Genomic DNA, 278,155 nt, shown 5'->3' on the forward strand with positions numbered 1-278,155 from the left:
CCTATTTGCATAGATCCTGACTAGAGGATATAATTCACATTAGCTTATTTGGCAAAAGCACCTTTTTTGTAGGGTTGGTAATCTATTGTCAATATTTCAAAAGTGACATAGTAAGTCCAATATTTTGAATGGTAGTGCCAACCTACTGTGGTATTTCCAGTGTCTTTTTTGTTTTAGTCTTTGTCATTAGCCCAATTTAGCTTTTTTAACTCTGTAAAAGTGTAATCAACCCCCTGACATTCATCAAAACTTTCTCAATTAATAAAGATACTTGCACATCTTTTCCCAATCAGTATTTTTATTGCAAAAATGTTTTTCAATAGGCTGCATACATTCTGATATTAGATATAAGATTTAAGATTTAAGTTTATCGGTTGCATTTTTTTTAATGGAGTCACATCAGGCCTTTTCATCTCTCTTATCCATAACGAATAATGCAGCCACAGAAATCAGAGTGTGCTTAGGTCTCAATTTGTGCCAATTTTACCTCACATAACCCAAAACAAAATATGTTCAGTTTGTCACTAAGTTGTTTAATGTTTCTACTGAAAAATTCTTAAAACAGAAACCAGCGGATTTAGTGGCTTGACACATAGGCAGAACTGTTCGTAGTGTTAGTTCATGTTGCTATGAAGTCTAACCACATGTGTCTCTGGGTGTATATTTCCATGGGGAAAAATCACTTTTTGGGCAAAAGCTCAAAAACTCGTTCTGCAAACTATAACGCAACAAAAGTAAACACAAACCAAATTCCCATTCACCATTGCTGTGCAGCCTCCCCTCTTTGTCTCCTTCCATGTCATATTATGCTAAGGCAATAAGTATTTTCAGTAGATAAAGCGGGCATATTTTCGCTGTTAATTGTTAATCTAAATGTATCTCTTTATCTGTTTATTAAATTGATATTCACAAACCAAATTTCTCTCTGTTGTAGTGTGGCCTTTGCCCGCAAATGCTAATGGTTGTGAAACCATTGTTTCTCATCACCCATAACCATTTAGTGCATATACGCTTATTAGGCAACCAAGCTCTACCCACTCACTTTGTCTCTTTTCTTCCCCTCCTAGTCTAGGCTATCTCTGCTGTGGGATGCTGCTGTAGTCTCTCCACCTGATCTACTTACACGAACCCTCTGCCTACACCTACCCATCCCAACTACACTGCCATGCATTCATTCATTCATTCATGATACATATTCTGAACCTGCCTATTTACCTGTGATGTAAATAATTATCACCGTTATGATAATAAAATTGAATTGAAAGTTTGTAGTATTTTTTTTTTACTTTACTGCAATAATATCTCAACATCCACCTTTTTTCATAGTTAACTGAGATGGTTCATGTATACTTTTCCTCCTAGGGTGGGGATAGGGGAGGGGTACGATTTTATGTCACTGGGACTGTAATGTAGTAACTTTTACCACAGTCTCAAAATGTACTTACTTAAAGACCTCCTGGTCTAAAATAATCCCAGAAGCCTGAGTAAGTTCAAATAGTTCACACTCTTCTGCACTGAAAATCTTCTTCTTTTTCTGGCTATATTTCTGCACATTCCCACTGACTGTGACACCCAAGACAGAAGAATCCGAGAGCCCTGTGGTAGGCTGCATTGCGAATGACATGCCACAATCTGAGAAGAGAGGGAAAAGGTTAAGAAAACATAACCTTCAAACACTAGGCTAGCATAATAACAGATGTTTTCTTTTTTATCCATGATCAGCACAGCACATTTGACTGCTTTTTATCTAATATTTTTATAAGGATTTGTAAATTGCTTTGGACAAAGCATCTGCTAAATATGCTGTAATGGAGACATTTCACAGATAGACACTGCAATGTAAAAACCTTGTATCGTAACTGAAAAATACGTCTGAGGGGATTTGCGAGGTGTCTGAGCCAGCTATCTGATGTTAGCATGCTACTACCCACAAGGTAAACCGCATGGGTTGGACCAATCACAGCTCTGGGGTCTCCGTGGGCTCTCCATCATTTCGACGGATAGTTACACAATTTGGGAGGTGCACGTCAAGCCACGGAGAGGTGCTTGGAGAGGGTTTTGCACACCATAGAGGGCTCTGCGTGTATGCGTAAACAAACAACCATAAACGGTTTAACGGTGTTGAAAGGGACCAACCAAACAAAAGCCAGGGTCTTCCTTGTCTACCACCCCCATATTGTCAAATAAGCAAACAAAGCACAGGAAACCTTTGAGATTGTGTGTGCCCTCCTGCGCTCACCAAGCAGAAACGCTCTTGTGCGTGGTGGCTGCTAATGGCTGTCCGTCAGACATCATGTGGATTGCCACAGAAAAGCACTCTGCCAACTCACTCACCAAGATGACGAGTTGGGACTAAAATCAAAACAAAAACCCCTGGAGAAACTGAATAGGGAGGGGAAACAGAAAACCCAGGCTCCAGTGCTTGAGGAACCATTGATACAAGCCCCTCAGGTGATGGCTCCACAATCCTTGAACAACTAACCTCAAATACCCAGTGACAGGCCAGCCCATGGTCACAGGACCAACCCCTGAATGTGTATGTACAAGGCCCCCATGCCTCCTTAACACTGGGGAGAGGTAGAGGCAATGCTAGAGGCCCCAGTGCAAAAAGACTTCGACCAGGACAAATAGAAGAGTTACTGGTATGCTAGGCTTGCAACGTAGAAGAGAGGGCCACACTAGAGTGCCTAGCGAATCCTAAAGAGGAGGATCAGATGGTTTTCAATATCTCACCAAGCTGATGAGGAGCCAATGTTAGCCAGTTACAGGGTAAAACCATGAGCAGTATGGTGGACACTGAACACACTGCACACTGGAGCCATGTGTGTAAAAGTAAGTGAAGGGTGCCACCTCCCCAAGTTTGTAGCCAAACCGAAAAACAATGGTTACATGGATACAATAGCTGTCTTAATGGACAAGCAGCTGGCTCGCAATGTATCTTTGAAAATATTGTCATTGAAAAAGCACATCAGAATAAACAAAACCACATTTGCTTATGTCGCTTATGTTTCTTAGTTATACTGAGGATAACTGTAGCGGCACTGACAATTAAACCCGACAAACATCATACGATATCAATGTAAACTGTTAGTTAAAGCTACCAATAAACGACGAGATGTGGTAACGTAGCTCTTTACGTTAACATACCTGAAGTAGCTTTTATTCGGGGCTAAATCAGCTTCGGGGCAGCAGGATGTTTACCAAGCATCTTATGATAGCTTATCAATTTGAGTCTAGCAGCGTGTTCGCTTCCGGTCAAGATTTCTGGCTGTCAATGGCGGCCGAAAACTGTTGACAACATGTCAAAATAAAAGTCAAGTCTAAAAACTGTACTACAAGAAGCTCGTTACGAGTAATAACCCGTTAACGTTATTCAAAATCCAATCATAATGTGCATGTTTGACTGTCGTATTTATGGTGACGTAGATTATAATGTTAGACAATGAAATAGGCCTATATATTTTACTGATATTTTGGTTATCATCTGCTTTGTGTTAAAAACCATGTAGGCTACCATAGGCTTAAATAGCCAAGAAAAAGGAGTGAATTCACATATTTTAATTCTATTTCCAAATCGGATTTGTTTTCCCTAATAATAATAGGCCATGTCCATTTGGCATATGCAGCCTTTCAAGCGTGTAGCCTATTTACTGAATTGACATATACTGTCACTGCAAAAGTTGTTAGACTGGGAAAACTACAAGTTGTACGCCCTCAAATCTCTTTATTAAAGAGCGTATAGAACATTCTGAATAAAAACTTGATTGAATTAATGATGGAATGACAAATGTGAGGTTAACATACATTTGTCTACATAGGGCAACAACCATAAAGTTCTTGGTGTCAAGGTGGTCCAAAACACACCTGTTTTGCCATGACAGACATGGTTGAACGGAGAAGATTGTGTTTTTAGACTATTTTACAAACCTGTTAAGTCCCGTCCTGTCCCCTAAGTTTGGTTTTCTTTCTTTTATCATATAGTCTTTAGTTCTGTGTTTTGTTTATATACTCATCTCTCCTCTCGTTTCAGACACCTCACTCCCTGCCCTTGTGTGTGCCCCGACTTACCCCTGTCGTGAGATTGAGTTCTGCTGTCTGTCACCGTTTGTTACATAGCTATCCAGGGACTGATATGTCAGCAAACTTTTCAATCATTATTCATTTGTTGAATTTTTTTTCTAAATTTCACAAAATTTCTCACTGATAAGTAAACAGATCTCCATGGAACCCACAGAACACTTAAGACATGCATAACACTGGAACCATCACTTCACATCCGGGAAGAACGGATACAAAAAAATCAGAACAGGTAGGTCATTCATCTTCACAACTCTTAGCACACGCAAGTTATTTATTCATTTGCAAAACAAAATCCACAGGCACCGTGAAAGCAACTTGAGACTTATCAAAATCATGTCAAAGCGGAAAGCAAACACATTCGACCAATCTGGACTATTTACGACTGCTTTTTTTCTGTCTTAAATCCTGTTCTTATCTAAGAACGAATCTCAGATTAGAAAACTGTCATGAATGCCAGAATTGTCCCCGGAACTTTGCAAGTGAGACATTTCTTCTTAACTTTTTCTTAACTGCATTCGGGAATGACAAGATTGATGTGCACCCATGTTTTTAAGGGCTGAACATTCGTATCATTCACAATTACGTTTCACATTTATAGTCATAATTGTACAAGGCATCATGATGTCCTAAAATAAATAAAAGCACTACACGAGCACTGCAAATGGCAGTGTATGAATAAATAAGCTTTAAACTCAATCGCGTGGATATAGCCATAGTGGAAAAGAATGAACACATCTACCTTCTGCAACAGAACCACCACCTCTGCACCGGTGAAGTTAGGTGCGCGTTTACTCGACCAGTGCTCGCTTTCCGCTTTGACATGATTTTTATCAGTCTGAAGTTGCTTTCACGTTGCCTGTGGAGTCTGTGGATTCTGCACACGGCTCTATAATTGCATTCCCTTATAAGGAGCTGGCGGGGTGTTTCTGTATGCAAATTCAGGTGTACCAGAACACACGTTCAATTTAAGAATCAGTGCTGAGCTAAGAACACTTTGGCGTTTTAAGAACACATTTTCACTTGTTCATGAATCTGACGGGGATCTTTCTTAGGATTGGCCTTACGAAGTTCGTAAGAAGAGATTTTTAGAAGACACTTAAAAATGTTTTCGAGAATGAGGTCCAATGCATCAGCATATGGAGAAATATGCAGCGATAAAATCATCACGGTACATTCTGGGTTTCTTGAATACCTATGTCCAGGCAATGAGGTCATGGCTGACAGATGGTTTGTCATCTCAGATCTCCTCTATGAAAAGAAAGTCGAGGTCATCCTGCCAGCTTTTAACAAGAGAAGCTTGTTACTTTCTGAAGAAAAAAAAACACCAACACTAGACGCATTGCCAATGTACATGTCCACGTTGAAAAGGTCATACGTAGACTGTGATGGAAATTGATATCATAATATAATTACCACTGCATTGCTAGCATGTATGCTCTCTTGTGTCTCACTCTCACCACTATACCACATGGCCTATGCTAAATGAAGCCCCAGGAACAAATGCTCACCGAACCTCTCCAGACAGCCCCTCTCCCAAGGTGATGAAATACACATCACCGTTTTACCATAAGTCCTTTGTGTATGCATGTTCCTGAAACCTTCCGTCCCACTCACATGCCCCTTTGCCAACCTTGACCTATCACCCCTAGGTATCCTCCCATGATTGATTAGTATTTAACCTGTAACACTGATGATACTCTTTAGTCTTTACCCTGTCTACTTGATGTGGAATTGGCTCCCTGCAGGCACACGTGAAAAATAAACAACCAAGACCTTTGATTCACCTCGTGGATCTATTGTCTAAAGTTTATCTCCGGATTCAGAGCTATCAACTGAAAAACTGCCTCAACAATCCCTATTAATCTTGCCCCTAAATTTGACAAGATTTTGAGAGTTTGTGCAGCCTCGTGTAACCGTTCTCAGAGAATGAACGAGCCCTGCTTGTGAGCACTTTTTGCATTTAAAAGTTCCATTATTTCCAGTTCTTTTAACCAGTTTGTTCATTTTTACAAATCTGTACATAACTTGAACTGATAGTTAATGTGTACAAATCTCTACAGATGAACAGATATCTATTTTCTTTTTTCAATCTGAATGTTTATTCATTTTTATGAATGTATACAAAACTTTGAACTTACCTATGTATTTCTAAAAAAGTATCAGATATATTTTTATATTTTTTTTCATAGTTTCAAAGTTCACAAAGTTGAGACAAATCAGCTCTGTGCATATCTTACTGACACAAAGAAATAAGTTCACAAGGCTTAAAAAAATCCAAAATAAATTGTTAATAATTCATAACAATAAGAAATTAAGTCATGAAAATGCCATACATATAACATGCACAAACATATATAACTCTGTATATGCATCTGCCTGTGGGAGTTCTGTTCTGTGTAATTACAAATTTCAACTTCTATTAGGTTACTGATTAAGGACATACCCATTGCAATACTGAAAGGAGAGTTTTCATTTAAATTTCAATAAATTCTATTATTTTAAAAGTCACAACTATATACTGTTGGGAGAAAGACCAGGAACAAATGTTCACTCACACAGCTTGAGCATATCTACCATAAAGCAACAGGCGGCCTGTGTAATACTCTTTGGACATATGAGGGAGCATACACTTCAAATACAAGTCTGTATGTCTAGCCAGCTAGTATGGGAAATGGAGCAGAACTTGCAACACTGAGCTTGCATATAGAGGCCAGGTGGACCATTGGGCTGCAGCGTCCCCTCCACCATCTCCCCCTCCAGCCCAGCAGAGGGCACCTGACTTCTAAAATCTCTCCTGTGTTTAATACACTATTAGGGCTGGCTGACAACCAGGGCTCATGTGTACATAAAACTGTGCCTCTGTGGGCGACAGTGTGACCACAGCCCCTGCAAAGCTAATGCCTCACCATCTACCTTGTGGGTGGCCTCTGTTAGGGATCTTCTTTGCAAATATGTGAAGGAGTGCAAATCAGAATTGATGTCTTATGATTCTTACACTCATAGTCCTTAATTTTCTTATATTCAGAATTAGGGTTCAGAAGAATAATCCCTGAATGTATGTGTGTTCTCAGGTGTAATTTTTTGATCTCATGATATCTGTTTGACTTATCAGTGTGTTCTTAGAGATAAGAATGGAACGTTTCTGACTGGTGCTGGTGAATCTTAATGTGAAGCCATCCTCTCTCTGAGTGTCCATTTATGTGTGGAACAAAATGTCCAGCTGTGATTCACACCTTGCAAGAGTCATTCCACAGGTGAGAAGTGTAACGGTAGCCAGCGGGTACAGTGCTTTGCAGTGAGTAAACCTCACTCCCGACAGGCACTTGCACCCATGGGTTTTAGCCTCCTTGCTAGCACACCCACCTCCTGTGCCTTGATGTTCAAGTTCAAGTTCAAGTTCAAGTTTATTTATATAGCACATTTCATATGTTATACATAGATATAATTTGCTTTGAGTGCAGAGAAGACATACAATTATCTAAAATAAACACGCAAACAAACAAACAAAATAAACAAACAAACTTAGCAAAATAAAAAAATATATATGTATAAACATGAAATAAAAACGATAAAATGAATCAAATAAAAAAATTAACACCTAAAGTCATGAATAGGCTGAAGAAAATAAAAGTTTTAATTCCCTTTTTAAAAGAGAGAACTGAGTGCAATGACCTTAACTCCAGAGGTAGGCTATTCCAGAGGGTTGGGGCACAGTAACTAAAGGCACCATGTGCAGCATTCTTGCATGGGGTCGTGAGAAGACATTTATTGGAGGACCTTAGGCAACTCGATGGATCATAAAAAGAAATCAAGTCGGAAATATAGGGTGGGTCAAGGCCGTTAAGTGATTTATAGACAAGAAGGAGTATTTTAAACTCAATTCTTTGTTTAACAGGGAGCTACTGAAGTGATTTAAGAACAGGGGTGATATGATTGAATTTTGAAGTTTTAGTGACTATTCTAGCAGCTGCATTTTGGATATGTTGATGTTTGTTTAACATCTGTTAAGTAAGACCAGCATAGAGTGTGTTGCATCAAACCGACTTGAAATAAATGAATGAACTACTTTTTCAGAATCCTGTAAAGACAGGAAGCCACAGACGAAATATTTCTGAGGTGATAAAAGGCTGTCTTAGTAATGTTAGATTATGCTTGTGAAAATTAAGATCTGCATCAAGAGTCACTCCTAAAATTTTAATATTCTCACATGGTTTTGGCCAGAGGGAGGTTAGAATTGGTTGAAAGTGATTTCTCAGGGCTTTTGGGCCTACAACCAGAATCTCTGTCTTGGCATCATTTAGCCATAGAACATTTTGGGCCATCCAATTTTTAATGTCGGAGATACAACGAGTGAGGTAATTTACCGGACTGGGGTCATCAGAGGAGATGGATAAGTAAAGTTAGGTATCATCAGCAAATGAATGGAAGGAGATGTTGTGCTGCCGAATGATAGATCCAAGTGGTAACATGTACAAATTAAAAAGCAAAGGACCAATAATTGACCCCTGAGGAACCCCATATAGGATGGGCCTTACATCAGAAGAGAGGCTATTGATAGAAACAGAAAAGGGTCTCCCTTTTAAATAGGATGAGATCCAATAAAGTGCTGTACCCTGGAGGCCAACTGAGAGCTGAAGACGTTGAAGAAGAATAGCATGATCAATTGTATCAAATGCAGCGTTTAAATTAAGGAGAACAAGAATAGATATTTTTTGATTGTCAGTCGCAATTGGAAGGTCATTTACCACTCTGACTAGAGCAGTCTCTGTGCTATGTTTTACCCTAAACCCAGAATGAAAGGCATCAAATATGGAATTTTGAGACAGAAAGGTGCAAAGTTGCCTATACAAAACCTTCTCTAAAATTTTGCCTAAGAAAGGCAAGTTAGAGATAGGCTTATAACTCTCATAAGCCATGTTGCGAGTTTGAGTCCGCTGCACAATCTCCCCCATGACAAGTACTTGTCTGAATGATCTAGTAATGGGGGCATGCTCAATAACATCATGATAGCCTGCATTTTAACTTTTTTGCTGCAGCTGTAGTTGATTTACCACCATGAATTTTAGTTTCATGATTTTACGTGAGGTCATAAGAATGTGTAGCTTGGGTGAAAGGTCAGGATATCCTGTCCCCTATTGAGCCTGCCCAAGTTGCATGTTGTCTTAAATGTTGAATACAGGGAATTGGAGGGACCTAGGGTTGTTGTCGGTGAAATTAGATATCTGATCTAGTCTCTGCAAGCCGAACCATGACATTTTTAGTTTACTTTCCTTTTTTGAACAAATATCTTATTCAGTCCCATACAAACTTAAAATTAACTAGTGAGGAAAGAAAATAAAGAAAGAAAAGAGGCTGTATTGGTTGTTTAGTATTAGGATCAGAGAACAAATATGCCAGTCCTTGTTTTTTCTTGTTGATGTGAAAGTTGGTGTTATTTATTTTTGACAGCCTAGAGAATTTGTGGTTAAGAGCATTCAAAGAATGCTGATGCTCTCTCTGCCTATGACAGAGCATGTAAGCACACTCTGTCTCTCCCTCCAACACTTACACGTCGCACAGGGAGACTGCTAAAGATCCGTTTTTTTAGACAGTCCCCTTGGCCGATATGGTTTTCAAATGTTTTCCTGAGAGCCGGAATTGTTTTATTGTAGTTACAAATGACAGAGGAACCCTACTGACTACTGATATTCCAATGAGGGGTAAGACTCTCTGGCGCAATCTAAGGCAGGACCTCACTGCCATGTGATGCTGTCTAGGGCCTGATGGCATTAAAGGAGGGTTGGTTAGGCTGAAAGCAACTCTGCTGAAAACTGCTGTTTGGTAAGACATGATTGGAACATGATCTCCACAAATCTGCCAAATGATATGACAAAAGAAACACCGGGGCGTTGCCATGACACCTGAGGTCAGGGAGAAGCAGTCAGGTGTGCTGATGTGCAACAGCCGTCACTTGCAGGATAGGAACAAAAGGAGGATATTGAGAACCATCATGAACAAAGGGGCCCAGAGGCTATTTTGGGCAAAATCTTATCACACATACACTCACACTTGTACATTCATTACACCTTCACTTCACATCAACTCTCTCTCTCTCTTTCTCTATCTATTTCTCCACAGCCCAGAGGTTGAGTGATGTTGTGTATGAGGTGGTTTTTGTGAAGTTATTATGTAGTGTCTTTTAGCTGTTGTATATTTTGAAAAGTTGCATACTCTATAGCAAATAATTTTTAATTTGTATCCAGATTGAAAAGTCAAATTAGATCAGTTTTGTGAGTTGCAGTAATTTTGTCTGTGGATTATATTGTGTTTTCTGCATTATGTCAACAGCAAGGAGGTGATTAGAATGCTTCACCTCCAGTTCGCACAGTTAAGCATGTGACTACATGCTCTACATGCAAACGATCCAGGTTTGATACCAGAACGCTGCAAGTTTTAATACAGCGCTTTGGATGAAAGTGTCTGCTAGTTTCTTTACAGTCACCTGTATGCCATTCAGACACTGTAGAATAGAGGGCAGTTAAAGTGCTTTTGTTAAATAGGGCAGTGAGTGCTTTTGGACAACTGGTTAGCAGGGCAGTGAGAAGGCAGGGCAGTGATGGGGTTTTTCAGACTGGAGAAAAGAGGGTGAAAGTGATTTGTTAAACTTGACAGAGGGCAGTGGATGTGCTTTTGGGACATGAAGGGGAAACTCTATTTGTTTTTATGTAAAAATAATATCTGTTCCACCATTTTGGTGCTTAAATGCTTCCATTACTTTTCAATCTCGCCTGCCTAAGAAAACGCCTGCTCACGAGGAACAGAGGATGGTAGGGTGCACAAAAATGTCCGTGCAAGCAGTTAGTTACAGATGTTCTCAGTATTGAAGTGGATTCTCAGATCTTGGAATGTTCAGCTCAAGTAATGCTGGACCTCCACCATGGCACCTGCAATGGAATTCTGTGTTTTTTTGGTCTGCTGAACACTCTGCCCAAATTATACCACAGTTTACCTAAGAAAAATGAACAAATGTGTTTAAATGTAATTATTTGTATTCATTTTAAATGTAATAATTCAATATCAATACAGCATGGAGAACATACCTGAGGAGGTTGAAGGTCCCTCAGCTTGACTGAGAGTTGTTGCTGGCTGTGATGGTGGCCTTGGTCTGGCTGAGGAAGCCTAGTGACTTAAACTGTGGATTCAGAAGCGTTAACAGTGTCATAATGCTCATCATGTAAGGGATAACGGACGACGAGCTGTACAGTTCTACAAAGATAATGGACGCTGCGGGGCAAAGAACTCCACGACGCATAGCGGAGTGGTGTTGCTCCGCGAAGTCCATTATCTTTGTAGAACTGTACAGCTCGGAGGCCGTTATCCCGCTTATCTCCCGTTTACAACATCCAAAAATGTTTTTATTATTATTATTATTATTATTTAGAATTTCCTTTATCTTTAGGAAACTTAATATGCATAATAACCTGATGAATTCTTGATTTGAAGCCTAGTGCTCCCGTTAAAGAAAGTAGTGCGTTTTTTGAAGAAAAAAAACGTTACGTTGGTTGTCAATGGTAACCATTCAAGAGCATTGATATGGAACGGCGATTTAACTTTTCTACTGGGACTACGTCCAAGGTGTCCATCTATACAAACTTATTGTACACCCCATTAGCCAATCAGAAAACAGTATTTCGTTCCAGAGGGAGATAACTGTAAATGATGCCATTTCTCTCTTAATTGTCTGAACATATTGTCTGCCAGCTACTGACCCAGCATGGATGATTTCTGTAGGAATTTCCTCAGCTAATGCATGGTGCAGTATTTTCAGAAGTGGAATTCTCTTTAAAACAGGCACCTGCTTCTCCTCTGGAGGTTCAACTGTGGCATCATTGAAAGATGACAGGACACTTCCCAATGAACAAGTACTCCTCTGCTGTCAGAGGAAAAGTATCTGTCAAGAGTGATGCCACTGCTGCAGCCTTCAAAGTATACAATTTTGGAAAAAGTTGGGACAGTGCGGAAATTGCAAATAAAAAAAGAAAGCAGTGATTACTTAACTTGACAAGATTTTACTTTTATTTGTAAATATTAGTGCTGTCAGTTTAACGCGTTATTAACTTTTTGTCCTCACAAACTGCGTAGAAGGCTAACGTTACGTTTGAGTGAATGGTGAGCGTGATACGGCAAAATGGATGGTAAAAAGCTCCTGAATAGAAAGTTCACCTTTAAAAGTTGTGTTGTGCAAGAAAAGCGAGCTTCACTGTTGTCTGAAAATGTCAACAGGCAGCTGGCTGAAAGCACAGAAGTAGTAGGCTTACCTTTTATTGGTAACCTAACTGTTACGGTTCATTGTTTTTGAAATAAGAGGCCTGTATGTTCACAGCAAACTTGAAAAAAAGAAAATATTAAGCCATGGTTTACTATAGGCTGAGTCCTTGTTTATCTGAAATGTGCACTTTATAATTTTATTTTGTACCACCCTGTTTAGCAATGTTGTTTTTCAATAAAATAAAACATTGCATAAAGCAAGCCAATCCACCTTTCCATGTTTATAAGAGCATTAAAATAAAATAAAAATGATGGGAAAAAAATTATTGAAGTGACATTTAGAATAGATAATAATTCGCGATTAATCGCGATTCATTTTGAGTTAACTATGACAAAAATGTGATTAATTGCCAACTCGTCAAGGGTGTCCTGCCTCTGCATTATTGTTCGCCTTATCAATTGAACCCTTGGCACAAAAGATAAGGAACTGTCAAGATATCAAACATATAGTCTTGAATGGTACAACTCACATAACATCTTTATATGCTGACGATCTTTTATTATTTCTTGACCATGTTCCATCATCACTTCCAAAGGTTTGGAACCTTATCAATTCCTTTGGATCAATTTCCGGCTATAAAACAAACATCAGCAAGTCAGCAATATTACCTTTAAATACAGCTATGACGGACATTAATTTCCAGTCTGAGATACCATTAGTATCTACCTTTAAGTATCTAGGACTTGATATATACCCCTCACTGGATACCATTGTTAACAAAAATTATAAGAAGTTGTATAAGTCAATAAAGGAAGACATGAGTAGGTGGAACAATCTAATGCTATCAATGTCTAGTCGCATCTCCATTGTAAAGATGAACATACTTCCTAAAGTAAACGTTTACGCTAGTATGCTCCATTTTCCTCCGCAGCCAAACCTTTGGGATAAGATCCAAGGCAGAGTCTCACATTTTATATGGAATGGACAAAAACCAAGAGTTAAGAACAAAATACTCCAACAGGAAAAGCATCTAGGAGGATTAGGAGTTCCAAATTTTGAGTTATATTACTTATCCTTTATGATACGTGCCATAACGAGGTGGTTTGAGTTAGACTCTAATGTTACCTGGGTTGAGCTGGAAAAACAGATTATACAGCCATATACCTTCAAAGACATACTTTTTTCCGGTGTATCTAATACATTTTGTCGCAATCATTTCGGACCATTGGTTGCCCATTCTGTCTATACGTGGCATCAGGTTGTACAAATGGGACAATGGGACACCAAATGGCACCTTGAAACACCAATATTTGGGAACAATGCATTATTAATTGGAGGTGAACATATTAGCTTTCCACAATGGCAGAAACGAGGGGTTCATAGTTTCATAGATATTATGAGTGATACTGGTCTAAGGCCATTTGATGAACTTAAAAATCGGTTTAATTTACCTGTAACATCCTTTTATTTTTATTTACAGTTAAGAGCATCAATACATACATCTGGGGTCCCATGTGGACAGATTCCATCAACGCATGCCCTTATCAATTTTATACAATTACCTAGAACGGATGGACTTGTCTCTTGTTTATATAAGAAACTCCAGCAAGCTCAGAATGTGTCAATGGGCATAGTCACAATATGGAACACTGACCTAAAACATCTTGTACAGGGTATAGATTGGGGAAAGGTCTGGAATAACATCCGTATCACCTCTAGTAACTACAACAACCAATTAATTAACTATAAACTTATACATAGGTATTATCTATCACCACGTAAATGTTGTCAACTTGTGAATGACTACAACTCCAATCTGTACCTTGTGCAATGCTAATGTAGTGGGTACCTATGTCCATATGGTATGGGAGTGCCCAGCAGTTGAGGCCTTTTGGAAGAAAGTCATTACAAGAATTTCTAATATAGTGGATGTTCATATACCATTTCTTCCACATATTGTATTATTGAATGATGACTCCACTCTGAAACTGACTAGGCACCAAAAATGATTACTGTTTAATGGATTAACTGTTGCAAAGAAGATTTTGGTTATGAGATGGAAACCTCCACATACTTTGAATATTCAACAGTGGAACTGTTCATTTTTGGAAGTACTCTCACTAGAATTATCGATAGCACGAGCACACAACGTGTCAAGTGACCTAATTAAGCCACTTTCTGAGGCAATCGTGCAGATACGAAACTAATTTTAAATTATTTCACTTGTGTATGTACTGTATGTATGTATGCAGTATATGTATATGTATATGTATGTATGTATGTGCATGCGTGCATGTAGGTATGTATGTGTACCTGCATGTATATATGTGTGCGTGCGTACGTGCCTATGTATGTATGTATTTATGGGGGTATGTATGCAGGCCTATGTATGTTCACCCATGATGCTGTTTATGTTTTTGGTTTCTAAATATTCTAGTGCTTGTGAGTAGCCTTAGTCACCTATGGTATTTTCCTAGACTTGTGTCAGGATGAACTACAGATGAGGGGGGGATCAGTCGCAAACAGGAAGGTTGGTGGGAGGGAATTGGGATGGGGTGTGTGTATGTGTTTGTGTGCATGCACGCGTCTGTCTGTGTGTATGCCCATGTGTATGCCCATGTATACGTTTTGTATGACATATTGTCCTATTGTTTCCCCTCATTGGGGTGTATATTTTTCTCTTAAAAACCAAAAAAACCCAATAAATATTTGGTCACAAAAAAAAAAAAATGTGATTAATCGCGATTAAATATTTTAATCGTTTGACAGCACTAGTAAATATACATCTATTCCTGCCATTCAGGCCTGCAACACATTCCCCAAAAAATGGGGTCAATTTAGGGGTAGAATAATTAAATAATGTGATTTGAAACAGGTAATGTCAACAAGGGATATTAATCATGATTTGGTACAAAAGCAGCATCCAGGAAAGGCCTAGTCCTTCAGGAGCACAGATGGGCCGAGGATTGCCAGTTTGCCAACAAATGCGTGAGAAAATTATTGAAATGTTTAAAAACAATGGACCCCATTCTCGAACAAGTGTCGGAATTTGTAATGCCAAACCTAAGAAAGATCCCCGCCGTATTCATGAACAAGTTGAAATATGTTCTTAAAACGCCAAAGTGTTCTTAGCCCAGCACTTATTCTTAAATTGAGCATGCGTTCTCGTACACCTGAATTTGCATACATAAACGCCCTGCCAGCTCCTTATAAGGGAATGCAATGATAGAGAAACAGAATGTTTATACACAGAATACACAGGCAACGCGAAAGCAACTTGAGACTGATCAAAATCATGTCAAAACATAAAGCAAACACAGGTGGTGCACTGGCCAGTAAAGGCAGACCTAACTTCACCGGTGCAGAGATGGAGGTACTGTTGCAGAATGTAAATGTGTCCATTCTATTCCACTATGGCTATATCCATGCGTTTGACTTTAGTGCTTATTCATTCACTGGCATTTGCAGTGTTCGTTTAGTGCTTTAATCTATTTTAGGAAATCACGATGCCTTGTAGAATCATGACTATAAATGTGAAATGTAATTGTTAAGGATACAAATATTCTCGTATTTTTTAAAAATTATAATTATTTCAATCCGATAATGTCTGTAGAATTGTTGTGAACGCAATCACCAACGATTGCGTACAAATTCAGCCCTTCAGAACATGGGCGAATTCAAATCTGGCCTATCTATGACTGCTTTTCTGCGTTCTTAAATGTTGTTCGAATCCCAGATAAGAAAATTTCATGAATGCCAGAATTGTGCCGGCAACTTCATAAGTGGAGTTAAAAAGAAATGTGTTAACTTTTTCTTAACTGTGTTCCGAGAATGAGAACCCATGTTTCTGCCTTCTGCAGGGCAAAGGTCATAGAAAAGAGAAAACATTTGCTCAGTAAACATCAATTTTATAAACAGATAAAGGGATTTAGGTAACTGGCTGGCAACAGCCGCAACATGCACTGCATGCTGTATCTTGGATCCGTAAAGGCCCTCCTACACCATACAACGTGCTCTGTATGTAGCCCAGTTTTATTTATATTGTGAGTTCTTTATATATTTCGTTTTAATGAGTTACGTGTTGTTAAGATGGCTGACAGGTGCATGGGAATTTAAGTTATACAGGATACAGGTGGCAGGATACAACAACAGTTAGCATGTGAACTTCTTCGTCAACTGAGAATTCCAAGTGCACCTCTAAAAAAAACGTGATTGAAAATCCAGAATTTAAGAAATGTATTTGCATATTATTTTATTTTATATTATATAATCCACAGACAAACTCAAATTTGTTGACATATCAGATAGAACTTTACCAGCAACAAAAAAAATGCTTGTCAGAATTTAGTTAGATAGACAATTAAACTCTGGAAGAAATACTACAGAATCTCAACTCATTCACATTCACATTTAAACATAATGGCCAATATCCAATCTAGCACTTGTTGCCAAAATCATTGAAAAAGTCGTTTTTCAATCAACTAACAGCACTAATCACAGCACTAAAACAGCTTTCGATAAGGCTTTAAATGACATGCACCCTTATACCAATACAAGCAAAACATCAGCTAAGTGGTATTGGACTTTAGTGCAGCCTTTGATCATAAGATATTGCTACACAGGCTGGAACTTTGGGTTGGATTTTCAGGTACGGTTGTCAACTGGCTGTCATGAATTGAGGATTTTCCTCTTCCTATCCTGTAGATATCCTCAGTCACTGATTGTTTCATGTTGTCAGTACCCATTTTGTCCAGCTGATGTTTGATTTAAGTCACCTGTGTCTTGTTTAGTTCTGTGTATTTAAGTTGCAACTTTTGCCCTGTTCCTGGCTCAGTTGTAGTTCTTATCTGCATAGTGACCAAGCCTGTGCTGCTTGGGACTACTTCTTTCTTGACTACTGCTTTAAGGATTTATGCTTTTACTGTGCCTTTTAATTTTTTGTGTCTGTTTCTGGATATTTCAAGGTATTGCACTTGCCTGCCAAACTTCTTGATTTAAATTGGATTTGGCCTGGTTTGCCTTCTTGAATGTCTTGTCAGAGTTCACAATAAACATGAACTCAAGGATACATTTCTGGCTGCTGGGGAGTTCTCTGCAAGTGGGTTGACTAACACCATACTAGCGGCTAAGGGGGTAGCTCACCTTGATCTCATACCAAGTGGGTTCAATACCACCATCCTAGTTGCTCAGGGTAGCTCACCTGGATCTCATGCCAAGCACGTATGTCAAGACTGAGTTTAACCATGTCTCCAGACTGCTCTGATCATACTTGTAAGACAGAAGTGTCTTTGTTGGCACTGGAAATTTCAGTTTGTTTATTTGATGAAGAGGGACAGTGTACATTAATAAACATTAAAATGTAAATTAACCCAATTGTAGCCAAAAGGCTAGTTTCCATTGGCAGTCCCCCTGCCAGAGTGAAAATGGCAAAACAACTTTAAAAATACATTAACATAGTGCCACTTGAAAGTATGTGAACCCTTTGAGCACTTAAGAGTTTTCTGTTGTTTTACCATGATTTTTCATTTTCAATTATCCATAGATGAAATGTCAGGTTTATGTTTATCATTTGCATGTACTTGTTTAGAGATAATTGTTTGAGTAGCCAAAAAACTACATGAAACATGGAATTAGTGTATTTTCAAAAGTAAGTGAACCCCCAGCTGCATTGGTAAAGTCAAGCAGGTAACAGATTCGGCGAAACATATTTGGGTGCTAAATTAGTCTATTAAGCAAACCAATCAACCAATCAATCAATCATGGTAAAACAACAGAAAACTCTTAAGTGCTCAAGGGGTTCACATACTTTCAAGTGGTACTGTATATCAAACATAACATTGACAAAATAAAATAAAATAAAATCCCAATATAAGTTCTACTGAACCCACTAATGCTCAAATTTTTGGTTATTTATTAACCATGTTTTAAGATTTATTTTAAAGCTGTTAAATTATGTTGATTCTCTAATGTTCTGTGGGAGATGGTTCCATTCCTGGGCTGACCTAACTGAGAAAACCAACTGTCCAAATTAAAGGAATATCACATCTCCTCTTGCTGCCCCTCGAGTAGCACTGGTTGCTGCTGTTCTAAACTTGACTAGGCTGCATAGTGGTGGGGGGGCCAGGTTAAACCGGATTTTGAACATTAAACAGCAGTTCTTAAATGTGATAGTTCTTAAATGATACCTCAATACCAACATCCTTGACTTGTGGTTTCCCTCAGGGGTTGATCTTGGCTTATTTAAACTTTGACAAATCATTAAAGACAATGCGATTTCTTATAGTTATGCTGATGACACTGAAATATAATGAGCCCTCTCACTTAACTACTTTGGTCCTCCAATGCATTGACCAGATTAAAAGCTTGATGATCAGTTCCGTCACTTCCTGGTCCATCTGTTGCCATGTGAGTTCTGTCAAGCCCCTGGTTACCTTTGCCTGTTTTTTTGTTCCCCTTTCTCTCTGTGCTTCAATCTCTGCGTAGTTTTGACTACTGGTTTTGCCTGAACCCTGCCTGTACCAGCAGTGTGTGTGTGTGTGTGTGTGTGTGTGTGTGTGTGTGTGTGTGTGTGTGTGTGTGTGCATGCGTAATATTCAACTCTACTGTATTTTGCCTTTTTGTTTTGAGGCATTGTCTGCAGTGACCTATTTGTATTCAAATCCTCAGTTACCCTTTGTCAACAGTCTGCTTTTGGATCCTTTATCTCTAACTTGATTTACCGGTCCTGATGGATGTATCAATATCCTTCTGCTGACCAAGCTGAAATGATTGTACTTAGGAAAAATGAGAGATGAGCTTGCTACTCATCTTGACACAGAAGGACCTAAAGCTTAGGACACTTAAAAACCTTGGTGTCTTCAATTGACATTGCAATCAGTTTAACAAACATGTGAAGACAATAACTAAGTCAGCTTTTTACCATATCAAAAAAACATAGCTAAACTTTGTGGCCTTATGTCAACATGAATTAGGTGGTGTGTGGTTGCAGTAATGTGTGGGTATGTTTACTTGTTGGGGATAGTCTATTAGGGAATGGAATGTGATTGTTTTCACTGTCCATGTGGATGTTAATCTTCCACTAGAACTTTTATCAGAGTTAATAACCAAGGTGAATAGAAATTCCAAACTGAGAGAAATTCACTGGTGCCAGGGGTTCTGCATAGTGTCACCAGAGTGATTGACTGTTTGGTTCTCCTGTTAAAACAAAAGACTAAAGATGAGAACCTAAAATGATTAAAATTAAAATGATGGTCTTTGGAAAATATTTTGGTTAGGTGGCAGTACTCGGAGTGGCGCGGGAAGGGGGGTGCTGAGGGTGCTGCAGCACCCCCTAGCTCCAGGCAGGGAAAAATAAATAAAGCTCTTACTCATTTTTATGTATTAATAAATATATATTAAAACGGTTTAACTCATATTTTTGCTTTGGGGAAGAAAATTAATGTTAAACAAATTTTTTTACTAGTTTTTAGTTATCACAGCATGAAGATCTTGCTATATGAGTTTCACGTGTGTGTGCTGAAGTTGGCAGTGTAACGGATGAAGAAAAACGTAAACGAACTTGGAGTATTTTGGCGCATAACTGTCGCAATGACTAGCAATAAGCAGAAACATATTTTGGAGTTGTTATCGAGGAGCATAGTTAAGATAAGTTAAATTAGCGATGAACAGTCAAGGACGTCAACAACGACGACGACAGAGTAAATCGTTGGCCACAGGCTATTCTGTTCAAAGGCTACATTTTAGGCTAATAGTTTATGTACTTTATCTGAGGGTATCTAGAGATAAAGGAGCAAATTAACATAGACCAAACTTTCGATTTATTTATTGTGGATTCACAGGAGTTGTGAATGTTGATGACGTTTATAGTTCATGCCGAGATCTGGAACATGCCACATAATCGATCGTGTTATGTTTTGTTGTTGTATTTTTTGGATTTCTCGTTGGAGATAGGTAATAATTGTAAGGCAATACCCAGCCAATTTCAACTTCAGCCTCTAGGCTTAATTTAGGCTATGTACTGTATGTGGATATCATCGTAGATGATGGAGGACATTTGCATTAATTGAACTCCGGCAGTGAATGTGTAGGCTACTGGCTACGGAAAAATGAAATAAAGTTTGCATATATTAGAAATAGTTCAGGCTTGCTTCTGGTGTATTTTAAAAGTTTTTAGTGGTCACAATCAGCGCTATAGTATGTAATCAGATCAATGCCATAAATATTTTGTAATCTGTAATATAGATTTTGTATATGTAACATAGATTTAGTATCTGTGAAACCATCTACACTTTCAAAACCTATCTTCACTTTCAAAATGTATTTACAGATACAGATTTCAAACACGAAATGTATCTACACTTTCAAAAACTATCTACACTTTCAAAAACTATTTACACTTTCAAAAACTATCTTCACTTTCAAAATCTATTTGCAGATACGGATTTCAGTTACGCATTACGGATAGGGATACGGATTTCTGTTACGAATTACAAAATCTTTTTGGCACTGTCTTTACTGCCTTTCTAAAGAGCCAATCAGAGCTTTTGGCAGATTTTCTAAAGCGCCAATCAACACATTGTATCCTCTACTGACTAGCCAATCAGCGCTAGCTTGCTGGCAACTGCTGCTGGCCCGCTCATTATTCAATAGTTATAACCTAAATCTGCCACCGCTCTGCCTAGGGAGAGATCTGGGGTCTCCCCTGCACGGTTTGAATACAATTCGGTGTACGAACACCGTGGGGGAAGTTAAACAAGCATGCCTTATGTCTGGCCCAAAGGGTTGATGAACACCTGTACTATTTAGTTAATCTTAGGCTCTGGCGCTTGGCTGCAGAACGCATTGTAACTAAGAAATTGGTCTCATATATCTCTTCCACTGAGACGCTAGAAAACTCGCTTCCACACAAAATACACAATAAAACGTTTTCAAGGACTTCAGAAAAGGGTTACAAATAGCCTACCCCAAAGTGCCATGAAAAGAAACGAAAATGACATTACAAGGTGGTTTTGAAATCAGGCTGGTCATTATCCAGCTGTTGAGGATGCACTTAACGGTATACCCCCCCCACCATCACTTTGCATGTGTCTGGAGAACAAGACAATAGCAGTCTGTCTGCTAAATGTTCTCATCGTGATAATGGGTCATATGAATACTGTTCATTGTTAACTTAATTAAATGTGAATAGGAGATCAGTCACGAAAATGCTAACGTTAGCTTTCGTTAGCTACCAAAGCAGATCCTAATATCTTCCATACAACGACAAGGATCTTTGAAACAGGTGTAACGAAGTGTGGAGTGAAAACCACTGACTATGATTGTGCGTTTTACAATGACTTTATTAACAACTCCAAATATAGGACTTCTTACTTGTGCCATTTCTCGGTCTCTGATCCATGACTGCTGCATACACCGTTTCACTCAACTTTCCCAGTTACCAGCAAGCTAGCGCCGCTGATTGGCTAGTCAGTACAGGATGCAATGTGTTGATTGGCGCTTTAGAAAATCTGCCAAAAGCGCTGATTGGCTCTTTAGAAAGGAAGTAAAGACAGTGCCAAAAAGATTTTGTAATTCGTAACAGAAATCCGTAACTCGTACTTCAAATCCGTATCCGTCTCCGTATCCGTAATGCGTAACTGAAATCCGTAACTGAAATCCATATCTGCAGATAGATTTTGAAAGTGAAGATAGTTTTTGTAAGTGTAGATAGTTTTTGAAAGTGTAGATACATTTCGTATTTGAAATCCGTATCTGTAAATAGATTTTGAAAGTGAATTAGTTTTTGAAAGTGTAGATACATTTCGTATTTTAAATCCGTATCTGTAGATAGGTTTTGAAAGTGTAGATGGTTTCACAGATACAAAATCTATATTACAGATTACAAAATATTTATGGCATTGATCTGATTCCATACTATAGCCCCTAAATACTTTTACTAAATACTTCTACTAAAATCATATTGTTGTGACGTCACATATTTTAGTAGCGCCCACAGCACCCCCGGCATGAAAGAGGTTCCAGCGCGCCATGTATTGCAAGGTATATGGCAGTTAGCATAGCTTGTAGGGGTAGATTCATTCAACCTTAAAGTGGCATTATGCAGTAATTTTACTTCAGGGTTAGGGTTAGGATAAGCAGTTTTAACTTAATAACAGCCTTAAAAAAATTGGGGCGCTACAATGACTTTTGATATGGAGAATCGCTCATGTGCAATTGCCATACCAGGGTCCGTAGGCATTGTCGCTGCCAAATGTGAGGACCCGCCTGATGTGAGTCCGCATGCGCAAACTTTGCGACACTATTGAAGTACAACGAGCCAGGTAATGCTGGTGGTGTAGGCTACAGCATGAAGTGGAATGACAAGCGCATTTGTTTACGTTTGAAATCCACCAAGGTTTATGATGTTAAGCTTCATGTTTATTGAATTATTAGTTAAGCAGTGCATTCATTAGCCTACTAGTAACAGTAATACAACTTAGCCCCATATGTTGACACTGAGCCTTATGCTGTAAACCGTTGACAAAATTAAAAAACACTACGTTAAATAAACCTACATTATGCGTTAAGAGAAGCCAGATACGTTGATATTAAACCATGTATGAGCATGCACGTCTTAGATAGTTTGCTCCTGAGCCTTCTGCCGTAAACCGTTTGTGTTTACGCATGCGGACTCACATCAGGCAGCGGCGGACTCACATCAGGCAGCTGACTCACATTTGGCAGCGACAGGCATATTACTGCGTTATGTAGGTTTGCCTGAAGCCGCCCGTTTTCTACTGTCTGCCGGACTAGTAAGTAGCTTATTTGCCGTCTTGCTTTGTCTTGTGTTGCACTTACATGATGTTGACTGTGTTAGGACAATTATTGACTAACTAGTTCGCCATAGTGTCAAAGTAAGCACATTTCAAGAGGTTTCGCTAGTTTTAGCCCCTAGAATCTCGTTAGCGATTAGCAATTATTCAGTTATGCTGATTCAATATAAGTCTTTAGTCATGTTTTAGTTAGACAAAGTATGTCAATTTGGTTACCCGTTTAACTCAGCTTTTAATGTTAAAATGTTTGATGTGAAGCTTTTGATGTTAAAATACCTTATTACATTAATGAGACCCCACTTTAAGTTTGTATTGATGGTTTTGTTTTGGTAAATGAATTAGTCTGTCTGATAGATAGATAGATAGATAGATAGATAGATAAATACTGTATTAATCCCTTTGGGAAATTCTGGGATCTTGCAGCTCTCACATATTTACAATAATTACTAACATTACAAACAATACAATTCAGCTATGTACAGTGGAGGATGAATACGAGAAGAGTTGATACGAGATAAAGAACTATTGTAAAGAGTTTGTGGCACACTTAACTTAACAGATGCAGGCCACTGAGGATGCTACGTGAACATGGGAGATAATTTGAGCTCGAGTCAAGAACGATGACCTACTAGGCCAAGCTAACACTAGAATTCACATCTCGCATACTTCATAAAAATAGTGGTCAGCGAAAACTGCTCAGGTGAAAACTGATGTTGAAGCCATATTTCAATTACAACCCACAAAATACAGTTGACCTCAGAGACTATGGCTCAGAAGGTTGTAGATTTGCAAGGTAGATACAAAGTCAAAACAGTGTTTTAAAACAATAATTAAAATCAACATTCCCTTTCACTAAGAGCAGACCATGAAGTCCATTTATTAATAGCCTTAATGATTTGCTAGTTTTGGAGTCACAGAGGTGTTAGTTAGAGTAGGTGTCATGCAACTCGTCAAAATGTCTAAACCAATTGACAAGATAACGTTGCCTAGCTAAAGGTTTTTGAGGTAAGTTGCTTTAGTTACATAATTGGAACAAGATACACTATTTTATCTCATAACCAAGCAAGTTAGCTACTAACTGAAGTTGGTGAATAATGAGTAAGACTAATACAAACAGAACTGTATTTATAGATGTTGAGGTAGGCCCCCAAATCACTAAATCTGACTGCAAATATGTGATTAAAATGTTGCTAACTGAAGGCTATGGTTTGAAGAGGCTATAATGAACTCAAACAATACTTTTAAATCAATGGAAATTCTAAATTCACACTCTGTTATCCTGGAATGGCATACAAACTCACTCAAATATACTGATTTAACATTAGACCATTATAAGTTAATGCAGACGCAGGACATGGAAAGTAATATATATGTTTCCTCAGGTCACGGGCTACAGACTACTTCTGTTGGGTCTCCATTAGGTCATCTGTGGGCTCGAATCATAGGCTGGGTTGGGCTGTCTTCACTGGGACAATGCGACCCCCTCAGTCTGTGCTTCTGCTCGACTGTAATTGGTTTCCACTCGCTGACGTCAAACTCGTAAAATTGTCCAAGAGACTAGGCTAGTTAGTCCTTCTCCATGGACATACTTCGTCCAAGAAATCCTCAAGAAAGTAATCACGGGATGGCGTAGATTATGTGAAACTGTACACAGGATTTCGGTGATTTTGGAATAATCCCCCGAATTTATTTTAAGGAAGATCTTCAACGACCTTCAGATATAAAGTCTGGATTCCTTCGCAACCGAATGATGAACAGCAAATTGTTTTGCTTAGGGCACACGGTAAGAGAAAAATGCTTCAATGTTGAATCGGCACTGACATAAGGCTAGATAATAAGGACATTTAGACAACTCTTAACGGCGAATTTACGTCGACTAACTTTAGCTCACACGCTCGAGGTTTATTTCAACTTTGATTTATTTAGAATTAAGTTCGTTGCCTACAATTTCTGAAGTCTTGCAACAGGTTGTCTTCTACAGCTAAGTGAAGTAACGTTAGCATATTTGGCTAACTACGCGAACATTACTTCAAAAGTTTGTGTTGCTACTTGCATACTACTGGGGAGATCTCATCGGCCGGGGCCTTAGGTTGGTATTCCATGTTTCCTTCCTCGCATAGCACAACAACTGCTATTGATGTCCTCTGAGCGGAAATATCAAGACTTTTTTTTTGTGATGTTGGAAGCCATTCATCATGGTGCACTGCCGTGCTAAGAGGGAAATTTAGATGAAAAAAAATAAATGTAGCTTTCAATCTGCTTTTTCCCCACGCATCAAGTCTCAATTTGAGCCTTGTTTTATACTAGTATTCATACGTTGTATTAGTTGTGAATTAGGTTATAATAATGAGGACGGAAAACCCGTTTGCACATGTTCTATTTAACGCTATAATACAGTCTCAACATAATCTAGCCTATTAATTTAAATAAGCCTATATTTGATGCCAAAACAAAACAGTTTTTCAATTGAACGAGTCTGTAGGCTACTCTGTGTGTCCGAGACTTGCTTTAAAAAAATGGTCTGTGATTCAAAGAATTAAGATACTTAATGTTTCCTTGCTGCCTGGCTTACATTTGTCTAACATATTGAGGGTGGGTGTAAATGCAACCTTTACAATGTGATCGCATATTTGTATTGTTTATTTCATCTTCCAGCTCAGACAGAGTGCAGACCGTCAGCCTGCATACTAATATTATGCCGAAATGCATGGACAACACAAGGGCCCATAGTTTGAGAGCAAGACGGCTGCTAGAAACTAAAGATACATGCATACTGGCAGAAGTCAATCAGTGAAGGGCTTGGTTGAAACTGACCAATAACCTTGCCTAGCAATCTCTTTAAGATAGTGCTATTAAAATTCATTTTTATGATTCATTTTTTATATTTAACATATACAAAAATAAAGAAAGAATGCACATATGCAAGAATTGCGAGGCTACCTGGGTGTAATTTATGTTAGTGGAAATGTAATGGTTAAAATATCTGGGGGCATCCAAGACATCCTGACACAGAGCTCAGTTGAATTTATAAGTTTGCAAGTTTATTGAGCACTTCAACTCACCCAGCGGGTAACGTCTGAACTAGCGACCTGCTGACTTGGGGTGAATCTCATTTCCTTCATTTATCCATTCTCGCTTCCTTCCTTCATCCCATCCTTCATTTCTTACATCCTAGCCCCTCCCTCTAATAAAACGTGAAGGAAACAACAATGGCTGCCTAAGATGCGTAGATGTACTTAATGGATATAGTGATGAGGAACAATGTTTCCACAGCCATGGGCATTTGCGAGCAAAGGTCACGCTATAAGAGAGAGAAAATTTGGTTAGTAAACATCAATTTGATGAACAGATGAGGAGATAAATTTCAGTGAACAACCAACAGTATGTAATATTGCCACTTAATCATATCAGTATTAGCATTATGTGATATAGAAGGAGAGGGAGAGGCTGCCCGGCAAGGTGTATGGGAATGTTGTTTATGTTTAGATTTGATTAATTAGTTATGTTGGCTGCCTTGATGCATGGCAATTTTAGTTATACAAGCATAGTAAGGGTGGCAAGATAAAGCAACAGTTCACAACTGGTTGGTGACAACAACACGCGCCACATGCCAAATCCAGGATCCGTAAAGCCCCCCTCTTAACCAAACCTTTTCTTGACCTTTTAAAAACAGTGTGTTAAGAAGGAAAAGCTTCAATTATTTAAACAAATTCTGAATTGAATTAGACCTGCTTAATGTTGAATTCTATGCAAACAGTGATTTAAATTAAAGTTGGTAGATTTGATGACAATTTAAGAACATTTCTTGGTTTAGCTGATTTATTTACGTTCATAAACCACTATTTTATTTTTCGATTTTTAGCTTGACAGAAAGCAAGCAAGGAAAGAAAGAAAGGAAGAAAGCATATAAAGAAAGAGAAAGAAAGCATAGGAAGAGAGAAAGAAAGCAAAGAAAGTAAGGAAGAAAGAAAGCATAGAAAAAAGAAAGCAGGAAGAAAGAAAGCAAGAAAGCATATAAAGAAAGAAAGAAAGCATAGGAAGAAATGTGTGCTCCTTTGGCAGCAGTTAGAGAAAAGAGACATTCTTTGTGATGTCACACTTTGAAAGATTTAAACTGTAGCATTGAGGAACCAGGACAGAGGAAGCATGCAAATAACATTATGAGATGTGCCTCTTGTCTGAAGTATCCTCTCCTTCTGAAGTATCCTCTCCTTCTGAAGTATCTCTCCTCCAAAGTATGTCTCTCTGCTTCTCTGCGTCTTTATCTTACTGCCTGTTTCAAAATAAAAGTCCCTTCACATTTTACGTGCTATTTATAACAAATAATAGTCCGTGCCTTTCATGCTGGCAGTCAATTTTGAGTACCTTGGTGGTTTTAATGGAAATCTGTAGTTCACAGGAGATAATCTGTGTGCAAAGGTGATAAGATACATTAGGCTAGTATTTGAATTCAAACATATTTCCTTTGTGTTGGTTCGGCAGTAATTCAGTGATTTTACATTTAAATATCCATTAGCTCAGCTCTAACAATGTTCAGTCTTAAGGAAAATAAGTGATAAAGCATGATAGATCACAGCAAATTGTGCGATTAATTTGTTCAGTTACTTTTTAATCAATTGGCAGGAGTACTTTGATCTAAATGTGTCAGATGAGATGTAAGAAATGTTCAGACAGTGGTGCAGATTCTGGACGGTGTTTGCTAGGAGCCCTTCTCTTAGTAATAAACCATAGTGCTTGTCAGACCTATTTTAAATGTCCAATTCATATCTTTCAAACTGGGTGTTGCATTGTCAGGGCGTGTGGTTTGGAGGCTGATATAAAAGGTAGTGTCTTCGGTTTACTTACTTTGACAAAAACAGCTTGTGATGTCAATCCCGTAATCGCACCCATTCTAGAGAATTTATCTTGGCCTAGTATGTAAAATGTCTGAATTTGCCTAATGGGACACATTTGCAACTGTGGAAGATATGTACTGAAACAAAAAAATCCATAGCTTACATTTTTGCTTACATTTTTCAGCAGCCATACTTGTACCCACTTGTGTGCGTCCTGTGGGAACAGGAGAGATCAGATCTATTTTCTATGGAAATAAAAGTTTTGAGGGCGATATCCAGGTTAACGTTTTAATATATTTTTTGTCTTTTGCTAAGCCTTGAATAACCATGGTATTAGACATTAGGCGTATTATATTGAAATTATTTTTTACTTAACATTTTTCTAGGAACATGCTGTATTTGGTGAAGTCTATGCACAAAATCATGTCAAATGTTGATCTGAGTGAGGGGGAAGGCTATTTGGGAGTAGATATATTCATTTGCATGACACTCTGCTACTTGTAGGGCTTTGACCCCCTGCCTAAAAATCATATTCGAAGTTCGTTTGTTTATTAATATTAATATTTGAATATATTTGAATATTTATTAATAATAGTTTGACCATTAAATGCCTTCAGTAAGACCTATATGGTATAAAACTTAAGTTGTATATGTTTTGTCCACCAGAGGGCAGTGTATCAGTCAACGTCAATGAACTTTTAAATCATTTAAATTGAATGAACTGAAACAGACATTTGTGATAACCAATCAGAATTCGAGTTGGCAACATTGGGGCAAGCTAGCAGGCATCACGTTGAACGTGACACGTACACGTACTTTAATTGGATACGCACTTTAATTGGATACGCACAAGTGCGGCAGACTGACGCAGTGCCTCAGGAAGTGCTCATTTTAGTTGGCGAATGGTGGTGGTGAATTAGCGAAAAAGGAAATTTAAGTTTATTTTCAACCCACAATGGCTGAAGGAGAAGGAGATATCGATCTGGTCGCTAATATAATAGAAACGCCATTTTCAAGACGGACCTTTCAAGAAAAAAATGGATATCGTGAGGATCGGGTCAGTTTAATGTAATTGCTTTGCAGGTGGGACAATGCGATGTTTAGTGGACAAACTTGTTAAAGCTCACATAGGCTACTTTCTATTAATTGTTAATACGGCTGTATTGATTTTAAATGCTCCGGAAATATTAATAAAGTCTGTTGTACTCGACTATGTTAAGGTGATGCAATGCTAACTTATGCTGCCTTTCTGTATACATATATGGCTCGAGAGCCATGGCGTCATAATAATGGTATTAAGAGGTGGATTCACTCAGTTTAACTGTCGTGTAGGACATCGCTGAAGGCCTAGTCGTGAAATGCACGGACCTCCACTGCCAATGACAGCCTTGCTAACGATCTCGCGATTCAACTTCATGCCTGAAAAAGCTTCGGAATCTGAATTGAAAACAACGTTCAAGCAAAGACATTTACAAAAAAATAATGCCCATAACAAGTTAGAATATTAAGGGCTGCCTAATATTCGTTTGAATATTTTTTTTTTTTTTGATATTCGAATTATATTCGAATTTCGAAGTTCGGAGTCAAAGCCCTAGCTACTTGTAACTACAATTAGATATATCCTAGCATCCTATCCTATATCCTTAAAATGTACGCAGTGACCATTGCATGAATGGTGATATGTGTGAGGTTGTGACGTTACACTACCATTCAAAAGTGAGACAATTCCTTGCCTTTGAAAGAAAATCACATTCTTTTCGATTCAAAGAGCCTGAAATCATTTAAAAATATGGTGTAGACATTTTTAATGTTAATATTATAGTTAGAAACAGCTGATTTTGAATGGCATGCGTGCTTTAGGCTAAAGGTCAATTTTTGCATCACTATGTTTCAGTGGCACGGTATGTAGGCAAATGCTAAATTATCATGTTTAAAAGGTTAATTCATCATTAGAAAATCCCTCTGCAATAATGTCTTTGTGTCTGAACTTGTTGTGCTGTTTAAGGAAACCAGAATAGTTTTCTATCAGCCAATTGGGGCTTCTGGATTTAACCATGGTCTAAAAATGGGTGGAAAGAACATTAGGCTATTTTATTCAAGAAATTGCAATGCAAAAAGATATCTGACAAAGGTGTGTACCACATTCTGCACAGACTAGTGAAAATTAGCTTAAAGCAGGACAGAAAGAGAAGTTGAAGGCCCCGGTGCACAACTGTGCACGTGGATAATAGCATCAGAATGTATTAAACAGATTGTCACAGGCAGGGTTCTTAAATAGTGACCCAAAAACAGCAGTCTTATCTTCAACATTGAAAAGGCTTTGGAATGCACTGTAATGCAGAGTTTCAGAGAAAAAGCTCTCAAGTCTTAATTGCTTAAGTGTGGATGGACTGTTGGTGAGCAGCCGACTAAAATAAAACACTCTGTGAGGGACCAGGCCATCTACCCCAAGCTCTGGGAGGAAAGTGGCAAGAGATGACAACATCAGGAGCAGTGGCAGTATTTTGTCTATAGTCCAGAATGACAATTTCATTCCCTCAGGTTTTAACATACCCTGTGTGATGCGACACTGAACATAATACACGGTACGCATCAGAAGTGAGTACACCCCTGTGAATTATCACTTAAATGTCAGATGACTGTCACCTGTCAATAATTGTATTATTTCTAAGTTGACTTGAGTATTTCCTTTTATGAACAATCAAAATCAAATGTATTATATTCCTTATGAAAATACAGGGCTCAAAGTAGAAACTCAATGCAACATAAGACAATACACCTGTGATCACTGATACACAAGTTAGAAAATCTGTGATCATTGAAAAGAAATTGAGTAAACCTGTGATTTTCAATTAGCCTAATTGAAGCAACACAGGTTGTTTTCTTTAAATGAACACCAGAACTTCATAGACCTATAGTGTCTGTCTATTTGAACACCAGAACTTAATGGACCTATGGTATCTGTCTATTTGAACACCAGAACTTCATGGACCTATGGTATCTGTTTGAACCCCAGACCTATGGTATCTGTTTGAACACCAGAATATATGTATAATAAAAGTATGGTTATTGGTCTTGATCATATCAGACAAGCTATGGTCGGATTGTCTAATTATCCACTCACTATATAGAAAAATCTATTCAGTTCACTATGTAGGGAATCAGTTGGTAAAACAGTGGACAATTTCTGACACTACATTCCAAAACATTCCATGCCGGTAACTTGGTAACCTAGTAATTCAATGGAACTGCTTAGATTTGGTAAATTCATAAAAATGAATGCTGTTACAAGGCAACAAATGTGATACAGCTAAAATACCGTATATATTTTCCATTCAAGAGATGCTTTTCGTAGCTTTTGTTTCATCATTCATTCAGATTGTTTTCTTTATTTCCTTTACTGTACACAAACGTTAGCTAGTGTCCGTACCAGCTAGAGACAGACAGTTAGGTTGGTGCCTCTTAGGAATTTGAAGTGCTGGCTGATACATGCATTTAGACAGCTTTCTTTTGGGGAAAAACTATGTTTAAACAGTTATAGATTATAGAAACATGGTTAGGTTGAGAAAATCCTAAATTTTGTATGCAAGTCTATGGGAGATGGGGTAGCTTTCCCCCTTAGATGTTGTGTCAGTCACTTTATGGGGTGTCATGCATTGTTTCTATTGCATTTTTGACACCCAACCTCACATTTGGCTACCAATTTTCATTATTTATCTCAAAAAAGCCTTTTGTAGCACAAAGGACTTTCAGCCACTGTGTTGCGTAGACTTTCACAAGCATTTAGCCAACGTGTTCTATACCAGCTTTGCAGCACAGATTTTTTACATTTGGCTGAAAAATGAATTACGTTAATGCACTTTTCCAATTCATATTTAGTTGTGTGAATGTCTACGGCATGACACGTTTTCCACATGAATTGACATGCCAAATTAGCCCATTATAGGCATAGAAAAGGCTGTTGTTTTATTGTCACTTAGGCTAATAATTAGGCCCAATCTGTGGTGTAAAGTACGCAATTTTGTGTATTGTAGATTGTGAACAAATTGAATTAAAGGTCCTTGAATGGTCATGTAAAAGTTTTGCTCATAGATCTCAATGGTTTAACATATGACGATGACTGTAGAATGTTCTTTAAGTGGGCAACTCTGCCATTCACACCTAGATCCCAGGCGGTGCTCAAACCTTTATGTTTAAGTTATGGTTTACTGAACCCCTCTAGTTCTGTTGTCAGGAACTTAAAAAAAATAAAAATACGGATACCACAGTTAATTGTCATTATATTCAGAGATCAGGAACCTTAGCAGACATGTCACCTCTTTTTGTGGAGCACTAATAGAGCAGTTGGCATGGGCTCAGACATCTCAGTAAAATGATCAGCTTGATCCACATCTTCATTTATAGGCAATGGGTTATTATTAAAGGCATGTAAGGTTATAGCCCATAGGCCTACTTAAAACAAACAGACAAATCAATAAAGGCATAAATATATAGCTTTATTTTGTTTTAAGGTAACAGTATGTAGTAATTGTACTTTAGGGCTAGGATTAGCAATTCTACCCTTAAATAACAGCTTTAATAAATTGTGGCGCTACAATGACGTTTAATATGGAGAATACCCTCTGTGCCATTGCCATACAAGGGTCCGTAGGCATATTTCTTAGCTATGTACATTTTCTGGAAGCCGCCCGGGTACTACTCTGCCGGACTAGTATGTAACTTATTTGGCTTCTTGCTTTGTCTTGTGTTGCACTTGCTGGATGTTTGACTGTGTTAAGAAAGTTGTTGACTCAGTAGTTTGTCAAAGTAAGCACATTTGAATAGGTTTCGCTAGGTTTAACCGCTAGCATCTCGTTAGCGATTAGCAATTTATAAATAATGGCATAAATAAATATATACCTTTATTTTGTTTTAAAGTAACAGTATGTAGCAATTGTACTTTAGGGGTAAGATTAGCAGATCTACCCTAAAATAGCCCGGGTACTACTCTGCAGGACTAGTAAGTAACCTATTTGGCTTCTTGCTTTGTCTTGTGTTGCACTTGCTTGATGTTTGACTGTGTTAAGAAAGTTGGTTTAGTTGGATAGCATCTCGTTAGCGATTAGCAATGCCAATTGATGCCAATCACAACAATTTTCTTTTTTGTATCAGTCAATAGCGATAGTTAGTGATCAAGACCTATTTCAAGGCTATATAATTATATCCCGGTGAAATACTCTTTTCTGATTGGCTGGCATGTATCCCGATTTTTCTAGATAACAGGACACCATTAAGTACATCCAGTGAAAACATTTTGATCACTGTTTCTATATCAATGCTCTGGAAACTCACATAACAGCTGATTGAAAAGCGCCCCATCGATAGAGGCTACTACAGTGAGTGGGTAGTCTGGTAAGCTAATGAATGAACAAAATAAACGTTCTCTTCTGGAGAGCTTGCAACAAGCTAGCAAGCATATAATCGGACTCAGCCAGCAAGCAAAAATTATCTGGTTCATTGCGATAAATGTAATTTTTATTTGTATTGAATTAAAATTAAATAACCGGGTTACTGTAGGTTTAGCCGCAACCATTGGAGGGAGGTGGCAGTTCCACGTACCATTTGTCAGTGTATGGTGAACACCAAAATGTTTACATTTAACTGACAGTTGCTCATATTTTTAAAAACCGATAGAGTTGCATTGATTGACACCAGTGTTTGGAACGTTTGAGTTGCTTTATGCTTTGCCATACTGGGAAAAAGGCGAATTCCATTGACTGTATTCATGGAGAGAGCTAGACTTGTATTGTGTCTTAGCACTTGAAGGGCTCTTTCACTGTGCTAGCCGATGCTAACTGCAACTAGAAATAGACAACTCTTTACCTGAGAGTTATGTAATGCAATGCCAGGCTAACAGAGGAGGTTTAGCCGCAACCATTGGAGGGAGGTGGCAGTTCCACGTACCATTTGTCAGTGTATGGTGAACACCAAAATGTTTACATTTAACTGACAGTTGCTCATATTTTTAAAAACCGATAGAGTTGCATTGATTGACACCAGTGTTTGGAACGTTTGAGTTGCTTTATGCTTTGCCATACTGGGAAAAAGGCGAATTCCATTGACTGTATTCATGGAGAGAGCTAGACTTGTATTGTGTCTTAGCACTTGAAGGGCTCTTTCACTGTGCTAGCCGATGCTAACTGCAACTAGAAATAGACAACTCTTTACCTGAGAGTTATGTAATGCAATGCCAGGCTAACAGAGGACTGTCTGTTCTTCTATGTTTCTCCTCAGACTGCAGAGCTACAGGGCTTTTTAGATCACGGGTTACTTGTGACTTCTTATCTTGTAATCTACTGAGAAAGATGTGATTGGAGTTTGCAATTAAGGTGTTTTTATGTTTTTCAGTTTGGTCATCATATTGCTTGTCTCTGTTATGAATTGCATTGTTACGTGCTGAATTGCATAGTGGAGTTATATGTGAAAAAGTGCTTTCATGAATATGGCAGAATATAACCGCATGATCCAATTAGTTGTTTCTACCTTCTGTGCCCTCTGAGTTGTGAACACATGTTGAACAGGAATAATGTTTGAAGTTATCTCTGAAAAAGGATTGGATATCTGCATAGTCCAGGGTATGTCTCCAGCAGTTCCTGTCAGGAAACCTCAAGGAAGCGAGGAAGTATATTTTTAGCACGGGGTGTGTGATGGACTTTTCCCTCAACAATGTGTCTGTGACATTCAAATGATTAAGACTTTTCTCTGACTTAGCCTATCTAGCCTTCAGAAAAGGCTAGGCTGCTGACATCCACGGTTATGTGTGCTAACAATTGAGCCATGGTCATCCGAGTACGGATCTACTCAAGTACGCCAAACCAGTGCTTGTTTTAAGAGAAAAAATAGATCAATCTTTAGGGACTTAAGTGGCATTATTGGTCATTGTTCATACTATATTACATTGAAAAACACTGAATAGCATGATGTGGTGAAATGCTGAACACTCCCCATGATCAGTGGGGTAGACCCATTTAGGGTCCCAGCCTGTGCTCTCGTCCTCCACTCTCCTCTCTTTCTGCCCTCTCTCCTACTCTACTCACCTCGACTACTCCTCCCTGTCAACTTGTCTAATGAGGCGATCTTTGAGAATGAGAAACGTTAGATAACTCTCACAGCACAAATATTGCATCACGCAAATTTGTATTAAAAAATAAATAATGATAATTACATCTTGTGTTAGCTACCACTAACGTTACATACTTTAGTCCCGGAAAACATTTCTCATTTGTTATCTTCCTTATCGACATCAGGCATGTTTCTTTACTTAAAGAAATAACTTAACAAACTCATCTGAAAAAATCAGGAATTTTTAATACAGCTCCACTTCCTGTTTCCAACATTTCAATTAAGTTTAAGTTTAATTGACCAAAGATTAGCCAGGAAACAAGCTCTTTTCCTGGTTTTGAATTCGATAGGCTGGACAAAAATAAGAAATCCATCGGATACATTTTGTGAGGCTTGCTCTGAAGATCATCTGTAGCAAACTTGGTATATAAATGTATTGTATTGCTGACCATTTCATTGTTTCATGGTTTATTTTTGACACTGGAGAAAGATTTTAAGTATTTTTTGCGTGCTTTGCTTAAATGCTTATAGCCTAATTAGATCAAATATTGATTGTCTCGACCTTGGGTCTTCCCACAGTAGTACCAGAAATTCAATTCAATTTTATTTGTATAGCGCCATAACAATACAATTGCCTCTCGGCGCTTAACAGAGCCCAGAGCCTGAAACCCCTTAGTGCATGCACAACGGCAACAGGGGCAAGGAAAAACTCCCTGTTAGGCAGGAAGAAACCTTAAGCAGAACCACGGCACATAAGGGGGGACCCATCTGCTTGAGGTCGGCCGGGTGGAGACAGGAAGGTGGGCCGGGGGGAAGGGGGGAAGGGGGGAAGGGGAAGGGTTGTGTGGCAGAAGGGGAAAGGAAGCAACAGGGGCAATACACAGCCAGCATTTGGTCACTGGACATATGTATACATACATCTGGTGGTAAATACATGATACAGACAAGACCAGATTACTGTGCCAATAGGGTTACTGTTACAGGGGTAAGGGATGTAGGGACAGAGAAACATTTCGGTGGAGGCGATAATGTATATTGTATATAAAGGCTAGCATAGGGTATTGGGTAGAGAAGGTGTACGGCAAAGCAGTGGCGGTGGGTGCGGTTGGCCGAGGGTTTCTCTAGGTGGACCAGGTAGAGAGACTACGTGCAGAGTGGTGGGGGTGGGGAGGGATAGTTCCACTTCCATCAGCGATTGGAACACGCCTGGCTCCGGGGAGGCAGTGGACCTTGCAGGGGCCGCTTGTTGAAGGGGGGTAGTGGACATCTCGGACCATGGAGCTGCCGATGACCAGAGTGGTGGTCGTCACATCCAGCGGGAGAAGTCGTCGAGGGGATGATGACTATGTTGAGGGCCCAGGATGGGGAGCAGGGCGGCGTGGGCGATGCTGGTGTTGCTCTGGAGCCGGTCTGCAGGGGTGTTTCGGGGCGGGCTGAGGAGGGGAGTGATCAGGCCCAGGAGGCTCCTCCTGATCCATCTAACAAACAGGAAATGACGAATCAGTCTGCAGGTCTGTCAGTCGGGAATCAGCACAAACAAACACACAGATGAATCATTTCACCAACCAGGGACATGTCACCTGTGTGTCGGTTTGCCTGTTGCATATTGCGGTACTTAGATATTTTTAGTTTTTCTGGCATTGAGCATTTTGTTTTTTGTTGTGATCTGTTTGCCCTCCTATGGAGCGCTGAACTCGGCTTGGTCGAGATATGAGCCGGTTACCTGTTTTGCAGCTCATTTTTGAAGAGGAAGAATATTAGAAAGTTAGCTCTCAGGGTGCCTGCGCAGTTTCGCTACTTGTTCCCCAATATCATCCAATAAATCTGCTTGGCCCCCAAAAAGATTAACTTTATGCATAATAAGAAAACGTAGAAACACAATGGGAGACTACGTAACAATGACACAAAAGTGTGAGCACAAGGGTAAATAGGCCGTCCCTTGTCCCTTATCCGATGACCCAGTCTGATATTGTAGCTTGTCTGGCTTTTCTTTAAGGGATATGTTTTTTTTTTCTCAACTTTCACAGAGAGGAAAAAGGCACAGATCATATACCACAGCCTCTTTAAGGAGTTCTATGCTTACTTCTTTCACTTTGCAGACTAATAAAGGTCTGAAACTACACTTTCCCTCTTTTCTTTTCACTTTCACACAATGCTGCTATTTCCATCAGGACCCACTTCTCAGTAGGAACAGGAATGTAAACTCTTTTGGCTTTCCATTGTAGAGTGTGAAGGCACACAGGCTGAGCACATGGCCATTATCAGCATAGGAAGGGATAGAGAAAACTGATTTCCAGGTGATGTCACTGCCTGAGGCCTGACAGGTGCACGTGATGCATTTACCATCACTTCCATATGCCACTTGTTAGTCCTACATGAATCGTGACATCACAAAATTGTAAAGCAAAGCCAAGCATTGCATTATCCCCTCTCAGACTAGATTTCAAGAATCAACCACATCTCAGAGAAGCCTTTCTCTCCATGTCCCAGATGGAAACTAGAAATGTGGAGTATGTCAACATACCAGGTTTCAAAGGCACGTCTTCACCGCACCTTAGTGGCAGCGAAACAGACTTTTACAGTATTTTTAACCGCCAACAGCAACTCCTATATCCTTCATTGTACAGCCCCACAAAACTCTCTACACTGGTTTACATCTGGAGTGTGTGGAAGCATATGGGTGCACACACATCGCTGAAACCACGGCAAACATTTCACTCACACTCATAAATATGCATTGTTGTAAATCTCTGTTTTATTGCGTAATTGTTACGACAAATTACTGTTAAGTTGTCTTTTCATACTAAATGGATAAAAAAATTATGTTGCACAAGTAACCTGCCACCATTACATCTTCCTTGTTTTCTTAAGAAGTGTGCTTCCGTACCGGGACGAGTATATGATTTGGGCAGATAGGCGGGGAACATGGTTTTGCCCTCGCAAAATTGATTAATTAATTTGTAATGTTTTTAACGGTGAATGCGACCTGTAGGCCTAACTGTTGTTGACATTATTTTGAAGGCCTGACTGTAGTAGTACTACCAATGGCACCATTTTAACTTTAAACAACGTAAAATGCCTCCTAAAGAGTCATATCACCATGTGCTGTAGGCTTATAATGGTATTAGGGCTGAGTTCAGCGACCAGGATTTGTTGTGATTTTCTTTGATGAGAGCTTTGGGGTTGAGACCAAGGCGAGTTCTTGACTAGCATCCTCACGGTACGTTCACACACAGACAAAATTCGTCCCGCCCCTATTGGGAATGAATGGAGACGATGTTCGCCTGTTGAGCCCAGATTCGCCGCCGCCTGACTTTCAAAGTTGACGAACCTTTAACTTTATGCAAATGTTTACCAGGCGGTAACCAATCAGCTCGGCGTGTGTCAGAATTGGAGCTCGCCGTTCTGCAGAAGGGCGGGTGTAATCAAAACATTTCAAAGAAAATGGTGGAGCCTTGGAGGTCTGCTTCGGAAAATATTTGATGTGAATCAAGCTGAATACAGGTGTATATACGACTTTTATATGTCTACATCTACTCGGTTTGTTGTTTATAAACTATACGAACACTGTCAGGGCAAACTTAATATTGTAGGTCTTAAATTAAGCTCTCGACCGTTATTGTTAGCTTGGTGCTAACGCTTTCATTGAAGATCAATGTAGAAGCTAGCTGCTAATCCTGGGTCCCGGGAGTCTGTTTAACTGGAAATATTTTTATGTGAATAAAGGTGTTTACACGACTTTTATATGTCTACATCGACTCAGTTTGTTGTGTTTATACTATACGAACATTGTCAGGGCAAACTGAATATTGTAGGTCTTAAATGAAGCTCCTAACCGTTATGTTAGCTTGCTGCTAACTAGGGATGCACGATAATCAGGGATTAAAATTAACTTTTTTCACCACCGTCCCGGAACCGTCCCGAAAATCATTTTCAACCGTCCCGAAACGTCCCGGAACCGTCCCGAATTTTATGGAAAAAAAAAAAACTAAATTCGGTGCAAATTAATTCAAACAATGAATTCCATTAAGATTATACAAGAATAAAAACTGCTGCTGGCAATAGATTTAAATTCCAAAACTGTTTATTAACCCATTTAAGCCGGGAAAGCATTACCGCTGTTCTACCATTAAAGCCGGGAGCGCTGTTGCGTCATTCTACCTTTAAGGCCGGGAAAGCGTTTGTGTCGTTTTCTCTGTATAAGGGGGGTTTTTGCCCAAAGTGTCGGCCTCTGGGCCAATGAAATGCATCAGAATAGACATGTGATAGTGCCTCAAATGTTTTGCCATTAGTAGTTTAAAAAAAAAATCGTTGGCTTTCTCGCTTTGCTAAGTAACGTCTCCTCCGCGACAGCCAGGATTATAGCTCAAAGTAAATTAGGCAAGGAGTGAGTTGTGAGTACTGGTAGTTACAGAATATGGTTATCTGTAGTTGTTAACGATTGTTACTTGCTTAAATGTAGGTTTACTCGAGGTAAATGAAAGGGAATATGGTATCATAGAGGGCTATATTAACACTAAGCTAGCTTGCTATGTTGTTAAAACTTTCTCCAGTGAGCGAGTGTGAACGAGCGAATTATATCGACAACTCTATATTCTTTGCATTATTATATATTCTAGTATTTCAAAACAATAATCAGTCCCTATAGAATGTTGTTTATAATCAGTTAATGCTACTGAATCCTCGTTTGACTTTATTATAGTGAATGCTTTGGTTGCCTTCCATTTCAGCCCAGCATACAGTATTTATCAGTTGATAAATAAGATGTACTAAAAATTTGTTTTGTTTTTTATTTAAATTATTCCTGTTTTTTCCCTTTTAATGGAATATTTGACACTAAACTAGTTCATCTGTATCTCAGTGATAGTATCCTAATGAGCATAAAAATATCACTGGTATGTAAAAACTATATGGACAACAAAATAGTTATAATTGTTGATCAAAATCTTATTCCCTTCTGCTCATAATACAACAAGTAAACAACTCAGAGGTTGACACTGTCAGGTCCATTCTCCATCCATAGTGTCCAAATGAGCATTAAATATCCCTGGTATGTAAAAACTACACGGACAACAAAATAGATGTTAATCGTATTCCCTTCTGCTCATAATAAAACAAGTAAACAACTCAAAAGTTAAAACTTTCCCTATAAGAATTATATATTTATAATTATATAGTTATATACTTTATTTCACTTTGTTATATACTTTGTCATATAGCTTATTACATTTTTTCCTACTGTTTTGTGCTGATCCTGCACTTTTACATATTTTGTTTACTTTTGAGAAGGTGTAGGTAAATATTGTAAATATTTGTAAATACAAATTCAAATTCTCATGAAAGCCACAGGTGTAAGCTCTCAAATACTTTTTGAATTGTGTTCCTATCTGTTACAGGGGCTGAGAAATCAGTAATGTAGTAGGCGTTGACACAATTGCTGAATTTCTAGAAAAACTTCAGGTTTTGGGGGCTTTTCTGAAATCGCCTATAGGTTTTACAGGCATTTTTTCCAGGCGCTTTAGGCCTAAATGGGTTAAAACTCTCTCAATTGGTTTGGGTCATTTCTTAAAACTGAGATGACATTCCTATTCCTGAATCCCATTTAATACAATAATATGTCTTTTTCCACTCAGGAAGGAACTTCCTTTTTAATTTAATTTAATTTTAATATTTTCTTTTCATAAATATGTATTAAATTATTCCCCATAGTCCATTCTCTTGATTTCATAGCTTTCAGCGTTGTTTATTTATGTTAGAGCTTTCATCCAATCATATTTCAGCTATCATGTGTTACCAGGCTAATAGAAATCTTCCCTGAGGCCTTCAGAATTGAACGTGACACGTAAACCTTTGATTGGATACTGAGGCAGACCGGTGCAGTGCTTCAGTGCTCAGTTTAGTTGGCTAATGTGAAAACGACGTACATCGGTTGCAATGCTTATTATGCTAGTTGTTTCAATTGGTAAGACTAAATATAATTACATTAACCAACTCAAATAAACTAGTTTACACCAACTTGATAATTCCAGTTTTTGATACAATTACAACGCCATTTTCAAGACAGAACTTTCAAGAAAAACTGGATATCGTGAGGATAGGAAGTTTAATAAAACTGCTTTGCAGGTGGGACAATGCGATGTTTAGTGGACAAACTTGTTAAAGCTCACATAGGCTACTTTCGGTGGACTGAATAAAACTCTGTAGACTAATCCCTGAAAATCGCCTTTTATTTTTAAGTTGTGACAGTAATATCCAAGCGATCATATAACTGAGAGTTTACTACTCTTAATGTATTGTTAATACGGGTGTATTGATTTGAAATGCTCCGGAAATATTAATTAAGTCTGTTGTACTCGACTATGTTAAGGTGATGCAATGCTCACTTATACTGCCTTTCTGTATAAATATATAGTTCGAGAGCCATGGCGTCATAATGATGGTATTAAGAGGTGGATTCACTCAGTTTAACATCGTGTAGGACATCGCTGAAGGCCTGGTCGTGAAATGCACGGATCGCCACTGTTGTCACTAATAGAACACGTGAGGCGCGAGTCCATTTCAAGTCAAGTCAGATGTATTGTCAGTGTCTAATGTCTTCATTCAAGGACATTGAAATTGCGTTTCTTTTCCGTTTAAATGAGTTGCAAGTGCAATAAAAAACGGGCTGAAATTCTTGTCGTCCCGACGTCGTCCCAAATTAAATTGTTGATCGTCCCAATGACAATTTAATACGGCCCCGGGACGACGGGACGACGTTAATTTTAATCCCTGACGATAATATCGGCAAGACATCGGTATCGGCAGATATCGGCTTCAAAACTTAATTATCGGTATCTGCAGATATGAAACATTTCTGCCGATATACCTGGCCGATAAGTTGACGTGTAAATTATGCGCACGCGAAGCAAATGTTTATGAGCGTCGGCTGTGTGGCAGTAGCCTACTTCACAGTATCAGAGGATGATGACAAAATGCCTATTTGTCAGAAAACTTTTCAGGAGAAGGAGGAGGAGATGCAGCTTGGTCATAACGTAGGTTGCATGCATAGATGCAGACCACCCGCGTGCCACGCTTTACAACATTACCTGTCGCGCTAATAGACATTAATAAGTTACGAAGTAACACTAGCTTGTTAGCTTGCATGCTAATTGACACCAGAGAAGTTGATGATACCTCTTTTGACCCGATGTGAAACGTTATGTCACAAGCCCACGCTATCTGTACATGGCTCACTTTTGCATTTATGGAATTTATACAGCTAACTTGGCAATAACGTTACATAGATTAGTCTAGAAATCCTAGAAGGGACGTTATTAAACTGTAAGTCAGTGAACCAAGGTTAGCTTGCAAAGTTAGCCAAGCTGCATTTCCAGAGTGTAGTTGTTCAAGTTCAAGGAGGTACTGTTCAAGTATGAAAAATGTGACGTGAAAATATAAATAAATCTGCCATATTTTAAACCATTTCAGTTTCATGAGTGAATGTCTATTTCTAAAATGATACAAATCAAGTCTGTAATGTCCTGTATTTACAGCAATACCCTAGCATAATAACAGATTCATTCTAGTACAGGAGAGACTTTTCAATAATTAAAAAGCTGAGGTGTATATATCGGTATCGGCATCGGCAATCGGCCAAAATGAGCTAGTAAATATCGGCATATCGGATATCGACTAAAATTCAATATCGTGCATCCCTACTGCTAACGCTTTGATTGAAGATGAATGAAGAAGCTAGCTGCTAAAATGCTATTAGCGCTGCAATGCAGCCGAACTTGCTACTTGACACTCACTACATGACAGCCAAACTGATTTTGCTGACCACGCCCCCCTAGGCGGAATACCGCCTGCGAAAATTCGTGGCTAGTGTGAACGCCTCGTCAGAATTGTGAGAGCAAGGCAAGTTTTTGACTAGCATCCCCAGAAGTGTGAGAGCAAGGCGAGTTCTTCACTAGCATCCCCAGAAGTGTGAGAGCAAGGCGAGTTCTTCACTAGCATCCTCAGAAGTGTGAGGTGGTTTCTCTACACTATTTAGGGACATTTGTCCTTAGCTGTACTACTGGCTGCACATATACAGCTGTTTTGTAAAAAAAAAAAATTGTTTCTAAAATACTATTAGTCTTTTTTTTTTTTTTTTTTCCCTTCTTTGTTTTGGCACCTGGTGGAGGGTGAATACATACAAGCAACAGAATGTTGTCTGCCTGCTGCCTTTTTGTGCCTGCCCAAAAAGCCTCTTGACACTTTACCCTTTGTCAGGAACTTTTATTGTGTTTCATGGTGTGATGGTGGATATCAGAAGTCTTGGTATTAGGTGCATAGAGAGTTTTATTTTCACTTTCAGTTTTTGGATGTATGTTTTTGATAGGCTACTAGTTGGTTACTTTTAGTAGCAGTCATTGCTTGAATTAGTTCAATTAAAGATTACAGAAATACATACAGTAGGTAAGAGGGGGAGGGAGCAGTCACTCCACCCAGCCTTGAACCCAGGTCAACAGAGTACCAAACTGCACCCTGACCGCAATGCCAGGCTGGTAGGTTGGTATGACGGCCAGAGGGCATACTCCACCATAGAGACGGCACTCTGTCACACTGTCTTCCCCTTCAGGAAGCGCTCCCATTTGCTTCTCACACACAGGCTGGGATTCCTCACACACAGGCTGGCATTCCTTACACTGAGGTCACCCTGATTTGGGGGTCCCTCATACGGCTAATGCACTGGGCACACCACTGATAGCTTCACGGCAAGCCATCACACTTCTCACACCATATGCAGCCAAGGGAGAGAGCAGGTCTACAGGGTGCCAAACCCTGAGCACACCTCCAAAGGGCCAGGCTCATTGATATGGCAGTGATAGAGTGCATACTCAAATGTAGTGAAGGCACTCTGTCACACTAACATTACAGTAGCCAAACTCTATTTCTCTCTGGGATTCTCTCTTCTCCTTCTCTTCTCCCTTCCCATCTGCCTTTCCCCCCTTTCATTTCTCTATTATTTAATGCTGGTAGAAAAATCGGAACACTTCATTTAGGTGGCATATCAGAAAGGGGGACCACCAGTGGTCTATCCGGGGGGAACTACTTTTAGGTGTGAAAAGTATGAAGTTGCAGACAGGAAGGCCTAGCCATTCACTCCAAATACTACTGAGCCTGATGCCCATTTGGCATGGGTACAAAGGGAAAGAGACTGAGATGGAAAACATACAACGACGATGTCAATTTCAACAAGGGCATGAAATAAAACCCCACGGAAATCTTCTGACCTACACTGCAGGTGTCTTTACACACACACACACACACACACACACACACACACACAGTGTCTTTTCACACACTCTGTAGTCTCCACACACACACTGACTCCTTCATAGACACAGAGACCTGACTACTTAGGCAGTAGTAAGTCAGTTTTACTAAGTTATGGATGGAAGGCCAAGACCTATTCACATTCAGAATCATTGTGCACAATATCACAAGCTACCAACATCTTGCCCCATTACAGCCACCATAAACTGGTGTGGATCTGTTTGGCCTGGGGTAACATACTACCCACTTATGTGTAGAATTTGCATTGCAGTCCTGGCTGTCACAGGTCTACAATGAAGAAGTCTATTTTATACTGATAATCAGGTTTATAATTAGTGGCATAGTAGCATGCAACTGGTATGACTCCTAAAGCTTAACATGGTTGAAATTACAAAACTCTGGCCGGACTGCAGTGTTGATCTATGCAGGAAGCTTCTTAGACCTTGGAAGTGAACTGTCTTAAGATTGACCCCAAGCAGTATAGCTATATCCTATGGAGCTTTGGTAATGTTTCTTGTTTGCTTTTTCCCTTGCTAATGTCAGCCCTCCCTCTCTCCACACACCTCTACCATTCCCTCCATTTCACTCTCTCTCTCACTATTTCTGTGATAATGGAAGGCACATGAGTAGTGTACTGCAGTGATTGGGGTAATGACCAGCAGAGTGTCTCTCCTTATCAGACAGCTGAACATTGAAATAATCTGCAGAACTCTTGGCCAGAATGCCTTAGAAGGGTAACATTGAAGGACCTCTCATACTTTTGCATGCATACAGCTACAGATATTTCCCACCAAGATATGACGATCACTCCCAATAACACTGATTTGTTTCAAATTCTGGATTTGAATTAGACTTTTTCTGGCATCAGTTATTTGACTTAAGAAATAACACCCCATATTTGATTTTTTTTGTTTCCATTACTTTTTTTGTGTGTCCTCTGAGGCTGGGACGTTGAACAGATCAGTGCACCCGACCACAGCTCATCTTGAGGGCTTCATTTGCTTTATGCTGCTAGCTAGCTATTCTAAGTGTATCCAGGGTTTGCAAAAACTAAGTGAAGTGCTTTGGCAAATATCATAGTGAGTGTGTGTGGGGGGGGGGGGGGGGATGAGATGGGGGGCGGGCCAGTTCTATTTTAGAGAGACTCCCATATCATAGTGACGAGAGACTGTTAAGGAAGCTCATTCGCAGTCACTCAGGCATGATGTTTCTGACGTACAAGAACAATAACAAGTCGTGGGAGTTGTTTTTTTGCAGAGTTTTTGGGTCGGTAGACATGCCAGATACCTAAATTAACGTGTAGAAGTAGAGATGCACCGATTGCAAAATTCTTGGCCCATACCGATTTCCGGTTTTTAAGGAGGTCTGACCTGCCAAAACCGGTTTTTCCGATACCGATTTTCTAAGAAATAATTATAATCATATAATAGACACCATATTTGTTTGGCGTGAGTACCCTTCTCCCAGACAACATGTTGCTTATATAACTGCAATTAAAACCACAACTAGTGGTAGGCTATATGCTATCATAACTCCCCTTTTCAAGAACACTGACATTCAGTCCAGTTTACAGGTCAATAACTAGGATAAAACTAAAATAAATACAAACAAAAGATAGAGTGCACTATTATGTACTGAAAATAAACTGGTTCTCAAAGTAAATTGCACATTTCAGGCCTTTGACCTCTCTAAATAAAAAAGTGCATCATAATATGGGATAAAAAAAAAACATCAATACAAACAGGTAGCTTTAGGTTGTGATGAAAGTACTCCATCCCACTCCCAATGCAATCACTTAACCATCAATGGCAGGTTCTTCTTCACAAACAGAAGCATCTCTGCCTTCTCACCAGAAAGCCTGTTTCTTTTCTCATCTATGACATTACTAGCCAAGCTAAAAAAGCGCTCGCTGTCGACGCTTGTACATGGAGCAGAGAGGTAGGCTTGGGCAAGTGCAGGGTAGTGTGTTTTGTTTTCATGCCAGCGTTTTTTACATCCTAACGTTAACGTTACTCGACTACTCTCAGTAGAGTGACAGACGACAGACGAATGACAGACGTTAATTTGTGAAAATAGCGATCTTTTTCTAACAAACATATTCTACTCAACTGTAAGGAATATTATTCTGCATAATGATCGGCTAAATATCCCGATGTGTTTCACATTTTTTAATAGTTATTTGCGAAGATATCCATATATTTGTAAACGTCTTTTTCTGCACTGGCAGCCACATGTGTAGCATTCCATAATGGGACTAGTGGCAACGGGATTTCTGTTAGGGGAGTTGCCATGGTAATGGGTTGACTTGTTGTGGTTATTCTGAGCACGAGTGAAATACGCTTTTATTAAACGGAGAGCTACTTATCCAAAGAGATATTTTCTCAGTGTGAGTTCTTGAGAGAGCCCTAACACGGACGCTACACATGTCTTATTTTTGACTTGCAAGCATTACAAGCAGCGTGTTTTGGGTCGTCCTGGCACACAGTCAAATAAGTCCAAATCAGCTACATGTTTTCTTCCCGAGTCTTGCTAGTTTTTAGCTGTTTTGCTCTGGGCGCCTTGAGCTGCTACGCACCGCGCATGCGGGTCAGTTTGATCGGCCGAAAACCGGAAATTACGACAGTGACCGGCCGGTCACCGATTGTGGCCGGTTGGATATAAAACCGGCTTTTTTAATCGGCGGCCGATTGATCGGTGCATCTCTATGTAGAAGCACTAAAAAGGTGAAATGTTCATAATATGTTAAGCAGGTTAATGGATACTCTCCTAGTGTTGCCATCACTGCGGAAGGACACGACCATGGCCTAAATGGCCCTGTTGTAAAAAATAGTTTTCCAGCTTTAAGAGCTAACTTAACAAGTCCTTCTTTCTGGCATTGTTTACTGACCACCTAAGACTAATGATATCTCAGGAATCGTAAGGGTGAGAACAAAATATTTTTCCTCTCATTCCTTGAAAGCTCCTGAGTCTAAAACACCCATTCCCGCCTCATTTTTACCAGCCAAATATTCCAATCATTTTCGAAACAATCAAACTGTAAAGTAAAATGAACTCCTCAAAGGCCATTCTTCTTTGGGCTGCAGTGCGATAGTCCGTCGTATCGTCTCTTCCTTACCACTGCTGACAGCACACTAGGCTACTAAGTATGTGCAGACGGATGTTATTGACATGGGTCACTGATCTGTTGTTGATTGGTATGCTGTTTCTGCTGCAAGGAATTGTGGGGCGTTACTATCTCCTTTCCTTTCATTAAGGATTCTCCAGTGCTCCCTATGCTAAAGGAGGTACGAAAGGGGGGGTTGAAACATTTAGAGAATTCAACCAGCTCTTATCATGATCGCCACTTAGATACTTCCGGATCATTTCCCTCAGCTCAGGAACTTTCCTAAGAAAAAAAAGACTACCGAACGGGGCTGTGGTGTACTTCATAAATTTACAGACCAATGACTCTATCGGATATTTGATTTTTCAATCTATGAAACCATGATAACTTGGCTTCACTGCCAATTTAAAGACAAACAACATACATTGTGTTGAAATTCTTCTTGACCCAATTTATGCCTACACTAGCCTTGTAACTGACAAACTATTTCAGATGTTCCCCTCCTGAGGTCCACTGCATCGTGTTAAAATTAGATACATTTTGTCTGGAATCTCAAATCCAATCTTTGCATCACATTATCCAGGTAACGCGATAATGGCGTTGCCTTAAACCTTAAAGGCTTTAACCTTTAAACCGGAAATCCATGTTGGATTTAGATAATATCTGAGATCAAAGATGAAAAAACTAAACAATTAGAGCCTTAACTAGACACTAAAGCTCATTAACCATTGTGTAACCTTGTGCCTTTTCTTTATTTTTAGGATCATTTTGTCATGGATGAAATTCTTTTTTCACCAGACATGCAAAGTCTGAAATATTATATCATGGTCCCTTATACACTTAATGGAGAGCTAGGTATACACTAGAGGGCTAAAGCCAGCCAACACTGGAGTTAACAGGCTAGCTTAACACAGTTTTGTTATCGCCAAAAGAATACGGCAACAAGTCAGCTTCTCTGTTACTTTGTGTGTTGTTAACTTACTGTTGTTGTTTCCTTGTTGTCCTCCGGCTCTTTTTTTGTTCAGCATCAGTTAGACAACTTGCTAGACAACCTTCAGCACCTCGAGAAGGCCCATTCCTAAAAGCATAGCGAACGATGAAATGTTCATCGGTTAAAAATACAGATTGGGTTCGATTGATATATCAGCCACTTTTTCTCGTTTTTTCTTGCAGAAAAAGTTATATTTTATTCCTTCTTTCCATTATAGCCTTCTTAAATGGTCTAACATTAATTTGCACAGACTCCTATGGTAACCTTAACTATAGGCTAACGTTTGAAGACACTAAGGTGGCTACCTAATTAATGTTAGCTTCATCCCTATCGTTATGACCCTGGTCAATACCATCGTTGGTGACATTCATTTGCCTTTTTCTGCATTTTTAGTTTTCATTTTCTATGTTGTTTTCAAAACCAGTACGTTGTAGCCTAGGTCATTTAGAAGGCCAATATTAACTTTGTTAAATAACTCGCACTAGTGAGCCTAAATATTTGTTCACGTTCGAACACCCGTTTGGATTTTTGCATTGTGAAATGGTCAAACTTTTAGAGCCATGTCAGCTAAGTGCTTTTTTGCGCGCCTCCAGTTCTGCGAATTTAAGAGATCTATTCTCCCCTAAGCTTTCCAGTCCACCAACAGCGTTCAGAGAGAAGGTGGGGCCATGGAAAGTTGGATTGATTTAAAATACATGAAAACGCACACCCTTGTTTATTTGAGCTGTTTGGAAAACATGGAGCATGGAGCTTCAAATGAAATAATTTATTTCTATCACATAAACCCAACAATCAAGAAATTAGACCAAACAACCGACATGTTTAAGATGTATTGGAGGTGTAGGGATTCATGATTTTAAAAGCACTGTTGAAGAAGGGTTGTCACAAAATGTATTTTCCAATGTCCCAGCTTAAGATAATGTTTTTTCCTGTAAACCCCTTTCCTGTTCTGCTCCTCTGTCCTTGCTGCTGCTGCCATACCTAGTCCACCTCCTCCTCTTCTATCCACTTCCCCACCCTGCCCATGTTTCTATTCATTACTCCTGTATACCACTCTCATCTGCTTTTCTACACAGATGTTCACATCAGATGTTTCAAATTAAGTCCTAGATTGCTAACACAAGGCTGCTCATGAGAACTGTGACTGCCTCACTGTGTGTGTGTGTGTGTGTGTGTGTTTGTGTGTTGCTCTCATGTGGGTGTGTTGACTGGATGTGTGTGTGTACTTGTGTGTGTGTTTGTGTGTTGCTATCATGTGGGTGTGTTGACTGTATGTGTGTGTGTGAGCTTGATCTAGCTGTTACTTGTTGTTTGCGCACCACTGGAAAGTGTTTAATTTATGGTATGAGTATATGCAATCTGAACAAGGTCTCTTTCCTCCCCTCTCATTCTCTCTACTCCCCTCTCCTTCTCTCTTTCCTCCCCTCTCCTTATCTCTTTCCTCTCCTCTCCTTCTCTCTTGACTCCCCTCTCCTTCTCTCTTGACTCTCCTCACTTCTCTCTTGACTCTCCTCTTCTTCTCTCTTGACTCTCCTCTCCTTCTCTCTTTCCTCCCCTCTCCTTCTCTCTTTCCTCCCCTATCCTTCTCTCTTGACTCTCCTCTTCTTCTCTCTTTCCTCCCCTATCCTTTTCTCTTGACTCTCCTCTTCTTCTCTCTTTCCTCTCCTCTCTTTCTCTCTTGACTCCCCTCTCCTTCTCTATTGACTCCCCTCTCCTTATCTCTTAGGCCCTTCCTATTGTCCTGCTCCTCGTTCTTGGCATTGCCAGTGGCAGCCCTGAGCTGCCCCAGAACCTGACGGTGAAACAGAGTAAATGTCTGGAGGATCAACAGTACCCTGCAGCAGGCTTGTGCTGTCTCAACTGTGCAGCAGGTGAGTGCTCTGATCTGACCTGGGCCTGAGACTCAGTACCCTGCAGCAGGCTTGTGCTGTCTCAACTGTGCAGCATGTGAGTGCTCTGACCTGACCTGGGCCTGAGACTCAGCAGAGAACAGGGAAGCGGAGGGGTTGGAGGGGGTGCACATAGACAAGAGATCTGAGCAAAGCCTGATTAGTGTTCAGAGTTGCAGAGATGCAATGGTGCAGCATTTATTTAATTGATTTCCGTTTATATGTTTATCTTAATTACCGTATTTTCCGGGCTATACGTCGCTCCCGAGTATTAGTCGCATCAGTCAAAAAATGCTCCATGACGAGGAAAAAAACATATATAGGTAGCATCGGTGTATAAGTCGCATTTATTTTTAAACATTTAAAACAGAACGTTTAGACGTCTGGAGAGACTGAATAAAATTGCAATAGCAATATAGGCTATATATAAACATAACAAGCCAAAAAGTTCCCGACTTCAGTCTGCATCACCAAATCCATCGAAATCTTCGTTCTCGGTGTCGCTTCTGAACAATTCCGCCATCTCCGGAGGAAGATGAAGCGCCGTCTCCTCTTCTGCTGGGCTGTCATCAGACTCACCATCAGCGTCAGTTCCATTTAGTGCGGCCTTTCTGAATCCTGACAGGATGGTTTCGGTTGTCACTGAAGTCCACGCTTTGTCGATCCATCCGACAACTTGCTGGAAGGTTGCATGTCGCATCCTCCCGGTTGCCGTGAAGCTGTGCTCTCCATCCACCATCCACGTCTCCCACAGGTGACGTAAGACAGCCTTAAAACTGCGGTTCACTGAGATGTCGAGTGGCTGGAGTATTTTAGTTAAGCCTCCAGGTATGATGGCAGGTATGGAGTTGCAAGCTTTGATTTTGTTTTTAATTTGTGCTGTTGTGTGTGCTCGCATACTGTCCATCACAAGTAGGGCTTTGCGTGTTTTAAAGAAGCCATCGGGACGTTTAGAGAAGCACTTTGTTAACCACAAGTTCATCTTTTCTTCATCCATCCACCCTTTCTGGTTTGTGGTCACGACAACAGTGGAGGGGAATTCAGTTTTCGGCATGGTCTTCCGTTTGAAAATGACCATCGGTGGCAACTTTGAACCATCTCCACAGCATGCGAGGACCACCATGAAGTGCAACCTCTCATGACCTGTTGTCACTATGCTCACACTTTTTTGCCCCTTCTCTTCAACACTTCGATTCATGGGGATGTCAAACGTGAGGGGGACCTCGTCCATGTTAACTATATGGTCCGGTAACACATTGTGTGTATTTACCTGCTTTTCAATGAAAGCACGGAAACTGTCAATCTGGGCTTGAAAGTTCGGTGGCAGTTTCTGACACACCGTGGTCCGTGCTCTGATAGACAGGTGGTTGCGTTGCATGAAGCGATAGCACCAAGATGGACCGCCAGCAAAATCAGTGATATTCATCTCCTTGGCAACTACCTGGGCATGGAGACGCAACTGCACCGTTGATAAGCCCCGGCCAGCAGCACGCTGTTCAATGACCCATCTGTGGACTCGTTCCTCCAGCTCTGGCCATCGGGCTTTCAGCCCCCGGTTAGCTTTCTTTGTTTTTTTTGTTAGAGTTTCCTCGGCTTTTCGCCAGTCCCGGACAAGTTTTTCCACTCACCCCAAACTTTCTTTCTGTTGCTCAATTGCCGTTTTCGGCTGCATACTTTATAATCTGCAGTTTAAATTGTGCAGTATAGCTTTTTCTTTTTGGCGGCATTTTATTTTGTGTTCTCTTTTGTTTTGTCTACGGTCTAGTTTATTTATAATTTATTCGGTGGTGCAGTAGGCTTGCAGCGTTCAGTTGTAGGCCTAATGAATGACGGTGCCATCTTGCGGCCGAAGATTATGTACGCACAATTTTGGCATATAAGTCGCTTCGAAATATAAGTCGCAGGGCAAGCCAAACTACAAAAAATGCGACTTATAGTCCGGAAAATATGGTATGTGTCTTTATTTGCTTGAGTTTTTACTTATTTTTGTGTCAATGTTTAGGTCCACATTGGCTCTGTTAAGTTATTTTGTCTTCCGTTTCTGTTTATTATGTTGCCTGGTTACATGTACTTTTTTTCATTTATCTTCTTGTTTATCTTGTTGTTTTTCCATAGTTGTACACAGGGTCTGGGACTTAAAAGTTCAATGAACCATGTTTCTCCCCCTTGCTTGTTTTTGTCACTGCCATGCATCCGGCTCCCCTGGCTAGCAAAGCTAGCCTTACAACAGCAACTCTGAACATTGAGAAATTAAAAACTTCCAAATGAAAAGGGACCTGACCTAAATCAATGAATGTAGAAAGCATGGGGAAAGTATGCTCAGTCAAAAGTGAAGCCACCATAAGGAACTTAACAATATAGTCAATTCTGAGCAGACCTAAGTTATTTCCTGTTTACTTGGCATGCTCCGGCTGCATACAGCACTTACTGTGCTGACTAGCCTCATTATTTCATTACGTGAGTGCATGATGCATACTCTCTACGCTTTTACAGTCATTGGACATGACTCATGCTGAGGTTCAATACAGTATGCATACTATGATACTATGATTATAATTCAGCTGGATTGTGACTGCTTCCCCACAGGGACATTTGTGAGTAAGCCCTGCACTCAAAACCTCCAGCAGGGAACCTGCTCCTCCTGTGAACATGGCCGCTCCTACACCGAGCACCCCAATGGCATGGACCGCTGCTTACAGTGCACTCAGTGCCGCATGGGTAATGTAGTCCTCTGTTAAGAGAGTTATTCAAACCAAACATTCTCCATTTCAATTCTCCATGTGCTATTAAGCTGCTTAAATGCATTCCTACCTTCAGTCCTGCACTCTGAAATGTAAGACATTTTCATGTACTATTAGATTGATTTGTATGATCTGATTTGTCATGTGAGGCTGTTCTACTGTAACTGTCTCAAATATATTCAAAGTGTATGAGGCAGATTCTCCCAGGGGCAAGTGGTCTAAGCCCAGCCCAGTGGCCTGAGCATAACTCTTCTGTGTTGTACACAGTGATGATCCTTCCGTGACACATCTCTCCCAGAGAAACTTCTGTTTCAGAGATGTTGAAGAAAGCCTGAATAGACCCAAGTTTAGAATTTCCTGTCCTAGTTGTCTTTGACCTGTGGGAATGTGATCTGCTCATGTTCTATTGCCAGGGTGTGGTTATCTTGTGTTCTTTTTGTTTCATGTGTTCTCTCTCTCCCTCTCCCTCTCCCTCTCTCTCTCTCTCTCTCTCTCTCTCTCTGTCTGTCTGTGTGTGTGTGTAAAAGACACAGTGAGTGGAGGGTGTGTCCTTGTCCCTGTGAATTTGAAGAGCTTAATTCCACAGAGAGAGGGTTAGATTTCCCATAATGTCCAAAAGCCCACATGTCACATGAGTCTGCTGAGTCATTCAGGTCTTGTGTGAAGGAAAGGATCTGGCCTTTCTCTGGCCCTCACTTTGTCCTTCTGTCTGTCTCATTCTCTTTCCCTTTCTCTCTTTCTCTCTCTTTCTCTCTCTCTCTCTCACTCTATGCACATACATAGATCAGACAGTGACTGAGCCATGCTCCAGCAAGAGAGATACGCAGTGTCAGTGCAAGAGCGGCTTCTTCTGTGTGCCAGACCAGGCCTGTGAGGTGTGCAAAAAATGCACCAGGTGAGCTGTTTGACCTTTCTACACCCTGAATATGATATGTGGAGCTTTCTGGTTGGGGTTGGTGCTACCAGAATAGAGTGTCCTTGAATCCCATTTTCTTTCCCATTTTGTATCTCTTTATTGTCAAGATGGTAATTGGACAACATTTCCAGGACTGTTATTGCTGGTATCTATGAATTAGAACATTATAATCAATAACTCACAAGGAGAAAAATGTATATGCAATATGCAGGGCTATGACTGTATATCCCCCGCAGTGGTGCACATATATCATACATGTGCATTCTCTGTTACTCCAGCACACAGCTGATATTTATTACTCAATACATGGATGTTATGGAAGTATGAGAGAAAATTGATGGTGTATTCTTATTCTGCAAAACACAAAGTATATGTACGTGTGTGCCCTGTATCCAATTGTGTCTGATAAAACAGCCCTTTGTGATGCCCTAGGCACCTTACTCTATTACCTTTTAACTTCATGAACTTACCTTCACTCTGTTTGACCTTTACATCACAAGATAATGGCCATAGTCATTACGCTTCAAGCTATGCAGACATTAACGCTTCAAGCTATGCAGACATTAACGCTTCAAGCTATGCAGACATTGGTTTAGATGGTTTGACACTGCTCCCCCTGTTGGACAAGGGGCAGGGCAGACTGCATCACATTCACCAGTGTTGGGTAAAGCTACTTAAAAGCATAGCTTTGCAAGCTACCAATTACTCCACTGGAAGAAGATTAATTACAGCAGCAATCCTAGGGATTGATATAGGAATCAGCTGTTAACAGATTCATTGTAGCTTCTTCCTTGTGGATGAGGAGTCCCATTGAACTGCATTGCTTCTGTGGAATTTGCTTTCTTTTTGTCTTCCCCTACATCAGGCCAGACCCCCATTCAGAGACATCTTGCCTACTGGATTTATACAAATAATTTTTTTCTTGGGATATTCATACATCAAACCCCACCCCTTCCGTGCCAAAACAGAGGCAGAGAGTTGACCTTGTAAAATACTGACACTGGCCTCCAATAGTCATAGAACTTTAAAAAGCACTGCTGCTGTTTGTCAATCATTCAATGGAGCAGGACCCAAATACCAGAGTTCAGCAGTACACCCCTGCTAGACCTCTCCAGTGATGCGAACTTGTACAAATTGATCCGTACTAATACGAAAATGTGTCGAAAATACGGCGATACGAGTATAATGACTCATTCATAAGAATTTGGGGTCAACTTGCAATATTATTCAAGGAATAGAATATTTGCGGTAACTCGAGAAATAAGCAAAAATGTTTCATGCTTTGGCCTCCTGCTTACCAACGCGGAGGCCTCCTTTCGTGTTTACATTGACCGACGTGATACGCTTGCACTGATTAGTCGATATTATAGCTGCAGCGACACGGAAACCAATAGGGAAGCTTGGTTCACTGTAATCTATTTAAGTGCGCACAAGCGATTTGGAATGTGTTTTATCGCCATATGAAGACTATTTACTTTTGACGTTGATGGATAAAGTTACCCGGCGCATCTGCTCTTAGTTTACAACAGATTTGGGTACGTTTCTGTGATAAATATATTTTTTTTGATCAACTACTGCTTATTTTGGAACCCCAATGAAAGAATTTTAGTCTAATGATCAAGAATACAACTTTCTTGACTTGAGCGATATATTTTTCTAAAACAAATACGATTGGTTAACGCAGAAATTCCATCGAATCAAGGTATGTTTCTGTCAAATGAGTGAGCATAATGAAAAGGCTCAGTAAGGCAAAAGACTGAAGTTGGAACAGACCACATTTGTTGTCATCCCCGTGGCAACAAACTGACATGAGGACCGCTGTTGTCACTGTTCTTCTAGTACTTTCCACGTGGCGGTATTCCGTCTAATCGAGCTCCTTTCTTACTTTGCTCAATTTGGCTTACTGAGGGCCTGATTTACTAACAGGATCGCGCCCATTTCAGGCGTAAAATAGCGGGTATTAACATAAAATGGTATTTACAAAGGAGGCGCATTTGAGTAGAAGCGCATATTAACGCTGTGTGGGTGTGAGCCGCAAAGAGGTGGGAGGGTATAAGGAAACGTGGGTCTGTGCCGCAAAGAGAGGCGTTAAGTGCGCCTAATTATGTATTCCGTGGTATTTATCCCGCAAATTAGAGACGCACGCTCGCCAGGCAGTTTTAGTAAATACTATTTACTAAAACTGCCTGGCGAGCGTGCGTCTCTAATTTGCGGGATAATTCTCCGCCTCATAAAAGCACGTCTTAACCAGGAAGCGCTATTTTGATTGAGTCTGAAAACTTCGATATGGCAGCAGATATTAGAACAAGGCGAAGACAGAGACAAAGACAACGCGCAGAAAGAATTTTTTCAACACGAATAACACTTTTCCAGTTAAGGGAATCAGAAATCATTATACGGTAAACAGATTTCACTTAAGGAAAAATACTAATTTACTGGGGAAAATACTAATTTTTGGAACCATTGAGTACAGGTTGGCCCACTGCCTCTCAGATAACTAGAGAGAAATCAGTTTGTAATACCTTCTCTTCAAACTAAACCCAGTGAAGTGACTGAGCTGCTGTGCTACTCCGCTCTGGAGCGAACTTCTTGATGATAAAAGGTGCCCCAAGTGTGGCCAGTTTCAAATGTATATGGAAGGACCAAGTGTTCCCAGATGCTTTCTGTTAACTGTTTTTCTGCACTCTTCTATGTCCATTTAACTGATTAGCACCTATTTTCATCTTTTATTTGTATATATTCTTTAATCTGCTGATTTGTAAAGAACTTTGAATTACCAATGTGTATGAATTGTGAATTCCAATAAACTTGCCTTGCCTTGTGTAGATTTCAGAGCAGCTTGTCTCTTTGTTCCTTCTGCAAGCAGGTGTAAAGTAGAAGAGGAAGAGGTGAAGAAGTGCACCCCGACCTCCAACACTGTGTGTGAGAAGATCAGTCCTCCCTTAGACTCAGCCACAGACTCTCCTGCAACCACTCCTTTCACCAGCCACATTGCCACAGTAGCAGGTAAGATGGAACACTGTCCCACATCACTGGCACCTCTAGCATCCTCACATGGAATCCCACTTCCGTTTACAGTTTCATTTTTCACTTGTGATATATGAGAGTTCAGGAAATATTCATTGTGAGATTCAATGGATGACTTCCTGACTAAGAGGACTGACTTGTGGTGGACAAGTAGGCTTGCAGTCTATGAAGAGCATGCTTACATTGGTTCCCTGGAGTCTATGAAGAGCATGCTTACACAGGTTCCCTGTTGTCTATGAAGAGCATACTGAAAGATTGTGCTGTCCTCCGGCGAATTCATCGGATGCCCACGCTTGGTTCAAGTTAGCTTGTTCAGAATAAGACTTGTAGAAGACGGCTTAGCGAAAGAATGTGTTTATTCAGTCACAAGCCACGGTCAACTCCATACAGCACAAGCATGCACAAGGCACGTCTGCTGCTGAGGAGTCGGTCTCCTTGCTTCTTCTTCTTAAACATTACAAACATTGTACATACATTTATACTGTAGAATTAATGTATGCGTTTAGGGGAGGGAATGGGTGTGTCTTGAAGTCTAGCTTAGAACAAACCTATGAATATGTAGGGCCATATGGATGCTAATGTCTTTGCTTCAGTCATCTTGTCATGGCTGTAGACAAAGGCCAACAATCAGAGTCTAATAGTTCTGGCTCGAAGACACACAAAAGCCAGGAACCAGGTCTGATGGCCCATCAACATAGACAAAAGGCCATGTGCCACCTTGATGGCTGTGGCCTAGTGCTATGCAAATTATCTCGCAGGTGGTTGTTGAGATGTAATCATATTATGTGAAGTTATGAAAATGCCTATATCTAACAATGTTTTATATAGGTCCTAGGGTTCTAGGGGTTTGAGTCTGAAAAAGACGGTCCGATTCGTATCTCGATACATGGGAAGGATACGATACAAGAAAAGATGCATCTTGATAAAAAAAACAATACAGTGCGATTAGATGCGACGTGATTCAATGCGATTCGATGCAGTTCAATAATTGAAAACACTGCGTTGGGGAAACAATGGACTTCAGTCTCAAAAATGTTCTTAAGTGTCTTCTTAAGTATCATCTTACCAACTTCGAAAGACCAACCTCAGGAAAGATCTCTGCCGGATTCATAAAAGCCTGGAAATGTGTTCTTAAACCGCCAAAGTTTTCTTAGCTGTGCACTTATTTTTTAATTAAACGCGCTTTCTCATGCACCTAAAATTGCATACAGAAACGCCCCGCCAGCTCCTTATACAGGCATGCTATTGCAATGTGTGCTCATCTGTTATGGCTGGGAACCATAACATAAAAGAGAGGACACAGGGCTCGAAAGTCTAGGGTAAATTTATTATACAAATGGCTGGCAAACAATTATGCCGAACAAAACGGGGTAGCGTGGCAGCGACAACGAGACAAAGGGACGCAGGGGTGAACTGGAACACGGGCGTAAGGCACAACGCATCCGACCGGCCTCGAGAAGGAAGTCTCCTTGCTGGCATGCTGTAGGGATTTTTAAGGTGGAGGCCCCGCCTCCCACTCAGGACCACCACCTGGACACAGAATAGGTAAAAAGAACGGGGAACAGAAAGCAGCCACCAGAGGTAGCCAAATAGGGACACGTAACATCACCCCACAGGCAACGCGAAACGACTTCAGACTGATCAAAATCATGTCAAAGTAAGCACCGGTAAACCGGTGAGAGAGATGCTCTTAAGCGGTGGTTTATGTGGTTGCCTTTGTAGCCTTTTATGTTAGCCGGCATCCTTGCTTTTGTTTCCTCTCCCGCCGCAATCTGTGTCGCTTGCTAGGTCCGACACCAATCCAGGCAGACCCCGCTGTTTGTGCTATGTCCTCTGGTATGCTGTGAGTCCCCTGAAAATCACTAGTTACTACAATCCGTAGTAGACATGGTTTGCTTTGCAAATCTCAACTAACAAACATCACAGTTATGAAAAATGCAATGTGATGGATTGCATCTTCTATACATTATAAATCTAAGGTAGTGGATTTGGACTGCAGCATTTTCAACTGTAACAAGGCCTTTATTCCATCTAACTTTGCTAAATCATTGTCTCAAGCAAACAATAGCAACATTGGTCCTGGTCACACACAAACACAATCAACGCTAAGAGGGGTCCCTTGACATGCATACTACTTACATATACTTCAACAAACAAAGGAATGAGATGTTTGAACCACTGTTTAAAGTTGCTAACATTAACAAAAAAAATCACAAAAGGGCCTGAATCTATGGGGGGAAAGTGGGGTTTCAACCCCACTTTCAAACAATTCAAAATTTCTCACCACCTTTTAAAATCTGTCATGTTGATCACAATCACAAAATCCTGATGGGACTGATATATGTATATATAAATACTCATATATACTTAAATATATAGAACACACATATTTCTTCGAGATGCTGAGTATTGGCCTTGTTCTCTCCATGCAGGGGCAGTCATACTACTCCTTCTCTGTTTGAGTGGCTGTGCCATTGGTGGCTTCTGGTGGTGGCAGAGGAGGTCACATCTGGGTGAGTCTTAACCTCCTCATCTCTCTCCTCTCTGCCCACACTAACTTTGCCCTCTCCAAACTCTTAATTCAATCTATCAAAAGGGGTATTTTCCTCTTGGCTCATTTTTAAACCAAGTTGATTGACAAAAATTGCTGAAATGAGACTAACCTGATCCTAAACCATTCTTTTAGCCTCAGCCAGTGATGGTGCAATTGAGGGGGTGAAGATTCCAATTGTAAGTGTTCTTCAATCATCTACACCAATCATGCTGAAGTACTGTTCTTTATTGCCATTGATCACTACTCTGTGGTTTTGATGGTTTCTGATTGGTTGCTATCTTCACGCAGGAGGTTTTCCCCCAATCAGCAGAGGAGAAGCAGAACAGCCAGAATGCTGGTTTGGAAGAGGGTGAGGAAGCTGGTCCTGAGTCCAGCCCCCTGCTCCAAGAGACACAGGGAGTGGGCACCAAAGGCTCCGCCCTGGAGGACGAGGACCGGGGATTGGGTGACAGTCTGCCCAACACCACCAGCTCCTCTCAGACCAGCCTCTCTGCAGTGCCTCCAGCCGTCCCCAGTGAAGGAGAGACCCCGGGTCACAGCCCCCCAACCACCAGGCCCAGTGTAGGAGAGACCCCGGGTCACAGCCCCGCAACCACCAGGCCCAGTGGAGGCGAGACCCCCGGTCACAGCCCCCCCACCACCAGGCCCAGTTGTTCTACAGATTGGGAGCCAGACAACTGGTCTAGGGTGGGTGCCCCTCTGTCTCCCTTACCTTCTCTCTCTATCTTCAATATGTCTGTCCCTCTCTCTCACAGAGTGCACAGCTCTCTCTCCATTCTCAATATGTCTGTCCCTCTCTCTCTCTCACAGAGAGTACACAGCTCTCTCTCTCTCTCCATCCTCAATATGTCTGTCTGTCCCTCTCTCTCACAGAGTGCACAGCTCTCTCTCAATCCTCAATGTGTCTGTCCCTCTCTCACAGAGTACACAACTCTCTCTCTCCTTCCTCAATATGTCTGTCTGTCCCTCTCTCTCAGAGAGTACACAGCTCTCTCTCTCCATCCTCAATATGTCTGTCCCTCTCTCTCACAGAGTGCACAGCTCTCTCCCTCCATTCTCAAAATGTCTGTCCCTCTCTCTCTCACACAGAGTGCACAGCTCTCTCTCCATTCTCAATATGTCTGTCTGTCCCTCTCTCTCAGAGAGTACACAGCGCTCTCTCTCCATCCTCAATATGTCTGTCCCTCTCTCTCACAGAGTACACAGCTCTCTCTCTCCATCCTCAATATGTCTGTCTGTCCCTCTCTCTCACAGAGTGCACAGCTCTCTCTCAATCCTCAATGTGTCTGTCCCTCTCTCACAGAGTACACAGCTCTCTCTCTCCATCCTCAATATGTCTGTCTGTCCCTCTCTCTCACAGAGTGCACAGCTCTCTCTCAATCCTCAATATGTCTGTCCCTCTCTCACAGAGTACACAGCTCTCTCTCTCCATCCTCAATATGTCTGTCCCTCTCTCTCACGGAGTGCACAGCGCTCTCTATCCTCAACATGTCTGTCTGTCCCTCTCTCTCACAGACTGCACAGCTGCATTTGTCATTTATAATCACTATTTATACAGCGGGTAAAATAAGAATTGAATAGGTCACCATTTTTCTCAGTAAATATATTTCCAAAGGTGCTATTTACATAACATTTTCATCAGATGTTGGTAACAAACTCACACCTGAGCAATGCATACGACTAGTTTTTCCATACAGGAGGCGTCTTGAAGCTGTCATTACCAACAAAAGGCTTTTGTACAAAGTATTAAATAAATATCAGAAAGCGTGTTCAATACTTTTCCCCTGTGTCATTTCACATTATTAAACAAAACTTAATTCCTGAACTTATTTGTTTTGGTTTCTTTGTATGTATGGATTACTTGGGTTGTTACCAATGTCTGGTGAAAATGTAATTTCAATAGCACCTTTGGAAAAATATTCATATAATAAAATATCATAGCCTCATTTTAAGATTCATAAGACTAAAACTGCAGGGTCTGATTGTGTGTGTGTGTGTGTGTGTGTGTGTGTGTGTGTGTGTGTGTGTGTTTTACAGGACGAAGTGCTGATCAAGCCTCTTGAGCCTCTGCTTGGTAAGAAACATTTATAATATTATAATATGACAGGCGGGAAAAAACAGAGTACGCTGTAAAGTTAGCATTGATGGCTTTTAAGAGTGCACACTGTAAAGTTAACATCAGTGATGGCTTTTAAGAGAGCACACTGTACAGTTAACATCATTGATGGCTTTTAAGAGTGCACACTGTACAGTAAACATCATTGTTGGTTAATCACAAACTGTTTTGATTATCTATAGATATTTGTTTTGGTTAAGTATAACCTACTTTTTATTTGCATACTGGAAGTGTAGGCATCACCATGCCTGGATTATAATTGTCTGGATAAACAAAATTCACTTTTCACTCTTTGGCATTTCAAAGATCTCTGATTTTGTCCTTGATAAAGAAATTCAAGATTTATTATGTATATTCAGTTAAGGTCCTCAGGCAGGATGACCCATTCATAAAAAAACATAGAACATAGTACTGGCCCTGGTGAAATATACATAACATTTAAATCAGAAGAACCGGTTCTAACAATTATGCAACATTTATAAAACAATTGGGTTCTAGCGCGTAATTTAGCTGTTTCTGATTGGACGAGAGACGTTCCATGCTAAAGGTTATTCGTCAACATACCTACAGTTACGGGACTTTTCACAGCTAAAAATAAATCACTCCGCGATGAAACATTTGCATTGATGATAACCGTTAATTCAAAGTTTTTAAAATTCCAAACCAAGACGTTGACAATGGAACTATTTTTTGTTGCGGAGAAACAATGGCGAAATAAACCATTTTTAAACAATAACTTTGTGTTGAAATGTTAATTTGTTGACAGTAGAATTGTTTTATAAAAGCAATATATATTGCTTAAGTGTATTTTAATTATAATCCAGTAATAAAACAAACTATCTGAATAGGTACACTACCGTAAGGGTTGGAATCGCCCAGAAAATTACACATTTCCAAGGAAACTCTCATCTTCATTTATGGACTAAAGTGCCAAATGTATAGAACACATAGTCAAAACATCAACAAGGTCAGAAGTAGAGTTTGCTGCATTTCCTTTTTAAATCTGACCTTGGAAATGTGCTTTCATTTAGGAGTCCTCCTTTTGTAGCAATCCCAAACTGAGCAACATTACAGCTTGACGGCTTCCTCTTGCATAATATGGAGCAATTATTTGGGTCACTGTCTTGTTGTAGGCTCCAGTCAAGATAGGAAATCGGGGTGTCCATTTTGTAGATTTTATCATTTTCAGAGTGCATTCTGCCTTTCAGATTGGCCCTCTTGACATATGGATGAGAACAGTAGAACTCCATATTGTCTTCTCTGCACTCTTGTTGGTTGCATCAGAGGAGATTTCTGCTCCAGCCAGTATCAGTGGCATCAGTGGATCAGGCTCCTTCCTCTCTAGGCTTTTCCATTGTCCTTAGGGCTCTGCCACATCCTCCTGGATCTGTCTCTGCATGGTTACCTATGTTGGGACTTTGTCAGCAGACCCACTCCAGGGCAGGACTGTCCATGGAGTGTGAGCCATTTGGCCATCTTGGAGAGTTTGTGAAGCTCTGGAAAGAACTTTTCAAACGCTCCAACACAACGTAAAACTTTCAAACACAGCACTTCATTTAAGGAATAAGGTTCGAGAGGCAGTACTGTATCGTCAATAATGTATCGATTTTCCGGACTATAAGGCTCACTTAAAAGCCTTTTTCTCAAAAAAACGACAGTGCGCCTTATAATCCGGAGCGCCTTATATATGGATTCATTCTGGTTAATAATAATAATAATAATAATAATTCATTTTATTTTGAAGCGATCTTGTGTGGTACACGGCGCTCTGTCAAAATGTTTTAGTACGACTTTGGTAAACTACAGAGCCGCACCGCTTGCAGCAATACGGCTACCGTACTTTACATAAAAACTCGAACAGTACATTGCTTCAGACCACTGTTGCTCTTTTAGCTGGTGTTGGAAGTGCCTTCTCCAGCAAGCTTGAAATGACAACTAGAGTAATTTGCTATGGAGTAATGCTCAGAGCTTTGCTCTCTATCCATTAAATAGGGAATGTATTTCACGTATGTGTTGAACCTATTAAGAATGGCTGACCTTACATAAAACGGCAGTGAAAGAGCCAAGAGACTGGAGGCTAACTAGCATGCTAACGTTATACTTATTAGCAGCGAGGCTAGCTAGCTACTATGTGTTTCAATGGATTTTTGGTCTAAGCGTTAGCAGAGCTTCAGTTAAGACCTACAATACTTTGCAACATTTTATCCATTAAATAGGGAATGTATTTCACGTATGCAGGGCTCTCAAGTTTTGAAGCCAGTCAAGAGTGACATATGCCCGACCCGCCCCTATTCCACTCGCCCCGCCCTCGCCGTATGCCCACAGACCCCCCCCCCCCCCCCCCCCCAGTAACAATAAAAGTACATTACTGAGCAGTATTTTGTCCATGTCATGAATGGCCCCTTACTGCCTATGTGCCTTGTCACATCCCGCACACCTTGATGGGCACAGGTTTTCTCTTGGCTGCAGATAGAGCACCAGTATACTAATTAGTTTTTTTACCTGACATCATTGAAAGACAGATGGAATGATTAATGCATCCATGGCCATGATATTTATAACAAGCAACCACATTTACAAAAAAGAATAGGCCTATTCGAATTTATTATAGCCTATTAACGAAGTTCGGAGTCAAAGCTAGTGAAAAGGCTGGCTGTAGGCTAAAACGCTACAAAAAACGTATGCTAATTATCTGGGGAAAATTCTCTAACTGCAGTCTAGTTGTCATTGCTTGTATCAAACCATTGTGAATTTGTCGTAACATTAAAACAGGAGACGACCTACTCCTTGTAGAAGACTGATTCTCAGAGCTCCAGTGGTCTCCTCAGTTGAACGAAACGTTCAGAAGATCAGTCGCGCGCAATGCCAGGATGCTTTATTTTCATTGGTTGCTGGATTAAATCTTACCCAGATACAACAGATACAAAAGATACTTTTTTTTCTGATTGGCTATTGTGTAGCCCATTTGATTTTTTGGATTGGCTGATAAGTGGCAACTCACGTCAGAACTCCAGGGGACATGGTGGGGGCAGCGCGGCCAGGTCATGTGTGCGCGCTGCGGCACATTAAATAGCCTAGAGGTTTTTTTCAGCGTGAGAAATACGATGTGTGGCGGGAGTGCGTGATTAAAGACCGAAATGAGTGACTGTCACGCTCAATGCGTGACACTTGAGAGCCCTGCGTATGTGTAGAACCTATTTAGAATGGCTGACCTTACATAAAACGGCAGTGAAAGAGACTGGAGGCAAACTAGCATGCTAACGTTATACTTATTAGCAGCGAGGGTAGCTAGCTACGATGTGTTTCAATGGATTTTTGGTCTAAGCGTTAGCAGAGCTTCAGTTAAGACCTACAATACTTTGCAACATTTTATCCATTAAACAGGGAATGTATCTCACGTATGTGTAGAACCTTTTTAGAATGGCTGACCTTACATAAAATGGCAGTAAAAGAGACTGGAGGCAAACTAGCATGCTAACGTTATACTTATTAGCAGCGAGGGTAGCTAGCTACTATGAGTTTCAATGGATTTTTGGTCTAAGCGTTAGCAGAGTTCAGTTAAGACCTACAACACTTTCAGAGTTATTGAAAATTACACTAAATTACGCATTTGTTAACAAAGATGGAAAACAACAAACACGTGTCTCATCAGTTCAAGATTAAATGTGAATATGTTACATTAATTTACATTTACAGTTTTAGACAAAAAATTACTTTGGTCATCGACTAAATTGACTTTGGTCATCGGCTAAAATCGATGACCAAATAAGTTGCCAACGATTATGGGATGTTCTATATAGACGTTCATTTGTCAAGAAAACTGGAACATGACTGTTCAAATGTGCCCCTCGAAAGCAGTAGACAACTTCACATGGCGTTTCTTTCCATTAAATTGTCCTTCCATTAACATGCCATTTAGTATGACTGCAGGTCAAGCAATCTAGTTGTTTAAAACTGATGATGGCATTGCGGTATAAGTGAATAGGATTTAGGTCTAGATAAGATTGATTAGCAGGCCCTGTGGCCAAGTTAATGTATTATACGACCATTCATGCTTACAAAGACAAGTTTGGCATATAAATAGGCTCTGCAGCTTTGGATTTGAACGCCCCTGGTTTATAAAAGGAAATGACCAATCTACAGATTGTCACATCTGTAGAAGAAAAGAGTGAATCAAACTAAAACAAAATCCATACCACTGGCATTATACATCCTTAAACTTCACCTGGTGGTCGTGTACCTTTTATGCCGCTGTCTGTATAAGCCTTAGCCATGTTTCTACCGATTGTTATGTTGAATATGCAAAGTAACGCAACAAACTGTAACGTTAGAAACTATCATTTGTCAAACTCTTGTTGTCTTGACTGTCTGCTTTCCAGAATAACTTAGAATCGCATATGTAAGCTTGCTAGCTTGTCAGAGCAGCTATCTAGAATGCAAAGGCGCTAACTTGCTGTAGATAGTCAGACAAACTTACCACGTTCAGTGAACACAGGGAAAACATCAGCTGAAATACAGGCTTTAGTTAGTCAAGAGGTGTGCTGATATTTTGTAGGAGTTTTTACAGCTTTGGATAAGGAATATAACCTGTCTTTCATGAATTTCTTTGCTGTTGCCTGAAAAGTTGTGGCCCGTTGTACTAAACAGGAACAAATGAAGCTCTTAAGAGCCTATCGCAGATCTCATACAGTTTACTTTTCTAAGTGCCAGTTGCCACAGGAATTGACATTGAGGTTGACTACCCTCGGTTATCAAGTCCTATAACTACATGTTCTTTTTTTGTTTCATATCTCCCACCAGGAGAGGAGTTGTCCCTCAGCAAGACGTTTGACCTGTTTGACACCTTTCTGGATGTACGCTTCCACAACAAGTTCTTCCGCAGCATTGGAGTGAGTGATAATGCCATTAAGATTGCAGAGAATAGTCCAGCTGGAGACAAGGTGTATGAGCTGCTCCGTGTGTGGATGCAGAGAGAAGGGCTCCGGGCCAACATCAATGATCTGATCCAGGCACTGCTGCAGCTCGACCAACGCTACTCGGCTGAAAACATTGCTACCAAGGCCATAGAGAGAGGATTCTACCGCTTGGCATGACCTGTACCTGCTTTCACACAGAAGGAGAATGAAGAAAGTCAAATTAGGACTGAAGGAAGATCAGAGGTCTAGATGTTTGATCATTGGGGTGTTTGGTTTGTCCCTGGTGGCCAGTGGTGAACTAGCTGGTTGGAATGATCCAGAACATTAAGAGAGTGGAGCTCTCTGCCCTGTATGTAGCATATTATTAGCTTTGTAAAGCCAACACTGTTCTGGATTGTGCAGTCCCTATCCACACAGGCCTATGCCCTGCCCTCAGGCACATTATGACTGTAAGAAAGCAATAAGTAATCGCTCTGTGAAGATGATGTGATGCCCGTGGCATGCACTGCTTAATACAGACATGTTAGGCGCTCTTTATTGTGTCTCCATGGCCAGTTTAAGTCACCACAAGGACTTAGCTAAACATGAAGTGTCCCCTATCCTACTGGTAAGCACTGGTGCGCACCCTTACTACTTGGAAGTGTCACTACAGAGTGGTTTTACTAGCACATATTATCACTGGTGCATCACTGCTCTGCCTGCAGGCACTGACCATGAAGGTTCATCTATCTAAACAACACACGGTTCATCTTCCTAGGACTCCTGTGGAAGTGCGCTGTAGCTCAGGTGTTGATGCACTGTAAATGCACTACAGAAACTATTCAGAAGCACAGGAATAGAAAACACCTTCAAGAGAACACTTTCACACTTCAAAACGCTCAATACTGACTGTGCCTATGTAATATCTGCCAATACCTGTGTTTTATACACTAAAACAAAATGTTGAGAAATGTTTTTTCTTTTCTTTTTGGAAAGCTTTTTTCTCTAAGTCGCCAATGCTTTCCATGCTTAATTTATTTTGTGGAAACATTTATTTATTTTTTAGTGTTTAATATGTTAATTGTGTCAATATTTATACAGTTTATACAAATTCCACCAGTAGTACTTGGGACTGAACTGGCATAGTCTAACACCATGTTATTCAGTGGCCCTCACACCGCCATGGTATCTGATTATATATTATATTTGATATCTATATTAGGGGTTGCACAGAGTACTCCACCATTGGGGTAGTGGAACAGTTAAATCAATTCTCCAGTTTCGACATTAACATTGAGTACTTGTTAATCAGGTAATGGTAGAGTTAGAACTGAAAATGGGTCAGTTTTTAGATAATGTTCATTGTTAGATTTGACTACATTTCCAGGTTTGAAGCAGGTTTTGGAGGGAGTTGAGATGCAGAGAAGAAGAGTTGATGAGTGTAAGGGGGTTTTGGATGGCGCTGGACAAGTAAAGGGTTTAACTTGGAACTCGTCTGTCTCCGTGAAATGATTGCCTACACCATGTAATAACCCGCCCGAGGATCTCACGTTTGACACTAGATCTTGCGCACACTTAGTTTCGAATTAGAGCCCCTTTGTCAACAAGAAGGAAGATGCAATGGCAGAAAAGGGGAAATCAATTGTTTTGAATTTCTATGATGAAATAGAAAATGGCAAATGTTCTTTCCCAACTGTCCTTCAGATCAAACAAACATGTAAACGCGTTTCTCAAGGATGGCTCAACTATCGAGTCTGTCATATAACTGTGAGATGTAAACGCGTTTCTCAAGGATGGCTCTACCATCGAGTCTGTCATATAACAGAGACTAAGCTACTACGCTATGCAGTTTATCATTAAACATTATAAACCTCGAATGTGGCTCAAAGAATTCCTCTAAATTAACAATTACATTCGAACAATAATCACGAAATTCCCCTAATTACTAGCACAATTTACTCAGTATGACTGAAAGAAAATAACGGGAAACTAAAACTTCAATGAAAAGTCATCAACATACCCATTACCGTCAAAGTTCTTAGCCAAACACCAGCCTGTTGACAATTTTCGTCTTGAGGGACATTTATTTCTGGAAACATAATTTGCAGACAATTTGGAAGACATAGTCAAACTACTGTGTAGAGGTGTGTCACCTATTGTCATGTGCTAGGCCTTTTGTCAAGTTTTCCATTGTTTACCATGACAAACTCAGAACAGTACCAACAATGTCCACTGGTGGCAAAAGATATATTACATTCGCTCCATTTTTAAACTGGACATTGTTTCAGATTATTAAGGAGGTAATGCACATTTAAATGAAGTTACGCTTTAAAATATTTTGAATAGTTTGCTGCCATCTAGCCTTCTCATTTGGTAACTGTAGGCAGGACATACCGGCTACCGGTAACCGATGTATAATTCTCTTACATTGGGGAATTCATATGCTTTCTTCATGCTTTAAAAAAATTGCCAGGTATTAACTGTATTGCAAAATGAATGCGGTGGATTTAGTAAGCTGAAATACCATCCACCCCTAGCTATAAGTAAACCTAATAAGAACACTTACTAAACATTTTGTTGACTGAATTCTATATCTTGGGCTACAATAGAATGTTGGTAACAATAATGTTAAAATATTGTATCATCCATACTTTACCTGGCGTAAAGTAAGACCACTTGCTTTCTTGTGTACAACGAGTTCTCGATTTGTAAATGTGTGCACTCTTGCAACCCCTAGTGTTCATATGTATGTCTCATTGTTTGATAAAGTATTTTACCGAGTATATACAGAATCATTCATATTGCCCTTTTACAGTTGAGTCTATACATACAAACACACACATTTGTACACATACACACAACATAGCCTTAATGGGGTACACTGAGAAGGTCTTTATGCATCTCCTCTTTGGTTCCTGAGGCAGGAAAATGCAGGATGAATTTTATTTTTAGTTATCTAGTTCTGTGTTGTTGAAATCTGATTAAGACGGCACTTGTGTGTTATACTGATCTTTACAGTCAAACAAGAAACCTCCAAGTAGAAGAAACAGAAACTTTTTTTGAATCCTTTTCTATTTGTGGCTAAGTGGTTAATGAACTCTCCCCTGAGATGAGGCTGTTGGAATCATTCATTGTGGAAATAATCCTGTTGACCCCTAGCTCAACATATCCATTAGAACATTTGTTTATTTAAAGATTCATGTTAGCAATGACGCTAACACAGTACAAACACTAAAACCTAGTGGACCACACATGAAGTGCTCAGTTTCAAGGGGTCATTTATACCTTACTACTACTATAAACTATTGTTATAGTTTTATTGTTATAGTTTCTATTAAGTTCAGCTGTTTTCCACATTTTCTTAAATGCACAGAAAATACTTCAAAGGTCAGATTGACCAGCAACTGCTGATATGTGCCATTGCCATTCGCTTGTGCCATTGTTTTATGAAGGAGTGAAAAGCTGTCCAACAATCACAGTATCATGTTTTACATTCCCCCCTGGTTGGCTTGTTTGTATTTTTATATATTTGATGTTTCAAAAGTGGATGTAGGATGTTAAAATTTTTAATAAAAGCTTCAAGTGTTGATTTACTGTACTATGTTTATTTTAAAGTTGGACACAACAAAATATACTATGATATTCCTAAACAATCCATCCCATTTCAGTCAAAAAAAGATAAGGAATGAACACAAAAGAAGAGAAGATCCAGGATACCCAGGGTAAGGGGTGGGGAAGACACCCTTGGGAGTACAGACCTGGGCTAGGGTGGAGATTGGGTACAACCCTGGTGAGGGGAAAGGAAGGGGTTGGGCGTGGGATAGACCCTGGGGAAAGAAACCTGGATTAGGGTTAAGAGGAGAACCTGGGAGACGAACCCTGGTCACCTTATAGCAACTAAAAGGCAACAAACAACTAGAGTTGCATTCCAACAAGACAATTCTCCATGTGATCGCTTAGCCGGCCTGGCTAGCAGCTTTTATTTTTGGAGTTGGACCAAGAAATTGATATACACTGAAACCAAATATCAGTAAAAAAATAAATTAAACCCAGGACAGTTCAAAATTAGTTTATTCCATTCTGGTTTTCCAGAGCATCACTAACCTCTGTCTCTGTGTGTGGGTGACAGTCATTAAACAGTTTTAGTTATACAGGAAAAGATGTGAAATTCCTTGTGCAATTGGTTGGGGACTTCCCACAGCAGCCCAACCTCCCACTGTCACATGCAAGTACTCATCCCCAAGAACCTAGCCTGAGAATACCCAGAGAAGAATGCCACTGGGTGTGATGCCATGTGGACATGTGGCTGTTCTGGGGAGCAGACAACAGGAGAAACATTAACTCATATGATAGAAAATGGTATATTGTAAAGTGAACTTATGAAAATATACACAGAAAAGCATATGACAAACAAAATAGAGTTATTATGGAACTTTGAGTAGACTCTGCTTGAATCTCTACCTGTGCACAGTGAAAGTAGGCCTACCTCATATTCTCTCTCCTTAGTGTGACAGAACTGCTTAGCTGTGTATGCTAACGGTGCTGAGTATGCTAACGGCAGCTTGTCTCTTTGTTTACCATTTGCTTCTGAGTCCTTAGCTGAGCAGGAGACGAGAGAGACAGGAGAGATCATGAAGAGTTCATGTGCTTTGTTGTTCCAATGATAATTGGATTGTTTCACTCTAGTATATTTCCTGTTGTGCATTTGGTGGATTCCACCTTTTCACTATTGAGAAGAATCATGGTGAACAAATGCTTGGTCTATATGATGAATACAATAATCAATACACCTTCATGTTTATACCGTGTTGAGGCATGATGAATGAACATAATTAAGTAGGCTGATGTTTATGTAGTGTGTTTTATGCAACCGTTCCATTATTGCTTTATGTTAATGCTAAAGCACTGTATTCCGTACACCGAATTCAAATCATTTTACGCATACAAATTCTGATTGCTGTGATTTTTATGCAGATGTATATACAGTATATGTAGGCCTTATCATGTATAGCCTATATTTTGTCCTACAACAAATTTAAGATGGACTTTTCAAATTGACTCATAGCCTTTTAAAACATAATGGTCTAAATCAAAGACTTCCCAAACAATTATAAGTAAACTAGGCTAACTATGCTGATACTATTTCCTTAGGGTCATAGAACCATAAAAGTTAATAGACTTCAGGATGGGCTATAGGCTACAGGATTCTTGCTTGTTTCTTGCCCAGATAGCCTCCTCCTTGCTATGGAACACATTATGCCATTGAACAGTAAGGAGGCAGATCTTTCCTAAAACTATATGTGATTTGTTGTGTGTGTGTATGCGTGTAACACCTGTATTTGTATCATTTGGTATGATATATGTGCAACAGCAGCGCAAAATCTGTATTGGGGAAGGGGGATGTATGTTAAAGAAGGATTTCAAATTAACTTGCAAGCCTATATCATAACTGTTGACAGTGCACATTTTAGCTATATTTTACTACCATCTTATCAGACGATATCATGACTGTGGCACATTCTAATGTGTTAGCATTTCTTTGTCTGCTCATGCCTTAATGTACTAAATGCACTTTTTTTCCGGAAGCCTTGCATTTATCCAAAATGCTGAATAACATATCACAAGACGAAATATGATCCACTGACAAGGTATGCTAAACTAATGTGGTTTGTATATATCATCAGGATTATTTCATAACATTTACTTGAATTCTTAATCTAAATTTGCTTAAATCAATCTCCCTTTCTTCTCCCCAGTGTAGGCCTACCTTCCCGACAACAAGGCTGTAAGAGCACGTCAAAGGTGAAAGGTGAGTTTCAGTGTCCACATAGTTAAGCCTATCCTTATCTTATGTCCTGAACCTAAGGATATCCATTTCTTCAATCTATTGTTTATTTCATAGTTTGCATTCAGTAATACACTAAACATTAATGACTAAATGCCATTCCTAGTTACTGTACATGGTCACTGCCTCAGCTAATTGCGGTCTTAGTAGCTCTGGGTGTCTTTTAGATGTTTTTAACTTGGGCTCAATAATATTTACTGTTTCTTACAGCCACCTGGCTAGAAACTTCACAACGCTCGAGTGATTAGCCCATTAGGTTTCTCACAGTCAGATTTGTGTTTTATGAGCTGCATCTCCATGAGTTTATTTTGTGGTTGTTATTGTTGTTATTGAGCACTGTGTTGTTAGGTCTACTGTTTACTAAAGTTAGGCTATCCCTTCCTACACGGTCGTTGCTCCAGACCAGCTTGTGTAAAGCCCTCCTTGTGTGAAGACCAGCTCGTGTGAAGACCAGCTCGTGTGACGCTCTCCTTGTGTGAAGGACAGTGAGTCTACCTGTGCGAGTCCACAGAAAGACAATGCTTTGGCAGTTCCTCAGATAAGTCTCTTCCTTATTCCACATAGTCCTGTGCCTCATTGTTTAGTATATATTTGTCAGTTATGTGTTTTTAAAGAAGATAACTGAACAGCATATTATGTACAGGATCGAATCGGACATGAGAGAACTGAGAGGTGCAACAGGTATCTGCTCCAAAGAGGATTAAATGAGCTGACCTACTATGAAAGCATTATATTTTCCCCAGTGATTTCTTAGGCTTTTAGGATTTCTTAGGGATGTTTTTAGTGTTCTAATTTCTCTTTGCAGATGCATAAGATGGTGTTTTACAATCAAAGGAAGAGGCTACCCAATGGAGGACAGTAACAACAGATCTGATGTTGAATGAGAAGGACTCCATCTTGAATTGAAGGCCAATGCAGGTCGTCTGGCCGCCCATAGTACAGAATCATCTACACCAGGGGTTTTCAACTGGTTTTGTCCCAGGGACCACCATTCTGACTAGAAAGTAATCCGCAGCCCACTGATGTGCCAGTGCGCGTATGCGTGTGTGTGTGCACGTGTGTCCGTGTGTGTGTGTGTGTGTGTGTGTGGAGGGAGGGGAGACCTGTCAGTATAATATTATTCTCTGGTTCAAGCCTGGCCCTGTATTATTCTTCAAGTACGCCAGTGTAGAAAAAACGCTCTTGCACGGGTAGGTAGTTTGAAAGGGCAAAAGACACGTCATTGCTTTTGCAGCAAGCTCTGGAAATTCTGTCTGGCAACTTATCCAGAACTTAAGTCATATGAAAATCAAGCAACATCTGTTGCATTAACCCAATAGGCTTGAAATGTAACTTAAGGACAGTAGATTCAGTCGTTCACCAAAAGTATTACGTTTTCGACTAAACTTCAAAAGTACACGTAGGCTATGCTTAACTGCAGATACTTGTCAACTTTGCGCGTGAGATTGTACGTTATGAATAATATGCATATGGTGTGACGTTAGGGACTGGTCTGGATAGGTGCAAGGCTACATTCTGTCAGCGTGAATCTCCTTTATATTATTTTAGACATGTTTTTCTTATTTTAGATATTTTCCACGATATTCAAGTGTAATCTGGAGATGTGTTGAAATATCAAATCAAATTTGTAAAAAAAGCAATAGTAAACTGATCCACATAGGCTCATGTCGTGGACCCCCTGCAATGCCGTTGCAGACCACCAGAGGGCTGCGGACCCCCGGTTGAAAACCCCTGATCTGCACTGTGTGGGAAGCTACAGAAAATACTTGATGCAGACCAGAAGTAGATTGTGAATAACCATGCATGTGTAACTGTGAATGCAGACCAAAAGTAGATGGTGAGTAACCATGCATGTGTTAAAGTGGATGCAGACCAGAAGTAGATTGTGAATAACCATGCATGCATTAGTCAGGTCTTTCTCCTGCTCACAAGAGATCTTGTTTCCTTAATACTCACTAAAAGCCTCTATGTTAAATGATATTATCATATGTCATCATTACAGTGCATGAAATGCCCTGTATTGTTATTCCTAGGCTTCTTCTTCTTCTTCTTCTTCTTGTTACCTTTTTCTGCGATTAATTCAGCCCGAACCGCTTAACGTAGAAACTTCATTCAAACTTTGTCGCGTAGGTCTTGTAAAGGACACTTATGCGATGTATTTTTCACTTTTCTAAACTTTATACTTTTTAAGATATTAAATAAAAACGAATCTAAATTTTCCCATTGACTTACATTGGGCCATTATGACATCATAATAGGGTCTTTAAACTGGCTTGCACCTGTGCTTCACTGACACCTGCGCCAAATCCAAGGAACCTCTTCTCTGTCCCTCTCAATTTAGCTGTAACTAGGAACATTAAGACACCTTCCATTCTCTACTTTTTTTTCTCTCCATCTCTCCATGTTTCTCTCTATCCCTCTCAGTCTACTTTCTCTCACACTCAATCTCTCTTCTTCACTCCATTTTGATCTCCTTTTTTCAATATTTTCACTCTCTTTTTTTCTTTATCCAGAGCCACTCTTGTTCACTCACACTTCTTTCCTTCTTCCACTTTTCTTTCCTTTCTTCACTCTCCTTTCTTCTTTCCTTCTTTCACTCTTCTTTCCTTTCTTCTTTCCTTCTTTCACGCTTCTTTCTTTTCTTCTTTCCTTCTTCAACTATTCTTTCCTTCTTTCACTCTTCTTTCCTTTCTTCACTCTTCTTTCACTCTTCTTCCCTTTCTTCACTCTTCTTTCTTTTCTTCTTTCCTTCTTCCACTCTTCTTTCCATCTTCCACTCTTCTTTCCTTCTTTCACTCTTCTTTCTTTTCTTCTTCCTTTCTTAACTTTTGCATTTCATGCACTGGTATTTCCTTCAGGGAATGCATTTTCTAGTTATATATGTGTGATTGTACATTGATGTATATTGTATATAATTGATTTGTCTAATTACAGTGCATGAAATGCCCTGTATTGTTATTCCTAGGCATTTTCTTCTTCTTCGTCTTATTACAGTGCATGAAATGCCCTGTATTGTTATTCCTAGGCATTTTCTTCTTCTTCTTTTTCTTACCTTTTTCTGCGATTAATTCAGCCCGAACCGTTTAACGTAGAAACTTCATTCAAACTTTGTCGCGTAGGTCTTGTAAAGGACACTTATGCTATGTATTTTTCACTTTTCTAAACTTTATACTTTTTAAGATATTAAAGAAAAACGAATCTAAATTTTCCCATTGACTTACATTGGGCCATTATGACATCATAATAGGGTCTTTAAACTGGCTTGCACCTGTGCTCCACTGACACCTGCGCCAAATCCAAGGAACCCTTTCTCTGTCCCTCTCAATTCAACTGTAACTAGGAACATTAAGACACCTTCCATTCTCTACTTTTTTCTCTCTCCATCTTTCCATCTTTCTCTCTATCCCTCTCAGTCTACTTTCTCTCACACTCAATCTCTCTTCTTCACTCCATTTTTATCTCCTTTTTTCAATATTTTCACTCTCTTTTTCTCTTTCACTCTTGTTCACTCTTCTTTCCTTCTTCCACTCTTCTTTCCTTCTTTCACTTTTCTTTCCTTTCTTCACTCTCCTTTCTTCTTTCCTTCTTTCACTCTTCTTTCCTTTCTTCTTTCCTTCTTCAACTATGATTTCCTTCTTTCACTCTTCTTTCTTTTATTTCTTCCACTCTTCTTTCCTTTCCTCACTCTTCTTTCTTTTCTTCTTTCCTTCTTTCACTCTTCTTTCCTTCTTCCTCTCTTCTCTCCTTTCTTCACTCTTCTTTCCTTCTTCCACTCTTCTTTCCTTTCTTCTTTCCTTCTTTCACTCTTCTTTCTTTTCTTCTTCCTTTCCTAACTTTTGCATTTCATGCACTGGTATTTCCTTCAGGAAATGCATTTTATAGTTACAGTGCATGAAATGCCCTGTATTGTTATTCCTAGGCTTCTTCTTCTTCTTATTACAGTGCATGAAATGCCCTGTATTGTTATTCCTAGGCTTCTTCTTCTTCTTCTTCTTCTTCTTCTTCTTCTTCTTCTTATTACAGTGCATGAAATGCCCTGTATTGTTATTCCTAGGCTTCTTCATCTTCTTCTTCTTCTTCTTCTTCTTCTTGTTACCTTTTTCTGCGATTAATTCAGCCCGAACCGCTTAACGTAGAAACTTCATTCAAACTTTGTCGCGTAGGTCTTGTAAACGACACTTATGCTATGTATTTTTCACTTTTCTAAACTTTATACTTTTTAAGATATTAAAGAAAAACAAATATAAATTTCTCCCATTGACTTACATTGGGCCATTATGACATCATAATAGGGTCTTTAAACTGGCTTGCACCTGTGCTTCACTGACAGCTGCACCAAATCAAAGGAACCTCTACTCTCTCTGTCCCTCTCAATTTAACTGTAACTAGGAACATTAAGACACCATCCATTCTCTATTTTTTTTCTCTCCATCTCTCCATCTTTCTCTCTCAGTCAACTTTCTCTCACACTCAATCTCTCTTCTTCACTCCATTTTTATCTCCTTTTTTCAATATTTTTACTCTCTCTTTATCTCTTCATCCAGAGCCACTCTTGTTCACTCTTCTTTCCTTCTTCCACTCTTCTTTCCTTTCTTATTTTCTTCTTCCATTTTTCTTTCCTTCTTCCACTCTTCTTGCCTTTCTTTTTTCCTTCATCCAATCTTCTTTCCTTCTTCCACTTTTCTTTCCTTTCTTCACTCTTCTTTCCTTCTTATACTCTTCTTTCCTTTATTCTTTCCTTCTTTCACTCTTCTTTCTTTTCTTATTTCCTTCTTCCACTCTTCTTTCCTTCCTTCACTCTTCTTTCCTTTCTTCTTTCATTATTTCACTCTTCTTTCTTTTCTTCTTTCCTTCTTCCACTCTTCTTTCCTTTCTTCACTCTTCTTTCTTTTCTTCTTTCCTTCTTTCACTCTTCTTTCCTTTCTTCTTTCCTTCTTCCACTCTTCTCTCCTTTCTTCACTCTTCTTTCCTTTTGTCTTTCCTTCTTCCACTCTTCTTTCCTTTCTTCTTTCCTTCTTCCACTCTTCTTTCTTTTCTTCTTCCTTTCTTAACCTTTGCATTTCATGCACTGGTATTTCCTTCAGGAAATGCATTTTCTAGTTCTTGTTACCTTTTTCTGCGATTAATTCAGCCCGAACCGCTTAACGTAGAAACTTCATTCAAACTTTGTCGCGTAGGTCTTGTAAACGACACTTATGCTATGTATTTTTCACTTTTCTAAACTTTATACTTTTTAAGATATTAAAGAAAAACGAATATAAATTTCTCCCATTGACTTACATTGGGCCATTATGACATCATAATAGGGTCTTTAAACTGGCTTGCACCTGTGCTTCACTGACAGCTGCACCAAATCAAAGGAACCTCTACTCTCTCTGTCCCTCTCAATTTAACTGTAACTAGGAACATTAAGACACCATCCATTCTCTATTTTTTTTCTCTCCATCTCTCCATCTTTCTCTCTCAGTCAACTTTCTCTCACACTCAATCTCTCTTCTTCACTCCATTTTTATCTCCTTTTTTCAATATTTTTACTCTCTCTTTATCTCTTCATCCAGAGCCACTCTTGTTCACTCTTCTTTCCTTCTTCCACTCTTCTTTCCTTTCTTATTTTCTTCTTCCATTTTTCTTTCCTTCTTCCACTTTTCTTGCCTTTCTTTTTTCCTTCATCCAATCTTCTTTCCTTCTTCCACTTTTCTTTCCTTTCTTCACTCTTCTTTCCTTCTTATACTCTTCTTTCCTTTATTCTTTCCTTCTTTCACTCTTCTTTCTTTTCTTATTTCCTTCTTCCACTCTTCTTTCCTTCCTTCACTCTTCTTTCCTTTCTTCTTTCATTATTTCACTCTTCTTTCTTTTCTTCTTTCCTTCTTCCACTCTTCTTTCCTTTCTTCACTCTTCTTTCTTTTCTTCTTTCCTTCTTTCACTCTTCTTTCCTTTCTTCTTTCCTTCTTCCACTCTTCTCTCCTTTCTTCACTCTTCTTTCCTTTTGTCTTTCCTTCTTCCACTCTTCTTTCCTTTCTTCTTTCCTTCTTTCACTCTTCTTTCTTTTCTTCTTCCTTTCTTAACCTTTGCATTTCATGCACTGGTATTTCCTTCAGGAAATGCATTTTCTAGTTCTTGTTACCTTTTTCAGAGATTAATTCAGCCCGAACCGCTTAACGTAGAAACTTCATTCAAACTTTGTCGCGTAGGTCTTGTAAACGACACTTATGCTATGTATTTTTCACTTTTCTAAACTTTATACTTTTTAAGATATTAAAGAAAAACGAATATAAATTTCTCCCATTGACTTACATTGGGCCATTATGACATCATAATAGGGTCTTTAAACTGGCTTGCACCTGTGCTTTACTGACACCTGTGCCAAATCCAAGGAACCTCTTCTCTCTCTGTCCCTCTCAATTTAACTGTAACTAGGAACATTAAGACACCATCCATTCTCTATTTTTTTTCTCTCTATCTCTCCATGTTTCTCTCTCAGTCAACTTTCTCTCACACTCAATCTCTCTTCTTCACTCCATTTTTATCTCCTTTTTTCAATATTTTCACTCTCTCTTTATCTCTTCATCCAGAGCCACTCTTGTTCACTCTTCTTTCCTTCTTCCACTCTTCTTTCCTTTCTTATTTTCTTCATCCATTTGTCTTTCCTTGTTCCACTCTTCTTGACTTTCTTTTTTCCTTCATCCACTCTTCTTTGCTTCTTCCACTTTTCTTTCCTTTCTTTACTCTTCTTTCCTTCTTCCACTCTTCTTTCCTTTCTTCTTTCCTTCTTTCACTCTTCTATCTTTTCTTATTTCCTTCTTCCACTCTTCTTTCCTTCCTTCACTCTTCTTTCCTTTCTTCTTTCATTATTTCACTCTTCTTTCTTGTCTTCTTTCCTTCTTCCACTCTTCTTTCATTTCTTCACTCTTCTTTCTTTTCTTCTTTCCTTCTTTCACTCTTCTTTCCTTTCTTCTTTCCTTCTTCCACTCTTCTCTCCTTTCTTCACTCTTCTTTCCTTTTGTCTTTCCTTCTTCCACTCTTCTTTCCTTTCTTCTTTCCTTCTTCCACTCTTCTCTCCTTTCTTCACTCTTCTTTCCTTTTGTCTTTCCTTCTTCCACTCTTCTTTCCTTTCTTCTTTCCTTCTTTCACTCTTCTTTCTTTTCTTCTTCCTTTCTTAACCTTTGCATTTCATGCACTGGTATTTCCTTCAGGAAATGCATTTTCTAGTTCTTGTTACCTTTTTCAGAGATTAATTCAGCCCGAACCGCTTAACGTAGAAACTTCATTCAAACTTTGTCGCGTAGGTCTTGTAAACGACACTTATGCTATGTATTTTTCACTTTTCTAAACTTTATACTTTTTAAGATATTAAAGAAAAACGAATATAAATTTCTCCCATTGACTTACATTGGGCCATTATGACATCATAATAGGGTCTTTAAACTGGCTTGCACCTGTGCTTTACTGACACCTGTGCCAAATCCAAGGAACCTCTTCTCTCTCTGTCCCTCTCAATTTAACTGTAACTAGGAACATTAAGACACCATCCATTCTCTATTTTTTTTCTCTCCATCTCTCCATGTTTCTCTCTCAGTCAACTTTCTCTCACACTCAATCTCTCTTCTTCACTCCATTTTTATCTCCTTTTTTCAATATTTTCACTCTCTCTTTATCTCTTCATCCAGAGCCACTCTTGTTCACTCTTCTTTCCTTCTTCCACTCTTCTTTCCTTTCTTATTTTCTTCATCCATTTGTCTTTCCTTGTTCCACTCTTCTTGACTTTCTTTTTTCCTTCATCCACTCTTCTTTGCTTCTTCCACTTTTCTTTCCTTTCTTTACTCTTCTTTCCTTCTTCCACTCTTCTTTCCTTTCTTCTTTCCTTCTTTCACTCTTCTATCTTTTCTTATTTCCTTCTTCCACTCTTCTTTCCTTCCTTCACTCTTCTTTCCTTTCTTCTTTCATTATTTCACTCTTCTTTCTTGTCTTCTTTCCTTCTTCCACTCTTCTTTCATTTCTTCACTCTTCTTTCTTTTCTTCTTTCCTTCTTTCACTCTTCTTTCCTTTCTTCTTTCCTTCTTCCACTCTTCTCTCCTTTCTTCACTCTTCTTTCCTTTTGTCTTTCCTTCTTCCACTCTTCTTTCCTTTCTTCTTTCCTTCTTCCACTCTTCTCTCCTTTCTTCACTCTTCTTTCCTTTTGTCTTTCCTTCTTCCACTCTTCTTTCCTTTCTTCTTTCCTTCTTTCACTCTTCTTTCTTTTCTTCTTCCTTTCTTAACCTTTGCATTTCATGCACTGGTATTTCCTTCAGGAAATGCATTTTCTAGTTACACTGCATGAAATGCCCTGTATTGTTATTCCTAGGCTTCTTCTTATTATTATTACAGTGCATGAAATGCCCTGTATTGTTATTCCTAGGCTTCTTCTTCTTCTTCTTCTTCTTCTTCTTCTTCTTCTTCTTTTTCTTCTTATTCTTGTTACCTTTTTCTGCGATTAATTCAGCCCGAACCGCTTAACGTAGAAACTCCATTCAAACTTTGTCGCGTAGGTCTTGTAAACGACAATTATGCTATGTATTTTTCACTTTTCTAAACTTTATACTTTTTAAGATATTAAAGAAAAACGAATATAAATTTCTCCCATTGACTTACATTGGGCCATTATGACATCATAATAGGGTCTTTAAACTGGCTTGCACCTGTGCTTTACTGACACCTGTGCCAAATCCAAAGAACCTCTTCTCTCTCTGTCCCTCTCAATTTAACTGTAACTAGGAACATTAAGACACCATCCATTCTCTATTTTTTTTCTCTCTATCTCTCCATGTTTCTCTCTCAGTCAACTTTCTCTCACACTCAATCTCTCTTCTTCACTCCATTTCTATCTCATTTTTTCAATATTTTCACTCTCTCTTTATCTCTTCATCCAGAGCCACTCTTGTTCACTCTTCTTTCCTTCTTCCACTCTTCTTTCCTTTCTTATTTTCTTCATCCATTTGTCTTTCCTTCTTCCACTCTTCTTGACTTTCTTTTTTCCTTCATCCACTCTTCTTTCCTTCTTCCACTTTTCTTTCCTTTCTTCACTCTTCTTTCCTTCTTACACTCTTCTTTCCTTTCTTCTTTTCTTCTTTCACTCTTCTTTCTTTGCTTATTTCCTTCTTCCACTCTTCTTTCCTTCCTTCACTCTTCTTTCCTTTCTTCTTTCATTATTTCACTCTTCTTTCTTGTCTTCTTTCCTTCTTCCACTCTTCTTTCCTTTCTTCACTCATCTTTCTTTTCTTCTTTCCTTCTTTCACTCTTCTTTCCTTTCTTCTTTCCTTCTTCCACTCTTCTCTCCTTTCTTCACTCTTCTTTCCTTTTGTCTTTCCTTCTTCCACTCTTCTTTCCTTTCTTCTTTCCTTCTTTCACTCTTCTTTCTTTTCTTCTTCCTTTCTTAACCTTTGCATTTCATGCACTGGTATTTCCTTCAGGAAATGCATTTTCTAGTTATTCTTCTCACCTTTTTCTGCGATTAATTCGAACCGCTTAACTTAGAAACTTCGTTCAAACTTTGTCGCGTAGGTCTTGTAAAGGACACTTATGCTATGTATTTTTCACTTTTCTAAACTTTATACTTTTTAAAATATTCAAGAAAAACGAATATAAATTTCTCCCATTGACTTACATTGGGCCATTATGACATCATAATAGGGTCTTTAAACTGGCTTGCACCTGTGCTTCACTGACACCTGCGCCAAATCCAAGGAACCTTTTCTCTGTCCCTCTCAATTTAACTGTAACTAGGAACATTAAGACACCTTCCATTCTCTTTTTTTTTTCTCTCTCCATCTTTCCATCTTTCTCTCTATCCCTCTCAGTCTTCTTTCTCTCACACTCAATCTCTCTTCTTCACTCCATTTTTATCTCCTTTTTTCAATATTTTCACTCTCTTTTTCTCTTTCACTCTTGTTCACTCTTCTTTCCTTCTTCCACTCTTCTTTCCTTCTTCAACTATTATTTCCTTCTTTCACTCTTTCTGTTCTTCACTCTTCTTTCTTTTCTTCTTCCACTCTTCTTTCCTTTCTTCTGTCCTTCTTCCACTCTTCTTTCCTTTCTTCTTTCCTTCTTTCACTGTTCTTTATTTTCTTCTTCCTTTCCTAACTTTTGCAGTGCTTTTCATGCACTGGTATTTCCTTCAGGAAATGCATTTTCTAGTTCTGTTTGTGCTTGCTCTGTGAAATGCTGCCTGCTCTTCACTGTCATAAGAATGTTGCTATGAAAACACCAATGAGCGCGAGCGACACAGGACAGCGTTTACATTGGGAGCTCGGGCAGTTTAAAATGCCCCACGAAATGTGCCTAGCAAAAAAATACAAAATAATTCATACAGATCATACTTACGCCACTACCGTTAGCTATTGCTAGTTGTCTCCTGTTTTGGAACCAGCCTCTGTGTTTCATGTTTGCAGCCTGAAATAAACCCTGTTCATAAGAGAACATTTTACGTAACTTTTGTTGATTTAGCTGCATGATTTGTTGCTGTTATTTATTTAAATCGGCTCAGGCACCGAAAGGAAGCACCGAAATCTGCGTGGCATTTCGGTCCGGGTAGGTACCGGTTGTATAGGAACCGGTGCCATATTGGAACCGGTTCTCGGTACCCAACCCTAGTTAACACTGTGGAGTTTTAAATTTTCCTGGGAACAATTATGGCACAGGACCTAAGGTGGGCAGAGAACATCACCTCCACAATCAAGAGGGCCCAGTAGAGAATGTTCTTCCTGCTGCAGCTGAAGAAATTTGGCATGACGCAGAACGTGATGGCCGAGTTCTACACAGTCATCATTGAGTTCTTCCTCACCTCATCAATTACCATCTGGTTCCCTGCCTCCACTGCCAAGGACAACGGCAGACTGCAGCGGATCATTCATCGGCTGCAACCTGTCGTCTCTTCTAGACCTGTTCTACTCCAGGACCAGCAAGAGAGCAGGCAAGATGATCGCATCCTTCCCATCCCGGTCACCACCTATTCCAGAGACAATCCGGCAGAAGGTTCCAGGGCTATCAAAACCAAAACGTTGCGCCACCTGAACAGTTTTTTCCAATTCACCTCATCTTAGCCCCGCACTTGCCCAAATGATTTATTATTCTATTTTGTAAAATATTTATCTTTTATTTATCTTGCTATTTTGTTAATGTTTACTTTTAATGTTCTATGTCACACCAAGTTAATTTCTTGTATGTGTAAATCACTGATGTGCAGTGAGGTTAGTGGCTGGTGAGGCACAGATTATAACAGATACTATTTTTATCCAAAGAAGAATGCGTTACCATTAACTGTTTAGAACTTAAATAAGGAGATCTGTATTAGCGACCTTTAGGGCAAATAAACATAACAGAAACACATAGACAGAAACAATAGAGTGCATATACTGCAAGTGTTGATCGCCATTCAGTGTGGGTTATTTATAAAAGTACAAAAAGAAATACAGCTCTTCTCACCACTCCACGAGCTGAACAGAATCTGATTTTAATCGGACCTGAGAATGCGGTTGGTGGAATTTAAATAATAATTATACATATAAACAAAAGCTTGTTCGTACAAAATAGCCGTTTGACTGATGCAATTATTTTCAAACACCAGCTTGCCGCCACTTCTCCATACAACGCACCACTACGAGAAAAGAAAACCTCCCCTTGTGTGCATTCACCTGTCCTCCAACAACCCAGGAGCATAATGAGGTAATTTTAAACATCACGGTTTTCCTTTATCTTAGCATTGTGGATGCTAACATTTAGTCTCTGCTGTTCTTCCAAAGCCAAATCTATTCTTGAGGTTTCAAAAAGTTTTCAAAGCATTTCGGATTTGAATGTGTGTGGTTGACCTTTCATGTTTACAGAGGCTTCTTGGTAGATTTTTCAAGTCACAAAATCCTGATTTAGTCCCGACATCACACGTTGAGAACAGAAGACAGGGAAAGCAGTAAAGGCGGTTTCTTGTAGCAAAGCCACATAACCATTCTTTTCGGGAGTACCACTCTGTTTGAAAAGAGCGAGTTGTCTTCTGTCCCATCGTTTGAACCACACCTACCTTTTAGCTCCAGCATTGGGCTCCCATTATTGATCACTTCACGTTTTGATTGAAAGTCTAGTTTTGAGAAATGTTTTAGCTTAGCTATAGAATCTCCTATTTTCACAGTCAAGGTCAAAATATACTAAGTGTAGAAGAAGAGCAACGACAGAACCAGCATAAACCTGCACGCCCCCTTCATTGAGGCAGAGGTACCGTTTGCTTCCCCTCAGTTTTTTTATTGCAGTTTTATGTCAGATCAGCAAGACTAAATAGGTTTTACGGATGCGCTCAACCCAGTTTGTGAGTTATTGCACAATCCGAGATGAGGCACGGCTTGTCACTGCCTCACAGTCTCGCTGTCTCCTTCTGTTTGAACAGGACCTGCACAATCTCAGCGATTTTTATCATAAAAATGTTCAAAATGATTGGAAATAATGCAGAAATTACATTTATAACACTGATCAGACGAGACATATTAATATTTAATTATTTATTTTTATCTTTATTTGCTTTTTTCTTTTCATGATGACAGGTGAAGGTCTGCCTCCCCTGACTGTACGTCGGTGGTGTAAATATACTTTGTTTAATTAAAATAATTCTGATTCTGATTCTACCTTGTGATCTAGGTAGCAGACCTCATCCTGCAGTAGGTCATGTTTGGCCCACTTTAACTGTAACCCGGTTTCCTCCAATCGACTCTGCACTTCCTTCAAGCTCTTCAGGTGATCCTGGAGACTCACACCGGTCACCAAAATATTGTCCAGGTACACTGCAACCCAGGGACGTGGGACGTGCACAGGAGTGGGCTAAGGTTGCTCGGGCAACTGCCCGTTTGCCCTCCTCGACTGGAGTTGCCCCTCCGAAGGAAATATATATATTTGCGATCAGGGGACGGGGGCGTGGCAGCAACGGTTTGTGAGAGTTTAAAATGATATTGGCAAAATTTGCGATCAGATGAAGGGGGCGTGGCAGCATCGGTAACTGAGAGTTTAAAATGATATTGGCAAAATTTGCGATCAGATGACGGGGGCTTGGCAGCAGAGGTTACTGAGAGTTTAAAATGATTTTGGCAAAATTTGCGATCAGATGACGGGGCGTGGCAGCAGGGGTTAGTGAGAGTTTAAAATGATATTGGATGACGACGGCGTGGCAGCGGGCGGTGACAAAAAAAATAATGTGTTGCCCCTTTATTCCATGGCCGAGCAACTGCCCTTCTAAATTCCTGTGCACGTCCCTGCTGCAACCATTGGTATTCCCTGCAGCAGGTTCTCCCTCGTCCTTTGGAACACAGCTGGAGCGGAGGACACCTCAAAGGCTAGGCGGTTGTACGTGAAAAGACCCTTGTGCGTGTTCACAGTAAGGTTCTTCTTTGAATCCTCATCAACAAGAATCTGTGCATAAGCATGGCTCATGTCTAACTAAGAAAACTGTTGCCCTACTGATAATGCAGCAAAAAGATCTTCAATTCTGGGGATTCTGCTCTAACAGTGAAACGCGGTTCACAGTGAGCTTGTAATCGCTGCACGGCCTAATTGAGCCATCAGGTTTCAATATGGGCACCACTGGGCAGGCCCAGTCAGAGTGATTATTTGCTCTTTAATAGCGGTTTATCTCCGCTACCACCTTAGGTCGCTTGGCGAAAGGAATCTGTTTAGGGCGGAAACATCTGGAAACAAGGCCTGGTGTGATGGGGATGCTGGCTTTGACTCCTTTTAGGGTCCCTAGCTCATCTTTGAACACATCTTAGTGCTTTGCCAGCTCCTGCTCCAACGTCAGCTGTCCTCCCCCTGCTGCTGCTGCACTCACATGAATTTCAGCCCAATTGAGCTTTAGGGTCCAGTGCCACTCACTACGTAAAGGGGCAAAGTCTTTTGTTGGTTTTGACATATCACATTCACTTCGGCCACTCCGAGCACTTTTATGTTTCCCCCTGTGTACATTTTTAATTTGAGACTGGTTTGAGACTCGTTCACCAAAGTGATGCTACAGCCAGTGTCAAGTTCCAAATGTCACATTTTCTCCCTGCACTTGTTGCTCTAATGTAAACTGTTTCGCCTTTGCATGAGCATCTTGCATGCTATACATAGAAAATAACTGCTATGTGTTCACCTTTTCATCAGATTCATTCATATCCGTTGATGAGAACGACTATTGTAGCTGGGAGCTCTGCTTTCTGCACAATCTCCGCCTTTTCTCGGTTTTCTTTGTTTACTTCAACTTAGCTTGTTCTTATTTCTGCAAGCATGCCCAATATGGCCTATTTTCCCACATGCATGGCATTTTTCTTGCTTGAAACGGTATGCCACAGGATCGGGTCCACCATTACATCAATAGCAGGATTTCCCTTCCTCTGCTGATCTATTTTCAGTTTGTTTGAATGATGTTCCTGTTTCCCTCTCTCTCTTATGCTATTTGATGATGCTTTTCCTTGCAAATCCTGGGTGTTTTTGTATGCAAACTCCATCACTAATGCAATTTTCATTGCCTTTTCAATTGGAAGGTTGTTTCAGCTAATAGCCGTTGTTGCAATGTCTCATCGTTTATCCCACACACTAGTCGGTCAAGTAGCATTTTTGTCAATGTCTTGCAGTACAGAGACGGTACTCGCTTCCTCATTCATGAGCAAAACAGACTGTTCTATTTGCCTACTGTGCCAGTAAACATTGACTGTGATGATCAATGTATGAGCTGTCATGATATTCAGACGTGGCACGAGATTTTGGGGCACTGTAATTTTGATGATGTCATGAAGTTGGAGAATCTTGTGGATGGAATGCCAATCAGGGGTAAAGCGTCCAAATCCATGATATGTGAAGTGTGTACAAGTTCACTCAGAGCAGGAACAGGAAACCTGATGTGAGGGCCAAATCAGCCTTAGAGCTGGTTCACACTGACTTGGTAGGCCCCATTGACCCAGAGTTTAAGGAAGGGTATAGGTATGCACTTTCCTTACTGATGACTATTCAAGTGCAGTGTTTGTGTACTGTCTAAAGCACAAGAGTGACACTGTAGAGTTCACAGGGAAAGGTAACCAAGCCCTACTGCGTAGATATAGAATCAGACATGAAACATCAGCACCACACTCACCACACCAGAATGGCACTGCAGAGCGTAACTGGAGAACCCCTTTTGACATGGCTAGATGTATGATCTCGGAGAGCCAGTTAGCCAAGAAGCTATGGCCGGATGCGGTCCAGACAGCAGCAGTAGTGAAGAATAGATGTTTCAACAACCAAACCAGAGAGACACCTTACTTTATGCTGACAGGAAGGACACCTAATGTCTCCAGGATGCAGAAGTTTGGTTCTGTATGTTACGCCTACAGGCAGGACAGGAAGAAGCTAGAGTCAAGGTCTGACAAAGGCATCTTCGTTGGTTATGACAAGAACAGTCCAGCCTTTATGGTCTACTACCCTGACAGCAGAAATGTGATGAAGCACAGTCTGGTGAGGTTCATGTCCTGTGTTGAGGGACAACAGACTGATGACATGTCCGACTATGACAGCGGTGTGCAGTCTAGCACAACCAGACCTGACCCTGACCAAACCCGAGCAGAATGACGGCCAGGTCCAAGCCAGATAGGCCTATGGACAGGTGAGGTCAAGCCAGAATCCCAGTCTCCACGGAGATGTCCTGCTAGAGATATATAGGAGACCAGACTTCTATAGGATAGAGAGTGATCAGGCTCAGATCAACATTGATTATTTCTACAGGATGGTTTGTAATGCACCTCAGACGTTCAGAGATGCTGTGACTTCATCCAACTCGAGAGAGTGGGTAGATGCAATGGATGAGGAGATGAAGGCACTGAGGGATAACAACACATTAACTCTGACCACCTTACCTGAGGGCAAGAAAGCAGTGGGGGGTAGATGGGTGTTTACTCTCAAAACCAATGTTGATGGATCTGACAAGTCCAAGGCCCGCTATGTAGCCAAGGGATACAGTCAAAAGATGGGTGTAGACTATGGAGAAACTTTGCCCAAAAGCTTGTCAGGTCCTCCGCGCTTAGTTACGGTTGCTAAACTATGATTGACCTACGATTGGCTGAATTATGCTAGTTAACTACTTACTTACAGTACATGAGCTGGCAATAGAAAACGTATTACTTCACACAAACATGTGTGCATGTGTATAACATAACAAAGTATCATAACTGATTCCAGTTCAGCTTAAGCAGCCTGCTGGCTGGTTCTAACTTTGTGGGTCTACGTCAATATCTAGGCTAGCTAGCCTCCCACTGTTGTCAGAAATACCGCACTCTATACAATATGCATGCGTAAATATCCAAAAGTAAGCCCCATTGTTAATCAATGAAACCTGTTTACGTTCACTGTAAAGAAACTCTGCAGTGCTTGTAGTCAATTGGCCTGCCATGTGGTCGTCTCGTACAGATTCTTTACATTTATTTAGGTAAACAGGCACAGGTGTATCTCTGTAGGGAACCTCTCCATGTTGACCCTTTTCTGGCTTACCTCATACGATCCCACTGTATCTATACATTCTATTCTATCTATTTAGCCGTTTTACGGTTGCTGGTTTTAGAGTTCTACCTCAATATAGAACCCAGTTTGATCGCTAAGTGTCCCTAATACAATTTTGGACCCAAAAAGATCTAAAAATATGGCCCAGGTTAAAAAAAATCCAAAGTTTCACTTTAAGTAGTTTACAGTTAAAAAGCTAACTGAGTTGTGTGTAATGGAAGAAGGTGCAAATTGAATGCAAAACAGAGAATGTGCTTGTAGACTAGTGGTTGATTGGTAATTGTTAATTATTTTTGAATGTCAGGTTTAAGAAAGTGCCACATTTTAAAGACACATTTTAATCATTTGTAAATTGCAAAAACTAAACAAATTGTAAAAACAAAACAAAACTGTAAGAATGGTAGACTACAAAACATCTGAATACAAAAAAAATAAATGGATCGTCTAGTTGTGACTGTCACGACTGATGATTGACGGACCAACCAGACAGTTGAGTATCAAAGGCAAAGGCAAACGCTTGTGAAGTCACCACCCTTGTTTACCTTTGTTAACATTAGGTTAGAAAATATCCCAGCATGCCCGGTAGTGAAGAGTGATGAAGCCAAGATGGCAGCACGGCCAAGGATACTAATGTTGTTTCTGCGCGGTCAGGAAAAATACAGAGCGCAGATCAAAACAAAGGTTGACGCTAGACGTTTATGAACGATATTCAAGGAGTCGTTTAATAACGTACGACAACACTGCGTGACATGATATGTAGATCGAACAGAGGACGGCTCCGATTTGGAGGCTTATTTAGTTATCGATAGCTAGTTAGCAATCGATAGCTAACTCATAGGCTGGTTGTTATAGCAGTGACACAACGTTACCGTTTTATGTTGTGAGGTTTGGAGATAATAGATGCGGCAGCTGCAGATTACGCAAGTTGACAGATGTTTTTGAGAGCTTGCTACAAACTTTGGTTTCCCAGGTACTGATGTTATTAATGTAACGTTTACTGGGGAAATATATGCATTGTTCTGAAGGATGATGTATGCTGCTGCAGCGGCAGCGGGAGCCGGTGGAGGAATTCTGTCGACCTCATCCTCTGTAGGCCTGGGCGTCAGGGTCATCTCAGGAGCTGGGACCGATTTCTCTACTGTTGGTTCAGTCATGGACTCTCATCCTACTCCTGGGGCCCTGTCAGGTTGTCGGAGCAGTTACCACCTTCTCTCAGGACGAGCTTTGGCGGACAGTTACCGGAGGATTTATACCACCGCTATCGGCGACAAAGAGCAAGGAATAAATCAAGGGAGGTATGTCTGCTTGAAACGAAGGTTTGAAGGGTGTCACGTTCGCTTATAACTGAAATACGACTTCTATTAAACTAGGTGACGTGATTTATGTGACGTTGGTTGTAATACATTAACAATTCGTATCTGGCTAGTAGCTTGCTAGTTAAATTAATTTGGTATCTATTCGTTTGTATACATTCAGTCCTCCCAACTAGACTCTTAGTTAGCTAGCTGCTAACTTCCGTAGCTAGTTAGCATAGTGGCAAGATAGCTAATTTTAAAGTAGGCGTTAATCTGTGATGGTCCGCCCGTGCTTGTTGTTATCATTGTTATGAATCATACTTCCAGTTGTTAATGTGATGATTAAAAGAATATGGGCAATTTGTGTAAACACTAAGAATGTCACTCGCTAAGGGTAGCTAATAACGTCAGTAACGTTAACGTTAGATATTACTCAGCCTGGCCCTCTGCCTAGAACGCTGTCTTCGCAACGTTGGCTAACGATAGCTAACGTTCATCGTTTGACAGCATATTTGTGGCAACACGTTAGCATACATACGCACTATGATGTAGATGGTTTAACTCCAAGCCAATTGGCATACCAACTGTCATTGCTAGTTGAATGAAGTTGTTTTTAATAGTTTTAGAACATTGTTGTTTAAAGTGGTAAGGATGGATAACGAGCGTCCTCTTAAAGTACTAACTTGGCTACTTGCTGCAGTTGTAAGGGTAGCCAGCGGTTACAGAACTGTGCAGTGGGAGAACCTCACTCCCAGACACCTCAAGAGACGCTATGTTTGAGGTTGCAACTTGTGAATTCAGGTCCACCTAGTAAATGAATAACTTTTGGTAGTTTCGCAGCTAAAAACTATAGCCCCTTTCACATACGAAATCTATAAAACCAACCAGTTGAATAGTAAGTCACTCAGTATGTCGTAATAATGAGAGCTTCTTATAGTTTTGTCTCAGTATCTCATTATTATGACTCGTTAGGCTATCTAATTTTATAAACCATGTGTATTGTTTTTACTGTACTAAATTAAAAAAATACCATGCCCTCATTAAAAAATTACCATGATATGTCATCAGAGATTAAGCAAACATGCTTAACTTAAATACTGGCAGTGACTGATGCTCAGACAACAATGCCACAGCCCCATATGTTATCCTTTGTAATTTCCCTTCTGAAGCTAAAAATCTGTTTGTGCTTTGGCATGCGTGATTCCGCCCATTGCCCATTTCTCTGTACCAAATCCAGTAACATTACTCATGCCCATCCTAAGCTACTAGCTGTTTGTCTTGTCTAATGTTAACAATTTACCTGTTTTAGAAGAGTTTTTGTGGATGTGGATGACCAATGGATGTGGTCAAAATTCAGTAGCATAAGATTGCTAGGTAGATATTTTAGTTAAATCAAGTCATATTTATTTATAAAACACATTTAAGAACAACTCATGTAGACCAAAGTGCTTTACAATCAGAGTAGGCAATCACAATCAAATCTTGAGTCAAATGAAACAGAAACAAAACACTCACAAGCATACACAGTGCAAGTGTGCCAAATCATCCACTCAAATCAGGAGGATCCAAAGGCTACAGAATAAAAGTCGGTTTTGAGCCTGGACTTGAAAGAGTCAATAGAGGGGGCAGATCTTATAGAGGGGGGATGCTGTTCCACAGTCTAGGGGCTGCAACAGCAAAGGTGTGGTCACCCCTGGATTTAAGCTTAGGTCTGGGAGGGCCAGGAGCCCCAAGTTAGACAAGCTGAGGGACCTGTCAGTGGAATAAGGGGTTGAGAGGTCTGAGATATAAGTAGGGGCCTGCCCATTCAGGGCTTTAAAAACAAATAGGAGAACCTTAAAATCAATCCTTAACTGCACTGGAACTTCCAGTCTGGAAGCCACTCGAGAGAGGCCAGGATAGGGCCAATTTGGTCCCTCTTCTGGGTACCCGTCAGTAGCCTGGCTGCGGCGTTATGGACCAGTTGTAGGCGGGACGGGGACGATTCCAGTATTGTAGTAGTCTAGCCGACAGGATATGAAGGCGTGGATGACCTTCTCACGATCTTTGGTTGACAGGAAAAACTTGATTTTAGCAATGATGTGGGGGGGGGGGGGTCTTGTTTTCATTCAATTGTAAGAAGTTTTAGTGAAACGAAGGGCAGTTTTCAAATTCATAAAAAATCCATATGATCTGGTTTATAATTTGCAAACAATGAAAACATTGCAAACACATTAGTTGATCAACCGAAGGTCTATGAAAAGTTGTCGCTTGCCAAAGTTTAAGGTTGCACTCGTCTTGTTCTCGTTCGTGTAGGTTCAGGGTCCTCCACCTAGCAACCTGTGTGAGTTTAGAGTCACTAAACTAAGGACACTACACTCTCCAATATTTTGAAGTTGGACTGCATTAACCATTTTAAATGGTTGCTGTCAGTGATACATATTGTTCCTATACGTTGTCATAAGAAGGACTTAATGTCTCATAATAATAAGCTACTTTTTTATAATTATGAATTTCTATTATAATTATGAGATCTTATACCTAGAAATGCTTTTTTGCAAGAATATGCTAATGTAACTGCCACAGCAGCAGTCGGCCGGTGCAAATACGTGAATGCTAACACTTTGTTCTATGAAAGGAAGGAGGAGCAATAATATCATCTCCCTAGGTTTAGGGCAGTGATTTTCTAATACCAATGACCCTCTCTGACATTCTGGCACACATAGGCAGATAACACACATACTCTCTTCTATTAAAATATCAGTTAAAGTGTAAAAAGAGTTGATTGCATTAATTGTTTGCAATGTACCTTATCGAGCTCTAGGAAGAACCAGATTATTGTGTTCCTCTGAAGAACATCTTTTGTCTTTGCCTCCTCATTTGACATTTGACAATCAATACTCCATTCGTTAGTGGTGCCTTGGTGTTGAAATCTACCTAGTGCTGTCCCACCGGATATCCGATGACCACCATGGTACTCAAAGAGTATTATAAAAAAAGCGTGTAGAGACGGACCTGTTTAGAACTCATCTTTCATTGTAATGTATTTGTTACAAGCCCTACAATTTTGTATGTTATTATTTGTATCATCATTATTATTAATAATATTAATAATAATAATATATTAATAATAGTTTGTTTAATGTTACATCATCCTGTCATGTAAAACTAAGTGCTATGTAGTTGTGGTGTGACACACTATGCAACAATTTGCCACTTTTTGAGGTATGGTTTTATAGGCAACTAGTTTTGATAGCATCCTCAATTTCATTTTTGATAGCATATGGTCATGTGGAGGACAGATGTGTCATTCCCACTAGCCATCCAGGATGCACTATGCAGTTCTGTGTTTCCTGGCTGGAACACCTTTCTATTGCATTGCCAGCTATACTGCCGAAAGACACCAGTTAGTGTTGGCAAGCTTCTAACAGTGTCAGCTGGGCTGTTGGTTGTGTTTGCAAGGTTTTTGCATGCCTTTTAGGTAGTTAGCATGCTAGTTTTGGAACAGATCTCCTTATTGCTGCTTTAAAAGACGGCATGGGCCTCACCCCCTTCATAAACTTCATTGGTAGCTGAGTAAACCCTTGCTCCACTGATGCCCCATTATTCCTGTCAGGATTGGTTTAGATTTATGAGAAGCCATTTAACCTTACCAACAAGTGGTCGTGATCAATTTGAAACCAAGACTGCGTTTTATTGGTGAGCTGATTTTGAGAAATTCAACATTATGTAGCAAACTTTTCTGTTGCCACTCCAACATGAAACTGTTTGTTCTGCGTGCTGCTGTCTTAAACTTTTCATAATAATGTCTGTCATCCCAAACCAACACAAGCCTTGCCAAAGCAGTGGGTTTACCTGTCCCACATTTACATTTACTTTTGGAGCAGATACTTTAGTCCAAAGCAACTAACAGTAAAGATATTTTAGTTTCCTAATTCTGCTCCCTGGGAATGGAACCCATGATCTTGGTTCTGTGAGCACCTTAAACCCATGATCTGGGTTCTGTGAGCCCCTTGAACCCATGATCTGGGTTCTGTGAGCACCTTGAACCCATGATCTTGGTTCTTTGAGCACCTTGCTCTTGGCTCTGTGAGCACCTTGAACCCATGATCTTGGTTCTTTGAGCACCTTGCTCTTGGTTCTGTGAGCACCATGAGCTGGGTCCTGTGAACACCTTGCTCTTGGTTCGGTGAGCACCTTGTACCCATGATCTTGTTTCGGTAAGCACCTTGCTCTGTGTTCTGTGAGCACCTTGCTCTTGGTTCTGTGAGCACCTTGCTCTTGGTTCTGTGAACACCTTGCTCTTGGTTCTGTGAGCACCTTGAACCCATGACCATGGTTCTGTGAACACTTTGCTCTTGGTTCTGTAAGCACCTTGAACCCATGATCTTGTTTTTTTGAGCACCTTGCTCCTGGTTCTGCGAACACCTTGCTCTTGGTACTGTGAACACCTTTAACCCATGATCTTGGTTCTGTGAGCACCTTTCTCTGCCAGTTGAGCGACAGGAAGAAATAGAAGTCCTCCTTGTCTGCTTTTTCTATTGCACTAGTGTCGCCTGTGCGTGTGTTGTGTAACTTGCTCTTACACAGTAGGGGCTTTTGTGTAAACTGGAAATTACCTGAAATAGCTATATGATCTAATAGCTTATCAGTGTAGAAAAATCAGTCAGATGGTGTGAGATGGTTGCCACTTTTTAGTGACCTGGCATTTCCCATTCTTAACGACCCTCATCAAACCAAAGTATCAAACCAGTATCACAATCATGTTTGACTCTCTGATTTTTTTTACAAGGTATGAGATTGGCTTCAACAAAGGGTGTTGTCTTGTATAGCACTTGTATGACACTACAGTCAACATGGGATCAATATGAAAACATGGAGGAACTCATTAAATGAGTCATACTCAAGAACTTTTTGTGACTGGTTCAACACCTGTACAATTCATGATTCCAAACGGTGTCTATTCCTCCATCTTAACAGATGATGCTGAGGCTGACAAAACAGTCAGAGCAACTACAGCATCGGTTAGCCAAAGGTCTATTTCATAGAAAACTTAACAGAATTGGGTGGTACATGTGGAACAGGGTTTTTAAAACCTTCTTGTGGGATGAGCCAATGTATGAACTGATGTGTTTTTTTTTTTTTTTTTTTTAATCTGCTCCGATAGTCACCATTTTAATGGTATAAATTGTGACTTAGAGTTTGTATGCTGTTATAAATGTAAGTAAGGTAAATGTAAGCCAAGCCATGTATCTGTTGCAGAGGCAAGAAACCTTTGAGTAAGAAAAAACTGAAGAAGCGGCAAAAAGTCAAGTCAAAGGTCAGAACAAGAACAAAGGTAAGAGGGCTTCATCACTCATCACTCCAAGTTTCCATCTCTAGACTGTACTAGAGTACAGATGGAAAATAAGGCATTTGATCTTGAATGGTCAGAAAGTACACAATTGATTTGATTGAAACTGCTTCTGTAATGTAACCTAGATGTTTACTGTCTGGTATGATTAGAGTGTGGGAACATACCATAATGGCTTTAGAGGTGGCAGCGTCTCCGATAATAGGTGGTCTGTTATTGTCCCTATGATTGCTGGGTAGCTTTTCTATTCCATCACATAAATAAAGTTGTCTAGTAAAGAGGAATTGTATGATTGCTGCATGAATGAACCGTTCTTTCTTACAGTAAATGGTAAGCTACAGTAAAGACCAGATTCAGTTCAAGATAGAAAACCACATTAGTGTCAACAACCAGAAACAATCACAATAGTTTTAAATTAAATGTTGCCAATAGTTAAATATCATAGTTACCAATTAACCCAAATAAGCCTTAATACATCAAATGCAAAGAACCTTAAAACAAACCCCAACGAGATGGTGAGTAAGATGAGATGTGAAGGAGAGAGAGAGAGAGAGAGAGAGAGAGAGAGAGAGAGAGAGAGAGAGAGAGAGAGAGAGAGAGAGAGAGAGAGAGAGAGAGAGAGAGAGAGAGAGAGAGAGAGAGAGAGAAAAAGAGAGCCAAGAGAGCAAGACAGAGAGAGAGAGCAGGCAGCCCCCGATGGGGATGGCAGAGAGGTGCAGAAGAGAGCCTGAATGTCTGGTTTTCTACCTCAAACCCATTCAATGCATCTGCCACTTAAACCAATACCAAAGCTAGGCTAGGAAAGAAGTATCAGTGACACTGATTAGCATCAGACTAAAGTGAGACTTTTAATCAAAGACACACAACTATGTACAGATACTTTAGATTGCCATTGCCATGATGGGACTACTGTTAGATTATCTATTTATAGATAGTTTGAGGTGTTCCAGCCATCTACAGGTCAGCTCTGTGTCTATGTGACAGGAGTGCACACACAGTGACCATCCACAGGTCAGCTCTGTGTCTATGTGACAGGAGTGCACACACAGTGACCATCTACAGGTCAGCTCTGTGTCTATGTGACAGGAGTGCACACACAGTGACCATCCACAGGTCAGCTCTGTGTCTAGGCATAGGGGAGTGCACACACAGTGACCATCTACAGGTCAGCTCTGTGTCTAGGCATAGGGGAGTGCACACACAGTGACCATCTACAGGTCAGCTCTGTGTCTAGGCATAGGGGAGTGCACACACAGTGCTAGGGCCGCATTCTCCTTCTCCTCCACAGCAGGGGGTGGAGCCTGTGTGGGGGTTGCTCTCTCAGCATACAATGCTTACAGTGCCACGCCCTTTGTTATGACGTCAGAGCAGTCCGCTGTAAAACTGCCATTTGCCCATAAAGTCAGTATTTGGTAATCTGGGTGTCAATTTTCTCCATTTTCGTATTCTCAGAGTGAGTTTTACCTTACAGATGCTGATAAAGCCATCACTATTATCATAATTCACAATTTCCTTGGATTATATAAAAAACCTGGTACTATAAAATAATGCATATGACTATATGGCTATGCTATCTTCATAAGCACCACATCTTAACACAAACGGCATTCGTAATTCGTGTTTAACCACGCAATAGACATGCCAGGTAGTCAGTCTGCGTACGTGACTTGGACAGTGTTGAAGTCTACTGCTGCCTAGTTGCCAAAGAGGATGTGTCTAAACTGTCTCTATGGTTCATGAAGAGTTGTTTTATTACAGTATTACACTGTTTTGAAAAGAACAATCAAGTGAAGAATTTTGTGACCATTGTGGAAAGTTATTTGTGAAATGATAACTGTTAACACACAGCAGTGAACTAGCTAGTCGGCAAGAAAATAATGTTGGTTATATTAAACCAAACCAGTCATATAGTAAAGAAATAATAAAGAGTTAAGTGCTGTAAATGTAAACCGCAATGGTAAGCATTGTAAACAGTTGTTTAAACATCTTTGTCTCTCACTCTAAGTCTGTTATCTTTTACTTGTCATTCACTTCATTTGCAGACAGAGGGCTTGGATGGGGCCTTTTCTGTGTCGGATATCAAGCTCTACAGCAACCCTTCGGCTTTCAATGTTTACTGCAATGTACGGCACTCCGTGCTGGACTGGCAGCAGAAGGATGCCTCCCTTACTCTGGCCTCACACAACTCTGTGCAGAGTGGTGACTCGGACAGTGAGGAAGAGGAAGAGTACCATGAACCCACTGTCAAACTCCCCAAGGTGAGTGATGAGGTGGAGCATTGTGCATCCCTCACTCAACACTTATTTATTTTAGTCAATTTCAATTCAGTTCAGAGTTGAAATGTAACCTGTATAAATGGACTGAAATGTTCATGGATTGAAATCTGCTACTGTGAGATTGTGGGGGATCTTGACAAACCCATCACAGACAATTCCCAGCATTGTACCAAGTCAATTGTAGTGACAACCAAAATGTTGTGGAACTAGTATTCAAACCACTGTGCTTTTGAGTACCAGAGTTGGGCAGATGATAAATAATTTGCAAATGAAACAGAGGTACTAAATAAATGTGTCTCAGCAACACGTGTCCAATTGGAATGAAATTTGACACAATCTGTCAACCAGTAGGAACGATGGTACCCTCTTGTGGCTGTTCTCATTATTGATTCTCTTATTCTCCTATTAACCTTTACTCGTTCTGATTCCGCTTATGTTTTTTTCTTGTTTATAATGAAATGGGCAGCAAAAACCACAAGTCTCACATGCACTGAATCTCTCCATAGATTCCAAATTGTTGAAATGATAAGGAACATGACAACCTTTGTAAGACAATACAATTCTATTAAGTTGAAAATAGGAAAAAATGTGCCCTGAATATCTTCAAATATTGAGAGGTCTTGAGCTGCATCACTGCATACACCAGAGCGATATCTTTCTGCCTGTTGGCCTGTAGAAGTTGGTGTAAAATAAGATATAATAACAATTCTCTGTTTTCTTTCCTCCAGATCATTGGCATTGGGCTATGTGGAGTGTTTGAGCTGATAAAGGAGACCCGCTTCTCGCATCCTTCTCTGTGCTTGCGGAGTTTACAGGCCCTGTTGGACATGCTGCAGGGCCAGCAGCCGGAGGGCTTCCAGACTGAACCGCCAGACGTCCTAGGTGTGTCCTTGTTCACCATCATACACTATATAACATTTTACAGCCTTCACAAACACATTCCTTTTGCAGAACTGAAAATAGTTTTGACAGAAACTTAATAATTGCAAGTAACATCTGTATGTTTCAATGTGACAAGCTCTCATATCATTTAGTGTTTGCAGATTACTCATTTACTTAATACAGGATTTTTTTTTAATTTTATTTCTGGATTTGATCTCTCTTAATACAATGCCTCGACCATCAACAGAGTCCCTTTTCAACCTACTCCTGGAGATTACCGTGCGGAGTACTGGGGTGAATGACCCTACAGGGCAGGCCCTGACGGCGCTCTCCTGTGCCTGTCTCTTCAGTCTAGTGGTGGCCTGGGGGGACACAGGCAAAATCCTACAGGCTGTGTCAACAATCCTCACCAACAATGGTAGTCATGCCTGCCAGACTATAAAGGTGAGACCCCTCGGCAGACTCATTCTTCTGCTGTGCTGACCAACATCAGCACTGTCAGCCAGTAGTTGCCTTTATTGTCATAACATTCAAAAGTCAAAAGAAGGTAGGCTGTTAGGTGGGCAGTACAAGGCACCTTTCCACTTCAAGACCTTGTGGGACTTTCATTTACAGCAGGGCTCTCAAACTTTCATTTACAGCAGGGTTCTCAAACTTTCATTTACAGCAGGGGTTCTCAAACTTTCATTTACAGCAGGGTTCTCAAACTTTCATTTACAGCAGGGTTTCTTAAACTTTCATTTACAGAAGGGGTTCTCAAACTTTCATTAACAGCAGGGTTCTCAAACTTTCATTAACAGCAGGGGTTCTCAAACTTTCATTTACAGCAGGGGCTCTCAAACTTTCATTTACAGCAGGGTTCTCAAACTTTCATTTACAGCAGGGTTTCTTAAACTTTCATTTACAGAAGGGGTTCTCAAACTTTCATTAACAGCAGGGTTCTCAAACTTTCATTTACAGCAGGGTTTCTTAAACTTTCATTTACAGCAGGGGTTCTTAAACTTTCATTTACAGAAGGGGTTCTCAAACTTTCATTAACAGCAGGGTTCTCAAACTTTCATTAACAGCAGGGTTCTCAAACTTTCATTAACAGCAGGGTTCTCAAACTTTCATTTACAGCAGGGTTTCTTAAACTTTCATTTACAGCAGGGGTTCTTAAACTTTCATTTACAGAAGGGGTTCTCAAACTTTCATTAACAGCAGGGTTCTCAAACTTTCATTAACAGCAGGGTTCTCAAACTTTCATTAACAGCAGGGTTCTCAAACTTTCATTTACAGCAGGGGCTCTCAAACTTTCATTTACAGCAGGGTTCTCAAACTTTCATTTACAGCAGGGTTTCTTAAACTTTCATTTACAGAAGGGGTTCTCAAACTTTCATTAACAGCAGGGTTCTCAAACTTTCATTTACAGCAGGGTTTCTTAAACTTTCATTTACAGCAGGGGTTCTCAAACTTTCATTTACAGCAGGGTTTTCAATCTTTCATTTACAGCAGGGTTCTCAAACTTTTGCGAGCCAGACAGGTTCTACAGTTTCAAGTGGCTCTAACATTTACAGCACTATACAATTATTCCTAGGCTTCTTGTATTCACACCACTGTACTGTTATTCCTAGGCTTCCTGTATTCACACCACTGTACTGTTATTCCTAGGCTTCTTGTATTCACACCACTGTACTGTTATTCCTAGGCTTCTTGTATTTACAGCACTGAACACTTTACAGGGTTTTGCATGGTGTAGTTACAGTGCATGCCAAGCAATGCAACCATTATGAAGGCTTCCTTTCTCTCTGTCCCTTTCAATGGAATTCTGTAACTAGTCGTGCATTCAGGCAAGGGAATTGGGAAAGGTCTCATTTTGTAATGTCCCACTTCCAAGTTGAAAGCGTTCACATATTGCCAACAAACAAGCGATAGTAATGACCGTAAGGTAAATAGGCTATCTAGCCAAAAGGTTAACATTTCATTAGTCACACAAAAGTAAACTGCTAAGAATGGTTTTACATCACGATCACCTGCGCTGACGAGTGCAACCTAAATAAACAATGAAAAAAGCACCAGAGGAGTATTTGAGAAGAGGCACCTCCCATACTCTTTCTCTGGCTTACTATCTTTCCCACTCTAATTCGTTTTTGTCACACTCCATCTCTGCATCACTCCATTTTCTTTTCTTCTTTCCATCTTGCCTCTTTTTGTTTAAATGCATTCACAGACTTCTTCAGTCTTCCCGCTTTTCTTTCTATTACTCGAATAGAAGAACATCGATGTCAGCTTCTTTTGACTTTTTTTGTTTCCTTTTTTCCTACTTATCTCTGTCTTCCACTTGATCTATCAATCATTCTAACCATAACCTTCCTCCCCCATGTCCTCTCGCTCTTTTCCACTTCAATTCATTCTCTCTCTCCAATGTTAGTGATGGTTTCTTGTTCCTTGTTCTTGTTTCTTCTCTTCTTCCTAATTGTTACAAACTTAGCCCATTCAGCCATATCTCTCCCAGTCATGACCCAAATACTTCCAGGCATTGTGTATGATTCCAGCAATGATTTCTTTAAGCTGTGTTTATAGTTTGTAGAGATGCATGTGGCTGTGACAGACCATTTATAGTTTTCAATTTATGTAATCTAATTTTCTCAGCATTTTCTGAACGACAAAATTATTTGAATTCAGTTAAAATATGTAGACCCTGTCAGTGGCCATACTATCAGGCTCTCTGTGATTATTTTTGAAACCTATGAAATGATTAAGCATATATACACAAATCAATCTTCACTTTCTTTACAAATTGTATGTATCGGGAGATACACAACCTACCAAATGATTTTTGTCTTGCTTATGCCCTGGACTATTTGCAGCAGGAGCAAGTAATTATTATTACTACCGACCTAAACCTTTTCCCGCACAGTTGGCACTGATAAAAGCTTGCTAGCATGCTGACTGGTGTTTTTTGTAGATATAGTTGGGAATATAGTATTGTGAAAGCTTTTCTTACATTTTTGCGTTACAGTCCATAGAACCAAAAAGTGCAACACCTGTGCGCTTATGAGCAGGTGTGTTTCTGTGCCCAGTGGTGTGAAATCGATTTTGACACTGCTCTGTTTTCTTCTGTGACACACCGCTGTACAAACTAAAACCAACTTCAGGCCTACTGGTAACAAGGACTGTACCCCATCAGAAGTGCTTCTGCCACTTCTGATGGGCTACTGCATGCAATAGAACTGTCCTGATACATCTCTTTATGTAAGTGCTAGCAATTGGTTGCCAAAACAGAGGCACAAATAACTGCTTTCAAATCACATACATAGACTTTCCTTTGCTGTCTTGCATATGAGTGTCCTGACGTGTGCCCCATCTGTGTGTTCTAGGTGCCATCCATCCTTAATGCGCTCCAGAGGAGTGTACAGGCAGTGCTGGTGGGCAAGATCCAAATCCAGGATTGGTTTGGGAATGGCATTAAGCATGCAGCCCTTATGAACAAGTGGATGCTGCGGGAGCTGAGCATTGATGAGGACGAGCGCTGCCTGTTGCAGACCGATGGCTCTTTTCTCTACTTGCTCTGCAAGGATGGTCTCTTCAAGTTGGGGTCTGGATATAGTGGCACAGTGCGGGTAGGCATTACATTCTTTTCTATTAAATGTTGTGTGTTGTCTTGCTGGATAGAATATATCGTGAACATGGGAGCATCACATTCTCAGTAAAGTGATGAGTGCTCTATGATATTTGAAAAAGCACTTTAAGGGTTCAGGACTATTTAAATGTTAAACCATTCATTCATCATGATAAAATTGATACAGTAATGTCAAATAAGCTATTTGTGCTTAACTCGCTCAACTGAAATAAGAATGATGTATCAATGAACCGATGCAGAGAAAAAAAATAGTTGCCCTGTGCATGTACTTCTGAAATTTGGGATGAACTGCCTCCAAGGGAAGGAGGAAGATGGGACTTGAACCATGAACCTTCAGATTGCAAAACAAACCCCTTGCCACTGAGCCACAAGGGAAGACCAAATTCATAGTGAAAAAATGAAAGTGTTCAGGGCCAGGAATTTCATGAAACATGGGATACATTGAATACATTTTAGAGTTTGCATACTTTTTGCACAATTTGATGCATATTAGAGATATGGCACTGAAAATTGAAAAGACACTGTTGAAAATGACTAGGTCAATTACTTTTCCTTTTTTAAACATTAAAAAACAACCCCACAATGGGTTAATCGACTACAGGCACGAAATGGGTTGCTTTATCAGAAAGAAAAGACATAGAGAGAGGTAAACCATTGAGATAAACAGATGCAGGTGTAGGGAATCTGTAGGGAATCTCTCCATGTTGTCAGAGCCTTATAATAACATTTACGAGCCTGACAGTGGCCACAACAAGCGCTTTACCTTTGACGCAGATGCTTGTCTCCTAGGAAACTATTGAATAGTATATCGATTGTTAAGTATGCTTGGTAGAATTTTGAAGGAAAGATCTAAAAAAAGAGGGTCCAGGTACATCCCAAAGATTTCCTTTTAAAGAGAGAGAAAGACAAAGAAAACAGATTAAGACATTAAATATTACTACAGAGAGAAAAAAATGATTTAACAGTGATGGATTGTGTTGATGATAGAGTGTGTTGGTCATGTAGAGTGTGTTGGTCTTGTACAGTGTGACATTACAGGGAAAATTAAAGAAATAATAGAAAGACAGATAGAAAGAATGTAAGATTGATAGATGAGGAGTGAAAGACAGACAGACAGACAGACAGACAGACAGACAGACACAGACACAGTACAACTATACCCACATAGAAACCTTCAAAGTAGTTCAAAGTGCAGTATAACTTTTTTTAATACTGTATTTTATTGACTAAATAATGGGCCTCTACTCAAGGACTTGCATAAGGACCAGACCATGCCAGAGCTACTGTAAAGAGGGAAATGCATTGCAGTTTACTTGCAACCCCACCTTGTGGCCAATTTGTTTCAAATTTGGTACTTAAGCTTCTTTGTGTCATTATTCTGGGAAATTTCTGGGATATCAGCCATTTACACTGGCAATATTTAACTTCTTGGATATCGGCCATTTACACTGGCAAATATTAACTTCTTGGATATCGGCCATTTACACTGGCAATTATTTACTTCTTGTACAGTACCAGTCAAAAGTTTGGACACACCTTTAATTTTTTTGAGAAGTTTTTTCTTTACTTGTATTATTTTCTTCATTGTAGATTAATACTGAAAACATTTAAACTACGAAAGAACACATATGGAATGATGTACAAGACAAAAAAAGTGTTTTCTACCATGTAGAAAATGATGAAAGTAAATAAAAAAACTTCTGGGATATCACCCATTTACACTGGCAAATATAAACTTGTGCAAGGTGTTGAAACAGCCAAATATTTTTGTTCTTACCCACAGAAGGTCCCAAGATATAAACAAAAACAAAATGTGTCCCCTACAGGCAAAGTTGGGTCATTTGGCCTCCATGAGTCATTTCACCAATTTGGAATATATGGTCAGGATTTAGTGCATATTCAACCTGTGCTTTAAGCTGCCCATTGGGTTTCAAAAGAACAGGAAGAATCAGAACAATCACAAAAACGGTCCAGATGCTCTGCATTTTCATAGTACAATAAATTACTTTTCCTTTTATGTTGAATTACTGAAACACTGAAACGTCACTCCATTTGTTTAAAACCTTACAAAAATGTGCTGCAGATCAAACATTCTGTTGTCTTGTGTGTTAATACTGTAACAGAATGTAAGGGGATATTTAAATGCCCCTTCCTTCCTTCCTTCAAAAACTCTCAGTATAGAACTATTTATGGCTATTGCCATGCTTATGACCGAAGTTTATAGATTTGGGAAATTTGGCTACACGAAGAAAGAATTCAGTATATGCTAAATAAATAACCGAAACCATATTTTGCACATTTCCATCAGAATTGAATGATGGGCTATACACAAGTTGGCTCTGTGCTATGCTTTCCTGTAGTCAAACTGAAATGAGAGAGATGTTAGCTGTACAGTCCTGAAACATTATATTAACACATGCACCAGCCCAGCACAGAATCAGCTTCTTCATAATCATACTGCTAGCAGCAAGCAAACACATTTAAGTCTAGGATTGCTTCAATTCTGTTGAAAAACGTAATAAAAAGAGTCACTGTTAGTGTGTATTGACCTGATGTAAAGTGCTTTATATTCTATTCATTGCTTGTGTATTGCCCTGATGTAAAGTGCTTCATATTTCAGGGCCATGTGTATAATTCCACCTCACGTATAAGAAACTGGAAGGACAAGAAATCATGGCTGGGATTCGCTCAGGTACACCTTGAACAGCATTTTTTCTTTTTGTTCTGTGGGTCCAGGTATACTCCAAGACGTCTCCAATGTATACTAGCTTACTGTTGCGTCCACATATCTTAGCACACAAGCTCAATGACTCAATCACAGTGTTTGAAATAATATCTCTGCGTCATGTGAATATACAGCAAAGACCTTGAGTTTTTGATAGGTGCGGCAGCAGTTCAGGCTGAGCTAGTAAATGTAGTGTAATGTTTAAGATAACCGGCATTTACAATAGGTCTTGACAGATGTGGCATTGTTTGTGTGTGTGGATGCGTTTAGAACCGGTCTTGACAGATGTGGCATAGTTTGTGTGTGGATGCATTTAGAACAGGTCTTGACAGATTGTTTGTGTGTGTGGATGCGTTTAGAACAGGTCTTGACAGATTGTTTGTGTGTGTGGATGCGTTTAGAACAGGTCTTGACAGATTGTTTGTGTGTGTGAATGCGTTTAAAACAGGTCTTGACAGATGTGGCACTGTTTGTGTCTGTGGATGCCTTAAGAACAGGTCTTGACAGATGTGACATTGTTTGTGTGTGGATTTGTTTCTACCTAGGACTGCCTGCTGTATTGTGACATGAGTAGTCCCAATGTGACTGCCCTCAGGATCAACCCTGAGACACTAGAACAAGAGGGAACCTTCACCATGCCAGGTACTGTTCATATGTCAACCGTCACCATGCCAGGTACTGTTCATATGTCAACCGTCACCATGCCAGGTACTGTTCATATGTCAACCGTCACCATGCCAGGTACTGTTCATATGTCAACCGTCACCATGCCAGGTACTGTTCATATGTAACGTCACCATGCCAGGTACTGTTCAAAGGAAGGGTGTGCATGTCAACCGTCACCATGCTAGGTAGGTTCATAGGAAGTTTTCGATATTCAAATATCTGACAGTCTCCATTTGTGGCTGGCTGTAAGGCTACGGTTAATGTATGTCTCAAGAAAGAAGTACAACATTTTCTTGTGAGTGTGTGTATAGATCGATACTTACGTACGTACGGGTGGGTGGTACACCTTCTATAGTTCCCATGGACTTTTATGTGAAATTCACAGCTTTTGCAATGTTATTAAATAACTTTACCATGTTTTTGTACTGTTGGTATAATTAGTTTTCACTGTTGCAATCACATGCTATGTAATATATTCAAACCAACATTATCACATGGGTCACTTTGGAGATTTATAAACACAGTTTTACTCCCCCAAAAGACCGCTGACCCAATGCTTCACATAGGGCTTTTGCTGATTAGTTATCTACCTGACGGCACTATTACCATTCCAGGGTTACTCCGTTGCTACTTAGCCCCATATGATTATATGATTTCCCCCATGACGTGCTAGATTTACAATTGTTTTTATTTGTTATTGTTACTACTACTACTACTACTACTACTGCTACAACTACAACTACCACTTCTACTACTACTATGACTGCTACTACTACAACTACTACTACTGACAACGACACAAATCTTGATAACATATATTTTTCACTTGTTTGTTCTCATTGTAGTTTCATTTAACGTTAGTTTAGTTCAGATCTATGAGCAGTACAAACTTCCAGAAAAGGTTTTCTGCCAAAACGTTTTTGTTTGTGAATGCTAAGTGGTTTAGTAGGGTTTGAGATGTTTTGCTGATGGACTTGAGAAGATCTTAAGAAGGTATGGGCCTTTTTTCTGCTGGTTCCTCATTCCACTCATGTATGAATAATGCACTTTATGTCTAAAGGTCTGCAAACAGATGGCCAGAACATTGTTTTCACTGATGGAGAGCATATTAATCAGATTGCCGCCTGCAAAGATGTGAGTTCCAATTCTCTACAAATCAATCATCCAATGTTTGTCATTACAACAATACTGTGGTTCCTTACTCAAGTTAAAGAACATACACCTTGGGATGTTTTTGTTTTGATTTGATTTGAACTGATTGTATTAGGTATCATAGACATGGTGATGGTATGAAGGGATACAAAAAAAGTCTGACTTTTTCAGTGCTTTACATGAGCCTGTAAAAAGCTTAAAACAACCTTGGGAATCACTATAGTGAATCAAGTTCAATAGACCTCTCTGCTGACAGAAGGGTAAATGCAAGGAGACAAGCAGGAGAGAGATTGATACCACAGTATAAAAACAACAGTGAATAATGTTGGTGGGAAATATCCAAGTCTAGGCGTGCTTTTCCTACTGTCACCTGGAGAGGTAGAGGAGAGACTCTTTGCATAGGTGTGGAAAAGGTTTGAAATGCCAGCAGCATAAGGATCCCAAACACACCTCAATGATTGCAAGAACTACTTAAGTGACTTTTATTGATATAGCACTTTAAAAACAACAGGAGTTAAACCAAAGTGCTCTAAATAGATTGACTGAAAAAAAAATCCATGAATAAAGCAATAAGAGTTATACGAGCCAAGGACAGAAGGCCAAGGAGTGCTGACCACAATGGCCTTTCTCCAGGGTCACATGGCCTCGGCCTCACAGCCTCATTTCTAGGAGTACTAGAAGACTGAGATCAGTTCAGTAACTCCACAGAGGCTCTTTGGAACAGTGATATTACTCATTGTATTGCAGCATGATTTGACAAACCTTTGGAGCTTGAGTGCATGCTTTCCTTAAAAAAACAGGGGACATACCTAATGCAAAGCCTCAACTTTTCCCTCCAATTTTTATGATAACCATTCATAATGCGAAAAATGGAAATTGAATGTTAAATTGGACAAAAGTGTCAAATAGAAGCATTCTCACAGAACGCAAAATGCCAAATATTGTAAAATGATAATAAATGTAGCGGTCCCCTGAAATCATTGTAGTTGGTGTGACTGTTTAATAAATACAATATCTTATCTGAAATAAAAATACTTACCTACTTACTCATGACATCACTGATTTCCTAAAGATTTATCAAGATTATTGTCAGTTCATTCAGTCAGCTATTATACTAATGCTTGGTTGAATTTCCTATCGTGATGTGTTCTAGAACATCAATTAACTTTTGATATTTGCACACCTGTGACAAACTGATGCTTCATGACAGTAATTTGTAAGTGGACATATGCAAGCACAGTGAGTAGCAACATATTACATACGCCTGAAATGGCTTTTAGTAGCGCTTCTATACTGTTGAGCTAAAAACCATAGATTTTTACAAGGCTTAGGCGTAACAGAATGCTGGACATGCTAGCTTGGCAACGAGAGATAAGGATGGGGCTAGAATAAGTCACTATTCATCCTTGCTCTGTTAATTTCTTGGACACATTGGTATTCCTTCATTTTCATCACACAAACCCATGTATTATTACAAAAACATAGTCACCACTCCAAGGACATAAAGGCATTGTAAAGTATCAGATTCTACAGGATTTTCACGTTTCCCACAGACCTCCGGGAAGCGCCAACAGCCCTTTGTCAGGTCCTTCGAGACTCAGAGTATTGTGTGTTATCCACAGGCCCCCCTTAAGACTGGGCCTGTGTGCGTCTGCATCCCTTTCCCATCCTATGGCGCTGGTCCTTGAACCAACACAACAGTGATGGGCATATGACATTTCAGAACTGGCTTGTACTGTCATTGATTATGCTGAATATGGGTAGAATTAATGTTAACCATCTTTTTAGCCTAATTTAGCATAGCTCACTATTTTTTGCTGGCAAGGGTGAGATACCAAATTAATTTAGTTTCTACAGTCATTTTCTACAGAAACTGAAACCTAAACACCAGAAACTGTTGAAACAGTTTTAGAGTTATTTACAGTTGAAACAGTTTTAGAGTTATTTAGGTAAAGAGACACAGGTCTATCTCTGAAGGGATCCCTTCCGAGCCATTAGACACTAATCTCTCCAATGTCACAACATTATAAGCGGTGGTCAGTTGTGAAAACAAGTGGTTTATTTTGACACAGATGCTTGCCCAATGTTATTACATTGTATAGCCATTTTGTGGTTGTCAGTTATAGTGTTCTCAATGCTAGGCCAATTTCGATCGTAAATTGACCCAAGAAGACCTTAAAATAGGGCCTATGTTTAAAAAATGATTCCCTGTAACAATCAGACATTGAAGGTTTGAGTGTCCATTGTTGAGATAATTTCGTAATTTTTTTGTGAATTTTTTTTGTAATGAATTCATTAATTTTAAACCCTACTTGAGTGGATGCTGCTATCTAAGACTTTGTTTCTCTGGCTATGGCAAAACAGGATGGCTTTGTGGTACGCATTTATGCTGCCAGCTCAGACCTGGCTCTGCAGCAAGAACTGCAGCTGAAGCTGGCCAGGAAGTGTCTCCATGCCTGTGGCATCTCCCTCTTCGACTTAGAGAAGGAGCTGCACATTATCAGTGAGTGGCACTTCATAAGGAGTACTGGATACTTGACTAGACATGTCTTGACATTTGTACTGGGATGATTTAGGGTTTGACTGCCAATTATGGAAGTTTTCAATTGAATGTCTCTTTAAAAAGTTTTAATGCACTTTTACCTTTTTAAGATATGTTTCTATGTTCTTTAATCTGCTAATTTCTAAAGCACTTTGAACTACCAATGTGTATGAATTGTGCCATATAAATAAACCTGCCTTGCCTGGTCTATATGTTCTTGAGTTTGAAATTCTGTTTCTCAGGCACAGGATTTGATGAAGAGGCAGCATTGCTGGGAGCGGGCAGGGAGTTTGCATTGATGAAGACAGCCTCAGGAAAGGTATGGGTGCTCTTAGATCTAGTGAGTGTAGATCAGTGGTTTCCAAACTTTTCATGAATGGACCCCTTTTGACAACAAGGAAAAATATATACATATATTTATTAAACCTGTTACTGCAGGTTACATTTTATTTTCAAACGACTTGTACTACTACGCTATAACTACACTCTTTATCTAAAGTTGTAGATATTGAACAATGATCAATCATGGCTTAAATTAAAGTAAATATGAAACAGCTTCACATACCAATGCCTGGTCTACTGTGTTAAGAAGAAGTACTTTATGAGACAAGTCAGCTCCCCCCATGAAGGAGTGTAGGTGCAAGCGGTCCCTCCTCCATAGGACCTGGGTAGCTGAAGTTCTACCAGGACGAGTTAGATGATGATGCTGAGAAACCTAAGCATTTCCTTAGCATACATGTTCGTCCCCTGCCTCTTCAAGCCCTCTGAACAAATTCACGACAAGAAAAAAGAACAAATGGACAAAACAGTCAACGTGAAAACAAAAACAAATTGCTCAATGTGTCAGAGAACCATTATGGCACAACTTCTGCTTCCCTTGATTGAATTTATCAAGCACTACACAAAGAAAACAAATGCATGATTGATGCAAACAAACAAAAATATCAATGTAATCCTAATGTAAAATGAAACAAATGACATGTGACATCGATTCAGGGGATGTTTAAATGACACGCTATATTTTACACTGCATTAGGAGCATTCTTCAAAAAGTCAGTTTTTAGGCACTGGCGGCGTTACATGGTTAAAAGTGATGTTTGCTAGTTGTCGGCCAGCAGACCTATGACTTCATGCTACACAGTCCAAGCACATTGGGGGCAATTCATCACTTGATTTGTCCACCCTTGCCTCCGTTGCAGAAATAAACTAAATTTTGGTCTCCATTTAGCATGACCACATTTATATGACTCAAAGACATCCAGGTGACTTGACTGGTAAGCCTCTCCCAGGGGTTAAATTGAGATTGCGTAGGGGGACTGTGTGGACTTTATCAGCCAATTTTGTGGGAGAACACAATGGAGAAAAAAAAATGGAAAACGTTTCAGTTGATACAAGAAACCAGTAGTAATGGAACAGTAGGTAGAATATTGAAGTTGTTTTGACAGTTGTTTTTCTTTCTGTCTTTCCTTGTTAGCAACTATTATAAGTTTTGTTTTGTTACATTTAGTTTGTTGTGTCTTCAACAGATCTACTACACAGGGAAGTACCAGAGCCTTGGTATCAAACAAGGTGGCCCATCAGCTGGGAAATGGGTGGAATTACCAATTACCAAATCACCCAAGATTGTGCAGTTCTCTGTGGGCCATGATGGCTCTCATGCCCTCTTGGTAACAGAGGATGGAAGTGTCTTCTTCACGGGCCTGGCCAGTAAGGGGGAGGATGGAGAGACAAGTATGGGCCTGTTTTCATTGCTTTGATTATATCTGTAATAAAACAATTTATCTCTGTATCTAGTGTATATTATTGAACACTGAATTGTGTTGTAAGAGCAGTTGTCTTTGTCAGCATTATGACTTGTTTGTCTTAAATTCACAGCCAAGAGTCGCAGGCAGCCGAAGCCTTACAAGCCCAAGAAAATGATCAAGTTGGAGAGCAAGATAGCCATCTACACAGCCTGCAACAATGGCAGCAGCAGCATCATCACTAAGGATGGCGAACTGTACATGTTTGGGAAGGATGCTATCTACAGTGACAGTTCCTGTAAGAGGGCTATGAGCATTTATTGCAGTCTGTATTTCTATCTTAATTTGTGTGCTTTATCTCAAACAGTGCAAAAAAACATGAATCATGTCATCTTGACTGTGAAGTAAATGGCCATTCTCTCCTGTTTAGGTCAAGTCACCGACCTGAAGGGCCATTTTGTAACTCAGGTGGCTATGGGCAAGGCTCATACCTGTGTTCTCACCAAGAGTGGGGAAGTATGGACATTTGGAGTGAACAACAAGGGTCAATGTGGCAGAGACACAGGAGTGATAACCCAGGCTGGGAAAGGTAAGGAGTTCAGAACGTATACTGGAAAGACTACATTTGCCAGTTAAGATTCATTCAAGATAAGATGAGGCAGTAATGATTATTTTCATCTGGCATCTTTGTCATTTTGAAGTGTGGATTCTGATTCAACAACTGTCTTTTCCACTTATCACAGAGACTCAATCCTATAATGCATGTTTTGCATATATTTGTGTTACTTTTAATTGTGTTGGTGATTACATACTATGTTATGATTACAAATCCTCTGGCAAAGATCACATGAGAATTCAAACACAGAGATGTTCAGTACACATGAAACACTAATGGCTATATACTGTCCTGTGTCCTATAGCGCTTGTCTTGTATTGCTAATATCACAGCTGCCATAATCATGGCTTTGGCTGCTTTCACAGTAGGGTTGGAGCTTATCTGAGGAACATTAATAAGTCACTAAAGAGCATGTTTATATGATTCAGTTTTCGGAGTAGAGAACATGGCTACTGCCATGGATGAAGACCTGGAGGATGAGTTGGATGAAAAGGAGGAGAAGTCTGTGATGTGCCAGCCAGGCGTTCACAAGTGGAAGCTGGACCAGTGTATGGTGTGCACCGTGTGTGGAGACTGCACCGGGTATGGAGCCAGCTGTGTCAGCAGTGGCCGGCCAGACCGGGTGCCTGGAGGGTGAGTGAGTGGATGCATGCACACAGCCTTGCACTAACTTGAGCTTTAATGTACATGTACAATGTCAAAGTAGCCCCCTACCTGGCAGCTCTAGAAACTTCATAGTGTTACTTTAAAGATCAGATTTTGTGAAATTTAGACAATGCATTGGAGGGACACAACATCTACTGTACTTAGTAATTTTGATCAGACTTGATTGGCTCATATAATTAATGCAGAGACACTCCAAACATCACCCAGTTAATTTTCTTTCTAAATGTAAACATTGTTTAAAACCAAGCCTTTTTACCTCAGGTAAGATATGAAAGTTCCGAAACATATAAATCCTACAGAGGATGAGAAAACACAATTGCTAGGTCAAAAGGCGGGCAGGCAGGCAGGCAGGCAGGCAGACAGACAGACAGACAGGCAGACCCAATGTGACGGACACAGTGCCTGACATTCAATTCTGCCCCTTTAAATTTCCTATGTGTGTGTGCTACTTTTCAGCATCTGTGGCTGTGGCTCGGGTGAGTCAGGATGCTCAGCCTGCGGTTGCTGTAAGGCGTGTGCTCGAGAGCTGGATGGCCAGGAGGCCAGACAAAGGGGCATATTTGACGCTGTGAAGGAGATGATACCTTTGGACCTGCTGTTAGGTACCTTTGTCTGTCTACCCACCATTAAAATCAATTATCATTCCACTTTTGCATTTTGTCTTCATATGTCTTATGATTTGGTCGTCTGCCACAAGCCTGCAGTTCTAGTAACCTTCTACTTCTGGCTGGTTGCTGCTTATAGTGTGTTTGCTTCTGCCTGGTTGCGGCTCATAGTGTGTTTTGCTTCTGCCTGGTTGCTGCTCATAGTGTGTTTGCTTCTGCCTGGTTGCTGCTCATAGTGTGTTTGCTTCTGCCTGATTGCTGCTCATAGTGTGTTTGCTTCTGCCTGATTGCTGCTCATAGTGTGTTTGCAGAGGTCTGCATCTTCATCTTCTGTATGTGTGGTAATTGTTCATCCATGGTCTTGTTTTTTTGTTTCTGGTTTCTCTCCATTTTCTTCTTCTTTCTTTTTTTGGCCTGTTGCTCCATTTTTCTTTCATTTTAGCTGTCCCTATCCCTCCTTCCCCAGGTGTGAACATCGAGGAGCACATCCAGATACGGCAAGAGGAGAAGAGGCAGCGGATTAACCGCCGGCACCGGCTGGAGGAGGGCCGAGGTACAGTACCCATGCCTACAGCATATCATTCAAAACATATCTCAAACAGTTGGCCATAGTTATGGAACATTTAGTTTTATATGTTCCTTAATTCAGCAATTCCTCTCCTAACTTGCACTTCCTCTTCCTTCCTCTCCCTTCCTCTACCTCTTCTTATCCTTCCTCTTATGCTATCTCCTCTAACTAGTAATTAACTTGCACTTACATTCCTGCACTTTTAGTATTTATTGTTACACTAGGTCTCTATTGCTCGTAGCTTGATTGTTCCCTCCTTTGTACGTTTGTGTCTGCTCAATGGCCAAATGTAATGTAATGTAAAAGCCCATGAATAATGTCTCCTACTGGCTACTGTGTCCAAATCAAGAAGAACATCTGAGAATTCAATTCATAATTTCTATGAGGGTACAATTACGGTCACCCCCTGTAGTAAAACTTTCATGTTTTAAGTATTGCATCACATTTTTTGAAAAAAGTACATTCTAGTACAGATACTCAAACAGGAATAAAATGTTGTCAAGAATTACTGTGATTTTGTTAGTACTCCAAGATAATATTGCAGTGTTACTTGTCCATAGGTAGGACGCAAAATGATATATTGATCATATCTCTTTCACATTTCCAGGCTAATGCTGTCTTTCTGTTGTCTGTATGTTTCTTGCACAGATGGTAGCAGTGAGCGTGGAGACAAAGATGCCAGTAAGATCACAACGTATCCTCCTGGTGCAGTGCGCTTCGACTGTGAACTGCGTGCCGCACAGGTCAGCTGTGGCTTCCACCACTCAGGTACGTCTTTTAAGGCAAAGAGGCTCAGACTCACTCGGCCAAGTGCTCCTGGGTCCGTACGTGCTTTTGGTCCTCTATGTCAGGGGTTCCCAACCTTTTCGACTCCGAGGCCCAACTTTTCGTATAAAAGAAAATCTAACTCTAGATATTGCATCAAAATTGTATTGTGCACCAGAAAACAACATAAAACCACACAGATAATTTAGTTGCTGTAGGCCTAGGCTTATTTGTGCACAGCAAACAAGCAAGGAAATAACACCAGAATAGACCAGAATAAGAAAGCATGCACTCAAATCAAGTGATGAAACATGCAAACAAGACCACTCAGCTAGGCCTCATTAAAAAAGGTGATGCTTCAGACATGCAAACAACTAGGTTCAAATAATGTTCAAATAAATAGGTTCAAATAGGTCAATATAATGATTCAAATAATTGAATTAATGATTTAAATCTCTGGCTGCAATCTATTATCAGCATAAACAGCACCGAGCATTCTTTGGCAGTAGGTCGAGTTGGTAGCTTTCCACAGAAAAACCTGTCCTCTTGTAGAATACCACTCCAATGATAAAGCACAAAAAACAGCACTAATGCAGCTTTACTGACGTCTGTCGATTCATCTAACTTGTTTTAAAAGGAACGAGCTGCCTTTCATCGTTTCCAGGACCTGGTTCTGTATGTGAGTGCTGGATGTCGTGTCTCCAAATGTCGAAGGTTGAAGTTGAAGGTTTGAGCGCTTCATTAGACAGCTTTAAAACGCGCTCAACCTCCATTCACAAAACCAAATCTTATTTAATCAGGGTTGTATTTACGCTGAATTTTAGAAGTTTTCGATAGTATAACATTACCAGTGCCATCATTCTTATAAATGAATGAGTAATCACTTCAGACACTGTGTATTTTAAACACTGTTGCTTAATGGTATTTTTTTCGTGCTCTCTCGCTGTCATACAAGGAATGTATGCGAGACACAATGGTGCACCTGAACGGTAAATCATAAGAATTGTCCCGTGAAGCAATTCGGAACACCTCAGTCAGCCCATCATCTTCAACTATGTTGCTGGGCCGACAGTCACCGGCAACCCAAACTGCTACAGCGTTGGTTACCTTTTCACGGATTGGTGTTTTATTTTCTTAGAGAAGTCGTGGAGTGTGGGTTGGCGACCATCTAACATGGGACTGCTTTCTATCGGGTGCTTTGCATTAAGGTGATAACTTAAAGACGAGCTGCTTATGTGATGGCTAAATAAAGCTTGACAAATGCTACATACAACTTTAGTTTTGTCGATTGTTCCGTAATTTTGCCTCTTTAACAAATACTTTCCGCCCGACAATCCCTCAGGTCTCTCCATCTTCCACTACCGTCTCGGTCTCTCCTGTCTAACTGACTGCAGGTGCGCAGCGGTTTTGTGTCGGGTCCACGCACACTGGAAGTAAACAAAGATGTGTTAACTGGGTTAAAATATTTTATTGCATTAATCTCGGCCACAATAATCTCATAGATTAACGTTCATTTTGACAGCACAAATTAATATTGTTCTCAACTAAAAATCAGTTCTTGTTGGAAAATTCGTGGAGAAAAACACAAAACCTAAAACATTTTCGCGGCCCAGTGGATGATGCCCATGGGTTGGGAAAGCCTGCTCTATGTCACACTGATGGAGGGTTTCTTGAACAGAGAAACAGCAACAAGCCACACAAGTTAATTCCCTTTTTTGTATTATCTATATTACCAGTTTCCAATCATTAAGAAAATGTCACATTTTCCTCGAAACTCATAATTACATCCATTACATAAGTTTTAAATGTATAAAATAATAGGCAAGATATTGACTAAACAGTCAAGCTGCTCCCACCAGGGCTCAATACTTTCGATTCTGTGACTGAGCTGACCAATCCATTCCATCCAGTCTCTGTACTGTTTTTCCTATTTAAGCTTTTTCCATTTTTGGCAATTCCCCAATATTGCTGCTTCTTTTAAACTCTCCCTAGAAGGAAACATAACTGTTGAAGATGCAGCCAGCATGTTGTGGGTACCTTTGCTGCTGACCTGTGAGGCATAACAGGGGAAAGGTGTTCTAATGATGAAGAAGCCTTTTTACAGAATTATTGAGTGCTCAATAGTTTGGACACTGTACTCTTGGAAGGGTGGATGGGTAAGGTAGTTTTATTTTGTATACATAATAATAAAAAAAATAAACTGAATGTAAATTCAATGTAAATTCAATAAGAAGTGTTAGTGTAATAGATCTTATTGTTGCACCTTTAAACTAGACAAGACAACAGTGCCTAGGCCACTGTTTTGTCTCGAAAGTGCAGACTTTGTTACATTAATTTGTGCATTCTTTGGGCTAGGTTAATCCTCTTCTTTTTAAATGAGAATGCCCTCTATTACAACACAAGCTACTGTATGCTGACCTACCTGGACTATTCACCACATCCTCTGGTCAAACAAATGCAGCTCAAACACTGAACATTTTCTTGAATTGAAAAAGGGTGTTAGGCTATAGAGGTATCCTGTAGGGATATTATGAAATAGTTGTTTGGTGTGCAATAACAAGACATGACACTGTCAGCAATATTTTTCTGGGATGACTTATCGTAAGGTCCCGCGCCAACGCTTATTTCATCTTCACGTGCAACATTTCGAAATAGTCTTTATTTTGTACCCTTCTGAACTAAGGCCTGGACGATGACTTGGATATTATTACAAATATTTTAGTGTGCCTCGTATTTGAGCTCAGCCTAATGCGATTATTAACGCAACCCCATTCTAAGGAATGGAACCTAATAGTTGGTTATATGCTTAAATAAAAAATAAGGAAAAACCGCTTAATTGAACTCAAATCATTAAGAAATATGCACATAAAATCTTCTTAATTTAATACAAACTGAGATGTATTAAAATAACAGAGACAGAACAGCATTATTCATATCTGCTATGATTGATCTTTGATGTTGGGTCCTTTTCAGTGACAAAGATCAGTCCAGCCTTTTGGCCTGATTGTATTGCTCACAGAGTTTTCTATGAAGTAGTTGGACTGATCTGGAAATTATGGGGATTAAAGTAAATCAATTTAAATGTGTTTTGTTATATTAAAGTTAATATGCTGTGTTGTATTTTGTTAATCAATAACATGCACTGATGTATGATCTGTGCAAGGAAATAAGAAATGATCTTGCATATTCCTATTGTAGTGTTACATAATGGAATCTCTCTGTCTTTTCAGTGGTACTGATGGAAAATGGGGATGTTTACACCTTTGGCTATGGTCAGCATGGACAACTTGGGCACGGAGATGTGAACTCCAGGTAATGTCTGGTAAAGAGTCAGCATGAATAGAATAGAATGTAAGATGCCAGTCACAATTATTGGGGATTACCTCTAGTATCCAAATATTAGTTATGTATTATATCCATGTAATTCATAATGCATAGTTATGGTGATAAAAATACAACATAATTATAGACAATCAACGCAAAAGGTTGACAATGACCAGTAGAACACCGTTTAACCCTCCACCTCTGCCATTAGTAAGCTTTTCTTACATTTTTGAGGGATGGTCTCTCCTGGACAGAACAACATAGAACACAGCCAGTGGAGCTAGTGGAAATGACCTTTACATGACCATAGAACACCCAAATCAAATTGAAGATGATGGCAAAACTATTTGCCAAGATCAGATACAACTAAAGGTCGCAAATTGCATACTGTTGCTCAAAAATGACCCATTCAGTCTACGAATACAGTACTTGCAAAAAATATCAGCAGGCTTGCTAGCAACAGGATCTCTGTAATGCTGTAGGGTAATGGATGCTATAGCAAAGATGTACCCGTTGTATTTAATAATTGAGGAAATTGCTTCTGTAGTTAGCTGTTTATATTCTGAGTCCCCCAAAGTACTTAATTAAATATGGATACTTCCACTGGAGAAGTATGTAACAAGGCTATGTAGCTAGACAACGTAAGCTTAGCTTAGTTAGCTCCCTTTCCAAACACTAAATCTGTGTGACATATAGGCTCTCCATGGCTGTCCCCAATAGAAATAGACAGAGATTGCAAGTTACCTTCTGCATAATATAATTAATTTCTAAAATACTGCAAACTACATTCTCCAAAATTACCATACACTCTCTTAATCAGTTTTAACAAAAACTGAACTCAGTAACCTCCATGAGGATGATATTTTCACTTAATGTCATTTTTTTCAATTAATTTAATATAATTAGACTGTTATGGTTTCAAACATTTGTACAGCATAAATCTCCAGTATTGTGTGTGTAACATGTCTTATTTGGATGTTTTCAGAGGGTCACCCACCCTAGTGCAGGCTCTGCCTGGGACCAGTGTTCAGGTGACAGCAGGCAGCAATCACACAGCTGTTCTCCTCACAGATGGACAAGTCTTCACCTTTGGAAGCTTCTCGGTATAGTAGCCTACCTCAGCTGAATCTGTCACTCATTGTTCCACACCTTCACATCTCTATCTGTCACAACCACACCTCTATCCTTTCTCTGCGAATACTGCAACTTGAAGGCATATCAGCATTATTTTAATATTTTGTTACAGGTTTGGCCATAAAACTTAACCTTTTCTCTTCACAGAAAGGGCAACTTGGTCGGCCCATTTTGGACATCCCGTACTGGAATGCTAAACCTTCCCCTATGCCCAACATTGGGGCCAAGTATGGCCGCAAAGCAACATGGATAGGCGCCAGTGGAGACCAGACGTTCCTTAGAATTGATGAGGCACTCATCAATTCTCATGTTCTTGCCACTTCTGAGGTCTTTGCCAGCAAACATATTATTGGTAACGTCTATTTCTAACTATCTCCCTCTTACACATTCCATTTGACTTTGATATGCTTACAGTTCCATTAGGGTTGCATTAGCTTCTTTAACTTCTTAAGGATTGACACCACAATCTGAATCTTTGAGTACAAAATGACCCAAATAAATACTTTTGAGTCACAGTCAAACTCTCAACTCCGTGGCTGTTTTAAGTGATATATGAAACAATTACATTAACCTAAGGGGCCTACCAGAACCTTGTCCCATGAAGTGTCACAAGCTAGCTAGCATGTCAGATAGATAATGTTTTATGTTTTTTAATTTTTTTTATTGTTAGGTAACAATGTATCTTTTTTATCCTCAATAATGAGTTGTGGGAAACATGAATGTATGGTACTTACTAGGTCACACACTTGGAAGATCTTTAAATTGAAACAAACTTACAGTTGACGCTTTTCAATAGTTTTGAAGCTATTCATAGGTATTTAATACGTTTATCAGATTGCCTTTATCTATCTGAATGTTCAGGAATCTGGAGCACTGTTGTAGAAATTCTGTTGGTGTATAGGAGGTGCCTCCATCACAGAACTACTATTAGGATATTTACAATTCAGTAATGCTATTATTTGAGATGATTTCCAGGTTTTTGTTGACTTCTTATCTGAAGGATTTTGTGTCTAACTCCTTTTCTGCATCCTTTTCTGGTCCTGTACAGGTCTGGTACCCACCTCCGCCTCAGAGCCGCCTCCTTTTAAATGCCTGTTGATCAACAAGGTGGATGGCAGCTGCAGAACCTTTAATGACTCAGAGCAGGAGGACCTGCAGGGATTTGGACTGTGCTTAGATCCAGTGTATGATGTCATCTGGAGGTCAGTGTTTAATGGAGTGCTATGGAGTACTATTGGATATACGGTTCAATGCTCTAATGACTCCCTCTTTCATCTATCTCTCTTCTTCTTCATGTTTTATGGTTAACTACTGTTGGTTTGTGTTGTGGTTAATGCAGGCTGTCCAATGCTCTAATGACTCCCCCTGTCATCTATCTCTCCTTCTTCTTCATGTCTGTCATCTCTTCTGTTCCCAGGTTCCTCCCTGCCACGCGGGAGATGTGGTGCTACAATGCTGTCATTGCTGATGCACGTGTGCCTGCAACTTCAGACATCCAAGGGCGCTGTAGCATCCTCAGCCCTGAACTCGCTCTGCCTTCAGGGCCCCAGGCCACCACCACACGCTCCCATGGGGCCCTGCACATCTTAGGTATGGCTACACTGAAAGAAGTAGTATCAGTCTCCAAGTTTGAATGAAAGAACACCTGCACATCTTAGGTATGGCTACACTGAAAGAAGTAGTATCAGTCTCCAAGTTTGAATGAAAGAACACCTGCACATCTTAGGTATGGCTACACTGAAAGAAGTAGTATCAGTCTCCAAGTTTGAATGAAAGAAGACCTGCACATCTTAGGTATGGCTACACTGAAAGAAGAAGTATCAGTCTCCAAGTTTGAATGAAAGAACACCTGCACATCTTAGGTATGGCTACACTGAAAGAAGTAGTATCAGTCTCCAAGTTTGAATGAAAGAACACCTGCACATCTTAGGTATGGCTACACTGAAAGAAGAAGTATCAGTCTCCAAGTTTGAATGAAAGAACACCTGCACATCTTAGGTATGGCTACACTGAAAGAAGAAGTATCAGTCTCCAAGTTTGAATGAAAGAACACACATTAGTAGCCATCCTACTCCACTGGCCATCAAAAAAGTGCAGTGGTAAGAGAATCGAGCTAAAATGCACTCTATCTGCGGGTTAACAATGTAGGTTCATTTGAAATTCTTTCTCTTTCCACCGGTAACTCCCTTCCCCATTGGAGTTACAACAGCTTTCTTAATGTTGTTGTACACTGTTAACGGATGTCTCTATGCTCTCATGCCATGCAGGTTTATTTCAGTTAGGTACAGGGATGCTTGAAAGTTTGTGAATACCATATTAATGAAAATCTGCATAAATATGACCAGAACTTTATTTAGGTTATGAGAATTGATAAAAGTCAATATAATATTTATTCACAAAAATGGTGTACTCAGTAATTTATTGACCAAGTGATCTAACATTGAATAACATCAAAATAAGTACGGACATTGAGCTCATTATCCCAGGCCCTTCACATATTTTGATTCTTATGAAACTCTGTCTTCACAGGGTGTCTGGACACATTGGCTGCCATGCAAGAGCTGAAGATCGGTGTGGCCTGCTCTGAGGAGGAGACTCAGTCTGTAATGAAGGTCTACTCCAAGGAGGACTACAGTGTTGTGAACCGTTTTGAGAGTAAGAACACTTTCTTGGTTCTGAAAATGGGCCTGTTACATTCATTATCACAATGATTTGTTCTGACAGCAATACCTTCAGTAGCCTGCCATCATTCATGGGCTCATTTCCTCAATTGTCTTTCCATTTAAATGGAAGATTCAATTTGGGCCTCTTAAAGCGGCATATTTGCTAAAACTGTCACTATGTTCTGACAGAAGTGCATGAGAAAGACAATCAGTGAAAAAAAATCAGATGACAATGAGAAGGTAGGATTGAGAAAAGAGTGGGCTTGGCTTGAGTACATGAAAAGGTAGGATTGTGAAGAGAGTGTGCTTAGCTTGAGTGAAACAACCCCGCCCCCACGTTCCAGCCCTGCTTGGAATAAGTCAATGTGGAGACCTGAAGGCTTGTGCATTGTTTTTAAAAGCTAAGCTCACACAATGTCATTGTTTAAACACACAACACCAAAAACAACAAAAACCTGTACTGTATTGACAGCAAGCATACAGTGAAATGTCAATGCCTTAGTGTTCTTTATGTTGTCTTTATGTTATGTATGTACGTTGTTTTGACGTTGTGATGGAGGACAGTTGAGTTTGTGCTCTGCCATACCAGCAAAACTGGTGGTGTCAGGGTGAAATGATGTGGACTGACTACTGTTTTCCTGCACCACACCCATAAAATGCAACCATAATAGAACCGAGATAGAGCGTACTTGAGCTTTATAATTTGTTTATGTGTTATGAGTCCCATTCAGTTTGTAAAGTGTACTAACCCTAGAGCATATGCAGTCTTTCCCTTGATTAACGTAGCATGTGATGTGTGCTAACCCTAGAGCATATGCAGTCTCTCCCTTGATTAACGTAGCATGTGATGTGTGCTAACCCTAGAGCATATGCAGTCTTTCCCTTGATTAACGTAGCATGTGATGTGTAATAACCCTAGATCATATGCAGTCTTTCCCTTGATTAACGTAGCATGTGATGTGTTTCCACAGGTCATGGAGGAGGCTGGGGGTACTCGGCTCACTCAGTGGAGGCCATTCGTTTTTGTGCAGACACAGATGTCCTGCTGGGTGGGCTTGGGTTGTTTGGTGGCCGTGGAGAGTACACTGCTAAAATCAAGGTCAGTGATGTCGAATCTTTGAAGAAATTATATCATATTGTGTAATATAGTGTGCTGTATGTATTTTGATAATTAACACTTATTCACAGCCTTTTGGTTGGTTAATCTGATTTATGTCAACCTTTAACACTGTAAATAATATAATAATGTAATAAAAATGTATTTGCAATATTGTGCTTTGCTCATCCACCCTACTGTGGTGTTTCACACATTGAACAGAATAGGTGACACAATGGGTCCTCATGGAATATATTTAGTTTTTTCAGGATATGTATTATGCTGCCTTTATGGTTTAATAAATAGTAAATAAATATTGTGCTTTTAAGCCCAAAATATCTTATTCTAGTTCCCCAAGAGACTCTTGATCATCTCTGTTTTCTTTAAGTATCTATACAGGTGTGATGCTTGTGCACATACAATATCCCCTGCAATTTGCAGTAATCATTTTAGATTTGATTTTCATCCATACTGTCTCATACAATCTCTTCCACCCTGACATTTAGGAATACGGTTTTACATCGCTTGATGTCAGTTTTATATTCTGTAAAAATGACCAGATATTTTTTCTACATTATGTGCATATGTTTATAGAGCTTCACATAGAAATAATGATCACTTTTTTAAAAACTGTAGACTCGAAGGGTTATTATAGGAATCAAGCTTGGGAAAGATTTGACCCCATGGGCCTGTGGTCAGCCACTTCCAACGTGTTTAGGGTGCACAAGAAGATATGATTCTATGAAGCTCCCCCCCTGATTGGAAAGAGCAGTTAAGACGGGGAGAGCAGGCTGCAGATTGTCCATGATTTGTCATTAATTGCCCACTGACTGCACTTCTGATCTTTTGTTTATGGTGCAGCTGTTTGAACTGGGCCCAGATGGGGGGGACCATGAAACAGATGGCGAGCTTTTAGCTGAGACGGACGTGCTGGCCTATGACTGTGCTGCCAGGTAACTGACTGCAGGAATGTTTGTTAACTGGTGCCGAGAATAAGAACAGCTGTGTTCTATAGCATCATCTACAAAAAAAAAATACACTCACACTATACGAGGCTGATTAGTGACCGAGCATGAGCAGGCTGTTCCTCTGTGCATTTCAACAGGGAGAAATATGCCATGATGTTTGATGAGCCGGTGCTGCTGCAGCAAGGGTGGTGGTATGTGGCCTGGGCCCGTGTGTCTGGCCCCAGTAGTGACTGTGGCTCACATGGCCAAGCCACCATCACCACTGATGACAGGTAAATGCACCCTGCAATGCATGCATCTCCTGAGTCTTAGGTCACGCATCTGTTGAATGACTGAATTTAACTGTAATGTTAACCCTTTGGTGAACAGATTGACGTACTCCGATGATTGTGTGATGCTCTGTTAACAATTGTTTCAAAGCAAGTGTAATTTCAGATTGAGGTTCTCATGAACAAGTGACACTTCATTGTGAATGTGTCGGTGTTCACACGTATGCTTGAAAATATCTATTTTTCGATTATAGTGTGATGTTTCAGTTCAAGAGCTCAAAGAAGTCCAACAATGGTACTGACGTGAATGCAGGCCAAATACCTCAGTTGTTGTATAGGTGAGAATATCGTCTTTTCCCTTTTTGTTATAGTTGTAGTTTCATACAAGGTATCTCAATAATCTCTCCACATAAATGTCATTGTTCCTGTAGGTTACCCTCTAATGATGGCAACACAGCAAAGGGGAAGCAGCAGACCAGCGAGCCAGTTCACATCCTGAAACGCTCTTTTGCCAGGACTGTTTCAGTGGTAAGTCTGTAGTTCACATCCTGAAACACTCCTTTGCTAGGACTGTTTCAGTGGTAAGTCTGTAGTTCACATCCTGAAACACTCCTTTGCTAGGACTGTTTCAGTGGTAAGTATGTAGTTCACATCCTGAAACGCTCTTTTGCTAGGACTGTTTCAGTGGTAAGTCGGGTAACTTGTGTACACCAGAGTCCCCACAGGAATGCCACACATTTGATAGGCCCACAAGTGGATCAATTGAAGCTTGAGTTGCTGTACCAAGCAAATGGGTGGGAAGTTTCTGGTTACTGTTCATTTTGAAACGCTAATTTGAATGAGTCATCAGTCCAACCCCCCCCCCAAAAAAACATATATTTTGGAAAAACAATGAATATGAGTTTTTATGCCCAGTGGATTCCAGATTTCTTGAAGCGAAGTTTTGGTTTTCCTGGATGAAATCATGTTATGTTAGATATCATTATTTCCACCTTGAATATTCGTTCGGAATATGTAGAAAGATGGGATTTTAGTGCTGCTGTTACATTATGCATTTTTGATCGTGTCTGTTCATTGGCAGTACTCCATTAAAGTACATATTTGTTTCCAGGAGTGTTTTGAATCCTTGCTGAGTATCTTGCACTGGAGCTGGACCACACTCGTGCTTGGTGTGGAAGAACTGCGGGGGCTGAAAGGCTTTCAGTACACAGCCACCCTGCTGGACCTGGAGCGCCTGCGGTTTGTGGGGACCTGCTGCCTGCGTCTGCTGCGTGTTTACATCTGTGAGATATTCCCCATATCAGGTATGCATCCCCTCACACTAAGGGTTTACATCTGTGAGATATTCCCCATATCAGGTATGCATCCCCTCACACTAAGGGTTTACATCTGTGAGATATTCCCCATATCAGGTATGCATCCCCTCACACTAAGGGTTTACATCTGTGAGATATTCCCCATATCATGTATGCAAAACAAGGATCAAACAAGGCTCCGTGTGCACAACGTGAATGACACGCAGCATATATACTGAATTTATATGTGTGGATATAAAGAGTCTACACCCCCAGTAAAAATACCATGTTTTTGTGATCTAAAATAATTGCTATCCTGAAAATAGAGTTTAAAACAAACAGAAAGTTTACAAAGACAAAAATTCAATTCTACATTGAAAATGACTTTTCCACTGTAGTCCTTTCATAAAGACAGGTCAATTTGATATCCACATTTGTGTGTTGTAAAGGTCAGCTGTTCTTAATTTTGATTCTACCAGTATATGTTAAAAGATAGTAGAGCATGAGAGTGTAAGAGAGTGCAAGTGTAACACCCACCAACGTAATAACTTCCCACCAACGTAATAACCCTGCCAACGTAATAAAAAAGTGTGCATTTCAGACGTAATAGCCCGGCCAACGTAATAATTTCCTGCCAACGTAATAATTCTTGCCTCCTGCCAACGTAATACACAGCTTCTTGCCAACGTAATACTTATTATTAATTGGTGTCTGTCAGCCTCCAGAATGGTATTTACATATGACCTAGTATCCCCAACGAGGCTCACATAATGCTCTCCCTGCCCCTCTGCAAATGACCAAGGTTTAATAGGGGTAGGTTCTCATCATATGTGTGTCTTGGTAAAATGAGGGTGGAAGCATTTGCTCCAAGTGTAGATACAACCAAAATTTGCACATTATAAAGTTGTGATGCTCTTTGAAGGGTGATATGATCTCCAAATGTCCCATGTTCGTGCATATTTTCCAAATACATATCCCAGTTGTCCCCCACAAAATTAGAAATAGGGGTTCCATGTGATGTATAGGGATTGTTTCGTAAATTAGACACAATTTCTTCCCTAACATTGGATGCTGATCTTAAAATCCCTATATTTTCAAGTTGATTGGCCAACGCAGAGAACTGGCAATCACCATTTGGTTCTGGATTTAATTGAAGATGAAAATTTGTTGAGGTAAAGTATTATTACGTTGGCAGGAAATTATTACATTGGCCGGGCTATTACGTCTGAAATGCTCACTTTTTTTATTACGTTGGCAGGGTTATTATGTTGGTGGGAAGTTATTACGTTGGTGGGTGTTACAGTGCTGCTGTACATATTATTTATTTTTAAGCAATTGGGAGATGCAGAGATTTCAAACGATTGTTGTCTTTTCCTCCTGACCTTTTCAAACTGCTAGGATGCTTTTTGCTTGACTGCCTCATATTTATCTGGATTTTTAGAATACCAAGGTCTATGGCCAAATTGCATACTTTTAAAATTAGGGCTGAACGATTAATTGCATTTGCAATTTAATCTGGATATGATAGAACGCGATTTTCTAACCGCAACGTTCACGATTAAAATAGTGTTTTTTTTTCTTAAGATGGTACATTTTGCACACTGTGTTTAAAAGGTGCATGCCTTGTGTTTATTCTTACAGTTTATGCTTACAGTGTTAAAATTACTAAGATGCACAGTGGCAAAGCCACCGATTTGTTCTTAGAATGTTCTTAATTCTGTAATGAGCAGTTAAATAATATAATGTGGGAAATAATGTTTTACACTAAATGTATCTAATATTGGGTCGGTCATATTGAAATCATTTATTACGATTTGTTGGGGAAAAAATTAGGAAAAAATATTTAAAAAATCGCATATTAAATCGCAATCGCAATATTAGGAAAAAACACAATTCCAATTAGATTATTTTCCCAAATCGTTCAGCCCTATTTAAAATAGTAAATATCGTTGTCTCTTTCATTTAAACAATATTTGTTGAAAAGCACATTACTTATTAAAGAGTGAACATCCAGACTTCAAAGACGAATTACTCCAATCAACATAATAATAATAGATAAGGTATAATTTTAGTTATACACAGGAAAAGTTAAATTCCTTGTGCTTTTGGTTGGGCACTTCCCACAGCAGCCAATCATCCTACTGTCACATGCAAGTAACACCAATAACCACTACAACAACAACAAAGCTGCTTTGTGAGCATTTCATTGGGGTTGTCAAGTGGGCACCTTCATTCGTCAGTGCCCATAACACCTCCAGAAGGCTCAACAATGGTGTCTAGCATCCCAGACCCACCCGCCTCCACACTCACAAACTGGCTATAATGATTTCTTCTATTTGGTCCATCCTCAAAACTTGTTTTGCCTTTAAATGCTTGCGCAATATGTCAGAAATTCCAGTTGTCCCCTTTCACCTGGAGAAATTGTAGAATCATTCAAATTGTGGCCATTTGGTATGATTGACATAATGCTGCTTGGACCCTAATCAGACCTCTATTGTGAAAATACATTCAATTGAATTCAATTTTGTTTATATAGCACCAAAACAATTAAACAGTTTCAAGACGATTTACAGAGCCCCATGCCCTAACCCTAACTCTGGAGCAAACATAATGGGACAGGGACAAGGAAAAAAATCTGTTAACTGGAAGTAACCTTGAGCAGAACTTGGGCTCATGCATCTGCTGGGAGCTGACTGGGCTTACTGGGTAGTTTTTTTTTTAAATAAAGTAGTCGTCATCATAATATGTTACATTCATGCAATATGGTCATAAACATTTAGCAAAAAAATGATGATATGGTAGGGCTTTAAAAATTCCTGAAATGTGATTAATTGACACAGAATTCCCAAATTGAGACACTGCAGTAAATGGATCTTTATCTTACTTCTTTCTTCCCCCCAAAGTTAAAGTAAAATCTCTTATCATTCTCTCCATTCAGCCACCTCAAAGGCAGTGGTTGAGGAGTCAAGCAAGCTTGCAGAGTGTGTCGGTAAGACACGCAGCTTACTGAAGAAGATCCTATCGGAGGGCATGGACAACTGCTTGACCAAGCTAGATAATGACCCAGAGGGCTACCTCAGCCAGCCTCTCATCCTCCTGGAAGCTGTACTGCAGGAGTGCCACAACACCTTCACTGTCTGCTTTCACTCTTTCTACCCCACCCCTGCCCTCCAGTGGGCCTGCCTGTGTGACCTGCTCAACTGCCTGGATCAGGTATGTGCCTGGAGTCACTAGAAATAAAGGCGCATACAGACTCCGAGATTTCTACAATTGTGTACATTTACTACCACACTGTGCGACATGGATCCAATATACATAGGTACGACATCGAGTTTGATATATGAAGACACTGAATTGTGCTTTTGAAGCCAGTGGCACATTTTTCAGTGTATCATTTCATGCTGCTTTGTATTCGGTTGGTGAGTAGATGAAGGTTGTAGCAGCCGTCACATTGTGAGATGGTCACCCTAAACTTTAAGAATGTTGTCCCCGGGTAGAGGAGTCTATAACTCCAACTGGCCACACTGCCAGACCCCATGGATGGCACCTGCCTAGAGTCAGTTTCATCCTACAGTACGGTGGACCAAAGCACTGCTTCAAATTATACAAGACCTATTTATGGAAAAAGCAACGTTTGTCGTAGAAGCTGCAACGTTTGTAATTGCTGCAAATGTAGTTTTGTTATTTAGAGCAGAAATTAACCCTAACCCTAGATTTTGATTAATTTTACACCTTATCGTCGAAAAGTATTTTCTGGGTGATTTCATGTACACGTATGCTTTATACATTCACTTTCTCATTCAATATGTCATTCAGTAGATGTTTCATCATAAGTGATAGATTGTGTTTCCACTCTGTCTTAGCTCTTTTTGTGCTACTGAACTGTAATAATACAAAGGGCTGAGCAGCCACAGTAGTGAAGTTTGAAGAGCAGCGGTTAAGACAATTCTGATGTTAAGGGTGGAGTTTCAAGAGCAGCGGTTAAGACAATTCTGATGTTAAGGGTGGAGTTTCAAGAGCAGCGGTTAAGACAATTCTGATGTTAAGGGTGGAGTTTCAAGAGCAGCGGTTAAGACAATTCTGATGTTAAGGGTGGAGTTTCAAGAGCAGCGATTAAGACAATTCTGATCTTAAGGTATGACTTCAGCATCAAGGTCCTCTGACCCCATTTTTTTCCCACTGTCCTCACCTCCAGGACATCCAAGAAGCCAATTTCCGTACCTCAAGCAGCCGTTTGCTTGCAGCAGTGATGTCAGCATTGTGCAATTCTTCAGTGAAGCTGACCTCTATCCTGCCAATTGCTTATGATGGTGAGGTACTACTTCGCTCACTGGTCAAGCAGGTGAGCACGGAGAATGACTCAGCCCTTGCTCATCGCTTCCCCCTGCTGGTGTCACATATGGAGAAGCTCAGCCATGTAAGTACCATCTGCCATCTAGGCATGGCCAACATGGTGCCCCTTATTTTCATTTGCATATAGGACATTTTCAAATAAGGCTGATATAAACACTCTTAAAAACTCATTAAAGGTATATCTTTCCATGTCAAAGCTTCTTCTAGCTTTAAAAAGAACACATAACAATGGTCTGGATTTGAATAATGCATTATTAACACAAGTTGACCAATTATGAATGCTGTTGTACAGTGTACCTTGCATGTCTTCTTTTAGAATGTGCTTATTTAAATTCAAACATTTTGCAAAGCAGTTCTGGATTTGCCTGCACTGTTGGAAGCAGACTGCAGTACTGATTTTGTAGATCTATTTCTGGTTTGTATTTTGCACAAAAAAAATCACTCTAGATTGTATTTCCTGTGAGTGGGGTGTTTTTGCAGCCTGTCATTTTAGTCCTTAAATAGTTTTTGCTGCTGCTCGTTCCCACCTAAGTGATCCCACCCCTGAGTTTGAGCAGTTCACACTTTAAAGCTTCTTTGAGGGACTCTAATCGAAAACAAAATCCAACTGAAGCTATGTGGTTGATTTAGCTCCAATCTTCCACTGGTCTTGTGCGTGCTGTCCAACCTCGTTTACCTCGCCCTGACATACTTTAGCTTGTTCTTTTCAAAGGCTTCTTCAGTCACATCTTCAAATAGAATTGTTAACTCAATAAAGTAAATAATGCACTCACACTCAGAGTACAACTTACTGCAAATATGTATTGTCCACTTCTACATACCACACATACGTACGTTAAATGTAATAACATAGTGGGACATTTTTTTTCTGTACAGAATGAAGAGAACTTGATGGGCATGACAAGTTTCCGTGAGGTTCTTGAGAAAATGCTGGTGATTGTGGTACTGCCAGTAAGGAAGACCCTGAGGAAAGAGGTGGAGCTCTTCTCCCCACACTTGGTGTCCAATACCTGTGGATTGCTGGCCAGCATTGTCAGTGAACTCACTGCCTCAGCTCTTGGCTCTGAGGTAGGAAACAGTCTAAATGGGCTGGACTTTTAAGTCTGCTCTCATCATTGTATTGTTTTCTCCTTAGTTATATCTATAAAAAAATGTGCTTTCAAAAATGTATCCCCCCCTCCCCCAATAAGTGAAGTTCAGTGGGATACACAGTGGGTTAGAAAAGTCCACATATTTGGTGACGCCAAGGCCAAGGCTTGAGTAGATGAGTTGGAGGAGTTATCTAGATGTAGGATCAAATCTCTCATCAGGATGACATCAGCAGACACTCCGAGTAGCTCACATAGTTGAGTTTCAGAAATAAAAACATCTGATGGCTTAGGTGGTCTGTACAGTATCGCAGTTCTGTTGTTCACACAGTAAACCTTTAAACTCCTTAGATAAACTTGTGAAAGTTAATTTGTTCTAACCTTTGTCTTTCAGATGGACGGGCTGAACTCTCTGCATTCTGTGAAGTCCTCCCCCAGCCGCTTCACCAAGATGAGCCAGGGGCGCAGCTGGAACACAGGCAACGGCTCACCTGATGCCATCTGCTTTAGTGTGGACAAGCAAGGCGTGGTGCTGGTGGGGTTCTGCGTCTACGGTGGAGGTGGGATTCATGAGTACGAGCTGGAGGTGCTTGCTGATGACGTAAGAGACTTCTTCACATTCTTGGAATACCTTTATCAACAGAAGCCCATGTCAACTGTTTTTGATTGCATATGTGTATGTAAAGTGTATGCTGCAATTATTGGCTAGATTTCTGTAAAATAATATTATTCTGGTCTTCAAAAGACAGTGTGTTAAAAGGCTTAATAGCCCCCTATGCGTATTAAGGCCATTAGCCCTCTAATTATTACCTTACCTGACACCACAATTTTCAGGGTCATTATTGCTAGATGGCCATTCATTTGTCAAAATGCTGTGATGGGCTCTAAAGGCAGATTGAAGGTCTTCTTTTTTCATGTACTTTTTGAAATATTTTTGACAGGTAAGGGAGGTTGGATATTGGTCTGTAATTAATTAGCCAGGTTATAGGGATAGGGATTTTTTTTAAGCTGGAGAGCTGCTGCATTCGGCTGCCTCACTCGCTGCGCCATGGCAACCCATTCAGTTATTAAATAATGCAGGTTGTGTCAGGTGTTCTGGCTGGTCTCAAAAATGATGTGGCTAAGTAAGACCACGTAAAACTATCCACATGTAGGTAGAGCAGCACACTATCCCAATAGAAACAACTAAGCACAGTAGAAAAAGGTTAGTCACGAAAAAGGAGCCACGTCATACATTTAAATTGTTGTTGCTGTTATGAAGTGAAGCAGTGGGGTGAATAGGGGTTCAGCCTGAGGTTGCGAGGTGATCACGTGGGGCAATTACATCATCAGATTAGAACGGGTTGCGTGAATCCTTGCACACGAACACCAGCCCCCGTACAGATTCAAATCTACTCACTTTCGACCCCTGATTCGAATCGTTGCAGATACCGTGTGCGGATAGAGAGTGTTCGTCCTTACCATAGGGCTATCTGTATAAGTTTCATTTCGGACGCAAACAAACTAGACTTCATGTAAACGGCCCCTTAATCTTCTCTGTCTTTACCCCACTGTAATGGGCTATATGGAGCAGCTGGTCTTAATGTTCTCTAATATCTTTACCCCACTGTGATGGGCTATATAGAGCAGCTTGTCTTAATCTTCTCTGTCTTTACCCCACTGTGATGGGCTATATGGAGCAGATGGTCTTTATCTTCTCTGTCTTTACCCCACTGTGATGGGCTATATGGAGCAGATGGTCGTAATGTATTCTAATATAATAATACCCTAACTTTACTGTGATGTACAATATGGAGCAGCTGGTCTTTGGATAACCTTAAAAGCATGAAACGATCCTTAGGAGGATGTAACTCCTGGCAGGATACGCAGAAATGGGCGAGTCTGGAGGACAGGGACAGCCAATGCATTTTTAGAGGGTTTTTGAAGTGCTTGAAATGCATCTCATATGTTAAGTTCTGTCGAAATGAAGTCTACATCAGAACCATTTTAGAGGCTATTTCATTTTAGGCTAACCCATCTATTCTTTTTTTCTGTTAAATTAGGCCCAGACAGAGCACCCAGGAGATTCTGCCCACTCCCATAGGTGGACGTCCCTGGAGCTGGTCAAGGGCACCTATAGCACCGATGATTCTCCCAGTGACATTGCTGAGATCAGGCTGGATAAAGCCATCCCTCTCAAGGTAACTCTCAAGAGAAATGCTTCTCCCCAGGCTAAATGACTTATTCCATATGTTTATAACATTGCACTCTCACATCTCCTAGGAGGGTGTGAAATATGCTGTCCGCCTGCGAAACTACGGCAGTCGCACCGCTAATGGTGATGGGGGGATGACCACGGTGCAGTGTTCTGATGGAGTTGCTTTCACCTTCAGCACCTGCAGTCTAAGCAGTAATGGCACCAACCAAACACGAGGACAAATCCCTCAGATCCTCTATTATAGGTGAGAATAGCCTTCCTTGTTAAAGATGTATTTCACTCTGTACAAATTACATAAAGTTCCTTTTAAGAGCTAGGCTGTTATGGGTTAGGCTGGTGGAATTCATGTCAGTACAGATTGAATGGCTGGAAAGAATACACTGCATACAACACCAGCTCAAACATACGGACTAAACATAAGTGCAACAAGAAAAAACATACAATACTCAACATCATAAAGTTAGTCAACGCTTGTATTTATCAACTGTATGGCTTTGGGGAAGAAGCTCCGGTTAAGATGCTCTGTCCTGCCTCTTGGTGACCTGAACCTTCTGCTTGAGGGGGACACTGAAAAAGATAGTGAGCTGGATGGAGAGGCTCATCCCGGATCTTGATTGCTCATGAGGTGGTGTGTTGTGTGTGTGTGTATAGAGTCCAGTTTGGGGAGTTTGCTAGCCTGGTGACACCAGCCTACGTATTTCCGCCTGAATTTATTTCAAGCTCATACTCAGTCTGGCCTAACCCCACCTAACATCGTTTCCAGGCTTCACCCTACAACCGCACCAATCAGCGAACAGGTCAGAGCTGTGACTCAAAACTCGCCTTGCCGAGTTGCTTGTAGTCCAGCGGAGTTTGTAGTTAACCAGCGACGGAGGAAGAGACACGAAAAGCTATCGGAGAAGTTGTCTCAACTCTCGAGAACATCAGAAAATTAAAAGGAGAACAAAAGGATTGTCTTGTAAGTTTTATGATTGGAAAGGACGCCGTAGCTCTTCTCCCAACTGGCTTTGGGAAGAGTTTAATCTACAAGATGGTCCAGTTAGTAATGAAGAGACTGGGGAGACGTTGCTGATTGGTTAAGGGAACTCCAATTATTTTAAACCTCAAGATAAGCAACCGCCCATCTCGGAAACGAAAATGCATTGGGTTGTGCCAGACTGACTGACGAAAAGAAATGGAGTCACAGGCTGGTAATGGCCAGGCTAGGAGTTTGCAGCCAGACAGTCAAAATCAAAAGAAACAGGATTCTTAGGATTCTGGCTGTGCAAAATTGAACCAGTAGATCCTGCCTGCTTCTGTTTGTTTGGGCCACACATGTTGTTCAGAGTGAGACTGGAGGAAGAGTCTCACGTGAAGAGGCCTCAGCAGTTTAACAGTCCTCTTGCCACTGGAAGGAAGGTGCTAAACTCAGGGCCAGCTTGCATTCTCAGCAGCCCTTTGCCTTTTTTGCCCTTTTGTGCTTAGTCACAAAAAGCTGTAGAACAGTCATTGGCGGGACCCCACTATCAGTAGAATCAGATTGTTTGTTGAAGGGAATGAGGTGTGATCATTCCCAGTCTATTATATTAGACTTTGGTTTTGCAGTTTGAGTGTATACCTTGTGATGGGATGTCATCATTCCCACCATTCACCCTAATAGCTATTAATCTGTCATTGGTATTTGGTATGAATCATCGAAAACATGAATAAAATGACAGTTTAACCATTTCCATGTTTTGTGCTCACAGAAGTGAATATGATGGTGACCTGCAGTCTCAGATTTTGAGTAAAGCCAATGAAGAGGATAAAAATTGCAGCCGATCTTTGTCGGTGGTTAGTGCAGTCATCCGAGCTGCAAAAGACCTTCTTCACAGGGCATTTGCAGTAGATGGTAAGACATTTTTCTTTGAGCCTCACCATGAAGTCAGAAGGCTGCATTGTTATGGTTGAGGTCTACAAATTTGAATGTTTTCTAAAAAATACTTTTTTTTGCACTTTCTGTTGTTGTGTGCAGCAGAGGACATCCCAGACCTCCTGAGCTCCTCCAGTTTGTTCTCCATGCTTCTTCCCCTCATTCTAGCCTACATTGGCCCGGTCGCTGCCTCTGTTCCCAAGGTAAGGTCTTAAGACTTGCACTTAATTCTATGCCCACTGGCGACTACTGAGTTATACAATGTGCCAAACGGTCTGAGCACCCACTGGCAGTGATTCCAAAACAAAACAGTGTTTTCAAAACAGCGAAAACGAGACTTCAATTAGATATAGGGAAATTCAATGCTAAATGACCTAAAGGTCCTTGTTTGACACCATCATTTTTGGAGCGTTAACAGCTGTTTGTAACCATGGATACTACTCTGAAGTCTCACATGCTGCTTGAAGCAATTGACACGATGTGTTTTCCTGCTTTAGCGTATTGGTAGCAACATCTTTATTTTTAAAAGACAAGACAACAGGTAGTTACAAAATGACTAGTGGTTTAGTGTAATTTGCATTTAAATTGGCAAGTCAGATACAACTACGCAATCATCACTCTTATTAGATAACTTTTCAGCCCAACGAGCTGGGGAACCGTAGTCTTGAACCATTTCTACAGACCTGATGCTCAAGAAAGAGAACCATGAAGTACATTCTGAAGTCAACATCCATCACATGCTGCCAGTGGGTGTTGCCTTGGACTGAAGCACCAGTCAATAGCATCTGTCTTCTGTCTCTGTCAAGAGTTCTAATGTTGTGGACAGTCACACACATGCTGTAAACAGTGCTTACAGTCACATGAGGAAATGGAAGAGAGATGGTAAACTGTGTACAAATCTAATGAAATGGTTGGAAACTGTATCCTTAATTCTTTTGACAACTTTTGATTTAGCTCTAGATAGTTTGTATTTTGAAACTCATTCAAAGCCATTTTTGTTGCTAGTGAATCAAAAATGAACACTACATATCTGATTTGTATTCTCCTGTTTTACTGTTTCATCTTATAACAATTGAAAGACCCTAGTTCAGCCCAGATTTGGCCCTTTTCCCAAAACACCAGGATTTGATCCCATAGTTAAAATTTAAAATTATTTAAAAAGTGTCCTTCCAGAACTCAAATATGTTTGTCATGGACCTGTCATTGACTGTATGCACACAAATAAATAAATAATAAATAATACATTTCAGTGTAATTAATGCATCTCCTCTCTCATGTCTTGTCAGGCTGCTGTGGAAGTCTTTGGTCTGGTTCAAGAGCTGCTCCCAGCAGTGTCTGCTTTGAATCAGAAGTATGCCCCACCTACGTTCAACCCTAACCAGTCAACAGACAGCACTACGGGCAATCAGCCAGACCAGGGCCTATCAGCATGTACTACATCCAATCACTATGCTGTCATTGAGAGTGATCATCCCTACAAGCAGGCCGGAGTCACTCAGTACAAGGTAAAACTGATTCATTTTGCCCAGGAACTTATGATGATTTTGGATCATATAGCCACTTACAACATCAGCATTATTCAGAGGAAGTTGTTCACTTTTCCAATTTAAAGTATGGCTCATATCAACATGAATCTGTTAAACCCTCTACACTAACTGAAAAGCTAGCTATTGAATCAGGAACTTTGCCTTTATGATTGCTTCCAGAAAGAGAGAAAAGGGGAACTAGTACTAATAGTCTCATATGAAGGCTAAGTGTTGTGTAATTTGTAAACTCCTCTCCCTAGGTGTCCTTCCCAGACTGTGTGCGATGGACAACAATTGAGTTCGACCCCCAATGTGGTACAGCTCAGCCAGAGGATGTGCTGCGTCTGTTCATCCCTAGCCGTTCTCTTCAGTTGGCTAGCCTGGCCTTAAAACCACTCGTCCATGAAGCCATCAACTCTTGGACCGAGCTCAAAAGGTTTTTTGGCTCCACTGGGTGGCCGACTTCAGTGTTGGTTCTACCAGGTAACACCACCTTGATACGAATGTCAGATGTGTGTCAAAAGGACACTGTTGTGATACTCATGCCACTGTATTTGTATTTGTTTTGCACAGGAAACGAGGTCCTGTTTTCCCTGGAGACTGCGTCCGATTATGTGAAAGATGACAAGGCCTGCTTCTATGGCTTTAAGTGCATGGCAGTGGGTTATGAGTTCAACCCAGGTCCTGATGAGGTTGGTTTTAATTCAATACTGTCACAATAATGTGCCCAGCTCTGCTCATCCAATGACAGAGCTCTATAGTGCTGTTCTTTTGTGCTGTGTTTTTTGAGAGCGGCTCAGCCAGAGCGGATGATAATATCCAACTGTAGTGGAGGCCCTCAGACGATGGACAAAGACTTGGCCATAGAGGGTGCTATTGCTCTTTGAGCAGAGCTCAACTTTTTTTGTATGCTTCAAATATCTGCATAGATCAATTCAAGTGATGAAACATCATTAACAGCAGTAATAAATAGCTAGGAATGAATAACAATGAATTGTTCTGAGTGAAAGGCTCTATTGTTACCATGGTGACTACCTCGCTGTGACAACTGCTGCCAGGAGACTACGTTGGTGTGGAGACTTCAGGCGTCAGGCAATTTGTCGTCCACTGTCTGAAGGCCCCTTTAGAAGCATCCTGCTTTACCAAATGTTTCTCTTGAATAACCTTTGTAGTGAGAATGCCTGCTATAACCAAGTGTCTGTGTTCCCAGGGCATTATTCAGCTGGAGAAAGAGCTGGCTTACTTGGGTAGTGTGTGTGCTGCGGCTCTCATGAAGAAAGATCTGGCTCTGTCCACAGGTCAGTCATGGAATAACGATGTCTTCCCTCTGTGAAAGAGCCTTATTCTCTTCACATCTCTTTCTGGTTTATAGTAGAGGCTGTTGTTTTTAAACTGGCAACTTAAAGCCTGTTTTGAACTTTAACTTTCCCTTCAGGGAACGATCTTGAAGATGATCTTGAAATACTTGAAGAGGCCTCTCTTCAGGTAAGTGACCTCGGTTGAACTAATATATATGTCACAAATATTCATCAACACATTGTAGGTACATTTCTGTGTTTAACACCTTAAGGTGCTTGGTGGCAATACGCTTTCTTTTTACTGTGTGTAATTTTGAAAGGAAAGCTTCCTTCTGTCCCTGATGTCTGACCGCAATATGCAGTTTAAGTGTATACACAAATCCCTTGCCCTAGCGAGGAACGTGAGAAACATATTAGACGGACCATGTGGACTTCCCTCAGGCAGACATAAGACACAATATAACCTACCTGGCCTAAACAGTAGGCCCACCGTGGGTATAGTCTTAACTTGTTTGTGTGTGTATGTGTTGTGTTTTGTAAGGTGTGTGAGGCCCCCTCTGGGTGTAGTCTTATCTTGTTTGTGTGTGTATGTGTTCTGTTTTGTTAGGTATGTAAGGCCCACTGTGGAATCCTTGGAAAGGGACTGGCTCTCACTCACTCCCCCACTATACTGGAAGCTCTGGAGGGAAACCTGCCTCTACACCTGCAGACCAATGAGCACTCTTTCCTGGAGGACTTCATTACCTGTGTGCCAAACTCCAGTGGAGGCCGACTGGCCAGGTAGATACACACTTCAAATGATACTTTTGGCATACGTATATATACAGGATATCAACATAGGGATGCACCAATTGATTAGGCATGATCGAATTTGGCCATATTCACATATACACACATATTCACCCTGCCGCCGGATCTACCTCACTGTAGCAAACCATAGACACCACTTTGATCTTTTAGGAAGATACAAAATATTGTGAGGTTTTTTTTTTTACATACATTTTTTATCTGGGGTTACATAATTCCGATATCCTTCAAATACAGTTGACAAGGGGAAAAAACTGATTCCAGTGACTAGTAACCCACTTACATTTATCCAACCCTCATTTTTAAAATCATTTACTTTTAGAATTGTCCATGCCAAAATGTCAGTGCGTATTGTTTAGTTTTTTTTTACAGCAAATAATTTGAAATTTTTGTCTCCCTGAGAGATTGACGAGGCATCCATTAGGTTGCAAAGGAGCAATGTTTCTTTTAGTATTCCCAGTTTAGCTAGGTATCTCAGTTTCTCATCAGGTGTTTAATTGTCAAAGTAGATTATTTTTTGGGGCTGCACGGTCTTCAGTCGCAAGTTGTAAGACTTTTCCATTTTATTTTTTTTAAATAATCAATGCCTATTTAGTTTTTTTCAATGCCAAACTTAAAGGAACACTATTTATAAGGACAATTAATCGAAATGAGTCCTTGAGTTCCAATGATATAACTGGTATAATGACATAAGTGTCTTACAGCATGGAAAGGATCTCTACAGAGATAGACCTGTGTGTGTTTACTTAATTAACTGTAAAGAATTGTATCTGTATTAGCTCCATATTAGCTCAGGCTTTGTCTTTTTTTGGTAATTGGATTTGGCCAAGAAAAATCCAATCATTGCATCCCTAGGTCCAAGCAGGATGGCTTTGAAGAGAGAGCGATTTTCTTGTATGTTCTGGCCTTGTCTCACATGGCCTTCTATCTGACCTGCTCTAGGTGGCTTCAGCCCGACTCGTACGCAGACCCACAGAAAACCTCTCTCATTCTGAACAAGGATGACATCCGCTGTGGCTGGCCCACCACTGTGGTAGTGCAGACCAAAGACCAGTATGGAGAAGTGGTGCACGTGCCCAACATGAAGGTGTGTGCGAGAGTGAGAGTGTTTGTTTACTGCTGTGTGTTTGAGTGAGAGTGTGTGTTTATTGCTGTGTGTTTGAGTGAGAGTGTGTGTTTGAGTAAAAGTGTGGGTTTACTGCTGTGTGTTTGAGTTAGAGTGTGTGTTTACTGCTGTGTGTTTGAGTGAGAGTGTGTGTTTGAGTGAGAGTGTGTGTTTACTGCTGTGTGTTTGAGTGAGAGTGTGTGTTTGAGTGAGAGTGTGGGTTTACTGCTGTGTGTTTGAGTGAGAGTGTGTGTTTGAGTGAGAGTGTGTGTTTACTGCTGTGTTTTTGAGTGAGAGTGTGTGTTTACTGCTGTGTGTTTGAGTGAGAGTGTGTGTTTGAGTGAGAGTGTGTGTTTACTGCTGTGTGTTTGAGTGAGAGTGTGTGTTTGAGTGAGAGTGTGTGTTTACTGCTGTGTGTTTACTGCTGTGTTTTTGAGTGAGAGTGTGTGTTTACTGCTGTGTGTTTGAGTGAGAGTGTGTGTTTGAGTGAGAGTGTGGGTTTACTGCTGTGTGTTTGAGTGAGAGTGTGTGTTTGAGTGAGAGTGTGTGTTTACTGCTGTGTGTTTGAGTGAGAGTGTGTGTTTACTGCTGTGTGTTTGAGTGAGAGTGTGTGTTCACTGCTGTGTGTTTGAGTGAAAGTGTGTGTTTGAGTGAGAGTGTGTGTTTGAGTGAAAGTGTGTGTTTGAGTGAGAGTGTGTGTTTGAGTGAAAGTGTGTGTTTACTGATGTGTGTTTGAGTGTATGTTTGAGTGAAAGTGTGTGTTTGAGTGAGAGTGTGTGTTCACTGCTGTATGTTTGAGTGAAAGAGTGTGTTTACTGCTGTCTGTTTGAGTGAGAGCATGTGTTTGAGTGAGAGTGTGTGTTTGAGTGAAAGTGTGTGTTTGAGTGAAAGTGTGTGTTTGAGTGAAAGTGTGTGTTTGAGTGAAAGTGTGTTTTTGAGTGAGAGTGTGTTTGAGTGAGAGTGTGTTTGAGTGAGAGTGTATGTTTGAGTAAAAGTGTGTTTGAGTAAAAGTGTGTGTTTGAGTGAAAGAGTGTGTTTACTGCTGTCTGTTTGAGGGAGAGCATGTGTTTGAGTGAAAGTGTGTGTTTGAGTGAAAGTGTGTGTTTGAGTGAGAGTGTGTGTTTGAGTAAAAGTGTGTGTTTGAGTGAAAGAGTGTGTTTACTGCTGTCTGTTTGAGGGAGAGCATGTGTTTGAGTGAAAGTGTGTGTTTGAGTGAGAGTGTGTTTGAGTGAGAGTGTGTTTGAGTGAGAGTGTGTGTTTGAGTAAAAGTGTGTGTTTGAGTGAGAGTTTGTGTTCGAGTGAGAGTGTGAGAGTGTGTGTTTACTGATGTGTGTTTGAATGAGAGTCTGTGATTACTGCTGTGTGTTTGAGTGACAGCCAAAGACAATGATGAATTAAGGGAATTTATATTGATCTTAAAACAGCCACTACCTAATATGCTCCCATCTGCTGCATGTGCGTTTGAGTGTGTTCTTAAGAGTTCTTTCAGTTATGTGTGGAGGAAACATTCAGGTTTTTCTTTCATTGTGGAAGTGAAAAGTCTATGAACAACTTTGTCCTAAACAAATGATGAACATAACATCCCAAACTCTGCCTTCCCCTTCCCCTCTCACTGTCACATACAGGTGGAGGTGAAGGCAGTCCCTGTGTCTCAGAAGAAGTCCCTGCAGCAGGAGAGCAAGTTTCAGCGGCTGCCTGGTTCCTCCCCTGCATCCTCCACCTCCCCCTCCCCCTCCTCCTCTTCAAGGCCCGGGTCAGATCTCACCTTTGGAGGGCTCCCTCTGCCCAAGCTGGAGGCCACCTATGAACCTATGATCATTAAAGAGGCACGCTATATTGCCATCACCATGATGAAGGTGAGATTCACTTTCCCCCCTTTTATTACACCAGTTTTATTTCAATGTACCAGTGCTCTTTGGCTCTTGCCTTAAACTCTGCTACTGTTATGTGTATGTTGGTAATATGGTGGAACGCACACAATTCTGATTTCTTGAACTCACATTTTTGCAAAGAAATTGTACCTTTGTTTCATGCTGTTCAGCATTGATAAACAAACAAAATTGGCTTCAAAGCGGTTGTGAGGGCATCTTGTATGAACAATCGCTCCTGCTGTGTAATAGTCATACAGAACGCAGATTAAAGTGGTTGAAAGTCGACTCTGACTATGGAATTGGAATAGCTCCCTAGTATAGAAATGGGGTTCTCTACAAAACTATCTGAATTTGCTGTGGGAATTCTCAAAAAGTGTGCTTAGAATTGCAGAGATTTAGGTGAATTAAAATCAATAACAAATAATGCAGAAATGCCATGACTGCATTTTTTGCGGTGATAACATAAAATTGCTATTGTGGTAAATTGCATGAATTTGTGAAAACACAAGATCGCCAAATTCTGGAGAGTCAATTTATCTTGATTTTCTTCATAGTAGAACAGTAAAATACCTACTTTGCACCTAAAATTACAGTGTACTTGTTCATGCATTCTAGAATTTATATAGCATCATTTTAAGTCCTAAAAACCTCTAATATAATGTTTTAATGGCATTCACTTTGGACTCATTGACTCAATACCTTATGTTATTCACAAACTTCCATCATTACGACACAACACCTATATGGTGAAACACTTTATCTTGTGCATTGAAAAGATATTAGTTTTCTTTGTTGTATAAACAAACTTCTAATTAAGGACTTAGCAGATGAAAGCTATGGATCTGGACATTCTGAGTCAGTGTCTGTCAGTACAAGCACAGAAATGCAGCACTGGTATGAAACACCTCAGGGAACACCATGCCATCTGTACTTGCACTGCTATTTAAATATGGTTCCTTTTCATTCATGCAGGCCTATGAAAACTACTCTTTTGAAGAGCTTCGCTTTGCTTCACCTACACCTAAAAGGTAGTACATTTGACATCAGCCATGAAATAATGTTACCATTGCAATTTCCCCAGTCTTTGACATCTGTATGAATGATTCCCATTGTGCATTGCCAAGGCCAAGTGAGAACATGCTGATCAGGGCCAACACAGACGGAACCTACAGTGCCAACTGGACCCCTGGAGCCGTGGGCCTCTACACTATCCATGTGACCATAGACGGCATAGAGACAGGTATGGACCCATTGGTCTCTACACTATCCATGTGACCATAGACGGCATAGAGACAGGTATGGACCCATTGGTCTCTACACTATCCATGTGACCATAGACGGCATAGAGACGGGTATGGACCCATTGGTCTCTACACTATCCATGTGACCATAGACGGCATAGAGACGGGTATGGACCCATTGGTCTCTACACTATCCATGACGTGACCATAGACGGCATAGAGACAGGTGTGGACCCATTGGTCTCTACACTATCCATGTGACCATAGATGGCATAGAGATAGGTATTGACCCTCTCTTCAGCTTTATGATCTTCCAGATGGTAGGCTTTGTATGTGTTTGAGGTTATACAATTTCAAGCTGTAGATTTAATCTGATCAAAGGAGATCTGGAGATGGTTATATGTATAGGGTTCCCATATTATAAGCTGTTTTGTGGAATACCATGGGTGATCTCAATAACATAGCAACATTAATTATATGTTGAAATTGTTTGCCAGAGCATTTTCATATTTACAATGTCTGTTATTTTTGTCATTACGTAGGTTTCATCTTACCCTTATGTTATTGTGATGTTGCTGCAAATTAACAGTGAAAGACATCAAAAGAACTCAAATGAAAGATAATTTTAGGGCTATCTAGTGCTTAGAGCTAACAAGTATAGCCAGACAACAAAAGGAGTAGTTGATGTCTTTTGTCAAAGAGATAGTACAAGAAGACTTACTGTCATAACTGTTTAATTATAAAAAGAAGCCTCGGTCACCGGATGTTTTTTAAATCATACTTTGGAAGGTTTGAGAAACAATGTAATATTATTATTTAACAATGTGTTCAGGAAATAATGCTTATTTTGGGTGCTATTGCGTTGAGATGTGTCCGCTGCACTTCCAACTGCATTCTTTTCTAGTCCTTTACAAGTCCTGCTTATACCATGTTTTCCACACTTTGGGTGAATAGTAAATTGCGGTTTTCATTTCTAAGGTTTGATCACTAAAACTGTTTTGTTGGTAGAACTACTTATTTCCGCCCCACATTGAATTGTTTCTTTACTTGCAGGATAAACTGGTATTACTAGCTCTAAGCAAGATAGATTGTTTCTATGGCCAAAGCCCATTTGTAAGTTCCACACATTTTGTTGCTAGGATAGTGTCTAGGGTAGCCAGAGTCTTCGCTTTGTAAAATCAGTGTGGTCCTGGAGCTGCTTCATAGGTGTACAAATATCAAAAGTGAATTGACATTCCAAAGAATGCATCACAGTAAGGAATTCAACCAAGCCATGGTATAATATCTACAAATGTCTACTTCAGAATGTTACTCTCTAGCATCCCTATTCTCAGTTGCCATTGTCTCCTCTGTCTCTCCAGACGCAGGGTTTGAAGTAGAAGTGAAGGACCCACCCAAAGGCATGATTCCTCCAGGGACACAGATGGTGAAACCAAAGATGGAGCCACAACCAAGCAAGGTTATTACCCAAGTGTTGTCATTTAATTTCAGAGGTCGTTAGTATGGGCAGGGGTTTAGTTGGTTAAACATAGTGCAGAGAGACTGATGGATGTCAAGGTAAGGAGAAAAATATGAATGAAACTGACATGGAAACTGTTCTTCATACTTAATTTTCTTTCTTTTTCCCCCATTTATTTATTTATTTATTTATTTAACAGGGACAGCCCACATTAATGAACATTACTGTAAATATGCCACAGTTAGCCAAAAAGGCTAAGACTTGGAGAAGCGAGATATTCACAGACAGACTGACATAAACAAGGTGTCAACAGCAAAAGAGGATTTATTTATTTAATTATTTGTTGTGCTGACAGATTTGACTATTGAAAAGTCACTGTTTTGAATGAGGACTAAATGACTTGCATGCAGGGATGGAAATTAATTTTTTCTTCCGCCAGCCACTATTTTTCTCTCCTTTATCAATTGTACATAATTCAGCAAAATTCGCCTCACATACAGTACCAGTCAAAAGTTTGGACACACCTTTAATTTTGTAGAGAAGTGTTTTCTTTACTTTTATTATTTTCTACAGTGTAGATTAATACTGAAGAAATTTAAACTACGGAAGTACACATATGGAATGATGTACAAAACAAAAAAAGTGTTATCTATCATGTGGAAAATAATAAAAGTAAATAAAAAACTTCTCAAAAAATGAGAAGGTGTGTCCAAACTTTTGACTGGTACTGTACCTTTCTAGCTTTTCATCCATTGCACTCAAAAGAATATGTGTTTCTGCACAGCACTGACTCTGTCAAAAGGGAACTAAACCCTCTAGCTTGGTCTGCTGGCTGGCAAGTTAAAGTTAAACTGTCAAGCTAGCTAGTGACACACGAAATCTTTCAGCATTGTTATTTTTTTTTGATTTGTACAGAATATGGCTAGCATGAATTTGGCACCATGGCTAGGTAGGCCAATGCAAGTTTGATCATTTCCTAGCTAACATCATAAATTAATTCCCAAGTATTTTTATATTGTAAAATGTCAATTAATTCCTGTTAAAAACGATTTACGATTTAACGATTTAAAACACTTAAAACACGCAGAAAGGTTTTATTGCCAGGTGTCATTTTGCACACTGCAACGTATAGAGTGAATGTCATTAGCGTTTTGGTGTTCAGAGCAGATCAGGCCTTATTACATTTGATTTATACTTAACTGTATGTGTTTTATTGAAACGTAGGCCTATGTATGAAAATCTGTTTTGCATGTCCAGGGTTTTTCCTGGGTCAAAATGGCTCTTCGGTGCACCCCAAAAAAAATTGTGCGCTGTGCGCGCACAGTCTGTCTTATCTATCACCGTATTAGCAGACATCAAAGTCTTTTTTTTCCCCTTTTCTTACATTTCATAAATAATGGAGGATATGCTTGAGGTTATCATTTTGCTTCCACTTTAAATCAAAATAGACAATAGGCTAATACATTGACAATAGTCCAAGCCCCATGGTGCTATCATGTATGGTTCAAAGATTATCAAGGTTTACCTCATATATATATGCAAACTACTGAAATCTATATCAATAGAATCTAGGACTAACCAGTGGTCAGAAATGGAGCGCCATAAATATTGAAACCGCCGACTGATGAAGTCAGGTTGCATACGCAGGTTGAGTAATTAAGTGATTGGCAGCTGGCCGCTCTGTCCATTCGCGCACCTCACAGTTGCGTATAGATCAGACTTATCAACTCGATTACTATTGATGAAAACAGAACGAGGGCTTGGCTGTAGCCTACTTGAAACATAGGCTACTATTCAGAACATATTCGCTGACATGCATTGCATACGTGATGATATGCTTACAAATCTGCTTAAAACAACTAGTGAAGGTGTTTTAGAATAATATTTATGCCATACAATAAGTGACGTTATGTTAACACCACTTATTAATGTTATAGTAAACACTATTAACACCCAAGCTATTAAAAAGGTATCAAACAGTTATAAACCTTGATAGATAGAAAAATCTTTAATCAATCAATTTTAAATATTTCAGTAGCGGTGGGTGTCTAGATTACGACAAGTAACTTGTTTGGATTTCAACTGAAACACGTTTTCGGTTTTATCCCGTTGTGTAGTAGACCAACACGCAAAATGAGCTGATACACGAGGTATTGTGTATCAAGATCCAATCGTGATTTAGGCCTACCTGTGGTACGTGTCAAGAGATTAGCCAAACATTACCGATATGACCAAGTATGATCTCTATCAAAATCCGTAATCTCTCGTGAACATCTCCTCACTCGGTCGTCAGCTGTCGTCCCTGTGATAAGCGGGTAAACCTCAATTTAAAGAGGGATAGAGGTATCGGTGTCGGTTGAAAACTGTATGACCCTCACAAGTTCTCGTTGCGAAATCGAATTCGCTCAGTTTGTTCCATGACAGTTTGTACACACAGAAATAAATGGCTGTCTAGTACACTTAATAACGTTCTACAACTGTAATGTTTTGCACACATACAATTTAAATACCCCTTTTGGGCTGGAGCGTATATTGTTTAAAATCCGTTATCCTGATTGACACCGAAATCTATATTAAGTAACGTGTACCAGCGCGTAGGTGTTTATAGGTCGTGGGTGCTAATAGGATGTCTATGGTGCTAATAGGTCGGACAACATTTTGAACTAACATCTTCTCTAAACTGGCAACTTGGAGAAGCCTCGGTTCAATGATTGGCTGAGGGGGTGGGAGGCGGGATCTGCTGCTGCTGTCTTGAATTCAACGTGAGGGCTCAAAACACCGTTAAACTGAATTGGATGACAGTTTTTTTTTTTTTTTAAATTGCAGACTCTTTTTTTTTTTTATTTAGGCGCTCGGGATTTTTCATAGGCGCACGGGAAAACGGCTTAGGCGCGCGCCGAAATTTTCTCTATGCAGGAAAAACCCTGATGTCACTATTACTATGTTCTTCCTCACTTTCTTTTAGTGCAAATGCCAGTGATATTTCTGTTTCATTTTATTCTGCTCTTCTGTTGCTGTTTGATTTTTTGTTCTTCCTAAGACCAACTACTGTCTGATTTTCTGCTTGTTTGTCTGATTTTCGCAGGTCTGCAAATTTGTGGCCAAGGACAGTTCCGGCCTGCGTGTGCGTAGCCACCCATCTCTGCAGAGTGAACAGATAGGCCAAGTCCATGTTAATGGCACCATCACGTTCATTGACGAGGTAAACAGAATTAGGTTAAGGAGGAGTAGGAGCAGGGCTGTTAATAGAAGAGATTGTCTGCCTTTCCTAGTTTGTAGATACCAAGAGCCTCATACACCTGCCTTAAACAGGAATATCATTTTTACTTGACAACTCATACATTTTTTGGGATAATCTGTTTTTCTAAATATAATGTTTCTGTGTTGAAGATACTCCTCTAGGTCCTTTTTTTAACTCTCTAACATCCCTTTTCTCAGGAGTGAGTAAAGACTTCACAAGCTTAAATGGATCCTTCTAGAATTAAATCCTAGCTTATTCTTTCTTCTTCCTTTTAAGCCTGAGACTTAATGGTCAAAATCTGTCCCGTGTTGAATTAGAATGCTAAAACCAGCAACCGCAAAATGGCTTAATAAAATCCTATGAGGCTTTATCTTTACCTTTCTCTAGTTCCAGTCTCTGACATAGCAACCCATTCAGTGCCTGTAGTCGATTATCATGGCCAGGCAGAAGAAAGATATTTAACACTGATGGCACAAACAGTTATTTTTTACAGCTTGTTCCATTCGTTCTCAACAGGAACAGTCTTTGAACTTTTTGATCACACCTCATATACTGACAGATGGATAGATAGATAGATGATATAATAATAATAATAATTATCAAAGTTGTCAAATTGTCAGTCAATTATTACATTCAATTGGGCTTGTATAGCGTGCCACAAATGAGCTGGCCAGTGACAATCACCAAGCATAATTTGACTGTAAGACATTAGCATAATATGTCTAAACATGTATTTGTAAGCACAATAAAATATCATAGAACCAAAGCATATGATCAACTAGGAGGTACTGCAAACTAAAGATTGACTTAAAAATAAATTAATGTGAAAAGGTTCTTCACCCTTGCATTGTCATTGTCCAGCACATGAAAGAAAACTTTAAAGTTAAGGAATTATTAAGTGGTCAGTGATATTAGTTGTTAGTTGCTCTGGTATAATAACCATTATAGTATTAAACTGGGGGTGAAACCACTGTATGCATCCATTGAGCCCAAAGATGTAAAGTAATGCATGTGCCATGATACTAGTCACTCCCTGAATGGAGCTATTTCTTCATATTAAATGCAGTTACAAAACAAGTATTGAAGGATTGTCTGTGTCTTTTGGCACTTACTGGACAGCACGGCACTGTTCTGTTGCTTATTTCCTTTAGATCCACAATGACGATGGGGTGTGGCTCAGGCTGAATGATGAGACGGTAAAGAAGTATGTTCCAAACATGAATGGGCACACTGAAGCCTGGTGCCTGTCTTTTAACCAGCATTTGGGTCGGTGTCTGCTTGTGTCTGTGGACGTAAGTAAAAACTCTCCTTTGGGCTCCTTGTGCTGTTCATTTGGGAAAGAGATACCTTACCGCTGTGTTTTATTCATACAACATTTTTTTAGAATGTTAAGCTGTTTGTGTTTCTTTTCTCAGTAAAACTCCATGTCTGTCAGTAATAATACAAATGTTCAGAAGAAACATGGCTGCAGGCAGCACTAAAAGGGCAAAGTGCCACAATCCATCAGCCTCGATTTACGGCCATTTCAACCTGTGGTCATCAAAATAGAGCAGGACATACCAAACCGGTGAAAAGACATACAATTGTATCCACATCCTTAGTTCTTGATGCCAATGAGATTTCATGTAAATACTGTACTCAAAACCATTAATTAGAAATGCCCTCACCTCCTGTTTGCGCGCTCAAGTTAAGTTTGAACGAATTTGAACAAACATGTTATTAGCACTAATTCTTTTGAACATAACCCATAGATTGAGTTATGCTGGGGCTGGGGATCATCAGCTCTTTTGGGGATCATCAGCTCTTTTCACCATCAAAATACAGCCCTCTGCATTTCTTAGAACTGCATTTTTGCCTCCCTAGCAAAAAAAAAGATTATTGTATTAAAAATAATAAGAAAATAAATAATAGTAATTAAGAAGTAGGTATAAAATGCCAATGAATTAGTAGAAAAGTACCGTAAGTAGCTACAATTCAAGTAAATAAGTAAGTAGAGAGGACTGATATGTTGGGTGTAAACCAATTATAGTTTTGTACTCAAAGATCTTTGACAGGTAATGCTGGCCATCCAGCATAGTAATTAAGAAGTAAGTATAAAATTACCAATTCATTAGTAGAAAAGTACCGTAAGCAGATACAATTCAAGTAAATAAGTAAGTAGAGAGGACTGATATGTTGGGTGTAAACCAATAATAGTTTTGTACTCAAAGATCTTCCACAAAGATGTTGTTCTATCCTGATAGGTAATGCTGGCCATCCAGTATTGTTAAATAAAATACAGTGGTGTGTGAAATAAGTCACTAGTGATAAAGTGCCAATTACCATAAATCACATATTAAAGAACAGGACTTGTGCTTTGTGTCTTTTTAGCAAGGCAGTCAACTTGTGTTTTGTAATCGAGCTTTTCATCAATCCACTTACCAGATATTTATAGCAAGTGACACTTTGTAGTACATCTCTTACTGAATGAAATGTATTTGTTTTGTCAGTTTAGCAGACACAGACCATCTTCAATTCAATCAAGTGTCTAAAGCCTTAAATTGGAGCCTCAGTTTTTCAATGGCAGAATCTATTTTCTGCTTTGCAGTGCAACACTGTCATCTACATGCAGATTGAGCCTGCAAGCATTTAGTGATGAGACAATGGCATTGATATACTGTAAATAATACAGTATAATACCAGGTTAATAATGAAGAGCCAAGACCCAAGTACCGAGCTCTGGGGTACACCTTTTACAATATCCACAAGGCTTGACTGTACAGTCCTCAATTTAACACACTGACAGTGTTCAGTGTGGTTGCTATTAAACCACTGTAGGATTGCATGGTTGAGTCCAATTGAAGATAATTCGTTAAAAAGAAAACTGAATCAAACAAAAAATCAGCACAGGACAGCACAGTGTTTCTTACTGTCCGACAAGCCAAGACAACTATGAAATGGGCCTATAATGGTTCAGGTTATCTGACCTGTAATTGTTCAGGTTATATTTGCTTCCACATTCATGTAGTGGAAGACCAAAGCAGTCGCAGGAACAACCAGTTGTTATGGTGTACTTGTGTACTTGGACTTTGATCAGGCTAAAACAACTACTTGTGGAGGATGGTCACTGATTCGTTACTCATCAGTACATAACCCAGCAGCTGCAAAATGTTTCCTAAATGCCGTACAGACCTTTTACATCTCAGTCAATACATCATGGCCTTTTGAAGTGCTAGCAGACAAGCAGGAGCTGTGGTGGCCGGCTAGTCTTACAGCAACATTTATATAACAATTTGACCTTAAAATAACAGCTTCTAAATCAGTTTGGTGATACACTGACTTGAAATAAGTAGATTGGTGTCTGTATCCTGCCACTCCTGTAACTTAGGTGGACAAGGCGCGGCACCCCTCACAAGAACTATATACTATATAATGCTCTATGGCACCACCTCACACAAAAGCAATTAGACCCTTCTGCTAGCTGCTGCTAAGACGAAGCTTTCGCAGTATTCTCTGTATGGACATCATGGCAGAATTGACGAAAAAAAAATGAGGAAGACTTTGTCGGAAGAAGTGAAGAAGCGAAAAAGTGAGTAAACGAGCAAGACACAGAACAAGATTCAGTTGCTTACTCTCAGACCGACAAGACTGTCTCAGGCAAGAAAGTTAACCAGAAGCTCCAGTTGATCAGGTGCTAGCTGAAGAGTATCCATAGCCAAATAACTAAAACCGGGTGGGTGAAGGGCTAAGAGTGCACCTACTACCGTCACCAAGTAGTGTAGACATAGTGGAAGAGCAGTGATGCCAATCAACCATCACTACCGTCACCATGTAGTGTAGACATGGAGTAAGAGCAGTGATCCTCCAGCACTACTGTCACCAAGTAGTGTAGACATGGAGTAAGAGCAGTGATCCTCCGGCACTACTGTCACCAAGTAGTGTAGACATGGAGTAAGAGCAGTGATCCTCCGGCACTACTGTCACCAAGTAGTGTAGACATGGAGTAAGAGCAGTGATCCTCCGGCACTACTGTCACCAAGTAGTGTAGACATGGAGTAAGAGCAGTGATCCTCCGGCACTACTGTCACCAAGTAGTGTAGACATGGAGTAAGAGCAGTGATCCTCCGGCACTACTGTCACCAAGTAGTGTAGACATGGAGTAAGAGCAGTGATCCTCCGGCACTACTTTCACCAAGTAGTGTAGACATAGTGTAAGAGAAGTCATCCACCAGCACTACCGCCACCAAGTAGTGTAGACAAAGTGGAAGAGCAGGAATCCACAAACACATTTGCTTTAGGTTGGTTGCTAACACATAGTGGCTTATTCCCGCAAACAGAAGCAAACTGTCCTATTACCAGGACAATTACATTAAATTTGTCACATATGGCTTACTACTAATGGCACGGTTAGTAGTACTGTATGAAATCTCTGGTAACCAGTGGTCTGTTCTGTTCTTTATTTTGTTTCCTCAGTTAACTGAGTTAGGTTATCCTGGTGACATGTCTCCTGTGTCATCATAATTATTCAAATTTGCAAACAGTAACGAAGGATGAAAATCTAACTAGCTTCTCCATAAGGCACATTGCACACAATGAATGAAGACTATTTAACCAACAACTCATTTTGAACATTTCAATTTTAATAGCCAAGTGAGTGCTGCCTGTGATTCATCTATGATCTGCCTGTACTGCTCTACTATGATCTACTATTTCTCTTGTACACCATATGGCTGATGTTTCAAATTCAGCACAGTTTATTATGAAAGACCCTGTAAAACTTACCTCCACACTATTAGTCATGGTGAATTTGATTTATGCAAAGAGAAAAGCTATCATATAAGTGAAGTTTACATAGTAACAAATGACTACACAGTAGAGGCATATCACAGATGAGCTAAACTTTGGCCACTGAGGCACTTAGCTCATGCTGCTTGCCGTATTGGAAATTCTTATAGTGCAAATCTATATAAATATATACCATACAATTATGTTTTACCCAACATAAAACACTTCTAGCAATGCAATTAATATAGGTTAAAAATACCTACAACACACGCAAAACTTCTAGTATGATAATTTGCTTACTCATCCAGTTGACTCATCTTGTTGTACTTCCTGAAGTTTCATATTACCTTATGTCTCATTGCTCGTAGAATCAAAAAATGTCCTCCCTGATACCAAAACAAATCAGAAAAGTCTTTGTGAATAGAGCAGCTGTTTAGGGAGGGTATGTCCTCTGTTCTCCTGGTGCTGTGACTGAAGTAATACAAATTATTGAACATTTGCCAGTTGCTATTTTTTCTGTCCATGTTGGCATGCGCCAATTAAGCCAATCATTAATAAAGGCCTGATATCTTGCATACCGGTCTCTAATAAGTCTTAGAATTTAGTATTTTTCACTTCAGACAGATTGCAGATTGAACTTTAAGCTCCTTTCCCAGAAAAGGGACTAATCCTGTGCACTTTGGTGTTTCAGGAGGCCAGAATGCACTCGGATGAATTTGTAAAGGAGGCCAGTGGCCATCCCTGCCTGGAGGCCACAATTCAAGAGCAGAATGGGGTGGGCCTGGGTGGTGGACCTGGCTTTTATAAGGTAGTGAAGACGGGACCCTCAGGTCACAACATCAGAAGCTCCCCAAACCTTAGGGGTATCCCCATTGGAATGTTAGTTCTGGGGAACAAAGTCAAGGCAGTAGGCGAGGTATGGACTCCAAAAAACAAAATATGTTATTGTGGCTGCAAAATAAGAACTATAACCTTCTGAACTACACTTTCCCCATTCCTTTGCCATTCTTGGTGTTTCTGAAGGCACTGTAGCATCACTTACTCTTGATCTGCTCTCTCAGAAAAAGAAAATGAAAAAGACTTTTCTGTATTTAATTTTCACTGAAAAGCTTCACTCTGTGGTCTCTCACTTTTCTCTCGCCCATCCAGTGGCTAATGCAGCTTATTCTCCCAGCAGTGACTGTAATTTGACCTGTTGCATGGCATCTATGATGTGATTTATTGCAGCCACAGTGACATCTTGCTAATGCTTAGCAACTGATCTAAATCTAATTCCAAAATCTCTCCTTCTAAACACATTTTTGTGTTACCCAAGTGGCTAAAATATGTCACATTGGTGAATATTTCTTCGGGTGTGGTGGGTCATGCTGTCTCTGATTTCTCCTTGTCACTCAAAACAAATGGATGTTTCACCAGTGGCTGTCTAGAATAGTCATACCAAAGCTCACTGAACACAATTACCAGATGTGTCAATGCTAGAGTTACTGTTTTAACATTCTTGGTATTCAATTTGTTTAGAAAGTGATGGTTTTCACTATTGCAGATTTGTCCAATCCCTTTGCTGCAACTATGCCATGGTTCTAATGTATCATTTGACAAGTTATTTGTATAGTTAAAAAAATATATTCAAAGTTTATTAAATGTATTTGTGTGCTGGTATGGGTAACGTTGTGTAGACATGTGCTTTTGTGTTTGTGTTAGAAAGGTGTGAGAATCTAGGCTGTTGTCTGTGTGATAGGTGGTGAACCCAGAGGGCACCTGGGTGCAGCTCGATAAGAACAGTGTTGTGGAGTTCTGTGAGAATGACGAAGGGGAAGCGTGGTCGCTGGCTCAAGACAGAGGAGGCAACCAATACCTCCGTCATGAAGAAGGTAAGACCTATGATGATGCCACATCTCACTAAAGACACCCACACATAGTTCATTTCAGGTGGACATATGATCCTTTGTTTTTGTCCCAGCAGAGCAAGTCATGCTTGAACATGCAACACATACACCTCCACCTAGTCCCTTCTCAGTCCAGGCCTTCAATAGATCTTCTGGATTTAGTGGGGCTCAGGGTTTCGACTATGGCCTCTCCAGCAACAAAGGTGAGAGGAGCAAAGACCTTCATAGAACACTCTCTGGTCCTGATCTGGTCCTTCATAGGACACTCTCTGGTCCTAATCTTGTCCTTAAAAGGGCACTCTCTGGTCATCCATATGACACTCTCTGGTCCTAATCTGGTCCTTCAGTCCTTCATAAAACACTCTCTGGTCCTAATCTGGTCCTTCAGACCTTCATAGGACACTCTCTGGTCCTAATCTGGTCCTTCATAGGGCACTCTCTGGTCCTAATCTGGTACTTCATAGGACACACTCTGGTCCTTCATAGGACACTCGCTGATCCTAATCTGGTCTTTCATAGGGCACTCTCTGGTCATAATCTGGTCCTTCATAAAACACTCTCTGGTCCTAATCTGGTCCTTCAGACCTTCGTAGGACACTCTCTGGTCCTGATCTGGTCCTTCATAGCACTCTCTGGTCCCTTATCTTGTCCTTCATAGGACACTCTCTGGTTCCAATCTTGTCCTTCATAGGACACTCTTGTGGTCCTAATCTGGTTCTTCATAGGGCACTCTCTGGTCCTAATCTGGTCCTCCATATGACACTCTCTGGTTCTAATCTGGTCCTTTATAGGGCACTCTCTTGTCCTAATCTGGTCCTTCATAGGACACTCTCTTGTCCTAATCTGGTCCTTCATAGGACACTCTCTGGTCCTCCATAGGGCACTCTCTGGTCCTAATCTGGTCCATATGACAATCTTGTGTCCTAATCTGGTCCTTCAGACCTTCAAGGGCACTCTCTGGTCCTAATCTGGTCCTTCATATGACACTCTTTGGTACTAATCTGGTCCTTAAATTATGATTTCTCAAATTCTCTAATTAGTTTTGCTGTTAGAAACAGGTAGCACCTTTCCATGTTTGACATTAAAGAATAAGAAGAATCAGAACAAATATAAAATATCTCTAGCACTTACTGTGCCTCAGCCCCTAATATTAATGAGTGGACCAATCAGAACACGTACAATAGGATTCCAGCAGCTTCCATGTAAAACAAACAAGATGATGATGTTACAAAATTAGATTGCTATATTAATTATGTGTCTTATGTAGTGCTGTCAGAGGATTAAAATATTTAATCCCGATTAATCGCATTTTTGTCATAGTTCAAAATTAATCGCGATTAATCGCAATTTTTTATATATTCTAAATGTCCCTTCAATAATTTTTTTTAGGGCCGGGACTCGATTAAAAAAATTAATCAAATTAATTAGAGGCTTTGTAATTAATTAATCGAAATGAATCGCATTTTAATCGCATATAAATATTTGACCTGAGAACAGTGAGAAGTAATTTTTTTCACATGGATTTTTAGTATACCATTGAATAATGACTGAATACATAAGCTTAAGCAACAAAAATATTGTTTATTTTTGTTGAAGTCCAACAGACCAGTGCAATTTTTTGCCATTAAGTGTAGCAATACCACATTTAGAAATGTAGTAGGCTACATTTCAGAAATTCAGGTAGCCTGTAGATAGGTAGACCTTCTGTAAACTATAATACTTTGGGTTTTTAAGTAAAACACAATACTTTCAAGTACATTCAGAATATTGTTAGACTGTTAGAAAACATCTCTGGTGGAGTGTTGGTTGTGTGTGGATTGTACCCGGATTCAGGCTTTGCCTTGAGGTGATACTCGATGTGCTGCAGTGATATGCAAATTCCTTGTTGCATAGCCTGCACTGAACCATGTTCTTATCGACGCTTCCATCCGTTCGTTTTTTGTAACAAAATGTCCCATCCACTGACTGGGCCAACCAACGCGGTCTCATCAGCTTCTTTCTTCATGTTCACTGTGCGCCACTGGTTTGTTGTTCAACTTGTTTGAACCGAATTTATCCGCGTTAGTTGGTGCGCCAGTATAATCGGTCCGTCTGAAACTCATCCAGTGAGAAACGTTCCGCGGTGCAAAAATAGATACGATTAAAATGCGTCAATTTTTTTAACGCGTTCATTTTTGTGTAATTAATTGATCTAAATTAACGCGTTAAAGTCCCGGCCCTAATTTTTTTCCATCATTTTTTTATTTATTTTAATGCTGGTCCTATCAACATGGATAAGTGGATTGGCTTGCTTTATGCAAATGTTTTATTTTATTGCAAAACAACATTGCCAAACAGGGTGGTACAAAGTAAAATTATAAAGTGCACATTTCAGGTAAGCAAGGCCTATAGTGCAGTTTAAACCATGGCTTAATATTTTCTTTTTTTCAAGTTTGCTGGGAACATAGAAGTCAGGCCTCTTATTTCAGAAACTTCTTTGCTTTCAGCCAGCTGCCTGTTGACATTTTCAGACGACAGTGAAGCTTGCTTCTTTTGCACAACACAACTTTTAAAACGTTAATCTAAAAATATATATATATATATTTTTAAACAACGTTAAAAAAATGTACGGCTTTAAAATGGGTTTGTGTTAGCGCTGTTAATAACGCGTTAAACTGACAGCACTAGTCTTTTGTAATAAATAATTACAGTAGTAGCATATAATATAGCAAATAGTAGCATTTAATTAGGATGACTACTAATGTATTGCTGCCTGAAAAGGGCCCTTTAGAGTTGTATATAATCAAAAGTATCAATTTCTACCAGAAACTTCTGGGTGATTCAGTTGTGGTTTAAGTCATTGCAGTCTTGGAATTGAAGTGTACATACAGTGAGATACTGATCTAGCAACATGAATGTGTTTAGGACCACACAGTAGTTGAAAGGTCTGTCACTGTCTATTGGGAAATGTATGCTGGTTTTATCTCTGTTTAAATATGAAGTGTTATTTTGGTGACGATAGGATGTGAAATTCAATTTGAGGGAGTCTATATATTTAGTTGGAGATATTTTGTTTGCAGAAGAAATGTTAGAGTAGAAAGTCTAATAAGGGGGTAGACTTTTAATTGTTACCCAAATTTGTGCAATTGTGCATCTCGAAGCAAATCAATATGGGTTTGAGGATCTCTGCCAGGCATCAGATTACAGAAGTGTTTCTGTTTGAACAGTTGCATTGTATCCAAGGTTTATGTGATCTATTTGTAGGGTGACTCAGAAAAGGGGTCCAATCTGGCCTGCTTAATCATTTCCTGTGAGTCATTCCTGCTTTTGTAAGCCAGTGGATCCCTAGATCTGTACGTTGCCTGTGAGTCTGAATTGACCTCACTATTTATCTATGCCTTTTGATTTGGCCATGTGTTGACTGATCTTCGGAACAATTTCTTCTCTGACCTTCTTAATGTAGCTGCTGACTGTTAGCAAACTTATTTAAGTAATCTCCTGTTTCCTCTCTGAAAATCTGCTGGTAAGTTGTCTCAGAGCTGTCCTTGAGGGTTTTAATGGTTTAATCATTTCATTGGAGAATCATTTTTTTTCTTGTTTAAGCTGCTTAAAAATGCCCAAAGCATCCTCTCCAGTCCGTCTGCAATCCCTTAAAGTGTTTCTAGACCAGAAATGTACCAGAGGTGTATCACTCAGGCGATGGCACTTTGTTTTTTTTCCTCTCCCCTCTTACTGAATGATCCAATGCAATCCATTGCACCCACACCTTTGCCTACAACCATGCACACAGGGAATGTGTCACTGCCTAAAGGAACTTTTCCGACTGCGTTTTAACAGGCTTAGGTTATCAGGCTGCTTTAAAAGCTTTCACTTAAACCCTTTTTAAATGGAGAATTACGGGCCTATCTCACCATATATGTTCTATCAAATTCTGGAAAGAGCTCTTTATCAATCAATTCTGTTTTCACAGAATGTTTCACAGAATCTGTTTGATCAGAACCAGTCTGGTCTCAAGAGTGTTTGTTTAACTGAAACCAACTGAAACCGTTCTGTTGTGTGTGGTGTTGTGCAGCAAGTGTTTGTTCGACTGAAACCGTTCTGTTGTGTGAGGTGTTGTGCAGGATGTGTTCGTTTGACTGAAACTGTTCTGTTGTGTGTGGAGCTCCTGCTCATATCAGCCATTCCTGACTTTCAACATAAAATTAACATTCAATGCTTAGTATCATCCATTTTCTATGGCGAGTAATCCCAGTAGTTTGTGGTCTCTACGGGGTGTTATGGCCTATGCAGCTCGGCACACACTTGAGGTGAATGTGTATGGTCTCGAGTATAAGCACAAAAAGTTTCATCCATTCTATTCCTATGAACAGTTAAATGGCTAACAGTAATGTGCAATGGCAAATGGCCAAAAGGTGGCGGTACAATGCACTTTTATCAATTTGCATAATACATTCATTTTTTATATCATGGTTATCTTCCCGCCTTTTCACACTGTCTGAAATACCTACTTTCAGCATCTTGCCCAAAACAGTTTTCTAAGTATCTACACACCATGCTTACCAAAAGTAGCAAAGAAAATTGTATTTGTCAAACCATTTTAAACTAATACTGAAATACATCATAACAGCATTGTCTCCACTGAGAAAAATTAGCTACATGTCAATTAGCTGTTTTTGTGACTGTTAAGACACTTTTCTGAATCCATGTGAATGGTAAACAGAATATTTCAATTGGAAAGAGCAAAGGAAGAATAGTAACATTATCATGAAAATCTTGCTTTGGTGATGAGCTGTGCCACTGCATTAGATGTATGGACATATTAGATACATTTGGTACATATAGGTGATATTTTGCTCCACATGTGAAAGCATGGGTATTTTGTTCTAACCCATAATTGTGTGCCATATTCATGACATAGAAGGTACTGCATCCAGTGCTCTCCTGGGTCTGTTGGGGCTTATTCAGCCCTCAGTTGGAGGGATTCGGATCATGCCTGTCATGTTGCATGCCTCAGACTAGCTCCATGTGGGCCTTCAGTGTGCATGCAAGCCTCAGACTAGCTCCATGTGGGCCTTCAGTGTGCATGCATGCCTCAGACTAGCTCAATGTGGGCCTTCAGTGTGCATGCATGCCTCAGACTAGCTCCATGTGGGCCTTCAGTGTGCATGCATGCATGCCTCAGACTCGCTCCATGCGGGGCTTCAGTGTGCATGCGTGCATGCCTCAGACTCGCTCCATGCAGGGCTTCAGTGTGCATGCATGCATGCATGCCACAGACTAGCTCCATGTGGGCCTTCAGTGTGCATGCGTGCATGCCTCAGACTCGCTCCATGCGAGGCTTCAGTGTGCATGGACACAACTTTTTTTTTTGCTCCTCTCAGGTTTCATGCTAATTTAGGTGATGCTGTTAGTATAGCTATTAATTTATTTGCATTCCCATATCAGTCATACAAATGATTTGTACACTTTGCACTTGTGTTATTTACACTTGCACTGAGTAGAGTAGAAATCTCTCTGGCAACAACCTTCAAAAACTCAGCCAGCTTGTTATTATTGGTTTGGATTCAGGACTTCTCCCTCCTGCCCCTTCACTTTGCATACACTCAGTGCTATGTACCCACTGTCTCCAACAAATACCCCCATCCTCCCGCTTCACCTTGCATACACTTAAGCCTAATTTACAGTCGTGGATTTTGGTCGGAGAGGGACACTTGGGCACGCCTTGGCAACACCTTCCCCCAGGTTTTAACGCCCATCCGAGCCCTCGGAGAGCCCTCGGAGAGCTGGTCGGAGAGGAACGTGCACTTCCTGATTGTTCTAACTTTTGGGAGAGAGTCAGATACCCCCTTGGCTGTGATTGGTCCACTAACAACATTATTTCCCAACGACATCATTTCCGGAGTAGTGCCCGATCCAAGCAGGAGCCTGACGGCTATAAGTATTTTGTCCAAACTACCTAAGCCCCACCTACTACTTCATACTACTGACACATTTACGTACGTTTTATATGAATAGCCTGCCTTTATTAAACTCCAGCATCAACAGAAAAATGAACTCGCTCACACAAAACAAGCACCTTTAAACGCACAAGCGCGGGCAAGAGCGAGATAAGCATATTGAAATTATTCACATTGCAAGAACTGAATTAAATTGCCGACACACATCTGCTATGCCTAAATACAACTCATGTTATATACTACACCAGCATATGTAGAAATATGTCCATACACTAGATCTCCCCTCGTTTTGTATTGTTTTCAAACTTTGTATTGTTTTCAACACTACACTTTCATGCTCCGCTAAAAGTTTTTTTTCCTTTGTCCCGCTTTAATAAATACGCTGACGAAAAAAAAAAAAATTCACGTAGGTTCAGGTCCCATTTTCATCCCGGTCCACCATCTAATGTTAAAACAGTATTGAATAATGGTGCTGAGCTTAATGTGAAGCAGGCACGTTGAATTCACTAGCCTACTTATTAAGATATTTTAAATATAGAATGTTCAATGCCTTATCGCATGTCCAAGCCCCATCCGAGCAAGTATAATTTCTAAATGTTTGGCCGGACTTGCGGTAAATTACTTTCAGCACCCAGAGCCGTCGTAGAAGTGTATAGGGCCTGTCCCGCCCGTCCATTTTTTTCGAGGACGGAGATGCAGAAGTGTATTAAGGCCAATGTCTCCCACAAATACCCCCTCCTCCCCCTTCACCTTGCATACACTCAGTTTTATGTACCCACTGCTTCCCACAAATACATTCCTTCTTTCCCTTCTTTCTGTGCGGCTGTTCGCACATTTGCACATAGAGGAGAGGAACAGACTAGTGTCTGTGTGCTGTGCTTTCACAGGAGGATGGTGAAGGAAAAAGCTCCAGTATTCCAATTGTCTTCCATATTGCAGGTTACCGCCTGAGTGCCATATTGAATTCTATTCAGTCTGGACCTTACCTCCCAGCTCCCTCTGCACTTGAACAAGCTGCCAAACCTTCCTCCTCTTCCACCTCTTCCCTTGTCACCAGTCCATTTGTGTTTGGACAGTCCCTTACCCAGCCGCCTCAGCTGCAACCACAGCTTCTGAGTAAGTGTGCACCCTTGACTGTGGGGTGGCTTGTTTGATCCAGGATTTTTAATATATGTGTTTTTATTTAATTTGTCTCTTAGAGTTTTAACAAATCCCTTCCCTCTGCCCAAATGATTTATATCTGTAGAGAACCTTTTTGTCATACTTTTCTCAATTTTTCAAATTTGACTTCCTGTTATAACAACAGTTGATGGTCCTTCTCTTCACAAACCTAACCCCCTCCTCATATGCCCATCTTGAAATCAGCTTTATTTTTTGAATCCACTTATTTTCTAACTGCTCTCCTGTTGATCTGCTATTTAATGAACAAGATTCGCTCTTGAGAATGAATCCTGCCTTTATTTCATTCTACATCGCTTGCATTGATTTTTCTGACACATTTATTTGTACGTCTTTATTTTATAAAGTAGGAATTATTAGTAGCTTCAGGAGAAAAGTGATTGAGTGAGGAATCATGAATGACAAAGCATCCAAATAATGCAAACTGAGGTGGTAATGAGCCCTAGTGACTAGTGACTGTTTACGGGAGAGATAGTGACACACACACACTCTGAATTTTATCTCTGCATTTTATCCATCCAGGGTAGTGATACACACAGTGAATCACACAGTGAAGCACACTAACCCGGAGCAGTGAGCTGCTTTTGAGCGCCCGGGGAGCAGTGATTGGGGTTAGGTGCCTTGCTCAAGGGCACCTCAGGCAAGGGCACCTCTGCCCACATTTTTCCTACTGGTCGGGGTTCGAACCGGCCACCCTCCGGTTACCAGCCTGAAACCCTAACCAGTAGGCCCCAGAATGATGATATGAAGAATGAGGCTCAGTCTGTATTTAGCTCTCTTTAAATATTTTTCAACTGATAAATCAGCAACCGCATACAGTTTTTTTTGGGAGATTCAGTCAAACCGTTTAGATTGTTGATTCGGACTCCCTTGGATTTGGATCATTTTTTGTGGGATGAGTATGGTGCCCTATCTTCAAAACAATTTTGCGGCCCAAGTGTACACCTGTCATAAAATGCAATGTCCAATCTTAGGATTCATCATTTTCAAAGGTGCCAGATGAAAGTTAGTTGATAGTCATAGTCTATGAGAATGTTAGAGTACAACAACAGCATTATTCACCAGTCACCCCTATACGTTTGTCCACCAGGGGGCACTAAGTTAAAGCTACCCCACATTCCTCAAGCTGTCTGTCATAAAAGTCCTGTGCTATGTTCCGTTTCCATACCTCCATGAGTATACTGATACGCAGTACACAGTACACACTTACTAGGTACGCAGATTCTCAGCAGGTGAGTGTTGTTCCAAATCTAATACTCCGTGGTGCACTCACCGGAAATTAACTACAGTCCCGGGTGGGGGGATAGCCAGCAGCTTAGCATAACTGCCATTCAGAACCAATGGTAATGCTACCAAGCTAGGCTAGCTAGGTATGCTAACTGTCGGTATACATCGTTAAAAACCACCAAAATACTCATGTCACTGGCTTTAATTTGAGAATGGCATGTTAGTAGTACATTTAATATCAGTACAGTAGTTTAATTACTGCTGATATTGACATTTACGGTGTGTAGCCTTGTGGTCTACTGACTCTGCTATCGTAGCCACCGTAGCCATTCTGTCCGCCATTGATTTCGAAATAAAACGAAAAGCTCTGCCTGGCTCCGTCTCTTCCGCTACGTAGACAAGATGGCGGCCGTTGAGAATGGAAAGTGTACCCTGGTTCCACACTCAGCGTTTTGTCCGTTATGAGTATACATACGGGTCCTTTGGGTATACTTCTTTTCGCTTTTCGTCGAAATCGGAACACCCTACATACTCAAACTAAGGATGGTAGGTACGGAGGGTATGGATATCGGAACAGAGCTCTGGTTCTGTAAATTGGAAACAAAGTTGCTCGGACAAAGCCATACACTATTCCGGACAATCAACACTTTGCTTCAGGAGCCCTGAAGAGAGGGTTGTAATTTGATTGGTTGTTGACCATAAATTACAACCATTTGCCAGAATCAAGGATCTTGAAACTTCAAGGGTATACCAGATGTTTTTGTTGCCAAATAGGGCTTCTTGTAACTCTGGTTAAAACAGCTTGGTTTTGCAACAGTGCTGGTTAGATCATCTTATTTTTGAATACTTAGATCATCTTATTTTGAAAGTCAAATTCATCAAATTCATAATCCTTGGTAATTATTTCTTCACCCATTTTAACACCTCTGTGTAATAGCTGGATAAGTCGCAAAGTGTTATAGCTTCACAGGGAAACGCATATCAAAATGAACAGTTTATAGCTTTAAAGGGAAAAGCATATCAAAATGAACAGCGGAACTCACCCTTTCAGGTGGTGCTAGCTGCTAATCTGTGCTGTTGCGGCAACAACTGAATGTCGCCGAGAGGCTAAGCGAGGGAGATTCACTTAGGTGACGCGCTATATACAATTCCAATGTCCACTCCAGAGGTTAAGTTTTCTTCCATTTATTTATAGACAGATAAAACATCTTCATCGAACAGGACAGCAGATAGAAACTGCAAGTGCTTCTGTGCAAAGTGGCGATAATAAATATACATGAAATTCATCCAGTAAGCATTTAGTTAGTCCATAAAATCCATATCAAAGTTCCAATAGGCAGCATATTGAGCGGGCAGTGCTCTCCCTCTCACCCCCTCACCTTACTACCACAGGTGCCCAGGTACTTATATTCATTCATGAATTCCTATGCCAATTCCCACGTGACTTGCATACACACCCACCAGATACCAAAATAAAAGCACAGACTAATTCAACCATGGCATATGGTCGCTATATGTGCAATGAAATGGAATAATACAGTTTTGAAACTACTGCAAAGTGTTTATAAATGCATTATATTTGCTATTTTGCATATAATGTACATAAACTTTTCAAATTGCTAAGTCCTCTTGGTTCTGTTATCACCAGATTGCAGACATCCTGTCTATACATATCTGAAAAGGTATTCTCCCTGGCATCAATGGGCCTCATTCTCGAACATTTTCTTAAGTGTCTTCTTAAATATCTTCGAAAGACCAACGTAAGAAAAAATCTCCGCCCGATTCAAAAAGCTTGGAAATGGCTTTTTACGCAGCCGAAGTGTCATTTCTTTTTATTGTTAGGCAAAACTATCTTCTCTCTGTTTGTTTTGACCAAAATGTGTTGTTATTCTAATCAAACAAATATACATTTCTTGATTGAATTTAATGCAGGGGGGGTTGAATAGTTCATGGAATGACTTCATTCTTTTAATTCTAATGGTTTAAGGAGTTTAACCCCCATGCTGTGTGTATTTTGTTTATTTGAATGGGTTCGATTGGTAGAATTTGTGAGGTTGTTTTGCACTTTTAAATGAGTAAAACAGTCAGTAGAAGTAGTAAGTAGTAAGATCTTAATGTGGTATAATGTTGATATTGTTCATCATTAAGATATGTGATCTTTTAATGCTGTGCAGGTGACCGGGGTAACCTGACTGTCTGCCCTGTTTTGCCGGCTGGGAAACTGCGACAGGAGACATGCTTCACTAAATCTGACAGCCACTCTGGACGGAATTTTTCCAACCACGCAAAAATCAAGAACGACAGCTTGTCAGCCAGTGAGGCCCTGATCTTGAAGTCAGACACCGCAAAGCTGAAGTCAGACTGCCATAGCCGTTCCCACTCACCCAACCATAACACTCTTCAGGCCCTCAAGGCTGATGAAAGGACTTCAACCCTCCGGGCTGAATCGCCCAATCCAGGTTCCCGGTCCTCCTCTCCAAAACAAAAGGGCATCAACTCTGGTAGATCAAGCCCGTCCTGCACTAATTCTCCCCGCTCTACTTCTCCACATGATAAGAATCTTCCTCTGAAAGGTAGTCCTTGTTCAAAGGCTCGGCTGGACCCTCCTCGCGAGAGGTCCAAGTCTGACTCTTACACTTTAGATCCTGATACCCTTAGGAAGAAGAAGGTGCCACTGACAGAGCCTCTAAGAGGTAGGTCCACCTCACCCAAGCCAAAAATCCCTCCTAAAGAAAGTGGCAAAAGTAGAGGCAATGTGGAGAACCGCACTCCATCACCCCACGTTGTCCAGGAGAACCTCCACAGTGAAGTAGTAGAGGTTTGCACCTCTGGCACCTTGCTGTCTAGCGATGAAACAAATGATGAAAATGCTGAGCTGCAGAGTGCTGATGAGGGTTCCTGCAAGGTGCATTTCAGCATTGGGAAGGCTCCTGTGAAAGAAGAGCTGGAGAGCCGTTCTTCACCGAAAGTTAGCCGTAAAACCTCAAGCAGACATTTGCGCCCTAAAAAGGACAAATCAGGGCCACTCTTTAAAGGGGAGACTGTGCGCCATGAGCCTGCCAAGCAGGCCATGTCACCCTCTGTGGCAGAGTGTGCTCGTGCTGTTTTTGCTGCTTTCTTGTGGCATGAGGGAATTGTCCATGATGCCATGGCCTGTTCCTCTTTCCTTAAATTTAATCCAGACTTGAACAAGGAACACGCTCCCATTCGCAGTTCCCTTACTTGCCAGAAAAGTATAGACGCAAAGGAAAACAAACTTAAGAATAGGCACTCTCTGGAGATCTCCTCTGCCCTCAACATGTTCAACATCTCCCCTCATGGGCCTGACATCTCTAAGATGGGCAGCATCAACAAGAACAAGGTGCTCTCCATGCTCAAAGAGCCGCCGCTGCCTGAGAGGTGTGAAGACGGCAAGGGAGAGCACGTGTCCTATGAGATGACCCGTCACGCTCCCATGAAATCAAAGTCCATCTTGCCCCTCACCCTGCAGCATCTTGTGGCATTCTGGGAGGACATCTCCATGGCCACCATTAAAGCTGCTACCCAGAACATGATCTTCCCCAGTCCAGGTTCCAGTGCTATCCTGAAGAAAAAGGAGAATGAAAAGGACAGTAGGAGGTCAAAAAAGGAAAAGAAAAAGAAAGAGAAGATAGAGGTGCGTCCCAGGGGAAACTTGTTTGGGGAGATGGCTCAACTTGCCATGGGAGGCCCAGAGAAGGACACCATCTGTGAACTGTGTGGAGAGTCCCATCCCTATCCAGTCACCTACCACATGAGACAAGCGCATCCAGGTAGGATTTGAATTGCCATTTAGCAGTCGCAACCTGTTCTTCCATATGTAATGGGTATTATTTTATATAGTAAAGAGGCATATACTAATGATTGTCTACAATCTGTCTTTTGCTAGGTTGTGGTCGTTATGCTGGAGGCCAAGGTTATAACAGTATTGGCCATTTCTGTGGGGGTTGGGCTGGTAATTGTGGAGACGGAGGCATTGGTGGGAGCACCTGGTACCTTGTGTGTGATCGCTGCAGAGAGAAGTACCTCCGAGAGAAGCAGACGGCTGCCAGAGAAAAGGTACCTACCTGTCCTAGATGTGAAATAAAGCTATCTGCATATGAAATGGATACCCAAAACCTTTCCATTCATTGTCTCAACATTTTGTGTGGAAGCACCTATTATGGAAGTAACAACTTAGTTATTAACACATTTACAACTGTAGTGGTCCCCAGCATTGCCAGTAGAACACTTAACACTATGGAGTCCTGGGGACACACCTGGAGTTTTTTCGCCTATGGGCCTCAAACATGGCCCCTAATAACACAATAACAACCAATCAATCCATCCTAGGTGAAACAGTCCAGGAAGAAGCCACTGCAGGTTAAGACCCCACGTGCCCTGCCCACCATGGAAGCTCACCAAGTGATTCGTGCCAATGCCCTCTTCCTACTGTCCCTGAGCAGTGCAGCAGAGCCCAGCCTGCTGTGCCATCATCCACCAAAGCCCTTCCATGGACATTTACCCTGCCTTAAGGAGGGCATTTCTGAGGATATGCCCAACAAAATTGGCTGTCTTTACTTGCAGACCTTGGCACGGTACAATACCCATATGTTACACATTTGTAACGTCATGTCATATGTGTTCATATATATGTATTAAGCGTGTCTATTCATGCATATTGCAAATGCAAAACTGATACTGTCTTGCACACCTTCACAGGCAACATACTGAAAACTTCGGGTCCTACCAGGATGACAGCTTGTTTCAAGATGAGCTACGCTACCTGAGGTCCACATCAGTCCCTGCACCTTACATTTCAGTCACACCCGATGCCTGTCCTAATGTATTTGAGGAGCCCGAGACCAACATGAAGTCAATGCCTCCTAGGTAATGGGTCTCCTCAGAATGATTCATCATATGCTTAGTATCCTGTTCAGCAGGGGTACTCAATTAGAAACCCAAAAGGTCCACTCCCCAAATTTCCATTCAGTCCTGGGTCCGGAATAGAGGATGGATAACCGACCCGAGCCCGTCGGAACCCGTCGGATTGGGCCGTGTTCAGACAAATATTAGAAATGTATAAGCGGGCTCGGGTCGGGCTCGACACATCAGCGCGATAATGCATTGAACATTCCAAATTTAAAATATCTTAATAAATAGTGAAGCCAACTGTCTGCTTCACCTGATGCAAAAGTTCGTTTTTGAGAATAAAATAAATCACATTTAGGTCCTAAATTTTAGGATAACAGCCTTCTTCCCGTGGCGGGAATTTGTTTATGTCTGTGACAACACGATTACAGGTGGCAAAATGGCATCACGGAGAAAGTTGAAGAAAAACTGTCATCTGGAGAGTTTAAAATTATACTAAACGAAGGGAAATCTACTGTATGGAGATATTTCGGCTTAGTAGACAATGCAGATTCTAATTAGGCTGTTGGATATGTCCAATGTAAAAAGTGTTAAGTAAGTTTTGTAAGTTTTAATGAAATATCATTGACGCAACTCTCGTTCTACACAACAATATGGATTAAGCTTCCATGGTTGGATGTAGATATTCTCAGAACGAACGTCGGCATGCTAAAAGATCTTCAATGGTAAGACTTGTCTGTTGTGCCTCAGTTGGTGTAGCATAAAACGTGAGTTTTATTAAAGCATAGCGTGTGTAATGTTAGCTATTACATTCCGTTTGTTAACCTTTCCTGCTGCCTGTCTCTGAACGTAGTTGGAGATTGCAGGGGAGTAAAATGCTCCACAGCCGAAGTAGATTACATGTTTTTAACTTCGGGGTTAATTCCCTTTCCTTTACGTCTGCTGCTGGTTAGTAAATACAGACAGCAGGAAAAGCTAACAAACGGAGATAGAAGATAGAAACCACATCGAGTTGGAGAAAAGTATATAGGGCGACATCACGCACCAATGAAAACTCGCTTGGATCATGTTTCAATTAGAATGTTGATTTAGGCTTCGGTCCACATTTGATTGCGTTTTGGTCCGGATCCGGACCGCGGTCCGCCTATTGAGTACCCCTGCTGTACAGTATTTCATCCAGACTTAACCATTTGTGATGTCAAACTTACCCTAAGAAACGTACTTTCTCCCTATAGCTTAGAGACCAGTCCCATCACAGACAGTGACACGGCCAAAAGGACGGTGTTCCAGCGCTCCTACTCTGTGGTGGCTTCTGAGTATGACAAGCAGCACTCTTCCCCAGCCAGAGTCAAAGCTGTTCCCAGACGCAGGGTTCACAGTGGGGATGCAGGTAAACTAGTACCTCCAACAGGATTGTGTTCAGATGCTTAAGCATAAGTGTCTCCAAGTTTGGAGTCCAGCCTTAGGGTCAATATGATATACCAGTCTGACTGATATACCAGTAATAATGTACTCATACCATAAACTGGTACTCCTACCTGCTATAAGTCACCAGAGGAAAGCAATGTTGCTCTCTAACTGAGCACAACAATTGAATGAGTATACATGTTTTTTTTGTTTTTTTAGTTAAACTGATGATACATACATGTCAAATTAATACCCATGCTTATTGATACATACACTTTAATTTGATCCACTGCTCCTGATCCCTTTGTCTCCCTCTCTAAAGAAGTGGGTTCCTCTCTCTTACGCCACCCTTCTCCTGAGCTCTCTCGGCTGATCTCAGCTCACGGCTCGCTTAGCAAAGGTGAGCGTAATTTCCAGTGGCCTGTGCTAGCCTTTGTCATCCAGCACCACGACTTGGAGGGCCTGGAGGTTGCAATGAGGCATGCACTACGCAAGTCGGCTTGTCGAGTTTTTGCCATGGAGGTAACTATTAAGTCTTTCTGTCATTTGAAAAGATAATTGAACGTTTCTTCTTTTTCCACATCAGATTGTTTCAGTGCCTTGAGTTTGATTCTGTCTATGTTGTGTTGCAGGCATTCAACTGGCTGTTATGTAATGTAATACAGACCACCTCCCTCCATGACATTCTGTGGCATTTTGTGGCATCTCTGACCCCTTCACCCTTTGAGCCAGAAGAAGAGGAGGATGAGGAGAGCAAAGCCAACAAGGACAATATGGAACAGGTTAGGTGTAGGGCTGCACTAATCAGATTGATTGATAAAAATTGCCAGTGAAAACAATAAATTACAATTAAGCGTAATGGCGTATTCTTTAATTCACAGATAATGACTTTGAAACAGTCTTATGCTTACATATATTAGACTAAAGGTTCAGAGTTCAACCAAACTGGAAACAAGACTGGTGGGGATGACCCCTACCACTGTAAAGTGATGACTTAATTTAGGCTACAATCATTGTGAAGTTTGTTTTCTATAAAGCCTACATTATAACTGTGTGACCATGGTCGCCTTACTGGTTCCGTGGTAACATTGCTATTTATTAGGCTACATATAAATATAAACAAACTAATGTTATTAACAAAAATATTTTCAAAAACTGCGGCAGTAAAATAAAGTTGGCAATGAGATAACAATGTTCAGTTCGTCACTAACTTGTGAAAAGTCTTATACATGAGGAGACAATTCTCTCCAGGCTTAAGCCCCGTACATAAAGCTATTCACTCGTCACCCACTGCTTTTTACCTGAACGTTAATTTGCGGTGAACATTCCAAACTCTGATTGAAATGCAAAGTAGGCCAGCTAGTTTGTCACTTGTCTGTAGTCACATGTCAACAGTGAACTGGAAATTGTTTTAAAGTAACACTATGCAACAATTTGACACTTTTTGAGATATGTTTTTTTTAGGCAACTAGTTTTGGTACCATCCTCAAATTCATTTTGATAGCATATGGTCATGTGAAGGACAGATAAACACCTGTGTCTTTCCCACTAGCCATCGTGGGTATAACCTATATAGTTCTGTGTGCCGGGCTGGACCACCTTGCAAAAATGGAAGAAAAGCTTTCACAGCATGACATTGACTGTTTAGCTGGTGTAACTGTAGCTAGTTGATGGGAGCTCCACAGTGAGTAAACTCAGAGCTTAGCATCCATGCCTTTTAGCCTCCTTGGGGCTGTGGTTCTCATTGGAGCCATGATCTGGATGGGAGTGACTGTATTAGCCATCTGTGTTGTGTGAAGCACAGTCCCACTCCAGATTCCAACCATTGTTGATGTCTATACATTCATTACCACTGACATGTCACCTCTAAATATCACAAATGTTCATATAAAAAATGCGTACAAACATAAGAATTGATTAGAACTTGATGTCAAAATTCTTCTTGTATACGGGCCATTCTACCGAATTGATGCAAAGTCATGTCGGATATATTTTGAATTTTGTTATGGTTTATTCCCAAAACTTTGTCCGTATGTATATTGTACCATATCTAAAGTACACATATCTAGTAAAAGAACAGTCAAGTTTTATATTGTATTTTCAGAATGTGTCGGAATGTTTTTCCTCTTCCAAAAATTGTCACTACCGAAACATCACATTTACTATAGTAAAAAAGTATTATTATTGACCTGTTCAGATTGTGTTTCCTTCCCTTTTCTAAAGTGTATTTTTACAAATATTTCTTGAAGGTTTTCACAATGAAATCCATAGAAATGAATTTTTTACCAAATTTTCAAGTTCAATTTATCTGTTTCGGTAGTGACTGCACTGTTTCGGTAGTGACTGCACTGTTGGATGGATGTTCATTTTTCTCCCAAAATCATCTAAAAGGTGCTCTGGGCCGCCCTTTAGTCCACACAACACATTTATTTAAAAATGATGGGATTGAACTACTCACCATTTCATTTTGTCACTACCCAAATCATCTGGTCACTACCATATGTTTCGGTAGTGACTGTTTCGGTAGTGACAATTCTAGCTAACTTTAAGCATAAATAAAGAATTCTAGCAAGCACACGGCTTTCAAACACATCTTTGAAGAGGTGAACACACATACAAACATAAGATTTTCCATGAAACCCCAAAAGGTTTACTTAATTGAAGAAAACATGCGTTTCGGTAGTGACAATTCTTAAGGTTACACGTCGATTTTCAGACTTTGGAACACATTTATATAAAAACTATGGGATTTAGCTATTTACCATTCAACCATGAGGGACAGAGATGCAGTGTCACTGCATGGTCAAAAATGCAGAGTCGTGGCTAAAACACAGGCTCAGCCAATGGACTAAAACTCTTGTGTTTCGGTAGTGACATGAAAACTAGGGACATGATTTTTTGAGTATAGTAAATTGATTTAAAAATTAAACCCACAATAAACCTAAATATTCCAAGTTCTGTTTCAACCCAATCATAAAGATCTTTGAAATTGAATCATTGAAAAAAAAAAAAAAAAATGTAAAGTGTTATTTAAAGGCATTGAAATTTAGATGTCAGGGTTGGGGACAGCTACTTCCCAATAGAAAGTACCCTATAAATGATGAATTTGTATATATTTAGCTTATCACTATCTCATGTAATGCATTGGGTTTATATAGACCATAACATGTTCTAATTAAATATCTATGCCTAGATACCTAATTGTTTTGTAAATAGTTTTTATTGTTGAGGGACTGCATATTACACGAATTCGGTAGAATGGCCCATACATATAAATATGTAAATAAAGATGTATTTCTTTTTTTCAGCAGGAGAAGGACCTAGGAGTGTGCGAACATCCTCTCTCAGATATTGTTATTGCTGGAGAGGCAGCCAACCCTCTTCCTCATACCTTTCATCGTCTGCTGCAAACCATCTCTGACCTGATGATGTCATTGCCTAGTGGCAGCTCGTTACAACAAATGGCCCTCAGGTATGAGCCATTCTTAATTCCTGACATGCAGGTTGTTGTCCTCACTTGGTATATTTTGCCATCCCTACATTTATCATAAATCAAACAAACAGAATACAAATCTTCTTCCCAGTATCCTGTGCCACATCTGCGATTATTATTATCTGATGCAAATTATTGTATCCTCTCATCTAATATTAACTTCAGGAGCAGTCTAAAATAATGCATTATGTTTACTTTATCACTCTGAGATACATCGCCAGTCGCCAAGGCTAGGCGAGTTTAATTCATACAGCACATTTCATTCACAGAGGCAATTCAGTGTGAAAGAGCAAAACAAACATCCAAAGGAATGATAAAGACAAAGTAAAAAGATCAAAATATAAATTAAAAAACTGTAAAGAACATAATTAATAATAAAAAGTGAATAAATAAAAAGTTGCATTTGGTCAGTTTGGCTTCAGATCAGCTTCACCATGAACACGCCTGTCCTTCACTGTCCTCTCAGCTGGGATCAGGATAGAAAGTGAAGGCTGAGGCCACATTGCACAACTGTGCAGAACACTAAAAGTAATTATTAAGTCTTTAGTTTCAGAAAGAGCTGTGTCCTCAGCTGGCAGCTTTATTCAAAAGGACCCACAACAAAGTCTCACCTTCAACATTGATGAGATGATTCCACAAATCCATGTCTGTGGCTGGCCAATTAACTGAAAAGATGAAACTAGACAAAAGTGTGGAGATCTTTCATGCTGGTAAAGTGGCACATTTGGACAGAGTAAAAGGAATATTGAACCAGGAACACTTCAGATATTCCTATTTGCCTGTGGACGACGCTTCATTCAAGTTAGTTTCAGCCTACAGGAGGACAATAAACCAAAGCACTGCTCTGGATTCATTCACCGATTTAGGGAAGTAGCAGTCAACTGGTACTCTGTAATGGATTGCCATGTACATTCAGATCGACCCAGACACTGACAGCAACTCAGATTTGAACTCAAACAGCTACTTCTAATTCAGCTGCAGTCTTGAGAAACCTTTGCCTTGCCCCAATTAGGATTTCGTTTTTTAAATGCTTTCTTTGTGTATTGTTTTGTCGTTGATAGAATTCCTCAGCTTGTGTTTCTATATGGGTGTCCTTTTGGGATCATTTCACGCCAAACGGGACAATTTAAGGACATTTCCCCACTCAACCGTCTCAGCTTTGGCTGAAAAAAATCAGGGTTGTTCATACACTTTTTAATAGGTATAGTCCCAAATATTAGCTCTCTGCTCCCAATAGTTTTGTCACAAAAAGATGTTTTATGGGGGAGGGGGTGCCTGTACTTCATACGCTTTTTTAGCAGCGTTTTCTGAAGAGCCATTTTCAAATTGCTATTACTAGAAAAGTATGTAAGCTAGCTCCTTCAAACTTTTTAGGCTTAACATCTGATACCATTACTTGAAGATTATGGACTATGGACTATGGACAAGGGTGTGTGGCTTGGGTATATCATAGTATTCACAGTGTTTCCCACAGAAATTTTGGAGACTATGGGGGGGGGTGCGTGGCTCGCACATGTCCGGGTGGGGGGGGGGGGGTGACGCGCGGCGGGCGCATGTTTACCGGTTTACCACCGGTAAACATGCGCAGGAGCTTCCAACTTTTGGCGGGGATAAGCCCCTACATAAAACCTATTATTTTTCCTGTGACCCAGCAAAACTAGGGGGGTCTGGGGGCATGCTCCCCCATAAGATTTTTTTTTTTAAAATAACCTTTTAAATAGTGTCCTCTAGTGGGTTTTAGGAAGATTAATTAACAAATTGAGATTTAAAATATGGCACAAATATAAACATATTGAAGACATCTGCTGAGATTTTGTTTGGGATTTGTGTGAAGCAAGAGCACCCTGACCCGGGAGAGAAAGCTTAGGAACAGCTACTACACTTTGCCTCCACATATTAATGTGAGGCCTCCTTCTCTGCAATGACTGATCAAAACAAAGCAGAGAAACAGACTGTGCCTGGAGAAGAGCTTGGTATCAGCAGTTGCCTCCCTTTGTTTTAGGAAGAGAAATTAACAAATGTAGATTTAAAATATGGCACAAAAATAAACATATTGAAGACTATAACGGTCTAAAGGTGCTCATTATAGTTAATGTCAGATATCCTCTGTTCAATTTTCAAACTCTCCCTCACTATATTACTTTTTTGATCGAGCAATATTCCATGACACCTGATACGATGCCAACGTGACCGTTTCAGAGTACTTAGCCGAGTCTGTTTCTCTGACTGATGTATCAAAGAATGTACCTTGTGCTTGCCCAGCTCTGCTTTTAGGAACTCCTGGGCTATGTTAGCATCCAAGTTCAAGGCTTTAAAATGCGACCGTGACGTCTGCATATTAAGCAAAGGGGTTTTCCATTTCGCTCCGCAAATAATTCCTCCCATTCAGGCAAGAACGCCCGGTGTTCATATTCATACATTCGTTTAGCTCTACGCTTTGCTGGATCCATGGCATTCTTTCAGTAGCTACCGCTAGTCTGGCTAGTAACTCTCTGAGACTGGGTGCACACATTAGAATGTTTCACTTTGGAACATTAACGTTACTTGAAGACATCTCTCAAGATCGAGTGATGACAAAATATACATGAATAAATACCCCCATTCAAATCGGACAGCTTTTTGTCTGTATTTCCAAATATATTGCGAGCAAAATATGCATTTTAGATGGTTTAGATGGCCGGCAACTACTAACTGCTATCTTATCTTCAAACAGAAAGTAACGTGTGCGCATCGGGGCAGAAGTCCGCCTTGCACATACAGAGAGCAGAGGACAATTGTAAACGCGCGATCATCTAGTGACAAAAATGACATGCCGTTGTGCAAATAAGATAAATAACACAAAGCTATTTATTGTGTTTAATAAAATAACAAGCTATAGAGTATAGACCTGTTCTATAGGAAAGGTATCCTTAACTGACTTCCGTTGTGATCTGGCGCTTTATAGAAAATTAAATTGAGCAAAGTTAACTTGACCTTTCAGGGGGGGTGCCGTTTGGGGGGATGCAATCCCAATGAGAGCGACACGAACTTCGTCTGAGCAAAAAAAAAAAAAAAAAAACTTCATGTGCACTCAGAGACTATGGCGGCCGAAAATAGACTATGGCGGTGCGCCATAATCTCGTCAATGTGTGGGAAACACTGTATTCAGGGTGCTTGAATTTGCGCGAAACTTGCACTCTATGCTTTGTTGCAGCATCTTTGAAGGCCTGTGGAAAGCTCAATGTTAATGCTAGAAATTTGATATTATACAAAGATCTTCCTATGTATGCTCTGCATATTGTAATGAAAAACTATCCTTATGTGATGAATGGTCTGGTAGATATTAAAGCTTGAAAATGAATGAAAACCCAAATATTAGCTCTCTTCTCCCAATAGCTTTTTCACAAAATGATGTGTTATGGGGTGATGTGGTGCCTGTACTTTAAGCAGCGTTTTCTGTAGAGCCATTTCCAAATTGCTGTAAACTACAAAAGTATTTAAGCTAGCTCCTTCAAACTTTCTAGGCTTAAAATATGATACCATTACTTGAATAATATGTACTTCCAAGAGTGTGGCTTGGGTGATCGTATCATCAGGGTGCTTGAATTTGCTCGGAAATTTTACTCTACGCTCTGTTGAAGCATCTCTGAAGGCCTGTGAAAAGCTCAATGTTAAAGCTAGAGACTTGATATTATACACAGATTTTATACACAAGCGCAGTTTAAGCTGTGTCATAAACGTACCTTTTGTTGCCATTTGAATATGCTTCCATAGGCCATTGAATGCTGGGCTGGGCGTGTACAAAAATCCCATATTTTCACAAAATTATTTTTTAGAAAATGAGGCAGAACGCCATCACAAATTTTGTATATAATAATATATAAAAATTGTTTCATGTTGGTAATGCTGTAATTTCTTTGCTATAGCATGCCAACAATTGCACAAAATGGGTTTCATCCATTTTCAAGCTTTAATATCTTCCAGACCATTCATCACATAAGGACAGATGTTTAATACAATATACAAAGCATACATAGGAAGGTCTGTGTATAATATCAAGTCTACAGCTTAAACATCAAGCTTTCCACATGCCTTCAAAGATGCTGCAACAAAGCGTAGAGTACAATTTCCGCGTAAATTCAAGCACCCCGAATACTATGATATACCCAAGTAGCACTCTTGGAAGTCCATAATCTACAAGTAATGGTATCAGATTTTAAGGCTAGAAAGTACGAAGGAGCTAGTTTAAACACTTTTCTAGTACCGTATTTTCCGTACTATAAGACGCTCTTAAAAGCCTTTAATTTGATCAAAAAACGACAGTGCGCCTTATAATCCGGAGCGCCTTATGGATTAATTCTGGTTGTGCTTACTGACATCAAAGCGATTTTGTGTGGTACACGGCGCTCTGTCAAAATGTTTTAGTATGACTTAGTATGAGCATTACGGCTCCAGTATTTTATATGCAACCTCGAACAGAACATTTCTTCCGACCACTGTTGGTCTATTTGCTGGTGACTCGGTGTTGGAAGTGCCTTCTACAGCTAGCTTGAAATGACGAGGGGCGCGGGGGACAGTTTACCTCTGGATTTCCCAAATGGAACTTGTTAGGTTTGAATTTTCCTCTGCTAAAGTAATAAACTAAGCCTACATGGTCATAGGCATACTCATTATTCACATTTGTGTCATTGTGAGTACCGTCTTACTTTCACCACTGATGTTATGCTAGGCTTAGGCAAGTTATCTCTGGTTAAAACTAGCTAACGTTAGCTATTCGCTAGCTAGCTAGACAGCTATCATTAGGGTGTTAATTATCAGACTGTGTATGTTTTTAATCCATTAGCTACTAAAATGAGCACATCGATTGTTAAACCATTATTAAACTTAGCATTTTGATTGTTTAACAGCATTGCCAATGTTTGACACTGTCAGATAACTGACCTAGCAGCTACGCTAGGACACTGCCCTGTCAGCATAGTAATTTGCTATGGAGTAATGCTGGTAGTGTTGCTCTCTATCCATTAAATATGGAACGTATTTCACGTGTAGAACCTATTTAGAATGGCTGACCTCACATAAAACGGCAGTGAAAGACGAGCCAAGAGACTGGAGACAAACAGTAGGCTACCTCTGCCTAAAGGAGGGGGAAGTGTGACTGTGAGAGCATATCAGCATGCTAACGTTATACTTATTAGCAGCGAGGCTAGCTAGCTACTATGTGTTTCTATGTGTTTTTTGCTTTATGCGCCTTAAGCGGCGTTCACACTAGACTTCTTTTTTAAGAAAAAAGCGCAGCCTTCAGCAATAGGGTCCGACTGCGTCCTGCGTCCTCCTGCCAAGACACGCCCCGTGTACAAAGACGCGCCCCTCGTGTAAAATACACGCCTATATACAACGACTGACCAATCTCAGCGTGATAACGTAATACGTAGGATTGTGATTTCCTACTGAAATCGGGGAGTAGTTTTCCAACGTAGCACAGAGACGGGTAAAAAATAACGAAATATTTGTCCTTGTACTGTTGAGTACGGTGTCACAATGACAATGGGATTTCCACTGAAGTTTCCCCCGTCCTTCCTTAGTCTGATGTTGGAGTTTATTTGTAAGCAACTTTATTGGAGCTCCAGCAGTTGTCTTGTTGAGCAACAACATCGTTAACGATTCTGTTACGAAGCTGTTGCGTTTTTGTCAAAACCTACAAAACGTAGTGATCTTTGCCATACAGCTACACAGCCTGCCACACCATAGGTACACAAAATAGGGTTTCAATATTTCAGTTAACTTCTGTAAGTCCAGATATTGCCTGGTGTTTGTAGGCTACGGGAGGGAGTCAATTTACTGTTACAGTGGAGTTAAAAAGTTAGTGTAACATTTTGCTCATGGGCAGTGTCATTTAAATTCTGGCTCTTAATATTCACAAAAATATTGATTGGAATTTATTCTGAAAATGTCAGGCTGACCAAAGAGTAATGAAGAGAAACCGAATTTGCATTTACTGATAACTGTGATGTCAAATGCATATACTTGGCTTTAGAGAGGTACAAGGTAAATTACTTAAAGGATACAAGCCTTAGAATTGTACATTTTCGCCCCTATTCCACTTGTATTGTTTACAGACAATACTTATGCATACGATAGGGAATTCTTAGTAAGGGAAACATGACTCAGGCCATAAGGGTAGGCTACATTTTTTTATTATACAGAAAGGGAAGGTCATTACACAAAGCATTTAAAGTAAATAAAAAAGTAAATACAAAATATGTGCAATAACATTAAGGGATAAAATTATTATTAAAAATGGGAAACACAAGAGGCATTGACAGGTATAAGTTAGCACAAAAAAAAGTACAAAATAAAGGGGACGGAGAAGAGGGCCCCCAGAATTGAGACCCAGAGGCAGAGCAGATGTGTGTGTGTGTGTGGGGGGGGGGTGGCGCAGCCAAACATCTCGCAGGGGCCCCTTCTACAATATTTCGTGGGCCCAGAGAGAGAGAGAGAGAGAGAGAGAGAGAGAGACCCTTTTTACTCATTTATATCCCACTCCCCCCCCCATCATTCAGGTGGCAATCCCAACTACAATAGCCGGGAAAGTAGTCAGTTGCATAAAAGCCCTGGAGGACTCCCCGCTGGCCGTTCCCCCTGTAGCCAGGCCCGCTGTCTTTGTACAGTTGGCGGCATTGCAGATTGCGGCACTCAGAAATGGCCAATGCCGTTCGGTACCTCTCCCGGTGGCTTGGAGCCAATCTGCTCCATTTCACCACACCTAAAATCCGATGAGCAGTGTCAGTTTAGATGCCTACACACATTTCTCTACAGCCACACTTTTTGGGCATTTTTATGGCATGTCAACATCTGATGCAACAGCTCTGTAAATGCAGTATTATTTAATAACTTACTGTCTAGCCAGTTGTAATGGGCCTCCTCATACAACTGTGGCTGGCAGACAACGGCGTTCATCTTTTGGCAGGTCATAGCCAGCCGCAGGATGGCGGAATAACCATCTTCCAATACCACCATGAGAAAAATCTCTCTCATCACTTCCTCCGGCAACTGTGGAAACAAACAGGTGGCAGTTTGTCAAAGGGTGAAGAGCTGGTGGGGGAATGCAAACAGGCTTTGCAAAGTTCTGCACTAGGGTTTTGGAATTCAATATCATAGGCACTGAAAGCAGTGAAACAGGTGCTTAGCAGTGTATGTATGATCAGGGCCTTTCAGTCATGTTCTGCCATGTTTGTAAAGAACAGCATATCCAAAAAGCTTTCAAATATGGTACAGTCTATGGCAGTTATTGTGACATACCTCCAAAATTCCAACCTCCTGGTCGTCAGGCCAGCGTTTTTTGAAAGGTGTAGGTGCCTATCACACACACACACACACACACACACACACACACAGTGCAGTAAATGAATATGCTGGTACACAAATTTACACTCGCTCAGACACATTCACTCAACACACACAGCGTAAAACATTAACATACTGATACAGACATGTACAACACACACGTCCTACACACATGTCCATGGATTCATTATTGATCGTTCACTATTAATTTGAAAGGGCTGCGAGTTGTTTTTTAAATATTGTCCATTCATTTTCCCTTGTTGTTCTCAGAAAACGCTCTAAAGATTTGTTATTGTGTTGCTCTGTAATCATATAAGCTACTTGTGTAGACCAAAATGGTGTTGAGGATGTTGCCAAAACAATTTAATAAAAACATAAATATTATTTTTGTTTTAAGTTTGGTGTAAACAAATCCTCCAGTTGCATCCCAGAGGCACTTGTTGTTTGGGTCATATCATGCCTACACACGTCCTACACACGTCCTACACACGTCCTACACACGTCCTACACTTTGTCGGAGAGCCTTCCCAGATGAGTTACAGCTGTAATATCTGCAATAGCAGCAAAAGATGTGTATATAAAGTAATATTACAGCAATAGGCCTTGCGATGGAGGTGGCGGGTGCGTGGCTGGCATTGGGCTCGGCGTGCTGAGGCCTTGAGATGGAGGTGGCAGGTGCGTGGCTGGCATTGGGCTCGGCGTGCTGAGGCCTTGAGATGGAGGTGGTGTCCTCATGCCAGGGCAGGTCTGCAGGTGCTTTATGCATGAAGTTTTGCTGCCAGTAATGGTTGAGCACACACTGTGGTAGTGTGGAGATTTTGTGTTGGCACAGTTGTGTTGGCACCTATAGATTTTGTAGCCTTCCAAAAAGGAACAGAAAAGTAAATTAGAAAATATTAACTGTTAGTATTCCTTGTTCACTACATCACAAGCTAATTGATATGTTATGAGTTTGATAAAAGTATAAAGAACATAGAATATAAAACATTAGTGACATGCATTTAACTTTCAATTACCATTGTGAGATATGGCTGCTCTGTCATGTGTTTGAACATGTGCAACCATGGCTGGGTAATCGCCAACTTTTCTACAAACTTGGCACCCGTAAGAATCTCCCAACCGCACTGGCTGCATCAGAGATCCATGTTTGCAAACAGTTGGATGGATCTGAAAAGACAAAAAGTAATTTCTGCTGCACAAACAATTCAACCAGATTTACAGTTTAAGTCAGCTCTTAGGCATCCAATGTGTAATTAACTAAACCAACCCTATAGATATATGCAAGTGTATACAATGTAAGCGCAGGTGTGACATAGATGCTGTAACATGGCTCACACAAACAGACAGATCTTCCTCAGGCATCTTTGATCTAATCAAGTCCTTTGCAAGCAGTGTGCAGATCCTTTCCCGCTCCTACTAGTTAGCGGCTAACCACAGTCTTGGGATGACAACTTCAAATCGGTAACACGGCGAAATGATGATAATCAAATCAATACAAACCAGTGAGAGTATATTGCGACAAAACAAACACGGCATCAAACGCGGTACTTAACAATTAAATAGGTAACATGAAAAGCAACAACTGTTAAGCTTAAGCAATATCAACATAAAGGAAAAGTTAGCAGAGACATCCCAAAAACGCAGCCAATTTGTGGTTGGATTGACGACACATTATTACGCTGTGAGTGTAGCCTACATGAAAATGTAAAGTAGAACTACACCAAGAACAATGACAGTATACGATCTCTGACTGACAATGCAGTCCACTTACCAAATCAATCGAGGCAATCATCATTATGCTGTCTAACTGCTGTTGACCAGTTCGTTAAATCTCCGGACTAGTTTCGACAAGAGAAGAGATCCGCAAATGTCAAATAGATTATGGCTCTGCACGAGGCTATGTGTGACGCCAGACGCCGTCGTGAATCAGACCAATCAGGGCCGACTAAATACACGCCCTCCTTACAATACACGCCTCCTCAAAATACACGCCCCCGTCTTGCAGGACGCAGTCGGACCCTACTCGCCTTCAGCGCCTTTTGAGCGCTTCAGAATTCATGGATATTATGTGACGTCACTGTCTTTTAAGCACCGCCATATTTGTGTCTGATGCAAACACATTACGGTCATAACATACGGTCACAACTCACAGAAAGTTCAAAACGCTAGGGGATATGTTGCGCTGTTGAATGTGACAACCTAAATATACAATTGCTAAAGATTTAGGGAATGACTGACCTGTTAAGTGAAACGCAGCACGTTGATACAGTCGTAGTAATGGCTGTGTATTATCAAAGCTAGCAAGCTATTTAGCCCTTCACCCAGGAATTTGGCTACAACTCGTTAGCCAATATTGGCACTCTTGCCTGCTCAGAAGAGTTTCTGTACGCTTGAAATGTCCGGTTTATGGGAATGGATTATGTACAAGATACATGTCAACGTCGGGAAAAGAAAGTTGGGGCAGATGCTTTGCAAAAACACAGTTAATCGCTAATGGCTAGTAGCATGCTAACATTAGTTAGGTAGCTCAGACACCTCGCAAATCCTCTTAGACGTATTTTTCAGTTACAATAATGTGGTTTGTAAATTGTACAGTGTCTATTTCTCGGTAACTTTCTAAAAATCTAAGCAAAAAAAAGTTAAACTAAAAACTTCTAGGTTCAAATACGATGGTCTACGGCGTTTGGTCGGTTAAACTAAGATAGAAGGTTACTAGGGAAGGTACGCGACTACCTACTCTCCTCGTCCTGATAGGTCAGCTGTCAAAAAGGCGCTTGACGTCACCCGGCGCCTTTCTGAAAAGTTGAGAAAATTGAACTCAAAAAGGCGTCGGAGGTTGCGCTTTTTTAGAAGTTTATAAAAGGCGGCGCCTTTCTGAAAAGGCGTCCGCCTTTTTGCTTTTTCCCATAGAGTTGCATGTAAAAAAGGTGCAGAAGGCGGCGCTTTTTTCTAAAAAAAGAAGTCTAGTGTGAACGCGGCCTTAATTGACAGTGCGCCTTATAATCCAGTGCGCCCTATAGTGCAGAAAATACTGTAATAGCAATTTGAAAATGGCTCTTTAGAAACGCTGCTAAAAAAGTGCAGGCAACCCCTCCCCCCAAAACATCTTTTTGTGACAAAACTATTGGGAGTAGAGAGCTAATATTTTGGACTATACCTATTAAAAAGTGTATGAACAACCTATATTTTTTATCAGCCAAATTGTCCCGTTTGCCGTGGAATGACCCTTTGTGGTTTTGTTGAGAAGAAAATATTCTTTTTACCCCCAATAATTCAAATTGTGCATCTCACTAATGTACAAAGCGAGACTTTGCAGTTATGGTCTTCCACTTTATTGAGATGTACCCAAGATTTCCAATGCAGGAAGTAACTGTCAACAAATGTCTTGTCAGTGATTCATTTGTTGAAATCAATATATGGTTCACTTGCCTGGTTAAGTAAAGTAAGTGGCCCAGCATGGATATGTGAATGAAAATAATGTCAGAGGAATAGGAATACTAACACTAATCTCTCTTTGAAGGTGCTGGAGCCTGAAGTTTAAGCAATCTGATCATCAGTTCCTGCACCAAAGCAACGTCTTCCACCACATTAACAATATCTTGTCCAAATCTGATGATGGAGACAGTGAAGAGAGCTTCAACATCAGCGTACAGTCAGGATATGAAGCCATTAGTCAGGTAGGAGGGTCCTAGTGACACATATTCTTGATGCCAGACATACTCAAAGGCTTTGATTCATTGCTGTCTGTTTATGCAGGAGATTTGTGTGGTGACCTGTTTGAAGGACCTGACCAATGTTGTGGACATGAAGACATCTTCACGACCTGCTATGATCGGTAGCCTGACAGATGGTTCCACAGAGACTTTCTGGGAGTCAGGAGATGAGGATAAGAACAAGACCAAGAGCATCACCATAAACTGTGTCAAGGGCATCAATGCAGCATATGCCTGTGTTCACATAGACAATTCTCGAGACATAGGGGTAAGAAAATGCACCTCTACATTTGATATTTAAGGTTGATACTGCCACTGTGGATTTCCTGCTTAGAAATAAGTTATGTGTTGTTTTTTTTTCAAGTGATCAATGTGCTGTGTTGGCTATACAACTATATTGTAGCCTTGGGATGTTTTGTGTTTGCTGAGGAGTAAAATGTTTTTGTTATGTTTAAGTTCAGCTATTTTTCCCCCAGAGGTTTCTGTTGGCACATCTTGGTCAATTAGTGAAGTCACTACAATATTGCCCCTGGCAACAGGGTAGTGGGTCTCCCTGATAGGAACACGACAAGGAGAAGTTGTAGCCTTGATGGCGTTCTGAGTCACTTTGACTATCATGGGAAACCTCTGTCATCACCAGAGGAGAAAGGGTTGTTGATGGCTTGCAAACTACCTTGCCGACACTCACCCTCCTGTGCCAGTGCTCATCTCATCACTCTTAAAGTAATCACAAAGATTTCACTGGCTGACTGAAGTTGAACCATTTTGCTGTCATTTGAAATACTCTTAGACTTAGCTACAACAACAGGCAGACTTGGCTTCTCCTATGTCTCTTCTCTGGGAAACTTTAACGTTGCTTCACCACTGTAATTAGTGGGATTGTCAAAATCAAATAAAATAAATAGTTGTATTGCCTGCCAGCCTGGCACAGCTGTATCAGAAGATGTTGCTCTCTGAAAACAACAAACCTTCTTGACTCAGTGCATTATACAGCTACCGTGTTTTAAACATGTTTGGCAACATGCTGAAGTTCTCAATTAAATCATGTTCCCCCTTTTGGTAAATAAGTTGAATGGCAAGTCTTCCTGAGTTTTGATTGAACATTATAGCAAATGTGATTATTGACAAAGGAACACAACAGACATAATTTGACTTGAAATTAGTGAATGTCATTATTTAAATAATTGTTTTTGAATATATTTACCTTGAATGGTCTTTTGTTTTTTTTCCCCAAATGTTTAGAACAAGGTCACATCTATGGCATTCTTGTGTGGGAAGACTGTTGAAGACCTCTGCAGAATTAAGCAGGTATGGACTTAGTTTATCAAGCAGCCCTTAACTTTTTCCTACCATGTAGATGTATATGTGCATCATTCCACTGGCTCTAGTCACCTTAACCCTTTATTCTCTTATATTGTGTTGTTTTGTTCTAGATGGACCTGGACTCTCGTCACATAGGCTGGGTGAGCAGTGAGCTTCCAGGAGGGGACCACCATGTGATCAGGATTGAGCTGAAGGGGCCTGAGAACACACTTCGTGTGCGGCAGGTCAAGGTACTCGGCTGGAAGGATGGCGAGACCATCAAAATAGCTGGGCAGATTTCTGCCAGCATTGCTCAGCAAAAGAACTGTGAAGCTGAGACCCTACGCGTATTCCGCCTCATCACCTCACAGGTTGGTTGGACCTGCCTGTCTTCCCATGTTATATGAAGTTGATTTTCAGCAAATAGATGATTTGCCTTTATTTTATATGAATTATAGAAGATATGATTGAAGATTGAACTCTATCAGCTACTTATAGTGTTATAATGTAATGATTATGTACTTGTAAATAACTCTAGAAGTACACACCGCTACAGTTGTGTGCAGAGATTTTGACACCCCTTTGGAGAAAAAAAAATGTCTTCTGAAGTGAAAAGAAGTAAATAGAACCCTGGATCAGACAGTAAACATCAAGTTTTTCTTCCGGTATTAATGTGGCCTTCATTTCCATTTAATTAACTTAAAAATTTATAAAAATTACGTTTGCATTCAGAATTCCCAGAATGTCAATTTCATGACATTTGCATCCGGAATTTCACGATATTTAGTGGAATCTGTTATTCCATCTAATTATATGATGATTCCTGTACCAATGGCTGCTAGGCAACCACAACTCAGAAAAAGATACTTCCACAGCTGTGTTCTACTCATCAAATGCTGCCTCTTTCCTCCATAAACACCTTTGGTGAAACAACAGATCTGTAACTTTATCCATTCTTTATTTAGCCATGATGATTTTTGTTTTGTTTTTAGGTTCATGAAATAAAAAGTAATAGTGCATTATCCTTTAAAGAAATTCAGTCTTAAATGTCTTTTTGCCACAGGGGGTTATATTTACTTAAATAAATACGTTTTTCCTCAGGGATGCCCAAACGTTCGCCCTTTATGGGACTTCCAGATCCAGATAAATAAAAAAAACGTGTACTAGCTAAACAAAAATGGCATAGGAGCCTACTGCTCTACAAAGACCAAAAAATGGTATTGGAGGCGAAAAAGTAATTTGAAAGGACAAATAAAGGCAACAATGGAGCGCTTGGTTTAGTGACCCCAAGCTCTGTGTCTCTTTTCAAGGAACAGATATCAGATTAACACCAAGGCATGAACTCTGATAGACATCTTAAAGTACCCTGTGATAAACAGCACCATAATCTTAGTAGAAGTCCATTTAGCTGTGAGATGGAGCGACCACCAATCGGACTACTTTCACAACATCCCAAGATAATTGATTGATTCTGGCAGCATATTTAGTGAGAGAGTAGTCGCCCCGCCCGGCCTCGAACCCATGTCTACAGAGTAACAAACCTGCACACTGACCATAACACAAAAGTGGGTTGAAGATCTGGTGGGATGACTGCTCTCTCCCTTTGCTATACCATGAAGTATGCTCAATGTATGAGTGGTGTTTATGTAGGTGACACATGGGTGGCACTGTGTTATAACACATAATTCACATAACCATTTCAATTGAATTTGAATTTCTTCAGAATCCAGCATCTTGACCATGATTGTTTGAAAAATGTCACTTTCAACAGCTTAAATCATCTTAGCTTAAGTCTGAAGCATTCTGCATTATGGTGCACTCCTCCTTATGTCTTTGTATATATAAACATCACTTAGATTAAGAAATGCATCCACCTCCAGCCAGTGTATTACCTTTTAAAGGATTTTAGACATTTATTGGACTTCTATCCAGCCTTTTCATTTCATAAGGAAATATTTGCATAAAAAAAAAACTGAGAAATGTGAAGATACGCATCATAATATGATCTGTATCAATTCACCATAGCAATAATGCTAGTATACAGATTATTACAACATGGATTTATGAATTATAACTTCCTTGAGTAATACCGCTAATGTTGATTATGTAATGTTCTTTAGGTGTTTGGAAAGCTTATATGTGGAGATTCTGAACCCACCCCAGAACAGGAGGAGAAGAACCTGCTTTCATCCCCAGAGGGAGAGGAGAAGGTCAGCTTTAACTGGATCCTCTTATGTGGAATCAATGTATGGAATCATTTCTTATTGTTACTTGTTATAACATAGATTCAAATCTTCAAAGTGTCTTCTGGTTTTTAGGCTCCATCAGATGCAGACTTGAAGGAGCACATGGTGGGGATTATTTTCAGTAGGAGTAAGCTGACCAACCTTCAGAAACAGGTATGTGAATTTGGGCCTGGGCAAAAGGGTTATGCTATACCATTATTGTGATAATATGAGATTACATAATTATCTTATATCTTTTGTGATACACCTTTTCAAAGTATGTAATGTAATACCTTAGTTTAGAAGTGCAGTGAACAACTCTTTAATAATGTAATTTTTACAAGACATTCGTTCAGTTTAATGGGCCAGTACAGTTAAAAAAGGAGAAGTTAAAGTATTTCAAGTACAGTTCAGCATCATCCGATACGGAAACACATGGGAATGGAGGATCTCAACTTCTACATTTTGACACTTGTCCCTGCCAAGACACCCCGAAATCAACCACGCAGTCATGACTAACTGTCTTGGCAAAAGTTTTTACAGTGATCAAATTTTGTGTTTTGCAACTTGTTTGTGGTGACATTTATTGTTTCTTGATTCATTTGCAAAGAGTTTCATTAGCATAAACCCCATTTTCACTGTATTTGGCCCTGGCATCAATTTCCTGGGCAACATTGATGTGTCAGACTTGTACAGGGTTAACTTAGATATTAATATATATTGTCATTTTGATATCCTCAGGTCTGTGCCCACATCGTTCAGGCCATTCGCATGGAAGCTACACGTGTGCGAGAGGAGTGGGAGCATGCCATCTCAAGCAAAGAGAATGCCAACTCACAGCCCAGTGATGATGATGCATCATCAGATGCCTACTGCTTTGAGCTGCTGTCCATGGTGCTAGCGCTGAGCGGGTCAAATGTAGGCCGACAGTACCTGGCCCAGCAGCTCACCCTATTACAGGATCTCTTCTCATTGTTGCACACTGCTTCACCTCGCGTGCAGAGACAGGTATGGATGCACTGCCTAGACAGAAACATACTGTCAAATATGAACTGAAACTTTGTCTTTTGGCCAAATGCAGATTGAGTGAGTGAAATTGGCCTATGAAATCTAGGATGCATGGTGTTCCAATCCCGACCTAAACTCTGAGATTACAAATCGTGTATGATTTTTTCAAGGGTTTGCAATGTGCCCCTTATTCCCTTTGAGCCCAAACAATGGAATGATCAGGGACTTCAGAGTTCACCAGCTTTCAGTGCCATATTGGTAATATGGATCAAATAGTGCAAATCATAATGTATCCTGTGTTTCAAGAACTTCCTGGCCTTTCATTTCACACTTTCATTTTCTTTTACTTTTTCCTGCACACATTTAAGTGAGGTTGTCTTTCCTGGTGGCTCAGTGGCAAGGTGTTGTCTTGCAATCTGAAGGTTCAGGTTAAAGCCCCAATAGTGTCATGGTGCATCTTGTCTCAGTCTTTGAATCTCAATTTCCAAATCCATAAAGCTCAGTTCTCAAAGGCTTGGCCCAGCTGTTTCCTCTGTGGCTTACAGTCTCAAACACCAACAGTCCTCAAAGTTTCTATTCAATCTCAATTCAGTTTCAGGCTTGGACCTGCAGTTGCCACTGAGGCTATAACACACATATATACAAACCTGTTTTTTGACCACACCCGTGTATTAACAGCAGTTTTTGCAACATTAAGTCAAGTTGTCAAGCACTAAATGACGTGTAGTTGTGGTGCGAGCACTACTAGCCATTTAAATATTGTATGAAGTAGTAATGGATTCAAGGAAAAACTCCCCCTCCCCACATACACATACACACACACACATACATACACATACCTCATTCCCACTCATAGTGAATACCATTTACTGAGCATTTATTTAGTGTAAAGGTGTTGTGTTGGAACTAAGCTAAAAGTCCTCGCATGAGTACCTAGTACCAGACACGATAATCCTCTGACAAACTTGCAGTGATTACGGCGACCATTGAATTAACGTGTTGAAGAAGGGCAGGGGGAGGGGGACCTTCTTCCCCTTCATTCACTACATTGGTATCAGAGTAAGCCCTTACTCCATTGGTCTCCCGTTACTTTTCTCAGGATTGTTTAATGTCTATGTGAATCCAAGTGATTGTGTTCAATGCTGCTTTTTATTGGTGAGCTGATTTTGAGAGTTATAATCTGCTTCAGGCTAACACCTAACATGTTTTCTGGTTGCTATGGTTGCCCATATGCTATGCTAGAAAACTAGCCAAGGAAACTTTTTTATAACTTTAAATGATTTAAATGGCATGAAATGATAGCCAGTTATCACAGTAAAGCAGCCATTTGGCATGGGTCACAGAGAAATTGTATCATGAAACAAAACAATGAAAACATTGAAATCATTCAATGAAAATCTAAAAAAGCAGTCACAGTGTGACATTGACAACTAACTACCCAAAAGACACCAGATACGAGTAGTGCCCTAGTGAAATAGTTTTAAGCCAATTAGCATGTTAGTAAGCTTTAATTAGTGCCAACTGGTCTGTTGGTGTTGTTTTCGAGGTTTTTGCATGCTTTTAGGTAGGGCTAACATCCAAGCTGCAAAACGTACCCTGATCTGGGTCTGTAAAATCACACTTAGTCCACAGCTTTGATTCTTCTTTTAAGTTATTTCACTGTTCCCTGCATACTTTTGTTGATGGACATGTTTTTCCTCTGCTTTTCAAGGTGACTTCCCTACTGAGGCGTGTTCTCCCAGAAGTAACCCCTGTTCGTCTGGCTAGCATTATTGGTGTCAAGGCCTTGCCACCAGCCGACATTAGTGACATCATTCACTCCACAGAGAAGGGTGACTGGAACAAGTTTGGAATCCTGGACATGTTTCTTGGCTGCATTGCCAAATCACTGACTGTACAGCTCAAAGCCAAGGGCAGCACTGTTGTGGGTACAGCTGGCACCACTGCAGGAAAGGGCATCACCACGGTTACTCTACCCATGATCTTCAACTCCAGGTTCCAGCATTCAACACTCTGCCAATGCATGATTATACTAAGTGTCTGACTAATGAATACTGTTATGTACCATATGCTTAAATATTACATATTTGCCATGGACATTTGAAACCATGTGTAATGAAAATAACAACCAGACAATTCTGCATCTCTTCTTTCGCTCTCTTTGTAAAGCTATACATATCGGAAAGGGGAGAGTCACTGGTGGATGAAGGGCTCCACTCCTCCACAGATTGCTGAGATTATCATTAAGTTGGTCAAAGACATGGCTGCTGTGAGTAACATGCTATCATCTTCTTATGAAGTGAATTGCCAATTTCGTAGAAATAATAATGGGTCAGTCCTAACTTTGGCACTCCTATTTTTTTCACCAAAGAGTAATTTACAAAACCTCTGAGCGCTTAAACTAAGGCCCTGTCAACACAAATACAGTTTCAACCAATCCAGTCTTTTTCGGAAACGGTAGTTTTTTCATCGCATAAACACAGCGCCGTGTCAAGAAATGAGAAGACGGCATGGAGCATGCTCATAAAGTGACAGAAAACAGAAGTCGGGATCCAACTAGCAATCTTCTGATTACTGAACGACTTCTCCACCACCTGAAATCACTGTTACCACAACCTAACATGAACCTATTGTGAGCCAGTGAGCACTCAAAAAGGACTAATTAGAATCACGCACTTCGCCCTAACCCTTGTTTGTGTTAAGTTACCGTTTTGAAACTTCTGTCTAGAATCTTTGAATGACAAATTTGCTCATTAAAGCTATTGCTGACACTTTTAAAAACCGGTTTAAAACAATGATCTGATGCAAATAGATGATGCAGTGGTAGATTAAGGTGTGGCTTGGTAATGTCATTCCTTTCCTAACCACCTTCTTAAGAACATCAATTTAGGTTGTTGCTGTTATGAACTGACGCAGCGGGGTTAAGGTTTCAGGCTGAGGAGGTGGGCCGTGGGGCGTTCCATAAGGCAATGACAACAATGACATCGTATCAGAAAATGTGAGGATCGGTTGTACACACGGTCACAGATCCGCGGGCTTTCAAAATGTATCCACTCTGGAACCTGGATCCAAAAAGTTCCGGATTCGGGGACCCAACACGGCGTGCCTGTTTCGGCTAATCCCGTTTCGCTGTGGACAGGCCTAAGTCTTGGAGAATTAAGAAGTATTTGAGGAAACTCCTAACTCACGAAAAACGGAAATTGTAGTTGCTGTCATTCCACATTGCAATGTCTGGAATGCAGATGCAGAATTAGCGCCTCGCTTCTTTTTGTGTGAAATTATATTACATCCCGTCTACAGAAATGTGTCATCAAAATTATGCAAAGATACTCAGCCTATTCTCTCGTAAATAAGTTGTTTACCATATTTATATTTGCAATTGGATATATTCATCTCCCCAAGGATTGTTTTTTCAAAGAGTTCAATTTTGATTTGGAAAAACGTCTTTATTAGTTAAGTGGTGCATAAAAGCAACACAGAAAAATGTATGATGTAGTATTTGCTGGTAACAATTTTTTTTTCATTTAAACTCAGTTAGGTCAATTTATGTTCACCTATTTATCAATACATAAATATTTATCAAAACGTATGTTTAGTTGTTTATATAGGCTTTTGTCATATGTTCATTAACCTCCATTCACATCACTATAACTTTCGTGGTGAAGGGTTTGAATATTTCCGATTGCAACTGTAATATTTTATGTATCGCTCTTTTGCATGTAACGCATGCCTACTCACCAGCGCAGACCTGTAACTCATCAACTAATCACTATGAATATCGAAAGCATGCGCATGCATGACACTTGACCTCGGCCATAGCAAAAGAGTCTCTTAGCATCGGAGCTCTCGCTTCTCCCTAGTTGGTTTCAGCAGCATGGTGAACAGGATTAAGGATTTTGTCAGGAACTTAATTAAATTGGTTCGTAAGATAAAATGTTATATGAATGCTGTGGTTCCCCCCGTCCCCTTACCCAAATACAATCATTTTCTTCATGACTGGCAGGGAAACTCTTCTAAGCTTTGATTAATATGCTGGTGCTCACCACTGTTCTTTTCTATATAGTAATACGTTTGTATTTGCTCTCCTCAGGGGCACCTCTCAGAAGCCTGGTCCAGAGTGACAAAGAATGCCATCGCTGAGGCTATCATTGCGCTCACCAAGATGGAGGAGGACCATCGCCTCCCAGTACGCTGCATAGCCACAACACGGGTATGCACTGTACAACCTCAACCAGGCCCGGTCCGGCGCTATTCTGGGCCCGGGTGCAACATTGGGTAGCACTGTTAAACTGAGCAGACATGCAGACTACATTTTAGTAATCTCATCACGTAACATTCGTTTTCTAAAAACAATCACATAGTATTGCATGTTTTACTGTGGTAGAAATACGTTAGCTTAATGCAAACGTATATGGGAAATCCTATAGACACCGTGCTAGGTATTAGCATCAATTAATTCACGTTAATGTTTTTGTATGAGCCTGACATTTGCTCTGCAGATAGATAACAGCTTCCCTAACAGAAAGTCTGAAGCTTGAAGTTCTTTTCCTTTACTTGGGAAGCACTTCTTAAACTGAGTAGACATGCAGAATATTTTAGTAACCTCATCTCGTAACATTCGTTGATAGAATGCAGGCTGCGAGGCTCGCGTCTAACTAACCAGCCTGCGTCGCGATTTTCCCACGGGGGGAGGGGGGTGTGATACATGTGTTTTGATACATTTAAAAAAAAAAAAATCGCTAACAGCCAATAGGGAGATTGCGTTGCACAGGCCACAGGGTCAACTTGTGCTGTTAGAGACACACTCGGTATATCAGAAAGGATCAAAGAGAACGGGCCCCCCTCTACACGGGCCCGGGTGCAATTGCTCCCGTTGCTACCCCTTCAGAACCGGGCCTGACCTCAACCACAACTTCACTATACAACCTCAACCGCAACTTCACTAAACAACCTCAACCACAACTTCACTATACAACCTCAACCACCTCTTCTGTGTCCCTCAGCTGTGGCTGGCCCTGGCCTCTCTGTGTGTGCTGGACCAGGACCATGTGGATCGCTTGTCCTCAGGCCGTTGGATGGGAAAAGATGGGCAGCAGAAGCAAATGGTACTATGTTGTGCTCATCCTCATCCATCTGTGTTGTGTTCATCATCATAAATCTGTGTTGTGTTTCATCCTCATCCATCTGTGTTGTGTTTGTCATCATCCATATAAATCTGTGTTGTGTTTCATCCTCATCCATCTGTGTTGTGTTCGTCATCATCCATATAAAGCTGTGTTGTGTTCATCCTCATCCTTATAAATCTGTGTTGTGCTTATCCTTAGAAATTCAGCTCTACCACTTTTCTGAAAGTCAACAAACTTTCGCTTTGCTCTCTTCTCACCTCTCTTTCAGCCCATGTGTGATAATCATGATGATGGGGAGACTGCTGCCATAATCTTGTGTAACATGTGTGGCAACCTGTGCACTGACTGTGACCGCTTCCTCCACCTGCACCGCCGCACACGATCTCACCAGAGACAGGTTAGCATACTGAGACCGATCCATGATCAGATCAATCTGTGGGATTTCTGCACCAGAACTCATGATTTACCACCAACTGCATTTATCATATGAATGAATTATGATTTTTTTTTTTTTATTAATAGTAGCTGTAATTCGTATTAGTAGTAGAAGTAGTATGTTTATATTTGTTATTTCTTGATATTCAATATTGGTAGACACATTTTCTTGTATTGCGCTATTTTTGGCTGGTGGTATTCTATGTTTTTCTTAATCAATTGTAAGTCACTTCAGAAAGTTTGCCAAATACCTTAACCGTAACCTTGGTAATTATTGTTCCCTCTGGTTCGTTAAAGGTCTTCAAGGAGGAAGAGGAGGCCATCAAGGTGGACCTCCATGAAGGCTGTGGGAGGACTAAGCTCTTCTGGTTGATGGCACTGGCAGACTCAAAAACCATGAAGGCCATGGTAGAATTTAGAGAACACACAGGTTGCCTTTCTGTCTTCTTACTACCTCTGAGGAGATTTATACATTTGCCAAAAATCATTTTTATGGTTGTAGTCTACTCAAAATCCTAGGGTAGTTTAGCTTTGTTCCACAAGCCCTATTGTCTTGTGTAAACAAAAGTCTTTTTCATTGTTCTTTAGGTAAACCTGCGTCTAGTTCTGATGCGTGTCGTTTTTGTGGAACAAGAAATGGCACAGAGCTCTCCTCCGTAGGCAGTGTGTGCGCGGACCCAGACTGCCAGGTACCGCCACAGAAACATATCACTATACAACGAAGAAAAGAAATGTCTTTCCATAATCACATATCCCTACTCACACTGAAATACTAAAACTCTGTCATTCTTATTGTTTGTGTGTTGTATGTGTGCCCTCAAAGGAGTATGCCAAGATGGCATGCAGTAAGACCCAACCATGTGGGCACCCCTGCGGCGGTGTGAAGAACGAGGAGCTGTGCCTGCCCTGCCTGCATGGCTGTGACAAGAGCACTAGCTGCCTGAAGCAGGATGCAGATGACATGTGCATGATCTGCTTCACCGAGGCGCTCTCTGCTGCCCCTGCTGTTCAGGTAAGGTTTACATCTGACTGGTGAACCTGTGGCTACAGCATAGGAGACAGCTTGCAACAGGTGTAGATACAGCCATTGGCCTTCATGCACCAGGGCTAGAGTTCCTGATGACTTTACACTATGGGCCATGGAACCAGTGACAAAAACTGCCATAACCAGTTCACAACTTTGTATGGACAGACAAACAAAACCTGTCAATTTTTTATGACTGTTGCAATGATACTGAGAGCTGAGCAAAAGCTCAGATGTTTTGTTAGTTATAAGAAACCAATAGGGTAAACGTACCTATTAAGCCCACCAAATCTGCTTTTCAGACATTAATAATATATACCGCCCAAATTTAAGTTTGAACATTTAAGTTAAAATGATAGTCTAATGTCTCATTTGAACCGTCAATAATTAATTGATGCCAATTTTCAATGTTTATATTGTTTAATTTGTCAAAATATGTCAAAAGTCTGGCATGGGCTTAATGGGTACTTTATGTACCCTTTAAGCCCATGGGTGTTCCAAATAAGCCCACTTCATGATTTGTTGATAAATACAAATATATATTAAAAAGTACTAACAATCCAAACTTGTTCTATTGAAATATGTTATCTCTTAGCTCTCAATAGCTATTTTCATTTAGTCTCTACTCCTTTCCTCTGGCCTGCAAATGGCATTTGAAATAGGCATGATTATGCGTGATCAGCCTTTTCAACACAGAAAAAGCTAAACTTACAACATGTCTTCTTGAGAATGTAGCCAAAAAACTATTCATGAACAAAATCAAAATTAGAATGGAACTTTATCTTCAATATTTCATCTTTCAATATGTGTTGCCATTTTGTCTGTATCTCAATCCTACATTGTACTGTTGGCATTTACAACTGGCCAAAATTTCTGGTCCAGACAGCTGGTTGAAAGTGCAGTTGTTTTTATCTAGATATCTGAAGACCTAATGACTGGAAGAAAGACAGTTTCCTGGTTCAATAGTAATATTCTAAGGTTAATAAATGAGTCAATTTCAGTAATTAGGTGAGGTCAAAGTTAGGCAAGAAAATGGTTCAAAAGTCAAAGGGGAGAAAATCTCCATTGAAACACAGCCAAGTGGGCTTAATGGGAGAACATCTCCATTGAAACACAGCCAAGTGGACTTAATGGGAGCAGGTGGGCTTTAAGGGAACATCAGTGAATATCTGGTTAAAAGTCAGGATATTTTATTCTACACACAGGGATTAAAGTATTCCGGCACCGTGCCGGATTTCCGGCGTGCAGCGTTTGGCAGCGGGAAAAAAGTCTAATATCATTTTTTTTAATATTGAAAACGTTATCATCACCATTACTTTCGATTTTATGAGTTCGTCTGCCAATGATGTGAAAAAAGCAGAACTCTCAGGCTGTCAAAAGAACATAATTAGCCAATCAGAAGTAGATTAGGGCGGGTCTTGGGAAAATGTGCTTTCACCACCGACTTTTCTGTATCGCTCTGCCTACGTAGATGCCAAAGTAGAGATACTGTCAGACCGAAGCAGAGTAAGTTCAAGAATACTTGGGAAGATGCCCTCCTAGTTGATGAAGGATTGAAAAAGAAATGGCGCTGGGCATGAATAGAAGAGATAGGGAAGGACGGTAAGCCTTTTGGTAGCCGGTGTAAGAAGTTAAGAGAAGCAGGTGCTCTCTTGTTGTGCTCAAGAAAGCTACTGTATGCAACTAGCGGGAAAAAGGTGCTTCCAGTGCTTCCACTTATTCGTAGAGCAGCTGTTCGTGCTATCCAACACACAACGCTTTTACCGGGAGCAACAACCACATCTGATGTTCCGGCATCAATAACTGACCGTTAATGTGCCCTGAAAATATGCGTGTGTACGTTCATCGCAGAACACAATCCAGGCAAGCTCTCACAACCCCTGGTGAATTTATGCCAAAAAATAGCTGAAGACAAAATTGCTTAGACTAAACTGTCAATATCCAATCAGCATGCCAGCTATTTTAACACACACGGCATAACACCAGAGTTTAAAAGACGTATTTCGGAAAAGCTAAAGCTTTCCTTAAATGTCGACGAAGCCACCAACAAGAACCTGGACAATGTCCTCGTTCGTTTTTTTGTTGAAGATACAACGCAGTAAAAACGCAACACTTGCCAGGCAGGAGCATGAATATAGCCAATGCCTCAGCAATTAGGCTACTGTATGCTAGAATAAAAGATGTATATTTTATTATACGATTATTTCTTCTGAACGAAGTAATTATGGAAATGTTGCAATATAAAACTACATTCTACAGCTCACTGTTGCTCTTTAACGGTTTAAAAAGTGAATCACTGTCCTTTTTCATATATCCTCAATGAAATGGTTGCAAATCCAATCTTCTTTCACTGACTGAATTTCACATACCCTTATAACATGTCACCTTGTGTTTGTAGGTCATCTTGAAATCAAAGCTTAAATCAAACCAAGGACAAAGCTTAGCAGCAAAACTTGATATCAAAAGAAATCGTAAATGCGACATGTGTTAGTACCATATTCTAGTGAGGTGGAGTATTGCTGACCCTCTTGGGATTGCAGTTTCAAAAGTCCCACAATAATCTGCCATCATTCATTTCTAAATGTTTTTTTGTTTGATTGTTTGTTTTTTTGACCCTGTAAATGAGTCCTCGCCACAGGACGCCCCCCCCCCCCCCTCCCCTCGCACTCCCCCACATAGGCCTAGAAAAAAAAGTTCAGGCTCAGGATTTTTTTTTTGCTTTAACCCCTGTACACACATGACATTAAAGAAACAACTACATGCCATTAATCTATATATGCTGCACTAACATAACATGAAAATAATTTATTGATCATGCATTTAAGTAATTAGCTATACTCATTTACATCGGATGTAAATGGTGTGATTTTTTTGCTAGTGTTCCCTTTAAGCCCACTTGGTAAAAGTGTTTAATAAAAAATAAATAAAGATAAATACACACATATATTATCAATTTAATAGTATAATAATATATTCTGCATATCAAAAAGTAAACTATACATGCTTATCATGCTTTAGGTCATTGCAATGAACAATGCTATGCAGCAACTGTATTGATGCAGCATGTGGGCGGTTTGCTAGTATGCCAATATGCATATTTTCACTTAAAAAATATATATATGTCTAATTCTAGTAAAATTCTAACATATGTTTTATTTAAAGCACTAATCTCTTAATTTTTGATAACAAATGAGTGCTGACCAAAAGAAGGAGCAGAAATACGTCAGAAATGTTCTTTTTTCATAGCATCAAAATACATGAAGTTTTTTTGTGTCTTCTCCTGGGAGCAGCAGGCACATGTCGCACATGTGCTTAGATAACTCAAGATCGACAAATCTGATTGGCTTACAATAAAAAGTATAGTTTGTGTAACAAGCAGCTTCATTGGAAGAACCATGAACCAGCAAAAATGGTGATGTAGTTTTTTTTTTATTTGACTCAGAAGTCACTAGTGGGCTTATATGGTACGTGGGCTTAATAGGTACGTTTACCCTACATTCAAAAGAATTAACATTTTCCCAATAGTAGTGTATTTTAGGATTCGTTTTTGTTATCGTTTAAATTAAACTATTATGCTTCTTTTTCTAGGATGAAACTTAAATATCAGATGCCTGTTGCATGGAGATATTACTTTTGCAGTCGCTTTTGATTAATGTTGTAAATGTTCTGTTTGTGTGCATTGAAATGTAAAAATACTACTTGATTCAGAAAACAACACAACTATGGTGACATAGACTGCTAGCAGATACTATTACAAAGTTTTAAGTGCCTCAGTTTTCCTGTGCTTCCTGAGAATGGTAGACTGGTACATTTCATAGTCTGGCTATCCACAAAGTCTAATTAATCTTTTCTTTTGTCTTGACTTTTGTGTAGCTGGACTGCAGTCATGTGTTCCACCTCCAGTGCACCCGCAGGGTGTTGGAGAATCGCTGGCTTGGGCCCAGGATCACCTTTGGTTTCATGTCCTGTCCAATTTGTAAGGTATTGGAATTCAACATGAGAGCAGCAAGCATTCGTTTGAAACATGTTTTGCTGGTCATTTTGTTTTCAGTTGTTGGTGTTTGTACACTTAAAGCTTAGATGCATAGTATTTCTTAGAAACATACACTTCCTTCAGAAACAGACTAGTCTTTAGAAAATTCGGAATAGTCTCAATCATTTCTGTTAAAAAAGCAAATATTGATTTTCTTGGTTGGCTCTTGAATAGTAAGAGGCAACCACAGATGTGGTTTCACTACTAAATATTAGTGACTTCAGCATAACTTATTCTTCTCCAACACCATTGTCCCTACACAATAAATATTGATTAAATAGGTGTTAACACACCCGTGATTGCCCCTCCCCAATTGTCACTGCTTATGGCCCATCTGTCGAAGACAATGACCAATAGGGGTCAGGTTGTTGTCTTTGTATGAGAGATAATGTCACAAATTATTTTATTTTGGGATGGATCTTTCTCAGGCCTGAGAGTTCAATCATTTTAGCTATATTCACTAAATTGCTGTCACTCTTTGCTGTGCTAGTGGCCTTAAGTCACTCACACCTCTCTCACACAGAATAGAAGTTATAGGAACTGTTAGGATTTCTCACGGTAAGGACCCAATCGGAGACCAGATTGCAAAAAACACAAAACAGATTTTTTTATTTTATAAACAGAACATGCAAAAATTCCAAAAAGGCAAAAACACAATTCCAAAACTTCACATAGCTATTGATTATAGGAACAGGTTACACAGTTAACATAGGTAGTGATTATAGGAACAGGTTACACAGTTAACATAGGTATTGCACAAACAGGGAACGCAGGGTTTACCCAGGAAGCGGGCTTTAGCTGTCTAGCTAAAGCTGTCTTTATATTTTCATGATGCGTACTGAAATCCTATAAGAAAATTGAATTAGAACTCTTTTGTCTCTGTCCTTTCAGAACAAAATTAACCATTCAGTGATCAAAGACCTGCTGGATCCCATTAAGGAGCTGTATGAGGATGTGAGGCGCAAGGCTCTGATGAGGCTGGAGTATGAAGGCCTTCATAAGAGTGAAGCCATCACCACACCTGGAGCCCGCTTCTATGATGACCCAGCCAGCTTCGCTATGAACAGATATGCTTACTATGTCTGTTACAAGTGCAAAAAGGTAAGACGTAAGAATGGTTTTTGCTTTTAATACATATATACTATATATAGTGCTTTATGATTCATTTGAAATATTTAACGTGTAAAAAACACAGCTTTGTGGGTTTGGTTATGTAATGGTTAAATGTTTACAACTCACCCAAAGTATCTCCCTGCCCAAAAGTGTGTCTTTCTTCTTCTCACTCTTTGCTTCTCTGTGTCATCTCAATTCCTGTTTCCATATAAAAGTCCATTCACCCTTTACATGCCACATACATAACAAATATGCTTTTCAAGCTAGCAGTCCATTTTGATGGCCTTGATGGTTTTCTTGGAAATCTGTGTTTTAAAGTTAAAAAGATGCTATTTAACAATACTATACTTCCTTTGTAATGATTCACATTTAAATATCCATTATTACAAACTTTGCTCTAATATATATGGATATATACAGGTGGAAGGTTTGCGAAAACGAAAAAGTAATGGCTTGGAATGCATTTTCACAATCATTTGGCCACAGAATGACGGCAGTAGACTAAAGTATGTTATTGAAAAATGGAGAGCTGCCGTTTCCCTATAATGTTTGAATTTTGCCATCTCACCATAGTGGTGAGATTGATCATTACATTTCAGACACATTGTTGAATATATATGAATAATATTTATTATTATATTTTCACCATTCTTTCATATTATTATATGGCAATGACAGTACGAGCATTCTGATTGGCTGATGGGTAGTCAGGCCAGCTGCGTATTGACCTCACCGGTCTGCCGGTCTGATACGGATCCTTATTGCCCTCTGACGTCATCTTCAAAATGATGGATATTGATAGACATGAACAGCCTCGCTATGCTTGGTCAATACACAATACTCAGCCACAGGTCCTCATTTATAAAACGTACCTACGCACAGAATTGATCTTAGACTGTGCGTGCGACTGTGCGTGCGACTGTGCGTGCAATCAAAATCACGTTTCGCTGGAAACGTGAGCGCAATGTCCCTGACTCCCTGTCATAGTGGTCAGACAAAACTTTTGCCTTTCCAAACAGCTCATCATCTCCTGCGAGTTGAAGGGTCATCCTGAACACTCCTCGCCACAAATCCAAATAAAGATAATAGTACGCCCTCCTCTCCGGAGTTTTCCCATCCTGTGTTGTGTTGCATTGCGCGTTGAGTAAGCGAGAAGTAGGCTACCCCATGCCTTTCAAACACAAACGTGGCTGCAGGAAGCGGCACGAATGCAAAGAGCAGGATTAAAGGGTGGCAAAACTGCCAAAATTATCTTCAATTGGATTTGTGGCGAGGAGTGTTCAGGATAACACTACGTCTGACCCTCAGCCCAACAGCAATGAGGCCCACCAGGGTAGGCTAATCACATAACGTTTACTGTCTGGTATAGCCTAATGGAATGCATTTAGACATGGCTATTGAACGTCATACAATACACGTATAGGCCTATAGGCTAAGGCAGCAGCCAGGTTAGATATTGTAAACTATTTTGCAGGATGTAGTCGGAAAATAGCTAAATCTAGACATCATAATGAGCCAGCTTTCCCAAAGATTCAGTAGTACGCGAGCAACCTGTCATGTCTTCTATGCTTTACACCCCAGTACCCTTCAACTCGCAGGAGATGATGCGCTGTTTGGAAAAGGCAAAAGTTTTGTCTGACCACTATGACAGGGACATTGCGCACACGTTTCCAGCGCAACTCCTATAGTTCACGCCCTGCTTTTAAAGCAGCGATTTCTCAGCAGTCATGAGTGCAACAGATAGCAAAAACTCAGATTGTTGATAACCACTCGGTTACATCAGCATTTGGCGAGGTGTGCACGGGCCCGGCTCTGCTATTGTTTCTTACCGTACCTGTGACCGTAGCCACAGCATAGCGATCATTTTCTTAACAAAAAATGATTAAGACCTACTTAAGAACAGTATTGGGCAGTATTGGATTAGCTACCCTGTCCATCGAAAGCATCCGGGCAAGGGAGTTGAACATTTCTGAAATTGTTGATAATTTTGCTCAACGCAAGGCTCGTAGGATGCCATTCTAAACGTCATGTTATGTTTTTCTATATGCCTAATGGTACTTGAAATGTATTTTTTCGCTTCAATGTCGTTAAAAGAATAAGTTACTTTGCGCATAGGTCTACGTGATATTGTTGGAGGAGGTTTGTTTTGTAATTGATTGCAGCAGACGAGGCACTGTCGAGCGGCTGTTCCCATAAATCCATGTAAATGTTTGTAATTCACAATAATGTTTGATAACCCCCTGAAGAAGTTGTATTAGTGTTTTCCCATGTGTTGTCCCAACTGCTCATTATACACTGTTTCTCCAAAATCAGTTTGATTGATGAAATATTGTGTTCATTGGTGTTTTCATGACAACGTATTGTAGCAACCCTTAATGTGTATTGTACATCATAAGTACATTTGCCTGTGTCTCTCAAAGCCGCAAAATCATTAGTTTCACCTGACGATACGACGGTAAGGGGGCCTCTGATGGCTGGTTTGCACTCGGGCCCGTGAAGTCGTTATTACGCCGCTGGGCGCACCAGATGCAACCAGGCCATACACGTTCAGGTTTTGTCCGTTGTTGGATTCCTGGCTACAGGAACGTTCCGATGAGAAATTGGAGACCAGTTGAGCAATCCCCGTCATCATTAAGCAGAATTTTGCCCGATGTTCTTCGCAGTACTCTCCCGTTATATGCCCGCAATTTATTAGATTTCCATACAGTGCCCAGGAACAGCAAAATGTGAAAGAGGATTTCCTGCGTAAAACAGCGTTCCCAATGTATTCTCATCCAGATTGCGCACACTCAGACAGCCTAGGAAGCCCACTTCAATACAGCACATGCTCGTGCGCGGTCGGTAGTGGAGCGCACCAAAGCAATGGTTCTACTGACGCAGATGCGGCTTCTGGTGCTGCTCGTGCCACAGGTGCGGCCACAGGTGCTTCGGAGACGTGTCTACTACATGTCACATACTTTGCTTTTGCCATTACGCCACCTGACGGGCTCAATGTTTTGGCCCGTGTCTGCTCTTCCATCAGCAGAACGTCGATGTCAGCCTCACTATAATTCTTCTGTTAACATGTTTCTTTCTTGCTTGCCATTGTCACAGAGAGTTTGTGCATTGAGGATGCGCTCTGTTTGTGCATTGATAATATGCTAATTTGATTAAATAGGGGCGTTGTGAGGGCGGAGATTCAGTTGCGCACAATTCCACGACCATTGGCGTACAAGTGTTTTTTTGTGTGTACGACCGTTTTCTGTGGATCTCACTTACGCTCATTTCAGAAAATGTAGGATGGTTTCTACGCAACTTCACAGCACAACACAGTGCATGGCACCCATGCTGTTCCAGCCGCGATTAGGCATCACTCAATCTCACAGTCCACCAAGCACTCATGCTATACTTTCCACTGCACTCGTATTAAAACGAAACCTCCAACGTCTTTCTGCGCTATTTAAAGTGATGGGGCAGAGTTAGCTCCGTCACAGCAAAGCTCCCAGCATTACTTCATAGCAAATAACTTCAGTTGTCATTTCAAGCTTGCTGGAGAAGGCACTTCTAACCCCGAGCCACCAGCAAAGAGAGCAACAGTGGTCGGAAGCAATGTACTGTTCAAGGTTTTAAATAAAATACTGTAGTCGTGTGCACCTTATAGTCCGGAAAATACGGTATACCAAAATGCAAATGGAAAAGATTCAATTCAAAAGCAAACTGTCTGAAGGTGCTTTACACAGCCCAGTGCCTGATCAATCAAACTGTCTGAAGGCGCTTTACAGAGCCCAGTGCCTGATCAATCAAACTGTCTTAAGGCGCTTTACAGAGCCCAGTGCCTGATCCCCCTTAGAGCAAGCACAATGGCGACAGGGGCAAGACAGGGGGTTGTGGGTCCATGTATTTTTCTGTCTGGTAAGATTACTGAGCCATCATTCTTGCACCCGCAGGCCTACTTTGGAGGAGAGGCCCGTTGTGATGCTGAAGCAGGACAGGGAGATGACTATGACCCTAGTGAACTCATCTGTGGAGCATGCTCAGATGTGTCCAGGGCACAGGTCAGTTGGTTAAATCACTGCTTTTTCTGCATAGGAACTATTTATTTATGGTAGTATTGTGAGGAATATGTTTACACGCCATACATAATCCAGTGTCCATCACCTGCCTTTTGCCTATTTGGTTAAGGAGATGTTATTGGCTGCTACACAAATTCATAAAGAACATAAGTGGCAAACACTCTGGATGCAAGCACATACGCACACCCACACAAACACACGGATTTTACTTCTTTACTTTGAGTTCACAGTTCAAAATAAATATACACAAATTGAACAGATCAATTAATTGCTCAGATATGACACAGAAATTCTGCCCACATTATTTACTAAAAACATCCATTACACAATTTAACAGTTTGAGTTTGCACCAATATGAATTTAAACATTGTTTCTTTTATCATGTTTTGAAGATCTAAGGGAAGGGAAGAGATTTAAAGTGACATGTACTCTAAAACATAAATAAAGACACTTTTTTTACTTGCATGCACTATTTGCTGCAGGTAATCTCTCCCTCAATGGGTGTTTCCATGGCTTTTTGGCTAGAATTCAAAATTGATTTGTTACAATTGACTGATTTGCCATTTTGTTTCCATGATTTAGTTTTTTTACTAGGGCTCCCGTAGAGACAAGAGCGACTGTATGGCCATATCTATATCATAGAGGTTTCATATGATCTTCAGACTAAACTTCACAAAAGTCATGAAGTTAACTTATCTTTTGAATGACTCAAGACCCCACACTGAGGGAGTGCAGAAAAGAAGAAAAAAAACTTCCCCTCAAAATAATTAATTATGTCCGATTCTCTGAAATGGTTTCTTAGCTCCTTCCTTGCTCCACAATAATGCATAAACAAACGTCTCATTCTAATGCATGGTTTTTGTTGTCTGTGTTGTACAGATGTGCTCCAAACATGGGACAGACTTCCTGGAGTACAAATGTCGGTACTGTTGCTCCGTGGCCGTGTTCTTCTGCTTTGGGACGACACACTTTTGCAATGCCTGTCATGATGATTTCCAGAGGATGACAAGTGTCCCGAAAGAGGAGCTGCCTCATTGCCCTGCTGGTATGTTCTCAGTCTGTCCATTAGAAGTACTTTATACCGTTGTTCTTCGTTCAGTATCTAAGTAAACTCTATGTTAAGGTCTGCCTTAGGTTGGAGGTTGAAGGTTGGACTTGATTTTCACAAGATGTAAAAATAGGATTTGGGTTTGCAAGGCTGCTTGTTCTAATGCAGGCATCCTCTCCTCTCCTCTTCTCTCTTTGACAGGACCCAAAGGGAAACAGCTGGAGGGCAGTGAGTGTCCCCTGCATGTGGTCCACCCTCCGACCGGTGAGGAGTTTGCCCTGGGCTGCGGAGTATGCAGAAATGCACACACCTTCTAAGTCTGAGATCCTGTTTAATGCCTTTGAGGGATCCCTTGTCTGGATTCTTGCTAACTACTGGGGCATTTTGGTTGAGTTTAAGAATAGGCCTAACAGGATGGAATGTGACCTGTTTTGGAAACAGGAAAAAGCAGGCAAAGTCAAGAATATGATCAGGGATTCAGAGGATGTCCGTGTGGGGGGAAAAAAGAGAGAGGTAGATGTATAAGTACCTTGGTGAAGTGTGTGCATGCGGCTGGAACACACGGCTCCCATAGACACTGCACATTCCTTGACCACCGAGCAAGCATCACTGAAATGGCTCCCGGCCACTTTAGATGAACAGTACACAGGAGTCCGAATAGAGGAAAAAAAGAGATTGGCCAGAATCATTACTATGACTTAAAAATATTGTTGTATGTAAACAGACTTTTTCATAATCCTGTACAGTATTATTCCCTGTTCAGTGCATCATGGTTTGACAGGACAAAAATAAAGGTACATTCTTGTGTGCAGACAGAAAAAATAACTGTTAAGGTTTGGTGTCTGAATTAATGACCTTGTATATAATGATAGTACTCAAAATGGGTGTATTCCAAAGTTGCTACTCTATACTTCTGTTTTGTTTGGTATTCTGAGAGATGTTTTCAGCCAGATCTTTTGACGACGTGCAATACTGGGTGTGCCTCCTCTTGCAGTTGTAGACATATGGAATGTATGTCTATGAAATCACATGAACTATGAAGTACATTTTTATATGGGTAATTAAAGCAGCAAGCCCATCCCCACCCCTCAAAAATATTCTGTACACAGAAAATTATCCCAATATTTGCCATCTTTGAAGGTTCATGTGGAAAACTTTAAATATTCTGATAAAATTGTTTTGTTTTCTTTGTTGTTGTCTTTTCTGTGTTTTTGACAACATATATGACTACAAGTAACTATGCTGGTGAATGCCGATTGATTGCTGGAATCCGTGGGGGTGGGGGTGTAGTCATATCTCCAGTATACGAGGGGCTTTCCCAAGGAGGGGGATGGGGGCATGCGTGTGATGAACAGCTGCTCTTTAACTAAATCATTGTGAATCTGCTCTGTAGTAACTGTGATGGGTGGAGTTGAATGGTAATAAATGAGGGTTTCTGTTTCACCATATAGTAGTGTTATTCTTTTCATATTATTTGTAGCATGTGTCCAGTTTACTCTCTTCTCTGTTGAGGCTGTATAAGAAATGATTTTAAAAGAACTGAACTGTATGTACCTCTTTATTTCAAAGGAAGTATAAGTATAAATACAACCTCACTTAATGAATATACCTGTATTCCCATTTATCTTTGAAGGCTAGATGGTGTATATATGCTTACTGAATTTAACCCAGGCCTGTTTTGTTAGACTCCAGAGTGGAGTTCTCCATTTCCCAGACCGTATTGATATGTTCCATGTTGCAACAATGTGTCCAAATGGTCGAGTAATCGTCTTCATGTCGTCTGAAATGCATTTTGTAAAAAGATTGTTTTTCTGCATCAGGACCGCTTTCAGCCAGCTCTCAGGCCCTCAAGATGTGTAACCAAAGGAACACTCACTGCTTAAGGTGCGCTGTAGCCACGGAGGGATGGAAACAGATGTGTTCTTTTAATGACTCAATGAAAAGAAATCAGTGACAAACTATATTATACAATGCATCCAGACTTAGCAGGGAAATAGGAGGTAATCAGAAGACTTGCTGCATAATGTACATCTTGAAAACTTTCAAGATAATTGTGAAAATCTGAACTTGATTTTTCAGCACCACCTTGAGGTCAATGTGTGTCATTTAATGTACCTGACTAGTGGGTGAAATTTCCAACTTACCTGCACATGTTGGTGTTTTTTTCTAGGCTTCAGACTTTTAGTTAAAAAGAAATATAGTTGCAGTGAACAGGGTCCAACTTTGAGGACCCTGGCAGCTTATTGAAGCATTTGTGAATTTGGGTATTGGTGACTGTACGGGACAACATCAGGTCCAGGCCTAAGAACTTTAATAATTGAGATTTTTAAGATGTAAAGACAGGACACACCATAGCAGAATTGATTGAGACAACAGACTTTAATGAATTTAACAGCTTAGATATTTTACGTATGTTTTTGCTGATATGCACATTGAAGACTGGAGATTGGGACTCTGATCTAGAAACAGGGAAAATGGGATTTTGCATGTAATAATAATAAATAATAATGGATTGTATATGTATAGCACACTAAAATCTTCTCAAGCTGCTTAACATGGTATAGACAATCACAACAACAATAATACAAAGTAATATAAGTGCTAATGAAGTGCAGAAGGTAGGATAATATAAAATACAAAAAAAAAAGATAATACATTTGAAAAAGATAAGAAGATTTAAATAATATGGTCGAATAATATGTAATTAAAAACCGAGTAATTTAAAACAATGCATTCTGAAAAAAAAAAAACAAGAAAAGAAAGCTAAAACAGAATCCAGGCCAATAGTTGAAGGCAGAGATAAATAAGTGGGTTTTGATATGCAGATATCTATAAAATAAAGGATTAATATTTGAAGGCAAGAATATGTTTCAAAAACAATACTAAATGTGGGGAATCAATAGTCTCTACACACTATCACAATGAGCCAACAAAATTAAAAATAAAACAGGAGAAAACACTATATGCCTGCGGTAGCGGCGGACATAATAAAGTTATTATATTATTACAAAGAGCCAATCCTACAGCCCTGGTCTGTGTCGTCTCTACAACTGATACCAGCGATTCCATATGACCAATATAGTGATGAAGCTGATGGTGATGAAGAGCAGATAGGCACATTCTTCATGAACAGTCAATGCTTATCAAAGAATTCATAAACAGAGGTAATTATGACAGCTGGAGGAAGTGGGGTTTGAACCGCACAACCAAAGATTGAAAGACAAACACCTTTACACTGAACCACTGGGAAAGCTAATGGAATTAGAAAGTTTGCAGAGTGAGAACATTTAAGTTTAAGGCCGGAAAATTCCTGACACACACAGGATACATGATGAATTTTTGAGTTAAGATACTTAAGTTAAACTGATGAATTATACCTTGAATGAATGACAGATTAGATATTATCTATATGTTTTGCAAAAAAATTACGCATGTTAGAAATTGAATATAGGAGATTTTTTTTTAAATCTCTTAGAATTTTTTACATTTTTGTCAATGCGAGCTGCTACATTTATTTTTTCCAAATCCGGCATCACCGCCGGAGAGGCAGATTTTTGCATTTTTCCAAAAGTGTCAAAGAACACCCAATTTATTTTTTATTCCAACCCTTTATGAGTAGTAGTATGCGTGAATTGAGCCAAAAAAGTAATGAAAAAGATTTTTTTTTATATTTTACATTGCCGGATGCTGAAAAGTTTTATCCATATCCGGCATCAAGGCCCAAGGGGCATATTTTTGCATTTTCCCATAAGTGTAAAAGTGTTTTTTATTAGAACCCTCCATGAGTAGTCAAAAAGTCATGAAAAAGATAAGAGAGGGGGGTATGGGTTCACCTCACTCAGATACTAAAATGTGCAAGACATCAGTTCTATTGCCCTGACAAAGTGCTTATTTATTTAGAATTTTTGAACTGTATATATTTTAAAAGAAAAGGGTTCCGTGGTTGTTCTTTTTATGTCTCTGAGACGAACACAGTGCACTTGCTACAGGTGTGCCTTATACACTACCTATCTCATTTCAGAATGACTACTGATACCTGACGGCATGGATACAAAAAATAAATAAAAATAATGTCACTCACTCTCTTGTTGGTGGATCAGTGTGTGTGCTTCTTTATGTGTTCATGACATCAGTGTTCTAACTAAACTTTGAACAGAACTCTTTGTGTGTTGAGCATATTGAGTGTCATGTTCTGAATCAGCCGATTCATGGGTTTAACTATTCTTCCCACCCGTGTTTAACTCACCCTACCACTGGGAAAACTACTGACAGTGGAAAGCTGCAGGGAGATTTGAGATCTCTGATCGGCTCTATGACTGGCAGGCACTGTGCTTGGCTCACCAGTCTCTCCTGTGTTCAACTGCACCGCCAAGTCAGTGCCCTGTGTGTAAGAACTCTCAGGTAGCTTGTTGGAGGCAGAGGCCTCGACCACCCAACTGGCAGTCCAGACTGACTTCTGAGTCTGTGACAGGCGAATCTTCGGAAGATAAGTCGTCCTGTTCATTCCTTGACTCACTTAGAAATGAATTATCAACCTTATTTCCTGTCTCAATTGGCAGGAAGTTAGCCAAAAGGAGCAAGTTGCGATGAACGACACGTTCCTGTCCATTGGAAGTGTTCCTGACACAGTAAGTATGGCACCTAGGGTCAGCAGAGACAATGGGCCTCATTTATAAAACGTACTTTCGCACATAATTGATCTTAGACTGTGCGTGCGATCAAATGTCACCCCCAGATTCAAAGTGCCCCCGATAACTCTGCACAGCTGATTAGGCGATGTTAGCGTCCCCCCCAGTTTAAAAATCCCATCTGCACCGCTGAGTTTCATCATCATCATCGTCAGCACCACCGTCACCATTAGGGCTAATGGTGAAAGGCCAAATGAATATTTCGCTCAATAAAATCAATTCAACTATTAGAATAATTCACACATGAATGAGATTCACGTCTAATAGGTATTCCGTTTTAATTTCACCAGAGTAAAACATTTCACTCTATCTTTAGCCTATAAAAAGTCTAGTGGCTTAGTTTTCAGTAGGACGTATGGCTGCATTGGCGTTGTTAGAGGATATTGCCAACTGCGCAATAAGGAATTTTTGACACTGGATGATGTATGGCTGATAAGCAGGTACCGCTTGCCGAGAGTGTTGTGCCAAAAAGGCCTCTCGTCTACAGACGCGCACCAAATGCAACCAGGCCATACACGTTCAGGTTTTGTCTGTTCTTGGATTCCTGGTCACAGGAACGTTCCGACGAGAAATTGGAGACCAGTCGAGCTATCCCTGTCATCCTTAAGCAGAATTTTGCTCGATGTTCTTCACAGTATTATCCCTCTATATGCGCGCAATGTATTAGATTTCCTTACAGTGCCCAGGAACAGCAAAATGTGAAAGACGATTTCCTGTGTAAAAAAGGGTTCCCAATGTATTATCATTCAGATTGCGCACACTCAGACAGCCTAGGAATCCCACTTCAATACAGCACATGCCCGTGCGCGGTCGGTAGTGGAGCGCACCAAAGCCATGCAGGTGGTGAGCAGGTGCTGCTGCCGCAGATGCGGCTTCTGGTGCCTCAGAGACGTGTCTATAACATGTCACATACTTTGCTTTTGCCATTACCCCACCAGACAGGCTTTCTAGCCGAGAGATGCATCAGCTGACAGAACGAAGGGCCGGCTGAAATCAGAATGAGCTAAGACAACTGACTCGAGCAGGGCGGATTGCAGTAGTTCAAACGACTTCTGATGTTCACTCGTCAAGTCACTAGGCTTGAGTTTCTTAAAGGCAGCACTACCTCTCGCCTGACCCTTGGTCTTCTTTGGTGTTGCAGTCAATGCAAAGAGAGGTTAAGCAATACCAGAACAGTTCTGAATGAAGCGCTGATAGTACATCACCATCCCCAAGAAAGACTTTATCTTCTTTGGAGAAGGCGTGGCATCATCGTTCCCCATCAGCCCCTTTTCGTCATGGCAGCAATTGCCTGCACCTTTTCAGGGTCAGTTGATACACCATTTTCGTCAATGACATGGCCCAGGAACTTTACACTTCGCTGAAGGAAATGGCACTTCTTGGGCGCAAGCTTCAGCCTGTGTGCACTCAGCCTGCTGAACACCATCTTGAGCCACCTCAGAGCCTCCCCTTCATCAGGTGCAAAGACCAAAACGTCATATAAGTAGCACAGCAGTGTTAAAAAGTTCTGGTCGCTGAAGATGTTGGTCATAAGGCGCATAAAGCTGGCTGGCGCATTACACAGACCCTGGGGCATGCGGTTTAAATCGTACAGACCCATCGGCGTGGTAAAGGGTGCCAGCTTCTTGTCTTCTTCGCACATGGGGATGTTATAATATCCTGATGTTAGGTCCATGGTGCTGAAGAACGCACTGCCCCCCATAGCAGCGAGACAGTCTGCCTGATGGGGTAACGGGTGGGCATCTTTGACGGTCCTGGAATTCAGCCAACGATAATCCACACACACTCTCAAATCACCGTTATTCTTCCATACGAGAACCAGGGGTGACGCCCACTCACTTGAAGACTTTCGGATAATTTCCATTTCCTCCATCTCAGACAGCACTTGTCTCAGCTTTTGGTAATGCCCTGGCGGAACACGCCGGTAAGGGAGTCTGAATGGACGGGCGTTCCGAGAGGTGGATTCGATGGAACCCATGAACCCATGAAAGTCTAACTTGCTTCTGAAATATACCCCCTCATTCTTCTGTATCAGGCCGACTAACTGTCCTTTCCAGTGATTTGACACGTCTCATGAATCAATGTCAATGTCACTCAATCCAAGTTTCTGCAGGGCGTCACTGAAGTCAGAGGCAGACGGGGGTGAGGGAAGACAACTAGTGTCAGCATCACGCACACTCTGGCTGTGCACCTGGAGATTCTTTGGAGAGGTATGGGCCTCATTCACATCCAAGTCCTCCAAAGCAACACACGGAAAAATATCAGCCACTTTGGCATTTCGCCTCAATGTTACTTGCTTGTCACTTGAATTGATGATTTTAACAGACACCCAGCGGTCTCCCGACATCGTAGCCACAGCTCTCCCCACTATGAGGTTCTTCTTGTGGGGCTGAGAACGTGGTGCATCAACAAGTACGGCTCTCCCCTCAGAGACAGGTGCATAGGCTGGCAGCCTATCCCACACAAGATGTTCATGATGTGGCAGCAATGTTACAGCTTGGGTAAACTGGACTGTTCCTATGATGTCAGGAATCACGTTCCCCTTCCATCTGTTAACTCCAAGACAACATGTTGAGAAAGTGTTCAACTGCTGGGTCATCTGTGGATTCAGGCTTGTTCATAACACGCCAGTAACTCAGGGTTTGTTTGACTTGGTGAATCAGATGTTTCATCACATTTGAGCCCAGAATCATTTGATCATGTTGACCAGGAACAACCAGTGTAGGTACACTCACTACTTGTCCATAGACATTCATCTCTAACTGATAAACACATTTAGGTTTAACTTGCAGTCCACCACAACCTACTTGTACAAGATCAGTGATCAAATGGCAGATCTCTGGACATAGACCAGCACTCTGTAGTTTTTGTTCGGCCTCTTCGCTCATTGTACAGGCCATGGACCCACTGTCTATCAACGCATGCAATGAGACTTGCTTTCAGTATAAAAGAGAAAATCAGATTTCCCTAACTTATGTACATTCTGACATACAATCACACTACCACTAGGGGACAGACTTGCAACTTTCTTCATAAATGGAAAACATGTCATCTTCAAATCTGAGGGACTGACTAAATGCACTCACATTGCCCCCTCCAACATGTGGGTAGATCAGTTTCCCGTGGTGGGTGCTGTATGGTTGAGTTCAACGGTCCCACGCACTGTGCACGCCCTTCTTTGATGTCCAACTACAAAGCACGCAAGGCATCTCCTCTCTCTCATGCAGTGTGATCTTGTGGAGTGAGCTTTGTCGCCAAATACACGGCAGGGTGAGACCCAAACCCAGGGCCCTGTCTGTGTAGCGCCTTGTGGGTTAGCCTGGTTGGTCCTCTCAAGCACCCTATCTAACATACACAGGACACGCTCGAACGCAGCCCCCTCTCCTCTCAAGGACTCACTTAGCCTTGTTTGGCCGTGTGGACTGGGCACACTCTGTCTCACCTCCTATTCGACGTCTGCCATAGAGTAGGCAGCGGCAGCAGCTACTTGGAGCGGTTTAACTTTCCCTGACTCTCTCTTGGACAAATACTCTCTCTGATATTCATCAATGGCCTCCTGCACTTCCATAGATGTCCATCTGCTCATTGGCTCTGCTCATAGAGCTACTCCTTAATCCCACCTTCACAATTTTCTCAGCCTTTCCCATCAAATGATTCATTATCTCATCAGCTTGATCTGAAGCAGGACATTTCTTTTTTTTCAAATACACTTCCATCATCTCAATCCATTCTTGCACTGAGCAGTTATCAGATCCTTCTCCTCTGAAAACAGCTGGTTCTGACTTGACAACTACATTTACTTTGGAGAGATCCAGAGAGTTACTGCCATAACTGATGTCTCCCACCACAGGAGAAACTGGGACAGGTGGTGGGGAAACAGGTTGATTAGGGGGAAACAGCCGGCTGACTATGGAATCTCCTATTTGATTTCCTAATTCAGTAATCAAATCACGGAGGTCGGCAAATGGGTCACTGCCACTGACAGGTACAATGGGTGTGGAGGATTTGGGCCCTACAGGTGGAGGCGGTGTCTGTGTAAATGCACTATCTATGCGCCCGCCCACTCCAAAGGGGGGTCATTTTGTTTGAAGTGTGCATGCTTTGTTGTGACACATTCACGTTACCACTTTTGACAAGGGCAGCCGTCTTGCGGCCAACAATGAGTGAGTGCGTTGTCATAGTGATGTAGTGATGTAAAGCGAAAAATCACGCACCATAGGCTACATATTAGGCTACCCAGCAATCATTGCAAATCTGAATGTGACAAAAATACCCCAAAAAATAAGAACGTATTCATTTTATTTAACCGTTTTTTTTATAGTTTCTATATTGTATGTAAGATAAGCATATCGTTTTGTTATAGATCGCTACTATGTTTTCCACCAAAAATTACTACCACGATGGAGATACATTTGCCTTTTTAAGTGAATATATAGCATTAGACATGCTTGCTATACCTAAGCTACATGGCTCCAAGACCTATGTGACGACACCTGCTCTTTCTCTTTGTGGTTGATAAATTATTATTAAGGGGTTAATATTAATGAGACAGAGACCAGCGATCAGAATTTGATGTTGCTTTATCTTTTACAAAAGGGGAGAGATGACACAAACAAGATCATGCACATGACTGCAAAGTGCAGCTGGGCGCAGTGTTCACACAAGCTTATATGGGCATGTCCATATTCTGTACCTTCTTCTCAGGGTGGTGTCCCCTCTGCAAATGTCTGTGTGTCGATTTGCAGAAGTGGTTTTAACCGCAACTGGCCTTTAGCTCAGAATATCTTATGCACAAACATGAAAACGGAATGTGTAGCAATGTGTAGCAAGCAGCAAGAGCGTTTCACAGAACACATTCTTTCAGCAGTACACTTGTATTTCTTACACAAGCATTCTATGGATTATACATAATATCAACATAGTTAAACTTTTCTATCACTGTGTCAGGCTTTCTGATGTCTGGTTTGATTGGACTTCAGACGAGATTTCAGAAAATGCAGCTGAGTAGATTGAGACAAGTCAAAGGAGGCATGTAGTTGGGTATGGAATTGGCTTCACATACCCCACTGAAAGCTTTCCTCTGTTCTTTTCATCGCAGTGTCAGACTGTAAATTGTGAAAAGAAACTTGGATAGAACTATAGTGGAGATGCACTTGAAGAGTAACTACCAGAGGATTGTTTTGATTCATCAACCTCTGGGTTATGGGCCCAGCAAGCTTCCGCTGCGCCACTCTGCTCTTCCTCTTTGCTGTTTGCCTGCTGACTTTTTTTCTTGCTGTCGGCTCAAGCGACCTCATTGCACAGATACAATCTCAAAAAAATATATAATTGTCAGGCTGTCTGATGTCTGGTTTGATTGGGCTGCCTACTAGATTTCAGAAATTGAAGCTGAGAAGACCGAGACAAGTTAAAGGAGGCATAGAACTATAGTGGAACTATAGTGGAGTTGCACTTAAAGAGTTGCTATCAGAGGATGGTTTCGATCCATCGACCTCTGGGTTATGGGCCCAGCACACTGCCACTGTGGCTCTCTTTGCCCTTTGTCTGCTATTTTTGTATCTTGTGGTCGGCACCAGGGCTCTCATATCAGAGATACATTCTTCAAAATAATGTGTCTGCTTTCTGATGTCCGGTTTGATTGGACTCCATACTAGATTTCAGAAAATGCAGCTGAAAAGTTCGAGACAGGTTAAAGGAGGCGTGTAGATGGGTATTGAATTGGCTTGACATCCATCCCCACTCTGCTTTGCCCTACTCCAGATGGGACTACAACCCATAATCTCTTGATTCTGAAAGAACAAGCTTAGAAGCCACAGTGGTCTAATGGATAAGGCACAGTTGTCTTACATTAAGGATTGTGGGTTTACATCTCATCTGTTGTGAGGTGGAGGAAGCATGCAGACTCCTACTTAACAGGCGAATTCTAGCAAAGGATTTGTTTTGATCCATCGTTCTTGGGGTTATGGGCATGCTTCTCCTATACCCTTGAGATTTTCTATACCAAAATAATAATGACAATAAAGTGGCAATGGCAACAGTCTATGTAAGTATGGGGACGGCCCAGTGTTCCGAAAGCCCAATATTCCGAAATCTCACTATTCCGAAAAATAATAGTCCCCCTCACATAATTTAAAAATATTTTGAGTGGCACAAAACACGCACAGCATTTAATTTGCGCAGCAGAGCCGAAACGCTCACCTAGGCAATATTTTTCTATTTAGCCAACTCTGGTTATTAATACGGGGTACCTTATGAAGGAAATCACTGGCAGATTGTCGCAGGACATTAAAAGCACTGACAAAGCATGCATGCGTTGGCTATCATAAAAGTATTTTTATCATTGCGATGCAAATGCCATGTGTGTATAATGATAATCTGAATTAAAGTTTATGCTTGTGAAATAAATGCATTTATATGTTTATGATTGTGTGTTCAATTTATTGGGATGTGCATGTGGGCTATAGTGGTTCACGTTCCTGTGCTCACAGTTTCGGAACAGTGGCCTGTCGGAATAATGGGCTTTCAGAACATTCACATGGAACCCTGAAGTATGTGGTAAAACCGGAAGTTCAAACACCAGCATTGCAACGAAATATGCATCAGCTTTTATAAACTTACTGAGGAACACCTACTGTATTTCGAAACTACCAATTACCAGGCTGTATTTTTTTTATTAGATTGCAGTGAATTCTTTGAGCACTGCATATTTTAAGTATCTTTTCCATTATGAAAACAATCTGCAGAACGAACCTGTGGAAATGTCCATCATGACGTGTGGTCTGAGAGACATTTTTGAAAAAAAAAAATGCCACATGCTGTAAGGCAGACAACACTCAAAAAAAATCTAAAAATAATCAAATATACACAATGGACTCCCAGACTTGCAAATGGTCAAATGGCATCTTATCAGAGGACCTGTCTCTGATCTTCTCTGACCAATAGACCTCCCTTGTGTGTATTCACACAGCAACCATATACATTGAGTGGTATATATAACATATAAGCATGGCCTGGCCACACTAAATACCATATCCTGCATTCCTAACGCCTGGTAGTTTGCTACAACCTCTCCAATTGTCACAGAGGATTTTGAGGGAGTTAGTGTCTTCCAAGTCTGCAAATGTATATGAATGTAGTATATTCATGTTTGGTTATTTTTTCTTTATCCTTGTGATGTGGGCAGCAGTCTGATCATGGTTTCATTGCAATACCTGCCATAGTTGTACTATTTGAATAGAGTTTTGGAATATGAATCAGCTTCCAGGACACCTCTGCACTATTCAGCTGCAATACAATGGTCTGCAAACTTCTGGGTCACTTTAACCTCATTCTCAGAAAGTCTTCATATAATCTGTCTTTTGTGGAACCACTGACTACAGTGAGAATGACTGGCTTAATAAAATAAATGACTTAACAATCTAACAGCCATATGAAGAAAATTGGCTTTGGTACCTTGTTTTACCATTTTTTTAGAGTTTATTTTACGTATTTACAGAGTAGCTGATGTTTCAGTTTGTTTATTTAATGAAGAGGGACAGTGTACATTAATAAACATTCAAATGTAAATGCACCCAATTATAGCCAAAAGGCTAGTTTCCATTCGCAGTCCAGAGTGAAAATGGCTAAACAACTTAAAAAAGGCATTGACATATGTATATCAAACATAACATTGACAAAATAAAATGTAATTTAATGTGATTTAATTACATTTAATTAAATTAAAACCCAATATAAAAGTTCTACTGCTTATCCACTAATGATCACATTTTTGGTTATTTATTAACCATGTTTTAAGATTTATTTTAAAGCTGTTCAAAGCTTTCCATGTTACCATGGAACCCTATTGTTTTACATGTCCTTATTAATCTTTTATGTAAACTCCTCAAAAAAAGTTCGGAAACATTTCTTCAGTCGATTATCCCTCCCCTTTAATAATACCAATTGGTATTGTATTGTATATCGTTGGAAAGCCTGATTAGTCACCTTTACAACGAGGTACAACTTGTAAGGATCGTGCATTCGTGGAATGAGCAACACAGCTAACCGTGTGGGTAGCGGCCCACATTTTTTTGCCAAAATCCCCTGCAATATTCTTCTGTTGGTATTCACTCTTGTTTTGTGTTGTTTGGTGGATTGGATGACCCACAGTATTAAGGAAAAAACAACACATATTGACCATTTTTACACTTTATTCATTTTACACTGTCAGGGACCTCAGTAGCATGTGGAAGATCCATACGCAGCCACAACAGCTTGGCACCTCCTGTGGGATGGCATCCCATTCCTGAACCAGAATTTGTAGCAAGTCAGCCAACATGGTTGCGTTGGTCACTCTGGCACGTACTGCATGCCCAAGCAGATCCCACAAGTATTCAATTTGGTTTAGGTCTGGACTCACGGCAGGCCTTTCCATCCTCTCCACTCCCAAGTTCTTGAGGTACTCTGTGATGATCCTGCCTCTGTGGGGGCGAGCGTTGTCATCCTGGAGGATGGAGTTAAGTCCCAGATTCTGGAGATATGGGGTCGCCATTGGCTCCAGAATCTCATTCCGATATCTCACTAAATTCCAACAGAAGAATATTGCAGGGGATTTTGGCAAACATTTTTGGGATGCTACCCACACGGTTAGCTGTGTTGCTCATTCCACGAATGCACGATCCACATGCTACTGAGGTCCCTGACAGTGTAAAATGAATAAAGTGTAAAAATGGTCAATATGTGTTGTTTTTTTCTTAATACTGTGGGAGAATCATCAAATCCACCAAGCAACTCAAAACAAGAGTGAATACCAACAGAAGAATATTGCAGGGGGTTTTGGCACATTTTTTTGGGCCACTACCCACACGGTTAGCTGTGTTGCTCATTCCACGATTGCAAGATCCTTACAAGTTGTAACTCGTTGTAAAGGTGACTAATCAGGCTTTCCAACGATATACAATACAATACCAATTGGTATTATTAAAGGGGAGGGATAATCGACTGAAGAAATGTTTCCGAACTTTTTTTGAGGAGTTTATATTAATGCTCATTCATGAATGGGTGTACATTTGTAATTAATCACTTAGCAGGGGTGATTAGTCGCTGGTGCTTCATATATACCTTTATTTCTGTCTAGTGTTGTATTTTGAAAATGAAATGCTTTGCCCTGGCATGGCAAAACTGCTGGATGGGGAAGTTGGTATGACATAACTGGTCTAAATAGCAATGAGAAAAGCTTGAGAGTGCGGTTTAATTCTACTCGAAGTTGGTATGACACCACTTCTTCATTCACTCTATCTCTGTGTGTGGTCACTGGTTGTCCTCCGTTGTGGCAGAGTAAATGTGGTGACAAGCTGAGGAGAACCAGTAGATTCTAAGAGTAACTTTCATCAGAGAATTTTCCAGGTTTTCAAATTTTTCTAGGACCACATTTCTGTATAGACCTGGATGAATATATCACTTTACCCTTGGGTAAGTTGTTGTGTCAATTCACAACCACACCTGTTGTATTTAAAGTTTTGTTTTGATTACTCCACCATTTCATATTCTTCAAGAAAGCCAAATTGTATAGATATGCAGATTAGAAAGCCCATATATTCAGTCCTCTCGTAGGTCAACCCTGGCTCTGGGCATCTGTAGTAGGTTTTAAATGAGAATCATTTCCACATGGAAAGTGTACAATGTAAGGGAAACAATTCCTGCACGCTTGAAAATGCGTTCATAAGCAGCCGAAGTCTTCTCAGCTGTGTTCCCCCGGATTAGGTTATTAAATTGATGCGCGTTCTCGTGAAAGTGGATTTGCATACATACACGCCCCACCAGCTCCTTATTACAGTTTTTTACAATTGCACAAAACACATTCTTGAAACAGTCACTCATTTTCTCTAAACTCTAAACACAAAACCTCATCTTCAAGCACTATTTACAAAACCTCTGAATCCTCTTGCAAAATGAAACTTTCGCCTCAAAACAGTTTTACCTGTGCTCAAAATCAAACACTGCTGTCAAATCATAAACAAAGTGTTCAAAATGATATACACTTTCAAGCAGTCAGTAAACAATACACCAAAAAATAGAAAACACACTGTTCAAAACATATAGTTCTCAGGGAGAAGAACATTTTTTTTTTTACCTCAAAACAAATTTACAGTTTTTTACAATTGCTAAAACACTAAAACCCACTGGCTGAACAAAGTTCTCAGTTGCCTGAACTCATGAAGCTAATTGTGCAGTCTGTTGTCAATACCTTAAACTATTTCTCATGGTAAAACACAATTTGCAGGTCTCACTTAGACTTTTCAGCAAAACTCTAAACACATTCTCAGTCTTAAAACACATTCTGCACTCTAATTCACATGTCATCCATACTGGTAAACACAAGTGGCAACAATCAAATACAAATAGAGAACAAATGTCATTGATTGAACACAACCACTCAAAATTCATTTAACTTGTATCAAATGATGTAACACAACCAATATGAGCCAGTTTAGGGAGCAAACAGGTTGTTGAAGGTGGGAAGGAGAAAGTCTGAGAATGAATAGAAGAAACAATGTGAGGGGAGGAGGACAAGTAAACACCAGGTTGACTCCTTTGATTTGTGTCCTTTTTACTGTGGTAGTGTATATTGTAGTAGGCCTACAGTGCATTGTAGGCTGTATAAGGAGAATAGGTAAACAAGTTGTATGGCCCTAAACATTGTGCTTTCTATTTGGTACAGTTACAGTACTGATTGCGCAATAGATTTTGACTGGTTGCAGGTTCATATCAACAAAGAACAAGAGTGAGTTGTGAGTAGTGAGATGCAGGGTACAGTACTATAGGGGTACAAGAAGGAGAAAGAACCAACACAAATTAGAGCAAAGCAAAGTAGTAATTTCTGATACATTTGTATAGCTACTATGAGAGAACATGTTTTCATTCATCAAAAGTCAATGATAGATAAATATGAAATTTGTTTTGAGGTAAAAAAAATGTACTTCTCCCTGAGAACTATATGTTTTGAACAGTGTGTTTTCTATTTTTTGGTGTATTGTTTACTGACTGCTTGAAAGTGTATATCATTTTGAACACTTTGTTTATGATTTGACAGCAGTGTTTGATTTTGAGCACAGGTAAAACTGTTTTGAGGCGAAAGTTTCATTTTGCAAGAGGATACAGAGGTTTTGTAAATAGTGCTTGAAGATGAGGTTTTGTGTTTAGAGTTTAGAGAAAATGAGTGACTGTTTCAAGAATGTGTTTTAGCAATTGTAAAAAACTGTAATATTTATCTATCATTGACTTTTGATGAATGAAAACATGTTCTCTCATAGTAGCTATACAAATGTATCAGAAATTACTACTTTGCTTTGCTCTGCTCTAATTTGTGTTGGTTCTTTCTCCTTCTTGTACCCCTATAGTACTGTACCCTGCATCTCACTACTCACAACTCACTCTTGTTCTTTGTTGATATGAACCTGCAACCAGTCAAAATCTATTGAGCAATCAGTACTGTTACTGTACCAAATAGAAAGCACAATGTTCAGGGCCATACAACTTGTTTACGCATTGTCCTTATACAGCCTACAATGCACTGTAGGCCTACTACAATATACACTACCACAGTAAAAAGGACACAAATCCTCCTCCTCCCTTGTCCACATTGTTTCTTCTATTCTTTCTCTGACTTTCTCCTTCCCACCTTCAACAACCTGTTTGCTCCCTAAACTGGCTCATATTGGTTGTGTCACATCATTTGATACAAGTTAAATCAATTTTGAGTGGTTGTGTTCAATCAATGACATTTGTTCTCTATTTGTATTTGATTGTTGCCACTTGTGTTTACCAGTATGGATGACATGTGAATTAGAGTGCAGAATGTGTTTTAAGACTGAGAATGTGTTTAGAGTTTTGCTGAAAAGTCTAAGTGAGACCTGCAAATTGTGTTTTACCATGAGAAATAGTTTAAGGTATTGACAACAGACTGCACAATTAGCTTCATGAGTTCAGGCAACTGAGAACATTGTTCAGCCAGTGGGTTTTAGTGTTTTAGCAATTGTAAAAAACTGTGTAAGGCACCCGTGGGCCATCTTCTGGTTATTTGAGAATGGCATCAAGGAATCGCATTTGAGAAGACTCCGGCAAACTTACGTCTGCTATTTCGCGTTCTGAAATTCTTCTGAAGTTCAGAAGGAATCCCAGATGAGAAAACTATCGAGAATGGCAAATGTTTTCCTAAATCCACCAAAGTGGAGTTCAGAAGAAAGTCCTTCTTAAATTCTTCTCAACTGCGTTCGAGAATGAGGCCCATTGGGCCCAATTCTGCCGGAATCTTCTCAAATGCGATTCCTCTTGAAAATGTCTGAAATAAGAAAAATATGTCTAAAATATTATAAAGGTGATTCACGCTGACAGAATGTAGCCTTGCATCTATCCAGTCTATGGTAGCCTGTGCTTTGCTGATGTTAATGCATTGCGTTTGTACCGTCACGCCATACCGGATAATTCATAACGTACAGTCTCGCGTGCAAAGTTGACAAGCATCTGCAGTTAAGCATAGCCTATGAGTACTTTTGAAGTTTAATCGAAAAAGTTAAACTTTTGGTGAATGACTGAAGTTATCTACTGTCCTTAGCTAACATTTCGTTCTACCGTGGAGTTAGCTGGTCTGAAGCACCAATGGATCGGTGTTTAGTGAGGAGAGAGACAGGCTGCCACGACAAAGGTACACCTTCACAGGATACAGGTAAACAAAGTCAACAAAGAAAAAGAAAAAACAATGAGGAATACATCAAATACGGATTTACAGTAATGATAGCCAGAGCAGGAGAGGAGGTACCACTGTGTTTCGTGTGTTCAACATTACTGTCAACTGAAGCTATGAAGCCGTCGAAACTATTGCGGCATATGGAGACGCATTACGTTTTCTTGAATGCCAAGCTTATTGAGTACATGCAACAGATGTTGCGTGATTTTCATATGACTTAAGTTCTGGATAAGATGCCAGACCGAATTTCCAGAGCTTGCTGCAAAAGCAATGAGGTGTATTTTGCAAACTTTCAAACTTTTTTTTTCGTACTTGAAGAGACCAGGGCAAGAGAATGATATGAGACTGTCGCTGTCTACCATTTCGCCACGAATAGACAGGCTGTGTGGACTTCACCATGCCCAGATATTACACTGACAGGTCTCCCCTCTCCCCACACATGCACGAACGAACGCACACACACACACACACACACACACGCACGCGCGCAGGCATATCAGTGGGCCGCGGATTACTTTCTAGTCAGAATGGTGGTCCCTGGGACAAAACCAGTTGAAAACCCCTGGCGTAAGTAACACTTCAGAAGAATTTCAGAAAATTAGCGAGAATTTACTTTACTTTTTCGGGTGGCGATTTTTTTTTTATCTAGGCCTACTTTTTTAAATGTTTCGGGTGCCGATTTCTTTTTGTAACTAGGCCTACCTGAAATTCTGCAGCCATTATACTATTTTTAAACTTTTTTCCCCCCTCAGAGGGGCAGCTCGAGTCGAGAAGGGCAGACGGGCAGTGGTCCCCCCCTCCAGATATCTTAATGTTCTTTTGTCCACTGTTTGCAATGTCAGAACAAAAAAGTCAGAACAACTTTCAAACAAATTCAAGCTGACCTGCAGAGAGAGGGTGCATCAGTGTCAGCTCGCACTATCCGTCGCCATCTGACGCTATGGTTGGAGACCCAAGAGGTCCCCACTGCTGACACAGACATAAAAAAAGCAAGACTGGAGTTTGCCAAAACTTACCTGAGGAAGACAAAATCATTCTGGGAGAACATCCTGTTGACAGATGAGACCAAAGTAGAGCTTTTTGGTAAAGCAGTTTAGAGAAAAAAGAACAAGACACGGCACCTACAGTCAAACATGGTGGAGGTACACACTTGTTTTGGGGTTGCTTTGCTGCTTCTGGCACCGGATGCCTTGACTGTGTGCATGGCATCATGAAATCTGAAGACTGACAAAGAAGTTTGGGCCCAAGTCAGAAAGCTGGTTCTCCGTCAGAGGTCATGGGTCTTCCAGCAGGACAATGATCCAAAGCACACTTTGAAAAGCACCCAGAAATGGTTTAAGACAAAGCGCTTGAGGGTTCTGAAGCGGGCAGCAATGAGTCTGATCTAAATCCTATACAGTCTGGAGATAATGAATCACATAATTACATATCAATGAATTGCCTGCGGATAGAAACACCTCCATAATTCCGGTTACTCCCCCCTCCAATGCTCCACCTAAGTTTTGATGTGTCGGACCTGAACATACCTATAAAAATAATTTTGCTCTAAACCATGTTCTATATGTAAAAATGTAAAGCTCTTAGATGCACCCTTGAGCACAAATGTAAAGTAATTAGAAAGGCGTTTTTCAATCCACATTCTAAATCTATCATCAGTTTTGTTCATATGCACACCATCTTAACGTTCTTAGTGAGTTTCCCAAACCACATCATTTCACTGTCTCCTGCCAAATCTTCAAAGCTATATTTTTCCAGGGGTTGTTTTTATCTATCATATACATTGCTAATGTTCTTTCTGCAATTATAGCTGCTTTAGGTTTTACCATCTTTTAGAGTTTATATTTACTTCGTTCTTACAGAGTAGCTGATGTTAGCATGGAACCATTTTGTTTTAAATTTTCTTTTTAATCTTTTATGTATATTAATCTATATGTTTGTCTCCCTTATTCCTAAACCACTTGTTATGGTGCTTTTCAATGTCATGGTGCTCATTCATGAATGGGTGTGCATTTGCATGTAATCACTTAGCAGGGGTGATTATTCGCTGGTGCTTCATACAGTGTGGACACATGTGTCCAATTTCCGATTTCAGTCCGATTTAAATTGGATATTGGACACATGTGTCTCCCCAGAACTAGATTCATTGTGTCCGACTTGAGTCCGACTGGACTCCGATGTAAACCCCTGGACACACGATTCGATTCCGCTGGTAATTGGACTGGGCGCGCATGTGTCTCTCGTATCTGATTCAAATTGGACAACAACAACTTTTGCACGTGCTTGAGATTGTGCCCACAGACATATAAATGCATCATATATAATGTTTATGATATGATAAACGCTGCTAGACGCTCAGTTCTTGTGCTCCCTCTCATTCACGTTGAAATACTGAAAGCGAAACTGAAACTTTGAAACTGGAACGCAACTGTTTGGGACAGAACGCTAATTCAGTGAACAAATATTTTCATATTACTTTCCACCAGTTGTTAGTCATGTAATCCATTCATATCGATGTTAATCAATCAATACTAATACAACTTTAACTGTGGTGTGTTTTTGTTTCATTTCACAACGTATTTACTGTATAATCAACGGTAGCAGATGTAAACATTCCGCATTTGATTTGAACTGAGGCGGCCAAGATCTAGATTGGTCACTGCCATGTGCTTTGAGATAGAGCAGTTAACCCCCCATGGAGACCCCATGGAGAGAATTGGATGGGATCGGAGTGCTGCCATCATGTGCCCGCACTGACTGATACATTTATTTTTGTCTAGTTTTGTATTTTGAAAATGAAATGCTTTGCCCTGGAATGGCAAAACTGCTTGAGCCATACTGCCGGATGGGGAAGTTCGTATGACACCACTTATTCATTGGACTCTGATAGTATTAATTATATACCATATATTTATCAGTCATGAATCAGATTTAATCTTGAACAACGGTGGCCACCATTGTGAGACAGGGACTGAAGTTAACTCACTCAGAGCTTCACCTAAGATTTATCTGATTATTCATTGAAGGATTGCAGTTAAATGCTCTCTGAGAACAAGGGGTGTCACCCTCTATTCATTAGGCCTTGGAGACAAGGCGCTTTGATTTGACCTGGAGGAAGGGAGTGAGACCACTTATCACACCTCACTCCTGACTCAGGTCAAACCATCATAAGTATATTCACCCAGAAATGCTTACATTCTAGCCCAAATCCAAATAACAGCACAATAACATTTATATATAAGATGTGTTAAATTATTGACTATGGTATATCATTATGAACTCTAAATCTTAATTTCTGGTTCCTTCAACCCTATCTCTGTGTGTGGTCACTGGTTGTCTTCTGTTGTGGCAAAGTTAATGTGGTGACAAGATGATGAGAACCAGTAGATTCTAAGAGTTACTTTCATCAGAGAATTCAGTTGTAACTTTCCAGGTTTTCACATTTCAACCACACCTGTTGTATTTAAAGTGGTATTTTGATTACCCTAAATGTGTTCTGTATTACATAATACATTTCCAATACATATGGCTTTATCCGTAATCCACCATTTCATATTCTTCAATAAAGCCAGATTGTATAGATATGCAGATTAGAAAGCCCATATATTGAGTCCTCTCATAGGGCCTAAAAAAAAAAAAAGTTTGGTTCCTGTTGGTTGTCAGTTGAGGTCATGGGTAGGTAGGGAATTTATTTTATTTTATTTTTCCAGTGGCAGCGAGTGATAGGTAGATTTTTTTTTTTTTTTTTAACAGCAGCAATGGATACTCCCAGAATGTTACACACACACACACACATTTGGCAGATGGCGGAGAATCAAGAGACCAGCCGTAAAATGCCTTCCCGCACGTTAACTGTATGAAAAACTCTGTTGATAGCGACATTGCCAGTCTGCTCAGTTAAGTTTTCAGTGAATAATGACAAGTTCGTCCAATTCATTGGCAAAGTAGTTGACCATAGCTACTATGTGCCTTATACAGGGCTCTCAAGTTTTGAAGACAGGCAAGAGTGACATATTCCCCCGACCACGCCCCGGCCCGCCGTATTCCACCCGCTCCGCCCCTGCTGTATGCCCACTGTATGCCGCCGTATGCCCCCCCCCCCCCATATTATTATTAGTGTTTTGTTGTTGTTAATAATAATTGAATTATGACATCCCACACACCTTGATGGGCACAGGAGTTCTCTTGGCGGCAGATAGAGCACCACTATTATGAGCTGGAGCTTCCTACAGTAATAAATGGCCATTTAGAGGTCCATTCACTTCACTATCAAAAGAGGTCTTGTAGGTGGCTGCTCCTGGACTTTTCTCCCTTTTGTTCTAGCCATCTCCTTCACTGTTTCTTCCACCATCTCATCCACCATCTCCTCCTCCACCACCTGCAGTCTCTGTCTCCTCCACCTGCACTGTCTCTTTCTCCTCCACCTGCACTGTCTCTTCCTCTTCCACCATCTCCTCCCCTAATGTGTATGCTCATTTGTTTTTTACCTAACATCTTTGAAAGACAGATGCAATGATTAATGCAACCATGGCCAGGATATTTATGCTAGTATGACTAATGAGCTCGCAATTCACAACTCCACCAGGTGTTAAGAAACCTTGGAATCTGAATAGACTGTTCAAGCAAACACATTTACAAAAAATAATGACAATAACATCATTGAATATTAAGGGCTGCCTAATATTCGTTCGAATTATAGGCTATATATATTCAAAGCTAGTCTATATATATAGTCAAAGCTATAGTAAAAAGGCAGGCTGTAGCCTAAAACTGTGTTGGCTACAAACACTCATGAAAAACTGTTGCTAATTATCTGGGAAATATTCTCTAACTGCAGTCAAGTCATTCCAGGATGCTTTATTTCCATTGGTTGCTGGATTAAATCTTACCCAGATACAAAAGATACATATTTTTTCTGATTGGCTATTCCGACCTCACGGCAGAACTCGAGGGGGTTTGGGGAGACGTGCTTGATTCCTCCATGGTGAGGGCAGCGCGGCCAGGTCATGTTTGAGCGCTGCGGCACATTAAACAGCCTAGAGTTGTTTTTTTCAGCGTGAGAAATACAATGTGTGTGCGTGACTAAAGACCGAAATGAGTGACTGTCACGCTCAATGAGCTGAATGCTTAAATCATCATTGTGAGGCATTGTGTGTGTGCGTACATAATGAAAGTAAAGGTTTCATGAAGTTACGACTGTGATAGGTAGTTTATTATGAGTGCACGTTGCTATTAGTAGCAGTTAGCAAGCTAAGCGGAGATTTAGTTATGTTCTGATGTTGATTCGCTGTAATAAAGGTGGGTTCGTCCTGCTGGATGAGCTATGAATGAGATTCATGTTGCCTAGTGTAATGTCCACTATTCTATGTATCGAGTAATATTAGTTGTGTAATAATTGTTATCGTTTAGCAATAACTCATGTTAAAGTAATTCAGTGCAGTGCTAATTAGTCCCTATTCTCATTGCAGACACACATATACGATCACATGCATCGTCATGTAATGGAAATTGATGAATGCACATTAAAGGGAGATAAAGAATACTGCTTTGGTAATCGTGGGTCTTTTAGATTTCATACCCAATCTAACTAATTTTTTTTGTCACGCTATTGCATGGGCAAACAATGGAGACCACGCAACCATAACAAGCGCTAACGATCCAGTCGTCTGCATGCAGATCTCACGTGAAGTCGTTGTTTTTACGAGAGAATGCGCTCATCCTTGTACAGGCTGAAGAGGTGCTGTACAAAAACGTAATTATAGTCTGCCTAAAAAATAAATGTATTTGTGGGTTTTTTTTTTTTCTTCCCCAAGCTCATAAAATAATTTGGGTCGCACATAAATTGACAGGGTCGGTCGGAAACCGGAACCAAAACTAATTTTTTTTTAGGCCTAGGTCAACCCTTTGCTATGGGCATCTGTGGCAGAGTTTAAATGACAGACATTTTCACATGGAAAGTGATGCTGACCCAAAGTACTACTGCCTTTGCTTCTTTGCTTCAAGACTGAACTGCAATAGTGAGATTTATACCTACACCAAGAATCGAGTTCCCCAAAGATACATAAAAGTACTTGTTTAATAGTAAGTTACATAGTTTGGAAAGAAAACGCATTGTTTTTATATTTTGTATAAACTTAAAATAGATTATCATGGTTAAGTTAAAGACTGTGATGAATAAAGGTTTACACCAAAAAACAGTGTGTTTACTAAATAATGTTCTACAGTACAATCCAGTAGAGAAAGCCACAAGTCAGAAACAGGTCAAACTCAGTTATCAAATAGAACACAAAAACACTGGTCTAGAATCAAGGTCAAGGATATACAGACACGGTCAAAGAAGTAAAGATCAAACAGAAACCCCAAGGAACTGGTTTGGTAGCGTCTCTATAACAGGCCATCTCACAATGACATAAGGAGCAGAGTCTTTAAAAAAGCCTGCCGTTAATTGGCAAACAGTGAACAGGTGTTCAGAATTCAGGTAAAGCAGGGCAAGACTGGTGTGGGCAATATTTTTTTTATCATTCCAGAAACACCTTTTGTCACAGATATGCTAGTCCAAATGTGTGGTGAGGAAGGTGATAATAATTTTTAAAAAATGTGTGTGGCATAAAGGTTTGGGGACTACTATCTGTTATATATGCACTGTTTTGTTAGGAGTAAGACAGGCTTTATTGCCAGGTCATTTAGCATAAGTAGAATATTTTCAATATTGTCATGTTGCCTATCATACCATCTTTCCCCATTTGAAACAGATCTTGCACCAAATCAAGCATGTGATAATAATAAAATAATCAAAGTAATACAAATAATAAAAGTGTGCTGTCTGGCCTTCACTGGAATTGAAAGCTTTATACAGTACCTGCATCCTATCCTGACGATGTCATACTCATAATTCTAGTCAGAATATGAGTCTGATCCTGACCCATTGGGCTGAGATTATGGGGCGTGTTTCAACAAACCAGGAAAGAAAATGCCTCTTCGCTGAATTGGATACCTAGAACCAATCAGAGCAACGTAGTATGACCATATGATACATTAAACTTTTACCTGATCCCGTAGGAAGGACGGCAAAAACATCTTTTCAACATCTACAACTAACCGAGTCAATTTAGACATTAAAAAAGTCGTGTAGATAGCTTAATTCACATAAAATATTTCCCATTAACAGGCTGAGACGCCGCCATCTTGGTACTATTTAAAATCTATCGGTTAATTCAACTCAAGCGTTGGTTGATCATCTGTCCATCATCGTATAAAGCCCGCTCTGACAATTTCATTGGTCAGATCGTTTTGCTGAAAACTGATATTGTCTCCCCAATCGGTCAGCGCCAGACCAAACTTCCCAAAACAAACATTTTGTGGGCAGGGTTTGGGCTGGTATCCAGGCTACCTGCATCCTGATCTGAACCTGGAACGTGTCACTATTTACCCACCCAAGATAAGACACAACAATAATCCACACCTCAGGCTCAAGTGCTGAGGTCATCACAAAGTGTCCTGAGGCAATGGCTGTCAGATTTGAATTTGTTTGTTTTGGCGTCTCTGTGAGCTGTCTACGTTGACCGCAGTGGAGCACTTCCAAGACACAAATGTCTTAAAAATGAGGGAAGATAAGAGGTTCCTACATACAGGCATGGTAAAGGGTCTGTTTACCTTTGTGACAAGTAAAATCTTCAGTCTATCCTGCCCTTTGTCTTGTTTGGGTTGCAGTGCATTGTGATATTTTCAAATGAAATTGACTAGTTCTCTTTACGCTAATCATGTTTCCAAACAAATAAATTATATTGCAACACAAATGTGATTAATGCATGAAACAACATCAGGCTTACAAAGCAAGCTGCAAGAACACTTTGGGTCTAATTAAAATTGATTACTCATTGAGGCTATCTGTACAGTTATTTGCCCAAGGAGAACAATGAACATGGGTTTATCTGGTAAAGAATTAGTGGAGGTTCAATACGTCATACACGTACTGCACATGAGGTGTTTCAGTTTTTGCAAACAAATTGGCCTATCACAACACAAATTGTAGGTAAGTACAAGAAAACAAGGGCAATGAGACGTCACATATGCACATATATTGAAAAGAAAACTGAAAAGTAGCACTCACATCTAAAACCAAATGCTTAGATGAGAGTCAATGTCTGAAAAAGTCTGAAATCAATCAAATGTATTTGTAGAAATCATACAAAATTAGAATTACTCTATAACTAGGGATTACATAATCTTAACACTGGCTACAACTGGCCAGACACCCTCTGATATTTGTGTAATTTTATGATCAGCTTCAAGTTCCAATTTACCAGGGCCATCAAAGAAGGATCTATAATCAAAAAGCATACTTAGAAAATGCTGTTATCACTGACGGGAAACCAGTCAATAGAAGACTGATTAATAGGAAGCAGGAACTACTCTTAACACGACAAACCTTTCTCACAAAGTTTGCTGGGGGCAAGGCTCTAGGATCAAAACTGTATAAAGTCAGGGAGAGGTTTACCCCAGAACACACTCCACATTCAACCTTACCAACCAACATTCAACAAGATTCAGACTCAAGGCTGTACAGGTAAGGTTGTGATGGATTGTGCTATTCATATCAGATGATTTTGAAGTGTTTTTGAGTCAATATGAACAAGTATACATAATGTTGCAGCATCACAGCTATAGATATTAGGGTTTTCATTTTTCATCTTTGAATCGTTTTAAGTCAGCCGTTTGCATGACTGTTCAGACCTTCAAAGTGAAGTATATTATAGATGCTCTTAGAAGCATTCTCTAATATCAGACTAATCTATGTGCCACATTAAACAATGTGGCTTGAAACCAGATGGAAACAAGTAATGTATTATTATCTACTGCTATATGGCAGTTTGCAACTATATGGCAATATAAAATGTGATTCATTGCACATTGCAGATAATTTGTATGTTTAAAAGATATCTCTTAGTCTTTCATAGACACAATTTAAGAAGCAAAGACATAGCCAAAAAAAATCAGTATGAAAAACTAAACTTCTACACACCGGTATAATGTGTAGATAAGACTATATGAGGATCAGATGAGTGGTTAAAGACAGACAATCAGTTTCTGCTATATACATTAAAGTAATTCAATTGCATTGTCACTGCAAAGTCACTTCCACTGAAACTGAACTATAGGTTTGAGATGTGACACAGGGTAAAGAAGGATAGTGTCTTCCATTAAGCCAATAGGGAATGCATATTGATATGTATGCACCAATCACTCTCACTTTTCTTTTGTTTCAGATATGAATCTGTGTACTTTACTGGCAGCCATTGGGCTCTGTGTGTTGCTAGGCTGGTGTGATGGCTCAGATGGTAAGTTATTTAATCAAGCAATATTAAAGAATCCTGCATAACTTCCTAAAAAAAACTTAATTATTCATAAATGTATTATTCCGTTGCGTAATTTCTGTCATCAATGACATTAAACAAGGTGATAGTTAACCTTGGTTCATGCTGTTACCCTGCTGGTCAAACCAATGGATGTGCATAAGAACTTATCAATTTGCCTTATTCACAGAAAGCCCTGGTCGACCTTTCATACTAGAAGCTATTGAAGAGGCCAAGGAGATTGTGGATGGGGCTTACAAGTATTCACGTGAAGAGTAAGTATAAAATTCTGCTGTACACTACACTACATTCCTTAAAAAATGTCACTGTTTTTCCATTTTAGGTGTGATTCAAGTTGATACACTGACAAATGCTTGACATAAATGGCTGTGGCTATGTCTTGTCCCATCCCTGTAGGAGTCTGAGGAGAGTGCGCAGGGAGGACATCCGTCCCTCAGATATTCTGCGACTGATGAAGCAGCCAGCACGGGATACCCGAAATGCAGTGCGGGCCGCTGATACCATGGACATCGCCCTGGGTCTTATCCACGAGAAGGCCCATCACATTCACAAGAGATCCATCAATGCCACAGGTCAGACATGAGCAAAACATCACTTGCATTCTCTGACTCATCCATATCGTCACAAAAATGTCCTTCCAAGTATGGTGATCACAGGACTCACTGTATCTTCGTCTTTCAGACTTGATCACAGAGGACGAACTCCAGCTCATTGAGCGTCTCACAGGCTGTGCTGGCCGTGTCCAGTCCCCCTCGTGCAGAACGACACCCTTAATCAACAAGTACCGCACTGCCTCCAGCCTCTGTAACAACAAGTGAGTACTGCAGATCAATGCCACACTCCTGTATCTCCCCAAGACTAAAAACATCTTGATAGTTTAAGCAAGTAAGACTACTGGGGTTGACCCACAGTGTTGGTGTTGACTGTCAATGCTCAAAATACATGAGACGGAATACTTGGTGTGTGTTTCCTTTGTATCTTATTGGCTCCTCTTTCCATTCCCAGCAAAAACCCAAGACTTGGAACTTCAAACACGCCTTTTGCCAGATGGCTCCCAGCTGAGTATGAAGATGGCATCTCTCAGCCAAAGGGGTGGGACCGGAGTAGACTGTACAATAATGTCGTGCTCCCTCTGGTATGATGATGCTACTGATGATGATGGTGTTGATGATGTGATCTCTCTGTGGCTCATGTTCAACCCTCATGTTTTTCTCTGTTCTCTGCTCTCAGGTGAGAGAGGTGTCCAACCGTATACTGAGCACCACTGACAATGGCGTTGAGAGTGACAATGAGTTATCATACCTGGCGACGATCTTCGGTCAGTGGAATGACCATGACCTGACTTTCACGCCTCACTCGCCCAGCATACGCTCCTTCAGCAGTGGCCTGAACTGTGACACCAGCTGTGAACAGTCCAATCCCTGTTTCCCTATACCGGTTTGTGACATACACTTTCTCTTGCTCTCTCTGAGTCCTCTTCTTTCTCAGTCAGTCTGTCTGTGTCCATCTTTCTCTGTCTCTCTCTCTCTCACACATGTGTTTTCACATCCTTTGCCTAGGTCCCTAGCAATGATCCCAGACTGTCCCAAGACGGCTGCATTCCATTGTTCCGTTCGGCTCCAGCCTGTGGCTCCGGAAATACTGCCTTTCTGTTCGGCGGACAGGCCAATGTTCGTGAGCAAATCAATTCACTGACAGCCTACGTGGATGTGGGCCAGGTGTACGGCTCAGATGACAGCCTGGCTCGTCATTTGCGCAACCTCACCAATGACGGAGGTCTGCTGCGTGTCAACGACAGGTTCCGTGACTCATCAGGCAACCGCGAGCTGCTGCCCTTCTCGAGTGTGGAGGGAAACATGTGTGCTACACGCAAACACATCACCAATGATACCACTGCTGAGGAAGTACCCTGTTTTGTGGCGGGTAATTAACCCTTGTATGGTATTCATTTTTTTGTTACACAGAAGGTATTGCGGTGTTTGGGTGTTTAATTCAGTACAAACAATGTTTTGGGTAAAATACTCAACAGATGTTTACTTCATCTCAATTACAAGCAATATGAACAGCAAATATGGTTAATATTGGCCCTTTAGCTTTGTTATATCACATTTATGAATTTAAGTGCTACCTGTTTTAAAAAATGTTTTAAAAAAAATGATTTCGTATGTATTCAATTTACAAATGAAGCAAGGGTTTTCATAACTGTTTGATTTATGTGAATTTAATTTGAAAACAGGTCAGTTTACATAGCTCAATATGGGTGGTTGGGGCACCAGCATCGTCCTCCTGAATCCTCCTGATTGTGGCTTCAGAGGCTGAGATTCTTGAAACATGTTGTCTTCTCAGGGTTTAAAGGTTTCCCCAGTTCCTTGAGAAAAAGGCTTATCCTCTGGAGCTTCCCTCTCTTCCAATCCGGGTTCAGTGCCATCCAGGTGACAAAGGCATTGTACGCCAAGATGTCCAATATGTAAAATAAAATCGGCAGTGGCCAGTGTAGGGTCCTCCTTTTGCAGCTGTAGGCAGACACCAGCTTGTCCATGTTGTCCACCCCACCTTTTGTGGCATTATAATCCATGATGATATCTGGTTTTTGATGCTCCAGGCCAGAGATGCTCCCATCCGTGTGTAGTGTACTCATGAGTACAACATTCTTGCGTTTCTTTGGCACATAGGATACCAGGGACGTGTCAGCCGTGTACATACATTTAGAAGAGTTGACAGGCCTGTTCTTTGTAGGCAGCAGTTGGGGTGGGAGCTCAGATCTGTTTATCCTTATTGTTCCCACCATGGTCAGCTCCTGTCCCAGCTTGTAGGATGTAAAACTAAATTAGCATGTGATGTTGTGTCCACTGAGTCCCTGAGCCATGTCCAGGACAACTCTCATTCCTTGATTTTTCTCAGGGTGTCCTCATCAGGTTACCCTATGTAGATTTGTAAGTTCAAGCATATGAGGAAGTCGCATCACAGAGGCAGCCCAGATCTTTATACCATATTTTGCAAGTTTAGATGGTATATCATGTCTAAAGGGGCAGGGCCCCCTAAATGGCATCAGCGGCAGAAACACAAAACTCTTACTATAACTTACTCACACACTCACTTAATCACACAGACATACTTAGCCTACATACAAACAAGGTCCACATACACACAAACACACACAAGTGTGCGTGCACACACACAAACGAACACGCACACACACACACACTTGCAGGCACACTCACATACACACGCGGGGCAAACACACACACACACAAACACATACACACACACACACACATAATGGCTTCTTTTCTTCTACAAGCTTCCTGACAACCATCTCCCCATCTGCTGGTTGTGCACAGGTGATTCACGTGTTGATGAGAACATTGGCCTGACATCTCTGCACACTATGTTCTTGCGGGAGCACAACCGCCTGGCCCGGGCCCTGCGGCAGCTCAACCCCCACTGGAGCAGTGAGACACTCTACCAGGAAGCCCGCAAGATCCTGGGTGGCTACCATCAGGTAGGTTTACCAACCATGCATCCATGTGCCTTCTCCTCTAACACCCTATTTTTAAAACGCTTTTTAACTGTCCAAATTTTCCTACAGCTTTCTTTTCCTCTTTATTTCTCTTTTTCTCTCTGCCTCTCCATCCAACCCATTCACACCTGTGCTATTCCAGGTCATTGTGTACCGTGACTACCTTTTGCACATCATTGGCCCAGAGGCGCACAACCGTTATCTGGGCACATACTCTGGCTACAACGACAGTGTGGACCCAAGCATCTCCAACGTATTCGCCACTGCTGCCTATCGCTTTGCCCACAACACCATCCAGCCTCTGATGTTTCGTCTGGATGAAAACTACCAGGATCACCCCCAGTTTCCCAGCGTGCCCCTCTTCAAAGCCTTCTCTACCCCATGGAGGGTGGTCTTTGAAGGTTGGTATGAGCCTCTCCATTAATAGACCTTCATATTTGATGGATTAAACTAAACATGATCGCATTTGCCTCCTCTTATATGACATTGTTTACGACCATTACAGACACTACCCACATATATTGGAGATCTGATATTTGAAAGCGGAGAGCTAATTAAATCATCACTGTTAATTATATTAACCTCTGAAATGTAATATTTCATTGGAACCATTTACCTGTCACAGTCTGTTAAAGCTCTACATTTCCAGCCATGTATAGTCTGCTGTGAAGACCTCTGCTGATTTCCAGAGCATTAAAAACCCTCAACCCTCCCCCCCCCCCTACAGGTGGTGTTGATCCTCTGATCCGGGGGCTGGTGGGGAGACCGGCTAAGCTAAACACCCAGGACCACATGATGGTGGATGCCATTCGGGAGAAGCTCTTCAAGTTTACCAGTCGTCTGGCTTTGGACCTGGGCTCCCTTAACCTCCAGCGAGGCCGTGACCACGCCCTACCTGGTACTGCGCTAAACATTATAACTTTACTGTGTTGTAGAGATATTACAAACATTTTGTGCCTAACTAGTCAACATGAAACCACCAAGGTCATTGGTTCTCTGAAAAATATTAGTGAGGTTCACATTTTTTCTCTGCCCATGGCTTGTCTGCTCAGTAGTCACTAGATGAAAATGTTATGTCATATATGCCAATACAAAAGTACTGTCACTCATTGTCCCTCTCTTTCTCTCACTCCAGGCTATAACACATGGCGCCGGTTCTGTGGTCTCTCCACTCCTAAGACACAGGCAGAGCTGGCTCAGGTCTTGAATAACCCAGACCTGGCACGTCGGCTCCTGGAGCTGTATGGATCTCCTGACAACATTGACATTTGGATTGGCGGTGTGGCTGAGCTTTTTGTGCCTGGAGGCCGCGTGGGACCCCTTTTCGCCTGCCTCATTGCCAAACAGTTTCAAAATATTCGCGATGGGGACAGGTGAGACAGAGAGGGAATTCGGCACTTGGGACAACATTTGCATGACGCCATCAAGCGTCTTTGGGTACCTAGTAAAGCGCTGTATAAGTTTATAGTATTATTATTATTATTGTCTTAGTATGCACTGTAGATGCCACATCACTTAGAAGCTCTCCTCTGTGTCTTCAGGTTGTGGTGGCAGAACCAGGGGGTGTTCACAAGGGCACAGAAGACCTCACTGGCCTCTGTCTCCCTGGCCCGCATTATCTGTGATAACACAGGCATTGGAGATGTGCCCAGCAACCCCTTCATCTTTAGACCCCGAGGTTCAGGCTACATCAAATGTAATGATATCCCCCCATTCGACCTCCGTCCATGGTTGGAGACAGGTGAGTGGACATTAAAGATGAACCACACATTTTTATGTGTGTATCATAAAGCAGGGATTTTCATGCACACACGCAGATTGCAAGTCAGGTGCAACAATACAGTTTATTCACAGTTTTCAGAGCAGGCTAGCTAGCCAGATCCACACAGTAGCAAAGTAGTTCGTAACCCAACAGTCTCAATTAACAAAGGTAAGTTCCACAATAGAAAGGTTAGTCCAACAGAAGGTTATCCATAAAAGGTAATCCACAAGAGAAAGTATAATCCAAAGGAAAGATATATCCACGTTGGCGTTGGGAAATCGCGGCTAGCTTATGCCAAGCTAACTCGTGATAACATTAGCATTACACAAACAGTGTTGAGGCCCACAAACAAGTCTTCATGAGAGAAGAAGGAACAAGGGAAAGTGTACTCACGAAACTCCATGACAGAGTTATGAGGAAAGGACCATAGATATACAGCCGCGGAAAAAATTAAGAGACCACTTCAAAATGATCAGTTTCTCTGGTTTTACTATTTATTGGTGTGTGTTAAAGTAAAATGTACATTTTAGTTTTATTCTATAACCTACTGGCAACATTCCTACCAAATTTCAAATAAAAATATTGTCATTTAGATCATTTATTTGCAGAAAAATGACAATTGGTCAAAATAGCAAAAAAGATGCAGTGTCTTCAGATCTCGAATAATGCAAAGAAAACAAGCTCATATTCATTTTTAAACTACACAATACTAATGCTTTAACTTAGGAAGAGTTCAGAAATCAATATTTGGTGGAATAACCTTGATTTAAAATCACAACTTTCATGTGTCTTGGCATGCTCTCCACCAGTCTTTCACATTGCCGTTGGGTGACTTTATGCTACTCCTGGCGCAAGAATTCAAGCAGCTCGGCTTCTTTTCATGGCTTGTGACCATCCATCTTCCTCTTGATCACATTTCAGAGTTTTTTTTATGGGATTCAGGTCTCGAAATTGGGCTGGCCATGACAGGGTCCTGATCTGGTGATACTCCATCCACACCTTTACTGGCCTGGCTGTGTGGCATGGAGCATTGCCCTGCTGGAAAAAACACTTCTCAGAGTTGGGGAACATTGTCAGAGCAAAAGGAAGCAAGTTTTTCTTCCGGGACAACGTTGTACTTTGCCTGGCTGAGGTTTGTAAAAGACCATAAGGATTGAACCAAAGCGGACTGGAGGGTCTCCTAGTTCGTCTTCTCTGATGAGTCCAATTTTCAGCTTTGCCCAACACATGGTCGTCTGATGGTTAGACGGAGACCTGGAGAGGCCTACAAGCCACAGAGTCTTGCACCTACTGTGAAATTGGACTCATCAGAGAAGACGAACTAGGAGACCCTCCAGTCGGCTTTGGTTCAATCCTTATGGTCTTTTACAAACCTCAGCCAAGCAAAGTACAACGTTGTCCTGGAAGAAAAACTTGCTTCCTTTTGCTCTGACAATGTTCCCCAACTCTGAGAAGTGTTTTTTCCAGCAGGGCAATGCTCCATGCCACACAGCCAGGCCAGTAAAGGTGTGGATGGAGTATCACCAGATCGGGACCCTGTCATGGCCAGCCCAATTTCGAGACCTGAATCCCATAAAAAAAACTCTGAAATGTGATCAAGAGGAAGATGGATGGTCACAAGCCATGAAAAGAAGCCGAGCTGCTTGAATTCTTGCGCCAGGAGTAGCATAAAGTCACCCAACGGCAATGTGAAAGACTGGTGGAGAGCATGCCAAGACACATGAAAGTTGTGATTTTAAATCAAGGTTATTCCACCAAATATTGATTTCTGAACTCTTCCTAAGTTAAAGCATTAGTATTGTGTAGTTTAAAAATGAATATGAGCTTGTTTTCTTTGCATTATTTGAGATCTGAAGACACTGCCCCGCAAACAGGGAACGTCCCCAGGACGTTAACAGGACATTCGCAAGGTCCCCAATCGTCCCCAATTGGTCCCCGCCACAACGTTCGCTAGAGGACGTTACCAGAACGTTTTTGACGTTCGTAGCAAGTCTACGTTTGGTCCTTCTGTGACGTTCGCATGAGTCTTAAATCGGACTTTTAGGGAACCTTATAAATTGGTCTGTCAGCACACCTCCCCAGGACGTCATTTAAAAACGTCCCCATAACCTTTACCTGCAGGTCCTCTGCGTAACGTTCGCATGAGCCTTAAAACGGACTATTAAGGAACGTTATAATTTGGTCACTTAGCACACGTCCCCAGGACGTCATTTAAACACGTCCCATAACCTTTACCTGCAGGTCCTCTGCGTGACGTTCGCATGAGCCTTAAAACGGACTATTAAGGAACGTTATAATTTGGTCACTCAGCACACGTCCCCAGGACGTCATTTAAAAACGTCCCGTAACCTTTACCTGCAGGTCCTCTGCGTGACGTTCGCATGAGCCTTAAAACGGACTATTAAGGAACGTTATAATTTGGTCACTCAGCACACGTCCCCAGGACGTCATTTAATGACGTCCCGTAACCTTTACCTGCAGGTCCTCTGCGTGACGTTCGCATGAGCCTTAAAATGGACTATTAAGGAACGTTATAATTTGGTAACTCAGCACACATCCCCAGGACGTCATTTAAAAACGTCCCGTAACCTTTACCTGCAGGTCCTCTGCGTGACGTTCGCATGAGCCTTAAAACGGACTATTAAGGAACGTTATAATTTGGTAACTCAGCACACATCCCCAGGACGTCATTTAAAAACGTCCCGTAACCTTTACCTGCAGGTCCTCTGCGTGACGTTCGCATGAGCCTTAAAACGGACTATTAAGGAACGTTATAATTTGGTCACTCAGCACACGTCCCCAGGACGTCATTTAATGACGTCCCGTAACCTTTACCTGCAGGTCCTCTGCGTGACGTTCGCATGAGCCTTAAAACGGACTATTAAGGAACGTTATAATTTGGTAACTCAGCACACATCCCCAGGACGTCATTTAAAAACGTCCCGTAACCTTTACCTGCAGGTCCTCTGCGTGACGTTCGCATGAGCCTTAAAACGGACTTTTAGGGACCGTTCTTATTTGGTCCTCTGATGGTCCTCTCTGAACCAGAAGTTCCGCTAGAGAAAAATGATTTTCATTTGCCCGACATTTTAATGATAAGCCGGCCAAATATCTAGCCTATTTCTGCTTCTAAATTAGCCCATTGAAGAAAACTGACGGCCTGCATAGCTTAAATAATAACATAATCAGGTAGTTTAGAATGCAACATGTTTATTTTCCTAAGTTTACAATGGGAAACAAAACATTTATGTCTGATGCGCGTCAATAAGTGGCCTTTAAGCGCAACCTGCTGTGGCGTTAAAATGAGCGCCGCAACATGGTCATTGCTCTGTTCAATGAGAGCAGAGATTCTTAAATTATTCGACCCTCTTGTGAATCCTTTGCACATTTTACTGTGACTATCAATTACCTCGCACCTGAGCCAAGAGAACTTGTCACTCCATAACGACATAAACGCCCGACATTTCAGCTTTTTCTTTGGTGATGCTGTTCGAACATCTAGGGCTTCAGGTATTCAGTGTTTGGAAAGTTCACTTTCTACATGAACTTGCTCAGTTCATTGTTGATAATTCATAATTTTGAACTACGTTCACAGCTCCAATTTTCAATATGAGGCGAGTGCTATAATTTTTCAAAATCTCTGTCTGCAATACCGCTCTCGGCTCTTCCGCGCGCTCACGCACGGTAATAAAAGGAAACGCGCAACACTGCAGGTATTACAGGTTCATCCTCGTCAGAAGGTTTACCCTCATCAGATGTTTTTGGCCTCTGAAAAAAAGCTTTTAAGGCTAGTCTGCTTGGCCATGTTGGATCCTTCTCACTCAGTTCGCTCCTCGTTTGAAACCGAGGGTTTGCGCTTTAAAATGCAGCATATGCGTGTTGTTAAATAACTTTCTAACGGCAGATTAGCCTGTTCCTTTTAAACATAATAAGGGCAGTGCACGTTTGCTTTATAGGCCTTACGTAATATTAGGATTGTTGTCAAAATTGTGTTTGCGAGACGGGATTTTTAAAGAAATTCCAATCAGACAATTTGACCGGTGAGCTCTTCGTTCTGTTGCACCATCTTTGAAGGCCTGTGGAAAGCTCAATATGTTAAAGCTAGACACTTGGTCACCTTCCTATGTATGCATTGTATTGGAATCATGCAGACATTACATTTATAGCACAGATCAGTACAGAAGCATTCATATTTATTTTATTTCATCATTCTTAGTTTGGCTAGTTATTCTGCCTCCCTGCCCGCACGTCCGTGATGTGCCATGGATGTTAATTAAAAAAGGAATCATTACGGAAAACCCTCAATGCGTAGTGACTGAGATTGCTACAATATGCTTTTCCTCAAACCCTCGGAAAAAAAGACTAAGTTTGTTGGCTGTCTCACACTGTGATAAAGCTGTTAAAGTGGCACTATAGTAATCAGACAGTGTTAGGACAGTAGGTAGCGATCTCGTTTAGTAATAGGAAGGTTTACGGTTCAATTCCCATGCCCGCAATCAAGTTTGTAATCGTGTGTGTCTGTGTCTATGCATATCATATGAAATGTGTAATATAAATGAACTTGTGTGTGTGTGCGCACTGTAAGCAAAATGACGGCTCCGCGATCTATTATTATTTTATTTTCTTCATTTAGCTCAGCAAAAACGGTCGTGCCTGCTACGTCCGCGGTGCATCCTTGAATAACGTACCCAGGACGTCTAAAATAGGTTTTGTAGATGTCACCACAATGCCCTCAGGACGTTCTTGCAACTTCCTGCAGAACGTCCCCAGGACCTATAGAAACACGTTCCCCAGACGTAACCACAATGCCCTCGGGAGGTGCTTGCAACGTCCTGCATAACGTCCCCAGGACCTATAGAAAACGTTTCCCAGTTGTCACCGCAACGTCCTCGGGACGGTCTTGGAACGTCGTGCAAAACGTCCTAAAGTTGTCACGGGAACCATACACATTTACGTTTTTAGAACGTTCAGAGAGACCATTACGGGACGTCTAGGGGACGTCATTTTGCTTACAGGGTGCATCTTTTTTGCTATTTTGACCAATTGTCATTTTTCTGCAAATAAATGATCTAAATGACAATATTTTTATTTGAAATTTGGTAGGAATGTTGCCAGTAGGTTATAGAATAAAACTAAAATGTACATTTTACTTTAACACATACCAATAAATAGTAAAACCAGAGAAACTGATAATTTTGAAGTGGTCTCTTAATTTTTTCCGCGGCTGTATATAAGGGCTAGATGTTTCGTCCGGGTTTCCGGCCAACAGAGTCAAACGTCCCCACATGGCGGCCATCTTGCTGCGGGAGCTCGCTCACCTATAACATTGTGTCGGTAGTGGTATGTACTTTTTAAATAACCATAACTTGCTCAAATGGATATTTTCTTAGAAAATAACATAATTATTCATTAGTATGCAGTGTCATAACTACATCTCTGACGTTTATGATAAACCAAACCGTAAAAAAATCGGTTGAAAATTGAGCCAGTTATGGTTATTTAAAAAGTACATACCACCACCAACACAATGTTATGGGTGAGCGAGCGTACACTTTCTCTTGTTCCCTCTTCTCTCATGAAGACTTGTTTGTGGGCCCCGACACTGCCGTAAGACATCTAGCCTATACATATCTATGGGAAAGACACCCAGGAAGTGGTGATCACCGCAGGTGTAGCCCAGTGTAAAAGAAAAGGTTAGTGCTAGGTGCTCTAGGATGAGTGTCGCCCTCTAGAGCAGGGGTTTTCAACTGGTTTTGTCCCAGGGACCATCATTCTGACTATAAAGTATTCGTGGCCCACTGATGTACCTGCGCGCGTGTTTGTAACCGCCCCCGTCGCCACGCCCCCTCCCCCCGCACAGATATTCTGCCTGTAGCACTTGTCAGTGTAATTTCTTCGCTGAATATGGGTATGAATAGGATATGAATATCTTATTTGAGAAAGAAAATATCAATATAAAAAAAAATATTTAATGGTGAACTGATCAACATAGGCTCATGTCGCGGACCCCCTTCAATGCCGTCGCGGACCACCAGGAGGCCGCGGACCCCTGGTTGAAAACCCCTGCTCTAGAGGACTGGCGACCGTGCACGCATTTGACATGTATAGTCCCTCACAAACAGACAACATATTTTTATTAGATTGTCATTAGGAATCCACCACTGCATGCCTTCTCCCTGGTACTTCCGGTGTTCCTTCTGTATTTTAATAATGAGCCAAATGGAGAAGGACAAACATGACTGTGATAAGTAGCCACATTGTTAGTTGACATATGGCTCTTTTGACCTTCCGGGCAAGGTTGATAATCACATTCTCAACAATGGAAATGAGGTTAGCGAGGATTTATTTATGCATGTTATATTTGCACAGATTATGCAATCACATCTTAACAGGCCACATTCTTTTGATAATCAACATCTTGAATTATTGATTTAGTGCCAGATTACAGATTGGCAGATTAGATAAAGGAAAATGTCAATCAATGTCAATGAACATTTTCATAATTTCTGCAAATCCAGGCACAGAGCCTATCCCAGGGCCCCCAGGACCTCCAGGGGAACGAGGTAATGTAGACATAACCATTGATTCAATCACATATTGCTTCAGGAAGAAATTATGGAATCCATGTGCTCTTGTGATGTTCCTGGTTTGCTTAATCTGACCATCTTCAGCCGTACTGAATGTTCAGCTGTGAAATTGACCATACCTGTGTTACTCGGCAGGTCCCTCAGGGTCCCAGGGTCTAAGGGGTCCCCCTGGGCCCCCTGGCAGCATCAGCCAGCAGCCCCATTCTGCTTTCTCTGTTAGCCTCGGGGACTCCATCCCCTTCTACAGCAATGTCCTCCGCTTCCGACGGGTCACCTACAACGGCCAGAACCACTACAGCACAGAAACAGGCAGGTTCACTTGCCAGGTGTCTGGCGTTTACCAGTTTGAGTTCTTCTGCATAGCATTTCGGAATGTGGGCAGCCTGCAGCTGATGCGAAACGGGTCGGTGGTGATGACCGCCTTCTCCTCCAATGTGGACCGTCGGATCAACTACACCGGGGACACTGTGGTGCAGCTGGGGCAGGGGGATCAGGTGTGGCTGGAGGCCACCAAAAGGGGACCTGGACTTCTCTCAGAGAGTTTCTTTTCTGGACACATCCTTTTTACCGTCTGAGGGAAGAAGAAAACATTCTGCATTCTGTAATTCTATATCACGCACACAGGCATGCTAATAAACTCACTAGCTCACACACATGCATGTTAATATTTTCATCAGCGTGTTCCAAAATAAATTCTCCACATACTCTCATTATTGTTTTTATACTTGATCATCAGAAACAGCACAGAAGAGTCTTTGTGAGAATCTGATCTTGTGTTGTTAGGTCAGTAAACGCAGACCTAACTTAACCGGTGCAGAGGTGGAGGTACTGTTGCAGAATATAGATGTGTCCTTTCTATTCCACTATGGCTATATCCACCCGAATGAGTTTAGTGCTTATTTAGTTATTTACTTACATTTGTCGTGTTCGTGTAGTGCTGTTATTTATTTTAGGATATCACGATGCCTCGTAGAATCATGACTATAAAAGTGAACGTAATTGTTAATGATACAAATATTCTTGCATTTATTATTACTATAATTATTGAAATCCGAGGATGTCTGTAGAGTTGATGTGAACACAATCACCAATGATCTCACAAATTCAGCCTTTAATCCTTCTAACACGGAGCAGTCCCATGGGGCAGCTGGTATTTTTTGAGGAATTGCATTGAAGAAAACGATTCACTATTGCTATTTAGCGTTCTGAAATTCTGGTCTAAGTTCAGAAAGAATCCCAGATGACAAAACTTTCATGAATGACAAATTTGTCCCTCAAACATCGTAAGTGGAGTTCAGAGGAAATTCCTTTTAAAATTCTTCTTAACTGCGTTCGAGAAAGAGGCCCATTGTTCTTATATTTTGTTTAGACTTAATCTTATTTAATTATCATGGTTAAGTTTAAGACTGTGATGAATAAAGGTTGACACCAAAACGCAGTGTGTTTACTAAGTAGAAGTTCTACAGTACATTCCAGTAGAGAAAGCCACAATTGAGAAACAGGTCAAACTCAGTTATCCAAAAGTTCACAGGTAAAAAAACACTGGTCTAGAATCAAGTTCAAGGATATACAGGCATGGACAAAGAATTAGAAATAAAACAGAAAACCACAAGGAACTGGTGTAACGGGACTGAGCGGTGTCGCCGTGTGCGGGTGGGTCTGACCACAACTCAGAGGCAGAGTAGGTTAAAGAGCTTTATAAATTGAATAAAGCAGGTCAAAAATGATTCACAATCACCAGACAAAGGTTAACCCTAGTGAAGACAAACAATATCACAGGTTTCAGTATGCATCTGCTAAGCCTCACACACAAGAGGGCAAAAAAACAGCAGCTCTTCTCTCAACTCTCTCTTTATCAAAGTAAACCCGAGATTCTCCACATTTGACAAAACCGATACATATACACCAGGGACCAACACCATTTACAAACAGGGGGTATACTTCATAACACTAATAGAAAAATGGGACATAATACAGGATATAAACAGCTTCATATCAAGTCCATACATTTCGATCAGATTACCCTGTAGTAAAATACATATTCAAAACAGCTGCCGATTGACAAGGGCGATCTCCGTTATCCCCACTACTACCAACAGAGTAAACTTGACCAATCTCCCCCGGAACCAAATAAAGATTCCGCATCTCCCGTGCGGTCTCATCCAGACCTCTCCAGGTCTCCGTCTAACCATCAGACGACCATGTGTTGGGCAAAGCTGAAAATTGGACTCATCAGAGAAGACAAACTAGGAGACCCTCCAGTCCGCTTTGGTTCAATCCTTATGGTCTTTTACAAACCTCAGCCAGGCAAAGTACAACGTTGTCCCGGAAGAAAAACTTGCTTCCTTTTGCTCTGACAATGTTCCCCAACTCTGAGAAGTGTTTTTTCCAGCAGGGCAATGCTCCATGCCACACAGCCAGGCCAGTAAAGGTGTGGATGGAGTATCACCAGATCAGGACCCTGTCATGGCCAGCCCAATTTCGAGACCTGAATCCCATAAAAAAAACTCTGAAATGTGATCAAGAGGAAGATGGATGGTCACAAGCCATGAAAAGAAGCGGAGCTGCTTGAATTCTTGCGCCAGGAGTAGCATAAAGTCACCCAACGGCAATGTGAAAGACTGGTGGAGAGCATGCCAAGACACATGAAAGTTGTGATTTTAAATCAAGGTTATTCCACCAAATATTGATTTCTGAACTCTTCCTAAGTTAAAGCATTAGTATTGTGTAGTTTAAAAATGAATATGAGCTTGTTTTCTTTGCATTATTCGAGATCTGAAGACACTGCATCTTTTTTGCTATTTTGACCAATTGTCATTTTTCTGCAAATAAATGATCTAAATGACAATATTTTTATTTGAAATTTGGTAGGAATGTTGCCAGTAGGTTATAGAATAAAACTAAAATGTACATTTTACTTTAACACATACCAATAAATAGTAAAACCAGAGAAACTGATAATTTTGAAATGGTCTCTTAATATTTTCCGCGGCTGTATATATAACTTGTTCTCCCTCAAAATCTCACTCGTGGTGGGCCTCGAATTCACTAACATTAACCCAGTCTTCTGATTTTTGATTAGCCCCCTATCTTGATCTAATTCTTCTTATTCAGACGAAACATAACTTTCATGACCACAAATATAAATTGGCCAGCGATTTAATTTGCTTTTGTATTCATAAATGTATGTAAAATGCTCGGAGCAATGCATCATGGGAAATGGGATGACAGACATGTCATGTTACTGTTCCAAACTCTTTATTATCAATAGAAAAAATAATTCATTTTCGCATATCCTTTAGTCTGACCACTGATATTAACTATCATAATGTAATGTTGTTAATTGGAGCTTGAATGTCTTGTGTAATATGTTTATCCTCGTGCTGTGAAGTACCTTCTTCTAGGTTTTTCACGTGTTTTCAGTTGTGTAAATAAAGCGCTAAAGCGCCACCCACAGGCGTGAGGTATGTACTACAGTCGGTTCAACACAATCTGCTGCCTCCGTGTTTACGCAAATCTCTCGTTGCCAGCCTCCGTATACGAAATTAAAAGATTCGATTGGTGTGAAAAGTAAATCCGATTCGGAGGCCCTAGACTTCGTGTGCATAGCACCTCAACCTACATGAGGACAACCTGTTTGACAATGGCAAGCGATAGTGAAAGCCCATTTCTAAATGTGTTGTTGTTTGCACTATGTTCTCACCTTGCGATGATTTACAATATATATGTAATTTTAAAGTGATTTTAGTATTTTATTTATTTACTTTTGGTAAAGTAGCATTAATCACTGGAGGGGATAGATTTGGATGGCAGAGGAATGGATATCACAACCTGGCAGTAGATGGGGTGTTGAGAGCAATTTTCAACCTATAAAATAGTAATTTAGTTCATTTATTTTATTATTTAACACCAGCATTGACGTGTTTGATCACAGTCATAAAATTACAGCTTCAAAACGCATTTAAGTGTGTAGTAAGCCCACCTCTTTATAACAAAGCTGATCCGCTTAATTTAAAAGTATAATAATGTGATTTATTTATCCAGATTAAATTAAATAGGGTAAATCACTGATCTCAAAAAGAAACTGGATAGCGCATCATAATGGTTTGGGTCCGCGATAATTGACGCTCGAGCAATTTAACCGTCGCCATTTTAAAGGGACCACTTTGACACCGGCTGCATAGACAGCAATGGGTATAAACGGGACACAGTGTTGCGCTTTCGGCTGCAACAAGCGAAAAAAAAAGAAAATACTGCAGAACGACAACAGAAGTGCAAGTGAGGGCTGCGAAGACGAAGAATCCCAAAAAAGAGTCAATTTCCACGTACTTTCCACTCGTAAGTAAATTAGGCTATTCCTAGGCTATTTTTTATCATCAAGCTAATTTTTAAAATCAGCGTGCGTGACGCTCAATAGATTTACCTAGCCTGAGCGAAATAATTCCAAAAATAAAAGAAAAGACTATAATGTCTGAATATAAAGCCAAATGAAAGTGTTTTCCGATTTGACCATGACTACAGTGCATGCAGGCTATGTAGTGTATGTATTTTTCATTTTTCTAAACGTTAGGCTATACTTTTTAAAATATTGGGCCATTATGATGTCTTTAAACTGGCTTGCACCTGTGCTCACTGATCTCAAAAAGAGATCAGTGCCTGTGCTTCACTGACACCTGTGCCAAAATCCAAGGAACCTCTGCTCTCTTTCCCTCTCAATTGTACTGTAACTGAAGACACCTTTCAGTGTGTATTTTCATGTTCTGGTTTGCAAATATCCATTAAACTTGTGTTTATAAATACAGTTATTGAATTGAGTCATTTAAATACTACAGGTTTCCATTTGATCCAGAAAGAAAAAAACAGTGGTTGGTCAATATGCGCAGGGAAAACTGGAATCCAAGTGCCCACTCAAGGATTTGCTCAGACCATTTTGCTGAGGCACATATGTCACAGGTTCAGATATACTGGGCCTTTCCTTTAGTAGTCATTACACTGTCATTAAATCACAATCTTTTGGCTGTGAAGCACCCCTCCCCAACATACAGTCACGGATGCAGCAGTAGAGAAAATACAAGTCTTTATTTTTAATAATGGCTAATAAGGGATCCTCGCGAGACGTCACGTCCCTACTCTTGGCTTCTCCGAAGGCAGTGTTCCTCGGCCCTCTGCTTCCAACTTTCCTCTGAAGCTCACGGCACTCCTCCGAGAATCTGTAACAAACAACAGCAAAGCCAGCGTGGGGGAACTTCCAACACTCTGTCCTCTCTTCCCTTTTATGCTCATGCTCGCTATCTCTACCAATCACCAATCCTGCGTGAATCATGTAATCAGTCAATTCAGCTGGATGATTTACCGAAAGTGCTTGTCCCGCTCCACTTAATTTGCGATTGCCTACTAATGTTTACATGTGTGGTGGCTGGTGCGGCAGAGTAATTTGCATTGACGCTGCAGTTTTACTCAGCAAAGGCTTATGAATTTGTCAGTGAGATATTCAACTTGGCACTGCCTCACCAATGTCAAATTAGGCGTTGGTATGCAAAAATTCCTACAGAACCAGGATTCACACAGCCTGCTTTTCAAGCACTTGCTGCAAAAGTCCAAACAGCTGCTAAGGAGGGTAGACAAGTTGTTTGCTCTCTTATGCTTGACGAAATGGCCATCAGGAAGCATGTAGAGTGGGATGGTAACCGATACCGTGGCTATGTCGATATTGGTAGTGGTGTGGCTGACGACGACTCATCTCCTGTTGCAAAAACCTTGTCTTCATGGTTGTCTGTATAAATGGTCCCACTTTTGCCGGCCCTGTTATGTCTTCCCATGCCCATCACAGATGATTTTGTATCTATAGAAAGAAAAGACAAAAAGTGCAGAGCAAAGAGCATTAGAAATGTTGAGATGAAAATTACCCAGCTGTTAGTAAGTAAGGTAAGTGTGTGCGAGAGTGACTCTCCTCTTCATGGGGTTGAGTTTTTGTGATTTTGCTTACCTGTGCTTAAGGTTCCTCCACTTGTTGTCACACATCTGCCATGTCACATTAACTGCTTCCTTTCTGAGGCACTCCGCAACCATCTACCAAGCTTGCTTTCTTTTAATGGTGGGACACTCAAACTTCTCCTCAAGAGACCTCCAGGTCTCTATGAGGAGCAAAACAGCGGTGTGGGGCCAGTTATCTGGAATGTAAACAAACAAGACAACATTTGACACTCTTCTACACTCTCAAGACAGTCACACTTAATAATACTAGACTAATTGCATGTTCAAAACTAACCCCTAAGTTAACCCAGCCTACTTAACAAAATGACGGAACAAATCTTCCTGCAGTAATGCCTCACAGATAAGTCACCACCGTCTAGCAACCATTCTACAGTAATCCCCAAACTGGGTGGTCCTTCTATCATACAGTAAGCATTAGTGTTGTGGTGACCTAGTGGGGATATTTTAAGTGGGGGAACACTATCCTTATATCACATAGCCTACTACATGAGCTTCTACAGCTTTCCACTTACTGCCAATGACTACCACCTCGTCCGCTGGTGGCTGGTCAAGTGCGTCTGCGGATCGGAGAGGAAATCGGTATTGTGAATATGTACATTACATTGTAACAAACCTCAACTTTCTACGCACCCTACAGCAGCAAATGCAGACATCTTACAAGCGGTTCAAACGTAAAATTGTTCTACAAACTAGCAGCTAAAGCGCTATCGTAGCCCGACCTATTATCCCGCACGACCTATTATCCCGCAAGCGCTGGTACACGTTACTTAATATTGATTTCGGTGTCATCCAGGATCGCAGATTTCGGAAAACTTAAGTCCCTGCTCAAAAAGGGTATTTAAATTAGCTTTGTAGCAAAAATTGCACATATACAGCGTATTGAAGTGTATAAGATAGTGTTGTAATACTGCGTGTACAAACCAGCCTGATACAAATTGTAGAATTTTGATTTCGCGACGTTCGGTGTAAATTCTTTTTCTTGTTGAGCTTGATTCCCAACGGCATTTTACATCAATGCGGGATAATAGGTCGTCGCCAACTTTGTTGCCATTTCGCGACTGTACAAAACAAATCGGAAAATACGTTAAGAAATGTTCCTGCTGAGAGTCAAACAAGACTTCGTGCATGTTCTACACACCTGTCACTTCTGAAATATGTAAGGTTGATTCATTAAACCATATTTATATTGATAAAAACATATTTGTTAAGCGGATATTTTGGTGGCCCGCGGGATAATAGGTCGCGTTACTATACTTGTTTTAGCAACTTGTGTAGCACCAGGGTCGTATGGGCACTATATGTAGCACTTTTCTACTCGACACACGTTTGTTAAATAGCCTAGCTATGTATTACTCACAACCAACTATTACCTTTCAGAAAAGGTAATATTTGATTATTATATTATAATTTTCAATCAAGCATATTTAAATGTCTTTACTGGGTATCTATCATAAGATAATAAAAACGTCAAACACAACAAAGCTAACGTTTGTTAAGGAAATAGGACTAGCATTCATTTACACTTTCAGAAAAAATACGCTTCTCAACGTAACTGAGACAAAGATAAATTAACAACTCAAATTGCTATACGATATTTTCATGAAATTCAACACATACCCATGTTAATCTCCATCTGGGAGCACATCTCTTGCAGTCCGCGATCCATGTCTGTTGGTGGAGAACTACCTCTTCAGACAGTTTGACAGTTTGCCTATGTTCGTAAACGTTTGCTTGCTTATGTTCGTTTAACGGAAAATGTTTAAAATCGTTCGCGAACGTTCGCTTATGTTTGCGATTCTGAAAACTTGAAATTACTATAAGGCTTAATATGCAAATTCATGAAATATCTTATATATAATATTCATCACCCGTTATAATATTTGGTCTAAAGCAGGAAAGTGGTCCCTTTAAAATGGCCGCCACGATTTGCTTGTGGCGTCACTTGAAACCATGGAATGCGCTATCCAGTTTCTTTTTGAGATCAGTGGGGTAAATTGACAAGTATGCTGAATGCTCAGATGCCTACATTCGAATTTTAATCCCAAAGTGCCGTTTACAAATCTTCGGTTTACATGGAAACAGGAAAAGCCTTACAGTGCATGCGCGCGTCTATCAGCGGTCAAAGGGCATGTAGTAGTGAAAGCAAGTGGGCTACTTCAGCGATTGAAACACTCTACCAGGCCGCTATGCTTTGACTTCCCATGAGATTTACCTTGTTTTGGCAGTAAACATGAAAGCGACTGGAAAGGCGAAGGTTGCACGTACTGATCGGACAGGACTTGTGTTCGGTATCGGACACATCCATAGGCTGCTCCGGGAAGGAAACTATGCTGAGCGTGTAGGCTGTGGAGCGTCTGTTTTCATGGCTGGTGTTCTGGAGTACCTCGTTACTGAGATCATGACACAAGCTGGAGCGACAGCAAGACTCAAGAATTCCAAACACATTGGCGTTCACCATCTTCCAGGCTTACAGGACCCGAAAATTTACTTGAAATTGCGTTCTGAAGAAGCCACCTTGAATGGCACAAGTAATACTGACGCGGGTAGCTAGCTGGCTAACGCCAGCCGTTAGCTTACATGCCCATTCGATTGGCCTGTTGTATCAGACGTTCACTCAACAAACTGGCAAACTCTGGACAGATTTGCTTCACTTCGGTTGAATATTTGCCTTTGGACTGACTACTTTGAGAGCAATTGCACTGAGAGATGAATGTATGAGTGTGCACACATGTTTGGTTCCATTTTTTATTTTTAAATACATTTTGTAGGCAGATGCCAGCTATCTGTGCTTTTGTGCAGTGTAAATAAAGAGGGTTGAAAGTTATATTGAGTTGTTTACCTAATATGAACTACATTTCTTTTAGACTAGTAAATCATGGTTTTTCCAATATAAGTTAGAAGGCATAGATCCTGTGGTAGGCCATGCTAGGCATGAAAAGGCAGAAGTTCAACTTGATCCATCATTTATACTCTGCAGGTCTCACCAAACTAGTATAACGTTGAAGGCTGTGTGGAACAGAGCAGGTTTTGAGTTTGACACATAAGCTTCACCATCAATGGAATATATGTGAGAAATTTTTATTCAAAGCCATGTGAGGAGCGATGAGGGGGGTCAAGTAGCCAGGCCAGAGTTGTCATGGAAACTTGAAATCATTATGTCAAGGACATGGCTTTAACAATCACAGCTACTTTAATGTAAATTTTACCTGGTCGAGCTCACTTGCTGTTTGGCGGCTTCGCCAGTCTTTGTAACTCTCGCACCAAATAAGCCTGAAGTTTGCAACTGTATTCAAAATTATGCAAATTGCAAGTGTAATTGTGTAAAGCACATGGGATGTTGAGGAGAACTGGGATGATTGTTTGAGAATATAGTGTGCTGGAACAGTGATACTCCCTCTGTAACTCTGTTAAATAGACAATGCCTTTAAGAGAATTCATCCGATTCTCACAGACTGCTCTCTGTGTGTTTGTGATCCTTCTGCAGAAGACTAATACACTTTACATTTATCTCTTATTATAATACTGATCTCATTAGACTGGTTATTATCAGAAACTTGGGTTGACACTGACGAGTGTCTCCTAAGGATGCGTTGGGGCGTAAACACCGAAAAGACCTGCGCAGGCTGAAAGAAGGGGGGAGAGTGGAAGTGGACTGAGAGAAATAAAAAAAATACGGAATATACATATATGTATACATATAACATCACAGGCGAGATCAGTGAAAGGTAATAAGTAGAAGTAAAAAAACATAACAGATAACATTTTTTTTTTTTCAAAGAAGAGGGAAATATTGTAGACCGGACTGTAAAAGTAATGTAATGTGGAAAAAAAGAAGCTAAAAGTAGGGACAGAAGACAATAGGCAGGGAGAAACAGGGACTCACAAAACTCTGCTCAGTGTCTTATAATACAGGTCGACTCGGACCCAGAGCTACGGAGCCGCTCCAACCACAACCAACACACCTGAGAGAAGATCCACCAGCATGTCCGACGCACACGACAACAGGAACCAGATATGGAATAAGACAAATAGAGACCCAAACAACCTCAATTCTCGGCGGACTACAGAATATCTTCGGATCATCACTACCACCAGACAACAGTCCCATTCTCCTGGCACCCCGGAACCACCTCCTGGCACCCCCGACCCACTACCACGGAACTAAGAAGGCTGTTGACGGCAGAAATTTAAAATGGTTGGACTAAAGTGTCAGCAGGACACCCCAATGGATATGCAAATTGGGATCTTGTGGACATTGCGATATACAGGGGACATTTTGACAATTTCTGTGAGAAAATGACACAAGCATTCCCTGTTCGTATATGGACATGACAAAGATCACTGCATCTAAGTAGGAAAAGGAAGAATCAGTACACACTTGTTCGACTGACTGACGCACACCACACTCACAGTGGATAAACAGCACCCCAGAATCTGAAAATAGTTTTCTGAATAGATTAAGAGGTGACAATTTCTCAGATGGTGAAAAAGCAATGCATCACCTCGGACTTGGGCAAACTTAGAGACGTTGAAGCACATGCAGTCCATCCTGAAATAACTCTGCGAGACATGGACACAAAAAAACGCAGAATGAGGATATGCACAAAGCCACTCTGACTCTGCTGCACGGGTAGATACTGAAAGGGCGCAGAAGGGGCAGAGGCCGCGGAGGCTGGGGATGGGGAAGATGGCGTAGCGGACATCAAAACCAAGACCCAGAAGTCTGCTATACATGTGGAGAAAAAGGACACAAAAAAGCGCGGAAATGCCTAAAAAAACAACACCCAGAATCAGCAGATTGAGTGGGGGTGGAGGCCGAGAAAGCAGAGACTGGAGAGAGGTGCGAGGCGGGTGAGATTAAACCAATACACACACAAACACACACACCTACACTGACACAGGAAGGAACCTGAAAAAAAAGATGTCCTGATAGTGTAACTAAGCCCTGTAGTGTGCTGATAGGGAAAGCAGAAAATTCACAAATGCACACAAATGGGGGGAAAAAGAGAGAAACTGCATTGCGCAGCACACACACACAGGACCAAACAGAGAGTTTGAGGAATTGTGGTTAAGTGAGTGAAAAGATAGAGAAAAGATTGTGACACAGAATGTGTTTTGAACTGAAAACAGATGTGCCGTGTCGGTAAGCCTATTTGAACCCAACAAAAAACCCTTTAACATCAAATAATTTCATCCACACATCTCACTGGCCAGGAGCAAGGTGGATGAGTAGCACAATTAGGGGAATGGGTCCGCAATTGCGAAGTAGCAAAGGACTTGGTACTTACACCTTAACCAGAGGTCCTGTACAGGGGCGGTGCGGACTAGTGGGCAAACCGGGCAGTTGCCCAGGGCCTCGGCCACCAGGGGGGCCTCGTCGTATTTCCGATTTTTTTATTTTCATTTTTTTTTGCTAATTTTTCATTGTAAAATAACGAAAATTCATAATAAGCATGAAAAACGATTATTTTATTTTCAGTATCAGCCTAAAATGTATCTTGCTTCCATCATGGAACAAATTATTCCAGGTCATGTGACCTTTCTATCACGGACAATTTTTCGTGTGGTGACGTGTGTGGTTGCAAAGTTAAGCGTGAAACGATTTTTAAGTGGCAGGAAAGGGCAGGATGAGAAGTTCAGGGAATAGCTATATATACCAGTGCATAAAATGCAAAAGTTTAGAAAGGAAGAAGAAAAGAAAGAAGAGTGAAAGAAGGAAAGAAGAAAGGAAAGATGAAAAGAGTAAAATAAGGAAAGAAGAGTAAAAGAAGGAAAGAAGAGTGGAAGAAGGAAAGAAGGGTGAAGAAAGGACAGAAGAGTGGAAGAAGGAAAGAGTGTAGAAAGGAAAAAAGAGTGGAAGAAGAAAAGAAAGAAGGGAAGAAGAAAGAAAGAAGATTGAAGAAAGGAAAGAATAGTGGAAGAAGGAAAGAAGAAAAGAAAGAAGAGTGAAAGAAGGAAGGAAGACAAGAAGAAGGAAAGAAGAAAAGAAAGAAGAGTGGAAAAAGGAAAGAAGAGTGGAAGAAGGAAGGATGAGAAGAAGGAAGAGTGAAAGAAGAGTGGAAGAAAGAAAAGTGAACAAGAGTGGCTCCGGATAAAGACAGTAAAGAGAGAGTGAAGAGGGAAAATACTGAAAGAAGAAAAGATAATGGAGTGAAGCAGAGAGATGGAGTGTGAGAGAAAGTAGAGTGAGAGGGATAGAGTTGAATCAGTTATGCTTATGTTAACAATTTTTTATTTTATTGTATTATTATAGTTAGTTTCTTATATGTAGGCACTCTGAGATTCCTGGGAAGGAAAAGTGCGTTAAAAATAAAATGAATTATTACAGTGCATGAAATGCCCTGTATTGTTATTCCTATAGGCTTCTTCTTCTTCTTCTTCTTATTCTTGTTACCTTTTTCTGCAATTAATTCAGCCCGAACCGCTTAACGTAGAAACTTCATTCAAACTTTGTCGCGTAGGTCCTATAAACAACACTTATGCTATGTATTTTTCACTTTTCTAAACTTTATACTTTTTAAGACATTAAAGAAAAACGAATATAAATTTCTCCCATTGACTTACATTGGGCCATTATGACATCATAATAGGGTCTTTAAACTAGCTTGCACCTGTGGTTTACTGACACCTGCGCCAATCCAAGGAACCTCTTCTCTCTCTGTCCCTCTCAATTTAACTGTAACTAGGAACATTGACACCATCCATTCTCAATTTTTTTTCTCTCCATCTTTCTCTCTCAGTCAACTTTCTCTCACACTCAATCTCTCTTCTTCACTCCATTTTTATCTCCTTTTTTCAATATTTTCACTATCTCTTTATCTCTTCATCCAGAGCCACTCTTGTTCACTCTTCTTTCCTTCTTCCACTCTTCTTTCCTTTCTTATTTTCCTCTTCCATTTTTCTTTCCTTCTTCCACTCTTCTTGCCTTTCTTTTTTCCTTCATCCACTCTTCTTTCCTTCTTCCACTTTTCTTTCCTTTCTTCACTCTTCTTTCCTTCTTTCACTCTTCTTTCCTTCTTTCACTCTTCTTTCTTTTCTTATTTCCTTCTTCCACTCTTCTTTCCTTCCTTCACTCTTCTTTCCTTTCTTCTTTCATTATTTCACTCTTCTTTCTTTTCTTCTTTCCTTCTTCCACTCTTCTCTCCTTTCTTCACTCTTCTTTCCTTTTGTCTTTCCTTCTTCCACTCTTCTTTCCTTTCTTATTTCCTTCTTTCACTCTTCTTTCTTTTCTTCTTCCTTTCTTTACTTTTGCATTTCATGCACTGGTATTTCCTTCAGGAAATGCATTTTCTAGTTATTATTATTATTACAGTTGAATGGAGAGGGACAGAGAGAAGAGGAGCCTTGGAACCTTGGTGCAGGTGTCAGTGAAGCACAGGTGCAAGCCAGTTTAATGACCCTATTATGATGTCATAATGGCCCAATGTAAGTCAATGGGGAAATGTATATTCGTTTTTCTTTAATATCTTAAAAGTATAAAGTTTAAAAAAGTGAAAAATACATAGCATAAGTGTCCTTTACGAGACCTACGTGACAAAGTTTGAAGAAGTTTCTAAGTTCAGCGGTTCGAATTGAATTAATTGCAGAAAAAGGTAAGAAGAAGAAGAAGAAGAAGAAGAAGCCTAGGCATAACAATACAGGGCATTTCATGCACTGTAATACGCTGTAATAAGACAAACTGTTTGAACACCTACAAATAGAAAAAAGTGGTAAAGACTGACCACCACCTAAGGGCTAAGTGCTATTATAAAACAATTGGGTTCTATCGCGTTATTTAGCTGTTTCTGATTGGACGAGAGACGTTCCATGCCATGGATTATCCTAGAACAACCCAACGGGGACTTTTCACAGCTAATAATAAATCACTCCGCGATGAAACATTCTAGCTATAGCGCATTGATGAAAACAATTAAAATTCTTATAATTCCAAACTAAGACGTTGACAATGGAACTATTTTTGTTGAGGAGAAACAATGGCGAAATAAAAAAAATTGTAATCAATAACTTCGTGTTGAAATGTTAATTGGTTGACTATAGAATTGTTTTATAAAAGCAATATAGCACTCGTGGGAGTGGGGTAGGTAAGGGATAATCCCACGTGTGTTGTGGCCTACGCCACTCTGCCTCGGTGGCGACGGCCGAACACCACCCGTGGGATTATCCCTTCAGTACCCCACTCGCACTCGTGCTATATTGCTTAAGTAACCTCTGGCCCCACAATTAATCATAAACAAGAGCAGGTAGTGAAGTCCTAATGCTCCAACGGTAGGTCAAGTGCTTGTAACCTCTGACCTCTGTAAAATAGCTGCTCCAGGCATCAGACTACTCATTGTCACACTAGCAATCAAAGTATGTTTTGTCTGGATCAGATGGATGAATCCTGAAGAAGACCTGAAACAACAGAAGAGTGAAGCAACTGACTAAACCCGACCCAGGGGCGGTTCTAGGCACGGGCGAACCGGGCAGCTGCCCAGGCCGACACTTTTTCATGACACGTGAGGGGCGGCATGAGCACTTAAAAAAAAATCTTCTGGGCCATGAAGCGCTTTTTTATTTTGTATCATATCACTGTGTGGGGAATTGGCAAATTGGCGCCCCCTGCAGCTGCAGGCGCACCTGCTTGCTAAAAAGGTGCCGCGCAGAGCCTTTATCATGTCAGAATCAGAATCGTGTTTATGACCAAGTAAGTTTTACGCATACAACGAATTTGACTCCGGGTTTAGTCGCTCTCAATGTACTTACACAGAAATATACAACACAACTCTGTTTAGAATAATATAAATAAACATAAGATCATATAATAATTTGTAGTTAACTGTTCATTAGTGTGACGGCAAAGGGGGGAAAACTGTTCCTGTGTCTGGTGGTTATGGTGTACAGTGTTCTGTAGCGCCTAGCAGAGGGGAGAAGTTGGAACATGGTGTGATGGGTCTGCAGCAATTTTCCCTGCCCGTTTCCTGACTGGAGGTGCACAGGTCCTTGATGGTGGGCAGCTCGGCACCGATAATCATTTCTGCAGACCTGACTCTGTGGTAGTCTGTTCCTGTCCAGTTTGGTGGCCAATCCAAACCAGACAGTGATGGATGTGCAGAGAACAGACTCAATGACTGCAGTGTAAAACTGGAACAGCAGCTCCTGAGGCAGGTTGTACTTGTATGTCGCCAACAACATGTTATTAGATTACACATACTTCAGATTCAAACGCTTAGAAAACAATGTATAAATGCTGAAAATACGAGCAGTATTTCGGCCAAACTAAAATGTGTCACTCTTTTTTTGTTATTCAACTCGTTATGTTAGCGTTCACAATAAAAATAAAACTGTCATATTGTGTAAACTCTTGTAATATTACTCTACCTACCTTGCTTCATTGAGTTCTGGCGTTGTCTTTGCCTGTTCCAGCAGGTGTACCACTGTCCATTAGGGGGTATTTACGACACTCTGCAACATTAGGGGGAGCTCAGTAGCAAAAAATACCAATTCTTGCATAGTGGGGCTTAAGGTTTTTGATTAAACCCAATATGACGGCAACATAAATGTGGTCGACATGATAGGTTGGCATGTCCCATGCTTGAGATCTCTCAAGATACCACCTGACATTACCACTTTTATAAGGCCAACATTTCAGAATTTATCAGGAAAAATGGGCAGAATTCATATGGACTTAGGAAAAGACAACCGCGGTGCTACGAGAATACAACTGCATATACACTAGGCTACTGATTATGCAAAGACAGTGATATAATGCTGTCAAGACATTATTCTGTTGACGTGGGTCACATTGATTGGTTGTTGATTGGGTTGTTGTTGCTGTCTGCTCCAGTGTACCCTATGTTAAAGGAGATACAAAGGAAAGCATTGAAGCTCCTTCCTAAGCTTTATTAAATTTGACCAGCTCTTATTATGACTGTCACTCAAATACTTCTGGATCATTTCACTCAGTTAGAAATCTTCCTAATCAAAAAAGACTATCCGAACGGGTTATCCGAAGTTAGGCGTCAATACAGTCAATACGGTTGCTGAGATATTACCTAATTTCCTGTTATGCAAATGAGGAGCTAATTTTCCTGGTGGTGGCCATTAACAGTGTTTGTTGTTGTCTTTGAAGGACTATGGCCGTTGTTCGGATGTTTAATTTGCTAAAAAGAACAGTCTGTAGGGCAGTGTAAGGAGTTGATGTTGTCCCTGGTGTATTAGATATTTAATCTTGGGCTAACTTACAGAGCAACATTTCTGATACAAAGACAAGTGACTGAATAGCCTACTAGATGGCTAGCTAGCTGACTAGCTTGCTAATTCAGTCTTTAAGCCATTTACACGCCACAACCTCACAGAATGAATAGAGCCTTTCATTCTGCTGTCATGTATTTTCAGCATAATACATATTTTACATTATTTGTCTGGTCCAGGAAGCTCAATGCATTTCTGCATTAAAACTCATAGCCACTAGATGGAGCCAATTTTTTATGTTGTAGGGCTCATATGACAAATTCAGCCTTTGCAGGTATAATTGTAATTCATTTAATTCTAAATCCTAAAGTAATGTGTTAAGTTATCAAGTGATGTGGGCACACAAGATTGTTCCCACAAGAAAAAACAAATCTGTTATTAACACTGCAGTAATATTAATCATTACAATCCTCTAAATTAGATACATATTCTTTCAGCATTGAACCAGGCACAAAATAATCCAACAAATAACGCAAACCTTAGTCTCTGATGGAACCTAGTAGAAGGTGTCATTATATGTGATGATATATCCACTCAGTAGAAGTGACCAATGGAAAGGCCCATGTCCTGAATAGTATGGATAGTGAGGATCTACAGCCGCGGAAAAAATTAAGAGACCACTTTGAAAAAAGTATCAGTTTTTCTTTTTTTACTATTTATTGGCATGTGTTTGAGTAAAATTAACACTTTTGTTTCATTCTATAAACTACTGACAACATTTCTACTGAATTTCAAATAAAAATACTGTCATTTAGAGCATTTTTTGCAGAAAAATGACAATTGGTCAAAATAACAAAAAATATGCGTTTTTTCCAGATATTGATTTCTGATCTCTTCCAAAGTTAAAGCATTAGTATTGTGTAGTTTAAGAATTTATATGAACTTGTTTTCTTTGCATTATTCGAGATCTGAAAACATTTAATTTATTTTGCTATTTTGACCAATTGTCATTTTTCTGCAAAAAAATGCTCTTAATGACAATATTTTTATTTGAAATTTGGTAGAAATGTTGTCAGTAATTTATAGAATAAAACTAAAATGTTAACTTTACTTTAACTCCAATAAATAGTAAAACCAGAGAAACTGATAATTTTTAAGTGGTCTCTTAATTTTTTCCCGATTGTATATATGAAAGAATATATTCCCTTCCTCTGTTTGTGCCCAGTGCTCAAGTTACAAATGAGAAATAACTTTTGGTGAAATGTGTTGCCAGAAAACTCTTACACCAGACCTATAAAAACGCAGCTTGGAATAATGTAGAAATGCTCCTTGGTCCTTGGGTTACACATGGTAGCTTTAATAGCTGGGAATGTACTGACCTAATCCGTTGGGTCTTACAGGTTCCTCTTAAAAGTTTTAACTATCTTTTCACCCACGGTGTCTACCAGAGATGGAAGCAAGCTTTATTGAGCCCTTTCAACCTGTATACAGTGTCTCTGAATCCCTTGCAGTTCCTTTGAGATCAGATGTCTAATTCTTACCGGGTGGGTCGTGTTTGAATTTTAAATGAGTGAAAATAGATTTAGGATTCAGGAGAAAGCTATTCTCCAGCGAGTGGTTAGTTGGAAATACAAATATTAGCCTTTACTTTTCATTGCTTTGTATAAATGCAACAGCTGACGTAAAAAAGAAAAGGGCTTTACCGAACAAAAATAGAACATACACTTAGACCTTCTAAGGACGTTCCAGTTATGGTCATCTGACAGTAAACCAGACCATGTTGTGTGAGCCAGCAAATGGGCAATGCACATTCATTAAAATGACCATCTGCAGGGAATGGTTTTAAGAGATATTTCTAGAGCCAGTGTTTTATTTAAAAAAAAAATGTAAAAGAAAACAAATTATAAGCAAGCTGATGTAACTGCTGACGGTCTTTCACACTAGTTTCAACAGAAGATAATCAGTTGTATAAAATACACCGTCATATATTAAAAAGTCATGCCATGTAGTCTCACTCAATCCAATTTTTATGTGGCCTGTGGTTTTTATAACGGACTTGCACTGAAAAACCTCCCACATAGCTGAGAGAAAACTCCTCTTTTCATTGTGTAGGAAAGGTTCCCTCAATCATACACTTGTTTAGGGTATGGTTGAGAACTTGGGCCTGTACTTCGCAGAATATGTCCAAGCATTTGTGAAGATTCTCATCTAGATTTGTAGACTTTTGGCTCCTCTGCTGCGGTCAGATGTTTTTTGCTCAGGCAAATGCAGGGTTGTTTGTAATCAGTGTCTGTGAACTGTTGGATGCAGTTTGCCTTTCGGAATTCCTCTGGGATAGTGTGCAAATGTTTTTTGTTGTCCACAGGCCCTAAAAGAAAACGAACAATGACTTCACAATGGATTTATTGTACGTTTTTAAATCCAAGAGCCTCCCATCCTACACTGTTGAAAAAAGAAAGGAACGGAAGGCGAGAGGGAGAGGGGTAGAATGTTGAGTTTTGAGTTTTGTAAGCACTCAGGAACCCTTCTGGCAGAGGCAAGGAACTCCTCCTCTTGTTCTTCCTCTGTGGTATCTGGATCCAGACTTCACGTGCAGATTGCCACGTAGGCCAATGTGTGTGTGCATAAGAGTGTGTGTGCGTAAGAGTGTGTGTGAGAGAGAGGGAGAAAGGGGTAGACAGTAGGAGATGGAGAGAACGAAAGAGGGAGCAAATGGATGGATGAAGAGGGACAAAGAGGAAGAGGAAGAAAAAAAGGAGAGAGAGCAACCTGTCAGCTGAGTTTGAGATTCTGGAGTAATGGAAAACTGCTGTTAGCTCAGGACAAATCATCTGGGCTGCTTTTCTGAAGGGGAATGAAGGCAGGATACGCAAGCAGTTCAGCACAAGCTTTTGCCATGGCTTTTATATAAGGAGTTCTTTTTCATGTTTTAGCCAGGCAGAAAAGCAAAACATAATAAAATACAACAATTATATAGAATTGGTTTATACAGTACAACCACTTCATTTCAAGATCTTAATTTGAAATTTTAAGATGAAACCATCAAATTGGCTTCTCTAATGTAGATCCTTTATTGTCAATTACTACATTTTTGGTTTAAAAAAAATTGATTTTAGATTAGCTTTTCAAAAATGCTTTTTACATCTGCTAAACTTGAATAACCACATGGACCCAGATTGACCTAACACAAAATATCACCCACATCTTTTTATGGAATGACAATCTGTGCTGTTTTTTGTGCTCCGCTGCGAGTTGGGGGCCCGTTGGTCCTGTTGGGATTTATTTTGTGACTGTCGGACTATACATTCTTTCTTATATATTTCATACAACTATACGGAGCTTATGATTCCCTTACATCCTGTTATGAGCCCTTTTTTTCATTTTAAGGAAAAGAGTGGGGTTTTTTTTGTCCAAGCTAGTTCGTCAAAAGTTTCTAAAGTAATTTGAACTTTGTAGACTCTCTCTTTGTCATATCTGTTCACTTTCTCCATGATTCTCCATTCTCCATGATGCCCAGACCATACAAACAACAAACTTCTCACCACTGCTAGTCTCTTGGCCTAATATCAAAAGAGGATAATTTCAGCGGCAAGGACAGAGGAACTGGGTTAATTGCTTGCAGATGTGTTTCCACTGCCTGAGAGACGTACAGCGTTTTCGTTGCCAGTTCCAGTGAGACACAGGCACAGGGAGGGAAAGGGAGAGAGAGAAAGAGAGAGACAGAGAGGACCAAAAGTAGATGAAGAAAATAAGGAACTTTTGACCCAGGACAGATGGTTCTGATGGTCTGGTATGCAACAAATCTCAGATATTTGAATGTGTTCATGCATATTTTAAAACCTGTTGTTGGTGGAGTATATGCTATTTTAATGAAATGTTCATTTCTCATTTATGTGGTGTGAGAGTATAGCCTGCGTACCTTGGACACATTTTAAAGCGCCAGTTATATTCCTAAAGGGTGCAAAACATCACATTTATACCACTCATTGTAATTACATTTGGCAGACATTAATAAATATGCTCAAAAGTCATTAGTAAAACCTGTTAAGCTCTGTGGTGTATTTACTCCATGTATAGCAGCTGATATGTTTGATGTTAAATCATTTTTAACCCAATGTACTATGTGTGAATAACTAAGAGTTGTCCAGACATACGTCTGCAGTCACTGACTGGCTTCTATAAACATACTGAGTCCCAAGTCTGCAACAGATCACAGTTCTGAGTCTGTCCAAGAACTTGAGGGCTAAAACTTTTCTCAGGAACCATATAACAGCTCTTTTTCTTTTTTTTGTCAGATTTCTTTCCTTACACAAGCACAAGGTCACGTGACATAGGAACTGAAACGTGTACATTACTCCTTTAGTTGGATAAGACTTGGAGATGGCTGCTTTAATGCTATGTGCTGCTAATTTGACTGAGAAAGAAGTTGTACATGATCGGTCTGACAAAGGATCATAGATGTCCAAACATCATCCCTCCCCACTGGCTCATAACATCTGTGATGTTGCTATATTTAAAAGTAGATTACTATGGCAAGACATGAAGACATCTACGTGCTTATTCTTTGCCAGATACTGGGGAAAGTATAAAGGAGACCCGCAACTTGTCTTACCTCCAGAAATACAGGACAGGCGATGGAAAATACTCAAATGCACATTGCTAACAGAATAGGATGACATGTGTATACTCAGATACTTGAAAATCTGTTAAACAGGAGACTGACTATCTATCATATTGAAGATTGTACTGCAGTGCACATTATGCAGTTCTAAATTAGTGCTAAGTTAGGACAGCTGCAAACAATGATTAATGTAATAGATATCACATCACACATTATAATGTGCCTTGTCCTTTTCTCTCCATAGGGTGTCCCATATCAGGTGACAAGACGAATCTATAGGAATAATTACTAGTACTAGTACTACCAGAGCAGGGGCGTCCCTCTCTACCTTCAAGAAGTTCTTGAAGACCCAACTCTTCAGAGAGCACCCCCCTTCCTAATTGGCACCTTGAGTGACTAATGCTTAACTTGCACTTCAGCAGTGACAGTCCCGCACTTCTTTTTCTTACTATGTAGTTTTCTTTTTCTTAAAAAAGTCGTATTTATTGTTACACCAGGTTTTTATAGCTCCTAGCTTGACTGTTCTCTCCCTTGTACATTGCTTTGGTGAATAAAAAGTAATCTAATATCCTAGGACTACCTACAATTAAACACTGTGTTGGTGTATGGTCAGTGGTTGCAATCCTTCTCGTTTTCCTTTTTCTGCATTTCTGCAACATGAAAAGTGCATATTGCACTTATACTGTTCTGTCATAGTGCACGCGATAGGACATTGAAATGGCAAGGGCTTTGTCTGGTTCTCTGTATTGATGCTGAAACCTTGTTACTAAGTTAGCCTATATAAGGGGGTCTGTGGATTTGTGATTGCAATGTGGTTGTGGAAAAAAGTGCCACCTAGTGTACAGCTAAGCACAAGTCCTCTCATCAAAACGGAAGGTTTTGCACCTGATGAAGACTTACATTTCAAAGGATTAGATAACATTTCAGATTAAAACATCCCATTTTAGAGGGGTATGGCAGACACCATATATATATCCTCTATCTCTATCTCTCTCTATATATATATATATAGAGAGAGAGAGAGAGAGAGAGAGAGAGATAGATAGATAGATAGATAGACAAACACCTGGAGAACATCTCTGTACTTTATGATGTTCTTTGATGGTTCATTTAATAGGGAAACCTGTAGTGGCTAAAGTTCCCTTCTTGTTATCAGTAAATATTTCTTAACATACTGTATGTATTCACTGAAGACATCAGTGCCCAGTCTGACTCTGTGTTTTTCTGTGCATCGGACAAATAAATACTTGAACTTGAACTTCACTTTGCCACTCTTAGACGGAAATAGGGAAACCTATTGCTTTTCAGTGCAAAAGGGAATCAAATGCATTTCATACTGAACTTCGGGTGACCACAGTGGTTTATAATGAAATGTAGGTTGTGAGCAGAACCACTCATTACGTTTCTCAAGCTGCAAGTTTCATGTCTGGTATCAACGAGAGAACAAGTCAACATTACTCCGTCTTAAATTAAAAAGGCTGGGGATTATAAGAGACAATGAAATATGTATTACCCCGCGGGCACAGCTCCACATAATCGTGATCTTTTAACAAAAAAACTAATATATGGTTGGTTAAGAAACGGAAGGTAGGTAGGGATATGAACAGACCAAGCCTACATTTATAAACCAATATCAAATCTGCTGTTGATTTACCGTTGATATATCCAACATGGTGCTAGCAGCAGTAGGCTACTATATTGTCTGCTGCTCAAATTAAAAAATTCTGTTCTTAGATTCAGGCTTGCAATTGAAGGGGACATTCGTGGAAATTGATGACTTAATGACTTAAGCATGCGGATCAATTTAATGCTCTGTAATCAGTCATGTTCAGAAACACAATTCATCACAAATGTCACCATATGTCATCTCTCATCACAAAGACTATTTAAAGGAGTTAATCAGAGGGCTGACAAATATTATTTACAAATTTGGTTACTGTTACAAGGACCTTGTATAACAACGGAATTAGAAACCTTACAAAATCAACTCCTCCTACTTAAACTCCCCGTAGAACAGCAAACTTGGGTAGCTCTCCAGTGTGGAGACACGAGAGATTGCTCCGAGATCATGCGTATGGCCATGTAGGCAATTTTAAAACATGAAAAAGATACTATAATTTTTTTTCCCAAAATCAGTTTTTAACATTTCTATGTCTTTGGGATATTTCTGAGACAACAGTCTGTCGTCACTTTGACCAAAAATATTTACTGCCTTTCAAAATGCAGATGCGTTTAATTGACACTCTAATTTGCTTAAGCGCGCATGTATGTTTACTCAGTTGCATACTGCAAACTACCCACTCTCAACGAGTCCGTGAACAAAGCCTTGCGAGTCCTGCCTCTGATACTGGGCAGACCTTTCAGTGGCAGCACAATGGCCAAGTTTTTAGCATACTCAGCCACGGCTCGGAATATCAACCACCGAGGCAAAAACTAAATAAGGATAAGTCCGAGGGCAAATCCATAACTATCGTAAGCAACGTCAACTCTGCGAACAGTCCTTCGAGCTCATCCCGATCCCTTAATCCCGCCAATGGAGCGGGACGCACCGGCGGCCTGCGTTGGATGCAATCTACAACACAGAAGCGCAATCGAGCATCCATGGGGCGCCTAAATCAGCCGGCTAATCGAAATGACACTTCAGGTAACGACACATCTGGTTCTGCGCAAAACCAAGTCACTCGGACCCCTCCGCTATCAAATCTACGGAGAGAAGACATGATGGCCGGAGACGATCCTTATAATCCATACAAGTCTTCTGACCCAGACAACCCATATTACAATGACCCTGACGCATACGAAAGACCGCGACGCAGGCAGCGCCCAGGATATGGCACAAGGTACCATCAACACGGTAAGAACGACGCAAATGTGAATGCGATTATGTGAATGGCATTTGCTGTGTGAGTGATTTGTTCATTGTAAAAGTAACTTACTTAAGGGTGCATACATCATGGAAATCACTAGATATACATTCTCCATAGGCCTGCCTGACCTTGTGCCAGACCCTACTTATATCCAAGCCTCCACGTACGTCCAAAGAGTGCCCATGTATAACCTTAGATGTGCCTCTGAGGAAAACTGCCTGGCAAGGTATTGTGAAGATAAAAAATGAAGGAATTGCCTTGAAAAGTACTATGGATAGACTGTGTTTCAATGTGCAATACTATGATTTATGTCATCATAAAGAATTGTGAAAATGTTTGCTCCAAGAAAACAGCAATATCTATAAACCTTTAGGAACTTAAGTTTCTGGGTTTTGGGCTCTGTTAAAAGAGTTCCAAAGAGACATCTGGTTTTTTTTTTCTCCTGTCAACATGATTTCATCATGCATATTTGAGAGAGTTTCCTCATAATGCCATGCTAATTATTGGATCTGATTGTATCATGGATCAACAGTTCAGCCTATGGAGCTCGAGACTATGACACACGGCAGCTCCTGAGGTTTCCACAGCGTGTGAAGAATCAAGGAACCTCAGACTTCTTACCGAGCAGACCACGCTACTCATGGGAATGGCACAGTTGTCACCAGTGAGTGTGTACATTTCTGTCCAAGGTCTACTCAATCATCTTTCACTGACTTCACTTGTCACCTGTCTGTCTGACTTTCTGCCCTCCTCCAGAAACCTTTGGTTATTCGAGGCATGTTGAAAGAAAAGGTTTATTGATTTATTGTTCCCTGTGAGGACTCAACCAGTGCTCTTGGTTCCTGTGAAGTCTAAACCAGATATTTTTCGTTATGATAGTGACAGTAGCTAACAGAACTATTCTGTATCCTCAGTGTGTCTGTCTGTCTGTCTGTCTGCTTGGAGAGTTTCAGATCCTGCTGATTTCACTGTATGCCACTTTCAGCCTTTGACAGTACAACATGAAGTCTCCTATAAGCTCTTACCTAATGCTATTTTTGGAGTTGTGTTACGTGTGGTTCCAGTTTTCAATTCCAAGGGAAATGGTCTGAGTGCTTGCTTTCATAAAACACATAACTGTCCCTCTCACTGTATAGCCAAAAAAACAATGCATGGTAATGTCTTACAGCATAGTTTTGTTCTGATGTAGGGAGGCCACGTTACACTACTACACTTGGAGAGCATTTGGCACATTCCCAATGCATACAATGACCTAATGCTGTAGCCAGTTGTAGAAAACCATGAAATGTCATCTGCCTGGAGAAATCCTTTAGGAAAGAGATTCTTTAGTATTCTGGCTTTTTTTTTGTCATGAATCTGTTTTTGATGTAGGTATCCATCCTCTGTTAAAATAACACAATGCAACAATTATACTTCAGGATTAGGGTAAGGATAAGCAGTTTAACCTTAAAATAACAGCTTAAAAAAAATTGGGGCGCTAGAATGACATTTAATATGGAGAATCGCCTCCGTGCCATTGCCATACCAGGGTCCATAGGCATATAACTTCGTTTTGTAGTTTTGCCTGTGGCCGCCTGACTTTCTACTATCTGCCGAACTAGTAAGTAGCTTATTTGCCGTCTTGCTTTGTCTTGTGTTGTTCTTGCTTGATGTTTGACTGTGTAAGGACAGTTGTTGAGTAAGTAGTTTGTCATAATGTCAAAGTCAGCGCATTTCAAGAGATTTCGTTAGTTTTAGCTGCTAGCATATCGTTAGCGAATAGCTATTGATCCGTTGTGCTGCTTTAAAAACTTAGGTTGTAAACACATTATAATTCTTCAACACAGTCTATTTGTTCTTTACCAAGGATGTGTGCAAACATGATCCTTGTCATTAGTTTCCTGTCTTCTCAGATGAGATCTGGTGAAATTGGCAGCTCATCAAACCACAAGAGAAAAAAACACCTAACCATATGCTTTTAATAATAATATAATAAGTCCATAATAAGTAGTTACATTTTATATAGTATGCTTAAAAAAAAAACGAATTAGGCAGGTGATGTTTAAAGAGGTTAGTTTTTAAATGCTGTTTAAATGTACCAAGGCTATCGCTGGAACGGACAGCTCTAGGTAGATCTTTCCACCACGAGGTACCACAAACAAAATGAGTCTTGACTGCCATCTTTTGCTGCAGTGAGAAGGCAGAGACCATAGACATGTATAGGTAGACGCCGCCTCCACTGCTTCTCGGCGAAACACGTCGCCGCCATATTGTTACAGGAGCTCTCTGACGTCAGAGGTCTGTCAAACGTGTCAAACAACCGCAAGTTGCCAGGAGCTGCGGTTTATCTGGATACAAATCACGATAACCTTTTACATTTCGCAACCAATTTCATGGAGTATTCAAGGGTTTATGCTCTACGTGAAGTGTGTGAAAAATATTTGCCTCTACATTACTTTGAATCTCGCTAGTTAAATCGCCAGTCATTCATGTGCATGGGTCTATGATAAACGCACACCTTTCTTGCACAGCTCGTGCACTTTGAAAATACTGAGAAGCTCTATGAACTATCGAAATAGTGCTTCTTTAGTTACTACGTATTGACCATCATTAAGAGAAAGAGCATACATCAAATAGTGAGAAACTGGCAGTCAGTGTGTTTTTCATAGTTTAATAGTTCCTTTTCAAGTATGTGCATTAAGAAACCTTGAACAGTGCAATTGGCAATACACAGTTATTTCACAAATCAACATTACAAAAAAAGCTATATATTTCTATAGCAGTAAAAATATACACATCTCAATATATACATACACATCTCAGTAGTTGAACTGTAATATAAATAACATAGCATATATATATAATACAATATAATATAATGACTCAGTATAGTGTGCAATGGAATAACATATTATATATATAATATGTGATACAATATAATATAATGTAATATATTTTAAGTATAGGTAGGATATATATTCATATTATAGAACAATATAGAATTTCACACAATATATGATATAATATAATAATTTAATCTAGGCTAGAACCCTTTAAAAAGTATCGTCTTGCTGAGCTTTTTTCGACTGTTGCCAGTCTGTAATTGCAGCGTGCTCAGTTTTGCAATGTGGTGCAGCCTGATTTTGTGGAATATGAATATATACCTATACTTAAAATATATTATATTATATTGTATCACATATTATATATATCATATATATGTTATTCCATTGCACATTATACTGAGTCATTAATTTCTTAATGCACAGTCATTCATTTCTTAATGCACATACTTGAAAAGGAACTATTAAACTATGAAAAACACACTGACTGCCAGTATTTCACTATTTGATGTATGCTCTTTCTCTTAATGATGGTCAATACATAGTTTATAGAGCTTCTCAGTATTTTCAAAGTGCACGAGCTGTGCAAGAAAGGTGCACGTTTATCATAGACCCATGCACATGAATGACTGGCGATTTAACTAGCGAGATTCAAAGTAATGTAGAGGCAAATCTTTTTCACACACTTCACGTAGAGCATAAACCCTTGAATACTCCATGAAATTGGTTGCGAAATGTAAAAGGTTATCGTGATTTGTATCCAGATAAACCACAGCTCCTGGCAACTTGCGGTTGTTTGACACGTTTGACAGACCTCTGACGTCAGAGAGCTCCTGTAACAATATGGCGGCGACGCGTTTCGCCGAGGCAACGGGCTGAAGCAGTGGAGGCGGCGTCTACCTATACATGTCTATGGCAGAGACAACAGATGCTCATCAGAAGAGTGAAATGGTGGAGAGGGTGATTAGTGCAGTACTATGGCATTTAAATAATTGGTGTCAATCCAGTGGCTGTCCTGTAGGTGAGAGTGAGGGACCTTATGTAATTCTAGCAGCTACAGGGAGCCATTGAAGGGTGACCTGAGGAGTTACATGTGTCCTCTTCGGCTGATCAAAGACCAAACACACAGCCACATTCTGGATCATCTGCAACGGTCTCACAACACATGCAGGTGGGCCTGTTAGAATTTAATTGCAATAGTCTAGTTTAGAAATAACCAGGGTCTGCACAAGAAGATGTGTAGCATATTGTTTGAGATAGAATCTGATCTGAGATTTATAAAGTGTAAATCGACAGCACCTCGAGAAAAGCTACATTCTCCGAGAAATTAAGTTGGTCATCAATTATAAGACCCAAGTTTCGTGCAGTTTTAGTTAGGGTCAATGAAGATGAACCAAGCTGGATGTTTATATTTTGTGGGATAGCCAGATTGGCTGGGAATACCAGGTGCTCGGTTTTTGAAAGCTGAATGTGTCAGTCCCTCATCCAAACTGAAATATCACTGAGGCATACAGAAATTCAAACCAATATTGTGGAATCAACCAGGGAAAAGGACAAGTGCAGTTAAGTATCATTCGAATAACAGGGATAAGTGAACTCATCTAAGGAAGTGGTGTGGATATAAATGGGAAGGGTCCACGTATCAATCCCTGGGGTACACCAGTGGAGAGGTGATGAGATTTTGATACTTGTCCCTGCCAAGAAACACTGAATGAACATCAACAAGAAACAATTCTAAAATCAGCTGTGTGCTTTCTCTGAAATTCCCAGTTCATACAAGGCTGAAAAGATAAGTAAGACTTTATTTATATAGCACATTTCGCTTTAGCATCCACATCGCTTGAAAGTAATGCACCAAATTAGAGCACAGTGAAATATACATGATAGTTAACTGTTTTGCCAGTATTCCTTTCTGGATTAAAGGTGCAATAAGGATCAATAGCTATTCGCTAAAGGTATGCTAGCAGCTAAAACTAACGAAATCTCTTGAAATGTGCTGACTTTGACATTATGACAAACTAGTTACTCAACGACTGTCCTTACACAGTCAAACATCAAGCAAGTGCAACACAAGACTAAGCAAGACGGCAAATAAGCTACTTACTAGATCGGCAGAAGGTAAACAAGTCAGGTCAGCGGGCTGCGGCAGGCGAAACTACAGAACGCAGTTATATGCCTTTCGACCCTGCTGTGCCAATGGCACCGATGCGATTCTCCATATTAAATGTCATTGTAGTGCCCCAATTTTTTTTAAGCTGTTATTTTAAGGTTAAACTGCTTATCCTAACCCTAATCCTGAAGCATAATTGTTGCATAATTATGCACCTTTAACCGTAAGAAATAAATAAGAAGGTAACGTGTAAATGGGTACAGTGAAATAACCTAGGCTATGTGACTTGACAGTTAAACTGTATCACCTACCTTAGTTAGTGTTTATTATAGTTGCTAGCTGAAAAGGAGGTGCTGCAGGATGTTCAGGGTGGCTGGCTTGAGACCAATGGGGGTGGTCGGTGAGACACACTAGTCCAGTCAGGTATTCACAGTTTAGTTATTTATTCGGAGTGTCCAGTGAGGATATGAGTAGGAGTGTATGGTTGGTTGTGTGTGTGTGTGTGTGTGTGTGTGTGTGTGTGTGTGTGTGTGTGTGTGTGTGTGTGTGTGTGTGTGTGTGTGTGTGTGTGCTCAAATTATACAATATAAAACAGATAATACAGTGTGCCAAATAATAATAACTGGTCAACAAAGTCTGGGCCTCCACAGGCAATACATCAAACAAACTAAGGTCCATTACCATTTAGGTAACAAATTAGGCTAGCGACATTCTCTAGGCACATCTAACACAACTAAAACAATATCAGTCCATGAAAAGCTATCAACAAACTTACATTGGTTCAGTAACGCACAGGCTGGGAAGGGGCGTGGCCGTGAGTGTGAGGGAAAGTGAGAATCTTCTTAACACTAGCAAAACTAGCCTGTAACCTAACTTGTCATGGAAACAAAAGTTTGCCTCAGCTGCATTATGTGTTCTTTTATTCTAGCACTTTTTATCAGGAAGAGATGTTTTGGCACAGCCTAAATGCAAAGTTTGACCTGCAGGTCTTCATCAGACAAGACTGGAATGTTAACGTAAACCACAGAAATGTTTGTACTGTTTGTATTGTGGCTGTAAAGTCCTTCCACGAGTTCTGTGCCATATTGGAATCCCTATGCTCCTACATTGAGAGGTCATACAGATGTCTGTACAGACAGACTTGTGACTTGTGACTCCAGCTCATTAATTTGACATATGCACCAGCTGTGCCTCGTGCAACAAGTTAAAAAAAAAGTGAGGTGCGCAACCAGCCAAAACGACACCACGTGGCAGCAGATATGGCATCATTTCTGCGCATGCGGTTCACAAAGTGTATGCTCCCAAGAACAGTGAGCATAAATTCTCCTGAAGAACCCACAATGCGTTTTTTATAAAATGAAGGCCCACGGAGTATAAAGTTTATAATGCTTTACAGAAACAAGCCAGGTGAATAAGAGCATTGAAAGCAACTTGCAACATCAACACCAATAAGGCAAGAAGGCCCCCTTTGTTTCACCACAATGGTTCCCGGAAGTGCCAAATGCTCATAAATGTCATGAATGCATCCTGGCTGTCCTATGTTATGGAAATATTAGTATACAATTACATAATACCAATGATGAAAAAGACAGTTTTTATGTAACAGATCACTAAAATGATCTCATAGTATAGCCGTTCTATTTGTAGTGTTGTACCTATAGGTGCACGCTTACCAATCCAATCGCTTGAAAACAGATAGGATTTGTATCTTTTGCGATCTTTGTAACCCATGTATGGATTTGCGGAATTATTTTCTAATTTAGTGCCATTTGGGGAACATGTGCAATGTCCAAATGTTGTCCTTTTAGTGTACAATTACAAAGCCTTGTTATTGGAGAACCATCAGTAGCCATTGCTGACAACCACATAACCATCCAAGTAGCTCACAAGTCTTCAGGTATGCACTTCATGGGAATTCATTAATTAGGACTTCTGTTCCAAAACAACTATGCAGCTCACTTAGTCACAACGATTGGTAAAAATGTAGAACTTGTAGTTGGAGGACTTGTAATTGGAGGACATACACCTGTTTTTAAATCTCTAAATCCACTTTCTCTATTTCACATGTTATCTACTTTTGCACTCTATATATAGTCCCCGGCATCTCAGCCACTGAAAGTTTCCCTGTGATTTCAGGCACTACCACAGCATGGATGAGTTCAGCCATTACGACCTGCTAGACGCCAGCACCCATCAGCGTGTGGCAGAGGGACACAAGGCCAGCTTCTGTCTGGAGGACACGTCCTGTGACTATGGCTACTACAGACGATTTGCTTGCACTTCACACACCCAGGTAATTACACCATTGCTGTTTACACACGGTATCATTTAAGGGCAGGTCAGACTGAATTGCCTAAATTGAGACATTATCTCATAGTGAAATGTCACTATACTTTTCTTTTAAATGGACTGAAATGGTTGGACTTGATGCACTTAATTGTGTCTGAAATGAGACACAAGTGGTAGCTCTACACATCAGCATCAGTCCTGTTTTCGCACACTGGTGTTCAGTAAACACTAATTACTTCTAGTTAAAGGGGTGGTCATAAAGGTTGGTTGCTACCTACACAGTTAGAGACCACCCCAACGCAGGAGGCATTCAAGCGTCAGTATTTCATTAAAGGTACAATATCTGGTGCAATATAAAACAGAATATCAAATTGTACCTCTCACTTCAGTGCTCCTGAAGCAACGTGTTGATTGGTTGGAACTGTTTATGGCTGTGTACAAACAGCAGAGTTTCTCTGAGCAAACACACACAACAGATACTGATAATCAGTGAGGAGCCGTTTGCTGAATGGTCTCTTGGATAAGACTAGATTATTAGATTTGACTCTACCTTTGAAGATGTCAAAAACAGTCAAATAATATTATTTATGTATAAGAAGTATACTGGTTGGCAAATATAAAAACTCTCCCCCTCCTTATCCTGGGCATAAATATAAGAAAGGCTATTAGAGTTATTTCTGATAAAAGAAAATAGATAAATAACATTATTTTGATATTACAATTACAGTACAGAAATATGATGCATTTTATAAATAGCACTGTACTTTTTATCCCAAAGGCACATGCCCAATATTACAGATTCGAGTGTAGCCCACAAAACGGAAAAGCAGACACTGAATATTGACCAGATTTATGTGCGGTAAAAGGGAATGGTGGGGTGAGTTGTAGGCTCCTATAATCCCTTCCCTATGGTGAGTGAGTAGTACACGTTTGTTAAGGTGGTGGAGGTCGAAGTTAAGACGAGATTATCTTATGTGAGATGGTTGTTCCAGTTATGTTTGGAACCTCCTCCATTTATAAATTCCATATTCCCACATGCAACAGAGACATGCTGATTATGTCTGATTTATGGGCAAGAGATGCCTTTATGAGCTGAAGTTGGACCGTGCCAAATTACCTTCAGCAATTCATGGAAGGCTGGATCTGGATCAGCTGTTGTGTGGGGAATTACAGCAGTGTAAATCACTCACTGTCAGGCTATAATGTTCAAAGATTTGAGCCATATGTCCTAAAACCACTGTCTGCTGTTGCAGGGGTTGAGTCCAGGATGTTATGACACTTACAATGCTGACATTGACTGCCAGTGGATAGATATCACTGATGTGAAACCTGGAAACTATATACTCAAGGTTTGTGTACATCTTGTACCATTTATATTTTATTACCTTCTCATACTCTGAACTATAATTCATGAATGGAAAAGGCTATGGATTGTAATAGCATGCATTTATTCTATGTTCACAAATTATTACAACAGGTTGAATTATCCCTTGAAATAAAGGAAAATTAGTTTCCCATTTGACTGGCCATTTGTTTTGTTTGCAGATTGTAGTAAACACAGGGTAGTGTGAGTGTGTGAATATGTGTGTGACTATCAGGCCTATTTACTCAGGGTACTGTTTCTGGTTCATCTTGCAGATCAGTGTGAACCCTAGCTACCAGGTCCCGGAGTCAGACTACAGCAACAATGTTGTTCGCTGTGATGTTCAGTATACTGGCAACTATGCTTATGTGTCTGGCTGTCATATTTCACAGTAAGTATCTGGTCTTCTTTGTAGATGACAGAACATTTCATCCATAATAACAGCAAATAACATGTGTTCTGCATTCTTCTTTGTACATTCTTTGGCATTTCTTAATGTTTATAATTAAACTGACCTCTCAATTGCTTTCAGCTATTGAGAATGGACTACACTAGGAACAACTGAAGGACAATTAAGACAGTGATCAAGCCATTCATTTATCACGTTAATGTCAATGATAAATACTTGTACTTAACAGCCACGGATGCTGTTTGAAAGAAGCACAGTATTAAAGCCCCACTGTGTGAAAGTTGAAATGTCTTAGAAGTTTATTTTAATTTTTGAAAAACTGCTCATACTGCAATTTTACATTTTTATTGCTTACTATTAAGATATGGTATAAACTGTGCAAATGAAACTACACACTGAATCACAGCTTTCTTCTGTCTTTTCTATTAGCACATAATAATGTAAAGACGCCCTTCACTGGGCTACACCAGTAGACAAAATGTTTACAAAAAATAAATTGCCAGACTTCTTTTCTAATGTTGTAGTTCTAGTGCTTGTAGTAGAACTGTTGTGCTCTAATACCCACTATGTATTTCCAAATTATACTTGAATAAATCATTTAAATGTTGTTTTACTTGTGTTGTGCATCACCAGATATAACCCTTTCTACCGAATTCGTGTAATATGCAGTCCCTCAACAATAAAAACTATTTACAAAACAATTAGGTATTTAGGCATAGATATTTACTAAGAAAATGTTATGGTCTATATAAACCCAATGCATTAAATGAGATAGTGATAAGCTAAATATATACAAAATCATAATTTATAGGGTACTTTCTATTGGGAAGTAGCTGTCCCCAACCCTGACATCTAAATTTCAATGCCTGTAAATAACACTTTTCAATTTTTTTAGATTTTTTTCAATTATTTAATCTTTATGATCTTTATGATTGGGTTGAAACAGAACTTGGAATATTTAGATTTATTGTGGGTTTAATTTTTAAATCAATTAACTATACTCAAAAAATCATGTCCCTAGTTTTCATGTCACTACCGAAACACAAGAGTTTTAGTCCATTGGCTGAGCCTGTGTTTTAGCCACGACCCTGCATTTTTGACCATGCAGTGACACTGCATCCCTGTCCCTCATGGTTGAATGGTAAGTAGCTAAATCCCATAGTTTTTATATAAATGGGTTCCAAAGTCTGAAAATCGACGTGTAACCTTAAGAATTGTCACTACCGAAACCCATGTTTTCTTCAATTAAGTAAACCTTTTTGGGTTTCATGCAAAATCTTATGTTTGTATGTGAGTACACCTCTTCAAATATTTGTTTGCAAGCCGTGTGCTTGCTAGAATCCTTTATTTATGCTTAAAGTTAGCTAGAATTGTCACTACCGAAACAGTCACTACCGAAACATATGGTAGTGAGTGACCTGATGATTTCGGTAGTGACAAAATGAAATGGTAAGTAGTTAAATCCCATCATTTTTAAATAAATGTGTTGTGTGGACTAAAGGGCAGCCCAGAGCACCTTTTGGAAGATTTTGGGAGAGAAATGAACATCCATCCAACAGTGCAGTCACTACCGAAACACTGGATGTCACTACCGAAACAGGGCAGCACTACCGAAACACAGGATGTTTTGTAAAAAATTAAGTATATTGAGTAATCAAGTAAAATGTTATGATACTGATTGGATTAATGTATGTTCAATTTCATCAATCAACAACTCTGGAATCAATATGATCAGTATTTTGCATTTTACAAAGAAATATTGCACTTATATTTTGATGAATTGTATAAATTGAACTTGAACATTTGGTAAAAAATTCATTTTTATGGATTTCATTGTGAAAATCTTCAAGAAATATTTGTAAAAATACTCTTCAGAGAAGGGAAGGAAACACAATCTGAACAGGTCAATAATAGTACTTTTTTACTATAGTAAATGTGATGTTTCGGTAGTGACATTTTTTGGAAGAGGAAAAACATTCCAACACATTCTGAAAATACAATATAAAAATTGACTGTTCTTTTTCTAGATATGTGTACTTAAGATATGGTACAATATACATACGGACAAAGTTTTGGGAATAAAACATAAAAAAATTCAAAATATTTCCGACCTGACTTTGCACCAATTCGGTAGAATGGCATACAGTATATGGCAGTTCCTAAACTGTGACACATCCCATCCCACAACCCACAGATGTGCTACTTTCTTTTAAATGCTGACAACCATGTCTAGCGATCAAATTTAGTGAGCACGCATTAGCGTATCTCTAAAATATTAGCCACATCTGAGTGATGTGGTGGTGAAAACATTTCATATGGAATACCAAAGTCGAGTAACATAAAGTAGTTCTTAAAGCATTAAAAAAATAATAAGGATCTAAATGAAAGGAATAAAGGGAGCATACCAAAGTAATGCAATGTTTTGCAGCCCTCTCATGACTCATGTGAGGT

At 40.3% G+C, this 278,155-nt stretch overlaps 5 protein-coding genes and 1 long non-coding RNA gene across 18 annotated transcripts in view; 4 read left to right on the forward strand and 2 right to left on the reverse strand.

Annotated features, from left to right (window-relative positions):
* Nucleotides 1–3,255, reverse strand: part of mzt2b (mitotic spindle organizing protein 2B) — a 6,190-nt gene extending 2,935 nt beyond the window's left edge. Inside the window, exons 1-2 of the mRNA XM_080839223.1 lie at nt 3,148–3,255; nt 1,446–1,632 (exon numbers count right to left, since the gene is read on the reverse strand). Of these exons, the coding sequence (XP_080695349.1) occupies nt 1,446–1,624 (179 nt within the window). The 5' untranslated portion in view covers nt 1,625–1,632; nt 3,148–3,255. The remainder of the gene's footprint in view (nt 1–1,445; nt 1,633–3,147) is intronic.
* Nucleotides 3,256–24,743: 21,488 nt separating this feature from the next.
* tnfrsfa (tumor necrosis factor receptor superfamily, member a) lies at nt 24,744–70,108 on the forward strand. Its single transcript, XM_080838210.1, has 10 exons — nt 24,744–24,922; nt 50,196–50,340; nt 52,945–53,076; nt 53,883–53,994; nt 56,882–57,021; nt 59,475–59,555; nt 59,729–59,772; nt 59,885–60,283; nt 61,634–61,670; nt 66,513–70,108. The coding sequence occupies exons 1-10, from the start codon at nt 24,887–24,889 to the stop codon at nt 66,803–66,805; spliced, it is 1,419 nt and encodes a 472-aa protein (XP_080694336.1). The 5' UTR covers nt 24,744–24,886; the 3' UTR covers nt 66,806–70,108.
* A 19,491-nt stretch (nt 70,109–89,599) lies between these two features.
* mycbp2 (MYC binding protein 2) lies at nt 89,600–205,669 on the forward strand. Of its 13 annotated transcripts, XM_080838313.1 has the most exons (83): nt 89,603–89,693; nt 89,990–90,259; nt 95,501–95,576; nt 97,634–97,849; nt 98,596–98,749; nt 98,997–99,193; nt 102,109–102,351; nt 104,992–105,063; nt 105,642–105,738; nt 106,823–106,896; nt 109,279–109,417; nt 109,699–109,775; nt 110,983–111,187; nt 111,332–111,496; nt 111,629–111,787; nt 112,243–112,447; nt 112,937–113,082; nt 113,528–113,638; nt 114,302–114,421; nt 117,649–117,730; nt 118,728–118,845; nt 119,024–119,228; nt 119,925–120,078; nt 120,294–120,466; nt 121,406–121,531; nt 122,511–122,638; nt 123,497–123,588; nt 123,741–123,875; nt 124,127–124,210; nt 124,304–124,400; nt 124,984–125,176; nt 128,106–128,380; nt 129,363–129,584; nt 130,397–130,588; nt 131,003–131,209; nt 132,651–132,788; nt 132,871–133,049; nt 134,533–134,675; nt 134,799–134,899; nt 135,983–136,201; nt 136,483–136,705; nt 136,796–136,914; nt 137,433–137,520; nt 137,658–137,707; nt 138,128–138,300; nt 139,270–139,414; nt 141,058–141,288; nt 142,276–142,331; nt 142,428–142,543; nt 143,906–144,003; nt 147,089–147,205; nt 148,396–148,536; nt 152,700–152,924; nt 153,747–153,879; nt 153,969–154,097; nt 164,411–166,027; nt 166,144–166,313; nt 166,587–166,831; nt 166,956–167,123; nt 168,341–168,495; nt 168,835–169,034; nt 169,145–169,294; nt 171,821–171,984; nt 182,849–183,005; nt 183,085–183,309; nt 184,284–184,349; nt 184,475–184,714; nt 186,464–186,553; nt 186,662–186,742; nt 187,310–187,576; nt 189,288–189,571; nt 189,746–189,845; nt 191,667–191,786; nt 192,580–192,681; nt 192,971–193,099; nt 193,435–193,567; nt 193,726–193,826; nt 193,961–194,149; nt 198,035–198,142; nt 199,086–199,295; nt 203,234–203,341; nt 204,239–204,404; nt 204,609–205,669. In XM_080838313.1, exons 2-83 carry the CDS (start codon nt 89,991–89,993, stop codon nt 204,722–204,724), a joined length of 13,893 nt encoding a protein of 4,630 aa, XP_080694439.1. In that variant the 5' UTR covers nt 89,603–89,693; nt 89,990; the 3' UTR covers nt 204,725–205,669. The 13 variants fall into 13 exon arrangements, 12 of the variants coding, with proteins under 12 accessions (XP_080694443.1, XP_080694444.1, XP_080694446.1 ...); XM_080838317.1 differs by having other exon boundaries at nt 89,600–90,259; nt 171,824–171,984; XM_080838318.1 differs by having other exon boundaries at nt 89,600–90,259; nt 153,972–154,097.
* Nucleotides 178,541–179,370, reverse strand: LOC308366298. The gene is made up of 3 exons (XR_013968678.1): nt 179,284–179,370; nt 178,881–179,034; nt 178,541–178,747 (listed from the first exon to the last, which is right to left on the reverse strand). It is a non-coding gene; the product is annotated as an uncharacterized lncRNA (long non-coding RNA).
* A 25,415-nt stretch (nt 205,670–231,084) lies between the features above and the next one.
* Nucleotides 231,085–243,634, forward strand: mpx (myeloid-specific peroxidase; the record flags this gene model as incomplete). Its single annotated transcript, XM_080839997.1, has 14 exons — nt 231,085–231,154; nt 231,360–231,444; nt 231,587–231,762; nt 231,872–232,004; nt 232,196–232,325; nt 232,421–232,627; nt 232,750–233,113; nt 234,532–234,692; nt 234,853–235,111; nt 235,438–235,608; nt 235,846–236,083; nt 236,252–236,451; nt 242,991–243,035; nt 243,195–243,634. 14 exons carry the CDS (start codon nt 231,085–231,087, stop codon nt 243,632–243,634), a joined length of 2,679 nt encoding a protein of 892 aa, XP_080696123.1.
* A 22,246-nt stretch (nt 243,635–265,880) lies between these two features.
* On the forward strand, nt 265,881–276,306 carry loxa (lysyl oxidase a). Its single transcript, XM_080838205.1, has 7 exons — nt 265,881–266,698; nt 266,829–266,937; nt 267,244–267,375; nt 273,780–273,936; nt 275,186–275,281; nt 275,571–275,686; nt 275,828–276,306. Exons 1-7 carry the CDS (start codon nt 266,065–266,067, stop codon nt 275,832–275,834), a joined length of 1,251 nt encoding a protein of 416 aa, XP_080694331.1. The 5' UTR covers nt 265,881–266,064; the 3' UTR covers nt 275,835–276,306.
* The last annotated feature ends 1,849 nt before the right edge of the window (nt 276,307–278,155 follow it).

Source organism: Sprattus sprattus, assembly GCF_963457725.1.
Source record: "Sprattus sprattus genome assembly, chromosome: 5".
Taxonomy (NCBI): Eukaryota; Metazoa; Chordata; class Actinopteri; order Clupeiformes; family Clupeidae; genus Sprattus; species Sprattus sprattus.

Excerpts from the sequence above, each read along its gene's own strand:
- tnfrsfa (XM_080838210.1), top strand. The coding sequence starts at position 24,887 with ATGATGAACAGCAAATTGTTTTGCTTAGGGCACACG. Across the intron at positions 57,022-59,474 it reads CCACATTGCCACAGTAGCAG|GGGCAGTCATACTACTCCTT; the intron begins GTAAGATGGAAC and ends CTCTCCATGCAG. Across the intron at positions 59,773-59,884 it reads AGGGGGTGAAGATTCCAATT|GAGGTTTTCCCCCAATCAGC; the intron begins GTAAGTGTTCTT and ends ATCTTCACGCAG.
- mycbp2 (XM_080838313.1), top strand. The coding sequence starts at position 89,991 with ATGATGTATGCTGCTGCAGCGGCAGCGGGAGCCGGTGGAGGAATTCTG. Across the intron at positions 166,832-166,955 it reads TACTTGCAGACCTTGGCACG|GCAACATACTGAAAACTTCG; the intron begins GTACAATACCCA and ends ACACCTTCACAG. Across the intron at positions 193,100-193,434 it reads CACGATCTCACCAGAGACAG|GTCTTCAAGGAGGAAGAGGA; the intron begins GTTAGCATACTG and ends GGTTCGTTAAAG.
- loxa (XM_080838205.1), top strand. The coding sequence starts at position 266,065 with ATGCAGATGCGTTTAATTGACACTCTAATTTGCTTAAGCGCGCATGTA. Across the intron at positions 266,938-267,243 it reads GAGGAAAACTGCCTGGCAAG|TTCAGCCTATGGAGCTCGAG; the intron begins GTATTGTGAAGA and ends ATGGATCAACAG. Across the intron at positions 275,282-275,570 it reads CTGGAAACTATATACTCAAG|ATCAGTGTGAACCCTAGCTA; the intron begins GTTTGTGTACAT and ends TTCATCTTGCAG.